Raw genomic sequence first — 288358 nt, 5'->3', positions numbered from 1 at the left:
AACTCAAACTTTCTTTTTTTAAATAAGAGCATAGTATTACATTTTGAGGAAATATAGTTTAACAAGTTCCTTACAGATTTTGGCTCCCTGCAATCTCCAGAACGGGCTTGAATAGATTTTATCCCACCATCTCAACCCCACTATATCCCCTCATTAATAATGGCAAGAGTAGGAAGAGCAAGTCAATAGCAAACTGCTCAGAACTGCTCAGATTATTCCAAACCCATGGTAGAAAATGAGTGTCTTTCCAAAAACTAGGTTCCAGGGTTTCTTCCCAAACAGCAGCATGAAAATAGATTATGAGAGACACTTATAACCACGTTTTATTAGTTTACACTGATTCTGACTCAAAACAGTTCAAACATCACAGGTGTGTAGAACTACAAAGCTCTGGAAGCACAAGATCAGGTTAATCCTCTGTTTATATATATAAACCATTTTCTGTCTCTCCATGACTTCATTGTTTGTACAACAGACCCCTCCCAAAATCATCCCTTGACTTTCACTCAAGGAAGTGCTTACTGGTTCAAGATCCTTATTTACTGATTTTTTTTTTTTTCACTTGCATTATTGTGTAATTACTTGAACATGATCCCATTTCCATGTCAACAAGGATTGGACAGTGGGCAATGAACTTTAATACTTCTATTTCCTCTTCTTTTACTTCTCATTCTAAAAGGCAGCTCTGTCACATGTTCACCTGACCTTCAGTTTCTCTTGAAATTACTGAAACCATGGGTTCCATTTCTGCCAGCTAAACTTGAGACCTTTTCCCTTCTCCTAGTCAGATCAATGCTAAGTCTTCTCACTCAACAAAGAGTAATTAAAGCATATAGGCCTTCCAGACAAGGAGAATACAAATGATGTATTTGAAGAATCACAAATTGAGTGAACCTCCTGGAGCACAGAGTAAACCACAAGGGATATCGGAGATGGGACAGATCACATAGATTGGGACTATATTGTGAAGAAAGTGGAACTGTATGATAACATTTGGCTTTATTGTCACCATAATGGAAAGTTACTAAATCGTTTTAAGAAAAGTAATGGATGGTCAAAGACAGGGTTGATTGAGGAGAAACTGAAAGGAGGACAACCATTTAGGCAGTTATTGAAATGGTTGATTTAATAATTGATCACAAGGGGTGGGAATGTAGCTTAGTGATAGAACATTGCCTATCATGTGTGGGGTTCTGGGTTTGATCCCCAGAACTTCCCCAAATATTTTTTTCTATGAGAGCCCTAACTAAGGGAGCAAGAGTGAGAATGGAAAAGCAGAAAAAGAGAAGGTAGAATGGACCTGTTAAATTAAAGGATCTATCAAAGATCAACATCGAGATAGCTGAATTAATTGTGGCTATATAGTAAAAAGGACTGGGAATATGACTCAGTGGTTAAGTACCCATGGGGATAAACCCCAGTACCAAAAAAAAAAAAAAAAAAATTATCTGATGGCAGAAATATTTGATCTTAAGATGCCAGTGAGAACTCCAAATGGAAATATCAAAGGAAAGTAAGCCTGGAACTCAGAAGGGAAGTGAGGGTTGGAAATTATGCAGTTAGGCATCACCATTATGTAGGTGGTAGTTATAACCTTGTGGTTCAGGGAAACCATGCAGGAAAAAAGAAAAGGCTGAGAAGAATGCCTGAATGGAACTCAGGGAACCAGATTGAAGGGGAAAGAGATCAGCCTTGAAAGCAGAAATCAATGGTAAGAGGAAAATGACATTTGAGAGGCTGGTGTTGGGAAGGATGGATCTTTTAAAAGAGGGTTTCAAGAGAAAAAGTTTTACAACAATATTGAATGCCTCATAGAGGTCACATAAAATTACATATATTTTATATGTATTGAAAATAAGTACTTCTTGTCTGACGTGTGTATAAATAATGAACCAAATGATTTTTAAGATCTGTAGAATAAACTGATGAACTTAAATGTTCTTCAAATTCCCTTTATAGCCTTGCCTATATCTGCAGTCTTTGTTAAATAATCAATATGTATTAGTTAATATCATTCCTGTGCCATCCTGGTTCAATTTATCATTGTTTCAGGCTATTTCACTGTCAAATTATTTATTAGACCATTACTATGTGACAGATCCTATCCTGGCCTCTTTAGACACAGGGATAAACAGTCTCTGTCTCCAGGCCCACATAGTTTGCATTCTTGTCATCTTAAATTAAACAACTAGAAGTCACGAGGAGACTAGAGAGAAATGTTGGACCAGAAAGTAGCACAGAAGAGCCACACAGGTAAAGAGCAGAGAAAACTCCTGGGACAGAATGGACCCAGCAATTGTTTCCCCAGCCCTCCCCCTTATTACACCTGGTCTCAACTACATATCCTAATGGGCTCTTCCCCTGAAAGCAGCTTCACCTGCCAGTCACAGAGAAAGGAAAAATTGTGATTTTCTGGTACCTGGTACTTTATACCCTAGGGGTCAGCATACTTTCCCAACACCTAATCAGCAATGGGCTTTGACTTTTTCCAGGACATGAAGCAAGCTCTACTTCCAGGAGAATACAATTTCACAGGTTGAAACAACCAGATGACTATTTATAAAGAAGTGATTACAGATTTTTTTAGGATGGACAAAGAATTTTAAATTAACCTAAAATATACACTAAACAATAAAAAGGGAAAATATTGACAGTATTTAAAGAAAACTATTTCAAAAAGAAAAACAAGTGGAAAAGTTGTTATGAAAAATACAACAGATGGACTAAATAACACATGATAGATGGGACAAATATTATGGGGATCCAGCTGAGGAAATGAGCATATTGGAAGACCAGATTGAGAAATTCTCAGCAAAGGAAGAAGGAGGAAAAAAAGCAAAAGAAGATATAAAAATAAATCTAAGTAGTACGAAAAGAATATAATTGTGAACATATGAGTAAAAAGATCCACCAAAATGGAGAAAAACAGGTATAGGGAGGATTAAATATTTGAAGGAATAATGGAGACAAAATCCTCCAATTAAAGAAATATGAAAGACCTGGCATGAAAAGATCTATAAGCCCCCAAAACAAACAATAAGAAAAAAAATTCTTTTCCTGGATCTATTCAGTGAAATTTAAAAATATCAGACTAAAAAACAAATATAAAAGCTTGTTAAAAAAAAAAAGTAGATATAGATGTTTTAAAGGAATAAAATCAGGACCTAGAATTTTTTATACAGCTAAAATATACAGCCATGGTAAATATATATATATATATTCCTATATATATTATCCTATATATATATTATCCTACATATATATATTATCCTATATATATATATATATAATCCAATAATAAGGCCTCAGAAAATTTACCACACATAGCCCCACACTGAGAATAGTATCAGGAAAAGTACTACAATAAAAGGGAATCAAGTCTAAAGAGTATGCAAGATATATATGAAAAGAAGATCTTCAAATACTAGGTAAATTTTTTTTCCTTAGTCTGTATTAGTTTTTTACAACTGTTGTAACAAATTAGCAAAAACTTAAAGGCTTAAAAAAACATGAATTGATAACCCTACAATTGTGAAAGTTTGAAGTTCAACATAGGTCTCAGTGGGCCCAAACCACATCTTCCTGGGGACTTTAGGGGGAAATCCATTTCTTTGCCTTTGCTGGCTTGTAAACACTGTCTCCATTTCTTATCTCATGGCCCTCTTGCTCCATTTAAAAAAAAAAAAATTTTTTAATTTTTTTGGTATGGGGATTGAACCCAGGGGTACTTAATCACTGAACCACATCCCCAGTCCTTTTTTATATTTTATTTAGAGACAGGGTATTGCTGATTGCTAAGTGCCTCATTAAATTGTTGGAGCTGACTTTGAACTCTCCATCATCCTGCCTCAGTCTCCTGAGTCACTGGGATTACATGCATGCTCCACTGCGCCCAGCTCTTGCTCCATTTTCAAAGCAGCAACATTGTTTCTGTCTAACCATCCTTCCAAATAATCACTTTTGATGCCTTCCAATCCCAGAACACTTGTGATGAGACAGGACCCACCTGGATATTGCAAGATAATCTCTTCAAGATCCTTAACCTTAATTCATTTTCAGAATTCCTTTTGCCCTATACAGTAACACATTCATAGGTTCCTAGGCTGTTAGGACATGGACATTTGGGGAAAAAAAATTTTTTTTTGGCCTGCTATAGTATCTGTGTTGTAGAGGGGGAAAGAGAAATATCCATAAATAGCCAAACAATATTCTAGTATTAAAAATCATGCAAAAATGAAAAGATATATAATAAGAGGATTAAAAGAGGCACTTAAATGGTATATATTTAAATAATAAACTATGATTACAGAACTAGTTTCATATATATTAATATTTGTAATAAATACGAATTGACAAAATTGACAATTAAAAGAAATTGTTACATAGCATAAAAGCAAAACTGAAATCAAGAAACCTTATTTAGCCAAATTAAACATGCCACTGAATGCAGTATGTCTATTCTATTATGCAAATCTAAGGATAAAAGAAGAAATGTTATCAATTAAATTATGACAAAGTTTTCTCATCATTTAGACTTCATTTTATGCTAGGTTAAAGAGCTCTTTGATTATTTTAGAATTGTACTGATCATGTATGACTAATGTGCACATAAAGATAGTAAAATAGAATCAAAATATATTGATTAAAGTGTTTTTAAAACTTCATCACAATCACCCAGTTCTCATGAATCACTGTTATTCCTCAACATCCACATATTATTGCTGGAGTTATCAAGAACATTGAACCCAGGGGTGATTCTGCATTTTATAAAATATTCATAAGAGAATTAAAAATTATTGGTTCTGGGCTCTGAAGACAACTTTGTAATTATGTAGAGCTAATCTATTTTGTTTATTCTTGATATATAAATGTTGCCAACATGTTTGATTCCCCACCTCTTTCCCATAATCATTTGATTCTTATGGACTAAAAGTACCCTACTATGCCCTTCTGGGATTGGATTCCAAGTCACTGACATTCATTCCTCAAGTTCTGATACTAGTTCTTTTGATGCTTGTCATGTGCAGGCAATAACCACTGTAATATGAATGCCACCTGACTGACAAAGATTATCATACTCCATTGACTATAAGATGCACTGTGATTTCAAAATTGTCCGAATGTCAAATTTTATGTATATCATAAACTCCATAAAACAACACATGCCTTTTGTAAGGACACGAAATTTAAGAATACAGATAGTTTCAAAAGAGAAAAATGGAAAAAGAAATAGTAGAGAAATACTAGCTAAGTGTAAGCTTGTATACCTATATATACACTTGCATTATCCAGTATGGTAGGCACTAGACACATATGGCTACTGAGCACTTGAAATGTGCCTAGTCTGAATTAAGATGAACTGTGAATATACCAGATTTCAAAGACCATACACCTTAAAGAACAGAGAAAATCTCATTAATAATTACTATTAGATTACACATATAAGTGATATATTTTGAATATATTGGTCTAAGTAAAATAAATTTTTGAAATTGACATAAATTGAAATAAATAATAAGTAATTTTTAATGTGGTTACTAGGAATTTCACATATTTCTATCAAATGATTCTGAGATAGACTTTTTAAAAATCAACATTAGGAATAAAAGTGACACTATATAATGATAAAAGTTCAATTCACCAAGAAGATACAGAAACTACTATACACAATAAAATAGCCTCAAAAATATGAAGCTAAATTTGATAGAATTACAGGTAGAAATTTATAAATCCAACTATTGTATGAGAGATTCCACCACCTTTGCCTCTAGTATCAACAGATGAAGCTCTCAAAAATTCAACAGTAACTAAGAGATACAATGATACAATCAAGTGACTGAGTTTAATGAAAGTACATAGAATACTGTATTTAAAATTAGATAATACAGAGTTTCCTCTAACAGAACATTTACAAAAATTGATTATGTACATGTCAATAGCATCATATGGAATATTTTCTGTTTTAAGTTAAATAATTTTAAAATGATAAGTGAAGAGTGCATATTTACACATTTTAATAGCATACTTCTAAATAACTATGGGTTAAGGAAAAAATCATACTAAAATTTTAAAAATAAAATCTAAACTGCTATAGGAGTTTCTTCTTGGAAGCTTAGAGAAACAGGTACTAAATTTATGCTCGCATCTCAAACAATCCTAATAAATAACAAAACATACAAAATATATGACCACCTTTCAAAACATTGGGCATCAGGCAACCTAGGTCAGTGATTCATGAGAGATGGGAATCAATGGAGTAAACCCAATGAGTGCCTCTTAAGAGACTCTCCAATCTGTGGTGCAAAGAGAGGGACCCACGCAGAACCTGGTAGACTCCCTGAGTTGAAAAGACAAAGTTGAGAATACATAGAGACAAAGCAAGGCTGATCTTCACAGAACAGAGTCCTGGAGAGGAGAGAGATGTATGTTGGACCCTGAAAACATGAAGATGGTTTCCCTTGAGGATTCAGGCAGGTAATCTAGGGAGGGTATAAAGAGAACCATTGGGATGGTTGATTTTACATGTCAACTTGTGTGATGAGTCCTGGCTTCCCAGACATTTGGTCAAACATTCTGGGTTTGACTGTGAGAGTGTTTTTAGTTGAGATTAACATTTACCATCAGTAGACTGAGTAAAGCAGATGGCCCTCCCAAATTCGAGTGAGTCTCATCAAGTCGGTTGAAGGCCTGACTAGAAAAAAAAAGGCGGGGGGGGGGGGGGCGCTGAATTAAAGAACTCCTACCTGGGCGTGGTAGAGCATGCCTGTAATCCCAGTGGCTCAGGAGGCTGAGGCAGGAGAATCTTGGGTCCAAGGTCAGCCTCAGCTACTTAGGGGGGCCTTAAGCATCTCGGTGAGATCTTGTCTCTAAATAAAATATTAAAAAGGACTGGGGATGTGGCTCAGTGGTTAAGTGCCCCTGTGTTCAATTTCCAATAATAAAATGAAAACGAAAACAAAAACAAACTCCTGTCTGATTACTTGAGCTGGGAGATCAGTCTTCTGCCCTTGAACTTAACTGAATCATAGACTCTTCTTGGATCTAGAATCTGTCTGCTGAATTTCAGATTAAAACTTAAGTTACATCACTGACTCTTGGTCTCTGCTTACAGACTACAGATCTTGGTACTGATAAGTCTCCATAATTATGAGAGTCAATTCTTTATAAAACACAGAGAGAGAGAGAAAAGGAGAATGTGTATGGTGGTTTCACTTCTCTGGAGAACCCTGACTAATATGACAACTCAAAAGAATTCAAGGGAACAAGACCCACTGCTCACCCAAAGCCAAGAATAGTGCCTGCTTCCCCCTTCCAAACCAAAACATCTAGTAATTTCTGGATAACAGGAAAAGTATTCAGAGATTCAGAGGATCTTGCCTCAGTAGTGGAGAATAATTTAGTTCTAGATTAATCATAGTTATGGTCCTTTCTAACAAATCATAAAAGCAGGATTGGAAGAGTCAAACTTTCCAATAAATTTGTCTGCATTTCAGAACAAAGTTCAGAAATATTTACAGGTATCCAAAAGTATCCAGCCTCCAACTAGGTAAATTCAATAATGTCTCACATAGTCAAAATTTTCAGACTTTCAAAGAAGCAGGAAAATACCATCAATAATGAAGAGAAAAATCACTGAAAGTGAAGTAGAACTGACACAGATGTTAGAATTAACAGATAATGACATTTAAACAGTTATTTTTACTGTATTCCATATGTTCAGAAAGTTAGCACCCTATATTTCAAAGTTCATAGAATAGAGCAAAAATGATAATATGAGGGAATATACTTACATTAAGACAAATGAGATGCTAAAATTTAATGGGTAGAAGAAGAGAGAATACAAATACAATCAGAAATCAATTAAATATGACACAAAGATATAAAGAAGAGTGTTAACCAAGCCAAATACTGGTTTTTATTTTTGTATATTTGCAGTACTGGGAATTGAACTTAGAGACACTCTACCATAAACACTCCACACTCCCAACCCTTTCTATTTTATTTTGAGACAGAATCTCACTAAGTTACCCAGGCTGGCCTTGAGTTTGCAATCCTCCTGCTTCAGTCTCCAAAGTAGCTGGAACCCAGAAGAGATATAAAGCAGAATAAGAGAGTACTGTTATTACCCACATGCTAATAATTTGAAAAATAAGAACTCAATTGACAAATTTCTCTAACACATGTAACCTGATAACCAAATGCAGGGGAAGAATCCATTTTCAAGTTCACTCACTGGCAGAATTAATTAGTTGCTGGTTCTTAGTGGGAGATGTTAGGTGGGACTCACCCAGTGGAACTCTCCATTCAATGCATGAGTATCTTCTGCATAGTTGGGGGAAGAGAATTAAGATTCATCTCATTTAAGCCCTGTAGTCTCAGAAGGCTGAGGTAGGAGGATCTTGAGCCCAGGAGTTTGAATCTAGCCTGGGCAAGATAGTGAGACCCCCATATTAAACACACACACACAAGATCCACTTATGAATGGAAGAATGTCAAAGAATCTATGGACATATCTTAAAAACTGAAAGATTTAATTGAAAATTACCAATTAAATAAAGTGGGTAACCTGAATCATGTCATGTCCCTCTTGACAGAATACAAGGTAAAATGTACAACCTCACTAATAAAATTACTGAAAATATTTAACCTAAATTGAACTCTATACCAGTATACAATACAGAAGATACTGTATGTAATACAGGGATATTGGAATAAGTCAGATGACAATATGAAACTGTCCTTGGACAATCAGTTTTAAAGTAATAATATCTTGAAAAATAAAAGGCATAGGACTGTTGAATGAAACCAAAGAGATAATAACTAACACCTCCCATTTATGTATCCCAGTAGTATCTCAGATTTTGGGTTATTTATTTATTTATTTATTGTGATACTACGACTGAACCCAGGGCCTTATACAGAATAGGCAAAAGCTATACCAATGAGCTACATCTGCAAACCGACAAATTTTATTTTATAAAAATATGTAGAAAAGACACTTTGGGGAAATCATGAATATTTGAACGTGGATAGTTTATTGGAGAGTCTTACAGAATTAGTGTTATATTCCTTATGTGTGATAATGGTGTTTTGGTTAAGAAAATCATCATTCTTCAGAAACACATGGTAAAGCATTTGAAGAAACATGATGTCTGCAGTTCACTTTAAAATAGTTGCAGGACAGCAGGAGGGAAGGAGAAAGAGGAAGGAGAAGGAGGAAGAGTAGAAGAAAAGAGAGGAATCAAATTTGTAAGATGATAACTGGTCAATCTAGATGAGGATATATGTATTTTCTTGTCACTGTTCTTTCAAGTTTTTGTAAGTTTAAAAATTTTAAAATAAGATTTGAGGAGACTTTTCAGGGCTGTGCATTTTTAAAAAGACTATGCAGATGAGACAAAATTTAATAAAAATGTAAGCAAAACAATGGTGATTCAGCAGTTGGGGGGCTGGTTAAAATGAGGTGGTACAAAGAGAAGCAGACATATTAGTGGTTGTTAAGGTTCCAATGTTAATATTGGGTTATGGTTGCATGGGTGCTTATTGCATTATTACTATAAGTTAATAATTATATAAATAAAGATGTCCATAAATGCACCAATGATGAGAATGTGTCATGAACTCAGGATTACATTATTCTACTTCTGTGTTCTTTAGACAACCACTGCATAGTCCCACCAAAACACAGAGAAAAAAATTAACAACCTGTATCTTGAGTGGAAAATTCTAGTGATAAGAGAAAAGCTGGACCTATAGCTATTTGAGAATGAGCTCTGAATTTTTTCTTCCATTTCATCTGAAGCTAATAATTATGGTGTTCTAAGAATAATGAACAACTATTTTAAATACTGTACTATTAACCAATGATTCAACTTCTTTAATCACATTCTTATTTAAAGAAAATGATACACTTCTACTGTTATTTAGGGAGACACTACTGAGAACAAATTGTCCTTAAGATATAGTATAAGAGAATTAAATATATAATTTTTATTTACAAAAATTAATGTTAATGATAATTCAAATAAATTTACCATTGTAACAGAGTACCATATATTTATTTTATTGCATGTAAGTGCAATATGGAATGATTGTAGAGAAATGAACTTTAGACTCAGAAGATCCTAAGTTCAAGGGTCTGTTTTGCCCTTTATTAGCTGTCTGAAGCTGGGTGCTTCTTTAATTTCTGTACATATCAGTTCCCTCAGATAAAGCTGGCTGTGTATCAACAGGACTGCTGTATCTTTAGACAATTTAAAGTACTTAGTACTAAATGTTATAAAATGTAGCTGTTTTTACCACATTGAAAGACTGAAGTTGATTTACTTTTTCCACACATAAATACATATATTAATAAATATTTTCCATTACTGACAAAGTTATATTGTATATCATTAGGATCTTGAATAATAAAACAAACAAAATAATTATGCATAGCTCTGAAAATAAGGAAAATGTAAACACTTAATCTCTAACTTTCTTCACTTTTCACAAGATGACCTCTAAGTCTCCATCAGCTCTAACATTTTATTATTCTATAATGCTATGATTACAGCTTTTGCAAGGGTTCGTATCCATTAAAAGGAAGATGAGTTTATTTTAGGGGATAGGATTATGTTTTTACAGGTGGAAGAGGATGTTCAATTTAAACAGAAAGCTTCTACTTTTTACAGTAGGACCTGCCATTTGATATTTAGTAGGATGGGTACTGCAGCAATATGGACTAAAATTCTATTCAGATTTCTGTTTGTTCTGATTGATCTCTTTGCACTCTTTCTCTTAAACTATTGAGGAAGATATTATAATCTTTTGAAATGTTATAGTTTACACCAAAGACAGTTTACTTTATTAAATATTTCATACATAGTGATCTTTGGACTGTGAAGGCTTTAAAGTGTTAAATGGCAACATCCTGAAAGTGTACGTAAAACATTCTTGGCAGTATAATTCCTTTTGTGTGTGTTCATTATAAATGCAACATGACTACTCAGGAGGCTGAAGCAGGAGGATGGCAAGTTCACTGTCAACCCTGGCAACTTAGTGAGACCCTGACTCAAAAATAGAAATAAAAAGGGCTATGGGGTGTGCCTACAGTGGTAGAGTGCCCCTGAGTTAAATCCCCAGTACCCAAGTGGGTGAGTGGGGATATATGAAACTAGTTGGAAGAAATATTTTTATGACCACATATACCATCACACTAAGAACAATTCTATTTACTTTCAGTATAAGTTCATGCTTTTTTTTCCTCAGTACTGAGGATTGAGCACAGGACATTTTGCATGCTAGGTAAGCTCTACCACTTAGCTACATCCTGGCCCTTTCTAAATTTTGAAACACATCTCACTAAATTGCTAAGGGTGACCTTGAACTTGTTATTTTCCTGCTTAAGCCTCCAGCTACCTGGGATGCAGGTGTGCACCACCATGTGCTGAGCTCAAATTCATTCTTTTATAAAATTCCAGTTATAGTGTGTGTGTCTGGGTATTTGGCTTTGATTAATGGAAATGCCATAATTTCCCTATTTAGTCATTTCCTTTTTAGAATTCTATGTTGGCTATAAGTTTTTATTATAGAAATTTTGTATTGAAAATTTTCAAGTATTTTACTTTGGGCTGGATGCTGCACATGCCTGTAATCCCAGCTACTTGAGAAGCTGAGGCAGAAGGATTCCAAGTTTGAGGCCAGCCTCAGGAATTTAGCGAGCCCCTGCCTAAAAAAAAAAGAGTCTGGGGAGAGATGTAGTTCAGTTCAGTGGTAGAGCACCCCTGGGTTCAATCTCCAGTATCACACGGGGAGAGAGGGGGGGGGGGGGAGAGAGAGAGAGGGAGAGAGAGAGAGGGGGAGAGAGAGAGGGGGGGAGAGAGAGAGAGGGGGGGGGAGAGAGAGAGAGAGAGGGAGAGAGAGAGAGGGGGGAGAGAGAGAGAGAGAGAGAGAGAGAGAGAGAGAGAGAGAGAGAGAGAGAGAGAGAGAGGAATAAGAAAACAATCAAGTGATTTTATTCCCGTAGAATTCTTTCCTTGTGATAAATTTATAAATTAACAGTAAAGGAAATAGTTTAAAATATAAATAAATAAGTCCAAAGAGTATGGGTATTGTGGCTCTTTATTGCTATATTACTTTCCAAAAGGATGTGCATGTATACATATATTTAAATTACCCAGCTCAACCCTTCATATCAGAATTAACTTTTACCATTTTTTTCCTTTTTCCTCTATAATCAATAAGAGATTTAGATATAATGGCATTCAATTTAAAAGAAGAGTTTGATTGAGATATTGGTTATTGTAAAAAAGTTAAATGCCTATCTCGTTTTCTGGTCTCATTAATTCAGCTTTATTGTCTTCTAATATAGATAGCTGTAACTTGCTAAATGAGAACTAAACCCACTAAATATACTTGTCACATTTTTCTTAGCTGTGGAATAATTGAATTAAGCTTGCAGTCATTACAAGAGATAGACAAGAAGAAAAATACTCGGTTTATTGGTGGGGAATACAGCAGCTGCTTCTAGTTTACTAATTTGTCTCTACTACCCTCTAGTGGTATCATAATGATATTATCCTTCCAGCATTGCCTCCAGATTAAATGTGCACGTGCACAAGTGCATGCACACATGCAGAGAATTAGCAATTTCAATTTTATAGAATTGGTCCCAGCCTTAGATATCATGAACTATATATTCGTAGAAGGAATTGTGTTTTTACTGGCATCCTTGCTCCCTTTCTCTTTCCACACCAGTCCTTTCTGAAACTGTTAGATGAACCTGTATAAGGGGAAAATTTCATTTACTGAATCCAACAAAAAAGAACCTTCAGTTGTTCCCACTGGATGACTGATTGAGGTGCTGCTGGTTAACTCCCTCCCTCTCCAGAGCTATTCACAAGATGAATCCACCTCTCCTTCCCACTCCTCTTATACCTTAACTCCCTATACTCGCTATCCTCTAGCTAAATCCCACTGCTGAGTGTCCTCAGAACCTGCTGTTTTCCTCTTTCTGCCTAGAATGCCACCTACCTGGTCATCGCCTAATCACAACTTTCTTCTTCCATTCCTACTTGCCAAAATTGTGGTCCTATTTTAAGAATGATTTCAAATGCACCTTTTGCTGAGCTTTAAGCTCCTTGCAAATCCTAAACAAGTCAAATATCATTTTTTTAAGAAAATGCTTTTGTGACCCCACCTGGTGGCACATGGCTGTAATCCCAGCGACTCAGGAGGCTGAGGCAGGAGGATTGCCAGTTCAAAACCAGCCTCAGCAAAAAGCGAGGTGCTAAGCAATTCAATGAGACCCTGCCTCTAAATAAAATACAAAACAGGGCTGGGAATGTGGCTCAGTGGTTGAGTGCCCCTGAGTTCAATCCCCAGTAACCCCCCCCCCCCAATGCTTTTCTTAGTACAATACAGTTATTTATAATAGTTGGGTTCATTTTGACATAATCATACATGTGTGGAATTTAATTTGCTCTATTTCAGTCCCCAGTGCTCCTCTTTTTCTCTCCTCCTCCTTCCCCTATTCCCTTCCCCTAATCACTGGTATTTCTACCTTCTCTTTATTTATTTATTTTTATTGGTGCTGTATAGATATATACATAAAGGTGAAATTCACTGTGATATATTTATACGTGTGCATAGCATAATTTTGTCAAATTCATTCCACATTTCCTCTCCTTTCCTGTCCTTCCACCCTCTCCCTCAATCTCCTTCCACTCCATAGATCTTCCCTCTGTCCTTGTGATATTCAACTATTCAACCCTCCCCCTTTACCCCCCTTACTTTGCTTTAGCTTCCAAATATAAGAGAAAACATTCTGCCCTTGATTTCTGAGTCAAGCCAGGTACCTTTGACACTGAGTTATTGTACATGCTGTTCCCTTTTCCTGGGTAGTTAACTCAGCACCCCTTGGATTCTCATTTAAATTGATATCATCTGTCCTCCCAAACCTACCACAAGGATCAGAACATTAACAAAGACTTATCTGCCTCCCCCAGAGTTCTTTCTTCTTCTTTCCTGTGATTACATAACAATTTGTGCAAGTGTATGTTCTAATACTCATCACGAGTTATTTTTGTGAGATTGATAACAATCACTATGATTAAGAAAAAGAAATGTGTGAAGTGCTTACTTTGGGTGAATCACAGATTTAAGAAAATGTTACATTGACTGCAGTTTTTTTATGATCAAAAAACACAACTAGGTACTATTATTATCATCATTTGAGTAAATAAGTATATAGCATGATTTGCCCAAAGTCACAGATGAGGTGAGGGCAGGGGTCAGGGTTTAAAAGGATTGGAGATTGTCAATTTCTAGACTTTTTCCTACTTAACATCAGGGTCATTCTGAAAAGGCTGTTTGTCAGGATAGTGCAGCTAACACTCATCTTGAGTCTGTGCCGTGGGTTTGACTATAGAACAAATAAATAGAACTGCTGGAGCAAGAAGTTTTTTGTTTTGCCTTCTCTAATAAACGCTGACTTTCCTCATTTTTTTCTTAAATATCTTTCCATCTAAACTCTGAAGAATGGAGGGCAGCTTTGCATCTTATTCTTGTTGGTACACCCATGGTTTAACTTGCAACTGAGATAAGATGTAGGAAAGTCACCAAATGTTAAAATGTTTCCCTTTGTCCTGCCTGGATGTGCCATCTCTTTACTTAGTATTTCCATAGCACTTGGTTAAAAAAAAAAAAAAAAAAAAAGAAGAAGAAGAAAAGAAAAGAAAAAAATAGCTAAAGGAAGATAATTAGCATGAAAAATTTGCTATATTTTTCTCTTATCTCCATTTCTGAGGTTCGAAAAGGACAGATAGTCATTCATCTTTGTATCTTTAGTGGTGCTCAAATAATGTCAGGCAAATGGAAGACACTCAATATTTGGTGAGCAAAATTGACACAAATTAATGTTCTGTCTTTTCAAGATTTTTCCATAGTGCTGTGTGCGGTACTTCAATAGCACACCACTGCTATAGAATGACGTGCAGCACACAAAGCCAGAGAACTGATGTTCACAAGGAAGCCCTCAGGTACTCCAAAACTCTGAAGTGCTGCTCTCATTTCTGAGGAAAAAGTAAATTATGTTCCCTATCATTTTAGCAGCAAGAGGATGTCATTGTGGTTTCATGCCTTGAAATTTGTCAATTATAGTAAACATTTAAAATGAACCATTATAGTTCATAATGTGAAATCCCAGGCTTATATCATTCCAAATGACAGTTTACTGAATTAAATTAGAACTTTGTTTATTTGACACCATTAGAAAATGAGCTTTAATATTAATGCCTTAACTTGCTGATTAGAGATCTAATCATAATCCATTGCCTTTGTTCATTCAGCTGACTTCACAGACATAAAGACTTGAAAGAATTACTTCTCACTATACATTTTAATACTAGCAGAAGAACCTATCTTAGGCACATAGATACAAAAAAATTTAAAAGGTATTAAGAATCCGTAAAAAATATTACGAATCTCAGGTTCAATACGTTTTTAAATTTTTTTTTATTTTTTTAAAGTTTGTTCTGATTAGTTACACATGGCAGTAGAATGCATTTAGATACATTGTACACAAATGGAGCAAAACTTCTTCCTCTGGCTGAATATGGTGCAGAGTCACACGGGTGGTGTAATCATACATGTATATAGGGTAATAATGTCCATCTCATTCTACCGTCCTTCTCATCCCCATACCCTCACCCTTCCCCTCACTCCCCTCTGCACAATACAAAGTCCCTTCATTCCCTGCTCTTATTATCGATCAGCATCCACTTATCAGAGAAAATATTCTTTTTTAAAATATGCATAAAATAGTCTATCAGTTAAAGAATTAGATGCTCCATGAACCTCATGAAATATAGGGCTCTGATTTTGCACAGGATCTTTCTGTGACTTTGAAAGGGTTCCTACTATGGTTTGCATCCTGCAAAGTTCCATGTGTTGGAAACTTAATCATCAAATTCTTATATTAATGATATTTGGAGGTGAGACTTTTGGGAGGTAATAAGGATTAGATGAGGTCTTGAGGGTAGATTCCCCATCACGGCACTAGAGGTTTTATAAAAAGAGGAAGAGAGATTTGATCTAAAATATTTGCTCTGTCTCATCAGGTGATGTCCTCCCCCATGTTATGATGCAGGAAGAAGTGCTTGACCAAATGCCAGCACCATGCTTTTGGGCTTCCCAATCTTCAGAACCATGAGCTAAGTAAACCTCTGCTTTTATAAATTATCTAGTCTCTGGTATTTTATTATAGCAACTTAAAACAGACCATGATAGAACCTTAGCAATATGCTTAGTTGGGCATATTATTTTGTAAAATGTATAAAGGTATTTTAAACACGACTGAGATTAAGGCTGTTATTTCTTTTCACTTTGATTCCCTATCAGTCAGTCTTCTCCACCAGTATAGCAGAATTGGGATGACCATGAACATTCTGGGATTCAGCACAGGGAAAGTTGAGTTGAAGATACATTGCTATGGTCTAAATGTTTATGTCCCCTACAAAACCATGTATCTTGAAATCCTCACCCTAGGGGTGCTGAAGGTGAGGTCTTTAGGAGATGCTTATATCATAGGGTGGGGGCTTACATGTACCCTTATAAAAATTAATAGTACCCTTATAAAAATTAATCCACAAATGGTGTGAATCTACATCACGTACAACTATAGAAACAAAAAGTTGTACCCTATTTGTATATAATGAATCAAAATGCAGTCTGTAAAAATAAAAATAAATAAAATTTAAAAATAAAAAGAAAAAAAGAAGGTGGCCATCTGCAACCCAAGGACCGAGAGTCCTCACCTGATACCAACTCTGCTGGCACTTTGATCTTGGCCTTTCTAACCTCCAGAGCTGTGAGAAACAATTTCTGTTGGTTTAGCCATCTAGTTTGTGGTATTTTGATATGCAACCTGAGCTGACTAAGAGATCTTGGGTGTCTCAGTGGGAAGGGACAGAACAAGAATGAGGTGCATGAGGTGGGAAAGGGCTGACGGTAAATCTGCTGAGTTATATTTTGTGTGTGTGCGTGGGTGGCAGTGCTGGGATGGAAGCTGGGGCCTTGTGCATACTAAGTACATGCTAACACTATATTCCCAGTTCTGTTGCCTAGTGTTTGTTCAGTGCTTATTCAGGCTTTGAAGCAAGAAATCTTAGATGGGCAACTGTGTGAGTTTATTTGATGGCACTCCTCCTTGAAGGAAAATCTTTACCAGGTATGGGGAACCATGCCCCTGCAGAGAGCCAGATAATAGCCATTAAACAAGGTGACTAACACATCACTTGTCCATAAGACCAAAACCAAAGTGAATATGAATTGGAAAATCTTTAACGGAAATGATCACATTCTCAAACCTAAATTCCAAAGTCGTGAATGCACCATAAAGTATTTGGAATTATTGCAATTATGCATATTTCCTTCTAAGGATGATTTCTCAATGACTTCTTGATGCTAGAGAGGGGTGTGGGGTAGGGAAAGGAAAGATCCTCCACTCCACATGTTTGTATGGAGAAAAGCAACTAAAAAATTCCCAACCTCAAAAAAATTAATCCAGAGAGTGCCCTTGTAACTTCTTCCATGTGAGGTTAGATATCAATGAGGAAGCAGTCCTTCATAATACACCAAATTTGCTGGTGCCTTGATCTTGGACTCCCAGCTTCCAGAACTATCAGAAATAAATTTCTGTTGTTTATCAGTTACCCAGTCCATAGTGTTTTGATATAGTAGCCTGAAAGGACCAAGACACACACATTTAGTTTTGGATTAATGGTATCTAGTTGTTTCTCACCAGCAATCCTAACACAGGCAAGGCCTCTGGGAAGGAATATTCCTTCTTCCTTCTGCTGACTTTCTTGATATCTGGAAATTAAGGTATATGGTCAAAGATCTTATTTGACTCAGCACTACATGGTTAGTAGAGGGGAAACTAGCTTGTGGAAAGTTCTTCCAGTAATCAGATATAGCTAGGCACAGGGGTGCATGCCTGTAATCCCAGCAACTCAGGAGGATGAGGAAGGAGGATCACAAGTTCCAGGTCAGCCTCAGCAACTTAGTGAGACCCTGTCTCAAAACAGAAAATGCTGGGGATGTAGCTCAGTGGTAAAGTATGCCTGGGTTCAGTTCTCAGTACAGAAAACAAACTAACAAAAATTATCAAATATATAAAATTATAAGCAGAAGGGACTTTGTTTTTCATCATTACCTGGTCTAAACTGAACTTCTCTTGCTAGGAATATACTTGTTAACATAGCGTAAGCAATTATATAAGTACAAGACAATTTCTTGAATCTGGAATATTTATAACCACGCAAATTAAAATTTACCATGATTCCTGTGCTTGTAGTTGCTATAGTTTGAATCTTGAATGTCCCCTAAAGGCCCATGTGTTAAAGAGTTGGTCCCTAGCCTATGACACCAATAAGAAATGGCAGAATTTGTAGGAGGTGGGGCCTAGCAGAAAAAAGGTAGGTCACTGTGGGTGTGTCCCTGAAAGGCACATAGGGACCCCGGTTCCTTCTGGTCACTATGAGGTGAGCAGCTTTGCTCCACCATGTGCTCTCTGACATAATGTTCTGCCTTACCAACAGGTCCAAACCAACGTCATCAGGTAACTATGGATTGAAACCTTTAAAACCATGAGCCAAAATAAATTTTTAGTTTTAGGTTGATTCTCCTAGGTATTTTGTCACCATGATGAAAAAGTGACTGATGAATTAGGGCATAAACTTAGAGCAGTAGGACTAATGGCTCATATGTGAAAGAAATATGATCAATGTTTTCCTAAACTGACAGAAATTCTAAAAATTTATGTGACATAACCAATAATGAGGCAGGAAGCCAAAACAACTATTTTGAAAAGGAACCAATTCCCATACATACTGAGGGATGACTATACTTTATGTATTTTCAAGCAATGTTTCTAAAAGTTTTTAACTTAAAAAATACATGTAGCCAGGAGCTGTGGTGCATGCCTGTAATCCCAGTGGCTTGGGAGGATGAAGCAGGAGGATTGTAAATTCAAAGCCAATTTCAGCAACTGGGAGGAGCTAAGCAACTCAGTGAGACCCTGTCTCTAAATAAAAAACAAAATAGGGCTGGGGATGTAGGTCAGTGGTTGAGTGCCCCTGAATTCAATTCCTGCCCCCACTACCACCACCCCCCAAAAAAACTTGTCTTCAGCTTGGACTACCAAGATGAAGCTACTACTGCAAAATGGGTTTAAACAACAGAAGTGTATTCTCCCTCCATTTTGAAGGCTGAAAAGTCCGTGAGCACAGTTGGGATTTAGAGTGGGTTTTTTTCTTCACAGATCACTGTCTTCTGACTTTAACCTCACACGGCAGAGTGAGAGCTACAAAGGTCTCTTTGTCTCTTCTTATAATATCACTAATCCCATGATAAGGGCTCCACCCTCATGACTTTAATCCTAATTACCTACAAAGACTCAATCTCAAATACCATCATAATGGGGATGAGGAATTCGACATAAAAATTTTGGGAGGGACAAAAACATTCCATTTGTACTTCTACCTAAAAAACAAAAACAAGGAAAACACCTCATGTGCAGTGCCAACTTTCCTTTTCCTTGCAAAATAGAGTTTACAAAAATATAAATATGGAATTTTTAGAAGCATAATCCTTTCCATCCTCTCCTGCTTTTTTTTTTTTTTTAAATTGCCATCTGTAACTGGGGATGCAACTCAGTGGTAGAGTACTTGCCTAGCACGCATGAGGCTTTGGGGGTCAATCCCCAGTGTCATTAAAAAAAAAAAAAATAGAAGGGAAAATCTCATGCCATCTCTAGGATTGATCTTCTAAAATATAGCTCCAAGGCTGTGTGTTACCTCTCCTGCTCAGATCCCTTGGAATAGTGTTCAGGGTTCTTTAAGATTCGGACTCCAAACTCCCCTTCCTGCCTACTAACACCAACAGTATTCCCTGTATCCTGTGATGGAAACAGCTGAATCACAAGGTAGACTTTCTGCCTTTGTGCTTTACTACTACAATTTCCTGTGCTTGGAAGGGCCACCCCACAATTCTTTTCTCTAGTGTTTGTTCAGATGTCACAAAATTAATAATTTCTTCCCTACGTCCCCTCCTATATCTTGCCTCCTTACATAAGTTACAATTGGAGTGCCAAAAGAGAAATGTAAATCATCCTTCTTCTCTACCCTCAACAGCTAAGGAGGAATTGTATCTTACACATTTTTGTGTCTATAAAGCCCAGCGTTGTACTATAGAGATAAATGAATAGAAATTGATCCAAAGCGTCATAAACAGTATCTGCTAATTTGATAGCATACATTTACAATAATCCCTGAAACTTTAAAAAGAAAAATAATTGAGTTAAATTGAAAAACCTAGCATCACAGTTGTGGAAGCATGTGGTCTACTTTATTTTGAATGTAAAATCGATATAATTAATTACTTGCTATTTTCAGATAATATAAAATAAATTCCTTGCTTAAGTCTCTCAGAAAGAAAGACATATAGTCATTCATTAAAATCAGTATCCTAAACTAGCAGAGAACAGCCTGCATCCTGATAGCATTTCTCTGGAACATTCAGCTTTCATTTAAAAAATGAATTTTGACTCTTAAAAATTATTAGGGGGATGAGGATATAGCTCAGTGGTAGAGTGCTTACCTGGCAAGCACAAGGCCCTGGATTTGATCCCCAGCACCACACACACATACACACACACACACACACACACACACACACACACACATTAGTAGGGTCAGGCAGGAGCTTTCGAACTCCTACCTCCACCATCAAGAACTCCAAGCACTCTTCTTATTTCCTAAGAGCAAAAACTTGTCAAGGTTGAGCATTCATATAGGCCACATGACAGACATGGCTTATCATGTAAAAATGTATAAACACTCAAATGCATGTGATATACTAGTTCCATTCTTTATCTTAATCTGGTCTTCCAACATGTTTTTGTAGAGAGCATGGTAATCAGTCTTTGTTCTATGTCCCAATAGGATCAGTGCAAAGAGAAATCCATACTAGTGAACTCTAATAATCCTTGTTCTATTTTACTGTTTTATTTTCTTAAAGACTTAAGAATGTTGAAGTGTAGAAATCTGTCTTGAGGGCCAGGTGTAGTGGTGAACATCTGTAATCCCAGCTTCTCTGTGAGGTTAAGGCAGACAGATCACAAGTTAGAGTCCAGCCTCAACAACTGAGCAAGACTTTATCTCGAAATAAAAAATAAAAAAAATTATCCTGAAGAAATTTCTCTTAAGGACATGGCAGAGGGGCAATGATGAGAGAAAACTTTTGATACTAGATTATTTATAGAGTAATTTAGATCTCCTTTTCATAAAATTATGAATTTTTGTATTTTAAGTAATATTTAAAGTTCTAATGTGAAAATATTTTAAAATTTAAAATATTCTAAATTTTATAATAAATAAAAATTTAAAATAAATAAGGAAAAAAGGACAGTTATATATACATAGAATTGTACATAATTGGAAATTTTTCTTTATATTTTTTAGTATGTTTTTCTGTTTTCCATTATCTCCTTTTTCATTATCTTATTAGGATACCTGAAATATGCTTCTTTGGCCTAGCTTACTAATCAATCATCTTTAAAAGTACAGTTATACACTAACCTTAAGTATTAAGAGTGAAAATCATGGGATCTTGATGTAAATGAAATAGCACTTTTGTCATGAGCAATAAATTTAAACTGTACCGGTACTGGGAGGATTGAAAAAAAAAAAAAAAAAAAAAATTAAAGAAAAACAGAGCGAGTCGCAGATTCCCTGTGACTAGAAACAATAGGACGATGCTCTCCTGGAATGAAAGATTCAGTTGGCGCCCGCCCTCCTGCTTTTTTCCAGCCGCCGTTTCCTCTTTCTTTCGCGCTCTAGCCTCCCGGGAAGTCCAGCCTAAGTGTAGCTAGGCTCTGATTGGTTCCTTTGAAAGTCTACGGGTAACCTGATTGGCGGATCCGAGCCCCTTTAGCGCGGTGAGTTTGAAACTGTTCGCACTTGGCTTCAAAGCTGGCACTTGGAGGTTGAGTGTGGAGTCGCAGACTGGGTAGCTGCCGCCGCGGCCGCCGCGGGACAATAATCCGGGTAGAATTGCCGGGGTCAGGGTCATGCCTTTGGGCGTCGCCTGGCAGGGGCGGGCCCGGGGACCTCAGCGGGCGAGTGGAGTAGCGGGGTGATCGCCCCGAGACTGGTCTAGGCAGCAAGGACTGCGTGAGGGCAAGGCCGGGCCTCTGAGGGTGGCGGGCCTTCACAGGGGCTCCGGCCTGGCTTTTGAGGGAGGTTTTTGGCCGCCCTGCCTGGCGGGCTTACCTAGGGGAGGCATGAGGCTGCCCTGGCCTGAGTTTCGGTTTGGGCCCCGGTCACTGTGCTCAGGAGGAGGCCGCTGACCTTCCGGAGGAGGCTTTCAGGTCGGGGTTGAAGCAAAATCCATGCATTGGTCTGACCACGCTGAGCGGCGGGTGCCAGGCTCGGCCCTAGGCCCGTGCATTGCCCCTTCCCGTTCCGGCGGTGGAAAGGAAGACTGCACCTGGGCCAGGTGCCCACGCGAGTCCCTTAAAACTAGGCTGCTGGGGAAATCGATCCGTGAACTTGTGGGCTTGTCGGACTTCCTGTGCCTGTCGCCCTTACCCACTCGGATCGTTTAAGAATACTTAGCCAGTCTCAGAGCCAGAAGGTTTTTCATGTATTATACTTGGACGTTGTATATGGAATTAGCAAAAAAGTAGAAAAGCTGAAAAGTACCAAGCGATAGAAACATATGTTTTTATATCCTTGACTTTTTAAAAAGAATCTAATACTAAAGTTACCTGTGTGCACTTCTTGCAACCCCCAAAGACCTGGAGGTCTCTGGGTAGGGAGATGCCAACATTGGTATTTCACCTCCTGCAGCTTGTGTTACAGAGCTCCTGGAGCATTAAATAGCATTCTTTATTTTAAATTGTTAGAACCAGAAAATGGTGGGAGAGAATTAGGCCCAGCTTTGAAATTGAGTTAATTTTTAGGTATTTGTTCAAAGTGAGCTCAACAATCTTACTGTAGTTAAGGTGTATCAAATCTGGTTGAAAGAAATGCTAATTGTCCGTTGCCATTTCATGAGATTACCATGTTTGACCGACCAGTGCCTGAGGTCAAGCCCCAGAGCAGTTGGTTCAAAGGCCTCTTACAGGGCTCATTTTAAGATTTATCTCTACTTTCTGGATTGAATTTCCTTTTTGAAGATGAATGTGAGAAATCCAAATTCTTAGGGGCCATTTAACAAGGTAACTGTATTTTGATCTTCTGAAGTTTTCGTTGGCAAACTTACCAGGTGAAGTAGTTTTGAATGTCAGGTTGTCAGCTCTATTTCATTATTCTTTCTGATTCAAGCATATAGGTTTTTTTTTTTCACTGTGTAGGATATGATGAGATTTTTATCAGTGGAATGGCACTTTTCATTTTCTTTTAGGGTGCTACTCTTCAGAGTCTTGAGTGTTTGTGTGGCTGTTAAAAACAAAGAAGATTAAAACTGTCACTGGAACAACTGTAAACATTTAAATTTTTTTGCTGCTTTAAACAAAATCGTGTCTGTAGCAGTTAAAAATCTGACCAGTTTAGCTTCCTTCTCTTGTCTTTAAAACATAGTTGTTGTTATTTTTTTTTAAATCATCTTCATAAAAACATAAAGTAGTATAAATTCAAATAACATTGTTGAAATATTTGGAATAAATAAGTTCATGCCTGAATTTGAGGGTTAATTTGTTTTGAACAAGCTATGTACTGTGTAGAATATACAAATGCAGTGTTTTAGGAGCTAAGAAGGGTTGGAAAGCCTTACTGCAAGTTTCTTTACTCTTGTAACCATTTTAATATTAATATAATTAATATGTATGGGATACTTTATATACTGGAGAAGGCAGTGGAAAATGCTTTCATATAGAATCTCATTAAAACTTAAAACCACTCTTTAAGTTAGTGGCATATAATCAAATCAGTTTTTCTCCTCATTTTAGGATCTAGCATACCTATTGTGTAACCATGGAAGACTATACCAAAATAGAGAAAATTGGAGAAGGTGAGTGATTTTAATGAAAGTTTTAAAAAGCATTTCAACAATGCTACTTCTGTAACATGGAAACATGTAAATATTTATTAAAGTGCAACCATTAAGATACCTTACAGCACAATTTGCGTTATTTTTTTTAACATAACAACTTAATGTTTACTTTTTCAAGAGAACTTATTCAGATATGACTTCCTGGTTATCCTCCCCCATAATCTTCTATGCTTCTGATACCAAATACTTGGAATGCTTGTGCTTTGAAAATATTTGATAACTTATTGCATGTGCTTTGGGGGTATGGTCTGCAGGCAGAGGTTAGTGTATTAGTAGTGTACTAATGTTTTAATATATTTTTAGGCTCTTGGCAGTTATTCTAAAACAATAATTTTGTGTATAATCATTCATTCCCTTTACATTCTTAATATCCTTTTTAATTGCTCTGGCTTGTATAGTCTTCTCTGTTCTGTTGCCTGGCTGGATTGTGTGTTAGATATTGTTTTTGAAAAATTTAACTTGTGGAGATAAATGAGGTCTAGATGGTGTCCACTATATAGAATTTTCTTTTGTTTCTGTCAGGAACCTTGTTAAAGTCTAGTATTTAAATACTGATTTTAAGCTGGAAATGGTGGCACATGCCTGTGATCCCAGGTACTTCAGAGCCTGAGGCAGGAGGATTACAAGTTTAAGGCCAGCATGGGCAATTTAGCAAGACCCTGTCTCAAAAATAAAAGGCTGGTGGTGTACTTGGTTTGTGGAGCAATTGCCTACTATATATGAGGTCAGATTCAGTCCCTATGATACACCCCCCTGACCCTGCCACAAAAAAAAAAAAAAAAAAAAAAAAAAAAAACCCGATTTTTAGAAAGCTTTAATTTTGAATATTTCCAAACTTAAAAGTTAAAAGGTTTATATGACAGATCTGTAACATCTTTACCAAGATGTTAGTGTTATGTCACACTTTATTATCTGTGCATGTTGTTTTTCTTTTTGATGCATTTGTAGTAAGCTGTAGAAATATGCTTACCACTAAACACTTCATGTATTTTCCAAAGATCCACAGGTTACATATTTTCATTTGGCAGTGAATATACCTCAATCTCTGTACGCTGAACAGACCTGCCTGCTTTTTATCACTCTTGACATTGAGGGTTTTTTTTTTTTAATTTTCGACAACCTAATTCTTTTTTTTTTGGGTACCAGGCATTGAATTCAAGGCATTGAACCTCTGAGCCACATCCCCAGCTCTATTTTGTATTTTATTTAGAGACAGGGTCTCACTGAGTTGCCTAGCACCTTGCTTTAACAAAAGCAAGGCTGGCTTTGAACTCATGATTCTCCTGCCTCAGCCTCCCAAGTCGCTGGGATGATAGGTGTGTGCCACCACACCCAGGTAACCTAATTCATTTAAAAAATATATCCAAATTCCTCATCAAATACCACAAAGTCCTTATTCATTTTCTTCTGAATTAAAAAAAAAAAATCTGAATTTTGTCATTTTACTCTTTGAACTCTTTCCTGTCTTAAGATAACATCTTTTTGGATTATAGTCAACAACTATATTTATGATGGTAGGCACTTAGCTAGAATTTAATATGACTTCTAAATATTTGTCAAATGGAGGTTTACTGTTTACAATTCACGACTTCCACAACTTGACCATGTTCTACTTTATTTTTCCTTGATTTTCTGGGATAAAATTGTTGTCTTAAATCGATCTCGTAGGCTTTTTGAAATATTGCTACCTTTAGAGAAATGGCCTTAGGAAAATGAGCTCTAATCACTTAAAAAACCATATTTTTTCTCTAAGTCTGGTGGCTCACACCCATAATCCTACCAACTTGGGAGGCTGAGGCAGGAGGATTACAAGTTCTTTGTTTCAAAACAAAAAAATAAAAACTGTGGATGTAGCTTAGTGGTAAAGTGCTGCTAGGTTCATTCTCTACTACCAAAAAATGAGAACATTGAGTGATTAACCCCAGGACCTCATGCATGCTAGGAAAGCTCACTACCACTGAGGTATATCCCAACCCTTTTTAAATATTATTTTAAGGCAGGGTTTCCCAAGTTGCCCTGTTTGGCTTGGAATTTGTGATCTGCTTGCCTCGGCGTACTGAGTAGCTAGGATTACAGGTCTGTGCCACCATATCCAACTCCTTTTTTTTTTTTTTAATACCAGGGATTGAACTCAGGGGCACTCCATCACTGAGCCACATCCCCTACCCTATTTTGTATTTTATTTAGAGACAGGGTCTCATCGCATTGCTTAGCACCTCACTTTTGCTAAGACTGGCTTTGAACTCAAGATCCTCCTGCCTCAGCCTCCTGAGCTGCTAGAATTATAAGCATGCGCCTGGCTTCTAATCATTTTTAAGTTTCACTGAAAATGTCATGGGAAGCAAAAACTACTCAACAAAATTTATGTATATCAAGGGGTTCAACACTGCCCTGAAACTCCAACCTGTGTTTAAAAAGCACTTATCTAGGGAATTAAGTGCAGCATGTATATGAACTTTAGCTAGTTAGGCTTCGTTGCCATTTCTATTCCCTGTGTCCACCTTCCTCCCACCTCTGCCATTCCTTATGTTGACATTATTGTTCATTATCCAAAGCCCACATAATGAGAATCAGTGTTTTGTTAACTTCTAAAAGGGTATGAGGTTTTCCTAGTGTGTAGTAGGTAATGTAAGCTTTATTAGGTCTAATAAATACTTAGTAAAAACAAGTGTTTTGTCTCTTTCTGGGTGAGGATTGTTGTCTTTTTTCCCCTTTTTTTATTGGTGCATTATATTGTCACAGTGTGTATGTATGATATGGAACAACAAATCCCATCAATATGTAAAACCTGTCAGTATTATTTACTGAGGCCAAACTTTTTACACTGTGTTTTGTGCCTTTTTTTGTATCATGTGGGATATGTGGCAGGAGGTAAATTTCAGTTTATGAAAAGTCCATTTTATTCTATTCCATGTGCTGGAACATTAATGGTAGTTTAAATTTATGGAAAACTTTTGATGGCTACTTGGATTGTTATTTCTAAACCATATATGTGATAGGTTGTAATTAACCTCACTTTCCTTTAGGAAGCAATGAGGCTATAATTATGAGTAAAATAACTTCCCATTTGGCCACAGGATATTTCTATCTTGTGACACTTTAGGGAATTCTGTTATTTAAAAAATGTTTTAGGCTGTGGATATATCTCACTGTAGAGCACTTGCCTAGCATTGTGCAAGGATGGGTTCAATCCCCAGCACTGTTAAAAAAGATAAAAAAGAAGAAAGAAAGAAAGAAAAAGAAAAAAATTTTAGTTTGTGGGGTGTTGCATGGCAGATATTTACTTTGTCTATTTCAGGTACTTATGGAGTTGTATATAAGGGTAGACACAAAACTACAGGTCAAGTGGTAGCCATGAAGAAAATCAGACTAGAAAGTGAAGAGGAAGGGGTTCCTAGTACTGCAATTCGGGAAATTTCTCTATTAAAAGAACTTCGTCATCCAAATATAGTCAGGTATGGTATAATGTCTGAATTTAAACTGTTTTCCCTATACTGTTTCAAATGTGAATTTCAGTGTGGAAATTTTCATATTTGCTTAGTCTCTGGTCTGACTTTGCTGATGGTGAATAGTCCTACTCTTTGTTTATTGTGAATGCTAGGCATGGGTAAAAAAGAATGAATGACCCGTTAAAGCAGGAACAGGCGTAGAGGAACTTGGTGGTGAGAGTTAGTCCTTGGGGCTGGAAACGCGTGGTAAAGTGGCCATAGGAGAAGAGGAACCCCTTTCTTAGAGCTTTGCCAGTGCGCCCACTCTGGGAGCTCTGGTTTCTAATTATCCTCATCCTAAAACCAGGTAGCTAGATCAAATTAAAAAGGAAAAAAAGAAGAAATTAGGTAGGTATTTGGATAGGGTATTTTCAGGAGTGCTCAGCTTAGAATCTAATTGTATTTTGCTTGGGTTGGAGATAGGGAGCAGCTATTAAGGTTAGGTTCTACTTTAAAGTTTATTTCTACTTACTTGGAGGGAAAGACAAACTCTGAGCAATGAATAGCCAACCTAGATATATGTTCTTTTGGAATATAGGTTATTTATAAATTTAGTATCTCCTGTGTAAATTGGCTTAATTTTTAAATTGCTGTCTTATCGCAAATTCTAGCTTTGCATTAAGGTCCTTTACAGAAAAAAGAGGAGTTACCCTCTTCTCTATCCCCATTTTTTATAGTAATCAGTATTAAATTTGACTTTTTTTGTGAAAAAAGAGAGGTTTACACTTTTTTTTTTTTTTATGTTTTTATTCTTAGCCTTCAAGATGTGCTCATGCAGGATTCCAGGTTATACCTCATCTTTGAATTCCTTTCCATGGATCTCAAGAAGTACTTGGATTCTATCCCTCCAGGTCAGTTCATGGATTCTTCACTTGTTAAGGTAAGAAGCTTACCTAATTTTATTAATATTTATGTACTGTGAAGGTAAAGAGTCTATATAGATATCAGGGTTTTGTGGGGAATATACTTGGAAAAGGTGTTAGAAAATAGAATGAGAAATATATTTTATTTATTCCTATATAGATTAGATTAGATTAACACTTGCCTATTTTGTTGCCAGGATAATACTTCTAGTAAGTGAAAAGTGGTGTCTGAGGTGACAAAGCTGATAAAGATGTTGGGCAGTATATTGTTGGAAACTAAGGCATTATGGTCTTTCTTTAGCTGACAGATGTGTTAAAAAGCAAAAAGCCTGAAGCAGTGTGGTAATGGCAGATGATTCTATTTTATCCTGGTTTAAAATGTTTGATTAATGTAATGTAGACATTTATTATACTTCAGTTAAATTATAATTATATATATATTTTTTAAAGTACTGAAATACATAAAGTAAAAGTGCCTTATACCAACTTTAGCAAACCACTCGTCAGAGAGTAATTGGTATAATCGTAATCTTATACATTTATGTCCATTCTATGTGTATAAACATGCACTCTTATACAAATGGAATCATTTATATGTACATATTAATGTTTCCCTTTTGAGTGTAAAATGTTATCAGATGTGTATATCTACTTGTGTCCGTTTACAATTTTTATGTGATTATTTAAACCAGTTTCATATTGATGGCCAGTTATTTTCCAGTTTGGTAATTATTACTGTTATGAGCAATGCTGCAGTGAATATTCTTGTATGTGTTTATCTTTGTGTTCAACCTTATAAGATAAATTCTTAGAACTGGAACTAAATTAAAGATGGTTTGTTTACATTTAAGATCTTGGTAGATATTGCCAGTTGCCCTCTAAAACATTGTGCAATTTACTCTGAGGCATGTTTAGAGTCAATTATATAGCTTAGAGTCATTTATAAATGGCTTATCCATATTCAGAATAGTAAATATCTGTCTTTCTAATAGTTTCAGTAAGCCCTTTGCCTATGCCCCTCCCACTTCTTTGCCTTAAATTCTTCATGGATCAAGGATTTATTTTGGTTTTACAGCTAGGATATATACATCCAGCTTCCCAAACAGCTAGGCAGTCATTGTTACTGGTTTTATGTATTTTCCAATTTCAAACCTTAAGTCATTATTTTATATGTATACTATAAATTTCTGTAATACCCATGTTGCTTCAAATGTTAATAACATTGTTTTTTGGTAAATGACATATAAAACAATTCTGAAGTACTAAATAGTGGTTTGTTTTTGTGTCCATTTAAATATATAATCATAATATCCTCTTTGCCATTTTTTTGAATCTGTGACCATTGTTTCCAAAGAGGTAATATATGTGTAAAGATGAAAGATAGATATGAAAAAGAACAACCTTATTCAAGAGAGAAAGAGTTGATATAAGTATATTGAAGGATGATCAAGAAACTCACAAAGAACAATAACTTGTGACTTAAAGGATAAGAGGTCCCAAAATAAGTAAAAGAGGACTAAATGAATTTGTATGGATATCATATGGCTGTAAATGTGTCCATAGGGGAATGTCTGTCTTGAATATATAAACATATTGGACTTCCTCCACACAAATGTTTGTTAGTCTCAAAAGACCTGTATGCTTTTTTAGTAAATCATTTCCCTGCATCATAATTTCTTAAATCTTTGAAATAAATTGATTATGAATATTTAGAAAGTTGTATGTGGTAAGATTAAGTTTCTAACTTACATTTCCTTTTCTAGAGTTATTTGTACCAAATCCTTCAGGGGATTGTGTTTTGTCACTCTAGAAGAGTTCTTCACAGAGACTTAAAACCTCAAAATCTCTTGATCGATGACAAAGGAACAATTAAACTGGCTGATTTTGGCCTTGCCAGAGCTTTTGGAATACCTATTAGGGTATATACACATGAGGTAAGTGAGTTCTCATTATTTTTTATTAATCTCATTCTGATCTGGTTATAGTTTGATTCTTTATATATATAGATTTTTTTCCAAGTCACTGGTTTCTGTCTCCTGACTGGATGCTCCCTGATACACAAGAAGATCCATTACGAGATTTTGTTGTTTGAGGGTTGCTATTTTTGATATATGGTTTGTTCAGAACCATATATACACATATATACAGCACACACATAAAATCATGGTTTTTTTGTGTGTGTGAGGCACTGGAGGTCAAACTAGGGCCTTGCTCTTGCTAGGCAAGTGCTCTACTATTAAGCTACACCCCCTACCTCATTGTCATGTTACCAGTGTTGTGTTGAAGGCTTGGAATATCATTTGGTGTTTCTAGTGGGAAAGCAAACATTGGATTATATAATAAAGAACTGTTGAGAATCTGTGTCTTTTGTGGGGTTGTATACTGTTTCACCCAAAGACTGAAGATAAAAATTGATGATAATATTCTTTCTGGTAGATGTCTTGGCTCCTTGTTATTCCTTTTTATTTTTCCCATGACTGTATAAATAAATTATTTGGTACTTTTGACTTAAATGCTGTTGTGCTCATTAGCTTTGTTCTAAGTTAGAGTTGACATTTTTATCATTCTGATATACTAAAATGGTGAAGTAATTCTAGATCATGAGTAAACTAACTTGGTTTATTCATGTTTCTTATTTGTGCACCATTTTAGCATGTAAGCAGAACCTTCACTTTATAGAATATCACCTCTAAATCCATATCAATAGGGTTTTTTGTTTTGTTTTTTGATAGGCTATATTGCTGGGGTTTTTTTTTTTTGTTTTGTTTTTTGGTACCTATAGAATGAACTCCAGGCTCCACCACTGAGCCACATACCCAGCCTTTAAAAAATATATATATTTTATTTAGAGACAGGGGCTTGCTAAGTTGCTGAGGCATTTTTTTTATTCACTTTTTTAATGTGGTGCTGAGGAGTGAACCCAGTGCTTCACTCATGCATAGCAAATGTTCTACCACTAAGCCAGAACCCCAGCCCCTATATAACTGTTTTGATCCTTCCATAAATGACTTTAAAAGCAAGAAAAGATGTATGTTTTTATCTGTTTTTTCTCCTAAAGAATAGAACTCAAATGAAATATTTAGCTTCAGTTTTATATTTTGTGTAGAGTTAATTGACAAACAGTATTATTGGTTGCAGTTTTACAGCTTTATAAAGGTAATTTAGGTAGTTTAATGCACCACATTTATTCTGTGTATAATTTGCTTCATAATAGGTAGTGACACTTTGGTATAGATCTCCTGAAGTATTGCTGGGGTCAGCTCGTTACTCCACTCCAGTTGACATTTGGAGTATAGGCACCATATTTGCAGAATTGGCAACCAAGAAACCACTTTTTCATGGAGATTCAGAAATTGATCAACTCTTCAGGATTTTCAGGTATTTTTATTTTGTAACAAGCTATTAAAATTTTTAAAGTAATAAACATGTATATAATAAGAAAATATTTTGGCCTTAAATAACAGTTTTCTGTTTTGTTATGATTTTTAGAGCTTTGGGCACTCCCAACAATGAAGTGTGGCCTGAAGTGGAATCTTTACAGGATTATAAGAATACATTTCCCAAGTGGAAACCAGGAAGCCTGGCATCCCATGTCAAAAACTTAGATGAAAATGGCTTGGATTTGCTCTCGGTGAGAAAGACATTCTGTATGCTCTCAGTGAGATATATATTAGTGCTATTAGTGCGCTATATAATTATACTGACTTTAACACTGATGACTGGGTGTATTCAGTGTCATTTCTTTTATCTGGGAAATAGGAAGAAAACCAACATCCACTGAGTTAGTTATCTGTTATAGTACTAGAATCATCTTAGCTATCAAGAAACAATAGTTGGCACGAAAGCTCTTTTGTTTTTAAACTGATGGGTTATTATAGATGCGCTAAAGGAGACACTAGGGTTAACATACCTTTTCTTTTTTTATTTTGCATTGCTCACACATGCTTGGCAAGCACTTAACCACTGAACACACCCCCAGCTCTTGTTTACACTTTTTTAAGTTGATGAGTTGTAGTGTTTCTTTTTAGCTTTTTTTTGTCTCAGTATTTACTACTAGGTTCCATTTTTTTTTTTTTTTTTTTTTCATCCTAGACATTGGTGTTTTCCTTACTGCTTGATATTTTTAGTTATTAAAATCATTTATAACCTGAACTACATTTCTTACTTTGTGCCTAGTTTCCTCCATCAGAAAGGTTAGAAGGATTAATGCAGTTCTTAATCTTTTCCCTCTATTATATTGCTATTCCCAGTTAACAATTACTTTCTTTAAAAGCAAGACAAAGAATAAAATGACTTAGGATTTAAAAGGCCTGCTTCCAGAGGCTTGTCTTAGAATAATATTTAAGTTTTGAATTTTTAGAATGAACCAATTTTTACAAATCCCAAATAATGTTGATGCCAGAAAAAAATAAAGCCTGACAAGTTTAAACAAAGAAAAAGATTGCCTTATCATCAAGTAGATCTTTTAATTGGTCTTTCATCATACATAAATCATGCCACAAAATTAAGCTCAGATTTCCCAGTCATGTAGAGAGAAGCCCTAAGTCCTTATCTGCCATTCAGATATTTTGTGTAGTGGTGGTGTTCATTGACTTAAAGGTCCTTCCATATCCTAGGCCCAATCTGCCCAGAATATGTGTTCTTGAACACAGTTCACTTGATTAACAAAAACAAAACTCAAGTACTATAAATGAGATTGCACAATCTAGCCATAATTGATAACTTGAATAGATAATTCTTCATTACTGGAACTGTTCTGTCCATTGTAGTAGGTTTAGCAACATCACAGCCCTCTACTTTCTAGTATGACAACCAAAAATGTCTGATGTTGCTGAAGTTCCCAAGGTTAAAATCTCCTCAGTTGATTAGACCAGGATTCAAATTTCAGCTTTATCCCTTCTTACCTGTATGAACTTGGGCAAGTTGCTTAGCCTCAAAGTCTCAGTGTCCTCATTTGTAAAATGGAACAGATAATTACTTTTGTTGTAAAGATTAATGGACATGCTATATCCAAAGCCCTTCATATAGTATAGTGTTGGATACATAAGAGTTTGAATGGTAACTAGTTAGTAAAAAAAAAAAATCTGTAGTCTGCTTATTCATTTCGCTTTCTTCTTTGTGGTTAATGTTTCTTTAAGAGAATTTTAGATCAATACTAAACTTTCTTTAGTTTTTCTGGGTGATGTGTAGAATAATTTGTATGTAGGTTGCCTGATCATAATATATTTAATGATTCATTTTTAACTATTTATAATACATTGTGCTATAGTGTTTTCTGTTTGTTTTGTTTTTAAATTTGGAATTTATTGGAGGCTGCATCAAAAACCACTATAGTTAATTGCCACCATATTAAGAATGTTATAAATTAGTCAGATGGCTATTTAATTCTCTAAATATAATTAACTAGATATCTTTCCTGAATCTGTCTTTCTTTTAATGCTATCTCTGTCATAACTGCATAACTTCAAAAGGTTGAGATATCCATAATTTAAGGAGTAGGTTATTCTAGAGCTACAGGGTAAAATATGGAAGAATGAGACATTTTATGTAGCTTGGTGTTAAAAGTAATGAAAATGTTATTTTGGTAGATTTTTCACTAAACTTATTTGCATATGGTTTATTGGTTAAAAAATTTAAGGATTTATGGAGATTTTTAAAAAATGAATTCTAAACATTTTTTCCTTTTTCTTTTTTTCTTACCCTCCACAGAAAATGTTAGTCTATGATCCCGCCAAACGAATTTCTGGCAAAATGGCACTGAATCATCCATATTTTGATGATTTGGACAATCAGATTAAGAAGATGTAGCTTTCTGACAAAAAGTATCCACATTATATGGAGGATGGATAGTTGTACTGTTGACTCTGTTTTTGTCCTGTATATTTTTCTTCTTATTGTTGTAAAACTTCATCTGTACTTCATCTTCTACTTTCAAAAGTATAACTTAAAAATGTAAATATTGTTCTATATGAATTTAAATGTAATAATTCTGTATATGTGTGTAGATCTCACTGTGACAACTATTTGTTACTTTAATAAAACTATAAAATCTATGGATTTTAGAAATTGGGGAATATTTGAGTTAGCTTAAATCATCTCAATCCTTATATAGCAGCTATATTTTCCTGTAGTTGAAACTACTAAAATTTATGAAAGTGTGCTAAGTTCAAATTTCATAATGCTTTGAAGTATTTTTATGCTCTGAATGTTTAAATTATCTTGTCAGTTTCTTGATATGTGGTAACTATACAACATGTCTAAAGATGAATATTTTTCTATTGGTATTTCAATTTGTAACCTAAATGTTTAAGCATTCAGAATGAGAACACTACAGATATAAAAAATGATGCTCAATTTATAGGGGTTTTTAGTAACTTATAAAACTCACATTAGAGCATGCCAAAGTTTGCTAAATTTTACAGTCAAAGATCAAGGGCTGTCCACAGCAGGGAAGAACATTCTTGAAAATTTATCAACTATCATATTTTTAGGTGTGTTATGAAAGCCATTTTTCTAAGTGAATTCTTCTGCCTTGGTCAGAGGTATAATTGTATGAAGGGTAATCACTTATTTTTCTTTTCAAGTCTGACTTAAAAAGTTTTGACAGTGTTCTTTATTAGCACCTTCTAAAAAGGTTCTGATATGAAAGTAGTTAAAATCACTGGTTCTGGTAATTAAATTGTTTCATAATGCTGCTTATCGTCATTATTGTAAGCAGCCTAATTTTAATTATTTGCTACAGTCAAGAGAAATACCTATAAAAAGCTTTCTTACTCTTAGTGTACATCTATTTTCTTGACCACATCTCCTACCTTTTTTCCTTGTTACCTATGGCTAGAATCTGCATTCCTGTGTTTTTGGTCCTTGCACCCAACACAGTTCATTGGATATGTAATGAGTGTCTATGTTGATTTAAAATTTTGTATTCTAGAAGGAAGTATGGGTTACTTTCTTTGGCAGTGGGACCTTTAAGATTTGCACTTTGGTTGCCTTGTTCTAGGAATTCAGTGGAAGCCAGTGTGCTGTAAAAGAACATAAAGCCTGCAGATGGAAGTCATTTGGGGTCTAATTACAGAGGGTTGTTACAATTTTGTGGTAGGAATTTGGTAAATGAAAGGTCTAAAAGATAAGATGGTACAATGGCATCTCTATAGTCTTGTGCTTCTTTACCTAAGAAGACAATGAACTAGATCAGTTTTTCCAGTGTGATCGCATCCCTTTGGTGATTCAGAATCAGCATTAACTACAAACTTCCCTCCTCAATGTAAAATAAATAGAAACTGTCAGTGTTCTTTTCTATGCACTTTTGTTCCAGTATATACAGATAAAATAAACATGTTTGGGGCCTTATGGATGTGGTAAAAGGAGCTTAGAATTGTACTTCACTCCATGGAGTCTTAATTGTTTGAAAAGTCAACAGTTTATCAATTTAGAACTGCCTTGTGGATCAGGAAAATGAAATAGATGGTAAAACACTCATTGCCATAATGATTGACCTACTTTTGATCCTGCTCCAAATTCTCATAAAGTTCTATGTAAACTATGTCAACTTCAATGATTTGGTGAAAGGCTACTAAATTGGATCTACATCTCATCTAAGTTCTTAAGTTACACGTGCTATGGGGTTTATCTTGAAAACTGGGAAATGGGTCCCAAGAATTAGTTTTTTTAAAAAGTTCCCCAAGCTGATTTTGATGAAGTTATCAGTTGGTGGCAAGTTTGGCAACTTTGGGCCTATATCTAGTTATATATGTTTTAAAAATTCATGGCATTGTGCAATCTTGAACTTCAGTGTACATTTTGGTCTACTCTTTAGATGAAGGAGACAGCTATATATTTCATGTATAGTCACCAATGTGTAAGACCTTTAGATTCCTGAGCATAGTACAATGATAACTGCTCTCAAGTAAAATCTTAGTGTGCTATCCCTAGTCACTGGAGGAGGTTTTTTGGGTTTTTTTCCTAATTTAAATACACAATGGTCATGCGTAGAAGTTAATTCATAATGTGCTATAAAACTAATTTATGTGGGCATCACATTTTGAGAAAATAAAATTGAGTTAATAAAATGGCCAAATAAAAAGTCTTAGATTAATTTGTTAAGTAGTATTTTAAAGTGCTTGAGACCTTGAAAACTGTTGGATGGAACAAAGTTGCTTTAGCAAGCTCTAGTTTATAATAGGTCATTTTCAGTCCCATTCATATTTGACTAGTTGACACATTAAAAACAAGTCAGTGAAAGTTTCATAGGGCCATAGAATCCTGTTTTGAACAGAATTAGCCTCAAGGATGAAAGGGAAAAGGCCACTAAAGTAAGGTCGTTTTCAACCCAACCAGTTTTCTTATCCCAGTTAGGTAGCAATTTCCCTATTTGGGAAGCTCCACTATTACAAGTAATTCTAAGAGGTTCTTATAATTGCTCTCCATTCCTTGTTCATAAGGATGACATAGATTGGATCAGTCACACAATACATGATAATCAAAGGACAAATGACTTCACAAGATCCATCAGGATCCCGTTTGCTACAGAAACCTTCAGGGAATAAAATTCTTTGCTGAGATTGCCAAACTGATAACAAGACTAGAGAGCCTGAGACACCATCACTACTGTGCCAACTGAATCGAAAGATTCTTGGGGTATGATGTTCTAAGGCCCTGGTTCCAGCCCAGCTGTCTTAAAATTGGATTTCTGTCATTTAAACCCTCAAGAATTCCAAGTAATAGTCAATACCAGTGTGCCACCTGAATAAATAACTTTTGTAAAACTTTAAAAAAAAATGTTCGTAATACTGGAGATTGAACCCAGGACCTCACGTTAGGCAAGCATTCTGCCACTGATCTACATCCCCTTCTCTCTCTTTTTACCCCCTTGAGACAGGGTTTCAGTAAGTTCCTCAGGCTGGTCTTAAACTTGGGATCCTCCTGACTCAGCCTCCCAAGTAAAATCCCTCAATTTAAAAAATCTTGTAGTTATAAATCCTTTCATAATTGCATATTCTCATTTTCTTTCTTTGAAATCTTTTGGTTTGTAGCTTATTGTTTTCACTGCTGCTTTTAATTTTCTTTGTGTATAATTATAGTGGTATAAATGTATTCATGTCTGTTGACCAAAGGACCTACAAACTTTAGAGGAATGTTTATATGTTGTACCTATTTTTTTTTTTTGGCCAGTCAGAAATTTGTGAAATACATTTTTCTACAGGTTGTTATTCTTACCTTTGAGAAATTATTTCAAAATCATGGCTATACCTCTCTGTTAGGGAAATAATGCAATAACAAGCAAAATATATGTGAATTTATTTGCTAATGAGTATGAATAGTTCTTTATATTTGTAAAGAGCTTTATAGAAATTAAGTAGCACATGCTATCTCAATATATTTCCTATACTATAAAAATACTGTAAACTATAAAACCAAAGAATTATAGTGTAACATTCTTTATAATACAGAGAGGAAAGGTACATTTCCCAACTGAACGTAGCCATTTGTCTCAATGGTTCTGGTATCATGAAAAATGTATTTATGTGCAAGAAAATATGAATGTATTCTTCATGTGTGTTCACTGCTTCTAGGGAAGCTGAGCATTTGCTTCATCTTAAATCTTGCTAGAATCTGAACAGTTTTAGAAATGTTTTTTGGCTTCTTGTTTAAAATACTTTACATGCACAGACACTAATGGAAAATGGCTCAGAACATAAAAAAATTGCAGTTTCCCAGATGAGCAAAAAAGGCTACATTTTTAGCCAGTCAATATCAATCGGAAGTCCCATTAACTGGGTGACAAATGCAATGTTTGGGAGTTCTTAATTACCCATGCTAATAAAGGGTCATAGTGTGCAGAGGAGACCTGCCTGTGGAGCTGAAGCAACCTGGACAGTCCCTGTATGGGCTGGTTCCCAGGAGGCGCCCTTTAGAGAGTCTGGGCTTTTCTTTTCCCCACCAAAGGGTCATGTTAAGCAGCAAAATGGCTGCCAGCTTTCCATCACATTTATTTTTATTTATTTAGTTATTCATTCATTCATTCATTCATTCATCTTTTTATTTATTTATTTATTTTAGTTGTAGATGGACAGAATGCCTTTATTTTGTGTTTATTTTATGTGGTGCCGAGGATCAAACCAGTGCCTCGCATGTGCTAGGTAAGTGCTGTGCCACTGAGCTACAGCCCCAGCCCTCCATCACTTTTTGTTAAACTTTATTTTTTATGTGGTGCTGAGGATGGAAACCAGTTCCTCACACGTGGTAGGCAAGTGTGTTAGAGCCACAACCCCCAAGTCGAGTTTTTAAGGATGCTGGGTCCCTTTATTCTTGTTTGATTCTCTCATTCCCCCTTCAGCGGTTTATTGCCTACTTGCTTAGCTCTCAGCAAGTTTTCTTTTTAGGGTCATGATGACCTAGTCACAAGGGGTGGGTATGACATAACTCTAGTATGACCTGGTCACAAGGTGCAAGTGTGACATCACAAAACAATAGTTTCCTTAAGGGGTTATAATTAACTGACTGAGGGAGGTTTGGCATACCATCTCCAATTTCCAGATGTTTATCTGTTTTGATAAGATTCCCTGTGATTCCCAGTCCTGTAACTCTGGACTTCTCATTGCCCTTCATTGGCCTTCCCCTTCTACTAGTTTATTGCTGACCTACTACCTAACAATAGTGGCTTGGATAATCACAAAGAGCAAATACTCTTCTCCAAGGTCCCTGCTCACCATGCCACTTACCTGAATTTTGGCATTCACTATGCAACCACCCACTTTGGGGCAATAAATATCATTTCCTACTTAGTGAAGTCATAAAATTTTAGAATTAAATAATATGTTGGATATCACTGAATTCCATCTTTATTTTCCAAATGAGGCTGCAGATTAAGCAATACTAAGAAATAGAACATGGGTTTTTTGGTTTCTGGTTTAAAATGATTTCTACTTTGTTTCCAATCTGCTCTGATTATGAAATTAAAGTCAATAATGAAGTTAAGAAAGACATAATACATTTTAAAGGTAAAGTACTTAGGCAGGAAAGAACCAACAAAGAGAACCAGTAAAGAGAAAATAGAAATCAGATCTGAGAAAGTTGCCTTAAAGGAGTTTTCAGTTCCTAGAAGGAAGTGCAAAGGACATCAGTGCAAGTAGCTGTAGACCAGGCACACTGACAACAGGTACTGGGTATGTTTCCCTACAAGAGCAAGTTTTTATTCTGTGCCATTCTTCAGAAGGTGGTTGAGGATTTACTCAGATGCTATGTGTACATTTAAATAGCCATATTCTAAACAACAAAAAACAAACTATATAACAGTTTAAATATAAGAATGTATCACTAATATACTGCAGTTAATATTACATATTCATAAGGTCTCTGGTTCAGAAGTATCTAATATATGTATGTGTATATATATTATATATAGATATATAGTATCTCATATATACACACAAAGGTATATATTTACACACATATACACACACATATATATATACACGTATATATATACACATGTAAGTATACAAAAGGGAGAGGGTTGGTGTTGGCAAAGAGCTTAACATTTTTCAAGAGCAATATCTCTTGTTACCATGTTTGGAATACTTCCTAGCACAGCCCTAAAGCAAAGAATAAACAACAATAATTCAGTATGCCTAATGGCATAAAATAAAAGGATTATTCACAAACAGAAAACTGGACTTAAGCAGATGTTTATTTAAATATAAACAGCAACTCCTACTTTTCCTGTTATCTTCAATTATATGATGCAACATTTTTACCAGAAGTGCTTTTTAAAAACAGCCTTCTAGGGAGTGAATAAACAATACTATATTTGGCTAACAGCTGCTTTTGGAAAATGAGATGTCAGCAAAGCTGAATGTTGTTTAAAGAAAACTAATTATCCAGCTACCTTTGACTTGGATCAGAGTAAATAAGGCACTTCTGGATTTGCACTGAAATGTTTTGTCTAGGATTTAAATATTAGGTATTAATCAGATATTTCACTTCTATCATCTGCATGTTGAGCGAATGGATTTAAAGGATTCCTTGTGTTTGACTGTGCTGCCAATTCATACCCCTTTGTTTTCTTAAGCTGCACAAAGCTATTGCTTATCCACCACCCTATATTTGTGTTCAGTGTAAAGCAATGTGTTTAAGGATACATCAACATCTAGATAACTTAATAACAATACAGTATGGTTGCATTTGTAATCATTTAATTATAAATACAAGCATCAAATAACAGTTTATGTGTAATGCCTTATTTTATGCATATAATGTGAAATAACAAATACTTGAATTTTTGAAAATTCATTTCAAGGTTGGCAAACCAACTGGTTTATGCTATTGCCACATGGCACTTAGGCCAGTAAAAAGAAATATCTACAGTCCTTTTTCCAAGTTGTTTATGCATATGGATGTGGTTTCCCTGAATCAATTCCTGCAGTTTCTGTGGGGATGATTCTTATTATTTTAACATGTGCTGTTATTATGAATTGAAATATTTTTATACTCTGAAGCAATCTCATCTGAATACTCATTAAATGGGGATGACAATGCTAGTGCTGAACAGTGAGCCTAAAAATTAGGAATTTTTTGAATGAATTTGAGATGTGCTTTTAGTTTCACAGAGTAGGCCCAAATGACTCTCATGGTACATTTTAGAGCAAGTATGCTATAAAATGTCAGTGATAATCCTGAGGAAATAAAAAGCAACATTAAAGCACAAATGTGATACAAGAGCTGTAGTCTTTGAAGAAGCATCTCCCTACTTTATACTTTTTTCTTTGGAAGAATTCATATTAAGTTGTGCAAGTTCTTCAAGAACTTACAGTCTGCATAAAATCTGGTACATGATTTTCATGTAATCAATGTTATTGGAAAAAAATTCTGGGACAGATTTATTAGTTCTATAGATGCTTGTTTATCCAATGAGTATTTCTTGAGCACCTGTTATGAGCCAGATACTGTGCCAATGTGAGAGGATACAGTACAACAGAACTACATAAAATAATAGTTCTTACTTTGGTGGACTTTACATCCTCTCATGGGGAAGACAGATTATAAGCAACGAATAAATGTATTAGGATTTTAGAAGATGACTCTTTCTGCCTCTGTTTTGACTAAGACAAGATTCCATATCTAATATGTATAAGTAAATGACCCCAAGGATTTGTCCCATGACTCTTAGGCCTAGAATAAGGTACAGAATTTGTGGTGCCCAACACAAAAAGGAAAAAATAGGGCCTTTTGTTCAAAAAAGAAATTTGTGACAGCAACAGTCAAGCATTAAAACGAAGCATGGTATCCTTCTAAATGCAGAGTCCCTGTGTGATCACACAGGTCACACACACATGAAGCTGGCCCTTCTTAGATCCTACAGCTGAAGAAAATGAAAAAGGATTAGTGTGAAGAAGGGAGATTTTCAGGATGATGATTTTTGGAGGGCTGTTGCTATGTTCTGAGAATGACAATCTAACGGGTCAAATGAATTGGGAGGGGTTCAAAGTGACCCCTTGAGGAGCTTGGAAGCATGTTTCCATCTTGATACAGACCAAGGCCTACTGGGGACCTGAGAAAACTAAAGCAGAAAAGAATGGAGCATAACTTCTACCCACAATCTACAAGACAGTCAGGAAAATACTGGTGCTGGGGTACCCAAATGTGTGTCTAGACTAGAGGTGGTGGGGCAAGGGCTGATTGTGTGCCTGACTGGATAGGGGCCATGGGGACTATGGCAGGAGTGGGTGAGTCTTGGGCCAGGGAGCATTTGGCAAATGCATCCAACCCTCTCTCCAAAATCATGATGGTGCAATCTCTTCCTATCATTTAAAGTAGCTAGTCCCATAGCATCATCCAAGCTCCTCTGTAAAATTAAAATATTTTATCCTTTAGATATATTATAAATAAGTGTGTAGCCTCATCCTGCTTCATTATTATTACATTTGAAATCCACAATGTATCTCTCCTTGATGCCATCCCTTTCATTGAATATTTACGTCTTTATAATTTTTCAATTTATTTGTACTTTTTTAGTCTATCACATATTGTATTTGCTTTAAAAGCATCATAATACTTTAAAAGCTTTATATAAGTGATATTATAATCTGTATTTTGAAACTAATTTTTTTGGCTCGGCTTTGTGAGATTCTTCCATTTGATAAATGTAGCTGTAGTTCATTTGCTTTCATTGCTGTAGGGTATTTTATTAATTGATCTCTTCTGTTGATGGACATTTGTTTCTCATGTTTTGCCTTTATGAACAGTCGGGTTCTAAGTTTTAATATATATGTTTCCATTTGTACATATGCAAGGCTTTTTTGCTTATCTGGCAGATCCATTCCTTGCCCTTCCCTGTTCTGCTTTGTTCTCAGGGACCTGACACAGACCGTTTCCCAGGCTTGTGACCTGTTTTTATTCTGGGTTAAGCCACTGGGGGGCACTAGGTAGGGGGAGAGTGGGAAAGAGAAGGAAGAGAAGCCAGAAGGTTTTTCTTCCTCTCCTCAAAAACTGATAGTGTCTCTTCTGCACCTCCAGCACCCTCTGAGTAGGCCATCCTGGTTCTAGCTCCCTCCCAGAGATTCCAATGAGCTCCTGACCTTCTGTAGCACCATCGCCTCTAGATGGGGGAGGCAGTGGTTTCCTGAAGTTGCTAATCCCTGTTTGCATGGCTATCTACTGTTCAATCTTTCAGCTCTTAATCCTCAGATAACCAATTCCTTGGGCTGTAATCTTTCCGTTTCAATACTGGGAATGGTATTTGTTTTCCTGGTTGCATATCGATTGCAGGCTGTACATAACTTCAACTCAAAATTGTTCTCTCAAGTCACATATCAATTTGGACTTCTAGCAGCCTATGAATTCTTATTGTTATAATCTCCACCAATATTAGAAACTGTTAAACTTTTTAGGTTTTGGTAATCTCATTGGTCTGAAACAATGGCCCACTGAAGTTTTGGTTTCTTTTTCTTGAGACTGAAGGTCTTGTTTATACATTGTTAACCATTTAGGTTTTCCCTTTGGTGAATTGCTTGCTTGTTATTTTTCCATTGACTGATTCTTTGTTGGTTATAAGTGTGAAAAATTTCTTCTCCCCTGTTTTGTCTTATTCTGTTCATTTTTCAATGGTAGTGTTTCATAGATGTTTCTAGTTTTAGTATACTTCTCAAGTAGTTTTTACTGTTTCCATAAGCTGCACAGACTGTCACTAATGAGACAGGATCCACCAATCATGAGCTAAGTTGTAAGACCAGACTACCTGTATTGACAATTTTCTACAACCTATAACCCCTGGACAGAGTGTGTGAAGAGAAGTGGTTTTCAGAAGGCTAGCTAAGGGACCATACGTTGCCTGACAATGTAGATGGCTGGACTCAAAAAGAAGTCTCAGGCTCTATATATTGCAGTTCCTAGCTAGGAGAATGGATTGTTCATGGCTTCACTGTGGGTATCTCCCAGGCCTTTTCAGCCCAACTGTTTTCAGAATCAGCTGAACTCAAGCCTATGAGAACATGTTTCTTTCAGTTTATACTGAGCTGGCTTGGAAAGTTTATTGAACAGGGCAAGTTCCTGAAACATAATCAGCTCTGTTCAATGTGGTCAACTGGCTGCCAAGAACTGTGCTGGGTCAGAGAAGAGAACACACAGACACTGTATGACGAGAGCCTAGCAGGACCACAGGAAGCAGGTAAATCCAAGCATGACTACCCACCAGGCTGAGGAAAATGAGCTCAGGACCATCCTGATGCTTCCCTGTCCCACAGACCTGCCTATTCATTTGGCAATGGCAGCCTCCAGCATAACCCTCGCCTTCCCTCCCCAGGCCTGGTTCCCCAGAACAAAGGTCAGAGTGTAGATAACACTTGCATTTTTGAGCAGTTATTACTTCCAGATGCTTTAAAGATCCAAACAATTAACAAAAAGCTCACAGTTTTGCCCCTTTCATGTCCTCATCAGCTGAGTTCTCATCTCTCATTCTCCCTCTTCCCTCTACAACATTTACTTTATACAAATTCAAGAAAATTTGAATATGTTATTATAGGTCCCTGTTTTTACACAGAAATAGCATGTTATACAGGTGGTTTTTGTTTTGTTTTTGGTGGATTTAACCCAGGAACACTTAACCACTGAGCTTCATCCCCAGCCTTTTTTTATTTTTTATTTTGAGACAGGGTCTCAATAAGTTGCTTTGGGCCTTGCTAAATTGCCAAGGTTGGCCTTGAATTTGAATCCTCCTGCCTCAGCCTCCTGACTTACTGGGATTACAGTTGTGAGCCACTGCACCCGGAGATGGGTGTTCTGTTTTTTTTTTTTTTTTTAACTACAGATTTTAAGACATGTTTGACTAATAATTTTTTTAGAGTTAATAAAATATTTATTTATTTATTTATTTTATTTTTTGATTCATTGAATACAAATGGGGTACAAATATTCATTTCTCTGTACACAATGTAGTGTCACACCATTCATGTAATCATACATGTACATAGGCTAATGATGTTTATCTCATCCCACCATATTTCCTTCCCCTGCCCCTCATTTCCCTCTATACAATCCAACACTCCTCCATCATTCCTTTACCTCCCGCTGCCCCATGTATTATCATCTGCTTATCAGAGAAAACATTCGGCCTTTGGTTTTTTGGGATTGGCTTATTTCACTTAGCATGTTGATCAATAACTTTTTTTTTTTTATTGTAAACAAATGGGATACATGTTGCTTCTCTGTTTGTACATGGCGTAAAGGCATACCATTTGTGTAATCATAAATTTACATAGAGTAATGTTGTTTGATTCATTCTGTTATTTTTTCCCTTCCCCCCACCCCTCCCACCCCTCTTTACCCTCTATACAGTACTTCCTTCCTCCATACTTGCCCCCCTCCCTAACCCTAACTCTAACCCTAACACTAACCCTTCCCTCCCCCCCATTATGTGTCATCCTCCACTTATTAGCGATATCATTCGTCCTTTGACTTTTTGAGATTGGCTTATCTCACTTAGCATGATATTCTCCAATTTCATCCATTTGCCTGCAAATGACATAATTTTATCATTCTTCATGGCTGAGTAATATTCCATTGTATATATATACCACAGTTTCTTTATCCACTCATCAATTGAAGGGCATCTAGGTTGGTTCCACAGTCTGGCTATTGTGAATTGAACAGCTATGAACATTGATGTGGCTGTATCTCTGCAGTATGCTGATTTTAAGTCCTTTGGGTATAGGCCAAGGAGTGGGATAGCTGGGTCACATGGAGGGTCCATTCCAAGTTTTCTAAGGAATCTCCACACTGCTTTCCAGAGTGGCTGCACTAATTTGCAGCCCCACCAGCAATGTATGAGTGTACCTTTCTCCCCACATCCTCGCCAACACCTGTTGTTGCTCTATTCTTGATAATCGCCATTCTAATTGGGGTGAGATGGAATCTTAGGGTGGTTTTGATTTGCATTTCTCTTATTACTAGAGATGTTGAACATTTTTCCATATGTTTGTTGATTGCTTGTAGATCTTCTTCTGTGAAGTGTCTATTCATTTCCTTAGCCCATTTGTCGACTGGATTATTTGAATTCTTGGAGTAGAGTTTTTTGAGTTCTTTATAGATTCTGGAGATTAGTGCTCTATCTGAAGTATGATTGGCAAAGATATTCTCCCACTCTGTAGGCTCTTTCTTCGCATTGCTGATAGTTTCCTTTGCTGAGAGAAAGCTTTTTAGTTTGAATCTATCCCAGTGGTTGATTCTAGCTTTTATTTCTTGTGCTATGGAGGCCTGTTAAGGAAGTCTGATCCTAGACCAACAAGGTGAAGATTTGGACCTACTTTTTCTTCTATAATCTGCAGGGTCTCTGGTCTGATTCCGAGGTCCTTAATCCATTTTGAGTTTAGTTTCGTGCATGGTGAGAGATATGGGTTTAGTTTCATTCTGTTGCATATGGATTTCCAATTCTCCCAGCACCATTTGTTGAAGAGGCTATCTTTTCTCCATTGCATATTTTTGGCCCCTTTGTCTAGTATGAGAAAATTGTATTTATTTGGGTTTGTGTCCATGTCCTCTATTCTGTACCATTGATCTACCTTTCTATTTTGGTACCAATACCATGCCGTTTTTGTTACTATTGCTTTGTAGTAGGGTTGAAGATCTGGTATTGCAATACCCCCTGTTTCACTCTTCCTGCTAAGGATTGCTTTAGCTATTCTGGGTTTCTTATTCTTCCAGATGAATTTCATAATTGCTTGCTCTATTTCTGTAAGGTACGTCATTGGGATTTTAATTGGAATTGCATTGAATTTGTATAGCACTTTAGGTAGTATGGCCATTTTGACAATATTAATTCTTCCTATCCAAGAACATGGAAGATCTTTCCATCTTCTAAGGTGTTCTTTAATTTCTTTCTTTAGTGTTGTATAGTTCTCATTGTAGAGGTCTTTCACCTCTTTTGTGAGATTGATTCCCAAGTATTTTATTTTTTTCGAGGCTATTGTGAATGGGGTAGTTTTCCTAATTTCTCTTTCTGAAGATTCATCACTTATGTATAAAAATGCGTTGGATTTATGGGCATTGATCTTGTAACCTGCTACTTTACTGAATTCACTTATGAGTTCTAAGAGTTTTCTGGTGGAATTTCCAGGTTCCTCTAAATATATAATCATGTCATCAGCGAGCAGGGTTAGTTTGAGTTCTTCTTTTCCAATTCGTATCCCTTTAATTTCTTTGGTTTGTCTAATTGCTCTGGCCAGAGTCTCAAGAACGATGTTGAATAGAAGTGGTGAAAGAGGGCATCCCTGCCTTGTTCCAGTTTTTAGGGGGAATGCTTTCAGTTTTTCACCATTTAGAATGATATTAGCCATGGGCTTAGCATAAATGACCTTTACAATGTTAAGGAATGTTCCCACTATCCCTATTTTTTCTAGTGTTTTGAGCATGAAGGGGTGCTGTATTTTATCGAATGCTTCTTCTGCATCTATTGAAATAATCATGTGATTCTTGACTTTAAGTCTATTAATATGGTGAATTACGTTTATTGATTTCCTGATGTTGAACCAACCTTGCATCCCTGTGATCAATAACTTTTAACTCAGATTTTAATTTACCTATTTCTTATGAGTTTACTATGTCATTTTGAAGCAGAAAGACACTCCCCCTCCCCCGCCATAGTTAAGCTTTTCCTCTTGTCAGAAAGATTTTTACGAAAAGTGTCAACAGGATTTCACAGGAGTTCTACACAAGGCTCAACGTGGTTCGAAGCTTCCTCTTTCTTATAAATGCCAGGTTTGCAGACAAAACGTGTGAAACCTCTGTCTAGCCTAAGAATATGGGACAAAGAGTAACCACTGTGCTGTTGTGTAACCACCCAACTGAGTATAAATCCGAAAGAATTTCCAGACTCAGGGTCCAGAGATTTTTAAGCTTTAGGCCCCTCTGAACCACTGCAGCTTAAATAAACCTGCTTCCTGAAAATTCTTTGCGTGTCCAGTTTCATCTGTCCTACATCAATTTGGATAATTTTTCTTTACCGTTTTCCTACCACAATTTTTATTATTTTATTTGTTTACAAGGGATTGAACCTGGAGGCGCTTAACCATAAGCCATGTCCCCCAGCCCTTTTTATTTTTTATTTGGAGGCAGGGTCTTGCTAAATTGCTGAATCTGGCTTTGAACTTGCAATCCTCCTGCCTCAGCCTCCTGAGCCACTGGGAGTATAGATTCCGACCAAAATTTCTAAGTTTTATGAAAACCTGCAGTCTAAGACAGAGGTAAGGCTTGGCTTATAGACAAGGTGATCTGTGTATTTTTTAATATTTCAAAATTGGGAGAAGGTTTCTGTTTATTAAAGAAAATCTGAGAACAGAGCAAAACGCAAAGAAAAAAATAAAAATTAAGAGTAATTCTATTATGAGACCTATTCACTGATAACCATTATAGTGCTTATGACTCCAAAATATAATATTTTATTAATAGATACGTTGAGTGTCCTGGTAAAACAGAACATTTTAAACTGTAAAATGTAAAAACATTAATTTACTATAAAATTGCAAATATTTGAAATTTCCAAGTTCATCGTTGACAAAATTATGATATTGTGATGTGTGTTAACTTCTCGTGCTTTTTATGTTTCTTTTAAAATTAAAATTATTAATATATATTAATTGTACGAATTAATGGGAACATTTTATTTTTCTGTATGTAGTCTCTGTTTTATAAAGGGATTTAAATAGAGACATATACTGATTGTGTGCTTAGTGTAAGGAATTACATTACTTTTATTCCATTCAATATACTTTAATGAACATTTATTCACTACTTTCTAATAATACTTCCTTATATTTGTGTATAGTACCACAATTTACAGCAGTCTTATTTGCTCTTCTGAATGTCCCTTTGCAGGAGGCAGTACTATCCTTATTGGCTGGATAAAGAGACTGAGGATCTGAGAGGTTAGGTGCCTTGTCTAAGGTTACCTAGCCAGTTTGGTGTAAGAGTTGGAAGTTTGTACACCAAGTCTAGTTTTCATTTTACTACTGTGATAGGGAAAAGAGAAATACCCTGCATTCCTCGGCCTCTTTAGAGTTACAATATAGTTAATGAAACAAGTCCCAAACCACTAGACATCCAGTTAAAAAAACATTTAAACTAACTGAGGTAAAAATGGCCATGCTCGTTAGACCTCATGCCTGCTCCATTAAGCTAGTCTCTACCACTTCTCCCTGTAACCTTATTTGATCTTCTTCAGGCATGTGTGGCCCTGCCTAGACCTCAAAGGCTGTGGAAGGAAAGAGAGCTCTTGATGCGAAGTTAGAAGGGATTTGGGCTGAGTTCTGGTGCAGGAAGTTCTAGACTACAGGCAAGCAGAAGATATGCATTCCACCTGTGGTGGAGACTTTTCACTGACAGTAAGAATTACATCTTTTTTTTTTTTTTTTTTTGGATTCACTGCTGTTTTATTTTTCAAGAGAAATGTGAAATCTTTCTCTCAATAAAAAACAAAATACATAATCTTCCAGTTTCAAATCAAATTAGAAAGTGCCAATAGACATTGTATTGCTAACGCCATGAGTCAAACAGTATGGTTTTGAGGGCTACTGTTAGTGTGGACCCGTGAGTCTCAGCTTTCCATTGTTGTCAGGGGAAAGAGGATGCACAATTTATGTAAAAGGGATATGAAATAGAACTAGGTACTACATACAACCTCTCCTTATTCATATAAGAATATTCATTCAGAACCTTCTTTTTTTTTTTTCTTTTTTTTTTTATTGTAAACAAATGGGATACATGTTGTTTCTCTGTTTGTACATGGCGTAAAGGCATACCATTTGTGTAATCATCAATTTACAAAGAGTAATGTTGTTTGATTCATTCTGTTATTTCTTCCCTTCCCCCCACCCCTCCCACCCCTCTTTACCCTCTATACAGTACTTCCTTCCTCCATACTTGCCCCCCCTCCCTAACCCTAACTCTAACCCTAACACTAACCCTTCCCTCCCCCCCATTATGTGTCATCCTCCACTTATTAGTGATATCATTTGTCCTTTGGCTTTTTGAGATTGGCTTATCTCACTTAGCATGATATTCTCCAATTTCATCCATTTGCCTGCAAATGACATAATTTTATCATTCTTTATGGCTGAGTAATATTCCATAGTATATATATACCACAGTTTCTTTATCCACTCATCAATTGAAGGGCATCTAGGTTGGTTCCACAGTCTGGCTATTGTGAATTGAGCAGCTATGAACATTGATGTGGCTGTATTTCTGTAGTATGCAGATTTTAAGTCCTTTGGGTATAGGCCAAGGAGTGGGATAGCTGGGTCAAATGGTGGTTCCATTCCAAGTTTTCTAAGGAATCTCCACACTGCTTTCCATAGCGGCTGCACTAATTTGCAGCCCCACCAGCAGTGTATGAGTGTACCTTTCTCCCCACATCCTCGCCAACACCTGTTGTTGCTCGTATTCTTGATAATTGCCATTCTAATTGGGGTGAGATGGAACCTTAGGGTGGTTTTGATTTGCATTTCTCTTATTACTAGAGATGTTGAACATTTTTCCATATGTTTGTTGATTGCTTGTAGATCTTCTTCTGTGAAGTGTCTATTCATTTCCTTAGCCCATTTGTCGACTGGATTATTTGTATTCTTGGAGTAGAGTTTTTTGAGTTCTTTATAGATTCTGGAGATTAGTGCTGTATCTGAAGTATGATTGGCAAAGATATTCTCCCACTCTGTAGGCTCTTTCTTCGCATTGCTGATAGTTTCCTTTGCTGAGAGAAAGCTTTTTAGTTTGAATCTATCCCAGTGGTTGATTCTAGCTTTTATTTCTTGTGCTATGGGAGTCCTGTTAAGGAAGTCTGGTCCTAGACCAACAAGGTGAAGATTTGGACCTACTTTTTCTTCTATAATCTGCAGGGTGTCTGGTCTGATTCCTAGGTCCTTAATCCATTTTGAGTTTAGTTTCGTGCATGGTGAGAGATATGGGTTTACTTTCATTCTGTTGCATATGAATTTCCAATTCTCCCAGCACCATTTGTTGAAGAGGCTATCTTTTCTCCATTGCATATTTTTGGCCCCTTTGTCTAGTATGAGAAAATTGTATTTATTTGGGTTTGTGTCCGTGTCCTCTATTCTGTACCATTGATCTACCTTTCTATTTTGGTACCAATACCATGCCGTTTTTGTTACTATTGCTTTGTAGTAGAGTTGAAGATCTGGTATTGCAATACCCCCTGTTTCACTCTTCCTGCTAAGGATTGCTTTAGCTATTCTGGGTTTCTTATTCTTCCAGATGAATTTCATAATTGCTTGCTCTATTTCTGTAAGGTACGTCATTGGGATTTTAATTGGAATTGCATTGAATTTGTATAGCACTTTAGGTAGTATGGCCATTTTGACAATATTAATTCTTCCTATCCAAGAACATGGAAGATCTTTCCATCTTCTAAGGTGTTCTTTAATTTCTTTCTTTAGTGTTGTATAGTTCTCATTGTAGAGGTCTTTCACCTCTTTTGTGAGATTGATTCCCAAGTATTTTATTTTTTTCGAGGCTATTGTGAATGGGGTAGTTTTCCTAATTTCTCTTTCTGAAGATTCATCACTTATGTATAAAAATGCGTTGGATTTATGGGCATTGATCTTGTAACCTGCTACTTTACTGAATTCGCTTATGAGTTCTAAGAGTTTTCTGGTGGAATTTCCAGGTTCCTCCTAAATATATAATCATGTCATCAGCGAACAGGGATAGTTTGAGTTCTTCTTTTCCAATTCGTATCCCTTTAATTTCTTTGGTTTGTCTAATTGCTCTGGCCAGAGTCTCAAGAACAATGTTGAATAGAAGTGGAGAAAGAGGGCATCCCTGCCTTGTTCCAGTTTTTAGGGGGAATGCTTTCAGTTTTTCACCATTTAGAATGATATTAGCCATGGGCTTAGCATAAATGGCCTTTACAATGTTAAGGAATGTTCCCACTATCCCTATTTTTTCTAGTGTTTTGAGCATGAAGGGGTGCTGTATTTTATCAAATGCTTTTTCTGCATCTATTGAAATAATCATGTGATTCTTGACTTTAAGTCTATTAATATGGTGAATTACGTTTATTGATTTCCTGATGTTGAACCAACCTTGCATCCCTGGGATGAAACCCACTTGATCATGGTGCACTATCTTTTTAATATGTTTTTGTATGCGATTTGCTAAAATTTTGTTGAGAATTTTTGCGTCGATGTTCATTAAGGATATTGGTCTGAAATTTTCTTTCCTTGATGAGTCTCTGTCTGGTTTAAGTATCAGTGTGATATTGGCTTCATAGAATGAGTTTGGGAGGATTCCCTCATCTTCTATTTCATGGAATACTTTGAGAAGTATTGGAATGAGCTCTTCTTTAAAGGTTTTGTAGAACTCGGCTGAGAACCCATCTGGTCCCGGACTTTTCTTTGTTGGTAGGCTTTTGATGACTTCTTCTATTTCAGTACTTGAAATTGGTCTATTTAAATTGTTTATGTCCTCCTCGTTCAGTTTAGGCAATTCATATGTCTCTAGAAACCTGTTGATGTCTTCGAAATTTTCTATTTTGTTGGAGTATAGATTTTCAAAATAGCTTCTAATTATGTTTTGTATTTCAATCCTGTCTGTTGTGATATTTCCTTGTTCATTCCGAATTTTAGTGATTTGGGTTTTCTCTCGTCTTCTCTTTGTTAGTGTGGCTAAAGGTTTATCAATTTTGTTTATTTTTTCGAAGAGCCAACTATTTATTTTGTCAATTTTTTGTATTGTTTCTTTTGTTTCAATTTCATTGATTTCAGCTCTGAGTTTAACTATTTCCTGTCTTCTACTACTTTTGGTGCTGTTCTGTTCTTCTTTTTCTAGGGCTTTGAGCTATAGTGTTAGGTTGTTTATTTGTTGAGTTTTACTTCTTTTATTAAATGCGCTCCATGAAATAAATTTCCCTCTAAGTACTGCTTTCATAGTGTCCCAGAGATTTTGATATGATGTTTCTTTGTTCTCATTTACCTCTAAGAATTTTTTAATTTCCTTCCTAATATCTTCTGTTATCCATTCATCATATAATAGCATATTGTTTAATCTCCAGATGTTGGAATAGTTTCTGTGTTTTACTCTTTCATTTATTTCTAACTTCAATCCATTATGATCTGATAGAATACATGGTAGTGTCTCTATCTTCCTGTATTTGCTAACATTAGCTTTGTGGCATAATATATGGTCTATTTTAGAGAAGGATCCATGTGCTGCTGAGAAGAAAGTGTATTCACTCTTGGTTGGATGGTATATTCTATAAATGTCCGTTAAGTCTAAATTATTGATTGTGTTATTGAGATTTATGGTTTCTTTGTTCAATTTTTGTCTGGAAGATCTGTCCAGTGGTGAGAGAGGCGTGTTAAAATCACCTAGTATTATTGTGTTGTGGTCTATTTGGTTTATGAAATTGAGAAGAATTTGTTTGACATACATAGATGAGCCACTGTTTGGGGCATAGATGTTTATGATTGTTATATTTTGCTGATTTATGCTTCCCTTAAGCAGTATGAAATGACCTTCTTTATCCCTTCTGACTAACTTTGGCTTGAAGTCCACATTATCGGAAATGAGGATGGATACTCCAGCTTTTTTGCTGAGTCCATGTGCATGGTATGTTTTTCCCCATCCTTTCACCTTTAATCTATGGGTATCTTTTTCTATGAGGTGAGTCTCTTGCAGGCAACATATTGTTGGATCTTTCTTTTTAATCCAGTCTGCCAGTCTATGTCTTTTGATTGATGAATTCAGGCCATTAACATTCAGGGTTATTATAGAGATATGATTTGGTTTCCTGGTCATTTGGTTCATTTTTTAAATTTTGTTCATTTATTTGTTTGACACAACTTGTTTCCTCCTGTATTTGACAATTCCTTTAGGATAATTCCTCCCTTTGCTGATTTGCTTCTTTGTTTTTCATCTCTTCCTCATGGAATATTTTGTTGAGAATGTTCTGTAATGCTGGCTTTCTTTTTGTAAATTCTTTTAGCTTTTGTTTATCATGGAAGGATTTTATTTCATCGTCAAATTTGAAGGTAAGTTTTGCTGGGTATAAGATTCTTGGTTGGCATCCATTTTCTTTCAGGGCTTGAAAAATGTTGTTCCAGGCCCTTCTAGCTTTTAGGGTCTGGATTGAAAAATCTGCTGATATGCGTATTGGTTTCCCCCTGAATGTAATTTGGTTCTTTTCTCTCACAGCCTTTAAAATTCTGTCTTTATTTTGTATGTTAGGTATTTTCATTATAATGTGCCTTGGTGTGGGTCTGTTGTAATTTTGTGTATTTGGAGTCCTATAAGCCTCTTGAACTTGATTTTCCATTTCATTCTTCAGATTTGGGAAATTTTCTGATATTATTTCATTGAATAAATTGTTCATTCCTTTGGCTTGTTTCTCTAAGCCTTCCTCAATCCCAATAATTCTTAAATTTGGCCTTTTCATGATATCCCATAGTTCATGTAGATTCTGTTCATGATTTCTTACCATCTTCTCTGTTTGTTCAACTTTGTTTTCAAGGTTAAATATTTTGTCTTCAATCTCTGAGGTTCTGTCTTCCAGGTGTTCTATCCTATTGGATATGCTTTCTATGGAGTTCTTAATTTGGTTTATTGTTTCCTTCATGTCAAGGATTTCTCTTTGGTTTTTTTTTCAATATCTCTAACTCTTTATTGAAATGATCTTTTGCTTCCTGTATTTGCTCTTTTAACTGTCGATTGGTGCGATCATTCAATGCTTGCATTTGCTCTTTCATCTCATCGTTTGCTTCTCTGATCATTTTAATTATGTACATTCTGAACTCCTTTTCTGTCATTTCTTCTGCCATGCTGTCACTGGGTTTTATTGATGTAACATCTAGATTTGTTTGCAGCATTTTCTTTCCTTGTTTTCTCATATTGTTCAGGTATCAGAGGACCGCTGAGATATTGCAGATTTCCTCTATTGACTTACAATGTCCCTGAAGATTTCTATATATATCCCCCCTTAGTCTTCAGTAGGCTGAAGTCTTGGAGGAAGTTGATAATGCGGTGCTCCACAAGGAAGCTGCCTCTCTAGGAGTGGTGGCCTTCAGGTGGGGTATAATCCCTGCTAGTGGGCAGAGGTGCCTCCACTTGTTGACCAATGGTCATCCAAAGGGGACCTAGGCTGTGGGCTGAGGCAAGGCCTGTTTGGGCCTGAGTCTCAGGTTTTACCGTCCTTGTGGGGAAACCTCACCCAGCAGGGAAGACTCACCCGGTGGGGAGGTCTCGCTGGTCAGTTCCCTCCTAGAGGTTCCCCTCAATTTACAGCTACCGCCTGGGCTGGGCTGCCTTCCTCTGCAAAGTTCCCAGGGGCCCGGCCCTACCTCCTGGGCCTGGGAGCCTCACCCTTCGCAGATGAATCTCCTTAGGCTGCCCCTCCTCAGAGAATCTGCCCACAGGCCTGGAACCTTCGCTCCGCCCTAAGCCTGTCTCTGTGTGGCTCTTCCACCCAGAAGCCTCCTAGATCCTGGGACCCTGCTCTGCACCTAATCGCCTGGCTGTGTGGCCCCTCCTCTGAGCAGCCACCTGTGGCCCCGAACAATCGCTCTGAGTCCCAGAGACCCACCACAGGCCTCTTCCTCCAGACAGCCGCCCAGTATTCCGATGCGGTCACTAGGAGTCCAAGAAACTCACTTTGTGCCTCCTCCTCCCACCAACCACCCGTAGCCCGGGGCAATCAATCACTCCGAGTCGAAGTGACCCTCCCCGTTCCTCCTCCTTCTCCAGATAACCCCCCGGGTGTTCAGGAGCAGTCCCTCTGAGTGGCTCTGAATCCACGTGACCCGCTGCACGGGTCCTCTGGGCAACCACCCGGAGCTCTGGTGCGGCCACTCAAGACCAAGCGTCCCACCACGCTTCTCCTCCAGGCAGCCCCCCTGTGTTCAGGAGCTGTCACTTTAAGACCAAACAACTCACCACTCGCCTTCTCCTCTGAGCAGCCGCCTGGAGCGCTAATGCAGTCACTGCGAGTCCAAACGGCCCGCCGCGCTTCTCCTCCTCCTCCTCCTACTCCTCTGGGCAGGCCCCGGGGTTCAGAAGTGGTCAGAGTCCAAACAGCTCGCCACGCAGCCCCTTCTCTGGCAACCGCCTGTAGCTCTGGTGTAGTCACCCGAATCCAAGCGGCCGCGCTCCTCTTCCTCCTCCTCGTCCTCAGGGCAGGCCCCGGGGTTCAGAAGCGTCGTTCTGAGTCCAAACAGCTCGCCGCGCAGCTTCTCCTCTGGCAACCGCCTGTAGCTCTGGTGCAATCACTCCGAATCCAAGTGGCCACGTTCCTACTCCTCCTCCTCAGGGCAGGCCCTGGTGTCCTGAGTGCACACAGCTCTCCTCGCCACTCCTTCCCTGGGCAGCCGCCAGAGCCCCAGTGGTTGCTCCGAGTCCCAGCGCTTTGCCGAGCGGCCTCCTTTACGGCGCTCCCAGCTGTCCGAGTTTACTGCTCCAGCGGGGGGAGGGGCGTCTCGCCGGCAGTTCTACTTCACAAAGTTTCCTGCGTTCCGGGACCACCGTCCCATCCGGGATGCCTCCCCAGGGGGTGAGAGTCACCCGGCTGCTTTGAATTGGTCCCAAGCGTCTCAATATCTCCTCTTTTGAATCCTGAGTCCTGGAGCAACATGAAATGCAGCCACCCTCTAGGCCGCCATCTTGAAACCCTTTCATTCAGAACCTTCTGTCCCTCTGCCCTAAGTGAATTACTAAGTTTACAGAGATAAACATTTTCTATTCAAGTAACCCGGATTTTTTTTTTTCTATTTTTTTTTATTGTAAACAAATGGGATACATGTTGTTTCTCTGTTTGTACATGGTGTAAAGGCATACCATTTGTGTAATCATAAATTTACATAGAGTAATGTTGTTTGATTCATTCTGTTATTTTTTTCCCTTCCCCCCACCCCTCCCACCCCTCTTTACCCTCGATACAGTACTTCCTTCCTCCATACTTGCCCCCCTCCCTAATCCTAACCCTAACCCTAACACTAACCCTTCCCTCCCCCCCATTATGTGTCATCCTCCACTTATTAGCGATATCATTCGTCCTTTGGAGAATTACATCTTAATTGTGTCTTCTCTCTGGTTTAAAAATGTGTTTTACATATTTTATCATTCATTCATGTTTAAATTAAACAGGTATCACTGAGGACCCAGCATGTACCCTAGGGTACCCTGCTAGCCCTGAAGTGAGACAAGATAAATAAAACATGGTTTATCCCCTTAAGATGTTATATTTCCACATTCTTCTTCAGGTTACTTGGGCAACAGACTTCAAATGTAGCATTAGATAACACACAATCCACATTTTCAATCTAGAGACAACTCAGACAGTTCTGGAAAGGTATCACTTAGCTATAGCACAGCCAAGAGTTTTTATTAAATCTTTTTTTGAAACCAGTCACTCTTCTGAAGACAAGATCTCTGTCCTAGGACAAGGACTCAAAGGCTGCAATGTCCAACATGGAATGTATAAGATAATCCACATGGGACACAGGAAGAAAATATTGTTTTCTTTTACTGTTTCTTTTAAGATTTCTCTTATTGGGAGTATGTCGTATGTAAAGTTAGTATAATAGTGTACAAATACACATTTTATGAATAAATATACATATTATGCTGTGTGCTCCATAATATTTTATTGATGGGGTGGGCATCAATAACTTAATGTTTATTGTTCTAAAACTATAGCTACACTCTTTTCTGAACAGTGTGCTGAAAGATTCATTGGGGTAGCTTTACAAAGTCATTAAGATTGGATTTGACCCATCGGCTGGAAGAGAATTTTGCAAGGATTCTAGAATGTTAGTGTTCTAAGAAGGCCCACAGAATCTCTCTAACATAGAAGAAGAATAGAATCATTCTTATCTTAGTATGTTCCTTCTTTCCTATCAGAATCTAGAGTTTTAGGAGTTTACTTTGGGGGAGGGGGAAAACGCTTGGAGAAACATTCTTATGTTTATTTTGTTGCTGGAACTCTTCTCCCAACCTCTTGGTTATTTTCCCAAGTGAGTGTCATACTCCATAATTGCCTCCTTTATCCCTTGCTCCTCTTCTAGCTGGAGTTGGAGGAACATCACTTGGAGTCCCGAGTTCCATCTCTTCTGCCAGATATTAACATTTGGCTGTAGATGCTCAGAAGATTCCCCCACAGGCCAGTTCTTCAGAACTTTCTGCCAACTTTACTGACAAGTGTTAATTTCTCCTCCACCTGTGCATTGGACGCTCTGCCTACTTCTTGCCCAGGAATCTTTCTTCCTTACCACAGGTTATTTCTGAATTGAACATTATTTTTAGCTTTCATCTAAAACGTTAAATTTTCTTTTTCTCCATTCTGTCTCTGCCTGCACCTCAATGGAATCATCATTGACAGCTTCTGCAAAATACAGGTAGTGCTTCACTAAAAGAAATACTACCACAGTTTCTTTATCCATTCATCTGTTGAAGGGCATCTAGGTTGGTTCCACAATCTAGCTATTGTGAATTGAGCTGCTATAAACATTGATGTGGCTGCATTACTGTAGTATGCTGATTTTAAGTCCTTTGGATATAAACCAAGAAGTGGGATAGCTGGGCCAAAAGGTGGGTCCATTCCAAGTTTTCTGAGGATTCTCCACACTGCTTTCCAGAGTGGCTGCACCAATCCACAACTCCACCAGCAATATAAAAGTGTGCCTTTTCCCCACATCCATGCCAACATCTATTGTTTGTGTTCTTGATAATAGACATTTTAATTGGAGTAAGATGAAATCTTAGAGTTGTTTTAATTTGCATTTCTCTAATTACTAGAGATGTTGAACGCTTTTTCATGTATTTATCAATCACCTATATATCTTCTTCTGTAAAGTGTCCAGTTCCTTGGCCCATTTATTGATTGTGTTCTTTATATACACCATGGAATATTATTCAGTCATAAAGAAGAATAGTATTATGGCATTTGCAGAGAAATGGATGGAATTGGAGAATACCATACTAAGTGAAATAAGCCAATCCCAAAAAACCAAAGGCTGAATGTTTTCCCTGATTAGTAGATTATGACATATAATGGGGGTGCGAGGGTGGGCAAAGAGAGAATGGAGGAACTTTAGATTACACAGAGAGAAATGAGGGGGGGTATGAAAAATTGTGGAATGAGACAGACATAATTACACTATGTACATGTATGATTACCCAAATGGTGTGAATCTACATAGTACACAACCATAGAAACAAAAAGATATACCCTATTTGTGTACAATGAATCAAAATGCAGTCTGTAAAAATAAAAAAAAATAATAAAAAAATACTAACCTATGATAATTCAAAAGATACTTAGGTACAGAAAGTAGGTTGTGATTATTTGAACTGCAAAAAGATTTTTAAAAGACATCTTCTTGATGTATGCACATCCAGGGACCCAGAGTGGTGAAGCTCTTGCATCTTTTTAAAATGTGCCTAAAAAGGTTCACAAAAATCTCAATTTTGTTTGATTGTTCTAGAAAAACATCTGTTGTGTAATGTTTTTCCTAAGTATCCCTGTCCTCCAGTTCAGGTCTTCACTGAAGTCCGTGTTTGCCTATATTTTGAGATTGAATTTGAGAAAACTACCTTACCTACATAAGAGATAAACCAGGTGAACCTTGCAAGCAAACACTCCTGGCTTTAGGGTTTTAAAAATGCTGAGCTCATAAAAAACCAGGACCTCCTGGGGACAAAGCCAGACTGGCAGAGTAGTTTTGGGGTAGGTTATTCTGGGAGATATTTTCTTCTAAAGCCAAAGTGTAATGGCATATTAATAACACATATAATTAGCTAGGGAAGGTTAACTGCTGTAAGAATTAGACCCTCGGACTAATTGGTGTGAATACACATTTCTGGCTCTAATGACAGCGCTGGGTTAGTATGAGGAACCACGGGATGGCTTTCTACTAGGCAATTATCCAGAGACCCAGAATGGTGATCCTCCAACTCTTCAACCCATTGCTTTCACAATTTGCCCAAGAGGCAGCTCCATTCCAGCCATCTAGAAGGAAGCTAAAACACAGGGATATGTGCATGGCCAGGTAGGTGGGGCAATCCTCATTTTGCTAGAACACAGTTACACAGTCATGCTGAATTGGAACTGAGACTGGAAAAGAGGGATAGTTGCACCCTGAAGACTAAGAGTATGGGTACGGTCTGTGCCTTAGCATACTTCTTCTTTATTTTTTTAAAATATTTTCCTTTAGTTGTCAATGGATCTTTTATTTTATTTCTATGCGGTGCTGAGAATCGAAGGGAGGGCCTCACATGCCAGGCAAGTACTTCACCACTGAGCCACAACTCCAGTCCCAGCATTCTTATCCTGTTGTTCTTGGAAAAATTAATTTCAAAGTCTCCATTTACCAACCAGTGAGAACTGACTGCATATTCAGAGTTAGCTTGGGATCTCCTTCTCAGCAAGGAGGTACCCTATTATTTTATAAAGGACTACAAACCTCTTCTAATATAGTTAAATGGCACGAAGTGTATCTGGGTGTTTCACCAAAGGGTTAAAGATGATTAGTCAATTTCTGCTGGAGAGCAAGAAGAGGTGACCCCTTTGGAACTGGACACACTAGTAGTGCAGCCTATCTCCTCACCAGAGCCTATGCCTTAGGTCTCCCAGGTGTCTGCAAAACCAGTGTTCTTGATCAAGGACATTCTGGTCTTATCTTTACAAATAAAAATAATTCTTCAGCTGAAATTGCCTTCTTGTTATCTGGAAAGACAGGAGTCCTTTAGTACGAGGGGTCCTGGCAACTGTGCCTCAAATAGGGGCCAAAAGATGGTCTGGACAAATGCGGGGAGACTTTCACCTTTTGGAGAAACTAATACATGGGGCATCAGCTGAGTTTCCATTTCAGTGCAACTTAAGCCTGAGTGATAAAGGCAGCCGTGTTCTGAGAACCTTATATTACATAACCCTCATGTGATTCAGGGCTGCTATTTATAGCTTTCCATTGTATGGGGCTTTGCACTGGGTTACAGGTCTCCTCCTCCAGTATCCCAGGAGGAGGTCAAAATGACTGCATTTATACCATGCTTCTACCTAGCTCAGGTCTATCAAAATTGCTTTGGCTTTTACTTTACCCTAAAGTCCATTTGTTCATTCAGTTATTCATCCATCCATCCATTTAACAAACATTTGGTAAGTGCCTACTAGGCATGGAGGATACAAAATAAGACACTTCTGGAGTGTAGGTGGAGAGATTGAAAAATATTTATTCCTAGACTCCATCTTGGACAAATTAAGACACTGGGTGGTGAGTTTAGGGCACAGGTATAGTTTTAAATCTCCAAGAGACTGTAATGCACAGACAAGACTGAAAATCAGAAGAATTTTAGGCCCTGAATCCAAAGGAATGTATAAAAATTAATATTCCAAAGAGGAGGACTAGGAAGAGAATCAAATAAAGAGAATCCTAAGCAGGTGTTGAAGGATAGTAGAGAATTTGGAAGTTGCTTAATGCAGAGGAAGGAAAATAACTTTGGGGTCAGATCAATCTGTGATGGGATTTGAGCCTTTTTACTTTTTAGCTTTGGGTAATTCTGGAAAAGTAATTTACCCTCTTTGAGACTTTACTTCCTCATTTTGTAAATGAGGATGGTAAGAATCTTCACACCCAGGGATTGCTCTGTACCAAATCTCAGAAGGGGTTTTTTTTTTTTTTTCTTTCTTTCTTTTTTAAAAATATTTTTTAGTTATAGATGGGCACAATACCTTTATTTTATTTATTTATTTTTATGTGGTGCTGAGGATTGAACCCAGTGCCTCACATGTGCCAGGCAAGCACTCTACTGAGCTACAACCCCAGCCCCACAGTGGTTTTGTTATTATCTGGAGCTCAGGAGGAGAGATCAAGGACAAGTAGATAGATGATTTAATGGTGTGGATCCAAAAAGCTTCTCCCTTGCTTTTAAAATTGGGGTGAAGAGCATTATCATTATTTTCATCTTCAAACTAACACAAATATGTTGTTAACTAGAATACAAATTTGTACCAATTAAGATAAAAATGAAACCACATGTTTTCAAAAGGCCCATTTTGGGGGATGACATAGTAGATGGAGAGTGCTTGGGTCTTTCTGGGATATCTTTCACTCTCCTTTGGCAGCCAGGTAGGGAGCCCAACTTTCAGCAGGGAATGTTCCAGCACTCAAAGTGAGTGAAAGCAACAGATAATGTGTGGTTGGGATGTCCAGATATCATTCTTTCTGGGTTTTTAACTAACCACTGTTAACAAAATTGACTATACCCATAAGTAGATACATATATTTACTGTATTCCTTTTTTTCATTTGTAGCATGAGTTTAAGCACTGCTTTTTACTTTGACAAATATATCTTGGAGATTATTCATATCAACCCATAAAGAGTCTTCATTTTTTTATAGCTTCACAGTATTCTTTTATGTGGATACACTATAATTTATTTAACCAATACTCTGTTAGTGGATATTTGGAATGTTTTCAGTCTTTTGCTATTTCAAACATTACTGCAATGAATGAATGACTGTGCACCATGTGGCATTTTGCACAAACCAGCATCTTTTATACCGTAAATTCCTGGAAGTGGAACAGCTGGGTCAAAGGGCATTTGTAGAATGCCCTTCACAGAGATTTCCATCGTGTGGGACTTTAGACATGAGTCCCATTTCTACCAGCAATGTAGTTTGCCTGCTTCACCAAAACCTCACCAACACAGTCTGCTACCAAAGTTTGATTACTGGCAATTTGCCAGGTACAAAATGAAACTTCCAGAGAGTTGTAATGTGTGAGAGGCTTTGAACCCTTTTCAGGGTTAGGACTTTTGTGGGTTCTCTTTGCTGGGAAAAGTTGGTTCATATCTTTTGTCTATTTTCCAATTGAAACATTGTTCATTGTTGATTTTTAAAATTCTTTATATATTTAGGAAAATTAACACTGTGTCTACTGCAAATATAGTTTTCCTTTCAGTTCTTTCTTTTTTCTTTGATTTTTCTGCAGAATTTTGTGGCTTCTGTGTTTTGTGTCTGTCATATGTAGAAAGATATTCTCCACTCAGATTTTCTCACAATTTTCTGCATCACTTGTAATATGCTATTCTTTTTTAACATTAACATTGTCTCCTTTCTGGAATTTGTCGCAGTGTAAGATATGAAGTATTATTAGATGGCTATCCAATCACCCAAAGCCTTTAATTGAATAATTTATCTTTATTGATTTTAGATGCTATTCTTTAACATACATTAACTCGCTAACATATACTAAATTTCCATGTGCCCTTGGGCCTATTTTTTGCTTCTCTATTCTTTTCCATTGACCTCTGTTTATTCAACTATTAGCACTTACACATTTTAAATTGCTATCACTGTATAATAAGCTTTAATTTCTGGTTTATAAAAGATCTGAAAAGTATTCTTTTTCAGAAGTTTCTTGGCTACTCTTATTAATTTTCCATATAAACTTTATTATGGGCTAATTTATTTTTTAAATGTTAGTATTTTATGGGAATCATATTACACTTATTGATTAACAAAGGGGCCTGACAGCTTTATGTGTATTGTAACCTTTATAGAAAGTGTGCCTGCCCTGTGGTTAGTTTGTTTACATCAGATACAATGCTATTCTGTCTCAGAGGCCAAGGGAGTAATGAAGAGGAGAGGTAACTAGAAGAGTTTAACCCAACAGCACATCTTCCTGAGGTACAGAGAAGCAAATCTTTCCCTTCTGTGGAAACATCAGGAGAAAATGGGTAAAAGGCCTCACCACTACTGAGAAATGCAGAGGGTACCTGGCAGGGATTCCTCCCTAGGATATATTTACTGATTTTTAAAGAATCTTAAAGGTCTTATAACTCTGCAGATTTGGGTCACAAAAAGTGTACAGAGTATTTCACCTGCTGAAAGTACAGGGAGAGGCAGGTGTAATAAAAAAGAAGCATGAAATTTAGAGTCCCCATGGTACTAAGGTCAAATTCAGCTCTATAAGCTATGATGTGGAGGCACTTAATTTTTTCAATTTCTACCTTTCTTACCTTTGTAAAATTGTCAGGATCAGAATTAAGATGTCAAGATTATTGCATAGTACCTAACGTATATAAGCTACTGAATACATAGTTAAATGTAAATTTTGTAACAAAGACAAAACAGTAATTTCATAGTGTCTCCTGAGGCTTTGGCAAATCTCTGCTGCAGTGCCCCCCATCTTAGCTCCACAGAAGAGACTCCAAGAGGCAGGACAGGCCTTTCTGTTTCTGGAATTCCAAGCATTCCAACTCACCCAGCATGACTTGGTTCCTGTTCTGGGATTCACTCAGGTTCTCCCATCTCCATACCTTCCTATGTATCTCACTTGCAGGTTTTTTTTTTTCCCCCCATGTTTTTGTCTCATCCTGAAATGGAAATATTTTATATAAAAACAAACAAAATCTTGATCCTTTAAAAAGTGCTGAGAATTTTTCCTGACGATGGTTTTAATATATCCTCAGTTCAGAAAAAAAATGAAAAATAGAGAAAAGCATCAGAAAATAAATACTACTTACAATGCCATGAAACAGAAAATATTTATTAGCATGTATATTTCTTTCTGGGCATATTTCTGGGTCTACATTCTCCTCCACATGAACCTTGACATTGATATTTACAATCCACACTTGTGTGGATAGCTATATTCACACAGATATTCATAGTTAGATATAGAGAAGTAAGTTTTATGTATGTATGTATGGTACTGGGCCTTGCACATGCTAGGAAACATTGTTATGCATAATCATTCTGTATAAATAATTTGGTGTCTTGCTCTTTTTTTGAGATTAGGAAAAACATTTATATTAAATATGACAAATGACAACTAGTATTAAGTAAATTTGTTACTCAAGTAAAAACTGTAGCCCCAATTCAAAAAAAGGGAAGTGATACAAATAGGCAAATCACACAAGATATACAACAGGTAGGAAAAATTCATCTTCACTAATGATCAAAGAAAGCAAAATTATAGACCTATTAACAAAAAAACTACCTGAAATCCCACCCTCAATATTAATAAAATTGCAGTACAATGGATCCATTCATTCATTGCTAAAGACAATCTAAATGGGCACAAATGTGTGCAAAACATCCCAGCAATATGCACCAAGATTCGTAAGATGGTCATATTAAAACCTGAAGTCTCATTCCTGATTAAGTCCCATGTCAAGAATAAAACTCAGTCAAAGAGTAGTTTCACACTTAAAACTGCTTACTGAAGAGTTAAGAGTTAAGAGTTTTGGCAAGCAATCAAATATCCAGCATGTAAAATGCCCAAGTTATGTGAATAATTCATGACATAGATGAACCCAATCAAAAATGCAGTCATGAAATGTATAATACTAAAGTAAAACACATGAAATGGCGTGTATACTTGCTATCTTAAAATACATAAGCACGGGAAAGGGAATATGCAATAAAGAAAAAAAGTAGTGTTATAATACTCAAATGAAGACATTTATTTGATCCCATTCAAATATTTTTAAATAAAAAATTAGACAAATAATTCTTTGTCTTTTGAGGTTTCCTTTTAAGCTGCATGCCTATATCATCTAAAGAATAACTTTAAACAAAAATGTATAAATAAGGACAAGTCATCAAGCTGCCCCAACTGGATCCTAGATCCTCTTTCCCCAAGGGCAGCTCATTTTTGGTTCTTGTGCCTGGCTCTCTTAACATCACATTGTATCTTTCTTCTATGTTATACAGAATTTCTGGTAAGCATAATTTTTGCTGCATAATATTTTATATATATTTCTTTTCAAACTCAACCATGATGCAAACAGATTTTATCTCCACTGACACTCCTTAGGGAGAGGAGGTAAAGATTGGAGGGTTATTATTTATACATCTCTACTTAAATATTAAATAAGTGAAGTAAACAAACCACAAATAATTTTTGAAAGTTTAGATCAGGAAAAAAAGCTAATTTCCTGTCATTTTTTTTTTTTGGAAAAGACTTGAATATTTTTTTAGAGTTATTACTGAGTAACTTGAATAACACTGATTTTACGAGGGGTCCAACAAAAGCCAAGAGCAAGAGTTATGGCTCTCTTTTTGTTTCCAGAACACAGTGTGTTTATCCTTTTTCCATGAGGGACAAAGTTGAATATTTTACAAAAGCAAAACAACCTGGAAATCAAGAGAGATTTGGCACAAATGGCAAATAAGAAGCAAATAAAGTAAATCAAGAAATGTTGTGGGAGAATGAACTGGGTCACTTATCCCACTGATGACTTTTTGCTGTGTCTCTGGTCGTTGACCACAAGATGTCACTATGGCATCTATAATCCTAATATTCATGTAGCTTGGCTGGGGGTGGGGAAAGAACAGGGAAAGAAATCTTACAGTTCTATGCAAAGTGGAATAGTATTTTTTTTTTCTTCTGGCAGACAGCCAGGCTAATAAAAAAATTTTTTTTTATAAAAACCAACACTATGAATTGAAAAGGCTTTCAAGAAACATCTGCACAGTGAAACTGTTAACTCCAAAGAAGTCCAACATCGTATTTATACTGTATAAATTAAGATGGAAAATAAAAACCCATTTGGGCCAATGTGCAAAATCTCCAAAGCAAGAGAAAAATACTTCTGAAGTCAATCCATTTTCCAAAAGATGGCATTAAATATGGAGGATGGAAGAACAGAAAACAACTGAAATTCAGCACAGTGAAACTTCAAATAGTAGTTTCCGAAAATGTTAACCAAATTTCTCTTCACAGACTCAATTTAGGAGAAAGAAATAAATCATTTTTTTTAAAACAGTCTCCTTTTGTTGCTTGGGTAAAATGATTTTCATAGATGCTCAGCAAAAGCAGTAGTGGTGCATATCTACAGGTCAGTAGAGGAAAGCTGGTGTTCTGGATCATAATCATGATGAACTGAAAACTCTTATGTCATCAAAAAATATATACCTTTATTTATATGGAAGGCAAGGAAGTGCTTTAAAAAATGGCCACGCATACAATGAATCCCGGGACTTGAATAGCCATCTATTGGATGGTTAGCCTGGTTTGCCACCGTTATGGGAATATTCACAATGCATCCTTCTCTCCACATGGGCTTGGTGTAACTAGTCTTCGATTAATCAAACAATTAATAAAAAGGCTGGATAATGGTTTAGACATCTAGTTCTATGGGAAAGACTACCTTGTGACCCTGTTTGTAGCCCCTCTATTTCTCAGAGTCCTGACTTTATGCCTTCGTTCTATGCCTTTTTCAAAATATGATAAACCAAAAGAAACGGGCATAAATCGCAGGTGTGCAGAGATAAAGTTTGACAAACTGTTTCACACACTACTGCAACCTGAACCAGATCAAGGAATACTATCAGCTCTCAGAAGCCCCTTCATGCTCTTTTTCAATGATTCCCCCACCCTAATTCCCAAAAGATATCAATTGCCTTTTCTTCCAACCACACGGATCCATCCTGGAGGACAGAGATCAAGTCTTGACTTCTTTATATTCCTGCAGGATCTAGAATGGGATTTAGTGAGTAAAGGACAGTTAATTGTGCTCATCTTTAAGAATGAACTCTGAAACCACAGCTGCCTATCAGACTCCTAAATAGGATTGTAGAAGGACCCTGGAGTCAGGCTGCCTGCCTCAAATCTCCTGCCTCTATGAATCCTGACTACTGACCATGGGCAATTGCTTAAACTTTGTGAACTTCCACATCCTGACTCATAGAAAGAGAAAAATCTACTTTATGGGGATGTTGTGGGTATCATGTGAAATACTGACAGCTCACTTTCATATAGTAAGTGCTCAACGTATGTCTCACATTTTACACCCATAAATGCTCTTCAGCATCCCACATTCCCCTTTGTTAGACATGGATGTCAGCAGTGAAAATGTCAGTCTCACCCTCAAGCGCTGTAGAGGTGTGTGGGCAAGTGTCCACTGGTAGGACCGGTGCCAGTTACTCCTTCAGTGCTGATCTTCCTGTTCATTGCTCAGGTAATGCAGGGCAAAGGGCCTTCTTGGGTAATTGCTGGAAATTGGGGAGGGCAGTGGAAGATGCTTCCTGTTCTCATGGAAATGACTGTTCAAAGGAGAACCCTGGAAAATGGGGTGCGCGCACAAACACACACCCCGACTTCCACCAGTTGTACTGAAAGATACTGCGATTGAATTGGTTGTAGTTTTCAGTATTCCTCAACCCTATTTTGTCTCAACAAAGAAAGCAAAAGCTTTTGGGGAGAACCTACTCTAGGAAACTGAGGACTTAACAAATATTTTGCTCTTACATTTCTCTGTGCTATCATTACCATAATTCAGAAAAAGCTTTCAAATAATTTGGAATCAACTGGGTGTAGGGAACAATTCGGGAATTCTCGGTTTGGGCGGGAGGACAGCGGGTGCGTCCTCAGGACACGTGGGGGTGGGGAGCGCTCGGGTCGGGCCCTCAAGTTGCTCTGGGACCGCGTGCGATTTCTTCAGCCTCTCTAGCTTTTCGAGTCCTTAACTCAGGTTAGAGTAACCATAATGCATAAGGTTCCTACTCAGAACAAGCAACCAAGGCTCACAGCCCCTTCCGGGAGAGGAAGGAAGCAGCCCTCAGGCGCACCGCGGCTCCTCGGGCCAGGCGATCTTCCTCAGGCCCACTAGAGGAGGCCGGCGAGGCTGCCTTTTCGGAATTGAAATGTTGAGACTGAAGGCGTGTTGTTTTAAAAAAGCCCTCCCTCACCGCCTGATCTGCTTCTAATTATACCAGGGCCAGACTGCTAACCACACGCGCTTCCGGCCAATCCTAGAAGGCCCAGGCTCCTTCTCAGCCTCCACGCACCGAGCCGCGGGCCGCGAGCCGGCCGCGCCCAGACCAGAGCAGCGGAGCCAAGAGTCGCGGATAAGGACCCCGCCCCCACCTTGCCGAGGCCCCCACGATGGGGGTCGCCGGTCGACGTTCCCTGCGATCTGCCCCAGCTCCTGCTAACCAAGGCACTGAGGCAGGATTCCGGCTCCAGCGCGGCTCCCGGTTCTTCCAAGAGTCATTTTATCATCACAGTTTCCTCCTCAGCTTCCGTGATGGGAGCTGGCAACAGATTCTCTCCCTGCCTCGTCGAAACAAAATAATTTTCAGTTCATATAATGAAGGCCCTTATAAGAAAAATCACGAGGGGAGGTAAAGTGTGAAGGCAATTTTACCCCGAGTTATCAATGCAAGGATATAATAGTAATCATGAGAGTTTTCTTTTTCCTCTACTTAATTGTCTTAACACCTTCTCGTGGCTAAATCCAGACGCTGAAGAAGTTGGGGTATCTAGAAAAAGATTCACTCAGTTGTTCATTCATTAACATTTAACTGTTTAACATTTGTTTATTTTGACATAATTTCTAACAGAAAAAAGTTGCACAAATAATACAAAGAATTTCTGAATAGCCTTCTCCCAGATTTCAAATATTAGCTTTTGATTATTTTTTGGTTGTTTTTCATTCATTCATTTTTATTAATTGGCATATAATTTTACAAATTTATGGTATACCATGTAATGATCAACTCAGTGTAATAAACATCCCCATCTCCTTAACATTCATCATTTCTTTGGGGAAGCTTTGAATTGCTCTTTTCTAGTTCTTTATAAAACTCAAACATTGACATTTTAGCACTTTGACTCTCCTTGCTTGGTGCTTGGGTGCTCTCTCACACATTGTTTACTGAATCCTTTGAGAGTGAATTGCAAAAATGATAACCTTTTCACCCATTCAGTGTGTATTTCTCCAAAACAAGATCATTCTCTTACATAACTGCTGTACAATGACCAAAATCAAGGAATTAATGTTAAGAAAATGTTATTGTCTAGAATACAGTCCTTACTCAGATTTTTCCAGTTGCCACGAATTTTTTTATACTAAAAGAATCTCCTGGATGATATATATTTCATGTCCTTTTTAGTCTTCTTTAAACTGAAGTCATTTCTTGGTTTTGCTTTGTCTTTCTTGACGTTTGAAAAGTGCAAGCAAAATATCTGGTAGAATGTACCTCCATTTGGGGTTTGTCTGATGTTTTTTCATGATTAGAATCAGTATGTGCACATATTTTTGTAGGAATACCATGACAATGCGGTGTCTATCTCAGTCCCTCCCATCAGGAGGCACATGATATTTATTTGTCCCATCACTGGTGATAGTGACTTGTAGTATTTGTTGAGATGTTAACATATTATGAAAGCTCACTATATCTTAGGAAATGTGCTAGGCTAGTGGTTCATAAACTTTTGATCTTAGGAATATTCTATACTTGTAAGGATGATTGAGGCTTTTATGTTATATCCATTATCTATCAATATTTAATGTATTAGAAATTAAAACAGACATCTTAAAATACTATTTATTAATTTGTTTAAAAGTAATAATGAACCCATGACATTGTTATGTGAATAACACATGTTTTATGAAAAGTATATTTTCTAAAACAAAAAGAAAATAGTGAGTGGAATGTCATTATTTTATATTTTTGCAAATCTTTTAAATGTCTGGCCTAATAGAAAGCAGCTGGATTATCATACCTGCTTCTGGAGTCAATCTGTTGCATTGCATTTTCTGGTGAAGTATATGAAGAAAAAATATACGTTTGTAATTGGAAAAGGAAGAGGTATTTTAGTAGCTTTTTCAAGAAATTGTGGATAATCTTTTTAATCCTGTACCAAAACTCAATAAGTAGTAATTTGTTAAAGGTTAGTTGCACTATAAAATCTGGAACCATATCAGTGAACATTTTGTTCTGTTACATTAAAATCCATTGGTATACTGTGCCTTTTGAATGGATTTCTGTTTCATCTTCCATTGGTCATTTGGAAAATCTTGACTCTCTGTTATCTGTGTCTTCTAAATGTTGTCATTTCTTTATACAATAAGAAAAAAAACCTCACATTTGTCAATATCACAACTGATATCTTCAGAAAGTGCTTCCTACTGGTAAACTGAAATTTATAGTGGATACAAACTTTTCCAAAATTTGAGTTTTCACTAGAATATCAAATTTTTATTATTGTCTACAATTATTGTGAGTTGTTTTCTTTGAAATGACAGGTTTTTTTTTTTTTGAGAAAATGTATACTAAATTCCAAAGTCTGAACAGTCATAGTTTGCTGATGCTTATTTCAAGTCAAAATGATGGTACACAAAAAAGCAACTAGTTCAACTCACAATGCAAACAGTGCAACGAGTACTTTTCCTTAGACCACCATTGTACTTTGGTATTCAGCCCAAGTTCTTTATGCATGTTCCCATTTATCACTCAGGCTACAAAAAAGTTGAGCATTCAAGGATCAATATTTAAGAAAATTAAGTTCTGCTTCATCAAGGATGTTTAAAACTAAAACAATTTTTTAAAAGTCCAATGTGCGTGGCAGTAAAGATTACGATGATGCCTACTAACTAATATGGCCTGGAACTACTGCCTTAATTTGCACTAAAACGCAGCTTTTGTACACCTATTGTGATTTGTGAAAATGTAAGCAAGAGGGAAGTCTTAGTAGTGTGATAAAAGTAGCCCTAAAAGTGTCTCAGGGACCCCAGGGTCTGCAGATCACACTTTGAGTAGACAGTGAGAGACTGACATTTATTTAATATACATGTTCTGTCCTCTAGGAATCCAAAATCTAGTTGAAGAGGCAGACTAGCTGACAAGAAGCAATTGAGTGAAGAGTCCATAAGCAGGTGTAAATCACTGGTAATATTTTGTTCTTCTTTATGAAATTTGAGTTCACAGGGATTAACATATCTAATTTAATCTAATGGCTATATATGACTATTGATCATTTGAAATATACCTATACCTAATTGAGATATGCTCTAAATATAAAATATCAGATTTTAAGCTTTCATTTGGAAAAAGAATAATATCAGTAATTTTTGTATTGATTACATGTAGAAGTGATAACTTTTTGGATATATTTGTTAAATTATAACATTAAAATTAATTGTATCTGTTACTTTTTACATCTTAAAATGGAGTGACTATAAAATTTAAAGCCACATATATGGCTTGTATTATATATTTCTATTAGGCAGTACTGTTACACATAAATACTCAGATAAAATACTTTTATAATAAAGGCCAACCATAGCAATGACAATAGTGCATTACAATGGAAGGATTATTTTTCTACCGATTTGGAGCATTTGAGGCCAAGTGCAAAACAAGAACTTTATTTACATAGTGCAGTAAGGACTATTTAAATCACTCATAAAGACTCAGGTTGCTGATGGAGCACAGAGAAAGGTAACTAACCCAGTCTTTGGGAGATTGAGAAAGTTTCCCAGAGAAAGGGATGTGTCAGTTGCAACTGAAAGAAAGTTAAGAATTCTTCAGGTGAATTAGATGCAAGTGAGGAAAAAAGGAGAGAGTACTCTGGGGAGAAGGAACAGAATTTGTGAAGGCTTAGCCTTTGCTCTTTGCCCACTTGGAGAACTCAGGAATTTATAGGGGCTTGTTGTAATACTGTTACATCACCACCTGCAGCAATTTACATAAAGCTGTTTTCCCTGAGGCACTCATATATAAAGGAGAAGATTTATTTTACTTTCCTGCATTTCTCAAAAGAATCATGAATTTAAAACTAGATATTTTAAAATCTGGAAAACATCTCGGGTTTATAATAAGAGATACTTTGCAATTACTATTTAGTTTTATAGACATGCATGGGATTTTGCTTATCCACATTTTGCCAAAAATTTGACCTTTCCCTTCTAGGATAGTAAAAACTTGACTCCATAATGCATAGAACTGCATGTGGCTTTCATATCTTTTTTTTTTTTTTTTTTTTTTTTTTTTTGTGGTACTGGGGATTGAACCCAGGGCCTTGTGCTTACAAGGCAAACACTCTACCAACTGAGCTATATCCCCAGCTCACATGTGGCTTTCAACAAGAAGGAAAGAAAAAGAAAAATGTCTACAAAGACTTAAAAGTGATATTATGGTTAATTCTGCAATGACATCACGTTGATATTAGGATTAATGCTGAATTGGGTGGGGTGAGGGGTGGGGATCCAAAATGGCTTGATGATTAGAGATATTCCAGCCCAATCTTAGCACCACCACTCACTACAGAGTATTTTATTGATGGAGCTAAGATTTAAACTGATGGTCATATCTCTAACTTGAACTCTCCCTTCCTCCTCTTTACATGAAAAAAGCATGGCTCAAGTCCTCTTTCTTTCAAAAACTAGAGATGAAAAGAATCTTCAGTGTAAAAATAGTGGGTCTAAATTCCAAACTACCTTAGCTCCCCAACTTAACATTATGACCATCTCATTTAGATAGCATTCTGCCACATGGTTCTAATTCTCTGAGCTTATGAGTGGCAGGCAGCCTTTATCTTCACTTGGATGTAGGTTATGGGACTATGGGCTCCATCTGCTGTGCTGGTGGCTATGTCCTTAATGTCAGGGTCATATGTGGTGCACAGTGGGTGCTCAAAAGTGTTATACTTGTTTAGTTCACCCCACAGTGCATTTCTTGACTGATGACCTGCCCAGAAAATGTTCCACTTGGCATCATTGAGAATGACATGTATCCATTCAACCCAGATACTCTCTGTTTCCCAGGAGAATAAAAGAGGGTAAAATTCACTAACAGTGAATTTATCCTCAACACAAGAGGAAGATCTGGGAATCAAAGCGTATTTCCCAGATGCCCTCCTTTCCTTCTCCTCCTGACAATGTCCATGGACTCACTGCCTCTTCCATGATGAATGTATCACAAACATTATTTCTAGTCCTACCACAGCCCTACGAGAGGATGGTTATTAATTTGTTATAGTTAGCATATAAGTAATATACTTTAAAATATAATTAATGCTTTTACCCCGAAGTCTGACCTTACTCTGACATCCAGAGTAATCTTGTCTCAGGTTTTAGAATGCAGGCATCTTAGTGTCTTTGGGGAACCCAAGAAAAAGTGAAAGTGAAGAGCAAATATACCAGTGGGCCTAATATTTCCTGAAGAGCACAGACCATGTCCAGTGCCATTTTAAACATGTTACCTATGTGTCCCGATTACTCAGGGATAGGATTTTATAAAGACAGAAATCAGTCTTGCAGAAGTTCCACATGATTATACTCCTTCACACTTTGCTTTTTTTGCTTAATGGTATATAAAGTAAAATTTACATGGTGCTTCTCCACTATGTGCCACACCTACTTCTAAATGCTCGATGTACATCAATTCTTTCAATGTGCTCATCAATCCTGCCAAGTAAGTACTTGTCATTATCTCATTTACAGATGATTATGTTGAGACACAGAGAAGGTAAGTAACTTGTCCAAGATTACCCAGATAGTAAGAGGTAGAGTCTGGCTTCAGATTTGGACACTCTGGCTCCAGAGCCTTTGTTCTTAAAATTCTACCCTAAGCTGTCTTTCTTATATTGTATACTTGAATGAAGAAGATATGTCATGAATATACAATATGGACCATATATAAAACATCTCTTATCTTTTACATAATGTGAATTATATATCTTCTGTATGTAATGTTAAATATCTACCATCTTGGTACATAGAGATCTTTTTCACCTTTACATCTGTATAGTATTCCTTTGTGCCAATGTTGTATGATTTATTTAACCAATCTCCAATTGAGGACATTTTGATTGTTTTTCCATTTTTTGCCTTAACAACAATAACAAAATTAATATATATGTATATGTCATATATAATTATAATAATATAAATGCTGCAATAAATATTCAGTACATGATCATTTCTTATGTGTGCAGTTTTGTCTGTGGGATAGATTCCCAGAAATGGAGTTATTGGATCAAAGGTCATATGCAATTACAGTTCTGATGACAGTGTCAAGTTGCCTTTCAAATGAGCCCAACCCTTACCTAACCCCACCAGCTATGGACCATGGCTGCACCCATATAGCTTTCAATCATAAGACTCACACCCTTACCCACTGCACTATGCTGTCTCCCAAGGACAAATTAGTAGGGGAGCTGTGTGAGTCCAAGAAAACTAAGTTACATAGGAAATGATCAGAAACTTGAACCTAGTCAAATGTCCAACCAGAAGTTCCACACATAAGAAGCACAACAGAAGGTACTTGATAATTATACTCAAGGGAAACAGTATCAGGACCCATGTATCAATAACTAAGTTCTCATTCTGGAGAGTCTGGACTTCCAAATTGCCCCTTTCTTTGTAGAGAGGAAGGTGGTTGAATTCCAGGAAATGCTTCTGGATTCCAAATACAGACAGGAAGCATGTTATCTTCTAGCTGAGGATGGGGAAGAATTGCTCATCTGGGCCGCCGAGAGCTCTCTGAGTTCACCGGGGTGGGGATGGGGATAAAATGACTTTTTCTGGTTCTAATTCTGGTAGCCTAGCTGATTACATATTTCTGGGAACTGCTTACAAAGAAATAAACAGGACCCATCCTGTCTCATGGAACACAGCCTTTGTAGGGCTTGGTGTGGTTACAGGGTGTTCAGTCTTTTTAGGAGATTCACCTAACTGGGCAGTGCAATCCTATGTGACTTTGGTTCTTTATTTTTTTGGACATAATGTTTTCAAGATTTATAACAATAAATACAAATCACATTTATAATCAATATAAATAAATAAAAGCCATTATAACTAAAATTATTCTTTCCAAATGGGCCAGCAGCCTTCTGCTTTGAGATGCACAGGCCTTGGGAAGTACCTGACTACATTAAAGCTTTCCTTTGGCCTGATGTTTCCTGGGAATGATGAAGATGCAAATCCTTTCAAGGATGAGCACTCATAGGCTTTTTGATATTCTTTCTGAGTATGGCTCCAGCAATTAGCTCCTTCCTGGAATGTGTAGTCCAGTGGGATTCCAGGTAGAAGAGGGACACTATATGCCTAAAGGGGAAGGGGGAACAAGAAGCCAGGGTAGAGGTGCCTGCATGAGCTATCATGAAAAGTAAGTGACATGTCCCCAAGGACCTGTCGCTGACTTCTCCAGATTGTCTGCAGTCACCCCTCTACATCACGATTGAAAAGACTCCATAAGAGAAAATTCTGATTAAGAAAGAATTGATGAAACCCCCTCCCCCTCATTGCTGGTAGGAGTTAAAATCAATCAAACCTGCATGCAGTTTGGTAATACAGAAGGAAAAGTCCAATAATGTCATTCTATTCTTGGAGATTTATTCTGAATCTGTAAGGAAAAGTTGTTTACTGAGATAATTGTGGCTTATTATAAATCTGAAAAATAAGACAACTTAAAAATCCAATAATAGGGAAATAGTTATGAAAACTATATACATACAATGTAATATTATGCAAACATTAAAAATTGTTATAACTTTAAATGGAAAGCAGTGCACAAATTATTAATTTTATGAGCAAAACTATGCAAATATATGAATAGAAGGAAAGAAGGAAAGATAACCAAAATGTTAAACATTAGTCTTTGAGTAATTGGGATCAAGAGAAATTTCTTCTCCTAATTTTCTATAGTAAGTATGAATTTTTAAAAATTAAAGACATAGGTACTAAACTAAACCTTATTAAGCAGACAGAGCATGGTGGCGCATACCTGTAATCTCAGTCAGTGACTTGGGAGGCTGAGGCAGGAGGTTCACAAGTTTGAGGCAAAGCCAATCTCAAAAGTAAATAATAAAATAAGAAAACATTATTAGTAGATTAAGGACATACATACATGACATGTACATGATTAATGTAATTCTGTATGAAAAATATGTTAATTTTCTGAACCATTTGTTAATTAGTGAAAAGTTGGATTAAATTGCAGTATACCATCACTGAAGTCAGTACTGGGGGTAAATAAAATGCTTTGAGGGCCTTTTAGAAGTATTTTAAAGATTCATTTTAATTTGTATAATTTTATAAGCAGTAATATATTCAATAAAGCCCTAATTTTTTTTTTTTCTGCTAAATAAGTTAAGTAAATCTCTGTGAAGTCCATTTATGCTGCTACTTTGTATGGCAAAATATATCAAGAACACTTTCAGGTAGTTTTCAGACTGAATCAGACCAGTGCACATTGGATAATTAAAAATTAGTAGGCTTTATTGTTCATATACATGTTTTTTGTATGAAGTTTACTGGATGTGAATCATTTCCCAGGGCGGTGACAGGGGATCCAGCTGTATAATCTGCATGCCTAATTTATATTTTGTTAATTATATTTGCTACCATTTGCTAATGGGGTTTTTTAAGTAAGTGATATCTTACCTTCTTTTGTTTCTGTGGAAGGCCAGGGGTTGATAGACACATGTTGAACTGATTTCAACCAAGGACCTTGCTGTGGTTTGGATTTAAAATGTCCTCCAAATGCCCATGTGTTAAGGACTTGGTGTCCAGGTCTTATTACCCAGGGAAAGGAGGAGGGGAGGAGGGTGGGGGGAGGGGTGGTGATGGAAGGTTTAAGAGGTGGAAACTTCCTTCCCAGTAGGAAATTTTCAGATAATTGGGATCATGTCCTTAGTGGGGATTGTGGGTCCTCTCTTCACTCTCTTTTGCTTCCTTGCCATGAAGGGAGTGATTTTGCTCTGCTTGTGTACTCCTTTCATGAAGTACTGCATTGTCACAGGCCCCAAAGCAACAGAGTCAAAGAATCTTGACTTAGAATCTCCAAAACTGTGATCTAAAGTAAACTTTTTATCTTTTTTGTTATAGTGACATAAAATTGAGTAACATGGGTCCAATGCAAGGCTATCCTCTGGGAATATATTAACTGATAAAGTGGAGACGGGTGGGTGCGAATGATTGAGTGGAACATGCCCCTAAACACAGTTCACTTATAATATTGGAGAGGTAAAAGGTCAGGGTTAATTACTATGTCCATGCTATTTTTTTTAAATTGTAGATGGACACAATACCTTTATTGTATTTATTTATTTTTTATGTGGTGCTGAGGATCAAACCCAGTGCCTCACACATGCTAGGCAAGTGTTCCACCACTGAGCTACAACTGCAGCCCCCTCTGTGTCTATGCTATTTATCAGGTGTTGTCCGTATGCAAGGGATGCAAAGATAAATAGGACATGGTCCTTGCCCAGGGGCAGTAGTTGATTACAAACTTCTGTGTTGCCTTATGCATGTAGAATAAATTAGAAAATTGAACTGAGTATGAGATAATAGTAGTAATAGCTATGGAAAATTGGAGAGGGCTTTCAAGATTTAAAGTTTGGTTAAATCTTATCTGGGGAGCTAGATGAGGTGGTGATGATTTAATCCCAACCAACAGGGAGGTGGAGGCAGGATTATTGCCATTTGAAGATTAACCTCAGCAATTTAGCAAAACAGTGTCTCAAAATAAAAGATGAGCTGGGAAATAAAGCTCAGTGGTAAAGCACTGTTGGGTTCAATCCCCAGTATAGGAAAAAAATTTGAGGTTCTCTATAAGACATGCTAATGAAAAGAATTTTATATAGAATTTGATTTTCAAGCATAGTTAAACTAATATAAAGTTTTTAAAATGTTGTGACTTTGGCATAAACAATATTTTCATGTTTCCCATTAGATCTGAGGGCCACAAGTGTACAACTTCTGTCTTTGGGACATAATCTTGTTGAATGGAAAGCACTGAAATATATGTCTCTTTGCAAATCAGTATACTACTTAGCTCAGAGATTTGTTGAAAATATTAAATTAGATATTGGTTATAAAACATTTGACAAAATGACTGCTGTTAATTTTTGTATATTGATGATGAAATTTATGTGCCAAAGATATAAGTAATCATAGGATGATGCTGGGTGTGGTAGTGCATACCTGTAATCCTGACTCAGGTGACTGAGGCAGAAGTATTGCAAGTTCAAGGCCAGTCTCAGCAACTTAGTAAGGCCCTAAGCAACTTAGTGAAACCATGTTTCAAAATAAAAATTAGGGTTGGGGTGTAGTTAAGTGGTAAAGCATACCTGGGTTCAATGCCCAAGTTAACCTCCCCCCCCCCCAAAAAAAAATCATAGGATAATGTTACAGATACACAGGGAGGAGTTAGAGAAAGTTCCCCAGAAATAGTGACAACTGAGCCCTGTTTTTTAAATTATTAGTTTTTCCTTTGTGGTACTGGGGATTGAGTTCAGGAGTGCCCTACCCCTGGGCTAAATCCCCAGCTCTTTTTATTTTTTTGTTTTGAGACAGTGTTTCACCAAGTTCCCCAGTGGGCTTATTTTGTGATTCTCCTGCCTCATTCTCTTGAGTAAGTAGGTTTACAGGCATGTGACACTGAGCCTGGCTTGAGCATTTATATTTTTCAGTTTTATTAAGAAATAATTTATACAATGTATAAATCATTCACTAAAGTGTATCTTTTACTGACTTTTAGTCTATTCATAGGATTGAGCAACCATTGCCACAGCCAATTTTAGAACATTTTCATCTACATGAAAAGTAACTCCATGCCCATTACCAGTCACCTTCCATTCTTTCAACACTTATAAACCCTGGATAACCACTTCCCATCTCTGTTAATTTGCCCATTCTGATAGTTTAATGTAAATGTAATCACACAACACGTGGTCCTTTGTGAATGATTTCTTTCACTTAGCATAATGTTTTCAAGTTTCATCCATGTTGTAGCATATATCAGTACTTCATTCTTTTTATTGCTAAATAATATTCCATTGTAAGTATGCACAACATTTTCTTTGTCTGTTTGTCAGTTAATGGACATTTGAGTTGTTTCCACTTTGGGGCTATGATAAATAATGCTGCTGTGAACATTTGTGTACAAGTTTTTGTGTAGACATGATTTCATTTCCCAGGGTATTTACCTATGAGGAGATTTGCTGAGTTAAACATTGTTTCAAATAATAGATAGGAGTTTTTTAACTGAAGAGCCAGGAGAGTCAGAGGTGAGAGAAAGGATGGATGAGAATTGAGAGAACACTTTGCACTTTGAGCAAATCAATGGAGGTATAAAATACAAAAGGCATATTCAAGAAAATCAAAGGGGTCCTATAGAGAGAGAGTGCTAAGAAAGAAGGCTAAAGTAGGAAGCAGAGTTCAGGTCATGGGAGAGATTGTTGATCCATGTTTTCTTTACTATCTACCAGAAGACCATGGATGGCTTAAAGAACAGGAGGAGCAAAGTCACTTGTAGGTCATGCAGAGGATAGATTTGGTTTCACAGCTGGGATCCTACTGAGCAGCAACTCTGTCAACACCTTGATACCTGCAGAGATTTTTGCTCTTCAGAGCTATCCACATTAAATATTTGGAATGGCTTTCTGCAACCAAAACACTGTAATATGAATTCGTGATATGTGATATATTTATAACATAGTTAAGGGAATTTTAAGACAAATCGTTTTGTTTTCTGAAAAGACACTGCAAAAGTGGGTAAGGCTTATTTGTGTTGGTACCAAAATATATTTAGATTAGATGTTTGAAAGTATGTGTGCCAATTTGCTTAGATTCTTTCTCTACCTTTCTTACTTTATTTTCTTCTTTTTTGTATAAGAAATATTAATTTTAACTAATTAGTATATCAGATTTTTGGTTTAAATGGAGAAGACAACTCATGACTTGAACGTGAGTCTTCTGAAATTAAAATTCCTTTGGCACCAGTATCTCTTACAACAGAGCATTCTGAGTCTATTTTTTGTTTATTCCAGGTTGAAGGATGAGAACCTGAACTGAGATGCTGTCATCCAGAATGAATAGTTTTTGTGTCTTTATGCTATGTGAATTATTAGACATTATTAAGAATGTTGTTGTGTAAAATATCAGGCAACAATTCTCTTCTGAGTTTTATTAACTGTGTTTTCCAGTCCTTTTTAGCATGGACTTTCAAAAATAATTTTTCTCTGTGTTTATTCCAAAATGAATTAAACTCCAGCTATTAAAACAGCTTACAGTTGCTTCTAAGTTTTCTTACCTATTTGGTAAACACCAGAAATGGAGTAGTTTGAAAGCATTTGGAAAAGTGGTTTAAAACCTTCCAGTTTCCCTTTTCTAGCATTTAATTTATTAGATTTGTTTCCTTCCTTTTGAAATAAAATATAAGTTGGGAAAGTTTAAAGAACTTTCAATATGCTCAACATGCATTTGTTCTACAAATATGTATTAAATACCCACTGCATATCAGATACTGTGGGAGGCTTGGGCAGATAGATGAGCAAGATCAAGTTTCCTTTAAAGGAGTTTGAAATCATCCTAGATGTCCCTGAATGGATGAATGTATAAAGAAAATGCCATGTACAAATACACAATGGAGTTTCATTCAGCCATCAGGAAGAATGAAATTCCATCATTTACAGGAAAATGAATGGAACTTGAGGTTCCATTATTTTAGGTGAAATAAGCCAAACTTAGGAAGTCAAGGGTCAACCAGGCTCAGTGGCCCGTGCCTATAATCCCAGGCATGGATTCCTTAGCTTGGGGCGCTAATGCAGGAGGTCTCCAAGTTCAAAGCCAGCTTCAGCAATTGAGCAAGGCCCTGAGCAACTTAATGAGACCCTGAACCAAAAATATAAAAATAAATAAAATAAAATAAAATAAAAGGGATGTGACTCAGTGGTTCAGTGTCCATGGGTTCGATCCCTGGTATCAGAGAAAAGCAAGTAAGTCAAGGTTGTATGTCTTCTCTCTCATATATGGGAGCTAGAGAGGAAAAAGGAAAAGAAAGGTATGTGGTGGAAGGGAGCTCAAAAGAGTAGAGAAAAATGACTAGAGGTAGGAAGAAGGGGAGAGAAAAGGAAAATACTGGGGAATGATATTGATCAAATTATATTGTTATATCGTGTGCATGTACAAATATGTCACAATGAATCCCACCATTATGTAAAATTGTAATGCACCAATAAAATGTGGAGAAAATAGTTTGCAACCTACTGGAGGAGATGGGAAATATACACAAATGACAGATGTGAGACAGTGGGACAGGACCTAGGAGTGGCACAGTTGCCATATAGTATAGCAGTAACCACTTTTGTACCATTTTTATGGGTGACCTCAAGTGTGAATATGCATTTTGAAATGAAAGAGAGAGAGAAAGAGTGAGAGAGACATCATGAAACTTCTTCCAATCCCTTTGGACCACAGATCACTTTTTTAAATAGGATATCTCAAAGCTAGTTTTCTAAGAAGCAATATTTGAAAACCCTAGGATAGGGAGATCAAAGATAGAAGAAACTGCAATTGGACTGGGCCTTGTAAGATGGGAGTGACTTAATCAAATAAAAATGGGGTACAAATCTAAACACAAGAAATGCATATTCAATGTGTGTATGTGTGGTTTTTTAGTATAAGGAATTGAGCCCAGGGGTGCTTTACCACTGAGCTGTATCCATAGTTCTCTTCATTTTTTATTTTGAGATAGGGTCTTGCTAAGTTGCTGAGGCTGGCCTAGAACTTGTGCTCTTCCTACCTCAGCCTCCCGGTGGCTGGAATTATAGGTGTGTGCTACCACAGCTGGCCCAATGTGTTTTTATAATTAGAGCAACAAAAATATTTTGTTGAAGTTTTATTTGTTCCTGGGGGGAAACTTGACTTATGAAGAATAGCCAAAATGATTATAGTGGACAGCTACCGTTTTTGCCTGCCAGAATCCATTTTTCCTTATTCAGGAAAGACTATCAAAATTTTCCTTGGGAAACCTCAAAGAGATGGAAATACTGAAGCTTAAGACTTCAAGTCTCTTCTTTGCACAGGCCCTTTGTCAGGAGCCTTAGCAATGCAGCAAAGTCCTGCATGTTGAAAAAGTGCAAAAGTGAGATACCTTAACTTCAGTTGGTTTTGATCACTATCTCTTTCCATTCCGACATTTCTTCATTCATACTTTTCATTATGTTTGAGATATTTGGAAGGGTTGTAGGTGTATTTTTGTATCCAATTAAGATGAAGTTGAGTTAAAAATATATTGACTTTCAATGAATATATTTATGTGGTTCATACTTGCTTCTGAGATGGCTGTTTTTGCTAGCATCCTAATGTAATTCTTGACTTCCAGAAGAACTCCCACCATCCTGATGACAAGAGAAAATGGGCAGCATACTGTTTAATGATATCATCAATTCAAAGAGTATTTAACACGAGACCTGGACAAGAACACTTGAAATGTTTTGAAATTTTCTAGCTTATAAATAGAAGAAATGTGAGAGAGCCCAAATTTGGCAATAATCATAAAAATATGCAGAAAATTTTCAGTGACAACTTTTGAAGCTTAAAAAACATTTTTTTAAACACTATCTGTAGCTCAGGGACAGGGAGAGACAAATTCTGATCAACCGTGGTAGAGGAAGAACTGTATTGACTCTCTATTCTCCTTTAAAAATGGTATTTTGAATTCATTGTTGTATGAAGAGGTTATTAAAGAATATTCAGCCAAAAAAGGTGGGGGTCATAAAAACATTTTGCAGGTATGCCAGAGAGGCTTTTGTGTGATGATTGTAGCTTTTAAAATAAATTTACAATTTTTAAAAAATTTGTGATTTATTTTCTCATTTGAAATATTTTCTTTCAATGCCTAATTTTGTACTTATAATTTCCTAGTCTTTTCTTAAGAAGGGGACTCCTCACTCAAACCAAGGGGTTTCCCAAACTGAAGAAGTGCTAGAACTCACAAAAGTCGGTCTGCTTCTGGGAATGACGCTGCTCCTCTCGCTTTATGAGCTGCAGGTGGAGCTGGTTCATCCCAAGGTCTGAAGGGCAGGTCTTTCTAGGATGGCCAATAGATGCCATCAGCAGCACAAGAGGTGACTCAGGGGTGGGCAGAGACCCATGACTGAGGTTCTGTCCCACTGGTGGACCAGTGCCAGAAGCGGGTTGGCAGGCAGACTGCGCCCAACCTGCAGTGCTTGATCAAGAGCACCATGGAGGCTTCCTAACACACGTCTGAAAATCCTAAGGGTGTAAATTGAGGTACCAAATTGATAGGTGAAATATAATGTTTTTCTAATGTGACAGGTATATCTTCCTAATGGGAAAATCAAAACATATTCAGTTTTTTTTATGATTGAAAATTGTTAAATACAATAGTAAGAAACAAATGAATTAAATTTTTATGAGCATGGTTGGTCCTTCTGTTAGTAAACAGGTGATGATTATATAAATAATAAACACACATACACATACATATATCTTATAAATTACTATGCAATTATTCCACAAAATGTATTTTCTTTTTTTGTGGTGCTGAGGATTGAACACAGGGCCTTGTGCATGAGAGGCAAGCTTTCTACCAACTGAGCTATATCCCCAGCCCTTCATTCATTTTTGTCAGCAAAAAAATCACTATTTTTATAATCAAGGATTTCCCATAACTTAGATTCTATTGACCATAATGATTCAATGAATTAAAAAATAAAATTTGAATATATTTTCAATTTTCAATGTCCAAAGACATTGAACTAAGATGAATGTAAGTTTTTTGTGGGTGGGATTTGGTTCTGGGATTGAACATAGGGATACTCTATCACCGAGCTACATCCTCAGCCTTTTTTATTTATTTTGGGATAGCATACAAATATTCCAAATACTTCAGTAATTGCTGACTTGCTCTATAGCTATAAATTGGGACATGAAGAAATGCGAAAAAATTAAAAGGATGCTTGGAACTATTGGGAATTAATGTTTTATTTGCAAAATTCCATGTGTACATACTAATGTAGAGAAAGGTTAGACATATGAATTAATTTATCTTTTCTCCTACCTAGATTTTTCCTCTCTCAAATCCTCCCCAACTTACAAGCAGTATTCATCTCTGACATTGTCAGTGAGACAACTCACAAAATTTCTTGGGGTTCAGGTGCTATTAAGTTTAGGACCATAGAATAAGAAATGGGTACAAGTGTTGTTTTCACAAGAGTGGATGATTAGGATGCTTTTTTTTTTCCATTTTTTTAAATTAAAAATCATAAATTTACATAGGGCAATGTTGTTTGATTCATTCTGTTATTTTTTGGCCTTCCCCCACCACTCCCACTCCTCTTTTCCCTCTATACAGTCCTTCCTTCCTCCATTCTTACCACCCTCCTTATCTCTAACCCTAACCCTAACACTAACCCCTCCTACCCCCCCATTATATGTCCTCATCCGCTTATCAGCGAGATCATTCGTCCTTTAGTTTTTCGAGATTGGCTTATCTCACTTAGCATGATATTCTCCAATTTCATCCATTTGCCTGCAATGCCATAATTTTATCATTCTTCATGGCGGAGTCATATTCCATTGTATATATATGCCACAGTTTCTTTATCCATTCATCAACTGAAGGGCATCTAGGTTGGTTCCACAATCTGGCTATGGTGAATTGAGCAGCAATGAACATTGATGTGGCTGTATCTCTGTAGTATGCTGATTTTAAGTCCTTTGGGTATAGGCCAAGGAGTGGGATAGCTGGGTCAAATGGTGGTTCCATTCCAAGCTTTCTGAGGAATCTCCATACTGCTTTCCAGAGTGGCTGCACTAATTTGCAACCCCACCAGCAATGTATGAGTGTACCTTTTTCCTCACATCCTCACCAACACCTATTGTTGCTTGTGTTCTTGATAATCGCCATTCTAATTGGGGTGAGATGAAATCTTAGGGTAGTTTTGATTTGCATTTCTCTTATTACTAGAGATGTTGAACATTTTTTCATATATCTGTTGATTGCTTGTTCATCTTCTTCTGTGAAGTGTCTGCTCATTTCCTTAGCCCATTTGTTGATTGGATTATTTGTATTCTTGGTGTAGAGTTTTTTGAGTTCTTTATAGATTCTCAAAATTAGTGCTCTATCTGAAGTATGATTGGCAAAGATATTCTCCCACTCTGTAGGCTCTCTCTTCACATTACTGATAGTTTCCTTTTCTGAGAGAAAGCTTTTTAGTTTGAATCTATCCCAGTTGTTGATTCTTGCTTTTATTTCTTGTGCTATGGGAGTCCTGTTAAGGAAGTCTGATCCTAAGCCAACAAGTTGAAGGTTTGGACCTACTTTTTCTTCTATAAGATGCAGGGTCTCTGGTCTGATTGTGAGGTCCTTGATCCATTTTGAGTTGAGTTTTGTGCAGGGTGAGAGATAGGGGTTTAATTTCATTCTGTTGCATATGGTTTTCCAGTTTTCCCAGCACCATTTGTTGAAGAGGCTATCTTTTCTCCATTGCATATTTTTGGCCCTTTTGTCTAGTATGAGAAAATAGTATTTATTTGGGTTTGTGTCCATGTCCTCTATTCTGTACTATTGATCTACCTGTCTATACTGGTACAAATACCATGCTGTTTTTGTTACTATTGCTTTGTAATAGAGTTGAAGATCTGGTATTGCGATACCCCCTGCTTCGCTCTTTCTACTGAGGATTGCTTTAGCTATTCTGGGTTTCTTATTCTTCAAGATGAATTTCATAATTGCTTGCTCTATTTCTGTAAGGTACATCATTGGGATTATAATTGGAATTGCATTGAATCTGTATAGCACTTTTTGATAGTATGGCCATTTTGACAATATTAATTCTTCCTATCCAAGAATATGAGAGATCTTTCCATCTTCTAAGGTTTTCTTTAATTTCTTTAGTGTTCTGTAGTTCTCATTGTAGAGCTCTTTCACCTCTTTTGTGAGATTGATTCCCAAGTATTTTATTTTTTTCGAGGCTATTGTGAATGGGGTAGTTTTCCTAATTTCTCTTTCTGAAGATTCATCACTTATGTATAAAAATGCATTGGATTTATGAGCATTGATCTTGTAACCTGCTACTTTACTGAATTCACTTATGAGTTCTAAGAGTTTTCTGGTGGAATTTCCAGGTTCCTCTAAATATATAATCGTGTCATCAGCGAGCAGGGATAGTTTGAGTTCTTCTTTTCCAATTCGTATCCCTTTAATTTCTTTGGTTTGTCTAATTGCTCTGGCTAGAGTCTCAAGAACGATGTTGAATAGAAGTGGTGAAAGAGGGCATCCCTGCCTTGTTCCAGTTTTTAGGGGGAATGCTTTCAGTTTTTCACCATTTAGAATGATATTGGCCATGGGCTTAGTGTAGATGGCCTTCACAATGTTAAGGAATGTTCCCACTACCCCAATTTTTTCTAGTGTTTTGAGCATGAAGGGATGCTGTATTTTATCGAATGCTTTTTCTGCATCTATTGAAATAATCATGTGATTCTTAACTTTTAGTCTGTTGATATGGTGAATGACATTTATTGATTTCCAGATGTTGAACCAACCTGGCATCCCTGGGATAAAACCCACCTGATTGTGTGCACTATCTTTTTAATATATTTTTGCATGCGATTTGCTAAAATTTTGTTGAGAATTTTTGCGTCAATGTTCATTAAGGATATTGGTCTGAAATTTTCTTTCCTCGATGTGTCTCTGTCTGGTTTAGGTATCAGTGTGATATTGGCTTCATAGAATGAGTTTGGGAGGGTTCCCTCCTCTTCTATTTTATGGAATACTTTGAGAAGTATTGGAATGAGCTCTTCTTTAAAGGTTTTGTAGAACTCGGCTGAGAACCCATCTGGTCCGGACTTTTCTTTGTTGGTAGGCTTTTGATGACCTCTTCTATTTCATTGCTTGAAATTGATTTATTTAAGTTGTGTATGTCCTCCTCATTCAGTTTAGGTAATTCATATGTCTCTAGAAACCTGTTGATGTCTTCGAGGTTTTCTGTTTTGTTGGAGTATAGATTTTCAAAATAGCTTCTGATTATGTTTTGTATTTCACTCGTGTCTGTTGTGATATTTCCTTGTTCATTCCGAATTTTAGTAATTTGAGTTTTCTCCCTCTTTCTCTTTGTTAGCGTGGCTAAGGGTTTATCAATTTTGTTTATTTTTTCAAAGAACCAACTCTTTATTTTGTTAATTTTTCCAATTGTTTCTTTTGTTTCAATTTCGTTGATTTCGGCTCTGATTTTAACTATTTCCTGTCTTCTACTACTTTTGGTGTTGGTCTGCTCTTCTTTTTCTAGGGCTTTGAGCTGTAATGTTCAGTCGTTTATTTGTTGATTTCTACTTCTTTTGTTGAATGCGCCCTATGAAATAAATCTTCCTCTAAGTACTGCTTTCATAGTGTCCCAGAGATTTTAATATGATGTGTCTTTGTTCTCGTTTACTTCTAAGAATTTTTTTATTTCCCTCCTGATGTCTTCTGTTATCCATTCATCATATAATAGTGTATTATTTAATCTCCAGGTATTGGAGAAGTTTCTGTTTTTTATTCTGTCATTTATTTCTAATTTCAATCCACTATGATCTGATAGAGTATAAGGTAGTATCCCTATCTTCTTGTATTTGCTAACAGTAGCTTTGTGGCATAAAACATGATCTATTTTAGAGAAGGATTCATGTGCTGCTGAGAAGAAAGTGTATTCATTCTTTGTTGGATGGTATATTCTATATAAGTTGGTTAAGTCTAAATTGCTGATTGTGTTATTGAGATCTATGGTTTCTTTATTCAATTTTTGTTTGGACGACCTATCCAGCGGTGAGAGAGGTGTGTTAAAATCACCTAGTATTATTGTGTTGTGGTCTATTTGATTTCTGGAATTGAGAAGGATTTGTTTGACGTACATGGATGAGCCAATGTTCGGGGCATAGATATTTATGATTGTTATGTCTTGCTGATTTATGTTTCCCTTAAGCAGTATGTAATGTCCTTCTTTATCCCTTCTGACTAGTTTTGGCTTGAAGTCCACATTATCTGAAATGAGGATGGATACTCCAGCTTTTTTGCTGTGTCCGTGTGCATGGTATGGTTTTTCCCATTCTTTCACCTTTAATCTATGGGTATCTCTGTCTATGAGATGAGTCTCTTGCAGGCAGCATATTGTTGGAATTTTCTTTTTAATCCAATCTGCCAGTCTATGTCTTTTGATTGATGAGGTCAGGCCATTAGCATTCAGGGTGATTATTGTGATGTGATTTGTATTCCCAGTCATTTGATTCATTTTTGTTTTTTGACATGATTTGGTTTCCCCTTTATTTGGCTATTCCTTTAGGCTAGTTCCTCCCATTGCTGATTTGCATCGTTGTTTTTCATCTCTACCTCATGGAATATTTTGCTGAGAATGTTCTGTAATGCCGGCTTTCTTTTTGTAAATTTCTTTAGCTTTTGTTTATCATGGAAGGATCTTATTTCATCGTCAAATCTGAAAGTAAGTTTTCCTGGGTATAAGATTCTTGGTTGGCGTCCGTTTTCTTTCAGGACTTGGTAAATGTTGTTCCAGGCCCTTCTAGCTTTTAGGGTCTGGATTGAAAAATCTGCTGATGTTCTTATTGGTTTCCCCCTGAATGTAATCTGATTCTTTTCTCTCGCGGCCTTTAAAATTCTGTCTTTATTTTGTATGTTAAGTATTTTCATAATAATGTACCTTGGTGTGGTTCTGTTGTAATTTTGTATATTTGGAGTCCTATAAGCCTCTTGTACTTGGTTTTCCATTTCATTCTTCAGATTTGGGAAATTTTCTGATATTATTTCATTGAATAGATTGTTCATTCCTTTGGTTTGTTTCTCTAAGCCTTCCTCAATCCCAATAATTCTTAAATTTGGGCTTTTCATGATATCCTATAATTCTTGTAGATCGTGTTCATGATTTCTTACCATCTTTTCTGTTTGGTCAACTTTTTTTCAAGATTAAATATTTTGTCTTCAATATCTGAGGTTCTGTCTTCCAGGTGTTCTATCCTATTGGTTATGCTTTCTATGGAGTTTTTAACTTGGTTTATTGTTTCCTTCATTTCAAGGATTTCTGTTTGGTTTTTTTCAGTATCTCTAACTCTTTATTGAAATGATCTTTTGCTTCCCGTATTTGCTCTTTTAACTGTTGATTGGTGTGATCATTTAATGCCTGCCTTTGCTCTTTCATCTCCTGGTTTGCTTCCCTGATTGTTTTAATTATGTACATTCTGAACTCCCTTTCTGACATTTCTTCTGCTGTGCTGTCATTGAGTTTTATTGATATAGTATCTAGGTTTGTTTGGGACATTTTCTTCCTTTGTTTTCTCATATTGGTCAGATGTCAGTGGGACTCTGTGATATTGCAGATTTCCTCTATTTGCTTATAGTGTCCCTGTAGATTTCCAGTGTATCACCTCCCAGCCTTCAGTAGCCTGAAGTCTTGGAGTAACTTGATAATGCAGTGTTTCAGAAGAACGCTGCCCCTAGCCCGCTACCAGTTCCAGAGAGAGAGACCTGGTCTCTGGCTGCCCTACCCTGGTCCCAGAGGCTGCTTGCAGGTCAGAGGTCTCTGCTGGCTTGGGGACTTATGGCTGGCTCTGTGTAGAAAGGCTCTCACTGGGCGGTCTGCTCCGAACAACTAGCCAAAATGGCGCTTCCCGCCGGAGGGAGCCGGGCTGCTTGGGGAAGTCCCTGGCTGCCCTGTCCTGGTCTCTGAAGCAACCTGCAGGTGGGCCGGAGCTGGCTGCGCGCTGGTTCTGTGCAGAAAAGCTCTCACTGGTGGGCCTGCTCCATGAAGCTGGAGAATCTGGCCCTGTGGGAGAGCCCATCGCCGGAGTGCTCAGGGCTTCCTGGGGGAGACTATCTGCCCTGCCCTACTCTAATAAGGCCTGAATCTGGGCCTGCCGCCTGGCCGAGCTTCACCAGGTGGGGGAGACTCACCCCGTGGTTCTATTTTAGTCCGAGACTCTCAATGCCTCCCCTTCTTGAATCCTGAGTTCTGGAGGACTGGAGGTGCAGTCACCCTCTAGTCCGCCATCTTGGATAGCCTAGGATGCTTTTTAATGTGTTTGTGATATGCGGGGTCTTCTAACCACAGGGCCCATAAGAGAAATAACTCCCTTCAGGAGTACCATTTTTTTGCTACCCAGAATTTCTGGGGCTTGGTCTCCTAGGTGAATTCTCTTCCCCAGGACTGGGGAAAGGGCAGTGATAGGAAGTGGAGAGGGTTTCCCCTCACTCTCATTGATTTCAAGTCTTTTCACCTGTCAGTCAATTTGCCTTTCATAACTTAAGTATTTAAAGTGTTTGGCTTCTACAAGTTCTAGATTTCTGCCCCAGGCAAGAAGTTGGAATCCCTAATTCAAGGACTTGGAAAGGTTTTGCTATCTGCTTAAAATAGAAAGAGGAAAGTATTCAGGAAAAACAAATAAATTAATTTCTCAATAAATGATCCTGCCCCAATGGTATGGTTACTTGCTTTGTAAGTAATGGAAAGATAAATTTTAATTGTCACCCTCAGGCCCCTAAATCACGATGGGGACCATTCTGGAAATTGGGTTAGAGAAATGGAAATGAATGTTAGAGATAAGTAAGACTGCCAAGTCATATCTGAGAGAGATATAGTTTGCATAAAGGGGAAGCTAAGGGACAGGGGCTGGGTTCTGAGAGTTTTCACAGTTAGTTATTCCCACTGAACAGGTATGGTTAAATAGGGCAGGGACTTAACTAACCAGGTTGTATTTTAGTGAGATTAGCATAAAAAGGGGGGATGTTTTGCATAAGACTGAGGAGACATAATTACAATATAGGTTAGAAGAGTGGTTAAAAAAATATTAGGCCCAGAGGAAAAAATATCAAAAGTAAATTGTAATTTTATGTTGTGAACTAATTGGAAGCTTAAAATGGCAATTGAAATTCTTTATGGGCCTCAGGGAGATGAGGCAGCTTTCTTCAGGATGTTTGAACTTAATTACTAGGTGTAGCAAGAGCAGAATGGATTTTGTAAAATTACTTAAAATAATCATGTTGGGCACAGAAATGGTTATATTTATCTAAAGACCTTAGCACACCTTTCAAGTTGAAAGATAATTTGTATCACTGAAAATTTAGTAGAATTTTAATGCATCTACAGGTGAGTGGGAGTAATGTTTGAAAAATGTGCTCTGTACTCTGTCAGGAATTCATTTAAGCTTAAAAGTGCATGTATATGTATTTCTTTAGTGGCATACTGATATATTGGCAGTAAACTGTTTTTACATTTTAAAACTATTTTAAAAGCTAAAAGTAATATAATAACATTATAAAATTTTAGAAAAATACAAAATAGTCATCTATAAGCTTACCAGCCTACTATAGAACTCTTCTTTTTATAATTCTTTGTGGGCATCTGGTTTTCATATTGCTATGCAATTTTGTATCACTTTTTTTCCTAAAATACATATTTTCCTATGTTGTTATATATTCTCCCATTTTAATTTAAATCTTTAGCAGTTGCATGGTATTTTTTTTTAGGAAATGTGCCAAAATTCACTTAATGGTTGTCTTTAGGATAAAACATTTAGATTATTTCCAATTTTTGCTATTAAAAATAAACATGCGATGAATGCATTCATGTGGAAAGCATACCTTCTTCATCTCCTGGCTCCAGGTTTTGAATTATTTTTAAAAAGTGTGATTAGAAGATAAAACAGGATGAGACATTTTCTTGGCTCTGGATATATATTATTAAATTTCTTTATGAAAGTGTTGGTTCAATGAAATAAAGTGCTACTGTGATCAGCACCTTTATTTTTCCTTGCCCTTTCTCCCTCTTTTCCCTTTCCCTCCTTCTCCCTCTCTTTGGCTCTTTCCAATCTATTTAGATAAAGTGTGGGTGTTGATGCGATTTCAGTTGGGACTGTGTGATAGTTTGGAATCCTGTTTGGTGGTATCTGTAGTAAGGCCAATGGATGAAGAGTGCCTGAAGTCACTGCTCTTACACAATACCTACCATTCCTGGAGAGTGGAGTCTGATCTTTTGAAGCAGCACATTCCTGATCTGATGCTGTCTGTCAGACTACTCCAGCCCTCTCTTGGGCCAGGCAGTTAGTTCTTAATAGCCCTAAGTCTTATTCCTTCAGATTTCCCTACCTCTTGGGGAGTTCACATTAATTACTTCTGCTTCCTCTATTTTGGCATCCAGATCATCCTCAGATTTTCTGAGATGTTATAACATGCTTGAAAACAGAGGAGCAACAGATACACAGAATAGCATGCTATCTGATAATATTTTTTCTAAATGCTGCTTTAGGGTTGAGTGCAACAGAATCACTGAGGGGAATAAAAATGTTGACCCTAGGCCCCAACCATGCAGATTTGAATTCTGAGTGCTTGGGACTGGGCACAGAAATATTGCTTTAGGAACCAGAAATTTAGAAACTACAACTTGCTTGTCTTCTACTTCCTGTTTAGCACCTTCTAGTGACAGAAACCATCTGTCACACTCCATCTGGGGGTTTTCTCATGCATGTCTGGACTCCCAGAAGTCTAGATTCCAGAGTCCAAGTCACAGAAAAAGCTGAGAATCCCCAGGTGGCAGTGTAGCCTGAGCAATGGATTCTGACACTGAGTCACTGGTTGATCTTGGGTTTAACATTTATGGGTTTGTTTCTTCTTCTATAAATATAACAAGACATTTCCTAAGTTTGTGAGTGCTAAATGAATACCTACCTGTAAAGTATTATGATAGTACTTGGCATATACCAATTTCTTAATCAATTTTGCTCTCACTACTACCATGATTGTTATTTGTTTAATGTCTAAATTTCAGTGTTCTATTTGAGGAGCTACTTCTTCCTGGGTAACTGACAGTATTAGTAATATGTGAGTTCACATACTGGCCCTTGCAACTGGACAAGTTGAACCATCTCCTTTCCCTATTCAGAAGTGTGTGGATTTATCCTAAAGCAGCAATTAGAACCCTCTATTAGAATTGATCAGGCCATGTGTCTATAATCAGCATAAGTGGTACAGTAGGAGAAGGTTACTTTCTCAGAGCTGCTGTGGTACAGTCGCTTGGTGGTGTACAAATGGGCAGTAAGGCCTGGGTGACCCAGAGTACCTGATGGTCTGTCACCTTTTCTGCTTACATCCCATTAACTCGGTTAATAGCCTTGGGTTGCTGGCTTTTGACTTGCATGCTGATCCATCCCGTGCTGAATCTGGGTTCCTACCTAGAGCCTACCTATGTGACTGGTACTCATACTACCCATTAGGCTTCTCCAACCTTGCTCTCCAGTAATGATCCATCATGTCCTTGCTGTCCCAGAATGGTTCCCAATCCTACTGGGAATGTGGTTAGGCAGGAACTGCAGAGAGGGGTTGGTGCCTCAGGAGATTTGAGGAACCAGGTATTGATATTGAAAATGTGATAGATATGGAAAATGTACTTTCATGAAAATACATTGCCATCATAAACACAGAGGTGGCATAAGAGAAGGTATATATGTAAGTGACAATTATTTTTGTGTTAGAGAAGATGCATTGCTCAGTACTCTGAAATTTTCATCCATGTGAAGGACTCTCTAGGATTCCTGCTATTTATGTATATTAAGCATACATTGTGTGCTTTTGTTTACTTACTGACCCATCAGAAGACTGTGAGACCCTCAAGATTCATCTTTATGTCCTCACCTCCCAACAGTGCCTAGAATTTAGTAGTTGCTCAAAAAATGCTTGCTAAGCAAATGATGTCTTAAGTAATTAATTTTTGTTTCCCACATAATGAAGGTATTACAAATGACAAAAAAAAATCAAAACAAAAGAAATTGTCATTATTGGTGTATGTGGGCTGTGGCTACATAAATTATGATTAGAACCATATATAAGGCCAGGTGCGGTGGTACACATCTGTAATCGGGAGGTTAAGCCAGAGCCCTGTCTCTAAGTAAAATACAAAATAGGACTGGGAATGTGGCTCAGTGGTCGAGTGCCCCTGAGTTCAATTCCTGGTACCCCCCAAATAAAAAAAGGACCATATATGAATTTCACTATGCAAATAGCAATGTTTTAAAAGAAAGTTTACACCAAATAGAAATCATCTGTTAAGTTAGAAAGCATGATATGGACCAAATTATATTGTCATATTGTGTGTATGTATGAGTATGTAACAACAAATCTCACCATTATTTACAACTACCACGCACCAACAAAAATATTGGGAGAAAAAGTTAGAAAGCAGTATTTAAAACTAGAGTATAGGACTCACAGTGACTGCATTAGCGCTCCAGGCGGCTGCTCAGAGGAGAAGGCGAGTGGTGAGTTGTTTGGACTTAAAGTGACAGCGCCTGACCACAGGGGGGCTGCCTGGAGGAGAAGCGTGGTGGGTCGCTTGGTCTTGAGTGGCTGCACCAGAGCCCTGGGCGGTTGCCCAGAGGACCCGTGCTGTGGGTCACGTGGATTCAGAGCCACTCAGAGCGACCGCTCCTGAACACCCGGGGGGTTATCTGGAGAAGGAGGAGGAACGGGGAGGGTCACTTCGACTCGGAGTGATTGATTGCCCAGGGCTATGGGTGGTTGGTGGGAGGTGGAGGCACGCAGTGAGTTTCTTGGACTCCTAGTGACCTCACCGGAATACTGGGCGGCTGTCTGGAGGAAGAGGCATGTGGCGGGTCTCTGGGTCTCAGAGCGATTGTACGGGGCCCCAGGTGGCTGCTCAGAGGAGGGGCCGCATAGCCAGGCGATTAGGTGCAGAGCAGGGTCCCAGGATCTAGGAGGCTTCTGGGTGGAAGAGCCACACAGAGACAGGCTTAGGGCGGAGCGAAGGTTCCAGGCCTGCAGGCAGATTCTCTGAGGAGGGGCAGCCTAAGGAGATTCATCTGCGAAGGGTGAGGCTCCTGGGCCCAGGAGGTAGGGCCGGGCCCCTGGGAACTTTGCAGAGGAAGGCAGCCCAGCCCAGGCGGTAGCTGTAAATTGAGGGGAACCTCTAGGAGGGAACTGACCAGCGAGACCTCCCCACCGGGTGAGTCTTCCCTGCCGGGTGAGGTTTCCCCACAAGGACGGTAAAACTAGAGACTCAGGCCCAAACAGGCCTTGCCTCAGCCCGCAGCCTAGGTCCCCTTTGGATGACCATTGGTCAACAAGTGGAGGCACCTCTGCCCACTAGCAGGGATTATACCCCACCTGAAGGCCACCACTCCTAGAGAGGCAGCTTCCTTGTGCAGCACCGCATTATCAACTTCCTCCAAGACTTCAGCCTACTGAAGGCTAAGGGGGGATATATATAGAAATCTTCAGGGACATTGTAAGTCAATAGAGGAAATCTGCAATATCTCAGCGGTCCACTGATACCTGAACAATATGAGAAAACAAGGAAAGAAAATGCTGCAAACAAATCTAGATGTTACATCAATAAAACCCAAGGACAGCATGGCAGAAGAAATGACAGAAAAGGAGTTCAGAATGTACATAATTAAAATGATCAGAGAAGCAAACGATGAGATGAAAGAGCAAATGCAAGCATTGAATGATCGCACCAATCGACAGTTAAAAGAGCAAATACAGGAAGCAAAAGATCATTTCAATAAAGAGTTAGAGATATTGAAAAAAAACCAAACAGAAATCCTTGACATGAAGGAAACAATAAACCAAATTAAGAACTCCATAGAAAACATATCCAATAGGATAGAACACCTGGAAGACAGAACCTCAGACATTGAAGACAAAATATTTAACCTTGAAAACAAAGTTGAACAAACAGAGAAGATGGTAAGAAATCATGAACAGAATCTACATGAACTATGGGATATCATGAAAAGGCCAAATTTAAGAATTATTGGGATTGAGGAAGGCCTAGAGAAATAAGCCAAAGGAATGAACAATTTATTCAATGAAATAATATCAGAAAATTTCCCAAATCTGAAGAATGAAATGGAAAATCAAGTTCAAGAGGCTTATAGGACTCCAAATATACAAAATTACAACAGACCCACACCAAGGCACATTATAATGAAAATACCTAACATACAAAATAAAGACAGAATTTTAAAGGCTGTGAGAGAAAAGAACCAAATTACATTCAGGGGGAAACCAATACAGATATCAGCAGACTTTTCAATCCAGACCCTAAAAGCTAGAAGGGCCTGGAACAACATTTTTCAAGCCCTGAAAGAAAATGGATGCCAACCAAGAATCTTATACCCAGCAAAACTTACCTTCAAATTTGACGATGAAATAAAATCCTTCCATGATAAACAAAAGCTAAAAGAATTTACAAAAAGAAAGCCAGCATTACAGAACATTCTCAACAAAATATTCCATGAGGAAGAGATGAAAAACAAAGAAGCAAATCAGCAAAGGGAGGAATTATCCTAAAGGAATTGTCAAATAAAGGAGGAACCAAGTTGTGTCAAACAAATAAATGAATAAAATTTAAAAAATGAACCAAATGACCGGAAAACCAAATCATATCTCTATAATAACCCTGAATGTTAATGGCCTGAATTCATCAATCAAAAGACATAGACTGGCAGATTGGATTAAAAAGAAAGATCCAACAATATGTTGCCTGCAAGAGACTCACCTCATAGAAAAAGATACCCATAGACTAAAGGTGAAAGATTGGGGAAAAACATACCATGCGCATGGACTCAGCAAAAAAGCTGGAGTATCCATCCTCATTTCTGATAATGTGGACTTCAAGCCAAAGTTAGTCAGAAGGGATAAAGAAGGTCATTTCATACTGCTTAAGGGAAGCATAAATCAGCAAGATATAACAATCATAAACATCTATGCCCCAAACAGTGGCTCATCCATGTATGTCAAACAAATCCTTCTCAATTTCAGAAACCAAATAGACCATAACACAATAATACTAGGTGATTTTAACACGCCTCTCTCACCACTGGACAGATCTTCCAGACAAAAATTGAACAAAGAAACCATAGATCTCAATAACACAATCAATAATTTAGACTTAACGGACATTTATAGAATATACCATCCACCAAGAGCGAATACACTTTCTTCTCAGCAGCACATGGATCCTTCTCTAATATAGACCATATATTATGCCACAAAGCTAATGTTAGCAAATACAAGCAGATAGAGACACTACCATGTATTCTATCAGATCATAATGGATTGAAGTTAGAAATAAATGAAAGAGTAAAACACAGAAACTATTCCAACATCTGGAGATAAAACAATATGCTATTATATGATGAATGGATAACAGAAGATATTAGGAAGGAAATTAAAAAATTCTTAGAGTTAAATGAGAACAAAGAAACATCATATCAAAATCTCTGGGACACTATGAAAGCAGTACTTAGAGGGAAATTTATTTCATGGAGCGCATTTAATAAAAGAAGTAAAACTCAACAAATAAACGACCTAACACTACAGCTCAAAGCCCTAGAAAAAGAAGAACAGAACAGCACCAAAAGTAGTAGAAGACAGGAAATAGTTAAACTCAGAGCTGAAATCAATGAAATTGAACAAAAGAAACAATACAAAAAATTGACAAAATAAATAGTTGGTTCTTCAAAAAAATAAACAAAATTGATAAACCTTTAGCCACACTAACAAAGAGAAGACGAGAGAAAACCCAAATCACTAAAATTCGGAATGAACAAGGAAATATCACAACAGACAGGATTGAAATACAAAACATAATTAGAAGCTATTTTGAAAATCTATACTCCAACAAAATAGAAAATTTCGAAGACATCAACAGGTTTCTAGAGACATATGAATTGCCTAAACTGAACAAGAAGGACATAAACAATTTAAATAGACCAATTTCAAGTACTGAAATAGAAGAAGTCATCAAAAGCCTACCAACAAAGAAAAGTCCGGGACCAGATGGGTTCTCAGCCGAGTTCTACAAAACCTTTAAAGAAGAGCTCATTCCAATACTTCTCAAAGTATTCCATAAAATAGAAGAGGAGGGAACCCTCCCAAACTCATTCTATGAAGCCAATATCACACTGATACCTAAACCAGACAGAGACTCATCAAGGAAAGAAAATTTCAGATCAATATCCTTAATGAACATCGACGCAAAAATTCTCAACAAAATTTTAGCAAATCGCATACAAAAACATATTAAAAAGATAGTGCACCATGATCAAGTGGGCTTCATCCCAGGTATGCAAGGTTGGTTCAACATCAGGAAATCAATAAACGTAATTCACCATATTAATAGACTTAAAGTCAAGAATCACATGATTATTTCAATAGATGCAGAAAAAGCATTTGATAAAATACAGCACCCCTTCATGCTCAAAACACTAGAAAAAATAGGGATAGTGGGAACATTCCTTAACATTGTAAAGGCCATTTATGCTAAGCCCATGGCTAATATCATTCTAAATGGTGAAAAACTGAAAGCATTCCCCCTAAAAACTGGAACAAGGCAGGGATGCCCTCTTTCACCGCTTCTATTCAACATCGTTCTTGAGACTCTGGCCAGAGCAATTAGACAAACCAAAGAAATTAAAGGGATACAAATTGGGAAAGAAGAACTCAAACTATCCATGTTCGCTGATGACATGATTATATATTTAGAGGAACCTGGAAATTCCACCAGAAAACTCTTAGAACTCATAAGTGAATTCAGTAAAGTAGCAGGTTACAAGATCAATGCTCATAAATCCAATGCATTTTTATACATAAGTGATGAATCTTCAGAAAGAGAAATTAGGAAAACTACCCCATTCACAATAGCCTCGAAAAAAATAAAATACTTGGGAATCAATCTCACAAAAGAGGTGAAAGAGCTCTACAATGAGAACTACAGAACACTAAAGAAATTAAAGAAAACCTTAGACGATGGAAAGATCTTCCATGTTCTTGGATAGGAAGAATTAATATTGTCAAAATGGCCATACTACCTAAAGTGCTATACAAATTCAATGCAATTCCAATTAAAATCCCCCAATGACGTACCTTACAGAAATAGAGCAAGCAATTATGAAATTCATCTGGAAGAATAAGAAACCCAGAATAGCTAAAGCAATCCTTAGCAGGAAGAGTGAAACAGGGGGTATTGCAATACCAGATCTTCAACTCTACTACAAAGCAATAGTAACAAAAATGGCATGGTATTGGTACCAAAATAGAAAGGTAGATCAATGGTACAGAATAGAGGACACGGACACAAACCCAAATAAATACAATTTTCTCATACTAGACAAAGGGGCCAAAAATATGCAATGGAGAAAAGATAGCCTCTTCAACAAATGGTGCTGGGAGAATTGGAAATCCATATGCAACAGAATGAAACTAAACCCATATCTCTCACCATGCACGAAACTAAACTCAAAATGGATTAAGGACCTCGGAATCAGACCAGAGACCCTGCATCTTATAGAAGAAAAAGTAGGTTCAAATCTTCACCTTGTTGGTCTAGGATCAGACTTCCTTAACAGGACTCCCATAGCACAAGAAATAAAAGCTAGAATCAACCACTGGGATAGATTCAAACTAAAAAGCTTTCTCTCAGCAAAGGAAACTATCAGCAATGCGAAGAAAGAGCCTACAGAGTGGGAGAATATCTTTGCCAATCATACTTCAGATAGAGCACTAATCTCCAGAATCTATAAAGAACTCAAAAAACTCTACTCCAAGAATTCAAATAATCCAGTCGACAAATGGGCTAAGGAAATGAATAGACACTTCACAGAAGAAGATCTACAAGCAATCAACAAACATATGGAAAAATGTTCAACATCTCTAGTAATAAGAGAAATGCAAATCAAAACCACCCTAAGATTCCATCTCACCCCAATTAGAATGGCGATTATCAAGAATAGAGCAACAACAGGTGTTGGCGAGGATGTGGGGAGAAAGGTACACTCATACATTGCTGGTGGGGCTGCAAATTAGTGCAGCCACTCTGGAAAGCAGTGTGGAGATTCCTTAGAAAACTCGGAATGGACCCTTCATTTGACCCAGCTATCCCACTCCTTGGCCTATACCCAAAGGACTTAAAATCAGCATACTACAGAGATACAGCCACATCAATGTTCATAGCTGTTCAATTCACAATAGCCAGACTGTGGAACCAACCTAGATGCCCTTCAGTTGATGAATGGATAAAGATACTGTGGCATATATATACAATGGAATATTACTCAGCCATAAAGAATGATAAAATTATGTCATTTGCAGGCAAATGGATGAAATTGGAGAATATCATGCTAAGTGAGGTAAGCCAATCTCAAAAAGCCAAAGGATGAATGATATCGCTAATAAGTGGAGGATGACACATAATGGGGGGGAGGGAAGGGTTAGTGTTAGGGTTAGAGTTAGGGTTAGGGAGGGGGGAAGTATGGAGGAAGGAAGCACTGTATAGAGGGTAAAGAGGGGTGGGAGTGGTGGGGGGAAGGGAAAAAATAACAGAATGAATCAAACAACATTACTGTATGTAAATTTATGATTACACAAATGGTATGCCTTTGCGCCATGTACAAACAGAGAAACAACATGTATCCCATTTGTTTACAATAAAAAAAAAAAGAATATCATTGATGAAGTGAAAATTATCAATTTTATTACTATCAGTCCTTGAGTACATATTTTTAATATTCTGTTTGATAAAACAGAGGTATATACAAAGAAATGTGATGGATGTCTTGAGATAAAACACTTGCACAGAAGATTTTTGATTTAAGCTGAACTAGTCTCATTTTTCTCACAAAACATCATTTTTTACTTGAACCAAAAAATGACAAAGTATCATTCAGGCTTTTGTATTTGGCAAACATTTTCTCAACAATGCAGAAAGTTGAGTCCAGCATTTATAATTATTTGTTGCTAATGATAAAATCTGAGCTTTCAAGAAAAAAAAAAAAAAAAAAAACTAGAGTATAATCCCCATTTTATCTAAGTTGTTATAAATCTTGATGTGTGCTTCATCAGTGTGTAAAACATGTCTGTGTATATATTAGATGTACAGGATTATAGGCTAGGCTGGGCATGCACACCTATAATCCCACTGGTTTGAGAGGCTGAGGAAGGAGGATCACCAAGTTCCAAGCCAGTCTCAGCAACTTAGCGAGGCCCTAAGCAACTTAGTGAGACCCTACCTCAAAGAAAAAGATTAAAAAAGGGCTGGTGATGTGACTGGGTGGTTAAGTACCCCTGGGTTCAATGCCTGGTACCCCCCTTCCCTGATTATAGGATAGGAAGGAAACAAGTTCAGATGTTTTTAGTCATCATGTTTACTTGGTGAATTACTTTTTGTTTTCCTTGAAGGAAGTGTCTATTTTACAAATTTTCTGCCTCTATCTTCATGTTCCAAAAGATATCAATAGATGAGATTAAAAACAAAAATGTAAGCCTAGAAACCCTAGTGAAGCATTTTGAAGACTGTTCTTTTAGAGGGTAAAAAGGAGAGTCTGGATCATTCATTATTCCAAGGTTAAGTTAGCAATTTGTCATCTGGCCCTTAGGACCTTTTTAAAGGCACCTTCTGCTGGCTCATCTCTAAAAGCAGCTTCTCAGAAAGTAACCTCATCAGTCCCAGGATGACCTGGGCCAGTCTGGCTCTTGCCTCATGAGGAATGGCAGCTGCTTGAAATTTTTATGGGTTTTCCCTGTTACAAGGTGCTGTAAAGACAAAGGCCGTATGCAGAGGTGTCCCCAAGTAGTAGCGTCCCCTCTGTCCCACCAAGGCAGAATCCTTCTGTGATCACAGGGGCAGAACAGAAAACATCACACAACCATGTTCTTGTGCAGAACAGCCTGTCTGATTACAAGCCTTTCAACCAAATGATTTCTCATTTAGAAAGAAAACAAATTATTGTTAAGATTTTTACATGAAGGTCATTGATACATTCTGGTTAAGAAGAGGGTAGGGTTGCAGAACTGGCCTTGACAGAAGAAGACAAATGGACTGAAAGCCTCTGGAAGCAGAGGTAACCAAGAAGAGAGGGAGAGGAGGCTAAATTTATACTTGTCATCTAGGTCATACTGACCTGCTTGGGAAAGGGAAGTTGAGATGGGGGCTGAGCATGAACTGAGACAATTGCATAAATAAAATTGGCTTCAGCCAGTACTTCTCTGGCTTTAACATGCACATAAATAACCAGGATCTTGTTAAAAGTAGCTTCTGACTCAGCAGGTCTGGTTGGGGCCTGAGAGTCTGCATTTGCCGCCAACTCCTAAGTAATGCCAAGGTTGCTGGTCCACAGACCATACTTTGAGAAGTGAGGGCTTACGAGATGAAGGGTGAGCTCTGAGGGACTGAGATGAGTGTGGTTTACCCTGTTAGAGGACACAAGGCTGGCTAGGGAAGTACTTCCTAGTGATAGGGGAAATCATTTGATCAAATCATGAACCATTTGTTTATAGTCAGTAGTATTTGGGAGGCCATGTAGTACAGTGGAAAAGAGATCAGGATTTTGACTCTAATCTACATGGTGTGAATCCCAAGAAGCTTGGTGTTTATTTTGTAGAGGATGGGAGGCTTTGGAGTGCTTATGTTTCTCCTGGTCGGCTCCTTTACCCTTCTGGCAAGGTGCCTCTTTCATGCTTGAGATGTGGCCAGGGCTTTAGTGGAAATGGTCCATTGCCACCCTGCTGGCCAGGCTGAGGAATGCCTCCTGCCCAGAAAAGGAGAAAGGTCTGCAGGGCCAGATCTCTAGCTGCAGTCAGAGTACATTCTGGACCTTCGGGTTATACCCTGCCCCTGGTCCATAATTAGATTATATAAATCTCTGGTTTATATAATCAGTGCCTCACACCTCCGTACTCAAAGTCTGGTCAATAGACTCCAGTGGACTCTGTTGGAAACACAATCTTTGACAACATCTCATGTCTTGAAAATCAAATCTGCATTTTAACAAGAGTCTAAGGCGATATGAAAGTTTGAGAATCACTGCCTTACATAACTTTCCCATGGTCATACTTCAGGCTGAGGAAAGAAACTCATTTAATAACATCAAACAAATGCTTACAGGCAATGTTCTGAGAGCCTTTCAAATATTAACTCTTCGAATAAGCCATCAGATACATTTTTGCACACTTTTCTCCCCCAATCTCTGAATCAGAGACACCCTGCAGTGTCTAGGAGGAAGGTAGGTGCCCTGCATATGAATTCTCCACACCTGCCTGGGCAGCTGTGAGGTGACTGGAGACTCTCTCTGGGGCTTAGCATAAAGTAAAGCCTGGGCAGATGGGAGATTTGCACATCAGGTAGCACTTATTCTATAATAGTCCTTTTTATGCACCTTGGCAGGTTTCTGGGTTCTAACAGTGATTGCATTTCAGAAATGGTGCTAGTAGATTGGCTTTTACCTTTTCTCCAAATGCTCTTTGGACTCCAGGGGGAGGGAAAAGATAACTACTTTAAATTTCGACTTAATCCTAGGGGGTGAGTCCTGTTGGGGAAAACCCAAGAAGGCCCCTTCAGCTCCTCACCCTCAGGGTATGGAACTTTCTGCCACCTAGGGTAGTGGTTTAGAGCTTGGATCTGGACAAAGACTTCCCGGGTTCAAATTCAAGTCTGCCTCTTGACAGTTGTAAGGACCTTCAGTAAATTATGTAGCATATCCATACTTCAGTTTTCCCATTTGCAAAACAGTGTTATAAAGTACCTATCTTATACACGTGTGCTGATGGTTTAGTGAATTGAGAGGTGTGAGGTGATTAGAAGCATTTGGTGTTGTCTATTGTGGTTCTGCCCCAAGTCAGACTTAATTTCTCCTTCATCCAGACAGGCCTGATGACTCTGCAGAGGGCCAGAACCAAGCTGGGGGGTTCCAGGGGTGATTCAAAAATTGAGGAAGGAATTGGCTGGTCTTCTAAGATAGAAGTTAAAGGCCGCATCAGCTTCCTATTGCTGCTGTAATAAATTACCGCAATTGAGTGGTTTAAAACAATACAAATGTGATGTTATAATTCTGGAGGTCGGAAGTCTGAAATGGGTTTCACAAAGTGTTGGCAGACTGAGCTCCTTCTGGAGGCTCTAGGGGAGAATCCATTTCTTTGCATTTTCCAGCTTTGATAGACTGCCCACATCCCTTGGCTCCTGGCCTCTACCCCAAGCTTCACAGACAGCAGCCTAACATCTGCGAATCTGCATTACATTCCGATCTCCACTTTGGTTTTAAACCTTTCCTTCCCTGGCTCATGTTCCTTTGCCTTCCTCTCTCACCTGTAAGGAGGCTGGTGATTACAGGTGGCCCACTGGAATAACCCAGGATCACCTCTCCTTCTCATGATCCTTAACTTAATTACATCTGCATAGTCTCTTTTACCATGTGAGGTAAACTTCATAGGTTCTGAGGGTTAGGATGTGGATATCTTTGGGAGAGGGACATTACTTTGAGAACTACAAGGGTCAGAGGGATTCATTAGCAGTTTGCTTTGCCAAGTAAATGAAGAAAGACCTTTTGCATGCTCAAAAGCCTTTGGTAAGAAGCTCTTGTTAGAGGGCACTACTGTTATTATTTATTTGAATGAAGTCCTGCTCACACTTTTTTTGTAGTTTCATTTGCGCACTAGCTCAGTTTACAAATAAGGAAAGAGGCTGGGAGAGTTGGGGTTATTGCTTAAGTGGCAGGGCTGGTGTTTGAACTCTGACATGCCTGTTTGCAAGACCCATCCATTTGAAACCACACTCTGCATTGTATTCAGAATTAACAGAGCCCAGGGGACATCCCCACTCTGAAGTCTTAAATGTTCTCATTGGAATCCATTTTTGCCAAATATTGCTTAAGTATTTATTTCTTCAGCTGGAGACAGCCTTTGAAGTCTGTCTACCTGATGTGCAGAGGGCCATGGGAGCGGCTGGGCAAGGGGGTCTCAGGTTGCTGTGGGCTCCTCTGAGTTTCATAGTTTCCAGTGGCAATGTGGCCCAGAAACCCAGTGCCCTGCACTGCCTGGCTCACTTTGATATCCAGCCCAGTTTAGAGTCCTCTCAGATAAGTAAATGAGAGCATCTCAAAGTGTGCAAACCATTCCACAAAATCAATTCTACACCTCTGGCAGCAAAGCTTTTGGCATTAAGAAAATTGGAGGAGTTCATGAATAATGGCGATCACACTAAATGGCAGGGGAGAGAGAAACAAGGTCTGGTGAAAGTGCTGTTTTGTTATCACAGCCCTTGGAAGTAGAACATTCAAGAATACAAGCAAGCCTAGGAAAGATACTCCCTAAGGGGATAATGGACAGGGCAGAAACCCCAGAGGTGACTGTGATGGAGGTGCTCTCCTACCAGCTGGGACAATGCTCATTCCATAGGGACCATGGAGCAGCAGGGTCTGACTGCTTCCTTGGATGATTCCGAACTTGAAACATTTCTAGTTTCAACATTAGAATCACCTTGCTGCTTTGGAATGGAAGTTAGTTAGAGAGCATAACCTTTGATAGCCTTTCTAGAAGTGTCTGAGCCATCCAATTTTAGCATTATCTGCTTCCCAGTGGGTCCCAAAGAGAGAAGCAGTGAATCAGAGGCCTATGACTGTAACTACTTTTTGCCTGCAACAGGGCAGGCTTAGAAAGCCATGATCAATATAGCAGAGTCCCGAAAGTTACTAAGCCAGAGGGTGACATCTGTCTAAATTAAATAAGTTTGAGCCATGTGGCCTTGATGATCATCACCTATGCCAGTGGGCTATGACTGGACTATTCCTTGGGCTCTGCTAAAATCTGCCTTCTTCTCTGACCTTTCTTCCCAAGTCTTCCTCCATCTTGGAACTGTGTTGTAAAACTTACTGCTTAGAGGCAGGCCATGGATACTGGGCTTCTCCAAAGGGCAGAGGAATTTTCTTAGGAGCCCAGTCCAAGAAAGAATGACCTCAGAGTTAGGCAAGAGAACCAAGGTGGCTGTGGTGGGATGAGAGAAGGAGTTGGGATGTGAAGGATGCTGACATAGACAGTCAACTTTGATAAGTGGACCCACCTATGTTTTTTTGCTTTGCTTCACTTTCCTCCTTGGTACACATAGTACTCATAGTGCCTTGTTATGAATATGAAATCAGTTGCTCTCTTGGCAGTTGTGACTGAACTGTATCAGTTATATGATCCAAAAATCAAATGTCCTTGTGGTGAAGCAGGTTGGTGCTCCATACCTAATGGGACCAAACTAGCATGCTATATTTTATCTGGGAAGGATAAATGTGGAGTGAATGATGAAAGGTGGGTCTCACAGCTGGATGGTCACTCTCAGGTTTTGCTGTGTCTCTTACACACAGCAAAACTGGCCGTGATCTACATTGCACTAATGACAGAGAGGAGTAAGACTTGGGATGTTTACGTCAGTTTCCTTCCTCTGATGTGTGCCTAAGAATTCTTGTAATGAGACTCGCAGATCTGGGATCTCTAGGTTCTGGATCACCAGGCTACAAGGCCAATTAAGCTGACTAAATGATTGAACCCTTACCTCCAGTTTTAACTTGTCATCCAAAAATGGTGACATTGAATACAATTCTCCCATGTCACAACTGCCCCAAGTGTCACCCCAGGCTCCAGTGCTTGCTGTGAGCAGAGGTTTAGAGCAGCAATATTGCACAGAGGAAGCTGGCTCAGTGCTGGGTGTCATTGGTGGTGGTAAATAGTGAATGAAGCCTGGATAATACTCTTTTTCCAGCCATCTGTCTCTGTGATGTGGAGTCTTGATCTCATTATCCCTGATCCCACCCTTAGAGGGATCACAGCATGTTCTGTGCCCTTTGTGCTCACAGTGATCACCTGGGATCTTCTACTATGTTCACTCTGATGCTTCCTGAAAGACTAACAGCAGTTTTCCAAGACCTCTCTGGCTGCTCCCATCCTCTAATTTCCACATTTACTGCCAAGACACTTGAGGCAGGGAAGAGGTTCCCATGTAGTTCTCTTTTGCAAAGAGGTATCTTCTCATCGGGGATTAGAAAAGAAATACCTGCATACAGCTGGCCTCTCCAAAGAACAAAGCTGTAGTCACAGAGCCCACATAGGCCAGACTCAGGGCTCATTGCTACCTGTGACTGCAGATTACAACACTGGTGAACTTTGGACAACTCCGGAATCCCATCATAGGTTAAACTTTAGCCAACCAGCAAAGTGGATATGTGATGCACCTTTCATTGAAAGGACCCTGAAACCCAATGTGGAGGCTCTGTGTATACAGTGGTAAGAGGTCTTTGCAGATAGAGAGACAGTTTGCAGATATGGACTGAAGCAGAGAACAGGAGGGTTTGTCAGCAGTGAGAAAGAAACAGGGTGGATAGCATAGAGAAATCCCTGCCAGTAAGTGAAGTAAGCCAGAGAAACTGGCCTTGGACTCAGTAGCCCTAAACTACCTGTGTGGCCTGGCGAAAGTCACTCGCATTCACTGACCCTCAGGATCCATACAAGAAAGTGTAGGGTGCAAGTGAAATATGTATGAGAACTGAAGTGAATCTGAGCCTGTGGTACTAGTTTTGTAAGCCTGTATGTTATTTCAGCCTCTCTAGGACTGTTTTCTCAAATGAGAAGCTGTACAGCAGAGGAGAAGCTACTTGGCTGAGACTAAGCCATGCAGCTTAGCTGAAACAAACAAGAAGTTGTGTAGAAGACACTTGAGAGGAGATTTAGGATCCAGACCGACTGGGTTTCTACTCTGCCTCAGCCACTGATTGCCTTTGTAACCTTGGGCAAATGACTTGGCTTCCCTCCCTGAGCTTCCATCTCCTCACCTCTGAGTAGCGCCAGCATAAGGCGTTCCTGACAGGGTTGTTGTGAGGACAATGTCAAACTCATAGTGAGTGAGAAATAAAAGCTGTTTTGTGCTTGGGGAGTCAGCAAGTTCTCTTTTCCTGCTTCCAGGTTCTCACTGCTGGAAAAAAGATATGAGCAGCCAAAATGTGATCAAAGTTTCAGCTATATGTGCTGTCAAGTGCTGCTTAGTTCTGATGGCCAGCATTGGCTGGTAAAGTGGATTGGAGACCTTGGTTGGGGCCTTGGGTCAAATAAGAGTCCCTTGCTGCTTCTCAAACCTGGGTCTGATCCTGTGCCTGTGGCAAGCGTAGTGTCACGGTGGGCTCCCAGTGTACAGCTACCTTCAGGAAGGGCTGGAGATGCCTCATACCTCCCTGACTGGCAGAGAGGAAAACCCAGAAGAGAATGGTAACCTGAAGGTTACTTCTTGAATTCCTAATTCTGATTCCTTCTTTTACTTCCTCAAGGCAGGGGAGAGAGAACTGAGGAGCCCAGTCAGGGAGTATTGTGGTCACAGGTAGGCTGATGCTCTGTAGGGGAGGGGAAGGGCTCTGGAATGTCACTCTCATGTTCTAACATGCAGAGAGATGTGATGAACTGTATGCTGTCTCTTCTTACGTCCAATTCATCTCTATTGTGAATGGTATTGCAAAATGGGGCCTGAGGGAGGTAATTAGGTCATGAGGGTGGAGTCCTGATGATGGGATTCATACCTTGAAAGAAGAGACAGGAGAGCTTGCTTCCTCTCTCATAAAAGCCAAGGGTAGATCATCTGAAACTTTACAGTGCCAGATGCCCAAGAATATATATGAGTTACCAGTTTCAATAAAAAGAAACAGGATGTCTGTTTTTGGAAAGGTTATCCTGGGAAAAGGGAAATTTTCTTCCTCCTCAATGTTCCCCTCCTAATCGGTATCCATTCCCTCTGCCCCACATCCTCTGCCTACTCATACAGCCACTTAGGACCATGGAGAAGAAGATGCCAGCGAGGAGCTGGGGTCACAGTCAGACCTGAGAGCTGGTTCAAAGGTAGAGTGATGAGTTCACCTGGAAACCATCAAGACCTTTCAGAGGAGACGTGTGGGCGGCCAAGTCGGGCTGCTTCTTGTTCTGACAGTAAAGTAGACAAGCCAGTAGTGATGTGTGTAATAATAGAACTTCAAGGCTCAATTCTCTTCTATACCTAAACTGAGATGGCGGCTTCTAGTAATTGCATGAGTGCTTTGGGTCTCCTTGGGGATGATGGTTATACAAGTGAACAGAAAGTCAAGGAGGTCGAAGTGGTGGGACAGCAGAGGAAGAAGAGGGCTACCACTTGAAGCCTCATGCTCATGGTGCAAGGAGTTGGATTAAACCAGGAAAACTTCACCATCCTTAATAGGTACAGGAAGGGGGGAGGAGGAGGGGAAATTGAGGGCTTATTTTATATATTCATTCATCCTTATCCTCTCACTTCAGCCTGCATTTTACAGATGAAGAAACAGGCTCAAGAGATTATCACCTGCCCCAGTCACACTGCTAGTAAGTGCCCTGAGCCGGGATTTGGACCTGAGCCTGACTCCAAAGCTTCCTGCCAACCATACTGCCTCCAATCAATATTTGCTGGGGAAGGGAAAGCACTTTAAACCTCCCTAGTTGTTAGTAAATATTTTTGTTTCTATTGCCAGATAACAAGCCACCCCAAAATTTAGTGGCATAAAACACCAATTTTAGTATGATTGTGGATTCTGTGAGTCAGAAATTTGGAAAGGACACAGCAGGGCCAGCTTGTCTCTATTCCACAACATTTGGGGCCTTAGGTGGGAAGACTTAAGATGCCAGGGGTGGACTGGAGTCATCTGTGAGTGTCTGCATTCACATGGTTGTTGGTTAATGCTGACTCTTGGCTGAGACCTTAGTGAAGCTGTTGGCTAGAACAACTATATCAGGTCTCAGGTCTCTCCATGTGGTTTCTCTGCCTGGGCTCACTTGGGCTTTCTGAGACAATGGCAGCTGAGTTCCAAGAGTGAGTGTCCCTAGAGAAGAAGGTGGAAGTGGCATAGTTGTGATCTAATATCAGGAGTAATGTGGCTTCACTTCCACTGTACTCTGTTTGAGGCAGTCAAAAAGGTCCATCCAGGTTGAAGGGAAAGGGACATAGACTGCATAACTCAGTTGGAGGAGTGTTAAGGTTGCCTGGTAAACAAAACATGTCAAAAGGGATATATTGTTGCTGCCATTTGCCACAATACCCTGGAGTGAAAGAATCTGATGGTTTTCCAGAGCTGGCTTTTGATTGGGAAAGGGAGGAAAAGAAGAGAGACAGAGTCCATGAAGGATAAATACCCTATGCCCAAAGTTGCCAAAGGAGTCCCTTGAGGAGGAATCATGGTTCAGAACAAGGAAGAGAAGTTCTACCACTTCGCATCATTATTTGACATCTTCTTACCACCAGAACTGCTGTCTGACCTTCTTCTCTGTATTAGGCCACACCACAAAAGCTACAAAACTCCTTTAGGATTTTAGACATTAGGACGGTTCCACTCCAAGTGGGGCAGCCGCCATGTTTTTAGAGCTTCAACAATCTGAAGATTATTGGCCCTGATGAGGCCCAGGGGTTTTCCTGGTGACTCTCCAAGGTGGAAAACAAACTCTTGAAAGGCTGTCTTCTCTCATCCCTCACACACACTCCCCAAAGAGGGACTTAACTTGTCAAGTTAATGGCCCTAGGTTTAGTAACTTGTCAAAAATGAATATTTCTTCATAAACAACCATGATGGCAGCATTCATAATAATATATTTTCAGTAGAGGTACCAGAGACCCTTAAAGTCAAAATAAAACCTGTAGGAACTGGTGTCTATATTTTAAAAGCATGCCGAATGGTTCTAATGTAACTATTGTCCTGTGTGATTTATGTTGTTTGTATGTCTGTGTGCTCTTCCCTGTCCATTTTTCTCCAGCCCCACAGGTCACCCTGACCAGCTCTGACAGTATTAGGTGTGCTCTTCCCTGTGGTCTCTGCACAGACTTGTCTCTCAGACTCTGGGATGCTCTTTCCCTAACTGTTTGCTTGACTCCCTCTCTCCCTCACCTACCTCATGTGGAGAGACCCACAGTCAACAACCCTGCTGAGATGTCAGTCAAGATCTAGCACTAACAACCAAATACGTGAGTGTAGACACTTCCATGTGATTCCAGCCCCTAGCTATTGAGTCACCTCTGGCCTTCAGGTCTTTGTTTAGGTGGAGGAGAGCTCAATGATCTCTGTTCTCTCCTCTTGAAGTTTTGACTCAATTCAGGTCTCCATTCAGTCAGTACTCCCTAGAGAGGACATTCTTGACTACCTTTGTCTAAGATGCTATGAATCATCTTCTATCCTCTTCTTTTTTTCCTTCATAGTGCTTATCTGATAAAAAAATATGTATTTGTTAGTTTTCATTTCCATGTCTCCCACTACGGAATGTACATTCCATAAGGACATGGACACTTAGTGAATTACGCAGCACATATTAGGTGGGTATCAGTGCAATAAATATTTGTGGAATGAATAAACTTTTGACAATTACACTGCTAGCCTTATTTCCCAGAGCCTTGTCAGATACTGTTAAGCAATCTTAGCCCTCTTTGCCCTTGAACCTGGACTGTGCCTCAGAATCCCTCACAACATAATCATGCATTGCTGATTTGAATTAGCAGATGAGATGAAACCTATTTTCACATCTGTTCTGTAGCATTAATTTTGGTACAGTCATTTATTGCCTGACTGGCATTATGTATACAACCAGATACTTGATGCTCTCTGAGGCCAAAATCTGGTCTCATTATTTTTGGCACATAGAAGTTCAAAAAGTCCTTGATGAATTGAAATGATTTGTGATAATTTTCAGATCAAGTTTTTGGCAAGGAAGGCCAAGTCAACATATGGTCACCAGACTTCCCAAGGTAAGAGGTAGATAATTGGCACCATGCTGGTGGAGGGATTTCTAGGACTGAAGGAAATGAAGCTACCTCCTGCAAAATACAGTGGATGAGAAAGTCAGTTCTGGTGCCAGAGATATTGGGTTATAGGGCATTCAATATGAACCTTTGAGGGATTTAAAAGCAATGTTTCCTGCCTTACTATAAAACATCTAGACCTTCACTTGCGTCATCTTTTGCATGTGATGTGATGTTGGTCAAATGGAATTTCCACAGGGCCAGATCCTAAATGAGGGGTCAAGCTTGAGGTAGGGAGATGTTGGGTTAGGGAAAGTGACAGATGTTATGTATTCTTCAAGATCAAAGGAACCCCATTATCAGGTGGTCTGTTATAGTAGAAATGAGATCTGGAATTATCTTCAGATTTAGAGGGCTCTCACTTTTGGGGTAGAAGTTTGGGTCAAGGTACTGTTAAAGGAAGCATGTTTTCCATCTGTAGGCCTTCAGTGTTTTTAAGTCCGGAGGGCTCTATATTGGTTTTGAATGCAATCATTCCTGCTTGAGGACTTGCATAGTCAAGAAGAAGTGAGATGCCAATTTTGGAAAGAGATAATTTCAACACAGATCACCACCACACATAACGTCATTCACCCCTGTTACCAAGGTACCTATCATTCAGAAACAACCCAAACTATGAAAATACAAAAGATATCCACTAGATGAGTTCTGATAGTTATTCTCTCTCCCTTGTAAAAACAAGATCCGTGTTTCAAGAGAGTCACTCTATTTCCCACACAATTATGAGTAAAACCAGAAAAAGTGATCTCAGGAAGATTCTATCCCAAGCTTCAGCTGGCCAGGTTGCTTAGGATTTGGGCAGTTGGAGGAATGAATGCTCTGTTAATTTATTGAAAATGGAGTCAGTTTAGATTCCAGTACCTACGCTCTGAGCAATGACTTTTTTTCCCCTCTCTCTTCGGCAATATGATAGGTAAAATAAAAATCAGACATGAAAATTAGGCAGATGATATAAATAAATTTTGATGATATAAATAAAGGCTACCATAAATCTTTTTGATTACTTTTTTCTGGACTGATTCTGTATGTGTGTAGAGGAATGATGGGAATGACAAGGAATTGCCATCTGGGGCCTTTCTTAGAAATTGCAGTAGGTTTACAAAATGCTGTGTGGCAGAAATTTGCTTAGGTTCAAGTAAATCATTTATAAAATTTATTTTGCACAGTTTAGGGAAAATTAAATGATGCCCTTTCAAACAATTGTGTACATTTTTTTTTTTTGGGAGGAGAAGTGTCAGAGGTTCTGTAACTTTGAAAAAATAATTACTTGGAGCTTATCTTTTGATGTTATTCAAATTGATTTTTTTGACAGTGGAAAAGAGGATGAAATTTTTTTTCATTCATATTTACTCATCAGAACACAATAATTTCATCAATATGCTTCACATATTTTAGTCTCGTTTCTGTTGCTATAACAAAGTGCCTGAGACCAGGTAACTTGTACAGAATAAAAGTTTATTGAGTTCATAGTTCTAGGGGGTGGGAATTTCAAGATTGGGTGGCCATATCTAGCAAGGACCTCGTGTTCTATCATGACTGTCCACCTAATGATGTGAGAACCAAATGAGACAAATGCTCACAAAGCATTCATCATAGTGTTGGCCATAATATATACTCAAAACTGTTAATTTCTATTATTGTGGTTCTCAAATCCATGTTTTTGATTCTGGTAAAGTAGTGCCAAGACTTGGAGCATTGGTTCACTAAGTTGGGTATGATAAAGAAATATTTGAGTGAATCTGGAAGACCATGGAAAAGCACATTGGAGCATATCTGAGGTTTAACCACCCTGGCTATATGCAAATATAAGCAAAAGGAGAGCCAGGGTAACTAGCAGTACATCATGTGCTAGGGAGACAGTGTACATTCATTTTGATTTATTTCTTCCTTTTTCTTTCTTTCTTTCTTTCTTTCTTTCTTTCTTTCTTTCTTTCTTTCTTTCTTTCTTTCTTTCTTTCTTTCTTCTTTCTCTCTTTCTTTCTCTTTCTTTCTTTCTTTCTTTCTTTCTTTCTTTCTTTCTTTCTTTCTTTCTCTTTCTTTCTTTCTTTTCTCTTTCTTTCTTTGTAAGCCCATTTCTCTGGGTCAAAAAATTCATGTTTGGCCACTTACAATGACTATTTACTTTTTATTTTTTCATGGCACTGGAGATTTGAACCCAGGGATGCTATAACACTGAGTTATATCCCCAGACCTTTTGTTAATTTTTTATTTTGAGACACAGTCTTACTAAGCTACTCAGGCTGGCCTGGAACTTGTGATCTTCCTGCCTCAGCCTCCAGAGTAACTAGAATTACAGGCATACATCACCGCACCCAACATAACTACTTATTTTTAAATTACTGGGGTTTATTAAGTGAAGAGCTATCTTGGTAGTTGCAGTGGGATCCAAGCATTGGGGATGGGGCCAAGAGAGAAATCTGAGTCCTTCCATCTAATTAGGTGGATGGGGCTTCGTGATCTACACTTGGAGCAGGAAACTAGGAGATAGGGAAGTTTTATGTCAAAGAGAGAATTTATCCAGAACTTTAATGATAATTTGAAGAAATCTATAGACTTCGTACCGGCAGGTGTCTTTTCTTTAGATTTCATATATAAAGCAACAAAATTAGAAGGCAATTTCTAGGGCATGTGTACAAGCTCACTAGGAAATCCCCCGCCCCTCCTCCCAGAGTTCAGGATATAAAGGACAAATAAAAATTGTATATATTTATGGGGCACAAGATGATATTTTGATATCTGTATCATTTGTGAAATGATTACATCAAGCCAGGAAATCTTTGTAAAGTAGAAAATTAGGAGTCTTAATATTCAAGGACCTCTTGAAGCAATATCTGGATCTTTTGCCTTTCATGACGGTCAGATCACACACACACACACACACATACACACATACACCTAGATGGGACTAAGTAACTCATTCCAATGGTTCACAGTTTTCACCATCAAGAAAGTCTTTTTAGGCCTCTCAAACTAAACCTAATTTCTCCTCTTGCTGGTCAGAGTGCAGCTGGTCTCTGGGTTGGGTCATTGTCTTAATGTGGTGGGTCATGGGTGCTGGGAAGGATTTTCATCATTGAGTTATGTGTTCCCATACACGTTCATTACTTCAGGAGGCTTTGATTCAGTATGTCTGGAGCAGGACCTAGAATTCACCTTTAGATCTCAACCACAGAGTCTGTACAAGGAGTTTCACTGTACTGCCAGGAAGAGTTAGTACCTAGTGGCTCCATCACCACTGGAACAGGAGAGTAAGATGTGATGGACGCAGTCTGTGGACCTCTAGGCAGCCAAGGAGGCAAAGAACAGGATGCACATATTGTAACATGGCTAGATTGCCAACCAGTGCAGACTCAGAAAGGCAGACAACAGAATGAAAGTTGTTATGTAACATCATTTGTCTAACAATTATGTATGTGAAACAAGACTGTGTATAAGGATACATGTTTCAATACATATATTGGACATGATATGGGAGTGGATATTATGGAGAAAATAAAGAAAGACCTTTGCATTGACTAAGAATGGCAATGTGTTAAGCACTGAGGAGCATGGCTGCTAGGGCTTGAATTTCATTTGTTGGAAATTTAATCCCCAAATTCATATGACACTTGAGGTGGGGCCTTTGGAAAGTAATTAGAATTAGATAAAGTAAGGCAGCACCCCCATAGGACTGGTGGGTTTATAAGACAAGCTGGGCATTATGGCACCAGACTGTAATCCCAGTAACTCAGAAGGCTGAGGTAGGAGGATTGCAAGTTCAAGGCCAGCCTTAGCAACTTAGGAGACCTTCAGCAATTTAGCAAGACCCTGTTTCAAAATAAAAAATAAAAAGGGCTGGGGATGTAGCTCAGTGGTAAAGTGCCTGTAGGTTTAATTCCGAGTACCAAAAAAGGGAAGATAAAAAGACACCCTGAGCTGACACATGCTTGTTCTGTCTCGCCAGGTGATGCCCTCTGCCATGTTTTGAAGCAACCAGAAAATCCACACTAGACACTGAACAGATGCCAGCATGACACCATGCTCCTAGAATCCCCAGGTTCCAGGACCATGAGCCAAATAAACTGACATTCTTTATGAGTTGCCCAGTCTGTGGTATTCAGTTACAGCAACAAGTCAAACAAGATGATGGCTCACCAGACTTTGCATTTAACCTTCAAGAAAAGTAAGCAAAAATGATTGGGAGCAATAAAAAAGTACATCAAGGGAATCAGAGGCTTAACCCAGCTTGGCCTGCTGAGGGTCCAACCTCATCCAACATGATGGAGATACAGTGAGGGGAAGTGTCCGCTTAGAAAGTGTCATCCTCCCCTTCCCCCACCGGTCTTTCCCTTCAGCCCTCTGCCCCTTTAGCCTCCCCACAGCTCTTACTTTCTAATTCTTTTATCACTTTCAAGAAGCAGGAAGCAGCAAGGGTGGCACTCGGTTGGAGACTGGCAGCAAGAGACTGCATCGTTCTATTCTGAAACACTCATGGTTGTCTTCTTTTGGGATTTCTTGCTTTTGTTTTCCATTTGCTAAGTACACTGGTTCACCTTATTTCGGTTTAGCTTTCATTTACTGAGTACTTGCTATGAACAGAGTTTTGTGTCAAGTGCTTCACCTGAAACCTTTAATCAGTACTAGAGACTGAGTGAAATCTGATCCCATTTTCTGGATGACTCAACCAAAGAGCAGTTATGCATCTTTTCACTTAACGGTTAACTATAACATTCTGTGAGTCTATCACTCCAATTGGGACTACCAGGAACCATAAAATCAACAGTTTATATTTATATATGTATACATATGTGTGTATATATATGTTTATATATATATTGAGAGAGAGATGTGTATATATACATACACATGTATATGTATGTATAGATGGATATATATGTAATAAAAATACCCAAAATATGGTTGGCTCCCAAGCCAAGAATCATTCTTTTCTGCACTGACTATTTTTGTCTTTGGAATTGTGAACACATATACATACAAAGGGCTTAATAAATACTTCTATGGAGACACATTTAGGCAGCTCTCATCTCACCTACAGTTACTAAGATATTCTATTTTATGGAACTAGTGAGCAAAAGGAATGAGTTGCTGGCAAGTCACTTTGTGTCTGCTACTATAGTTTATAGCACTTTCATGTCTATGGATGTACAACCGCGTAATTGATTTCCACATGCAGAATTAACTGTTCATATATTTTTGTATATTTTTATCTGCAAATACCTAACTGATGAGCACCTGCACATTAACCAACTACAAAAATCATGCATCTAAATGACTTAAGTAAAAGCATCCAATTCAGAGGTGCTGCCAGCCGAGCATGGAATTTTCAAATCTAGTCAAATGAACCAGTGTTGCTTGTCTAGAGCTGCCACATAAGCTCCTTCACTTCCAAGTCTAAACCTTTCACACTGTACATATCACCTGCCTTTTAGGTGGAAACTCAAGAGAGCAAAGTCTTCACAGAAATTAAGTTAAGTCATGATATAGGTGGTAACTTCATAAATTAGCACTTTGGAAGAAAGAGAGTACATCTGTGGCTCAGAGTGTTTAAATCAACTTCCAATCCCATGGCTTTGGTCAAAGGCTCTTTCCTTCATTTCTTTATATTCTTTCTTCCTCCCTCCGTCCCTCCCTCCCTCCTTCCTTTATTCTTTTATAAATTATCCTTAGTCTTTTTCCCTTTATTATATATCTATATATGGGGATAATTTAAAAAATTCCCAAATTTTGGTTGGCCCTCAAGCAGAAGGAAGGTAATCATATTCTTCATTGCCTGTAACACCTAACAATTTTTGTCTTTGGAATTGTGAACAAATACAGCTATAAAGGGATTAATGAATACTTTTTCATGGGGCCACATGATTACTAATTCACATATACACACAATGCAAACACTTTCTCCCTGGCTCTACCTCTACAACATTTATGCAACAGTCACGTTCTTCTAGAAAAGGGAAATTATTGCTGCTTGCCCACCACCATCCAATTAGGACACACACACACACACACACACACACAGACACACACATCTCTATCTCCATTCAAGAAATACTCTATTCAAGAAAAATAGTGACCTCTAATCCCAATAACTCAGGAGGAGGCTGAGGTAGGAGGATTGCAAGTTCAAAGCCAGCCTCAGCAGATTTGCAAGGCACCTAGCAACTCAGTGAGAACCTGTTTCTAAATAAAATATAAAAAAGGGCTGGGGATGTGGCTCCGTGGTTAAGCACCTCTGGGTTCTATCCCTGGTACTCCCCTACCAAAAAAAGGAAAAAGAGTGACTTTGACAACTGATACACCATATAATAGATGCAATGTGAAAATAAATCTCAGGAACACTAAACCTTTGCATTGAGTGTGCATAATGAAAATACATTAGTTTCCTATAGACCAACAGGATTTGTGGGGCCCAAAATGCCAATATGGGGGTGCCTAAATCGCTGATGATTTGCAAGGTCCCTAGGAGAAACTAAGACCAGTTTTCTACAGGTGAGACTTCCCTGGTATGCCTATATAAAAGGTGCTGTGATTGAGATCACCCATCTTAAAAAGGTGTGAGGATGTGTTAGAAATTCTATTTTCCTCATTCTACAGTTATTTCTTACAGTGGTCAACTCATTCCCATGGAGTTAGAATTTGCCACACAGAAAAGTCCCACTGTGAGATCTCATTAGAGACCTTCTTTCCCTTGGAGCTTGGGCAAACATTACACCACCAGAAATTGTTTACTGATTTTCCTGAAGTCTTTCTCAGAACTGCTTCTGGAGGAAAGACTTCTTTAAGAGCCCATCAGTGCAGATGTTTTACTTAATTGCTGGCAAAAATGTCCAACTCCAGATTATAATCATTCCACCAGGATAGAGATGCCCCCCGAGGCTGCACTATATCTAGGGCTATAACTGTTTAAGCCAAGAGCCAAGAGCTTGATGCCTCATTTACACCATGGCTTTGGAATCTGTGCTGATAACCCTGAAAACAAAGATGACGATCATTCAAGTGGCCTTGTTACTGGAGCACACAGATTCTCCCATGAACCATACCTTTAAAGTGTTGATAGCTTTAAAAAAGCTATTACATTTCACACACAATATGATGGTAATCCTTAAAAAAAAAAATCGAAGGCATTTTATAGCTAAACAATTTTATTGGCTTTTTTTTGTGAAATAAAAAACATGAAACAAACCACCGTGGTTAAAGGCCATAATCAGCATCAACCAAATGAACCAGCCACTTGGTTACAGTAGCTGATAACAACACTAGTGGATATTATTGCTTATACCCCATGTTCATTTATATGTCCATTATATTTTGGCAAGATTACAATCAAATGGGAGCTTTGGTTGTACAAATTCAACTATGACTACTCATTGAAAACTCAACCTCTATCATTTAATGATGGGATACATGCCAATTCTCCCAGAGTCTTGACATTTATCCTCTCATTCTGTCTCTTTTCTTCTTCCATTAATGACTTAAAACAACTCCATTAAAAAAAAAAAAAATCAAGGGGGACACATTTATCACCATCCCTACTCCACTGTCCCCCCTGTTGTCAGGGAGGGTGATGCACTTTTGGGCGAGCTCTTGCATCTAGGGTTTTCACCGCCAGGAATAAATGCCCGCCTGTAACCTAGACAGGTTTCTAAATGCATATGGTTATCAACATTGGAGTTTGGACTCAGCTATTTCGTTTTATGAAAAGCTAGAAAAAAAAAAAATAAAAACAAAATCAACAGCCCTTAGCATCAGTAAGTTGACCTCCTAACAGGATAAGCCTCAGTTCCTGCCATACAACATCCTCTAGTAGGCACGGAGATGTGGTCTTACAGTGCTGTGTGTTCATGTGTGTGTGTGTCTGTAATATTTTAATCGACAGAGAAGCAATGACTAGATGCCTCTCGGAAGCTCCCCTGCTCTACCACTTTCTATTTTAACACTGAAAACTCAGAAGGACCAAGGGTCAGAACTAACTCACGATAGCACCATTTCCTAGACTCTTGGGATTAGATTCCGTTCTGGTTGGAGAAGGCAGGCACCGAGCCTCCAGCTCTGTGCTTTCACAGGCCCTGCTGAATTTCAGCAGGAGTGGGTGGTTTGCCTTAGCCTACTTCTGCAGCAACATGAATTTTCCCTGGGAAGAGTTAAAAATACATGCCTTATAAAATGAAGTTGGTTGGCCACAGGTGAGAGACCTGAGGAAGCCTGTTTCCGGTGGTGAGATGTGACAAACCTGTAAATGGTAGGACGAGTCTGGGGACATTTTCCCCTGCCCATCTCAATTCAAGTCAGAGGAGAGTCTGATGTAGAAGCATGGCAAGATCAAGGAATACTGGGAGATACAACCTAGTACAGCAATCCAAACACCAGCACTCTAATGGTAGCTTATGTGTTCAGGTCCACCAGTGAGTTTGCCCTGGATAATGCTGGGATTTAATGAGCCCTTCTAATGATTATAAAGATTATCCTCTTGAATCTAACAGAATATTTGCTATCACTATATTTTACATGGCACATATAACCATATAATTACTAGCACTTACACAGCAAATATTGTAAATACACATTCTTGGAGTCAAGTTGGTAATTATACCGATGTTATTCAGCAGAACAAAAATTAAGCACTTTCAACTTGCACTTTGGGGGACTTCAGTCCAACCCTTTACTTCACAGCAAAAGGATAACCCTTTAATTATGTAATAATGCTCGGTAGTCATATGGGCCAAGAGAATCACAGGGCGATGTCATGGTCAATTTGTGGCCTGTAAAATAAAGTAATACATAGTATTCTCGTTTCAACAAAATACAAGAGACCATATAAAAATATTTTCCAATTTGGAATCTGAAACATGAAAGCTGGATTTTTTTTTCTTTGTATAAAAAAGAAACAAAGTAACGGACTGAAGTTTATTAAGCCTCCCAACAACAACAAAAAAATATACGTATCAGTTTAAGGAATGCAGTGAGAGAGTCAGCTTCCCTTTTTGTCCAGGCTCATTGATGGTGAGCTTGTGCTTTGATCCTAACAAAGATAAATGCACAAAAGTGGAGGAAGGTCAGCGCCTGAAACCTGAACTATATCGCATCTCTAATAAGACGACTAACTTTACAGTAGTGCTTTTAAAAGTGTTGTATCAGATTACTGATTGTTTTTTCTCTTCCTCTTCAGGCAACTGCTGGAGATGAATTCCAGAAGCACCACTTTCGTCTTGAGTGATGTTTATTTAGTGCAATATCTTCCTTCTCTCGTTCCCTTTTCACACGCTGGTAGTGGTCTTCCTCCTTCAGGTACCACACAGGGGGCCAGCGGTGCCGTTCGAAGTACTCCTGATTGTCTGGTGAAGGAAAGATGCTGATGTTACTCCTGCTACTCATTATGCCTGATTCCTCTCAGATATCCTCTCCATAGCCTGATGTGGCAGAGACAATAAGTAGCACCATCTGTAGATGGTGACACTAAAATTTAGAGAGATAGACTCTCTTGCCTACAAGTCATGGAGCTGGGCACAGAGAACCAAGCCATTTGACTTTGGAGTCTAAGCTAGCTCCCAGGCTGGCCTCCCTAGACAAGGGGGAGCCAATAACATCGGTGCAGCAGGGCACCCTGACCTCCAGTCCACCTGAGTCATTCTCCAAAGAGAATCCCCAGCCTATGGTTCTTGTGACTGATGGGCATGGTCTTACCCACAGCTGAGCTCCCTCACTCCCACGGCATGGAAGGTAGATGCTTGAGTCAGGTGGGGAGAACTGGATGAAGGGCGACCTCTCACTGTCTTACCTGCAGATTTCGATTTGATTTCTTTGCGGAACTTGGAACAGACACTGTTGTAGTTGGTGCAAATGTGGTGCAAACACCAGGCGGCCAACTGGTTGGCGTTGTGAAACTGCAGAAAAGTGACCAAAATGGGATCAGATTCTTATTTTCTAAAGTGTGGCTACAGAGAAATTGGAAGCCATTGTAGGGGAGGAAAGAAATACAGGGTCCATAGGACTGACTCAGGAAAGCTCCTGTTTTGATCCCAGTGTTTTGACTTTAGCCACGGCTCTGATGCCTGCCAGGTGTAGTGTTTGGCACAGCCTCCCTCATCCCCACTGTGACAGAGACGCCCAAAATAATCACTGTATCACATCGTTTTAAAACAGGCCTCAGGCCTCGCCTTCTTGTTCTCCCCCACCATGTGGCCTCTAATGCTGAGTGGCTGTGCCCTCTGGAAGGCACCAGCCAGCAGCAGAGAGCAGCGATGTCACCTCTGTTTAAGGAAGACTCCACAACGGAACACTCCGTGTCACATGTCAGAGCTCAGCTTGCTGGGGCCAAAGATCAGAAAGACGAGACTGTGGAATGCGTGACTGTCCTATACCTGTCCTCTGGTTACATAAGAGGAGCAAGCGGTCTGGGCAGGGTGGGAGGGAGACAAGTACTCCACCCTTTTACTCTGAGCAGATGCTCAGGGAGGTGGCAGCAGAAGTAGCAATGACTGCAAAATATCTGGTGCTCAAAAAACCAACAGCCAACTCCCCATTATCCTATTATATTCAGCAGGACCCCATCTCCCCACCTCTCATGCCCTTCCCAGACAGAAGTTTTATTGGCCATAGAGACCTGGACTCCTGTGGCTTGTTTCTCCACTGAGGACAACAGAAAAGCCCATGTTCTTAGAAGTCATCTCAAGAGACTAAAAATCACAACTCCAAACATTTGAGACAGTACAAGGTTGGTACCTCCAGTATCTCTTGATGCTTTATTTCTCTCTGAAAATAAGATTGGGATAGTGGTATGCCCTGTTGGCTAGCACCAGCTCGAGAGAGCCAGCTGATGATCTAACTTTCTTCTCAGCTCTGAGTCCAGTGACTTCATGTTACTACAACCAGTTGTGGTTGGAAGCATTTAGAGCACAGAAGTTGGAAAGGCAACAGACCAGGGACCCACTTGCCCCCAAAGTAACTGTTAAGCAGTTTCCAGCACTTCACTGGGTTAAGGTCTAACAAATCAACTAAGGAGACTCCATCCTAAACCCTTCCTGCCAAGGCTAGGGCTTAGCATAATCACATTTCTTTGCAGGGTGTGTGTGTGGGGGGGCAGGGTGCAGGGGAGGGGACTGGCCAGGGACACTGAGCAAACAGAAGAAAGTGCAAATTATTACCTCAAGTGAATTGGTCCTATATGAAATTTTGAGTCATTTCATCTTTCCCTAGGATGGACACTTACTGAATAGAGCACAAGTCTTAAACTGTTACCCAAATGGGGAATGTTTCAAAAGACCCCAAATTTCAAACCCTGGCAGGGGGCTTACTGATTCTACTGCAAGAGATGTTTGTCCTCAGTTTGGACTGTTGTTTACATTTCATTTTAATAATCCGGATTAGTGTCTGTTTCTCTCACTTGCCTATGATTGCCCCAAAGGCAGGGAATCTAGTGTTTGTAAAGTACATGCCTTCAGCTCAGGGTGGTGACTGGTACTTGGGAAGAAAATAACAAATATTTGCTGAATGCTAACTCAGAGTGAGTAGGCTGCCCTAAGTCCTGTTCCACCGTCTAACATTTTGAACCTGAGCCATCTCCCATGGCCACAGTTGGATGGGCCAAGCACCACCTGCCATATTGTACCTTCTGCTCCCTAAAACCACTTCCTCTTCCTTGATTGAGTAATACTAATTTAAATTGCCTGACTTCAGACTTAGTAAGCCACTGCCCTAACAGAGAGAGTGAGAGAATGAGCATGTGCACAAAGAAAGACAAATGCAAGCAGAAAGACAGCAGAACTTATTCTTCATTCCCTCAGTGGAAACTTCATTATTAATCAGTCCAGGTCAGGCACTAGCCTTCTGCCTGTGTGCCTTTCCTTATGAAAGGGCTTCCATCCTCCAGGGCTCTTTCCACATTCTCTTCTACTTAATTCTCAAAATAATCTGTAAGGGTGTGAGGTTGTAAATTACCATCTCTTTCATAGGGAAGAGGACACTGAGGCAGCTTTGTGCCTTGGGGAAGTTTTTGGTGATAAAGCTGAAGCTGGCTCTTGGGCCTTCTTTGGAAGAAGAGTGGAAGTATGTATTGGGATTACGGATACTGATATTAACAAGTACTGATTTTAGAAAACTCTAGGAGAGCTTCAGGGAATTGTTCATTAATTCGGGGTGGGGGGAGGCTTTATAGGGCTTCACGGAACTTTAGAAGCTGTTCAAGAATTCAAAGAAGGGAGACAAAATCTCCCTCTATCTTGCTCCAGAGGTTCTCCCACATGTGAAGACAGTGCCTTAGGGAACAATGGGACTGGTGTGGGGGTGGGGTCCTTGTTGTTTTATCAAACGAAGCCCAGCAGGCTGAATGGTGCCTGAAATGTAAAACTCTCAGATCTTCTCCATGTACACAGGGGGCCTCTGTGACTCAGTGGTGACATCTTTATTTAGACAGATGCAACAGTGGAATGTTTTATCAGCATTAAATGAACTGATTGAACGCACTTAAGAGGTGAAAAGCAAACTGTTACAAACCTGGGCCAATTCCAAGTAAGAGAGCACTTCCCCATCAATGCCCACACCACTCATGGCGGCCTTGGTCAGCTCCTGAACCGCGTGCTGCTCTGGGGAAGAGAGAGAGAGAGAGAGAGAGGGCCAGAGAACGTCAAAACTGCATTCTGTAAGCCAGACACCTTGCCTGAAGAGGCTGGGCTTGGATTACTTAAGAAGGGAGGAAATATGGGACACAGCTCTGGGCAGCCATCCAAACTGACCAGGATCCATTCTCAGGTGTGGCCTTTTAACATGCAGTACTCTGGCATCCAACCATTGCACCAACATCCCTGGGAACTCAAGTTTGTGCTTCTGAATTAGCCGAATCCTCCAGACCTGCATGGTCTTATCCAGGATGGTAACCACTGGCCATATTGGACTATTTAAACTGGAATTAATTACAATTAATAAAATGTTCAGCTCCTCAGTCACACTAGGCGCATTAAAAACACTCAATGGTTACACATGCCCACAGCATTGGACAATGTAAGGATAGAATGTTTCCATCACTTGTGAGACAGTTCTCCTGGACACAGTGGTTCTAAATAGTCTATCGCCTTTTTAGAATCCTCTAGGATGTTCCTGGAAATCATGTTCCTGTTTGACAGTTTCTGTGCTCACATGGGCTCTCATTTTCAATAACCTCTGACAACGAAGAGACTGAGGGACAGAAGAAGAAGTCTACGAGGGGAATTAAAAATGTGGATGCATATGTCTGTCTCAACACTACAAATGGATAATGTATTGTTCAACCCCTTGGATTATAAAGATGGGAGAACCACAGTCGGAAGTAACAAAATCCAGTTGGGAGGGTCATTTCTGCTTGGGAGCTTATGTCCAAATCTTGTAAGCTGAATTTAAATAGGGTTCTGGGTTCAGCTGTTTCTTGCCTCTGTTTGGGCTGTCTCTGGCCTTGGGGGATGAAGTGTGTGTTCAGTCTTGGCCCAGCATTTCTAACTCTTTTGTTGATGTCTTCTCTGGCATTGCACTTGCTCTTCTAGCCAAATATATAGGCATATCTCATTTTACTGCACTTCACAGAAGTTGGGTTTTTTTTTACAAATTGAAGGTTTGGAGCAACCCTGTGTTGAGGGAGTCAATCAGTCATTATTCTGACAGCCTGTGCTCACTTTGTGTCTCTGGGTCACATTTTGGTAATTCTCAGAATATTTCAAACCTTTTCATCATTATTATGTAAATATATGTACATATATATGAATGTATATATACATATATATAAAAGATTTTATATACACACACACACACATATATGTAAGAAAAAAATTTTTTTTGTACCAGGGATTGAACCCAGGGATACTTAATGACTAAGCGACAGTCCCAGCCCTTTTAAAAAATATTTTATTTAGAAACAGGGTCTCAGTAAGTTGCTTATTAGGGCCTCGCTAAGTTGCTGAGGCTAGCTTTGAATTTGCAATTTGCAATCCTCCTGCCTCAGACTTCTGAGCCTCTGGGATTACAGGCATGCACCACCATGCATGGCTATTACTATATATGTTTATGGTGATCCTGGATCAATGATATTTGATGTCACTCCTGTAATTGTTCTGGGGTGCCACAAACTCTGTCCATAGAAGATGGTGAACTTTATAGATCAATGTTTGTGTTCTAACTGTTCCATTGACCGGTTATTCCTGTTTTCCTCCTTGGGCCTCCCTGTTCCTTGAGACACAACAGTATTGAAATTAGGCCAATTAATAGGCCTATAATGATTTCCAAGTGTTCAAGTGAAAGGAAGAGTCACACTCCTATTTGTTTATTTATTGTTGGTACTGGGGATTGAACCTAGGGGTGCTTCGTACTATAAATCTCCAGCACTTTTTATTTTTTTATTTTGAGATGGGGTCTACATTGCTGAGTTTGGCCTCCAATTTGTGATCCTCCTGCCTCTGCCTCCTGAGCTACTAGGATTACACTCCAGAGTCAGCAGGATTACGCTCCCAACTCCTCTCACTTTAAATCAAAAGCTAGGAATAGTTAAGTTTAGAAAGGAAGGCATGTCCAAAACCAAGATAGGCTGAAAGCTAGCCCTCTTATACCAAACAGTCAAGTAGTGAATGCAGAAGAAGAGTTCTTGAAGGACATTACAAGTGCTAGTGCTACTCCACTGAACACATGAATGATAAGTAATATAGCCTTATTGTGGATCTGGAGATGTTTCAGGGGTCTAGAGAGAAGAGCAAACCAACCACAACATTCCCGAGCCAAAATAAAGTCTTAACTCTCTTCAATTCTACCTATAAAGGCTGAGAGAGGTCAGGCAGTTGCAGAAAAGTGTGAAACTAGTGGAGGTTGGTTTATGGGCTTTTAAAGGAAAGAAGTCAGTTCCATAACATAAGAGGGCAAGGTGAAGTAGCAAGTGGAGAACCTGTAGCTAATCACCCAGAAGATCTGGCTAAGAAAATTGATGAAGTTGGCTACATTAAACAACAAGTTTCCAATGCAGACAGAATAGTCTTTCGTTGGAGGAAGATACCATTTAGGGCTTCCATAGAGAGAAGTCAATGTTGGGCTACAAAGCTTTCAAGGACAGGGTGATTCTCTTATTAGAGGATAAAGCAGCTGGAGACTTTAAGATGAAGCCACTGCTCATTGGTCACTCTGAAAATCATTAGGCCCTTAGGAGCTATACTAAATGTGCTGTGCCTGTCCTCCAGAAATGGGACAACATCATCTGGATGACAGCACATCTGTTTTCAATACAATTTATTGAGTGTTTTTTAAGCCCACTGTTGAGACCTACTGTTAAGATTCCTTTCAAAATATTAGTGTTCACTGGCAATATACCTTGTCACCCAAGAACTCGAATAGATTTGCTGTTTTAGTCAGCTCTTTCACTGCTTTGACCTAAAGACCTGACAAGAACAATAGGAGGAGGAGAAGTTTATTACGGGGCTCATGGTTTAAGAGGTTTCAGTCCACAGATGGCTGACTCCATTCCTCAGGGCTTGAGTGAGAATGGACATCATGGCAAAAGGGTGTGGCAGAGGAAAGCAGTGGGGAACACTGTGCCAGGAGGTAGAGAGAGCTTTGCTCAACAAAGACAAAATATAAACCCCAAAGGCACATCCCCAGGGACCCACCTCCTCTAGCCATACCTTACCTGCCTACAGTTACCGCTCATTCTCTTTCAGGACATTAATTCACTGATTGGGCTAAGGCTCTTTAACCTAAACATTTCACCTCTAAATTTCCCTGCACTGTCTCATGCAGAAGCTTTTGGGGGACACCTTACATCTAAACCATAACATATATATAATGAGATTAATTTTCATCCCCAATACAACATTAAACTGGAAAACATTCTGGAAAGGATTTGCCATTCTAGTTGCCATTAAGAACATTCATGTTTCATGGTAAGAGGTCAAAAGAGCAACATTAACAGGAATTTGCAAGAAGTTGATGACTTTGAGGAGTTCAAGACCTCAGTACACAAAGAAATTGCAGATGTGGTAGAAATAACAAGAAGACTAGAATGGGAAGTGCGAGAACTTCTAAGAGAACTACAGCCTGAAGATGTCACTAAATTACCGCAATCTCATGACAGAACTTTAATGAATAAGGAGTTTCTTCTTAAAGCAGAGCAAGTGGCTTCTTGATAGAAACCTACACCTGGTGAAAACGCTGTGTGCAGTGCTCAAACGAGAACAGATTCAGAACACCACATCAACTTAGTGATGGAAGGGCAGCAGGACTGGGAGGACTGACTGACTTTACTTTCACAAGAGATTCTACTGTGGGTAAATGCTATCGAATAGCATCACATGCTGCAGCAGACTCCTTTGTGAAAGGGTCAATCGATGCAGCGAACTTCATAGCCGTCTTGTTTTAAAACGTCACCACAGCCACTTCAACCTTTGCAACGCCACCTTGATCACCTGTAGCCACCAAAACTGAGGCAAGACTCTCCACCAGAAAAAAAGATTACATCTGGCTGAAGGCTCAGAAGATTGTTAGCACTTTTTTTTTTTTTTTTTTTTTTTTTTTTAGCAACAAAGCGTTTTTTCATCAGGTACATATTTATTTTTATAAGACACAATGTTCTTACTTCATAGACTATAGTAGGGTGCAAACATAACTTTAATATTCTCTGGGAAACCAAAACTTCTTGTGGCTCACTTTATTGTGATATTTGCTCTACTGTGGTGGTCTGGAACTGAACCTGTGACATTTCTGAGATACACCTGTATTGTCCAACTCATGCTTACTTTCTGCTCTGGTTCCATATACTTAGTGTGGCTCCGTCTGGTCAGTTTTGTACCTGGAACTGAATGGTTTCTTTGGCAAACCCCTCGTCAGTTGGATAAACAGAACTACTTGGGACAAAATCTCCCAGAGAAGTCACCTGGGCTCTTTCATTTTAAGGAACTGCAACATTTCTTGATATTTATTTAACATTGGTTTGCAAAGCATTTTACCCTGGAAACTGAGTTTTAAGTACTCTGCAAAGATGCTCTAAACATTCTAATCTAGATAGTACATGCCAAATACTATCAATTATTAAGGGAATCATCTTGGGGAAGCCAAATAATAAATAACCATAACAGTAATAATAACATTTAGTAACACTACTAAATGTACACAGAAATCTGGAGTTCACATGCAAAGTTTTCTCTCCATCAGTTTAAAAAATGTCCTTCCTGGAGAAATCAATCCCATGTTATCATTGCCAGTCCTAATATTTTAGCAAAAATGGGAATACTCCAAGGCTCATCACAAATCTTCTTTGATAAATTTGACTCCAAATTACTTTTGGCCATCAAAAAAAATCAAATTTATCCTCAAAGGACAAATACTTAGGAAACCTGTGGATAGTTACACGAAACTCCTATATCTGAAAAAAGGAGCTGCCCCCTGCAGCCTCCTAGAGTTAGTGTTTAAAAAGTAGTAAACTCGGTTGGATCTAAGACTTCAGGTATATTCATCAAAAACAGTTTTTAAACAAACCTAATAGCGATGCTTCAGTTCTCTATTTAATTGGGGGAAGAAGTAGGAAAAAGAGAGGGCTTTGATCTCCAGATGGTTTTTGTATAACAGAAGCCTGGAGGACAGAAAAATTAATCTTTCATTTAGGGCCCTGACAGAAAGTGAAGTGTAGATAGGATGGGTTGGTTTGTTCATATGCTCATTTTTATTCACTCAATTATTCAAGAAATGTTTATTGAGAGCCTGAGAGGCTCAGGCACTTTTCCATGTACAGGGGAAAGGCCAGTGAGCAAGACAGGCACAGTCTGTCTCTGCTTTCCTTCTTCAGAGGAATCAGCTAAACACAGGGATAAATACCCAGGTTGCTAAATGACACCTCTGGGGAGCAAAGCAGAAGATTTAAATTTAAAAAAGAAAACCAAGATATCTAAATGCATATATCCCGTAGAGTCCTGCTTCAGTTTATCAACTGAACAAAACTAGAAATTGTAGATAAGATTCTTGAAGCTATACCAGATCTCCCTTTTTCTTTTTTCCTGAAATGAACTTGACAATGTCAGAACATTTTCTGAAATAGCTTTAAGAAAACCACTTACATAATGCTTACTATGAGCCAGACACTGTTCTAAAGACTCTCTATATTTTAACTCATTTGATCTTCACAATAACTCTAAGGTAGATAATATTATTCCTGTTTTAAAAGAGAGAAAGCTGAGATACAGAACTAAGGCTCTGTGAAGGACAAAGTCATTGGCCAGTAGATGGTGGAGCCCAAATCAGAAATGAGGCAATTTGGCTCTGTAGTCTATACGTAGCCACCACACCGCATCTACTGCTCTTCCTGAAACACTGTGTCTGTGCACACATTTTGGGGATGTTGGTGACAGAATCTTTTTATTTCAAGTTCTGTGCCCACAAGTAACTCGGCATGCATAGAACATGTACTTCCAGGGCAGGGGTATGAATTACTTACCATCCTATCTACATCACCTAACAGGGACTAGCACAAAATAGATGCTAAAGAAATATTTGTTAAATTGAATTAGTCTGATACATTTGATCAATTCATATCACCAACATAAGACAGTCCTATTTGGGGGGATAAAAATACATTTTTAATCCCTGGAAATCTTATTTTAAATGTGATTTGATAAATATGACAGTCAGACCCAGTGCAACCCCAAGTCATCAGCCTTACCTGCAAGTGCAACCAAATGTGGCAGGCAGAATCTGTTTGCCAAGGCAATTAGTTCCAGCGGGTCCAGGTCCAAGTTCGGTGACAACTGCTTGGTATAGAGATAATCCAACACCGCCTGCATTGACATCTTGTTTATGTTTGGGAGATACACCTGAAATGTTACAGGAAACATTCAATTCTGCTGGAGAAATCATGGAGAAGGCACAATTTCAGGCTATGCACTTATAAACATTCCAACTGTGGGACTCAATACTGGCAAGTCTCAGAAACCTGCTTTAAGGCTGGGCATAGAAGTCATTTAGTATTTATGGATTTGAACATAACAGTTTGATTTGTAGATGACAAAAGAGTGGAGCTGCTTGACAAAGCCTGATTTGAAATTTTTAAATGGCTATTTGGACTTATAAATCAGACAAATGGGCTGTAAACGTGTGGTGACATTATGGGCCTTTCTTGCCAGGTACTGATAATACTCTATCGTGGAGAAAGAAATCTAGCAACATGACAGGTGTTGGGGGGACATGCAAGCCACACTGTTGCTGACACACAAGAGCAACCGCTCTCTAGGATGTCAAGAGAGAGACGACAACCATCCTGGTTGCCACAGTGACTAGCTTGATTCTGATGTTCTATCAGTATATGTTAGCACCACATACACACTTTATTACTTTTTCCTACATTTGGATTCAGAACTACTGGAACATTTATTAGGTCTCAGTAGATTTGGAAAATCCAAAGGAATCCCTGTGTTGGGGATATCTGTGGGAGCTGATGGGGTCTGGTGTACTGTCCCCTTGAGGACCTGGAATTGTCCATATAAATGCACGCTGGAGTTTGCTCCAGAGCCAGGGACTGCCTTGGAGGTTCAATTTGAGATGGGTGGGCAAGGATCAAGAGGGACATACACTCTTAAAGGGCTACTTTTTGCTCCAGGTCTCTAACCAACTTCATGAGACACCCTGGCATGGTTCATAATAGTGCCACTAGCTATTCCTACTGGAACGTTTGATCATTACAAAAATTAACCTTCCTAGAAGGATTCCTATACACCAGTCACTCTGCTAAGCATTCTACACACATAAACCAATTTGATTTTTATCTCCACTTTAGAAGGAAGAGACATTATTTTTTACCAGTTTAGAGAAAAGGAACCTAAGGTTCAGGGAGTTAAGTCTTAGGTTCAAGGTCATAGAGCTAGTAGGTAGGGACTGGGATTCATACTCAAGAGAGTACAATTCTTCTAAAGCCTGTTATTCTAATTGCTTTGCAGTACTAGAAGCCCTTAATGGCAAGGAAGTAAAGGTTTGGGTTATAGAACAATAATGTGTGACATTTCACTAATAGTCTTTAAGAATTACATTCCTAATTTAAAAAGATAACAGTCATAAATTTCCTAATTCTGGTACTTAAACCTGCATACAATATTACAAAGATATAAAGATCTACATCTAAATATGATTACATCCATATAAAACATGGTTATATCTATATAGTACATATAATTACACCTCTCCCCCCTCTCTCTCTCTATATATATTTATCTATTTATCTAACTATGTATACACACACACACACATACACACACAGATATATATTGTTTGTATTCTATAAGGACTTGTGGCCTATGGTTCCAGAATTAATCTATAAAAACTTTCCATGTTATTTTCCTTTGCATTCACCAGTTACTTCAGAGGGAGAATATATTTTCAATAGGTAGGGCCATTCTTTATTGTATCATAGGGAAGGCCTAGAAAAATTCTTGGAAATATTAATAAATCTGTACTTCCCTTTCAGACATAGCCAGTGAAAATAATAATTATGATTCTATAAATAAGCTGCATGGGTTGTTACAATTAATGATCAAGTTTCTTTCTTTGTTTTGGTAACTAGGGATTGAACCCAAGGGCACTTAACCACTGAGCCATAGCCTCAGTCCATTTAAAAAAAATTTACTTAGAGACAGGGTCTTACTAAGTTGCTTAGGGCCTTACTAAGGTGCTGAGGCTGGCTTTGATCTCGTGATCCTCCTCAGCCTCCCCAGTCTCTGGGATTACAGGTATGTGCTACCATGCCCAGCTCATTTCAAGTTTTTAGCACATCATATACAACAGATAGAATCTGATGAGTAAAAACTATTACTGACATTGTTATCTTAAAGCCATGTGCACACTGGGTCATCTGGAATATTCAGATGTTGGAATGTTAGTTATTTCTCCTTTCAACCAGCTGAGCCTACATATAAATATTAATCGCCATTCCAGTGAATCTAATAACTGGCTATACTTCTGTGTATGCTTACGTGCACATGTATTAATATGCACATGCATTTGTCTTATACAGTAATGAAGTTACTTATACATGCCCACACAAACTTGTTTCTATGTATATATAAACAGGGCAAAATTCCATTACTCTAGAATGATGTTTGGGATTAGTGGTTTTCTAGATATGAAGGTTAAGTTGTGAAGCTTTAAGATTTGAATCTTTTTGTAACCAAAGTACCCATATTTTACGAAGTGCTAAGTGCTATGTCAGTAATTGTTACTACCAGTTGCAGAGCTTTTGCTCTCTCACATATTGGGGACATCTGTTGCTTCTGAAAAAAATGCCTGGAGGAACAGGTTAAGAGTCTGGGGCAGGCCCAGGAATATGCTTCTGAAATGCTGCGTAATCTATGATAAATCACTCACCCTCTCTGACCTTCAGTTTCTTCCTCTGATATGGGATGAATCTGGAATAGATGTTTTTTTAAAGTCTCTTTCTTTACTGACACTCTGAGTCTTGAAAATATTTAAATTCCTTTAACATTGTTTGCTAAGACTGTGTTCTAAATCATTCCTCAAAGGAAAAAAAATGCCCATTGGAAATACAAATATGAAAATGGACATCTTAAGCAAAAAGAAGTTATTTTGGGCAACAGGAGATGACAGATTCCAGTGAGCAGCACTGCCCCACTCCTCCCGTGTCCTCAGAGTGTTCTGATGTTTATAATCACTACTGTTTCCTTTTTGCTTAATATGACGTTAACATGTTTTGAAGTGATGATTCTTTTTGGCAAACAATGCTAGGGACCCTTAGAAATAACCATCAAATGAAAATAAAAACACTTTCAGGACGTACATTTTTTTTTTTTTTTCTTTTCTGGATGATTTTTTAAAAACAGAGCCTGTTTCTGTGAATTCCACATTCATCGTTAATGGTGTAACAATGGAGAGACCTTTGATAACACCTTAAAAATGATATACATAAAGCTGCAGAAGAAACTGAATAAAATCTTTTACATCCTACCTGCTGAATGTGGCTTAAAAAAAGAGTAAAGAAAGAGAATATAATGCCATCCTAAACAATGTCCCATATTCTAGTTCAGTTGGTTTAAAATTTTAATTGTGAAGATTAGCTCAGACCATTAGGCTTATAATTAGAGATAGTCTCATAGAGAATGAGAAAGTATTCTAGATCTAGAGCACTGCTTACTACAAGCCCAGCATGCATGTTTAATGAACCACTTGCTGAGTACCTCGGGGGATAAAATTATGCTTACTGCTACATTAAAAGTAATGAGAAAAGATATATGTAAGATACAGTGTTCTTGAATATTAAAGGACGAAAACGTTAAAGCAACAATGGGTATAATTCCCTCTTTTCTGGATTTGCAAGTGAATTCTATTAATTCTCCCCGCTCCCACCAAGTGGGCTGAATTTCATGGGGGGAAGTCCGATTACCTCAAGGCAATGAAGAGTTAAATGATAGCCTAGGAAGGCCAAGTCCCAAGTGTGAAAACCAAGCCCCAGTGTGCAGAAGGGAGAAGTGAATCCTGGAGTGTTTATATGAGTGTTGGATCAAGCGCCTCTTTTCTTGGCCTAGGGCCACCATCATCTTGCTTTCTTAAGAGTTTAGAAAGGGAACTGGGGACATTTTAACTTATACGTTTTAACAGGGTACAAGATCTTCACCCCCTCATGGAAAGAATTTAACAAGAATACTCTGGGATAACAGTCTCTAACATTTGTTGAGCATTTACATGTTCTAGGTATCACAGTTGAGGCTTACACGGGCATTCTCCTACTTTATTTACCCTTCGAAGAAGGTTCCCTTGTCATCCCCATTTTACAGATGAGGAAACAGGTTCAGAGAAGGTTGGTCACTTGCCCAAGGTCAAGCTGAGACTAGAGTTCACAACTACCAAATTATAGTGTATGCTGGAAATAAAAGAGAGGGGGCAGGAAAGGGTGGAAATGGGTTTTTAGTATACTGGCTAATGGAATTTTGGCACAGACTTTGGTGACTTGGTTCTGTGGCCTTTTTTCTTTTTCTCTTCTTTTTCTTCTTTTTTTATTTTTTTGAATAGGTTTGACTGTACACATTCAAATTAACCTCAGCTGCCATTTTGAGAAGTGAGTGACCTGGTCCTTCAGAGGGTGTGCTAAGCAGGTGGCCACCTCCAGCGATGCTATTAACCATTCATGAGCATTCACGCTTGCTGCCAAGTTTTTGTTTTGGTCACCTCTCCCGCACATTCTAATCTGGAGAAGATTATACTCCCTTCTGTGAAGGGATAAAGGGGATTAGCATTTGTGAGGTCAGCTGGGACAGCGGCCTTTTGTGCCTGGGTTCCTGACCTTGATCAACTTTTCTCTGCTCACTTAACAGCAGGCTCTCTGCTGCACAATCAGCACACATTTGAGTGAGCCAGGAAAATAAGAGGAGCAAGCCTCTGAGCTCTTTATCTCTGGAGATTACTGAAGTCAGTAAAATGCCAGTTGGATGAGGTTTCACTAATTGGTGGCCACCCTGAATTTTTTTTTTTTTTTTTTTTGAAGTAAGAGGGAAAAAATACCATCACCATCACCACCAAAATAAGACTGGTAGAGGCTGCCATTTACTTAGGCTGTTTATGAAGTGCTTTGAAGGGTTGATTCTCACACCTCACAACTACACTATGGGTTGTTATTGTCTTCCAGTTGGGAAGACTGGAGCTCAGAAAGGTTAAGTCATTTGACCAAGGCCACCCAGCTTGTAAGTGAAGGAGTTATGATTTGAGCCCCATAGTCCCTTAACTATGCAGGCTCCATCACATTGCAGCAATCTTAGTAATAAAGGCCCAAACATGTTTGATCCCTCAGAAGAGAGTTGGATTAGTTACAGGTGAGCACCTTCTGATTTATAAAGGTTGGTAGGTAACCAGAGGAGGGCAGTGGGATAAATTTTATGTCTTTTCCCCAAACAGCAGATGGTGGTTTAGGAGCAGCTGCAGTTTGTTCTGGAAGCGGGAGTGTGGCCTAGCGACCTTCTCAATCCCAGCCATCCCAGGCTTGTGATTCTAGGATTCCATTCCCTACTTGGGGATGCAAATGCAGGTTCCTGGGTCACAATGGGAGTGCTCAGATTTCTCTTTGAGCACCCTTTTTAAAAATTTAGCTGTTGTTTTCTGTATTTCTTCTGAAAGTTCGGGAGAGATGCTGAGATAAGCAAAACAAGCCTCTTAGGACAATAAACTTGATGGGGTGTCCCCATGTTTAAAAAGAAAAGATTCTAAAGAATTATTGCAAAACTCAACAAAAATGCTTGTTCATTCTGGACTAAAGTAAAAAGTGCTTGCATGGATTTTTTTTTTTTTTTTCAACAGTCTGTAAAAAGACAAAGACAGCATCTCTAGGGTACTGCTTGCTTTGTTCTAAGAATGTCTTTCTTTTGATGGGATATGACCCAGCTGTTTCCAACTAGATCTAGGCAATTTGAAGTGTGTTCAGGGGAGTGACCATTTGCTTGAATGCTGTTTCCTTACAGTTGACAAACCCTCCTACCCCCTCTGCAAGGGCAGAGAAGTCAGGGCAGAGCTGTGGAGTGCTGTAGCTTACTGCCACGTGAGAAGGACTAAGTGCATCCCTCCCCTGCAGAAGAGGAGCCTGAGAACCAGGGTGAGGTTTCTAAGGTCCCCCCTTCTGGTTAAGGGCAGTACTGGACCCACGACTTAAGTGACTGAAGAACTCCTCACTTTCCTGAAGGAAGGGCTCTGCCCTTCTTATACTTGGTTTTGATAGTACTTTGGTGACATTTGTTTAAAAAGGAACAGCTGATCATGACTTCACGGTCAGGGATGCACTGCCCATGTCAGCCCTCCCACACGAGGCCATGGGGCCTCCCGACTGCGGAATTAGAAAAGGGTGGCCTCCACTGCCTGTTTCATGGAAGCAGTTAAAGACTAAAGTCGTCCGGCTACTTAAACATTTTAGATAAGCAAACATGCACACCCATACCCACGAGACACCATTTGGCCTGGGGGAAGGCACATACCTCACTGTTGGCGCTTTCCACAAACGAGCCCCCGAACATGGCAGCCATCCACTCGCAGCTACAGATCAGCAATGGCTTGTGGGCACTGATCGCTCCATCATCCAAGATAAAGGTCACATCTGCCAAGGATGGTGGGAACACAGCCATGAGCCAGCTCTGCCCAAGGCTCAGAGGCTTCTATTCCAAGCAGACCCATCAACCTGTATCCTTCCTACTCTCTCGTCCATAGGTACTCGCTGATTTCATGTCAATCTCCACTTTTGGCACAGCCATTTTTCACAATAAGGAGCAAGCATTTAACGTAACACATAAGGTCACCACACAGATTTTCTGTGCCGCGAAGTAACAAAAAAGGAGAAGGATATTTTTCCTCCTCCTCCTTATGGAAAGTTTCAAACGTATACACAGGGCAAAGAATAATACAACTATTCCTTAAACTAAAATGTTTGAGTGTGTTAAGTGTTTTGGACTTCGAATTTGTTCAGGTTTTGAAATATCTGCATAAACATAATGAATATCCTGGTGATGGAACCCAAGTTTGAACACAAAATTCATATATGTTTCATATATGCCTATGCCCATAACCCGAAAATAATCTTATACAATATTTTTAGTACCCTTGTACTTTGTGACCTGTCACGTGGGGGACAGATATGGAACTGTCCACTTGTCAGCAATCAAGCAGTTTCCAATCTTGATGCATTTCAGATTTTGGATATTCAGGTTAGGGTTGCTCAACCTGTACAACAATCACTCATTTACCTATTGTTAACATCTTGCAGTGTTTACTTTTGCTGTATGTATAGTTTTTATACATACACTTTTTTTAAACAAATAATGATACTTCATTCCTAACCACTTTATCATGAATTTTCTAAAAATAAGAACATTCTCCTAAAAAAATTAAAAATAATTTCTTAATGTCATCCACTGTCTAGTTCATGTTCAAATTTCTGTAATTATTCCTAAATTGTATTTCATAACTCTTTAAAAATGGCAGCCTCCTATTGAGTCTCCCACCCTTTATTTGGTTTGACTGTGCAATAAGGGGAGAGTGATTTAATCAACTTTAGTTTAATTTACTGTAGATCTCCGACATTTTCTTTCATTAACTTTCAAGGCTGCTTATACACCACAATGACCAGTGTTTGGAGTAAATATTATTCATAAGCTTTAAAATTAATGAAGACACTTAGTAACCATTTGCTAAATGGGTAGTACCATGGCAGGGGCTAGGAAGGACAGACAAAAATAGAGGTATCTATATAAATAGAAGTCCGGAAGTCAACTTTTTCCAATGAAATGCATACCCACCCACACCCACACATACCCAGAGGTCAATTTTAGAACAATCGGCATAAATATCAAAGACAAAGGAAGGTCAGGAAAACTACAGAACAGCATGGGAGCAGAGGAGGAGGGGAGTAGAAGAGATGAGGCACCCTCATAGGAAGGTAAGGGCCACCAAATTCATGTCCAGGAATTCAGTGGCCTTAGGACCAAAGATCCCTGCTGAGAGTCAATGAAGAACAGACTTGGTCAAGAATAGATGCTGATAGGGAACTGTGAGCATCGAGCTGGCTAGAGACAGGCACAGGGACACCTGACTGACCCCGAGGAACAGCACGGTGCCACAGCAGCGTAGGGAACAGATTTCTGTAACCACAAGTTTCCTCAACTGCAAAATGGGGAATAACCAATAACCAGTAAGTCTGATGAGAATTAAATAAGTTAATAGCTACAGCTTAGAAATGTATATGGAAAAAAATAAGCACTTTCAAATGTTATTATGGTTAACCTTTCCTTCTGCTAGTTTTGCTATGTTTGATAAAACACCACCAAAGGTCTGCATGGCTCCACCAGGGGAGCTGCTCACCTGAGAATGTCCCCTTGCTGAGACACTCTTTTATCCGGTTGGCTTTCCTGACGTGAAAGGCTTTCGTAATCTCCTGGTTCATAAAGGCTTCCTTGTTCATGATGTTTTCCACCATCATCCTCAAATCAAACATCTCTAGGACCTCTGCAATCTGAGCCAGGCCCACCAAATCCTTTTCCTTCTCATCCAGTTGTCCAGTATAAAGAAACTGGAGCAGGGTCCGGAAAGGGCCTGGCTGTACCGATGAGTCCATCCTGACCACAGTCACGGGGCCCACCCGCTTTGAAATGGGATTGACCTGCATTTCCTTGTGCATGCCAATGAACCCTTTGCTCCAGCCGGACAAAGCCTGCATCTCAGGAATGGAACCCTCGGCTTCAGGCCCCGGAGTCTCCAACAAGTTCTTGCTTGGAGACATCCCCTGATCAGCCTGAGGACTTCTCGGGGCACCTTCTTCCCCTTCCTCATCTGCACCAAGACTCAGCCTCCGGCCCTGAATATTCCTGCTCTGCATCTCTTTCTCACAAACTCCTTCACCCCAACTTGGGGATTCTTCACATTCCATTAAAAAAAGATCATAAAATTTGGAAGAAGAGGTAGCAAGGTAAATTCGATGTGCAAAGATGTGCTCCTGGTCCTGAAGGATGAATAGGACGTCAGCACACAGTGGACTATCCAGTAAACAGGCAGCTTCATTAGTCCCCATGGAAGGACACTCGGGGATTTTGATGACTGGGGGAGGGGCTTTTGGAGGTAGGAAGGGTGCCTGAAGTAAAGGTTTCTGGACTTTTTTTAAGTGGGATTTCCAGAACTGCAGGTGCCGGCGGGAAATCAGCGCTGCACGAATTGCATTGTCAAATACATCCTTGATTCCGAACCGGTCAAATACACTTGTTTCATAGTATGGTATGCCAAGTTCCTTTGCAACCTCTCGGCCTTTTTCTGGGGGCAAAATATCCCCTCTCTTTATGGGCCTGAAATAGAACATTTTAAAAAATTACAATCAGCCTTATTTTTGGGAAAAATAGTCACCAGGGGTTTTCTAAGCACCTAATTTAATTATATCCTTAAAAACCTACTCAAGCTTTTAATAAAACTCTCAAAAAATCAACTACTAAACACAAGACTTTGAAATATAAAAGGTTTATAACCGCAGATAAAAATGCTTTCAGTTGTAAAGGCAGTAACTAAAGTATTGCATTTTAGTCACTATTTGCTCTTGGGCATATTACTTATAACCTCTTTAAGCCATAAATCAGGTATGATATAATGATTATCCAATCTTAAAAAAACGATTGAAAGATTTAAATAATATGTAAAGTATAGTACTTGGTCCATGGTTAGAGCTTCATAAATCTTATTATCATTTTATCACTATCATCATCATCTTTATCATCTTCTTCATCTTCATCATATGCTTAAAATTTGCTTTATAACTTTAAAATGCATGTACTTAAATTTTTTAATTTGAGCCATACAATAACTCTATGGGGTATTATTTTTGCTCTACAGTCTGAGAAAACTGAGGCAGGAAGTTTAAAAGTTTGCCTTAAGTCATATTTGCAAATTGTTGACAGATCTCTACTAAGCTATGAGAGTCTGCACTCTTCTACTCCAGGTAAATGATCCACACCTAACACCTATTAAGTCTCTCCTACTGGATTCATCAATCCTCTTTCATAACTTTCCCCTTCTCTTTTCATCCATTCCCTTCATCAGGCCCTCATCATCTTTTGCTTGGACTGGTCCATCAGCCTCTTAATTGGTCTTCAGAATTTTCAATTTTAGCTCATAGTCCTTCTTTCTGCAAGAGTAGTCCTTAAATAACAAAGTGTGACTCGGAAGCTCTTCTGTGTTCCCTTCCTATAATTCCACAAAGCTCATGGAATAAAGCCCACACCATTTAGTCTGGCACACAAGGCCCATGTCCAATCTAATTAAACCCAGAAGGCCAATATAGAAGTTGTGCAGCCACATAGTTACAGCATAATTATGTAAAGGAACCAAGAGATTCCAGAACATAGACAAGAGGTGAGCTGGTGTTACGACTCTCCAAGAACACATTCTTGATTCTGGGACATATTCTTAGGAACCCATCTTCTAAATAAATATTTGGCCTTCAACACCAAAGGTAATATATATGATAGGTATTGGTATCAGGAGAGAAAACTGATAATAGGTGGCATTTGGATTTGGAGACCTGGGTGGAAAAAGATGGAAAATTGCACGGTGTTGTCAAAGGCAGAAGGGAAGTGCGGGAAAGGCTTAATTTCAAGGCTTGTTCCTGTTGGCATTGTGTGTTCCTTGTTCCCAGGGCTGACTTGAAATTTGCCAACATCAAATTCTCCAGGCTTAGTTCAAATACCACCTCCTTCATGGAATCTTCTCAAAATTGTTCTACAGAGGGACTGTCCCCTCTGCTGTTCTCTACAGCTCTGCAACACTCTTCCAGTCTTCCATATGCCCATGGGGTTCAAATACTCACTTCCTAGTCCATGCATTTATGAATAGAGGGATTGTGAAGACTGAACATGAAATGTTTTCAGAACTTTTATCCAAACGTACTTAGGGTATCAAAAATTATCTAAAGGAAGTCATCTGCTTTCACTGTAAGAGCACATAAAGTTGTGTCCACATAAAATTTTGTGAGAAGCCTATTAAGGCAAACATCAAAGCAAGGTATTAATATCAAAATGTTTTGAAAAGCTCTGCTGTCCAGCAAAAAAATATAAACATGAAAAAGAAGACACAAAAGTACAAAGGAAATCTGAGGGGGGACATGTTTTAAAAAAACTTTTATTTCTCCCCAAAATTAGAATCCACATTTCCTATATAGTGAAACAAATCCTCCTTCAAGTGTTTGTTTTTTTTTTAAATTTATGACACTTTGAAAATATAAGTAAGGACTAGAGACATTAAAAAGTACTGTTTTCTTTTCTTTTTTTCTTTTTTTGCAACTATAGGTTCAAATGATTTTTAGAAACTGGACACAGTTCTTTTGGGATATGTTCTCTCAGGTTGGACTGAGGAATATCAGGGCATATATTGCAAGGGCATATCTGTATGAACCTGATACTCCCAGGAGCCAAAAATTATGGCTGATTATTCTGAGCATTAATTAATTTTATGTCATTCTTAACATTATTATGGGCAGATAACATTTTGGATAAAACGTCACACATTTGAAAGCACTTCTACATGGACAATTTCATACTGAGAGAAGTCACTTCAAGCTCTGGTCAACCATTTTACAAAACATGGTTCCAATGTTAGACAGGATGCTCTGAGCACAAGAAGGGATGTCAGCACACAGCCCTTCATGAACGACGGGCTGATGTACAGCCTATGGCTGATCGATGGGATCCCAGGATCACTGAAGAACAGAATGATAGGCTCAGAGACACCTCTAATTCTTAATTTGTGCCCTGAAACCCCAAGTCCTCGGCTTACCTGGCTAACGGGCGTCTAGCTCGATTAACAGCCTCCAGATCAGCATAGCGGAGATCGAGCTGGCAGCCAACTAGGACAACAGGTGTGCGAGGGCAAAAGTGCTTGATTTCTTGATACCACATGGTTTTCACATGATTTAGGGAATTGGGATTAGCGATCGAAAAACAGAGGACCACAACATCAGACCTAAAAGGGAACCACAGAAAGAAGTTCATATTGCCTGCAATTTTTTTCTTTTACCACTCATCTAATGCCATGTCATGTCACAGTCAAATAAAAAAAAGGCCAGATATTAAAATATATTAAAACACATCTCTGAGTCATGCAAACAGCCCAATAAGCCCCCACATTCCAGCACCAACACAGCCCAGTAGTCCATTTTCATATCGCACTGCTGAATGCTTATGCACTGAGAAGTTTCCAATGACGTTATTTTCCGGTAGAGATGGTTACCCCAACTTAACTCAGTCCTGGAGCCATAACATGCTGAACTATTTCTGTTCACAAGAAATAGTTTCAAGGTAAAAAAAAAACCAAAAAACAAAAAACAAAAAAACTACCTTTTACCAGTTTGAAACATAAAGGTGACGATGACTTGACCCAATGAGATAAAGCAAACATTTTAAACAATGCTGAAAATGTCACAAGTATTTGCTGCTCAGGGTCAGCAAATACACAGAAGGATTTCTGCCCTTCTTCTCACTTAGGCACACATGTAGAGAGCACAACCACTTATCTGTTTCCGAAAAGAAAAATCCTGAACTTGAAGGAATCTTGATTTTTTTTTTTTAACTAGGTATAAGGCATGATATTTTACATACAGTTAGGCAACAATTAGGTGGAGGGCTAATAAAGTGAGAAAATACTAGAATCAGGTTTTTCAAACGTTATACATGATACATAGCAGGTATATAGGGAAAAGAAAAAACTGGTTTATAGTGAATTTTGACATGGATCTTCTATTTTTACATAATAACTTACCATTCTAGAAGTCAAAGAAATGTTTTATAAAACAGCTGTTCAAATATTGTTTGATGGATAACTGCTAAATAGGAACTATAAACCATCATTCCAGGTTAAAATATGCTCAATGATGACTTTCAAAACAGTGAGGCAGAAGAATATAGAGAATAGAAACAGCTACACACATGGATTCAAGATTATCTTGCAGCTAAGTTCAGAAATAAACTCTTCTAATTTTATTAGATGTTAATTTATTGCCTTTATTGTTTATGTAATGAGAAGAATCAAGTCAATGAATCAAAACACCTTCTTTTTAAATCATTAATGAGCTTTCCCCCCTACATATCAATGAGGACAAACAAATATATGCAGACAACCATAAAATTTCTAAAAATAATCATTTGCAATGCAGAAAACTGCAGGGTGCTTACATTAAATGTAATTCACAAGTTGAGTCTTTAAATTATATCCAAGAAAAATTGCACCAGACCATAGCAAATAGAGGGGAAAGTCCTAAATTTAAAATATTTCAAATTATAAAAGAAAACCTAGGACTCCAAGTAGATGAATGTGTTAGTCTGCAGGGTTAGAATCTTTTTGAAATAAAGATATTATCTAAGATTCTTGGGTGCTGGAATAATATGTGTAAAAATATGCACAAATATATAAATGAAAGGGAAGCATGTCTTGTCTTTGGGATTCTGATTTAGTTTGTGGAATATTCTGTGCTCAGTCTTACTTCCAATCAGCATAAATAACAGTACCCAGTAAAGCCAAGAATGCTTTGAATTTTACATTTTTTACAGGCTGAGTTTTCTATTATTCATAATCCTATTTATATCGGGTATCTGATGAAATTCTGCTATAAGCTTTGTCCTGATCATAAAATAAAGCCATGAATTTTGACACAGTGAGAATAATATGACAATATGTGAGGTTTGATATCATAGGGAAAGAATTGAGGAAATATATCCTGTACCTAAATGTGGAATAGTATGCATATGTATAAAATTATTCTAATTGGTGCCTTCTATTTCCATATTAAGGCACATGACTGTAAAGAACATCATTCTCAGAGCTTAATTTGTATGACAGACATGTAGCTAAATGTCAATTCTGTTATCTAATTTTATGATACAGCATGTGAGGTTCTGAAGTCAGAGCTAGCTTGGTTGCCAAGGTTACCGTGATAACACTCACACTATTGAGCACACAGGAGTCACCGTCCAGATGACCTGTTAGCAAGTACGGACAGGACCTTGGGGGCTGGAAAAAATGGAATCCTGTGATGATCGCAGCACAATACCATCACACAATGCAGGTCTGGAGGGCTCAGCTTCTAACTATGTCACGTCAATATCTAAATGCATGAAATGCTGGGGGAAAGCTGGAAAAACAATTGAATGTTCTGTAAACATTTTGCCCCAAAATGATGGCAGTTAAAGAAAAGAGGCTGCACTGAGAACAATGCTACCTCTGAAGTAGTAAAGTAACTTATGGAGTCAAAATTCTATTTGCATTTTGGAACAAAGTTTTCCTTTTGTATTGTCATTTAGTTGCTACGAGAATCCCTCTCCATTATTTCACACTGAAAGAAGTTAAAAATAAGATCGTATTTTGACTCTCGACTTGCTTAAATGTCTTTTGTTTAACCTGTGTTGCTCTAAACATAAATGCAAGTGAGGAAAATTGGATGTTTGGGCCACACAGAATTGTTTTTAAGGTCTGCCATGTGAACGCTCTGTCTTAACCCTGATTTCCGCCTACAGGCTGAGTATCAGTGAGCACCCAGATGGGAGATGCCCTGTTGGCACATTCCTCCTTCTTCCTTCCCAGCATCTCTTCCCAACATCGCTTCCTAAAGTGTAACACATCAGTATCCTCCGAAACAGAAATACCTATACAAGCAAGTGACTCTTCTGAGAATGCCATTTATTCTCTCTAGACTTTGAGGCCATTTTCTATTGTGTCAAAGAAGGCACAGGACCTGTGGCTAAGAATATCTCCAGCTTTAGGCAGAAGTCCAAGGAACTGGAGATATTAAATAACTTTTAATCAAAACATTCATTCCTGAGTGGAGACTGTTCAATGTCTGACATAAGCCTGTGTTTAAAAATGCCATTCCAATGAAGATAAAAAGAAAAGAGCAAGTTCTAGCATTTCTATTTTCATGGCTCTGTTACTTTATTTTACTTTGAAGAGTGAATTTAAAAATAATGGGGGGGGGGTATGATGAAGACATTTTCACATACATATCAATCAGGCAGTGGAAGTAGTGCAGAAATGACCTCAGAGGGGGTCCTATTTTGGCTGTGAAAAGAATCTGATAGGATTTAAATGGAATCCTCCAGCTATTTGGAGTAGAAAGCACAAGAATGTGAGAATGCGAAGGGGAAACGCACAGGGTGAATGAGACTCTAAACCCCAGGACCTCCATATTGAGAGAGGGTAGAAAGAGGTTGAGAATGTTTATTTCATTTATTTTCATTTAGAACAATATGTGACTGGCCAAATGGCTTAATTAGAGAAAGCCAGAGCCACAAAGGACTTAAGGGTATATGGTCCTAGTTGTTTGACCATGGAATGTTTATTTTTTGGGGAAAAAAACATGATTTTTTTGGTCCCTAAGGGGAAAATACCAATAGAAAAGTTTTGCTCCATTACTAACACATAAAATAATGCCTGTGAAATAATATTTTGATTAGTTAACTAAAAAATGGGTCCAAAATAAATCGATGTGTTGCAACAATTGGGAATCTCCAGTTTCACAGGGGAAATGGGAAGGAATCACAGAGATCAAGTCATTCAAAAATGTTTGAGCTGATAAAGCCAACCTTAGTTGTTTCATTTTTTCTTCAGATATTAAACACACCAGAAAGCATATTTTTTCCACTTATCTTTTAGGGGGGAACACTGGCCAAAGACAGCATGTGAAAGCTTGGCAAAGACATTTGGATAACATAAGGAGTGCATGTAAACTTGGGACCAGCCTTTTTGGGAGGATTAAGGAAAAAAATCTGAGAAAAGTGCATCTTACCCACATATCCTGGCCCTAGCCAGTCTTTGAACAGCAAATACGTTCTCAAAGCCTGTCTTTACAAAGTCTACATTCAAATAGAGCAAAGTTGGTAGGAAAAATTGGAGAAGCAACCAGAAGCTGAACTATTTCTCCAGTTTGAAACACCAAATTCATCCATTGGAAAAAAAAATGGTTGGAAAAGGGGTAGATAAAGCTGTACTACACTTGATCGTTAGGAATGAATTTTCTAAGTTCTCTCCCAGCACATATGTGCTGTGTTCTTTTTTGGGGATCCTATCCTCCCTTTTAGTTCATCTTTCCTTTTCAGGTCCCATCAACTTTGCCACTATTTCCAGTTGAGGAACTGTGGGCCTTGGGTTTTCTAATCTAAATGAAAGAATAATTCTGACATTATCTTTTGTCTAAGAGCAGTAAATCAGGCCCATCTGATGGGTGATGCAAAGGACAGTAGATTCCATCCCGTCCTCCAGGATGCAGCGTGGGGGACAGTCATGCGCCCTTCTCCAATGTGCCCCATTCTAGTTGGGTCTCTTGCCACACTAACACTGTGGTGACGAAGACAAAGCTGACAACGATGTTCACCTGAGTTCTGCATGGATGTATGTCCTTTGGTGATGACAGAAGCACAATGCCACACAATACAGTATATATTGTACTTTTAAACCTTTTACTCCAGGGCGGGATCCTGACTTTTTATGTCACCACGGCCTACCATTATTTAATTTTTTAGGAGAGATTCCTACTATCCTTTATATTGGTAGAGACTGCATGACATTTTAATGGGCTTCTTTTCTTTGTGGACATATACCTAAGTCCCCCTCTGGCAAAGAGTCCAGCAGGAGTTTCCTGACCTCCACCTTTGGGGTGTCAAGCTTCCTTCTCCCTGCTGACAAGTGAGGCGGGTTCTTTACAGAAACATTTTCAAAACCATTCATGTCGACAACACACCTTTCATGCATACAGTCCGACAGTGCTATGCAAACAGACACATCAAAACAGCACAAAACAGCTGGGAGCATGGCAGAGAAAAGAAATGTGGAACACGTGGCTTGGAAAAGTTTAGTAGGGGAGCAGCCCAGTGTGTATGAGATGCGGAGGGAGTTGTCAGTGATGGTGCACAAAACCGCCTGGAGATGGATGGCTGTGTGAGCTCACACTCATGGAAGATGGAAAGGCCTGTAGGGGAGCGCCTGGCGGGAGCTCTGGGGAGAGCAGGGCAGAACCATGCAGCGCCCTGGATGTGAGCAGAGAAATCAAGTCCATACTTTACCAATAGCAGTGAGGCTTCTTAAGTACAGATGTTATGTGGGGAAAACTGTCAAGACACCCTGAAATATATCCAGATTGGGGAGTGATTAGCATGCGCAACTATCTGTTCCAAGCCTGTAACCGCATTTTTAGTAGGAAGCGACATTTTAAACCAGTCTTCCCCCACCCTCCGAGAAAGGGCCAAAGCAATGCACGCTCTCAAGTGCAGGTGAGCCACACCGACATCCCACCAATGCCACCAAATCCTGAGAGAGATATGTGAGTCTTATAAAGGATTGATCCTGTCATCACAGTAGAAATACCACAGTGGGTAATGGCTCTACCAAAGGAAGTAGTGGGTTATGGTACAATGGAAACAGATTCTTTGTCACTTGACATCCCGTTTTCAATGTGTGGCAAACCATGATACTATTAGTGTATTCTTGGACCTCACACAATCACCAGAAGTGGAAGAAAGCATGTGACACTGGGTGAGGCGTAATCAATTTATTAAAAGAAATAGTCTGAACAACTTCATTTAACTCCTGGCAAATGAACATGGAATGCGCTGGCATGAGGCTCAGTTGGCAGCGGAAGGTGAAATTGTAATGAATTCTCTTACAACTCCACTTCTAGTTCTCAGGCTCTCTTACCTTTCCCAAAGCTAAACGACTGGGAAGCTTCGTTTCTATAGGTTCAGTGTTTTCTCTAGAGGGCAAGACTAGTTGTAGATAGGAGAAGACCTCTGGGTCGGTGAGAAGATCACGTGGGAGTTTTCTGGGATGAACCTCCCTGAATCTTCTGGGACCAAAAGTCAACCAGCAAGATCATCTTACCACAATGAGAGAGGGACTTTGCCCAGGTCTCTCTGCAATCCTCTTTGACTCAGTCAAGGTACCAGGACTTGTCAAGTCGCTAATCCAGAATTAATAAGCAGTCTTCGGATCACTTCTACCAGAGATAGTTGGGGATACCCTACTATGCACCAGACCCTTTTCTGGACATTAGGGACAAAGCAATTAGAAAAAGAACCCCAACAAAGAAAAAATAAAACATAAAATAGGTAGTATGCTAGGTAGTGGAAAGTGCCGATCAGAAAATAAAACAGGGAAAGAGGACAGAAATATTGGGGAAAGCAGAAGCTGATGCTGAAAATGAGGTGATTAGGGAGGGCCTCACTGAGAAGGCAACATTTCAGTAAAGGATTGAAGGGAGGTAATGTGCCATTTTCTGGGGCAAGAATAGTACAGAGGAGGAAACAGCTGGTACAAAGGCCCTGAGGCCACAGCATGTTTGGGATTTTTCCCTGGTGGGGAAGAGACTGTGATGTTGGAACAGTGTGGTGAGAAGGAAAACAGGAGAAGCAGAACTCAGAGAAAGGCAGTGCTGGGCCAGGATAGGGAGGGTCTCACAGGTGTGTGGCTTTGACTTTGAGTGAGCTAGCCACTACTGACAAGGGGGCATGGTTAGGGATCAAGGAGGGAAAGGAGAAAGAAGTAGATAAGACCAAAGAGAAGTGATGGTGATTCTGTTTGGCCGAGAGGGGGTACAGAACAGGTGTTAAGTGACCATATTCTGTGTACTGAAGGCAGAGCCACAGGACATGGATGGGACACAAGACATGACTCATGGAGTCAAGGATGATCTAAGGCTTTTGGTCGGAGCATTTCTCTCTTGCCTGTTCCTGAAAGTGACATCTTCAGTTTAACATTTTTAAGAATGAACTGTAATGATTTATGTTACTGTCTTCCCCATTTAACTATGAGTTCATTTTAAAGGATTCTGTCCTTTTTGTATCCATCTCTCCCACTGTGCACAAGATAGTGTTTGTACCAAAGGGGTTCTTGATTAATGCTTATAAAAAGGCCTTGTAGATATTGGAGGGTAAAAGCTGCAGAAACAAGGACGTCCACAGGTTGAAGGTCTAATAGAAATGAATCTGGGCTTAAAGTAAGTCAGGTGGGGCAGCAGTTGGGGGTTTTAATAAAGAATGAAATAGAGGGGCAGAGGTTGTGGCTCAGCAGTAGAGTGTTTGCCTGTCACGTGTGGTGCTGGGTTCCATCCTCAGCACCAAATAAAAATAAATAAAAAACAAATGTATTATGTCTATTTACAACTAAAAAATATTTTAAAAAGAATGAAATAAAATGTGAGCCATTATATCTCTTCAGACTATTATTGCTAAAAGATCATCATATACTATCTCTGGTACATAGCAGGCGTTAGCCAGTTAATATGTTTTTAAAAATTACTTAAATTTATCTAAAAAATCCATTTAACCGATCTAATTGGATAGTTTCATAAGACCAGAATAACAATGGATTGATGATTTCTTGCAGGAATTAAATTATCTTTAGCAGCAAAGGAAAGCTAAACAAATGGGCAGGTCACTTTTGGGTTTAGTTCTAGTTACAAAAGAATTATGGCTAAGGAAGCCTTCTATTCCACAGACCATCTTGCTTTTGAAAAAAATACACAATAGAACAAAAGTCACTAAAAGAAAGTCAAGATAATATATTTAAGAGTGAATTCACTAATTGGCTTTATCTTTCTGCAATTCAGAATTTTGTCCTTCTGACTATGCCCTCTAGGTTGAGGGCAGAGGCATGCCTAGGGGAGAATAAAGTGGTGGGATAATTTTGGAAATCTAAGAGTATCTAACATTAGCGGTTACTAGAAAGCACCGTGTTTAGGATTCACTAAGAAAAATATCTGTGAGAATGTTCTATAAAACAACGAAGTATTAGTTATTGCTGTGGAATTGCTGAAAGGCAATAGAATTACCCCCTGAAGACTGCAGAATTACTTAACAATCTCTCCCCACCCCCAATCTGAAAGGGAAACCTGTGTGTGGGTGCCATTTATTTCTTCATCAGAGAGTTCCAGTATAGAACATCACAAACTGAGGCTCTCTCTGCTTTCACAAAGAAAAGTCAACACACCTTGCTAAATTTGACCCACCTTGTCAAACCTGCTGTTATTAAGTTAAAATAGGAAGAGTGACAGGGATGCACACACAAGACATCAACATATTCAACAATGAACTTGGTCCTTATTCTCTTTGCTCATCTCGGTGACCTCATTACTCATACTCTTGTGACCCCTTCTTTTGGGTCAATCAATTCCTTTCTGGCTGAGCCACAAAGGGTCATCTTTCCCAGCCATGTGACCAATGTCTGGACAGCAGCCAGAATCCTTCATCTTGGAACACAAGTGAGTCCAGTCAGCCACTGGGACTTGTTGCTATCTCAACTTGTTTTCCAAGGACAGTTTCATCCTGAGGACAGGTCTGAGTCAGGGACAGGGATTCCAGCTCTTTTGATGTTTCTTCTAGCTACAATACAAAATGTTCCACTTCAAAGCAGGAAGGACAGTGTGGGACAGCAGGCAGAGAGTGGCACAGGGCATGGTATACACAGGTTTTCTGTCAGATGATTTGGTTTCATTGGAATCTTATGCTTGAGTGATTCAGCACAGAATCCATACATTTCCACCACAAATTTGATATTTTGAATTATTTGTATGCATTTAGTTTAATGTATTTTTTGCTTGCTTGGGGTAAGTACATAATGGTAATAATCCACCTTCTGTTACTGAACTTAATGCTCCTCTTTGGGCAAGTGAAATACTACATACATATAATTATTCAAAAAATTATCCTTAAAAAGGTCTTGGAAATGATACCCAGAGAAGAAACAACCTATAATTGGAAATGCATTATTATTATTATTTTTAATTATTATTATTATTTTATATATATGTATATATATTTTCAGTTGTAGGTGGACACAACACCTTTATTTTATTTTTATGTGGTGCTGAGGATCGAATCCAGGGCCTCACAAATGCTAGGTGAGCGCTCTACCACTGAGCCACAGCCCCAGTCTAGAAATGCATTATTATTAACACAAGTAATTTTGGTTAAGAATAGTAATTAAAATAAGGCATTACACACAGAGAATTCACAAATCCAAAATCTGTGGGGGGGGATGTTCTCAGAATATGCTTGAGTTTATCTGTTTCCTTTTTCCAGTGGTCTGATAGCTCATCTCCCATATGTGAATTCTTAATGGTGAAGCCAAGCACCAGCACTTTCCCTCTTCATCACCTTTGGGTAGGTACATTACTTGTTATTCTTACTATACATTTATACATATAAAATTCAACCTCGTAAAAAGTAATTTGGAGTATTGGGTAAGAATATTTTCTTAGAAGATCTTGGCATGTATGAGAGAATGATCAACAGACACAGTCACTCATTCTATTAACAATTATTGAGCTCTCCTATACCAAACCTGGGCACTGGAGACACAGAGTAAGAAGATAGAAATCTCTGTCCTGAACATACTAGGAATAAGAGAATAAGGGGAAGGGGAGAAAATGAAGGAGTCAATTTTGATACGATGCAGGATTTGCCAAGGTATTCTATGGGAACATGAAGGAGAGACACTTCGCCAGAATCCTGAAGGTGAGAGGGAGAATAAGGAGAGTTCAGAGAGAACTTCTGGGACAATGTGACACTTGCTCTAATTCTTAGAATATCAGTAGTAATTAGTTGGTTTAAAAATGGTTGGGGTGGGGTATAATTTCTAGGTGGATATAGTGCATACTGTGGGTTTAAAGGCTTCAGAGGACTTGGACCTATAAATGTTTTGTTGTGTCTAGAGCAAGAGAAGAGGCTGGAATGGGAGAATGGAACCCAATCCACAGAGACAAGCAAAGGTGGAGCCCCACACCACGGTGTACCTACTTCTCCAAGTGAGAGGACATACCTGATCACCTAGCTCTGCATTCAGTTCCCAGCTGGGGTGGCTGGGTAGGAAATGCACACCCTATTTGCACACTTCAGGGGTTGCCATTACATTCCCTGGTTCTAGAATGACTCGGCTATGAAACAATATTGCTACTATTTACGAGAGAAACAAAACTTTCACAACTTTCACAGAATTGGGTGTTCTCTATTTGGCTACCACAGGATATTGGTAAAAAGAATCTTCTTTGAAAAAGAAACAAACACAATCAAAGGCAAAGAAACAATTCATGTGGTCAGATAGTAGCCCAGGAGCTGAGGGCCCTACCTCTGGGAGAAGGGAACCAGTGTAATTTTGTGTAACAATATGATAGTGTCTTATCATTTGCTTTGACATTTTATAAATATCCCATTTCCTATATTCAACAATTAAAGATCTGTTTCCATTTTTTTCCCATAAGTTCAAAGGAATGATTTATATTTTCAATGAGGATTGACTTAAAGTTCAATAAAGAATTAAAACATATAGTCTACCAAGCAAGCATTTTCAAATATCATAGATTATATTGTTATAGAGATGTTTCTCATCTTAAAATCTTTATTGAGATATGACATTCAACTATGCATGTTTAGTGTTTTTAATTTGATTAATTTTGACATATGTATTCATCTGAAATCATTATCACAATCAAGATAACAAACATTTCCATCATCCTCCAAAGTTTCCTCATGTTCCTTGGTAATCCATCCCTCCACTCCATCATCTTCTATGGGCAACCAGTGATCTTTTGTTACTACAAATTAGTCTGTATTTTCTAGACTTCTATAGAAATGGAATTACAACGTATGTATTCTTTTTTGCTTGCTTCCCTCATTCAAAAGTTCTCACTCTACAAGGATGCCTCCTTTTTGGTTGAGGTTGGCTAAAAAGTATCATAACTCCATGAGAGTGTTCACCCAAAATGTGGCTGAAGGACCACTGGCTTCATAATCATCCAGGTACTGGTTAAAATTGGCTGCTTTACCTCTTCCCAGAATTCTTATCTCAGAATAACTGCTATGCTTAAGTTCACTCAAGAATGAAAACTAACAATTTTAGAATAACCTTTCAGGGAACAGTATTCCTATCTCTTGATCCAAATAACTGCTCTTACGTCTTTTCGCTTTCTTCTATAACCGGAGTAACTTTAGTTCTTCTTGTTACAGTAGCACACAGGACTCAGTGTCTTCGGGACATAAGCTGTAATAATTGTCCTAGACCCTTCAGTACTAACACACTGAAAAGTGTGGGCTATATTACTTTTTTCATAAAGTACATGCATTGCTAGATTTCTTCTCATTGCTATCTTGCTGTACATTTATAAAGCCCACCATCAGGACGAGGACTAGGGGCAATGGTAAAACACTTGCCTCAGGTACAAATGTAAGGAGGTACAAGAAAAGCTCAGTAATCCAGATGAATACTATTTTTAAAACAAAAATTATGACAAAAAAGCCACGATGAACAACATATCAACCTTATAAATAAAGTCAGGATCAGTAACATTACCATATTGGAGCCTGAGGCAGAAGGGAAAAAGCAAATACTAATAATGATCCTGTCTTTTAAAATTGTTAATATTATTATTTACATTTTTAAGCCCATGGTGAGAGACTCATTGGCCTTGCCTAGTCCTGGCCCTGGTCCACCTCCACTTAATATATTTCCTGAAATAATCATTAGAATAATCTAGAAGTCATCATTAGAACATTAGATCTGACCCAGCATTTAGAATGTGCTATGTACAAGAGGTAACTTATAACACTCTATCTAGAGGCATTAAAGACCCAGTCACCTCAACATTTTTAAAGGTCCTCAACTGAGCATTCAAAATGGGGTGTGTTCGTACCATATCTGATTACATGGGCCTTTGACATGAAACCAAACCCATCTTATCTAAACAGACACCCAGAAACCACAGCGCTGATTAATGTTATCATTTAAAACACGTACTGCACTTCTCACAGGAGCATACAACATTTAAGAAAAATCAGTGTAAGAATAAACTATATAATAAATGGGTTCCAACCAGACTGAAAATATGCTGGGAAACTACGAGATAAAGCAAGTATAGTGGTCCTGAATCTTTCAGTTGTAGGGGGGAAACATGCCAAATAAATGACCCAAGATTCCAATTCACTCTCGAAAAGCTTGCTTGGATATATCATCTTTACTGAAAGCGAAAGGACTAATGTTTAGCCACTTCTGAATGCATGTAAAGAATTAGGTTATTTGCTGTGGATAAAAACAGTTAAGAGAAGTACAGGAATATCATCTAGAGAGAGATGGTGAATGCAGGTCTTTCAGGGTCCACAGAGGACAGAAATCTTATGCCGTACCAGGAGGAAATTTAAAGTAGACTTGTCATCTGTCAATCTCATCAGCCACACAACATGGTAGTAGAGGAGGATACAGACTTTGGAATCAGAACCAAGTGGAAAGTTCAGTTCCACTCTGTCCTTGTGGTCCTTTCTTGTACCTGTTTCCTAACTGTGAAATAAGCTCACTTCGCAGGGTGACCATGAGAATGAAGTGGGACAGGATATCTGATTCATGGGGTTCCTTGATTAAATTGTAGATGTGTCATTACCTTCAGCACCATCAGATTTACTAAGTGTCTGAAGGTTATCTGGCCCTAGGACAGATCAGTGAAGGAGGTTTTCAAAGAGAGGAGACCAAAAAATACCATAATTATTTATATTTGGTACGACTGAAGGAGAGCATCTGAGGAGCCCAAGATGTTCTGTTGGAGGCAAAGCCACCCTATTTGTCTATCTTTTTTTTGGGGGGGGGGGTACCAAAGTGTGAACATTTCATTCTTCTAAGCACTCCAGGGAAAACTCTTGAGTGACATTCCTTTAACAAGAGGCTCCTTCTTTGCCAACAAAGAACAGCTGATCACAGTCATGGTTACTATGTTCAGTTTTGTTCTTGACATTTCAAAAGATCCAGAAAAGAACTTCAAAAGTTCATCCAAAAGTGGATAGAAAGTAGGTGGTGGGCAGAAAGGTTATGAGATAGTTGGGGCCATTCATTCCTGAGAAGAGAGGGTCTGCAAGATTTCAGATGTGAGAAGAGTCAGGGTGCTGATGCTACCTGCAGCCTTCCTTCTCCCTCCAAAGGAAGGACTTCCATCGGTGCTGATTCTCAGCTGGATGGGCAGCAGCTTCTTTTCCTAAAGCAAAGGGGTCAACTAGATGAGCTCTTGGGATCTCCAGTTCTAAGCTTCTGCCCAAATATGGAAGAGCCAACAGAAACCCAGATCACCAATGTGGTATAGTTTCTAGCTGCATCCTTTTACACTAAGGTGCAGGTAGCTTGGCACAGTGGCAAGAGTGGGAGTTGGGAGTCAGCAAGAGCTAGGTGTAAATCTGTCTCCGAGACTCACCACTGGTTAGATTATGGCAGTCAAAGTTCTCAACCCTTTATTCATTTGTAGCATGGAAATAATCTCTGCCTGCTAGGTCTCCTGAAAGGAATAACTAATGTTGGCAAAGCTCCTAATATGTTGGCTGGCACATTGTAGTCTTTCAATAAATTGGAGCTATTATTTTAATTGGCTTAAAAATGAGTTGAATAGTTGCCCTTAAATCAAGAAGATAGCAATGATATTCTGGTTATAGTTATACAGTTTTCATACTTGGAAAACTGCAAATTCAGGTTGGCAGACTGCCTACTACTGATACCCCTTGACTACTCAGAAAACTAGAGCTCATCCATGCCAAAAAATGTATGAGGGGTGACATGTTAACTTCCTTTGTACTAGGAAGCAAAGGAAACTGAGGGCAAGGCCTGAGGCTTCACGGGATGAGTCTGGTTTCCCTCATGGTCACCACAAGAATCTAATTAATTGTTTTAAAAAGGTTCTAAATACCTTGGAATATATTCCACATGCCTCCAAGTTTATGTCTGCTGCTCATCCCATTGACTTGTAGTTCAAACCAAGTAGAGTAAAAACAGTAGTTAAAATACAGTTTTGCAAATCAAACATCAGTTTTCTCACAGCAATGAAAAGAATTGGTCAAAGCTCTATACTGAATAAAAGAAACTTATGCTACCAGATTTTTCAATAAAATGTAACTTTTGGAAGCTACAGCAATGTGATATTACATATTTAGTATGTACAGAAAGATGATGGAAGGGGGCTGGGGATATAGATTAGTTGGTAGAGTGTTTGCCTTGAAGATACAAGGCCCTGGGTTCAATCCCCAGCACTGCCAAAAAAAAAAAAAAAAAAAAAAAAGAAAGAAAGAAAGATAGATGATGGAGTCTGACAGTGGAGCTCTGGCTTTCGTTCTTAGCTAGCTCTGGGGTCTATGGCAGCACACGTAGAGACAGTGGCGAATCAGCAAGGACAGAGGAAATACAAGGTACAAACGAGCACACAAAATGAGACCCCAAGGAGAATGTGGCCAGAAACACACTTGGGCAAGTTTCCTAAAGCCCCTCTGTGTCACTCAGAGAAGCAAACTTGGCTCGGGGAGTACTTCCTGTTTCTATCAAAGGGGGAATGGGTTAATGGAACCAAACATTACAGACAAGGGAGCAGAACAATGTACTTTGAACTGATGGAGCCACAGGAAAGAGCAGCTTGTTTTCATTGGGAGTGGACAAACACAGGCATGACGTGCTGTAAAATGACTCTGGCTATCAGGGAGCTGGACGGGGCCCAGTATGGAGCTGTGAGGGCCAGTGGGCCATTAAGCAAATCCTAAGCAGGAGTCTTATGAGAAGTGGAGCAACCCTTCCATCACAAAACAAGTTTTACATGACAGGGCCACATTGAAATTCATTGTTTCAAGTGCATACATTTCAAGTGGTCATAAACTCTGCTGAAACGATCACTAAGAGTCTAAACCTAAATATCCCAGTAGGCTCAGCTTTAGGCCAATCTTTGCATGACACCTTTATAGAAGTGAAGTTACAAAAATTCCTCAGATTTCTATCTTACCCTTTTTTACTGAAAGATATCATTTTAAAATCATGCTTCCTTAAAGCCACAGATGTGACAAACCTGACCACACAGTTGTTATAAACAGCTTTATTTTTTTTTAATATGCAGAATAACTAGGAAGAAAACCTGAACTGGCAACTAAGATAACCATCAAGAACATTATGAGAAGAAGGGAAGAAAGGAAAAAGAGAAGAGAAAGGACCTATGATGCTGGATATTAAAAGTCCTTGTTATAAAGGGGACATTAAAATCATGTTTTACTTCCATATGTCCCATTCTGAGTCCCCTTGAACAAACTGTTCTAAATCACAGGTTTTTTCAGCGTGTGAACTACTTTTCTGGAGTAGGGCAAACCTTTGCAGCAATTTACTCTGTATTTTAGGCCACTTTGATAAACACCCATAAAAATTTGTTCAGAGAGCTATCAGATTGAAGAAATAGAGAAATTTTCAAAAGGCTTATCTCATTACCAAGGCATAATACACATGCTTGGAGTATCTAATCCAATCCTGTGAAGTAACATGGTGTTTGATATTGAGAAGGGACACCTAAGACATGACATCTAAATTCTAAGTTTAAAATGCAATGTGTTAATTTACAATTAAGAAGGGCTGGGAATGTAGTTCAGCGGTACAGGGCTGGGGATATAGCTCAGTTGGTAGAGTGCTTGCCTCACAAGCACAAGGCCCTGGGTTCAATCCCCAGCACCACAAAAAAAAAAAAAAAAAAAGTAGTGGTAGAGTACCGGTCTAGCATGTGCAAGGCCCTGGGTTCCATCTCCAGTACTCCTGCACTGCAATTTTCTTTTACAATTAAGAAGTAAGAAAAATCTCTACCTTATCTGCATTTTAATAGCTATGACCCATTCATTGAGAGATATTTCAAGTTATTGTGACAGGCAGAAGTTGCTAAATATTTTAAGACACTTTGACTACATTCCTACCCATGTCAGTGTCCTAGATTAATCTTTCCTTTACTGGATTTTTTCTTCTCCTTTTTTTTTTTTTTTAAAGAAAAATAGACGTTAGTATTTCAGTTCATTTTGGAAACACGCCTTGTGAAGGACTTCAGAGATATTTTCCTTTCTTTTAAAAAATGACCTTCAAATAAAAATAAGAGACTTTTCAGATAACACAAAGCCCAAAGCAAATAACATCAGACTCTGCTAATATGGTCATGAAAAGACCAAAGAGACCTTCTGAAGCAGAGTAGCCAAGTGCTAAAATAGCTTAAAACACCTTAACAGAAGTCAAATGAAGTGTCACTCAGGAAAACAGCCATCAAAGTAGCCCAAAGACGGGATGACAAGACTACATCCTCATCTAGTAAACTTCCCAAACTGACTAGCACTGGTTGTTTTAAACTGGAATTTCCTGAGTGGCAAAGCAAACTCTGTTTTTCTTGATATCAGGAAAAAACACCATTTTTTTTTTTTTTTCCTTCTTAGACATAAGTGAAGAACCCAAGACATTTCAAAAGGCCATTATGATGTGGTTTTTGTGGATGGGTGAACCAGCTGCTGGGTTTCAAAAGGTAATTTTACTCAAGTTCAGTCACACTGAACTAGTCTTGTTTTACCTGCCATATGCAAATCGCCTGTCCTTGTGATGATCGCCAAAAGTATCCCAAAGCCTGAGAGAAACACTCACTTCATCAACCACATCTCGGGAACGCTCCAAGACCTGCAGAAAAGAGAGACAGAGCCCATGTGCTCAGTGTTAATCACAGACTTCCTAGGAAATGGGGTGCAAGTCGACACCCCTCAGGGTCCCTCAACCCACTGGCATTTAGTTTCCTCACTTCATCTACTGGGACTTAAGCCAGCTCCTAACTCATGCTCTGGAATCACTTAACTCAGCCCCATTCAGGCTGCTGTGGCACATACTTCCAAGTTTGCCCTTTGCTTCTGTTTCCTCTTGTGGCACTAAAAAGATTAGTTTTGTTTTGAGTGTGTAATTTACCCACCCTCCTCCACTTTTAATCAGACTGGCAAGTAGCAACGATGGCCTAAGGATTCTAAAGACACCATGCACCTTACCTCCTGGCAGACACGGTACTGGTCAATGGCCCACACGGTGGGCACGTGGGTGGCCAGCAGCTGATACTGTGTGAGCGTGGTGTTACACGCTCTGGCACAGATCAGGCGCGTCTTCCCCACAGCATTGTCGCCCACCACCACACACTTGATGGTTTCCACGTTGGGTCTTTCGTAGTCCATGTCAGTGTCCATTTATGAAACTCTACAAGAAGAGAGCAACACTACATTAAAGACTCCAAGGCCTTCCAGAGCAATGCCAGACGAGGGGGTTCAGAACAGCTTTGCCTGTGTCCAGCCATGTCCTTGCAGGTACACAAGCACAGGCAAGATGTTTGGAAGTTCATAGTAAGCCTGACTGAAGCTCAAGTTTTCTTTTTATATCTCACACAAGAACAAAAACACCAGACTGTTATTTTGACCCCAAACAGTTTATTCTGGTTAACATGTTATTTTCTCCTTGGTTTTCTCTAAACATAACCTGCCTACTGCAGATCTGTCCAGGCACTGTCAGGACAGCTGGCACACATTTATAGCTCACGAGCTGCTCATGGTGACTGGCCAGTGAGACTGGTCACCTGCAGGCTAGCCTTTGATGCTGGGGCATAAGCTGTCTTGGTGACACTGGTGTTTGCTCTACAACAATCTTCTAGTGATCCGATATTGTTGAGAAGCAGGTTTCTTTAAGCTCAATGTTATTATAATGACTTAGAAGAAAATTAAAAGTGCAGGTTGAAAAAACTTCCTGACTTTAAAGAAGAGTCTGAATTCTGAGGTATCAACCAAATTAACTTATATTTATATATTTACTTATATTAATCAAATGAATAAAAATGATATTCTCAAGAAGGCCCACCAAAAAGCAACAGCAGCAGCAACAACAAAATTATCCTCCCCTGTGTATTTTCATTAGGAAATTTAGAGCACATGGTAAAAGATGATTTTACCAGGAAGAGGAGTCACTTTGGAATCTTCCAGAAACTACCATGGGAGGTCTAAAGAGAGTTTCTGGGTGAGGGGTCAAGAGGAAGAGGAAAAGCTGCTGCAGCTTGGCTTCCTCAGGGACAGGGCCTTCCGTAAACCCAGAACAACCTCCCTCCCGGTAGCGGCTGGGTGGGAGATAAACCTCAAAAGATTTTAAGATTTTAATGAGCTGTAATTGTCCTTCTGAGGAAGTCTATTATTAAACTGAGAAAACTGATTAGGTGGTCATTTTTAAAGAGCTGGTGATTATTTTACCAGCCATGGTAAAGAAACTCTTCAGAGGAGAGCCTAATACATAACTGAGACTCAGTAAAACTTTAATTGATTGATTTGAGAAAATGATTAATTTGGATGATTTGGGCATAGCTGGAGAGATGTAAGGAAAATATTGAAAAGAAAACTTTTTCACAGTAGGGCTTTATGAAGATGAAATAGTTTCAGGAAGTGAAGGTACGGACTTGCCCACAGTAACACCATCGCAGGAGGTGTTAAGCCCAAGGCTGGAGAGCTTGGCAGGAGTGGATTCAGGAGTGGTTAGGCTAGGATTTGCTCTGTGGTTCCTATACAGTGAAGAGGCTTTTATAATAGACACCTGTGCCTTACCTAGCCATGTGTATTGTGAACATCTTGGGTGAGGAGAATCTTTAAAAAAAAAAAATCCCCAATTCTGATGGATTAGCCAGATATAATGACTCCTAAAATTGATCTCTTTAACAATTTGCCTTAAAACAAAGAGGTTTTTATCATTCCTTGCCTAATGGTATAAAGAGTCCAAAGCATGAATTTGGCATCAGATCAATGTTTGTCAGCCACTCCCCGGGGGAGACAATGTCTGGGGACATTTTTGGTTATCACAATCAGAAGGGTGAGGTTAAAAGCTACAGGCTTCTAGAAGGTACAGGCCAAAGATGCTGCTGCTCAACATACTTTGTGGCACAGGACAGACTCTACAACCAAGAACTACCCAAACCTAAGTGTCCCAGTGCTGAGGTTGAGCACCCCTGCCTCAGATGGATGTCAGTTTGAGTCCTTGTGGTATCTGACAAAATAAAAAAATCGTGATTGTGCTGTTGAAGCTAAATGCCTTTAGAAGACAACAAATTTGAGCCAGGTGGGAAGCCAGAATGGGATGCAAACTCATAAGCTTCATAATGACAAAGATCAGTGAAAAGGGTAAATTTTAGAAGTGCTAACTCAAGAAGAAATCAAAGAGCAAAAACACAATATGCAGCATAGCTGACCTCAGGCAAGGCAGACACAAAAGTTTTGGGTGGGGAGAGAGAGGCAGGGAGGAGGTCATAATAAACCAAAAGATAAAAGAGGTGGAAGAATAGGTTAAAATATTCTTATGGGGCATTTTTAGATTGCAGAATTAAAATGCTAACACTTGTTAATGCTTTTTGACACGTTTCTACTGATTCTACCGTGGGGTAGTCAGAATCAGTAAGACAGGTTTCATCTGGAGCCTCACAATTTTGGAGCAAAGATACATTATTTTCAATGTGCCCTAAGTGCCACTACAATTTAGTCTTTTGAGCATGAATCTGACTTTTTTTTTTTTAAGATGGATAAACATCAAATATGGCCAATCCCTAAAATTTGGAGGAATGTCTGGATTTAATAAAAACTGACATAGGACACTGAAAATATCGAATTGGTTTTCTCATGAACTTGCAAACAAGCTCTGACAGCAGCCCCTAAAGAGAAAACCCCCAAGTAATATGAATTACCAAAGTACTGGTGTGGAGCTTTTATGGAAGGCTACTTTGAGAGGGACACAGGTCCTTCAAGTTTATATTAAGGTTCTACTTACACAAATTTGCATTACTTCACTTATTGTTAGACAGATTTCATTAGTACTATTAAAAAATTTCTGTGTCAAAGGTGAGAATAACATCCAAGGGTCTTCTCACTCTGAGCAATCTTCTCAGGACCAAAATGAGTGCCAAAGGTACTGAACTCTCTGCAGGGAGGTGATGTGGAGGGGAGAATGAAAGGCCAACAGAAGTGAATATTCTTAGATATGGAATGCAGATATGGAATTTCTAAGAAGCATTACTGAATTTCCAAATACTGAAAATATTTTACTTGGGGTAGAAATCTAAAAAGCATTTTTATGGGTGTGAAGTCACAGCCAAGGATGCAAACTCATTCTACACTTTGTATTGTTATAAATCTTCATTTATTTGTTTCATGTAAATAAATAAACATTAAATTATGTTAGTAATTATAAAAATATGCGACTTTATCCTCCACTTGTTATGGGCTCTAATTTATTCATATCTAGCACTCTTATGGTTGAATGAGCTCTTAGGACCATCTGGATAATGACTATCTGCTTTCTGAGTTTTATTTACCTAGAATGAGAGCAATAAATATTGTGCATTTAACACAGTTAATAAATTTCACCACCATAAATCCTACTGATCTGCGTGGATAACCTTTTACCTTTAGACACCTACCTGAGGAGACAAGAGAGGTAGAAAATAAAAAGTTCAAAAGAACCAACACTGGTAGCCTATCATTATGGTGACTTTGTTATCTTACACGAAACCAACCTGAACTTCACTTTGTACTTAACAAATGCTCAGAACATGGGTGCTAAGAGTTAAAATGTACCCTGAGGAAACTATCTGCACACTCTCTGAAAGTCCGGAGTGGTCAGTTTATGTGAAAATTGGCACATGCACAAGTCAAAGGAGACTGGGGATTGAAAGGCCTGGTAAGGTGGTTCTGGGAGGCCGCCACCCACCAGGTAGTGGTGACCTTCCTGTCAACAGAATCACATCATCAGTTTGATTACCCCATATCTTCCCTGCTCTTGTTACTGATGTCTCCTGGACTATGGGCCGCTCCTCCCCCTCCACCACCAACCACATTCTTACTGTCAACTCAGGATGATGCACCCCACACACTAGCCTTGGAATTTCTCCACTTCTTCAGTACCAAGGATCTTTACCATTCTCTACCTCAACCATTCATTCTTCAGACCATGTATTGGAAATTGTTGTCATTCTGAGACATTTTGCCTGTGGAACAATAAATGACAGAATCCCATTCTCTGAGCAAAACTCCTATCTTCATCACTTAATGAGGTCACTGCAGTGACTCCCTCAGGAGACAGAATCTCTTTCCCTACTCATAAATTTGCATTGACCTGTTGACTGCTTGGTCCAGAAGAACGTGGTGGAGGTGATGCTGTGTGAGTTCCAGAGTGCAGGTCCCAGAGGCCCTGCAGGCCCACCTTTATACTCTTGGAACACTGCCCTGAGGTCACCAGGCAAGGAAGTTGGCCTAGCCTCACAGAGGATGGGAACGCCCACGGAAACAACCACAGCAGCTCTGCTGATGGCTGTCACCCAGTATCAGCTGATGCAAGGTCATTCTGGATTTTCTATCCTTGCTGACCCTCCAGCTGAATGTAGCTAGTTAATGAGCCCAGAAGTAACCAGCAGGGGAATTGCCCAGATTCCCATGAATCACACCATCTTGAGAAATAAATCACTGTTATTCTAAGATTCCAAGTTTTGGGAGTGGCTTGTTATGCAGCAATAGTTAACAGAGATACAGCCATTATACCTTAGGAAAATCTTCAGAACCTTGACTTCTCCATTTTAAAAAACACTATTGGATGACAGGCCCTTGTTAGATGGATGGTCTTTTCCACCCAGGGTTGATAGGTCACTGTCAACGTCTTGCACAGCACATGTAACAAGCAGAATCACAGACTCTGGTGCCCAAGTTCTAACCCCTGGCCCCTGTGCGTGTGTCCTTTTCCATGGCATGGAGGAATCAGAAAGGGTTTCAGAGGGAATTATGACTACTCATCAGTCGATTTTAACATAAGGAGAGTATTCTGGATTTATTTATTTTGGCCGAATGTATTTACAAGGTTCCTTTAAATGTGGACGAGGCAGGCAGAAGATTAGTTAGAATTACAAAGATGCTTTACTGCCGACTTTGAAGAGGGAGGAACAGGCCACAAACCAAGGAATGCAGGTGACCTGTAGAAGCTAGAGCTGGCAAGGAAAGAGAGCCTCCAGAAGGAACACAGCCTGCCAAGGATTTGATCTAAGTCCAGTGAGACCCATTTTAGATCTACTGACTCCAGAACTGTAAGTTAATAAATTTGTGTTGTTTTATGTCACTGTGTTTTTGAAAATTTATGGTAGCAATAGGAAATTAATATAGAATGCTAGAGCCACATAACATGGGTTCTTTGAATGCCGACGTTTGTTACCTTAATACCTTCATGCACAGCTTTCCTCTTACTAACTCTCCTCTATTGCATATTTGCCAGCAAATTCTATTCATTCCTTAAAACCTCACTCAGATATCACTGCTAAAAAGCTTTCCTAACTACCCTTCTTCCCAATGGACTAAACATTTTATCTTCCAATGGACTTTTCTTTTGCAAGAAAGAGCTTGCAAATTCTTTTTTTTTTTTTTTTTTCTTCCCTCCTTTTCTTTTCTTTTTCTTTTTGTGGTTATACCTTTCAAGTGCCATCTCATGTATTTAATGCCATAAAATTTCTGGGGAATGGGTCTGGGCTAAAGTGCTTGGAACATGTGTGCATAGAACATCCCTTTTCTACAGTGCCTTCTCTGACTATCCCTTTAGGATCCAAGGTCACCCACTTTAACTGTGACTCTCTCCCTTAGGGCCAATGGTGGGCAAAACAGTGACCCAGACAAACGTTTCCTTAGCTGATCTGTCTCCTTCAAGTCATTTCCCTTCCTGCGGTGGTACTCTATTCCCACTTCAATCCTTGAGCTGATGCCCTTCATGGTGTGTGGTCCTTCTCTTATGACACAGGCTCCCAGGAAGTGCTGGGCACATCTACACTCTCCCTCTCACTACAGCTGCACGGCCTTTACAGTACTGGCTTCATAATCCAATATGCAGGGGCACTATGGCTGATGAAGCTCAAGACATGCCTGTTTGCTCCCAACAGACACACTGAAGTGTAAGGCCACTAACTGAACTCAGGTGAGGATGCAAGTCTCCTCAAATATCAGAAACTCAGAAATAAATGAGGGCAGGCACGGGAAGATTAATTATTTGTCTAAGACACCTCACTGGGGGTCTCCTAATTGTTCTATATCACACATCACTGGAGTATGCCACTTTTTACTATCACTTCTGCTGTGTCTCAGATTATCTGCTATTTTCATCAAAGGATAGTGAGAACTCCGCTTAAAGCAGAAATCTAAGGCCCATGAAGGTGCCTTTGTACTCTCAGCTCCACTGAGCTCTTCACAGACAGTCTGAATGATGCTGTTGCAACAAAAATTTTTTTGTTGTTCCTTCAAAAAGCATATAATCTGAGTTTTTAGAAATAACTTAGCTTGTCATTAAAAAACAAACCTATGGGACAAATTGTAGAGTATGTGAAGAGTTAATCCTGAAAGAAAAACCGAGAATATTTTATATTATTGACAGAAACAAAAGGGAAAGGTTGAGTTGCATAATAACTGCAGCCAACAGCCAAGTTTCGACTGTGCAGATTTCATTATCCTGAGCTCTTAATCACCAGTCATAGGCAAGCGGGAGCTGTTTTATACATAAAATAAACATCTCAGCTGGAATGGAGAATGGGTCCAGAGCTGGGAAAGAGACAGCAAGGGCTTGGCCAGACTTCCCCAAATCAAAACTTCATGGAAATATGTCTCTAGGATAGAATTGCCTTCCATCCCTTAAGTCAACAGAATCCATCATTTCAATCAGCAATATTTTTTCAACTGCATGTTTTGATTCAAAAAAGGAAAAGAGATTAAGTAACAGAAAGGACATGGCATAGAAATTCAATGATATAAATAATACAGAGCTGCTTTTTGATAACACGGAAGCACTTTTTTATACATTCACTCATGACCCTCTCCAGAGTCCTGTGATAATGGGACCCATACAAGGTCATGCACTATGCTTTTTTTAAGATGCAAGGTCAGTGGGGGAGGTGAGCCAGAAACAGAAATAACTTTTGTTTCTATCTCTACTGTCCTTAATAAACACTATCCTAATTGAAATAAAATAAAGAACAGACCCAGAACTGAAGAGATACATAAGGATTCCAGGGTGGATTTCGAAATCACCTTAAGTCAACTGTGTGCTACATTCTAGACACGCTGCTCTACTTTCACCTACAGATATGCCATGTGACCTCTTTCCTTTGACAACTTTGCTTCTGCCATGACTCCTGCTCATATGCCTTTCTCTTGCCCTCATGCACTTGCTGAAATTGTGTTCCACCTTTGGGACTCAGGCAGACTTAATTAAAGAACATACATGCTGGTCACCTACTGAGCGTCAGGACTACCAGTGTATAGTACAGACAAGCCAACTGAAGGTCTTGCCCTTGTGGACCTTAGAGTCAAATGGAGAGCAACAACTAAACAAGCAGGCAAGGATGTAATCACAAATTTGATAAGTTTCTTGAAGAAAAACAGGAGGGAGGAGATGACTGAAAAGCATGGGGGGGGAGTCCTACAGGGCAGATACTAGAGGTGTCCATCAGGTAGCCCTATGCTCCTATTCTCTAAAGACTGGGAAGGGCCCAGTCACCAGGAGGGAAGAACAACAGGCTAGGAGACCTCTAGGAAGGGTTGCTGGTGAGAGGCAAAGTCAGAAAGGCAGGCATGGGTTAGATCACACATAACCTCTTAGGCCCCAGTCAAGAGTTTGGATTTTATTCCAAATGCAGAGAAGATGCTGAGGTATTTAAGCAGAGGAATGACAGGTTCTGAACTTGTTTTATAAAAGCACCACTGATACCACTGAGACTTCTGTGTAAAGAACAGGTTGTGGGAGAGAATGAGCAAGGGCAGAAGGACCAGTTAGGAAGATGCAAATTATCCAGAAAAGAGAGGATTGTGGCTTTGACCATGGAAAAGCAGCAGAGATGGATTGAAGTAGACAGATTCAAATTGCATTTTGAAAGAAGATGCACTTAAAATACTCTCCCTTTATATTGTCTTCTAGGATATAAATCAAATTCTGGTTTATAAGACAAATCATTGTGTTTGTATGTATTCTGCTTCTACCTGACCATGATGATGTAACTTTGACAACAGAAACAAATTTGTATTTAAATCCTAAAATATTTTCACAGTGCCTTGTCCATACAAAGCTTTCAATAAATGCTTGTTGAATGGATTACAAAGGACAGTCATTTCACCTTCCTAAAGACACCTTGTAACAGGGGCTGGCAGAGAACTCGCATGTGGGCTATCTCTGGTGACTGATCATTAAACCCATGGCCTTGAGAGTAGCAGCATGTGGTTAAGCCTGCAGTTGGTGAGAAGAACACCTTGAGGGACATCTGTGTGGCCCGTCATGAGTGCAGCGTTTGACAGATGGCATCACATCAACCATTTCTCCCCAGCAGGAAGAGTATCCGTAACCATGGGAACCAGTGGAGACCAAGGACCAGGCCCATCACCAAATGGGAAGGTAGGGGGCAAGGGAGACTCCAATAAATGCAAGCAGGAGGGGCTGAGCGCCTGATTTGGCTTAGAAACATCAAAGAATTGATTGTTTATTGTGCTCTACTGCCTAGAACCAATTTATGAACCTTAATAATATTTACATATAAGGGTATCATAAAGTTCTCATTTACTTTTAGACTTTAATATCCTAATTCAATGGATTCCCAACCCTTTTCTGGTGAGTCACTACTTGACTGGAGAAGAGAAAAGGGAGGTGCGTGAACAAACTCCATATGGAGAGTGATTTACAACTGATAGGAAAGTGAGTCTGGAAAGGTGTTCATTATATGCCTTAAAGGACCAGGCCATAAAATAGAATCAGCTGGACTTCAAGGCAAAATAAAGAAAGCCAGATGGCTTGGAACCGTCTCCACCAACATCTCACTGAAATTAGCCTTAGTCTATAGTTAGCAGACTCCACAAGAGCAACAGAAACCAAGGATAAGAAGTAACCATTCACAGAAATTGGAAAAAAGTTGACTACTATAGAACTAAGTGAGTAAGTCACTGGGGCCCAGCAGATTGCCCATTTTCATAGGGAAAAGAACCGTTCTGGGCAGTAAGCAACATGTTCTTCACCACAGGTGCCTGCAGATGCACATGTGAGCTGGACTTACTTGGGATGGGTGGAAAAGGGAAGCTGTGGGGTTAGTGGAAGCCACTGAGAAAATGGTCTGTTGCCATTTGCATGGAGTAATCCCAACAATTCTTCCTTGCTGAGGATGGACAGGTACAGAGAACTGAGCATGGAAAAGACTCTTTTTGTTCTGTTTTTATTTCCCCCAGCTTGCTTAACCAGGCCCTTTCAGTTTTGAGCCCGACAGAAGTGACCCATTCTGTAGTTATAATGTTAGAGGGGGTGGGGCAAGAGAGTGCTACTCTTAAGAGTGAGCAAACATTGGTATATCACAGGTGCTGGTGATGTCCCTCAGTACTGTCCTTACCTCACCCTCAGAGGTTCTCTCCACCCACACCACATTGACTAGCTTTACTTGTCTGCTCTGGAACTGGGTGGTTTCCTTGGACTCTATCAAAGCGTCCTACATTGGTCTCTGATAGAGCCTAGCATTAACCAAACATTTACAGTATACTTCAGTCCATGGTCAGTATGACTCCTGTTTTATACAGATAGAGCAAATAAAGACCATTCAATATTAAAAACACTGAAGCAGAGAGAACAAGCAATCACATAAAAACATGGGAAAAAGCTCTTCTACCCCAGGAGATATGCTATAAAAAGTACAGGACGAAAAAATTAAAAAAAAATTTGGACCATATTAAATAAGATAATACATCTATATAAACTAATAGTAGATAAGGTTATGTAGGTATGAGAAGGTAAGGCCATATATAAATGAAATACAAGGCTGCTGAAATACAGGCAACAGTAAATATCAGACTTGAGAATGTAGTAAAATTACTTACTGAGATACAGGTAAAACATGAGAAATTCTCTGTAAATACAGAAGTAAAGGTCATCTAAAAATTATGTGATGGAAAATAATAAATGGGCTAATTGCCAAAGGGCAGTCTCCCATATAAGGAGTATTCTTGAAAAACAAAGGGAGCAAAAAGTGATTTAATAGAACAAAATTGTTCCACTACAGAAAGGAGGAAGGACAAGGAGGAGGATAAGAAAGAGCGAAAATGGAAAGGAAGACTTCAAATCTATAATTTTTCAGTAAAATATTTAAATATCAAAGGCAAAAACAATTTAAGTATCCTGTCAGCACCCTAACAAAACATCTTCTAAGACCAAGAAGAAGAACATATCCTAGGGGGTTTAAAGATGGAGGAATAGAGAAGGTCACTTTCCTGGCTGCTATGTGGTATAAAACCAAGAAAGCAGATAGGCAGCTAATCGACAAAGTGGGTGAAAAAAAGATGTGTGTGGGGGCTTTACTGGAATTTAATACTGGACATTCAAAGTAGATTGGAGACTCAGGAGGTTGGACATAATAAAATAAGGAAGAAATCCCTAGTGCCATGGCTGCTGCCATGGCCAGGGGCACCAGTCACAGCAGTCCCTCCACAAGCAAAGTGGAGGGAAAAGGGAATTAAAGGAACCCACATTTTTAGGAGGCCTGAGATGTGTCTGGGTCTGGAAAGTTTAGAGATCAAAGACACTGCCCAACTAAACTGCACAATATCCTTGTGCAGGAAAGATGCCTCATCTCTTCAGGCTGCATGTGGAGGACAGAGGAAGAAACCATCTTGCAGCCCCAGCACAGGAGCCAGCAGCTGGGAAGCTGATTCCTAGCTAACCTGAGTTTGGCCCAAAAAACAGGCCTGGCAAATTCACACTGAAGAACATAAAGTGTACCTAGGTAACCAAGAGAAAGTCACATATGGAGAGGGGTTTATACAGGGGAATACTATTCATGGAAACACACCCAGGTCTCCCCTGCAATCTGGCTGCCTGCAGTACAGTCTGGGAGAGATGCACCTGACCAGGAATTCGAAAATGCTGGGGTGGGGGAGATCGAGTTTGTAGACTGAATCTGAGACCAGGAAATGTGGGGTACCCAAGGTAACAGAATGGACTAAGAATTGGCTCCTCCTCCATGAGTAGAACCCGGGGGAGATCCCTGAGGTGCAGTCTTCCAGTGTGGACCAACAGTTGCTGGGCCCTGGAGGTGCTCAGATGTAAAATTTGCAGATCTTGACATTCATCAAAGAACCTGGAGCATACCTAAGCCTAAACCTGGCCTCCAGGAGTTCCACCTCCAGGATTACCTCCTTCACTTCAGCAACCTCACCCTGAGGGTGGAGCAAGGATCATATTTCAAAGAACCCCACCTAACATTGCTGAAAAGGGAAGATGAGAATCACCTGAACTCCAATACAAAGACTTCTTTAACTTTCTATTGAGATCATTTTTATTTCATTTTTCTTTTCCCTGTGACCTTAACATTTCATGGACATTTATACATATTCATATTTTTTCTAATTTCTACCATTTTAGAGGTTAGTTATTTCTCATGGATCAGTATTTTGAGGACTAGGATGTCTGAGAGGTATATTTTGGTTTTGTTTTGTCTTCTTTTATTTTCATTTTTATTGTGATTTTTTTTGAATTTTTACTATATAAACATTTCTTCTCTCATGTATCTGTTTTCCTTGAATCTCTCTCTTTTTTTCTGCTAACAGCAAATCTCTATTGTTCTTTTACACTTCCTTTAATTTTTTTACTTCTATCTTTTCTTCTGTTCCCTCATAAGCATCACATTCCAAATGACATCTGTTCTCTCCCTGTCCACCATTCAAAATTATAAACCCTTTTGAAAATTTATTGTTTTTACTGTTAGCAATGACTGATCAGACATTTCTATTTATTCTGATAATTAACATTGTAAGTGACATTGTAGGAAATATTTGGGTTAATGCTGTATATTGTTTACACTAGTTATTGTTATTATTTGTTTCCCCCTAAATGGTGAGGTACTGGAAACCTTCAGGAACATTGTAAGTCCACAGGATAGAAACTCTGCCACCTCAGATCCATACTGCTATATGGGTAGACTGGGTAGACACACAAACAACATGAAAAAGTAAGGTAACAAATTGCTCCAAACAAAGATATTTCAATATCAGAATCCCAAGACACCATAGTGGAAGAAATGTCAGAGAAGGAGTTCAGAATGTACATAAACTGATCTGCGAGGTAAAGGATGAGGTAAGGAGTGAAATAAGAGAGATAATACAGGAAGTGAAAGATCACTTCAATAAAGAGATAGAGATTCTGAAGAAGAATCAATTGAGAATTCTCAAAATGAAGGTATCAATAAACCAAATTAAAAATTCAGTGGAAAGCATCATAGAATAGGCCACTTGAAAGACAGAGTTAAGGTAATGAAGACAAAATATATAATCTTGAAAATAAACTTAACCATGAAGAAAAGATGTTAAGAGACCACAGACAGAACTTCCAAGAAATAGGGGATAACAGGAAAAGACCAAATTTAACATTTATCGGGATAGATGAAGACTTGGAGATACAAGGGAATGTACAATCTTTTCAATCAAAGACTATCAGAAAATTTCCCAAACCTAAAGAATGAAATGGAAAATCAAATACAGGAGGCTTACAGGACCCCAAATACATAAAGTTACACAGACTCACCCAAGACACCTTATTATGAAAATGCCTAACATAGAGAATAATACTTTAAAGGCTGCCAGATAAAAGGATAGGTCACATTTAGATGGAAATCAATCCAGTTCACAGGTGATTTCTAAACTGACACCCTCAAAGCTAGGAGGTCTTGGAATAATATATACCAAGCTCTGAAAGAAAATAGATGCCAGCCAAGAATACTGTACCAGTAAAATTAAGCTAAAAAACTGACAATGAAATAAAAACTTTCCATGATAAATAAAAGGTAAAAGAATTCAAAACTAGAAGGCCTATAATATAAAACAAAAGATTTCACAAAGAAGAAATGAAAAATAAAAGTGAAAACCAGCAAAGGGAGGAACTACACTAGAAAAATAGTCAATCAAAGAGAAACTAATTCAAATTAAAACTAGAAATAAATCAAAATAACAGGGAATAAAAAACATTTCTCAACAAAAACAATGAATGTAAATGGCCTAAATCATCAATCAAAATAAACACAGACTGGCAGACTGGATTAAAAAACAAGACCCAACAATATGCTGTCTCCAAAAGACTCACCTCATAGGCAGACATCCACTGGCTGAAAGTAAAGGGATGAGGAAAAGATATCTCATTCATGTGGAACTCATAAACAAGCATGGGTTTCTATCCTCATATTAGATAAACTGGACTTCAAGTCAAAGTTAATCAGAAGGGAATAATCATACTGCCTAAGGGGATTATATATCAACAAGACATAACAATTGTAAATATTTATGCCCCAAACAATGGAGCATCTAAGCATATCATAAAAACCCCTTCACAACTTCAAGAATCAAGTTTAAACCACAAGACAATAATACTGGGTGATTTCAACATATCTCTCTCACCATTGGATACACAGTCCAAACGAAAACTAAAGAAGCTATAGAACTAAAAAACACAATTAATAATTTAGATCTAACAGACATATCTACAGAGTATTTCATTCATCAAGGACTGAATACACTTTCTTCTCAGCAGCACACATATCCTTCTCTAACACAGACCCTATCTTAGGCCACAAAGCAACTCTTAGCAAATATGAACTATGGAGATAATACCTTGCATTCTATTAGATCATGATGGCATGAAATTAGAAATCAATGATACAATAAAAAAACAGAAGCTACTCTAATAACACTTTGGAGACTAAATAATATGCTATGGAATATGGCTAGCACAAGAAATCAGGGATGAAATAAAAAATACTTAGAAAATACTTACAACGTTTAAAAATCTCTGGGACACTATGAAGGTAGATTTAAGAGGAATGCTCACTGCGTTGAGCTCATTCCTTAAAAGAATACAAACTCACCAAATAAATAACCTAAGATTACATCTGAAAATCCTAGAAAAAGAACAAATCAACACCAATCACAGTAGAAAACAAGAAATAGTTAAAATCAGAGATGAAATCAATGAACATACAAACAAAACAATTTATATACACAGTGGAATGTTATTCAGTCATAAAGAAGAATAAAATTATGGCATTTATAGGTAAATGGATGGAGTTGAAGAATATCATGCTAACTGAAATAAACCAATCACAAAAAAACAAAGGCCGAATGATTTCTCTGATAAATGGATGATGTTACATAATGGGGGGTGGGAAGGAGGAAAGAATGGAGGAATGATGGATTGGGTAGAGGAAAATGAGGGGTGGGGAAGGTTTGGGGAGAAGGAAAATTAATAAAATGAGACAAACATCATTATCCCATGGACACGTATGATTACACAAATGGTTTGACCCTACTACGTGGACAACCAGAGAAATGAAAGTTGTACCCCATTTGTGTATAATGAATACAAATAAAAAAATTAATGAAACAAAAGTTGGTTCTGTAAAAAAATAAAATTGATAAACAGAGAGAAACAGAAAACTAAAATTACTAAAATGTGTGATGTAGAAGGAAATATCACACAAGCACTTCTAAAATACAGAAGCTAATCAGAAACTATTTTGAAAAGTTATACTGTAATTAGATGGAAAATGTTGAAGACAACAACACATTTCTAGAGACATAACTTACCCAAATTGAATCAGGAGGACAAAGAAATTTAAACAGATCAATTTCAAGCAATGAAACTGAAGATGCCATCAAAGGCCTACCAAGAAAGAAATGCCAAGGACTAGACAAATTCTCAGCCAGTTCTATTAGACCTTCAAGAAGAACTAATACTCAAATTATTTCATGAAATAGATAAAAAGGAAACCCTTAAAAACACATTTTAGGAAGCTAGTATCACCCTAATACAAAAACCAGACAAAGGAAAGAAAACTTCATAGCAATATCTCTGATGAACACAGAAGCAAAAATTCTTAATAAAATACTGGCAAATTGCATACAAAAACACATTAAAAAGATAGTGCACCATGATTAAGTGGGTCTCATCCCAGGGATGCAAGGTTGGTTCAACATATGGAAATCAATAAATGTAATTCATCACATCAATAGACTTAGAGAAAAAAACACATTATTACCTTAATAGATGCAGAAAAGCATTTGACAAAGTAAAGTATCTCCATTCATGCCCAAAATACTAGAAAAACTGGGAATAGTAAGAACATACCTCAACATTGTAAAGCTATATATTTTAAATCAAGACCGAAATCATTCTAAATGGAGAAAAATGAAGGCATTTCTTCTAAAAACTGGAACAAGAAAAGGATGCCTTCTTTTAGCACTTCTATTCAATATAGTCCTTGAAACCTTAGTCAAAGCAATTAGGCATTAGAAAAAAATTAAAGGAATTTGAACAGGAGAAGATTCTAACTACACCTACTTGCTCATGACATGATTCTACATTTAGAAGACCCAAAAAACTCCACCAGAGAACTTCTATAACTCATAAATGAATTCAGCAAAGTAGAAGGATATAAAATTAACTACATAAATCAATTGCATTCCTATACCTCAGTGATGAATCAACTGAAAGGGAAATTAGGAAAACTATTCCATCCACAATAGCCTCAAAAAAATACTTGGGAATCAATATTACAAAAGAGGTGAAAGACCTCTACAATGAAAACTATAGAATCTAAAGAAAGAAATTAAAAAGACCTTAGAAGATGGAAAGATCTCCTATGTTCTTGGATAGGCAGAATTAATATTGTCAAAAAGGCCCGATTACCAAAAGTGCTGTACTGATTTAATGTAATTCCCATTAAAATTCCAATGATGTTCTTCAGAGAAATAGAAAAAGCAGTCATGAAATTCATTTGGAAAAATAAGAGGTCCAGAACAGCCAAAGCAATCCTTAGTGAGAAAAGTGAAGCAGGAAGCATCAAAATATCAGGCCTTAAGTTATACTATATATTGGGCTATAATAACAAAAACACCACGTTATTGGCACCAAAACAGACATAAAGATCAATGGTACAGCATAGTGGACACAGAGAAAAGCCCACATAAATACTGTTTTCTCATACTAGACAAAGGTGCTATAAACATACATTGGAGAAAAGATAGCTTCTTCAACAAACAGTGCTGGGAAAACTGGAAATCCATATGTAGCAAAATGAAACTGAAACTCTGTCTCTATCTCTCAAGGATCAAGGACCTAGGCATCAGACCAGAGACCCTGAGCCTATTAGAAGAAAAGAAGGCAAAAATCTCCATCATGTCGGCTTAGGAACTGAATTCCTCAACAAGACTCCTAAAGTTCAAGAAGTAAAATCAGGAATCAATAAATGAGATGGTATCAAACTTAAAAGCTTCTTCACAGCAAAGGAGACAATCAAGAATGTGAAGAGAGAGCATACAGAATGGGAGAGAATCTTTGCCACCTGTACCTCAGATAGAGCATCAATCTCCAGGATATATAAAGAACTCAAAAAACTTCACACCCCAAAAAACCCCAAATAACCAATCAATAAATGGGCAAAAGAACTAAACAGTCACTTCCCGGAAGAGGACGTATGATCAATCAACAAATGTATGAATAAAATGTTCAACATCTCTTGCAATTAGAGACATTCAAATGAACCCTATACTGAGATTCCATCTCATTCCAGTCAGAATTGCAATTACAAGACTACAAGTAGCAATAAATGTTGGTGTGGATACCGAGGAAAAGGTACACTCAAACATTGGTGGTGGGAAAGGAAATTGGTGCAACCACTCTGGAAAGCAGTATGGTGATTCCTCAGAAAATCTGGAATGAAACCACGATTTGATCCAGTTATCCCACTCTTCAGCATATACCCAAAGGACTTACAATCAGCATACTGTAGTGATGCAGCCACATCAATGTTTACAGCAGTTCAATTCATAATAGCTAAGCTATGGAACCCACGTAGGCGCCCTTTAATAGATGAACTGATAAAGAAAATGTGATATATGTACACAATGGAATGTTATTCAGTCATAAAGAATGAAATGATGGTATTTCCTGGTAAATGGATGGAACTGGCGAGTATCATGGTAAGTGAAATAGCGAATCCCAAAAATACAAATGTGGTGTGTTCTCTCCTTTACACAGATACTAACACATAATAAGAGAGAGGGGGAGGGAAGAATAGAAGTTCATTGGATTAGACAAAGGGGAATGAAGGGAAAGGAGGGGAGATGAGAATAGTAAAGAGAGTAGAATGAATCAGAGATAATCTTCCTATGTTCATATATGAATATATGATCAGTGTAACTCCACATCATGTACAACCCCCAAAATGTATGTATAATATATGAGAATATACTCTACTCTCATGTATATTAAAAAAAATAAAATATAATAAAAAAGAGAACACATTCTATAAGGAAACAATATGGACAAATTTAAACTTTACTAATACAGTATTTGAAGATGATTTTTATAAACACATACAGAAAGAGAAATGAAAGAGAAAGGAAAAATAACAAATTTTTATATTGGGTCTATTTGATATCAATGTGAAGGCAGCATAAAGCAAAAGGTTATTTTTAGGTAGTAAAGACTCAGGGAGTAAAAACACAGGTTCCCTTGGGAAATTAATTTGCGAAAGGACAGTAGTTAAAACACCCAGAGGGAAAAAAAAAAAAAAAAAAAAAAAAAAAAAAAAAAAAAAAAGGCAGTTTAGCTTCAAAGTACCATGGAAATAAAATCAACTGAAAATATAAGATCAGCCTACAGAGTTTTTTTGAATTTGGTTGCAAAATGGAATAGAAAAATCATCTATGAAATACAATCTGGAAGGGTAAACAATAAGGGCAATTTATAATAACAGAAAGAAGGTAATAATGAACCTTAACAGAAGAAAAGGTATTGAAAAAACATGAAGGAAACTTTATAAGGAGAATTTCATTAAATAAGTGAAACATTTGGAATAAAAAATCAGGTTAAATCAATGTCAGATTAAGAAAGTGAAAAAGAGCAACACCACATGGAGGATCTGAATAATAAACAATACAGTTAAATTAATAGATAACTCACATGTTTTTAGACCCATATATGCTTCCTGGAAAGTGACCACATAATGAGTCCTACGGACAAACATCTTCCAAAGCATAAATTGTATTGACCAAATTCTCTGGCCACAAGAAACACATGGAAAAAAACCCATAAAAGTTTATAACAGCTACAAAAAATCTCAACCCTCAGATGTATGCTTTCTGATACATACATCTATAGAAATAATTTAACAAATGGAAAATATTTTAAAACCAAGTATATTGATCCCACTTCTATTAAGAATAAGAAAAAAAGAAAACAATCTAAATCTATGACAAGCAGAGGAAAAATTAATTAAGGTACTGGCTATGTGATTTTGGGCAAATTACTTAATGCAAGTCTCTATTTCCTTGTCTGTAAACTGGGGATAACTGTCTCCTTCAAGGGGCTGTTGTGAAGATTAAATGAAATAATGCTTGTAAGATACTTTGATCATTGTACCTGGGTATCCAGAGAACAATCAGTGAAGTCCACTTAGTTAAAAGTTGTCATTGAAGTCATGTTTTCAATGAACTGGTAGTAATACAGATATACACTAATGCTATCCTTGGGGAAAGTGCAGAACTAAAATACCGTGGACAGAAACTACAGAATAAAAACACATGTAACCTAGATGAAGCGGGGCCTCCTCATCCCCTCACCTGCACCACCATCTTAGCACAGTAACACAGCTAAAAAGAAAAACACAAAACATGACTCTTGGAAGGTCGTGAGACCAGTGTGGGGGCTTAAGAAGAGGGAGGTGTGGTTTACATACTGTATCACACACTGGCAGCAAAACTTCTAAAAAGTCTCTTGGCAATGTTTCCTTCCAGGGTTCCACTTCTCAAGACCACCACTCATGTCTGTCTTTCTGCCTCTCAGGCCCCAGTCTTTCCCCATGCTTCTTCCTTACCCCCTTGTACAGGGCTAGATGTCGCTCTGCTTGCATTCCCATCCATTGGTCCTTGTGGCCAACTAAATGGATCTTCCTTGAAATCCACCCTTTTTTGGGGGGTGGGGTGGGGTGGGGAGGAGTGGTGGGTATTAATTTGTGATAATTTAAAATATAATAATGCAACAAAAGTGTCTGTAATCTTATCGTAAACAACTCCAACTTCTTTCCCTGCAACAACAATACATGGAAAATAAACTGGAAGGAAATATAGTTAACAGATAATAGCTACAGTTGGTGAATAATGGGGTAATAACTTCTTCTTGCCATTTTTTCTGCTTTTCTTTAGTTTCCAAATTTTCTGCCATGCACATGTATGATCTTTTTAAAAAACTGAGACAAAATCCACATTATAAAACTCACTCAATTACAGTGAACAATTTTATTTAAAAGTATTCACAAACTTGAGTAACTGTTCTTACTATGTAGTTCTAGAACATTTCATCATCCCAGAAAGACATATCTCAATAGATTAACATTTCACCATCCCAGAAAGACATCTTAAACCCAAAATCAATCACTCCCCCAATCCTCATTTTCCCAGCTCTGGCAACCACTAATCTACTTTTCCATCTCAATAGATTAGGTCATCTCAATAGATTAAGGTTCTGGATATTTCATATAAATGAAGCCATACAATCTGCAGCCTTTGTACCTGTCTCCTTCCACCTTGCATAATATTTTCTGGTTGATCTGTGTTGTAGCATGTAACAGTACTTCATTACTTTCTACAGCTGAACACTATTCTCAGATGTATTACTTCTATAATTGAAAAAATGTTTTAGCTTTTTAAAAGAGTATTAGCTATATAAGCATAACCATTGACTGCTAATTCTACTAAGAGTGTGCTCATTCAATCCAATAATAAATGATTTTTAATGGGTAAATTGTTTTTCAGAACCATATATTTATAAAGCATAATGATCCTGCTAAACCTGATTTTTTTCCCTGACTCATGCTCTCAAAAGGAAAAAAAAAAAAAAACAACCAACAGGAATTTAAATGATATTTTTGTTGAACATCAGACACAGAAATTGAACTAAATAAAAAGACAGTTGAAGATACTCAAGACAAAGGCATACAATTCTATTTCAAGCAGAAGATGAAAAATTCTTGGCTGTAAATTTTGAGCATTCAAAGAAAATATTTACGGTAACTGAAAAGAGGAATTTTAAGAAACTGGAAACAGCACATTAAATATTATGTGGAAATCAATTGTAGTTAGAATATTTTAAACTTGGATCAATAATACAGTATAATTTGGGTTTACATTAATTGAGAAGAAAAGTAGTTCTAAATTTGTTGATATGCATGCCATGCATGGATTTGTGTACTGAACATCACAAATACAGAAATACTGATGCACACTCGTGCACAAATTTAACATTATACTCCTCACTTGGAAGGGCAGACTGCCACACATCTTCAGTTACAAGGATGATTTGTGATCAATGATGACAGTATTTAGCTCATATAAAGTAATGGTTCCCTGAAAAATCAAATTATGTAAATAAAGGATGTACCACACACATAGAATTTAGTGTTTCAAACTGAGCATGCAGTGGAATGGTGACCAGAAGCAGGGTGCTGGTGATATTCTGGTTCTTGATCTAGCTGCTAGTTACACAAGTTTGCAAAAATCTGTCAAACTGTATATTTGTGATCTGTAGACATTATCTATGTGCGTTATATTTTGATACTGATTTTTAGGTAGGGGGTATTGGGAATTGAACTCAGGGGTATTTGACCACTAAGTCATATCCCAGCCCTATTATTTTGCATTTTATTTAGAGACAGGGTCTCACTGAATTTCTTTAGTGCCTCTCTTTTGCTGAGCTGGCTTTGAACTCCTGATCCTCCTCCTCAGCTTCCTGAACCACTGTGATCATAGGCATGTGCCTCATGCCTGCCTTTAATATATTTTTTAAAGTACAATTTTTTTTAAAAAGCAGCAAAAGACCTTACATATTTATTTTATTTTGGAGGTCTGATAGTACTCATGTGGGTGAACGTTAGTTAAAGACTGAATCAGAAATTTCATTCAAGAATTAATAATTATGTTTTTTCAAAAAGGCGGAATAGAGGAAGTCACTGTCCTGGCTTCTCTGCTGTGTAAAACCAAGAAAGTAGACAGGGAGCTTCTCAGCAAAGTAGGTGAATAATTAAAAAGGTGGTGGGGGTACTTTACTGGAATTTAATACTGGACATTCAAAGTGGACTGGAGACTCAGGAGGTTGGACAGAATTAAATAAGGAAGAAATCCCCAGTGACACCGCTGCGGCCATGGCTGGAGGTACTAGTTAAGAGCAGTCCCCTCACAAGCAAAGTGGAAGGAAAAGGGAATTAAAGGAACCCACATTTTTAGAAGGTCTGAAGCATGCATGTCTGGGTACACAGAGTTTAGAGATCAAAGACACTGCCCGACTGAACTGAAGGGCACGCTGTATAATATCCCTGTGTGGGAAAGAAGCCTCATCTCTCCTGGCTGTGTGTGGAGGACAGAGGAAGCAACCATTTTACAGCCTCAGCATGGGGGCCAGCAGCTGGGGGAGCTCACTCCTAGCAAATAAGAGTTTGTTCAGGAACACAGACCTGGCAAACCCAGACTGTACAACAAAAAATATGCCTAAGTGACCAAGAGAAAGTCAAACATGCAGATGGTTTAAGCAGGGGACTACTGCTTGTAGAAGTTCACCTGGCTCTCCCCTTCCACCTCATATCTGGCTGCTTGCAGGACAGACTGGGAGAGATGCACCTGGCTGGGAATTTGAAAGGGAAGGAGTGGGAGAGATTGTTGAGACTGAACTAGAGACCAGAAAACATGGGGTCCATAGGTGATGGTATGGACCAAGAATTGGCTCTTCTACCACACAAGTGGAACCCAGGGAAGATCCCTGGGGTGCCGTCTTTCAGTGTGAACCAGCGTGCTGGGACTGGAAGTGCACTGATTTAAAGTTCCAAGACCAACTGGCATTCAGGAAAGAACGTGGAGCATAACTAAGCCTAAAGCTGGCCTCTAGAGTTCCACATCCAGGGCTTCCTCCCTCTCTCCAGCAACCCCAACCCTGAGGATGGAGCAGGCATCCACTCCAGACAACCAACCCCACCTACCATTGCTGAGAACAGAGGCTGAGAATTGTTTGAAATTCTATTAAAACAATTCTTTAACTTTTCATCAAGATCTTTTTCTTTTCTCTGTTTAATTGTGACCTTAATGGTTTATGAATATTTATACATATTCATATTTGTGTTTCTTCTCATTTCTTGCATTTTTCAAGCCAGTTATTATTCATGGATCAGTATTTTGAGGACCAGGATGTTTGATGAGTATATTTCAGTTTTCTTTTGTCTTCTTTAATTTCTATTTTTAATTTGTTAAATTTTTACCTTATATACATTTTTTCTCCCACTTATCTGTTTTCCTTGATTCTCTTTCTATTTTCTGCTAAGTCAATTCTTTATTATTCTCTCTTTTACTCTTCCTTTAACTTTTTACTTCTAACTTCTGTCCTCCTCCATCATAAGCATCACATTGTATATCACTTCTGTTCTCTCCCTACCATTTGAAATTTGAAATTATTTTGCAAACTTACTGGTTTTACTGTAGGCAATAAATGATTATATCATGTCTCTTTATTGTGAAAATGAACATTGTAGATGTTATAGCAGGAAATATTTGGGTTAATGGTATATATTATTTGCATTGGTTGTTTTATTATTTGTCTCCCCCTAAACAGTGATGTACTGGAAACCTTCAGGGACACTACATGTCCACAGGGTAGAAACTCTACTGCCTTGAATCCATACTGTTATGGGTAGACACAAAAACAACATGAAAAAGCAAGGAAACAAACTGCTCCAACAAACAATGATTTTCAGTAACAGAATACCTTGACACCATAGTGGAAAAATGTCAGAGAAGGAGTTTAGAATGTACATAAACTGATCTGCAGGTAAAGTATGAGGTAAGGAGTGAAATAAGAGAGAAAATACAGGAAGTGAAAGATCACTTCAATAAAGAGATAGAGATTCTGAAGAAGAATCAATTGAGAATTCTCAAAATGAAGGTATCAGTAAACCAAATTAAAAATTCAATGGAAAGCATCACAGAGTAGACCACTTGAAAGACAGAGTTAAGGTAATGAAGACAAAATATATAATCTTGAAAATAAACTTGACCATGGAGAAAAGATGTTAAGAGACCACAGACAGAACTTCCAAGAAATAGGGGATAACAGGAAAAGACCAAATTTAACATTCATTGGGATAGATGAAGACTCGGAGACACAAACCAAGGTAATGCATAATCTTTTCAATCAAAGACTATCAGAAAATTTCCCAAACCTAAAGAATGAAATGGAAAATCAAATACAGGAGGCTTACAGGACCCCAAATACATAAAGTTACACAGACTCACCCAAGACACCTTATTATGAAAATGCCTAACATAGAGAATAAGAATAACACTTTAAAGGCTGCCAGATAAAAGGACAGGTTACATTTAGATGGAAATCAATCCAGATCACAGGTGATTTCTAAACTGACACCCTCAAAGCTAGGAGGTCTTGGAATAATATATACAAGCTCTGAAAGAAAATAGATGCCGGCCAAGAATACTGTACCAGTAAAATTAAGCTACAAAACTGACAATGAGGGCTGGGGAGATAGCTCAGGTGGTAGAGTGCCTGCCTTGCAAGCACAAGGCCCTGGGTTCAATCCCCAGCACGGCAAAAAAAAAAAAAAAAACGGACAATGAAATAAAAACTTTCCATGATAAATAAAAGGTAAAAGAATTCAAAACTAGAAGGCCTATAATATAAAACAAAAGATTTCACAAAGAAGAAATGAAAAATAAAAGTGAAAACCAGCAAAGGGAGGAACTACACTAGAAAAATAGTCAATCAAAGAGAAACTAATTCAAATTAAAACTAGAAATAAATCAAAATAACAGGGAATAAAAAACATTTCTCAACAAAAACAATGAATGTAAATGGCCTAAATCATCAATCAAAATAAACACAGACTGGCAGACTGGATTAAAAAACAAGACCCAACAATATGCTGTCTCCAAAAGACTCACCTCATAGGCAGACATCCACTGACTGAAAGTAAAGGGATGAGGTAAAGCATCTCATTCATGTGTAACTCATAAACAAGCATGGGGTTTCTATCCTCATATCAGATAAACTGGACTTCAAGTCAAAGTTAAACAGAAGGGAATAATCATACTGCCTAAGGGAATTATACATCAACAAGACATAACAACTGTAAATATTTATGCCCCAAACAATGGAGCATCTAAGCACATCAAAAAAACCCCTTCACAACTTCAAGAATCAAATTATCCACAAGTCCATAATACTGGGTGATTTCAACATATCTCTCTCACCATTGGATACATACTCCAAACAAAAACTAAATAAAAAAGCTATAGAACTAAAAAATACAATTGATAATTTAGATCTGACAGACATATCTATAAAGTATTTCATCCATCAAGGACCGAATACACTTTCTTCTCAGAAGCACACAAATCTTTCTCTAACACAGACCCTATCTTAGCCCACAAAGCAACTCTTAGCAAATATGAACTATGGAGATATTACCTTGCATTCTATCAGATCATGATGACATGAAATTAGAAGCCAATGATACAATAAAAAGTAGAAGCTACTATAACACTTGGAGACTAAATAAGATGCTACGGAATGACCAATGGATAGCACAAGAAATCAGGGATGAAATAAAAAACACTTAGAGGTAAATTAGAATAGTGATACAATATATAAAAATCTCTGGGACACTATGAAGGTAGTTCTAAGAGGAATGTTTCCTCCATTGAGTTCATTCATTAAAAGAATAGAAAGTCACAAAACAAATAATATTGCATCTGAAAGCCCTAGAAAAAGAAGAACAAATCAACACCAATCACAGTAGAAGATAGAAAATAATTAAAATCGGTGATGAAATCAATGAAATTGAAACAACAAATAAACAAAAAATTCAAAAAATTGATGCTGGGCGTGGTGGAGCATACCTGTAATCCCAGCAGTTTTGTAGGCTGAGGCAGGAGAATTGATTATTCAAAGTTAGCCTTAGCAATTAAGTGAGACTCTATCTCTAAATGAAATATTAAAAAGGGCTGGGTATGTGGCTCAGTATTTAAGAGTCTCTGGGATTAATCCCTGGTATCGAAACACAAAACAAACAAACAAACAAACAAACAAAAACCAAAAAGAAAAATAAAAACGAAATCAATAAAAGAAAATACTGTTTTTTTGAAAAAATAAATAAATCTATCAAATCTTAACCAAGCTAGTGAAGAAAAGAAGGAAAACTCAAATTAGTAAAATTTGTGATGAAAAATAAAATATCACAATGGACATTGCTAAAATATAGATAATAATCTGAAACTATTTAAAAAATTCATACTCTAATGAAACAGAGAATCTTGAAGACATTGACAAATTTCTAGGGACACATGACTTACCCAAATTGAATCAGGAAAACATAGAAATTTTAAACAAATCAATTACAAAGCAATGAAAGCGAAGACACCATCAAAAGCCTACAAACAAAGAAAAGCCTAGGACCAAATGGATTCTCAGCCAAGCTCTACCAGACCTTCAAAGAAGAACTAACACCAATCCTCCTCAAATTATTCCATGAAATAGAAAAGAAGAAAATCCTTTCAAACTCATTCTATGAAGTTAGTATCACCCTGATACCAAAACCAGATAAAGACATATAAAGCAAAGAAAACTTCAGACCAATATGCCTGATGAACATAGATGCAAAAATTCTTAATATTGACATATTGTATATAAAAACACATTAAAAAATTAGTGTACCTTGATTAAGTGGGGTTCATCCCAGGGATGCAAGGTTGGTTCAACATCCAGAAATCAATAAACTTAACTCATCACATCAATAGAATTAAAGACAAAAATCACATGATTATCTCAATAGATGCAGAAAAAGCATTTGACAAAATATAGCAGCTCTTCATGCTCAAAATACCAGAAAAACTAGGACTAGTAGGAAAATACCTCAACATTTTAAAAGCTCTCTATGGTTAAACCCAAGGCCAACATCATTCTAAATAGAGAAAAATTAAAAGCATTCCTTCTAACAAGTGGAACAAGGATGCCCTCTTTCAGCACTTCTATTTACCATAGTCCTTGAAACTCTAGCCAGTGCAATTAGGCAGAAGAAAGAATTAAAGGGATAAGAATAGTAAAAGAATTACTCAAACTATCCCTATTTGCTGACCACGTGATTGAAGACTCAAAAAACACGAGAAAACTTCTATAACTCATAAATGAATTCAGCAAAGTAGAAGGATATAAAATTAACTACATAAATCAATTGCATTCCTATACATCAGTGATGAATCAACTGAAAGAGAAATTAGGAAAACTATTCCATCCACAATAGCCTCAAAAAAATATTTGGGAATCAATATTACAAAAGAGGTGAAAGACCTCTACAATGAAAACTATAGAATCTAAAGAAAGAAATTAAAAAGACCTTAGAAGATGGAAAGATCTCCTATGTTCTTGGATAGGCAGAATTAATATTGTCAAAAAGGCCCGACTACCAAAAGTGCTGTACTGATTTAATGCAATTCCCATTAAAATTCCAATGATGCTCTTCAGAGAAATAGAAAAAGCAGTCATGAAATTCATTTGGAAAAATAAGAGGTCCAGAATAGACAAAGCAATCCTTAGTGAGAAAAGTGAAGCAGGAAGCATCAAAATATCAGGCCTTAAGTTATACTATATATTGGGCTATAATAACAAAAACACCACGTTATTGGCACCAAAACAGACATAAAGATCAATGGTACAGCATAGTGGACACAAAGAAAAGCCCACATAAATACCATTTTCTCATAGTAGACAAAGGTGCTATAGACATACATTGGAGAAAAGATAGCTTCTTCAACAAACAGTGCTGGGAAAACTGGAAATCCATATGTAGCAAAATGAAACTGAAACTCTGTCTCTATCTCTCAAGGATCAAGGACCTAGGCATCAGACCAGAGACCCTGAGCCTATTAGAAGAAAAGAAGGCAAAAATCTCCATCATGTTGGCTAAGGAACTGAATTCCTCAACAAGACTCCTAAAGTTCAAGAAGTAAAATCAGGAATCAATAAATGAGATGATATCAAACTAAAAAGCTTCTTCACAGCAAAGGAGACAATCAAGAATATGAAGAGAGAGCATACAGAATGGGAGAGAATCTTTGCCACCTGTACCTCAGATAGAGCATCAATCTCCAGGATATATAAAGAACTCAAAAAACTTCACACACCAAAAAACCCCAAATAACCAATCAATAAATGGGCAAAAGAACTAAACAGTCACTTCCCGGAAGAGGACGTATGATCAGTCAACAAATGTATGAATAAATGTTCAACATCTCTTGCAATTAGAGACATTCAAATGAACCCTATACTGAGATTCCATCTCATTCCAGTCAGAATTGCAATTACAAGACTACAAGTAGCAATAAATGTTGGCGTGGATACCGAGGAAAAGGTACACTCAAACATTGGTGGTGGGAAAGGAAATTGGTGCAACCACTCTGGAAAGCAGTATGGAGATTTCTCAGAAAATTCAGAATGGAACTACCATTTGACTCAGATATCCCAATCCTTGGTACATGCTCAAAGGACTTAAAATAAGCATACTATAGTGAAACAGTCACATCAATGTTTATAGAGCGCAATTAACAATGGCTAAGCTATGGAACCCAACTAGGTGCCCTTCGACAGATGAACTGATAAAAAACGTGTGGTATATATACACAATGGAATGTTATTCAGTCATAAAGAAGAATGAAATTATGGCATATCTTGGTAAATGGATGGCATTGGAGAGTATCATGATAAGTGAAATCCCAAAACACCAAATGTGGAGTGTTCTCTCCGATATGTAGATGCTAACACACAGTGAGAGACAGGGGGATGGAATAATAGAAGTTCAATGGATTGGACAAAAGGGAAAGAAGGGAAAAAGGGAAGAGGAGAATAGGAAAGACTGTAGAATGAATTGAACATAATTTTCCTATGTTCATATATGAATACATGACCAGTGCAACTCCACATCATTTACAACCCCAAGAGTAGGAAGTTATACTCCATGTATGTATAATATGTGAAATTATATTCCACTTTTATGTATATCAAAAAAGAACAAATTAAAAAAATCTAAAGAAAGAAGTAGTAATTAACCTATTGGTCAAGTTTTAAAGACATGTCAAATTTTAAGTGCTTTTTTGAGAAAGCTAGTATCAAGTCTGAAGACTCCTGGTTCTTAAAAACCCATCCTCATGAAGAAAAGTATCTACAGTGCTTTGTAGTAAGCTGCTCATTGGTAGCATTCTCTAAAGATGTCAGTAGGTTAGCTTCTGTAACACCAGAGACCACTTCTGTAAAGTCTTCAGACACTGTGACACTTAAGAAATTGTATTTAAACATTTATGAGATTATAATACATCAGTTGGGATTAGGTTATGCTCTGAATCAAGCAAATGAAGAAAAATTTTTCAAGATTTTTCAGGTAAGTTAGAATATAAATACAGGCTATTCCTGCTGAATACATTAATAGGAAAACACTGTCTGATCTGTCCAGACCAAATAAAGATTTTGAAAGAATTCAGTTGTCATATCTAAACAAGAGTCCCTGGTTTACCTCAACTAAATAAAAATATTAGAATCTGAAATATTCTAGGAGTTTTTTTGCTGATCTCTGATACATATAACAGAAAACCATTTCCCTTACTTGAAGTCTTTTTCCAGGAGCCTTAATGATTAGTTGCCAAATTGAGCCTTTGGTTCCATGTCCACAATATCTATTACTCCCCCTTGCTTATTGACGTGAGGCCAATTTTCATCCCTCTTTAGAATGCACAAATGCAGATGTCTGGATGAAAGGTGGAGGTTGGGAACTTATACTGAAAAAAAGCCCGGAAAACAAACTGTTATGAATGGAAGCACATGGCTTCATGACTCAGAGAACTAAAAGTACATTAACACAAAAGAATCAATGGCCTTGGTCATGTTATATGAGAAGGAAAAGAGAGAAGGAGGGTTGTAGAGAAAGCAGTTAAGAGGTGGCCTATTCATTATAATCATTGTGGGATTTGTTTTGAATGTTTTGGAGAAAGTTCTTGGCAGCTCTATTCAAAGTAACCAGCCACTGGAAACAGCCCATCAACAGCAGAATGGATAAATAAATAATAATTTGGTGTCTATTCATACAGTGGAATACTATACACCACAAAAATGGATGAACTCCTGCTACATACATTATGGATGAATCTCACAAACATAATATTGGAGAAATGAAGCCAAATGCAAAAGAAGACATAGTGTATAATTTCATTTATATCAAGATCAAAACTTGCAAAACTCATGTATGGTCAAGGTTGTGGTTATTTCAGCTGGGTAGTGACTGGATGGAGCATGAGAAGGGCTTCTAGGATCTGGTAAAGTTCTGTGCTACGATGTGGGTGTTTTTGATCTGTGATCCTGTAATAGACCTAAGATTTATAATTTTTTGTTTATGTAAGATATACTTCAAAAAACAATTTTAAGTTCAGATTCCAGAGCCCTAATGCAGATCTACTAAAACTACAGACTATAGAATTCTCAGGGTATCCTCATCAATGTACAGTCAAAGTTGAAGATCACTGGACCACGTGAATTACATCCAGTGGTGTGATGGATGCCCTACCAGCTTATGAAAGCAAGTTGCTTAAGTTTGGGAATTTGGCAAGCCCATGAAAATAGTGCCAGTATTAAATATTAATCATATAAATTTACCATTAAATAAATTATACTAAAATCAATAGTGATAAATAATCAAAGAGCTTCACTTTCTACATTTTATCTTTCAATACAGCCTAGAATTTTGAGGTATTCATGCAATTGTATCTGTGTGGTGAAAATACCATCTAATGGTGTCTTACTATGCCACCTTGACCCAACTTGGTGCTCAGTCACATTGGTAGTTTAAAATTGGTCAGAGTGGGAATATTTATACCACATAAATTGTTGATCACTATAAATCAGGGCTTGCCTTATTGTTCTGTCGATTTTTTACACTTAAGAAAATAATTGAAAATTTTTAATAATGCAGAATAAATTTAGAGGCATGTTGTATGTGTAGATGTTAACATTGTGAATGGATTTGAAGAAATATCCTCTCACTATTTAAAAACTGTTATCCATTTCAACCAAGAATTCATTCACATCTTTGATGAATAGGTACAATTTTGACACATTTCTTTGTTTTTTCACTTTTATTTTACTCATCAACATAAAAGAAAACATCAGCCAACATTTACAAGGGAACTATTCTCCGTTGCCAAATGTACCGTATGTTGGCTTTGGATTAAAGAGTTCAGCAGCACCAACAAAAGCATTCTGTGAGGCCCAATTGGCAATATGAAATTTATACAATCTTTATGTCAGTAGCATTTATTTTTTTAGGTGCCAGCAACTGGACCTAGGGTCTTGCACATGCTAAGCACACACTGTACCACTGAGCTATACATCCAGACCTTAGGAGCATTTGTAAGCGATTTGCCAGCTCTGTCTTCCATGTTTAAGATTCCATGACTCACTATTATTACTTAGAAATAAGCAAACAATGTAAGAGTCTAATTAAGACCTACACAGCATAACTTTTAGCTTAAGGTACAGTAATGTATTTACAACCTTACAACTAAAGTCTGGTTCTCAGATCAGCAGCTTTGGGATCAATGGGGAGCTTGTTAGAAACCCATAATCTCCCCACCTCAGAACTCCTGAATCAGAAAGTGCCTTTGAACAAGATGCCCATTCTTGTTGTACACACATAAATGAGTTTGAGCACTGCTTTAAGAATAATTAACCCCTTGCTGAAAACTGAAACTTATGCAGAACCAATTTGAGTATAATAATAAAAGTCAGGGACAATCTAGTAACTGGTCATTCCTAAGCATCAAGCCCAAGTTTAGTCACTGCAGAGCACTGAGAACACATGACTGCTATTGCCAAACTTGAAGAAAAGGATGTATGTCTTGACATATGCATTTGCCAAATACTAAAAAGGGAACCTGTGGCACCAGGAAAATATATCTATTTGAGGTACTTGGTTATAAATAAAGAAGGAAAGACAGGTACAAATAAGAAAAAAAAATCATCACAGTAGCTTTGGTGTGATGAATAGAATGTGTTGCCAAAGACTTGACTCCAAAAGTCCAAAGCAGGACAGCAAGTACCACAAGACCAAGTGCAGCAGCTGGGGCCAGGAATGTGATGAAACACCTTCCAGAGGTGTCATTGAGGCCAGGGTAGTTATCAAGTGCTGGGGGTGAAGGAGGAAACTATAGTGTTTATACCTTTTCCTACCAATACACCAGTCAGCAACACACCACACAAAGAAAAGAAAGCATACCTCACCCCACCCCATATCCTTTTTTGCAGTCACACCAAATGAAGACAGGAAAGTCGCAGGCACATAAAAACTGAAAGCAAAAGTTTTATATGAGCCATCATTCTCCGGCAATCTTTCTTAGTTATTTGGCTGAAAATATAACGTTGCTTTGAGATGCAAAGGTCTATGTAAAAAACATGTAACATACTTAAAATAGTGTCTGGAAGAAAATGAGAGGTACAAATCTCCAAGAGGAATTTTCCATTAGTTTTGGGGTAGAAACTAAAGCCATAAAATAATTCAAGTAAACCTCTGCAACCTGAGGGGTATGAGGAAAATAAGTGCAACAGTACCTGGGCTGCTATACCCAGAGATAATCAAGGAAAAAAGTTATCATAACCAACCAGGAGATATCAGAACTTGATGGCTCCAGTAAATTTAGTGTTAGAATGATTTGACTATCCTACTATGTAACATTTTCCTTTGAGATTCTCTGGAAAGGCAAAGAAGAAAACTAAGCCTTACTGATCACCTACTATGTGTTTCACATGTGTGATTTCATAACATCCTCGTAATCCTCTAAGGGAAGTAACATTCCTCCCATTTACAGATGGGGAAAGTGGGGAAATATTTCATCCAAGATACACAGCTAATTAAAAAAAAAAAAAAAGCAGGGGCTGGGGATGTGGCTCAGTGGCAGAGCACCTGCCTAGCATGTGTGAGGCCCTGGGTTCAATTTTCAGCACCACATATAAATAAATAAAATAAAGATCCATCAACAACTAAATACATTTTTAAAAAAAGGAGAGCTCAGACAATATTAAAAAGTTCCAAGAAGATTGCTCATCTGGGAGCATGGAAGAGATTAGAGTTTGGGGTGCTATGTTTTTAAGAGGGAAAGGACTGTTCTAACTTGACAGCAGTGAAGATAACTGAGGTTTCTCCTAGTACGTTTCTTTATACTGCTGGCATCCACTTATCACCCATTCTGGATGTGCCTTGGGTTTCAGATGTATTTTGGACTTGCTAGTTGTAATTTTGGCTAAGTTGGAGGGTTTAGAAGACTTGGCACTTTTCAGACAGTGTTATGTAACGGAACTGAGCCCTGGCTGGGATTTGGTAACCTGGGTTCAGTTCAGGCGATGTCACTTATTAACTGAGAGTGGTCAAGTTGCATTGCTTCCTTGTGTGCCAATATTTTATCAACTACATGAGGTTGAACCAAGTACCTTAGGGACGTTCCTGGCTCCACAATTCAACTCTCTTTGACTCAACTGTTTAAAACTGTGACTGCATCAAAATATATTAGAAATGACTTGAAGAGTTAGCAGATTCATCCAGACAAGTCTGCTGGGCAATTCAAGGTATAAAAACCTAAAGAATAATTATCTAACTTCTATTACTCTTGCCATCTGAAAAAGTATCTTGGAATGAAATGGTTTAAAAAGTTTTTTTTTTTTTTTTTTTTTTTTTTTTTTTTTTTTTTTTTTTTTTTTTTTTAAGCTCCGCTTTCTATTAGCTCTTTAACTTAACATCTCTGAGTTCCACTTTGTGCTTCTGTACAACTGGAATTGATAATGAATATTAGCTGTCATGTAGTGAAGTGTCTGGCCTCCAGCAGGAGCATAAGAAGTGCTGGCTGTATTTATTGCAGGGGTCATTACAGGTTTGGCCTATGGTTGGATAACAGTTCAAAGGAGACTTCTCCATAGAGGGATGAAGCCTGGGATCATAACCTCATTAACACTGGGAACTTGCCATTAACCTGTGTCTGTGCAATAAATAAACTCAGGTGCAGCATGGAGAAATGTAATTGCTCTCTTCTAGACCTACTGGCAACACTTTCTTTCTTTGTAAAATGTGCTAATTCACCCTTTAGTGAGTAAAACTGGAGGAGAGACATACTGACATATTTGATTGCACAGCTAGATGGAGTATTTGCAGACAGGAAAGTCCTCAACATCTGGAAAGAGGCTGTTAAGATCTTGCCCATTTCCTAATTTTTGCCCTCTGCGCAAGGGAACAAAAGGTGCCAGGAAGAGGAGAGGGTCATTTCACTTTGTCTATGAATAAATAAATAAACACAAATAAATAACCTATCTGTAAACATCCCATCCGAGTGACTGCCTCTTGCCTCGATACCCCAAAGCTTTTCCCTTCCCTCTCCCCTGCCCCACCAGTGACATACTCTCCCACCTCCTGCCCTTGTCCCCTATACTTTTTGGTGACTTCTTATTCCTTCCCTCTCCAAGATCTGTTTTGGTGTTGTGAGACTGGTGGAAAGCCTGGGTGGAAAAGAAAATGAATTCAAGGACTCAATTATGTGAAGCCAAGGGGAGGGCTTCCTATCATGAGACCATGCTGCTTGTTTTCTTAAAGAAAGAACAATAGATTTAAGAATTTTCTCTATTTTCTACAAATAAATTTAACAAGTAAAGCCAGCAATACTTCAAATGTTTCTAGACATTTTTAAAGAGGCAAGGCATGCATATTAACCAAAGCCTTCTGAAGTTTGAAAAAGAAAACAAGTGTTTGATTACTAATTAAGCGATAATTATTAGAGATACCATGCTTATCTCCAAATTTCTTTTGGCTTTAACATTATGTAATTTGCAGTATAATTTTATTGCTTTAAATAAATCATAGGTTTATAGTTGCTATATTGATGTTTTTATGGCATTCCACTTTCAAAACTAACCATACATTGGCTGACAGGTGTTGGCTTATAAAGGGATCTTCCTGATGATAATAGTGCTGTTATGGAATATGATCTATTTTCTAACAGTCCATAGTGAGCAACTTTTATAGGATAAAGTTCTTATAGGAAGGTGTTCAAAAACCCCTTAAACACTTAAAAATGCCCCTTAACTAATTATGCTTTTAGAGCTTTTAGATTGAGTTGGGGCTATCTGGACATCAAAAAGATTCTTTAAATAGTTGTTTCCTATTTCATTTCTTTATTACCCCTTTATATAAAATTCCATAAGAAGGATTAACAACTTTTACAAATTATTCTACCCCCCCCAAAAAATGAGGGGGAGGGACGAGGGAAGAGCGGGTAAGAGAGGATTGTTAATTTAGGCACAAACTAAAAATGTCCTGCTTAAACTTCTGATGTTGGCCATTTCCCGGACTTTGGTATTATGTGTCCAAATCTATTTCTGTAGCACCTTTCAGGCAAACTAAGGTTCCACAAAGGATATAGCACTTGTAATCATCATGCCAAAATATAGTGTTTTCTCAATGATGCTGTGCAGAGTCAAATAACCCACATGAGTTTGTTATGAAGCTTTTGAAGCAATGTCATTTGAGTTTGAGATATTATAATTTAATGGCTGCATAATCTCTCCCCATCAGGTTGAAATTTCTACATTTTCTTTTCCCAAACTTTCACTCATTTACCATCTATCCAGACAACTGTGCTTGTAAATTGTTTTTGCATGCATACATCAAATTGCAAAGTAATACCAACAGAGTGGAAAATGAACTTTTTGTAAATATACTACTGACCCCCAATTTGGCCTTTTGACTCACCCTATCTGGATTTATTCTCTAATTTTTATATATGAATGTTTTAGTATTTTGCTTTTTAAATCTGTTTGAAAAATTCTTGATGCCAGAGATCTCATGATAAAAATATTTGACAGAGCCATGCCAAAAAGTATACATGAATACTTATTATTTCACTGTTTTACCTAAAAGAGTGGAATTTATTCTTTTGCAATGGCTGGGCTACTGAGTGCTATTATATGAACTGCAATTATCAAGTTATCTTAGGTAAGTCACTTAACCTTTGTTTACCTTTATTTCCCTGGTAAAGAAGAATTTTTGAAGTAGTTTATGTCTTAGAGAAAGACAGAACTTTAAAAAAAATCCTATTTGTGTCATTTACTAGCAGGGATTAACCATATCTAATCTCTCTGAACTTCCAACTCCCTACTTGTAGCCTGGGGGTCAAAAAGTGATTTTACTTCACAGGGATTTTTTTTTTTTTTGAGGAAGAATGAATACATATATGTACAGAATGCAGCACATTGTCTGAGCCTAGGTTTATGCTCAATAAATATCAATTATTATTGTATCAAGTTTTTTTTTTTTTTTTCAGTTCCAGAATGCTAAGATCAGGACAGAAATATACCTCAATTATTGAGTCCCCAGATTCCCAGTAGTCTCAACTATCTGGCACCATGAATCCCCAAAGTAAAAAAAAAAAAAAAAGTCTTATAAATGACAAACTGATTCAAGGCTTGTTTTAATACCAGTTTACTCACAGAGTAAAAAGAATAATCACTGAACTGTGATGTTCATAACTGAGCACACAAAATGACAAAAACACATTCTTTTAAGACAAATGACTAAGAAACCTGTTCTAAAATGCTTGCTCAGAATTAAGACACAGAATGTCATCTGTCTGTCTGTGGTCAAGAGTTTGCACAAAGACACTGACCTGGCTTGCTGGAAGTGAAGAAGAGAACACCCTGCTCACAGCGGGACTTACCTGCACAAAAGAAAGAAATACTTTATAAATCTTACTGTCAGGAGCACAGTTGCTTGCCTTTCTCCCCACAAAAGGGTAGAATCCACTTTACTTCTGCTAAGTGCCAGTGCAGAAGTGGCATTTCTGTGGGTCATATTCATCTTGAAATAGCTAGGTTAACATTTTGTAGCATTTGTGAAAATACATGTCTGAGCATTTTGGAATGATAAAAAAAAAAAAAAAAAAAAAAAAAAAAGCATTTGGCCACAAACTCATGGATGGGAAAAATGACAATTTTATAGGCAGTTTACAATACAGAAGTTACAGAAGTGGGCATGCCATTCCTTCAAAATAGAATTTTTAGACAACATAATCGCAACTGAAGTCTAAACAGCTTCTGGTTTTTCTTATTATATTTGTATGTTTAACAAATTATATTATTATTTCAATAACATCAATCTGTTATGTGTGTTTCTATTCCTAGGTCTGTGATCACACACTGCCCTGTGTACTTAATATTTATACTACCTTCAAAATCTGAGAAAATAACAGTAATAAGCAAGTTTAGAAGAACATTGACTGTGATTTTATTGCTTCCCAATCATTTTTCAAAGCCTTTCATACTGGGATCAACTGGTTGAACATGTTTCCCACTAATATGTCCAAGACATGATCCAGGAAACCTTGTTTAATGTAACAATTTAATTCTCACTCCACCTGTGGAGCAGAATGCAGATGTTATTTATAATGAAAAGAGCTTGTGTTTATTTTCTAGTATCCACTCACTCTCTTGGCATCTAAAAGCTTATTGGAAATGAAACCCAAATTTCTAAATAGTGTTTGTAAACAAATTTATTAGCCTATTGACCTTTCTACTATCTGTTGATAATGAGAGGCCTCATACAAAGATGAAAACTGATAAACTCAGTATTGTTTTTGCAGTTTAGAATGTTTCCTGTAGAATATGCAGCACAGCCCTGGCTGGGGGCGGGGAAGGGGGGCCCAAACCAATAAAACCTCAAGGGAAACATTTGGCTAACGATCAGCAGGGCTCCCAGAACAGCACAGGTTGGGAGAGTTCAAAGTTAGGGCAACTTTTCTAGTCTTAACTTCCTACAGTTTTCTAGATCTTGATGCTTCTGAGCATATATCAACCTTCATGCATTTTTCCCCCAGCAAATGTGTACAGTCAGCTCCAGAGGCACAGCTTGTGTGCTGACGTGCAAAGCCAAGTCAAAACCCTGCGCTTGGCGCTCTCTTCTAACTTTCTGGCTTGTCCAAGTCTAAATATTGACATTGCTCCTCAGTTGAGATGTTTGATACTGCTGGGGATGGAAACGAAGCAGCTAACAGTAGGATCTAACGATATATTTTTACACATTTGTGCCTTCCTTCCATTTCTTTTTGGGGGAGGAGGTTGGATTCTCTTGTCCCCACCCCCCCCCCACCACCACCCCGAGAGTTTTCCCCGAAAGCTGAGCACACAGATCCAAGGTAAGGCGTGTGCAAGCCCCTCATGGCAGCTCCTACTGTTGTCACAGCAACTCACAACAGATTCCATAGACACGGGGTGTGGGGTAGAAGGGAGGGAACGCAAACTGTGGGCTCCAGTCAACTCTCAAAGGGTGCAAGCGCCAAAAGGGCCAGCGAATCCCCCTTTCCAGGTCCTCCGGATCCCCACCACTGTCCTTCGAAGAAAAAGAGCTTTCTTGTCGGCGCGGCACCACCCCCTCCCGGCGCAGCCTGCTAAGGGTGCCGTTGTACATTTTCTGAGCTCCAAGTTAGGGGCGCGGCTGGGCGGGCACTCCTAGAAATCTCTTCTGCTTGCCTCTGATGGGAAGGTACCCGGCCTCACAGAAAGGCGAGGGCGGCCCCTACAGCAGCTTTGTCCCACAACTCACTCTCGGGGTGCTGCTGGCCGCTTGGCACGGCCCCAGGCGCCCCCACCTGCCACCCGCGGAGGCCAGGGCGGTGGGGGCTCCGAGGCTGCTGTTCAGAGAAGTTTCATACCGTAGCGCACTCACGACACAGAACCTACCCTGAAGCCGAGCGAGACGCGAGCTCTCTCCGCCTTCAAGGGCCAGGCGGGAAGCTGGGGGCCCTGCCACTCAGCAGCAGCCACGGCTGCGCGCGGTCGCGGGTGTGCGCGGCCCCTGCGCGCGGCGCGCCGCCCGCCGCCCAACTTTGCACAAAGGCAGCATGGCACTGTCTTGTCTCGCCTGCCTCGCCTCGCCGGCTCGCCCAGCCGCTGCCGCTCTTCCCCGACCCGGGCGAGAGGGGCTCGCCCCTTTCCACCGCTAGCCCTTCCCTTCTCTTGTCCCCACCCCGCTCCCAGGCGGTGCAGCCGGGCGGAACCGAGCGCCCGGCACCTAGCTCCGACGCGGTGGCGGCCGCAGCTAGCACTGTGACGTTAGCAGCCTTCGCGGCTATTTATATCCACACGATTGGATTTCATTCATGAAACCAGGGCCTGGTGTGTCTGTGCTCTGGGGCGCGAGTGGCAAAGGTGCCTCAGTTTTACGCAGACCCGAGCAGCCTCGGCTCGGAAGCGGACTACCCAGGACAAACAAGCGCAAAGCACAGGAGACCCCGGCCCTTCTGGAGAGAGGCCGCGAGGGGAGGGTCTGAACGACCTATGCCCACGTCCCCCGTTCCCAACACCCCACCCATTCCTGCACATCTGTTGGCCCTTTGTCCCAGGCTCTGGAAAAGTAAGTTGGGCCACTAACCGGCTGGGCAGCATGGCTTTCTTCCCCCTAGGAGCTGACCGGCCGCGGACTCCGAGGGAGGACATTGGCTTTTGTTTCAAAACCGAGCCCAGCTGCTGACTAAGGGCTGCGTTAGCCCAGCCTCCTCCTCCCCTGGGCGGCTGCACGTGCTGGCTGGCTCTCGCCCCTTTGCTACCTTCCCCTGCAACTTGCTCGAGGGGTCCCCACAGCTGGGCGTAGGGACACACCTCTGTCCCAGACCCAAATAAAGAGGCGATTTACAACCGCTTTCAAATGGCTGAGTGAAGGAGTGAAATTGCATTCTGCTCTCTCAGGTATTGTCAGAATTCTTGGAAGTCCAAAACCAGCCCTTCCCTCCAAGATGAAACTCTTCACACTCTTCCAGTTTTTTTTTTTTTTTCTTCTTCTTCATGCTTTCACATAGTAAATGCTTATAGAGTGCTTACAGGATGTTACTGTCAAGCTCTAAGGATGTGACAGTATATACAACCAACCCGTTCCCTGACCTCAGGGAGCTTTTAGTCATCCTGCTAAAATTAATATGCCTTAAACCCCCTCACTCACAACCCCTAAACAGACAACTGAGCAATAAAGGTGCAACTGTGTCCAGCTATCTTAAAGGATATATTCATTTAATAAACTTAATTGAGGCTGAGTATCAAGGACTTGGGACACAAAGACAGCACCAATGTATCCTTGGTCTTAGCAAGTTCTCAAGTAGGTAATGTGATACCATATGGACAGGGAAGGGAAAAATGAGCCATATTTTACATAAGGGTCATATCTTTGTTCTGTACCCCCAAAACACCCCAAATAACAACAACAAAAATATGTGAAAACATTTCAAAGGAAACAAACCTTTCTGTCCCTTGGTCTTTTCCAGGAAACCATTTTCAGTGTCCCAGGTAGATTACTCTCTCCACCCAGAATTTAAGATGAATTTCAGGTCCTTGAGTATTTCTACTCTCCCTCCATTAGTTTACACACATATTCTCTTCTTAGGGGTTAAGGCTTGTCTGATACTCCAAAAACCATGGACATGGAGAAAATGTTTCACAAGGAACCTGCTGTTTAAACCATCCTCACTGCAACATTGTTGGAAACAGTTATCAAGACCCTAATCTTTGACACCATGAAGACAGGGTAGGGAAAAGTCAAGTAGGAGTGTCTAAAGAACTTCAACACAGGTATACAAAGGTCTGATCACTCACTTTGCACAAAATGACTTCCCTTAGTCTATTTTTTTAAAAATGACTCCATTTTGAAAGGCCTAATCAATATATATTCCTTTCAGTAACACATTTCCTGGGAAAAGTTAATTAACCCTTGTTCACTCCTAGCAATCACTCCTCTTCATTGCAAGCTATTTCTTTTCAAAATGCCCTGGGGGCTAAGAAATAGGATAGTAACTCAAATGTGTTACTGCCCTCATATGTGGCTGGTGCAGGGCTATGAGGTTTAAAACCTATTTTTCTCATCTAATCTGCACAACTGAGGAAGCAGATGCTATTATTATCATAAGCATTTTAAAGATAAGTTAACTTAGGTACAGAGAAGTTAATTTCCTGAAGTTTTGACAGTTGTATTTGCATCTGGGTCATTTTGTGCCAAAGTCTTATTTTATCTCACCTGCTTTTTTTTTTTTTTGGGGGGGGGGTGCTGGGGATTGAACTCAGGGCCTTAGTGTTTGCGAGGCAAGCACTCTACCAACTGAGCTATCTCCCCAGCCCTCTCACCTGCTTTTTAATATCCTGCCTTTCCTCAGTGTCTTCCATTTCCTCAGTTACAAATTAAAAAGAGTTAAGTGGCGTGCCTCTCTTAAGTAACAGGCAGGTGCTGAGAGCAGAAATACACCTACATAAGGACTCTAGTTGACAGGTCATTGCCTTTTCCTCCCAGGGGTCACTAAAGCTCTCGGGCTTCCTAATGACACTCCTTCTGAAGGCACAAATGTATAAATGTATAAAGATCAACTAGTCATTTTGGAATTGCACCTAAATCTAAGGGAAACCAATTGGAATAGTCTTCAGGAAAATAAAGTGGTATCAACAGCAATTCAGATATGGCAGAAGAAAAGTCCTTGTTCTGGGAATTTCTTCCAAGTAAGGGCTGAGAGATAAGGAAGACAGACATTGCCTCATGGTTATGTAACCCCTAAACATTACTTATAAAACCCCCAATTCTGGAAACATTGGAGAAAATAGAGCAAATTGTTAAGAATATTTTGCAACAGGAAAGAAAAGGAACAATAGCAAATAATTCCTAGAATCATAGCCATGAACATTCTCTCTGTTTTTTATTAGCACAAAAAATACACCTTTGTATGTTAAAATTGTTGCTTGCTAAAAAAATCATAACGTTTGCTTTAAACATAAACATTGGTACATAGGTGGAATTAAACTAAAATTTTGTCTAAAGATTTTCATGTTTGTGTTGCACAAAAGTGATCTGAAAAATTTTTTAAAAAATTTTTAGTTGTCAGTGGACCTTTATTTATTTGATTTTAAAATTTGAGTGACTTTTATCAGTCATTAGATGAAAAAATATCTACACTCTACATATAGAACTGTTCTGTAATCACAAAAGAATTCTCTTATGCTACCCCCTTGTATTTGCCTCTCCCAATCATTAATCTGTTCTTCATTTCTAGAGTCTTATCATTGAGACTTCTATTAATGGGAACATTTGGTGAGTAATGTTTTGATTTTTTTTCTGACTAAGCATACTACCCTTGTGGTTCATCCAACGTGTTCTATCAATGGTTCATTCCTTTTTATTGCTGAATAAATTTCTATTGTATGGAAATACCAGTTTATTGACCCAAAGAAGGACATTTGAGTAGTTTTCAATATTTTGCTATTGTGAAAAACACTTAAGCAAACATTTGTATATAGGTTTTTGTGTGAACATAAATTTTTTCTTTGGGGTGAATGCCCAAGGATTCAATTGCTGAGTCACATACTATATAAACTGTTGGAGCAGCAACTCTTACATTCCCACCAGCAATGTGTGAGACATCTACAAATCCTCATCAGTATTTGGAATAACACTTTTTAAAACAAAGTTTCGGTTCTAATAGTTGTGTGGACAAGCTATTGTCATTTTAATTTGCATTGCCCTAACAGCTAACATGTTGAACATCTTTTTATGAGTTTATTTGCCATCATTTTGTCTTCTTTGCTGAAATATATGTTCACGTCTTTTGCCCATTTTTCAGTTGGATTTTTTGTGTTTTTACTGTTGAATTTTTAGAATTTTTTGGTACATATTCTGGGGTTACGATTTTCTAATTCTAAGGTAAATACTGCATTAGAAGATAACTCTCTTTTCTATTCAATTGCTGTTGTTCAGCATTTCTACTGCCATAAGTTTTATCAAGAATATTATTAAGTATGGTTAAATACTTACATAAAATTATAGACGAAAATCTTTTCTTCAGGTTTATTGTGTCCCTGCATTTCAGCCTTCTATAACGGACTCTGACACTGAGACCCCAGCCACGTGGAGCAAAGACTGATCTCGGCGCATGCGCAAACGCTACCTCCTGCAAAACATGCACCCTCCTAATCTAAAAGGGCCGCAACTCCCTTCTGGCTGACTCTCTGCCTAGGATGCTGAAATTAATGCTGTTGTTGACTTTTTGGAGGAAATTATCCTAGGTGACAATTTCCAGATGTTACAAGAAACTTCACGAACAAGTATACACAGGGGTTTGAAGACATGGAAGGGAATAAACTCACCAATAGGACTATACTAAAACATGGATAAATGTTTGGTTAAAAAAAAGGTCTGTTGAAAAACAGCTGTTGGAGTGATTTCTAGAGTTAACAGCCAACAACTTTGTGGCTAAAAATGAAGTGGCTGGTTACATGTTCAACATGCTGCTGCTCACATTTACGGACATTATAGCTTTTGAAGAAATGTCTTGGACTCCAGAGAACAATTCATAGGTTGGGCAATGGACTTACACTGTAGTTTAGTGGCAAATCCTTTGTAATAGGGTTCATGGAGAACATCGAGATCCCAATAGACTGGGCTGGGCGCTGGCTAATGATGAGGGACAGGAAAGTGACTCTGTTCTGGGTTCTTAAGTATTGATGCTTTAAGTATTGATGAATCAAAAAGAAAATGATCTCCTGAGTTCCCTGGTTCCCTGAAACATTGTACACAGTTACTTTAGTTCTACTATCAAAGTAAATGCTTCTCCAAGATTCTTCTTGCTGGGGCAAGATGGTGTCCAACAGCCCATTTGGGGCCATTTCCCCAGCATTCATATTGTTGACATGTCAACTATACAGAATAACTGACCCTTACCACCCTTTCTGTCCCAAATATCACAGTCTTTGCCTGCAGTTGTTTCTTCACAGATCTTTCACCTGAATAAAAGTGAAAACACCTCAATCTGAGTGGCCCATGTGTGTGGGGGTTTGGACTACTAAGATGTCACACAAACCAGCTCTGGAGATCTCTGAAGCTCCTATTTTCTACCTGCCGTTCTGGAAGAAGTTAGAGCTCATTTTGGCTGTGACAATCAACTGAAAGCCATGTCCTTTACCTAAAATCTGCAAGTGGAAATTGATTTCAAGTCTTAGATTTGTAGTCCAGTGTGAACTGCTATTGGTCTTGATATAATTTCTAAGATAAGCTGCTTTATAATTTTTTTTTATTTTAAAGCATTGTTTGGGAAAAAAACTTTTTACAGATGAATTCTCAGGCTAACAGCATTAGAGGCTATGTGCTTTTAGTCTCTGAAGGCAAAATATATTTTACATTGTAGTTCCTATTTTACTGAGCATCAATGAATGAAGGCTATGTTGAAAAAGGGATTTTTGTATAGCATGTTAAATTATTTGTGTAGATTGGCATAAAGTCCTTCCTGTATAGATCCAGTCCTTAGGTTTTCTGTTGGGATAGGATGAGTTTCATAAAACTGTGATTTTGCAAGCTCTGCAAGTCTAGCTACATTCTTCTTCCTGTCAAAACCTCTTCTATCAAGATGGTGTTCCAATGGTCTAGCTCAGCATGCATAAGAGGAGGTAGCAGACAGCAATTATGGTCAACTCTCTGACTTTGTTTAGGTATGGCATTACAGATTGAAAACATGTACATCTCTTGAAAAGAGAAAAACACAATAACACCCAATACATAGCTTTGGCTTTTTAAAATAAAAATATGATTCTTTACTAGGAAAAAAAAAAAAAAAAAAAACTTCACTTGAAAGGGACATTTATTTCAGGAACAAACTAATATTATAGTCAAAAGGTTTAATGCTATACTTCAACTTTACCTAATTAAAAATAAATTATATGCGTCATAGCATATTTAAGCCTACCTTGTTTGACCAGCCATTTTATATAATACCTGTTTCCTTTATTAAACAGCTAAAAATACAAAACAAATCCTATGCTGCCAAACCAAAAAAACCAAAAACCTTAAACATAACATATTAGAGGAAGCACAGAGTAGAAGAAAGCAGAATTGTATTTTGGTCATCAACCAATTAACTATGTTATTCTGCTCTAGTTTCTTAACTTTCCACACCACAACGTTCCATATATGAACAGGAATAATAGCGTTCTAAAAATTGTTGAGAACTAAGTGAGATAAAAAAAATGTCTTATAAAATGTGAAGTTCTGTAAATACTGGTAAGTGTGTAAATGGGCCCATTAAGAGGGAATTTAAAAGTTTTGTTCAGCACAGGGAATCATTTGATTTGGGAGTACCAAATATTTATTGTAGAAGAAATATATCAACTACATCATTCCCACAATTCACCCCACCCAATACTGACTGAAACCACTATGAATATATGTGTGTTCATGTGGTATATATGTGTGTGTGTGTGTGTGTGTGTCTCCAACAAATTCTGTGAGGTATAAAGTTTTGAGTATTTTATTCTGTTATTGACTTGGAACTGCTGTGTTTTCCCAAACTATAGAAGTGAGCTACACTACATGCAGAAACTAGAAGAGTATGTATGTGGACTACAAATATACACACATACCTCATTTCAGAAAAATAATTCCACCTATATTCTTATATTTTTCTGCTTACCAAGCATCTTTAATACATGTCAATTAATCTTTATGACAACTTTGAGAAATATCTCCAAAGTGAAAAATGGAGAAAGGATATTTCTCCAGAGGGTAAAGCATTTTGCTCTTAGCAGAGGGGGAACCAGAAATACTGACTAACCCAGAATTCTAAGCCTGAGCTTCTGACCTTGTGGAAGTAAATATCCTTAAGTAATTTAGTATATAGTACACTAACCTGTATATAGAGTCCTTTAAAAGGAATTCAAGTTTTTATAAACATTCCCGCTCTGGAAGGAGACCTAACAGTCTCTAGAAAAAAAGCTAAATGATGAAGTTTTTCTTTACTTCTTTCATAATCATTCCTAATCAAAATGCACACAGAACCTGACTCCTTGTCCAGGTCTTAAGAACATCCATCTCCAGGCACACAGCTCTTCAGAGTAAATATTTATGTTTAATATTTCATATGACCTAAATTTACCACTTGGTTAAACTACCCTATATGGACAAGCAGTTAACTGTATTACATAAGCAGGTAAGCACTTCAGGATCAGCCATGAAGGTAAACAATCCATTAGCTTGTAAACATGAACCAGTGACTCCTGGGATCAGGGACAAAGTCTCACTTCCCATCACAACATCAATCTTAGAGAAGTCTGAAGTTTTAGTGAGAGGCACTGAAGCTTCACTGGATCTCCACCAACAGTGTGTTGGATATCATTAAAGGACAGTAAAGCCCATAGTAAAAAGCTTTTAATACAGTTTGAGCATCCCTAATGTGAAAATCTGAATTACTTTGAATTCTGAAAAATTGTGAGCATCCCACATGATGAGTCAAGTAGAAAATTCCATACTATGAAACATTGTTCCATGCATAAGATTATTAAAAATATAAAATGACCTTCAGGGTATATGTATAAGGTATATGAAACATAAATGAATTTATGTGTTTAGACTTAGATTCATCCCCAAGATAGTACATTAAATGTTTACAGATACTCCCCAAATTTAAAATCTGAAACAATTCTGATTCCAAGAATTTTGGATAAATGATACTCAATGTGTAATGGCAAATGATAAAACATTTACAGGACTCCTTAGTTATAATTTCCTCTAATCACTTATATACATAGGCCATATGCATAACTTTGGACAAAGCTGTGATTTTAAAGGAAGACTGGCCTTCATTTGTTCTACTGTAATCACTGCCAAAATTGATCATTCATAAAAACAGTATTTTGAGATCAAGAGAATGTTTCACAAAGATTAAACACTAAGATCACCACCAGATTTCTTAATCAGTAGCAATACAAGCTAACATTTAAGAAGCACTGCCTGTGGGTTGGGCATGGTGTTGAATACTTGTACATTCATTAATTCCTCACAGTGACTTTGCAGAAGAGGTACTATCATCCCCATCTTGTAGATGAGGAAGGCAAGGGTCAGAAAGGCCAAGTCACTTGCTAGTCATTTGCTACAGGTCAAATACCTCTTAATATTTTTTATTTTAAAAACCTTAGGGTAGGTTAGAGGTTGAGTAGAGTTGAAGGGAACTGATTCTCATGAAGGGAGAACTTCAGGATCTCATGGTCTTTGACAAGTGGCCAACACCTATGGATGTCTACTACCAATTCAAAGAAAACACATAATTTCCGGGAAAATCCACATCTTTAGGGATTCCATTTCCTAATGAAACAATCAGGATACTTCAATGATTTCTCCTTGTGCCGGCTATGTTATGTTGATAAGAGGGGAAAAACAGGCAGAAGAAACAGCCTGTTGTACCAGATTGGATCTCTATAAAATCTGATTTTAAAATGCAGGCAATATGGGTAAGGTAGGGACATAGGCTTCCAGTGAGGATACCATTTATTCAAGTAAAGAATATTTCTTGCTGTTTTTATATTCATATCTGTTGATTGGAGGAATAAACTAGACACATATGACCCCACTAGCTTGAAAATGATGCTTCTTTCTTCTTAATTCTTGACCATGTTAAACACCTCAATTCTCTCTCATTTCTCTAAGTCACATGTCACCCGAGGGGATAGTAGTGTTTGTGTGAGATGGATACCAAATGAGACACTCGTCGGAAACAAGAAGCATCTAATTGACTCTTTTCTTAGCGGTTTTCAATACTTTAACCCAAATAACATCACTCTTTAATAGAAAGGTGATGTATCATGTACTGTGACTATAGAGCTCTGCTTTCTGTAGAAAGGAATCTATCACAATTATTACTCCTTGAAGTATTATTCTTTGTACTGTGTACAATTCTGGGCTTTATATTTCTTCATGTGAAACATTTTAGATGACCATTATCCTGGATAATCATTTATAAATAGAAACACACAGGTTTATGAAAAACATGCTGGAATGTGTACTCTTATATACCATTCATCAGTGAGGGACTGAGATCCTGATGGACTGTGAAGTGACTTGTTAAAAGAAACATTAGGTTGTAGCCAGTTTAATTTTAGCCTTAAATTTATTTTATTATATTCCACTAAATTTATTTTAATGTATTCCACTTCATTTTGATTTAACCAAAGTGGTAAACTATGCTAACTATATCCATTGCATTTTTTGACTAGGTATTCTTTTGGCCCTACCCAGTACAGTGAACAATAGAGACAGCATGGTGGTGAGTCTTTGCCATTGGCCTGAGAGTCAGATAATGAGACGCTGGCCTGGCTGTTACCAGCTCCTTGTGGGAGAAGTTTCTTGGGCGAGTCACACCACTTTTCTTAAGATCCAGTTTCCTCATCTGTTAAGTAAAAGTGCTCAGTCTGGAGTATAGTTTATGGCATATTAGAGTTCCAGGATGAATACACCTTTTTTTTTTTTTTTTTTTTGAGGTTCTGGGGATTGAATTCAGGGGTGCTCTACACTGAGCTACATCTCCAGCCCTTTTTATTTTTTATTTTGAGACAGCCTCACTAAGTTGCCCAGATTGACCTCCAATTTGTGATCTTCTTGCCTCAGTCTCCCAAAGAGCTGGAATTATGGTCATGCACCACCACACCTGGCTACATTATTCATTTTAAAATCATTTAAAAAATACAGAAGATAGAGTGGCTTCAGAATGTGTTTCACACTTTTATTATTGAAACATTTTAAACTTATTCAATAAGCATTGAATTACTTCTTCCCTTGTACTTATTACTAAATTAAGCTGACAGTTTCATTAATTACTTATAGATGGTCAATTGATTTGGTACAGTGCCAGATAAAATAGAAGGCATGCAATTATATTAAAATATTCTATGTAATATTTGGTATTTATATGAAAAAAATTTTCACTGTCTAAAATTAAATGTCAATTGTGTCTTCTATTTTCATTTGTTCAATCTGACAATCTACTTAGATTGGAAAGGGTGCATGAAGAGGGAAGAAAATTGGATGGAAGAAAGGAAGAAAATAATTTTTTTAATTATACAAATATTTAAATAATAAATAGAAGGAGGTAAGATAAATTAGTCAAGCAGCAATTCCCAAAGTATGTTCTATGGAATAACCCTGAGTAAAAGTCTAATGAAAATAGCCATTTACTTTTTGAACAAATGGTCAAGTTACCCTTTCTTAAAGAAAGTTTTAGTTTATTACAAGACTTCTTCGGGAATTTATATGTAAAATTAAATAGGCATTTATAAGAAGGAAATCATCTAGATGAGCTGCCTGTACTTATTTGACAAGAGGGATCTCTGTTGTCTTAAAATACTTATCATCAATTCATAGTGTTCTATGGAACACACTTGGTGTGCATCAGAATAAATAATATAAATAGCATACGGCATGGATCATTCATGGCAAATGTGTAATGGCAAGGATTTCTTTTTCTGATTGGGAGGACATATGGGTCACTGTGGTCAATTATTCAAAGATTATCTGTCCTGGTTACCCCAAACCGCAGATAATTGCCAGCTATCATTACATGGCACAAATACTTCCATTTGAATTAGTTCAGTGTGTGCCAGCAATGCTGCTTATAAAACACTGTTATTAGGGTAGCACAGGAACAGCTGACTCAGTATTAGAAAGCATTTCCTTAGCTTAAATTTATGGTCTACAATGAGTGACAGATACTCAGAAGGGTTCAGAGTTTGATTGCAAATGAAATAGAAACACTAAGCTTGTTTACAGCTTGGAAAAGTACATGTCATGATCATGAAAAGTAAGTGTGTGCTATCATGGTATTTCTTATTTAAACATTTTGTTTAACTTATACTAATTTTTGTCACTGATTTTCTCAACTGATATACTGAATTACTACTACTGCATTGTATTCTTCAGAAGTTTTACAGTGGCCTCATTTATTACTGAACTGGCAGTATTACTCCTTTGAGTGACTGCAATTGTTCCCAATTTGGTTGCAGTGGTGTTAACCACCACTAAGCCCTAGGAGTCAACCCAAATCTCTCCCTCTCCAATCCTCAAAATCAACAACTTTAATCAAATACTAAAATGATATTTAAAATGCTAAGAGGCAGACCCAAGTGAATAAAAGGGAAAAACCAAAATTTTGAGATGATGTATCATTTAGTAACCCATTTCTGAATAAATGAAAGAGTATGCATAACATTTTTTTCAACAGTAGTAATAACAATTCTTTTGGAATGCTCACTCTGTAGCTGTCACTGTTGAGTGCTTTGTCTCAGTTAATCCTCACGGCAATCCTGCGAGGTAGTTATCATTCCCTTGTACAGTGTTATGGTTTGGAATATGAAGTTTTCCCCAAGACTCAAGTTTTGAAGGTTTGTTCCCCAATGCAGCAATGTTCAGAGGTAGAAATTCAGAAGTAGAAAAGTGATAGGATCATGAAGGCTCTGACCTCATCAATGGATTAATCCATTGAGGGATTCATATTTGATGGCATTTATGGGAGGTGGTGGAAACTGTAGGCAGTGAGGCCTAGTGGAAGAAGTAGGTCACAGAGTAGCTGGTGGCATGCCCTAGAAGGGTATACATCTTATCTCAGGTCCCTTCCTTGTTCTTGCTCTCTCTTTCTGCTTCCCAGTCACCATGAGGTGAGCATCTTTGCTCTGCCATAACCTTCCACCATAATACTCTTTCTTACAACAGGCCCTAGGCAATGGAGCCACCTGACTTGACTGAAACCTTTTAAACCATAAGCCAAAACGAATCTTTTGTTTTAAGTCCCCCCTGCTCAGTTATTTTGTCACAGCAATAGAGCTGACTAACCTATATAGATAGGCAGACTGAGAGGTAAGGAAAGGTTAAGTCACTTGTGCTAGATCACATCCCTAGAAAAGGGTGCTCAAGGATTAAAATTCCAATTCTAAAATCAAACTCAAATTTCTAATCACTATACAATACTGCTCAGAGTGGAAGGCTTTATTGAATGTCTATTCTGTGCTTTGCCAGAACAGATAAAAAAGCCTTCTGTTAATCTGATTAAAAAGTCAGTAATCAGGTCTTCAAGACATGGGGTTAAAAGACAGTACAGGGAAGAAAAAGACTAATGCTGAAGTACAGGAGGTAGATAAGTCAAACATCTACAAAGGAAAGAAATTACAGGAACTTGTTTCCATTTCTACACACGTAAGTTTAAAGCCTGAATTTTTTTCATTTTGAGTACATTATTATAAGGAATGCTAGTGGATTCTAAGTTTTCTAAAAATTTATCCAGTATAAAAATGTCAACCACTCATTTCTTCTAGAAACCCAAAGTTTCTGAGCCAACCCTCTTACAAACCCTCTTAATTTTAAAAGGTTTTGGGACCATGATATCACAGAAGTCAGAGGAACTAATTTGTAAATTTTATTTTAGGAGTAAGCATAATTGGATCTATAAGGTAAAACCTGGAATTAAATCTCTGGATGGATCCAGATTTCTAAAACATTGTTTCAAAAAAATCTCACAAAATATCCTCCATCAACCACATCTTCAACAGATTACAGATTAGGAGTTTTAAATATGAATGATTTAATTTTAAAAATTAACATGAAAGCATTAATACAGAAGCATTCTTAGTTATCTTGGTGGCCTCCAATGAACCCACCTTCAGTATTTATGTACTTATGTGGCCTCTCCTCTGAAAGCCTGGCCCAGTGTGACCTGATTAGCCAAGAGAACAGAATGTGGTTGAGGAGAACTCCTATCAGTTCTGGGCCCAATCCTCAAGAGGATCTGGAAATATGCAAACAGCTCAAGTGTCCATCAATGAATGAATGGGTAAAGAAAATGTGGTATTTATATACAATGGAGTTTTATTCAGCCATAAAGAAGAATGAAATTATGTCTTTGCAGGAAGATTGGTGAAACTTGAGAACATTATGTTAAGCAAAATAAGCCAAACTCAGAAAGTCAAGGGTCATATGTTTTCTCTCACGTTTGGAAAATAGAGAAAATAAAGTAAAAGAAAGATTGGGTGGGAGCATCATATGAAAATCAAGGGAGTTCAGCTGAGTAGAGGAAAGGGACTTGGGGAGGCGAAAGGGAATAGTATTGGCCAAATTCTCGTTATATTGTGTGCATGTACGAATATGTAACAATAAATCCCACCATTATGTACAACTATAATGCACGAATAAAAATTTGGAAAACAATAACAAAACAATCCATCCAAATAAAAACAGATATCATGATGCTTACGACAAAAAGAAGAAGAAGACCTGGCTGCTTCTGCTTTTAAATCCTGAAGGAATTCACTCACATCTCAAGAAGTTGAGCAACACTGGGACTACCTTTCTTGAGACACCTAACCTAGCTAAATGGAACAGTCCTGTGGATGACAAATCAGGCCTCAAATAGCCTAAGGTGAGATCCCAGCTGAGAGCCAGCACCAAGGTACCAGCCAGCTGAGTGAAGCCATCTTGGAGGTGGATCTACCAGCCCCAGCTGACTACCTCAAGCTGATACCATGCAGTGCCACTGAGCTGTGCCCCAAAAGCCATGCCTAAGTTATAGAATTGTGATCAAATAAATGAAATAGTTACTATTTTAAGTTACCAAACTTTGGGTTAATTTGTTATGCAAAAATATATACCCATAATTAGACTAAAATTAGACCAATCCTTTCTTTTGTAGAAGATATTTATTCATTCATTTATTTATTTTATAAAATGGTAACAACTTAACCATGTTATAATCTTCCCTTTTCTCCCACTGTATTGGAAGAAGTATTCATTATTCAATAAACATTTGTCAAATATCCCTGTTGGGGATTGTTGGGCCTCAGATACCCTAATATGAGGAAGAAACTCAGAAGAACTCTTAGCATAACAGAAGAGGTAGAAAACTTGATATGGGCAGTATGTCCATCTGTTTATTTGTGTGGCACAGCATTATGTATGTTCAGTGGCAGCACCAGGAAGGGTGCATTCTGCCAGTGGTTGGGAAGGCCTTCAGAATCTTCCAGGAAATGTCTTATAAGGAATATCGCTTATTTTAAGTTTTGAAGGATGAAGGGAATGTTCCCAAGTGGAGAAAGATAGATAAGGAGAAGAGCCATTCCATCCTGAAGGAACAGTACTGGCAAAGTTCTGACAGCATGAAAGAATATGGTAGTTTTGAGGAATTAAAAGTAGTCATATTTGGCCAGGTGCAAAGTGAAGTAATAAAGGTTATCAAGCTACCTAAGAAGATAGAGGCCTTGATTGTCATGCTAGGGAGTTGGACTTCAGGACAAAGTGAAACCATCTGAATGATTTTTTAAAAAAACATTGTACTTATATGGGGTATAATTTACACACAGTAAAATATACACATCTTAAGTTTAATGACTTTTTATATGTGTAAATACTGGAGTGTCCACACCCCAGATCATGATAAAGCCCAGGTTGCTCATGACACAACCTAACAAGGTTAGGTTGTATAAATACAGACCTACAAAACCTAAGAAAATATTAGAAAATAGAATGCATAATTTGTACAATTGCATATAGCTAAGTGTAAGATCAAGTGGTCAGAATGCAAGGTTGATTTAACATTCAAAAATCAATAATGCAAATCACCACATTAATACAACAGAAAACCAGATAATCATCCCAATAGATTTGATAAGAAACTGATGAAATTCAATACCCTTTTATGATAAAAAATGTTTACAAGAGCATTTAAAACCTGAGAAAGGCATGTCTGCTCTATGCTGTTTAGAGTGGAAGGCTCATGGTTCTTGTTCTAGGAATAGGAATTTAGAGTACGGTATACTCTGGGAAAAGTTTCCAGAGATGTGGGAGAAAGCAAAATCCACAGATATATAACTCTGCTAATTGAGGAACAACGCCAAATACTGATTGCCAACAAAGCAATAGATTTACTCCAGATCACTTTAAAAGCTATGCAGACAAGCAAGGACTCTGACACAGAGTCCATTAAAAACGTGATTGCTCTACACATTGCAGGCAATAGTGCTAATGGATATTGCTTACATGTCTCTCAGCCTGGCTGCTGTATGCTGAAACAAAATTGAAAAAAAAAAAATAGTTGAATAGCTCAGACCTATAGTGATGGCTCATGGCAATTAAGATAACAGGTGGATATCAGGAAGCCTGAGTGCTAGTGCTGTCTCTGCCACTTTCCATTTACCTGCACTTTAGAAAGACAGTTTCCTTCTCTGGGTCTGTTTCAGCAACTATAGATTAAGCAAATTAAGCTAGATGAGACTGGAAATGAGCTGGGATTTGTTTAATCCTGGTCTGTCCTCTACCACATATGTAGCCTGTGCCTCAGTTTCCATATCTTTACAATGGCAAGAAACTTGAATGCGTTTTTGAAGATTACATAAGAATAAATGAGTGGAAGATTAACATATTCACTACACATATTAAGCACTCATTATAGAGATGTATTAATATACATTATAGAGATGTATTAGTGTTTTTAAGAACCAACTATTAGGCTCTAAAATACCATGATGATAAACACTAGACTAGAAATTCCAATCTGTTCTGACATGGAGATTGGTAGGTGTGGAAAGCTTTGAAATTCTGCCTCTCTTGCATATCATCACAGGTGGTACTGTAAGAAGCTTGATAATTTTAGCAGGAAGGAAAGCAGAAGGGTAGACATTCTTGTGTGATTTAATCTTGGTAATGTACCAATGATTTCATTACCATATGCAAAAAGATATGATGGCATTTCTTATACTCTGATAAGTACTAAGTGAAAAATCTAATTAAATGATGCTTCCATAGAATTTTCATAGAATGCAATTAATGTGACAACCAGAACCCCCTATTGATTGTGCTGTTGAATTTAATCAAATAGTATGCTTACGTAAGTACTATAACAGAGTCTGACGTCTGTAGTCAGACATGGTTTTTGCCAGTTGTAAATAAGGTACTCACACGAATTGGAAATTTAATAATATCCATGAATATCATAACATATTGAATCAAATAAATGACTGGGTTTTTTTTTTTTTTTTCCCAGAAAGTCATATTCATAGTACCTGAGAATTTGAACTATTTGATTGGACTGGATGTTTACACTGAAAATATTCATCAAAAGGGTTTAAATAATATTTCTTTTGGATCATGTTCCTATCTATCTGGTGTTTTCTTATTTATGGACAATCATAGTTCAAATGATAAAGAAGTTGTAATGATTACAATTGAATTGCATTTTCTGTGGTTTTCTGGACAGTACTGGCAGCTTGGTTACTGGTTTGGTGCCAGCAGATGTTATCTCTTAGTTGCTCCTCCATGCCTATCCCCTCCCATTCCCTTGAATATTCTTGAGCTAGTCATCATCACTCCAGAAAGATGCTCTATCACCACCCTGACCAGCAGAATTATAGTATTTTTCAAACTCTTATCTTCTTTACCTCTTCCTTAAGTTTTTATTGACTTGGGTTTGGGAGGTGGGTAGAGGAGTCACCAACACTGCTCTGTACTCAGAGAATCATCCAGCTCCTCTTTCCTACCCAACCTATCAACCAACTCAAGTAAGGTGGAGTGGGGCTGGCATTCTCAAAGGACCCCGGGGTTTCATGGGTGACTTCAGTTGATACTCTGTTGATGTTCAAGAGGCACTGTGGCATGCCATGCAAATTATACTTACAACAGGAAGCCCATCAGTGGGAACATGTAGAAAACCTTGCATTTAATGAATCCATACCACAGCAAGACAACATAAGCATAGAAATGCCAATAGGGTCTTTAAATAGAATAATTAGAGGAGGAAAACCTAATCAAGAATAATTGTGGCATTGGAGAGAAAAGTGCCTTTCTGGGCAAGGAATGTGCTTCTGGAGCTGGACATAGTTGGATCAGAAACCTGCCTCCACTGCTTACTGGCTGTACTCTGGATACATCATGTAGACTTGCTGAGGCTCCATTTTCTCCTTTCTTTAAAAATGGGGTGAATGATACTTGTGCATTGCATGTATTGTCTGATACATAATAATAGCACCATTGTCAATATTTCACATTATCACGTAAATAGGCTGCCACGTATAATAAAATAACTACACCAGTGTCATTATGCTACAGCCTTACCAGATTGTTACATAGATCTAGACTCATAATGAGAAAGCTTGCCTGGCAACAACTGTAGCAATTTTCAGATTATGTGACTTTGGGAAACTCCTCCCAAGCTCTTGGATTCTGGGAGATGGACTTAACCATACCCACCGAGTATCATCATGAGGTTCAAATGCACCATTATAAATGTGAAAGTGCTTTTACAAGCTATAAATTCTAAGCAAGAAAGATTATTATTCTATTAATATGTTCTTGCAATGCTATTAAATATAGTGAGCATTATGTTTTAAAGAAATTGGTCATTTTTGTACCTGAGATTCAAAGGTAGGACTGCTGCGAGTGTAAATTATCAAAATGAGTCACAAGTTAGAAAATATTTGCTGATTATAAAGCTTACATGCAGTCAGCAATCCTCAGTTCCTTTTTGGAACCAAAATTAAAATCTGGTTATCTGTGACTTTAAATAAAACCCTTCCCAATGGAAGAGACACTTTTCTAGCATAGATAATATATTAAAACATGCATAATTACTATATTTTTCTATTTAATATAAGTACATAGAAATGACAGAGGAAAGAAGATTGATGAATTAACAATAGCCATTAGTAGGTTCATCTCATCTCAAACTGAAAATGCAAAATAAAGTCAGAGGTATTTATAAAGTCCAAATTGGCTGTGTGTAGTTTATAAACAATATATTTCTTATTCAAAACATTATTTTTAGGGGAAATTTCCACATCTGAGGAAGAAGCAAATTGCATAGTAATTTTTCCTACATAAAGTAAATATATATGCAAGCCAGGTGTGGTGGTACACACTTTTAATCCCAGCGACTCTGGAGGCTGAGGCAGGAGGATTATACATTCAAGGTCAGCCTGGGCAATTTAGTGAGACGCTGTCTTAAAAATAAGAAATAAAAAAAGGGCTGGGGTAATAGCTCAGTGGTAAAACACTTTTTTTTTTTTTGGTAGAGCACTCTGGAGTTTAATTACTAGTACCAAAAAAAAAAAAAAAAAAAAATTTCAGTCATATTTTTCTATTTTCCTCTAAAACTGTTCTCCATTCGAGAAGTACTGAAAAGCTTCTGCATTTTGGTAGTCTCAAAATGATGTACAACTCTGAAAATAACAGCTGGACAGGCCAATTCTGAGCAAGTAGAAATAGTTTTAAAAATGCTATGTTCCTGGTCCAGTTGTAACAATTTTGTCTCCTTCCTGAGTCAGTCCTGCTTACATAAGCATAACTTCTATAGTGACAATACTATAATTCTACTCCTTTTATTCTTCAGAGGAATGCCACTTACAATATCCACTAGTTTTGATGCATTTCAGCAAAAATATCACTCCCAATAATCAGACCATCATAAATACTTAGCAGTCATGATGTTTGAACTGAATGTCCATTTTCAAACATCTAAATAAAGTTTTGATTGTAATGTAGACCTTGACTACAGAAGCTATGGCAGAATTCTCCCAGGAAGTATTGCAAATATATAATTTCCAGCTAAAACAAGCTGAATAAACAACTGATCACATAGACAAACCACACCATTTGGTTTGACCAAAAGTTATGGCAAGGATGTTCTCAAAACCACTCACTGCTGATGAGTAGATAGTTTTCATTGCTCTTGGCTCCATACATAAACCCAAATGGCTCAGCAAATATTGACTGAATTATAATTCTGACATCATTAATCTTTTACTTTGCATATTTGATGTTTGGATCTTGCTCCGAATTTCACAAGATGAGAAATGAATAAAGAAGTTTAATCAGCAAATAGTTCAAATACAATATGAGACATCCTGGAAGAAGAATTCACAGGTATTATAGGAGGCTTTTAGGGCAACCTTGCAAAAAGTCTTTTTTGAAAGTTGCATGCTTTGCATAAAAATGTCTGAGCAGAATAAAATATTTAAAGAGCAACATTAACTAAAAGAAAAAAATCTCAGCACTAGAAAAGTGTGTACTCGGGCTCTTTGTCTGTCTAGGAAGGTTCCTGTGGTTCATCATCACCTCTTAAATATGAAGTCATGTGTTCCACTGGAACAGGAAAAAGATTTCAAACCAGAGATTCTCCAAAGGAAATTTGCTTTAAAACGAGCAAAAAATATTTTTGTTACATTGTTATCCAAATTCCCAAGCTGAGTACCTTCCTGTCACCCTTCCCTATATCAAGTAATTTAGTACCATTTCTAAACTGTAAGCTCCCTGAAGTAGTTTCTTTGTTCCACACATTAACAAATGTAGTATTTAATACAATGGTTCTTACACTTTAAATAACTCCCAAGTGTGTGAATGAATGAACAGGCCCTTGGTAATATTTGTGGATTGCTTCAATTTCCAACTAAAGTAAAAGTAACCTTGATTTCTTTGTCTTGACACATCTTGCCACCTTTTCCAACCATCTCATGCTATTCTCAACCCTCAAAATGTATGAAAAATATATAAAAGGACCATCGAGGCTATCTGTGTAATATAAAAGAAACAATGATTTTTTTCAATCTTTGTAAAAATTAAACTCTACTGTTTTCTACTCTTTAAGCTTTTCTAGTTCCATACCTTAGAAATGAACATGTTATTGTCAACTTCTTTACAGAAAACCAGATTTGTGAGTAAAAGGTGTGGAGACAAAGTTGGCACCACAGAGGATGGGAGACCTATCATAAACCCTTGCCTGTGTTTTGGGTCACTACTGCCCTCTAGGGGACATATGGAAAAATAAGCAAAGTCTCAAGCTTCTAGAAATTTGAGAGCTTGGAAAATCATCTCATCCATTCAATTTTTATTAAGAAACATAATTAAAAAGTAATTAAATAAATTTCATGGATAGCTGTATAACACTAAAACAATCTCCCAGTTGCATGCTTTTCTAGGGTCATCTAACTAAGAATCACTCTCCTAGCTAAAATGTTCTTTATTTTGTCTATCCTAATTTTCCTGCTGCATTTTAAACATGTTATTTCTTGTCCTATTAGGAAACAGCTGCTTACTATGACTAATGTGTTAGTCACTGTTTATACTTCAGCTTTTAGCTTCCAATGCCCCAGAAAACAGAAACCCCAGCTCCTTCCATCTTTCTTTTTGAAGTCAGTTTGTACAGAGGAAAATATGCAAACATTTCCAGAGTTGCCAAACTGTTACTTATTTCGTGGCAAAGAAGCTTCACTAACTTCAAGTGTGAAGAAAAGATCAACTTGTGATTTTTACATGGTGGATCCAATTTCAAACTTCTTTATAAAAAAATTTGAAAAATTAGGGATACTATTTATTGCAATTCTACTTTATATACAGATAATAGTCTATTCACCCATTTCTAGAGTCTTAAAGAATTTAAATGACTAATAACTAAAATTGAGATAGATTAAGAAAGGCCCAATTTCCCAACCATGTTTTCTGACTTTAACAAGAAGCAGTATACAGATATATAGCTTGTAGAGGGAATTTTTTTTTGCAGCCTCTGCATGCACTGAATCCCCATGTCTGACCATTTAGGGTGGTGATAGTGAGTACCTCCACAAGCAAACAGATCCAGCATGCATGAATATCTCACCATACCAAAGATGCAGAGATCCTGAGCCATGTCCCATAGCTTCCAGTACACTTGTGTGAACTCTGTCAGACTATATTAAAGTTTTACTCCTTGCTTCAGTGAGGAGCTGGTCTGGGAACTCATTTACACACTGTCTCCCTTGTGCTGAAGCATAATTCCTAATAAAGTCTCCTTTGGATGGTACTGCAAATTGGGCAAAAGAACCCAAGCTTGAGCTAATAAAACTCTAAGAGCTGGACTGACTGGTAACAAAATGAAGTTTCTAGAAGTACATATTCTGCCTCTGGGAGAAAAATGTTATGACTTTGAGGTGATATTGTGGAACAGTGAAGAACTATCAGTTCAACCATTTAATAATTATTGAGTATGTCATTACTTAACAGATACTATTAGGGGTTGTAGGTGTGCAAAGAAAACATCATTCAGCAGAATAGTTTGAGAACATCTCATACATATAGTATGGATAGTCCCCAATTTACAAAGGATTAACTTAGGATGCTTTGATTTTCTGACTTTATAACGGTGTGGAAGGGATATGCTTTTAACAGAAACTGTACTTTGAATTGTGAATTTTTGCGAGAGCTGGTGATATGTGGCACAGTAGTCTCTCTGTTGCTAGATAATGGCAACAAACCTTTCCAATCAGCCACATGACGATGACAGTAAACAACCATACTCTATAATACACTGTGTCAAGGCTGTGATGCTTGACAAGTTAGGGTTTTTTTTTCAATAATTCGATAATTTTATTAAAGAAATGAAAAAAATTCATTCACTGACTAACATTAGATGGCATGAAAACAATATGCTAACTTAGACTTACAGAGAATTTTACAGAAAAAAATAGCACATATACATATATATGTGTATAGACATTATACACATACTCCATATTATATATGTAATATTTAGTGATATCAATTTATTTTCCCAGTTATAGATATAATCACATTATGAAGACATTGTGAATCTAAAATTAGTGATAACAAAATTTTCATTTTTTTTTTTATTGTAAACAAATGGGGCACAACTTGTTTCTCTGGTTGTACATGAAGATGTTTGTTAAATGATATTTTCAACTTATGATGGCTTTATAGGGACATAAATGGTAAGGTGAGTGGCAACTGAATCAGAGTATCCCATTTTGCCATACACTATATTTACTTGTATTCACTAAGTGTTATGGAAACAATTAACTATTATGTTTATAATCTTCTAGATGTCAATTATCTCTCAAGAATATTTATTTTGCTCATCTGTGTATTACCAGTATTTTGAATGATTTAATATTCTCCATCTAACAGTCCTTTAGGTAAGTGTTATTATCTTTAGTTTATAGATAAAATGACTAAGCATTTTGAGTTAACAGGTAGTAGATTTAAATTTAAACCCAAGGGCACCTGTATTATTGACATGATGATATTTTTCTGCTTGGGTGCCTAGCACAGTGCCTGGCATGTAAAAAAATTAACAGGGGTGATTTTCCTGAGTAGTGTGCTCTCTGCTTCCAGTTTGGTATCTCAAGTGCCTCAGTGTGTGGAACAAAATAGGTCTTTAATAATTAATTATTGAGTGAATGGGAAGTCTTGAGGACTTTCTCATTACCTTACATCTCACAGTATATGCATAGTGGTGGAAAAATGTCAGAAGACTAAATGAGACATGTATTCTGTGATGGAGGTTTCTAGCCATCTCTCCTGGAATTCGTTTTCAGCTTAACTCAGGACATCTGATAGGTCACTGACTTGTCTTGTTGGCAATTTCATCATCCAAAGTCTGAGGAAATGAAAGGGGGAACTGATACTCCAAAAAAATTGAATTCTGACTCCTAAGGGGGAACTGGTTGGCCATGCAGAAGCAATAGTATTCTTCCAGAAACAATAAATACATAGTTTTTAGAACTCTGACTTAAAATCAGACGAATATGGCAAATTTATGGAAACAGATTTTTAAAAGTTCAGGGAACAGATTAGAAGAATTCTACAGCATAAGAATTTGAAAGAGAAAATGCCTTGAAAAGATCGTTTGCAAAAATTCTAGACATACCAAAAAAAAAAAAAAAAAAAAACACTTAATACTTAGTTTTCTCTGGAAGTAGGATTATGAACAATTTCTTTTCAACTTTATCTTTTTAAGTTGTCTATATAGTGATAATCTAACTGTTACTTTAAACCAAATGAGTTCTAGTTTGTTATGGCTTAGATTTGGAATGTTCCCCCCCAAAGCTCATGTGTTAAAACCTTGGGCCCCAGTGCAGCAATGTTCAGAAATGAGTCTTTGGGAAAGTGATTGGATCATGAGAGCTCTAACCTTATCAATGGATTAATCCATTTGATCATTTAATAATTCTAATGGACTACTGGGAGGAGGTGGAAACTGTGGGCAGGTGGGGCATGGTTGGAGGAAGTTTGTCACTGGGAGCATGCCCTTGTACACTATATCTTGCCCGTGACCCTTCTCTCCCCTGTCTTGTCTCTGTCTGTGCTTTCAAGGTGCCATGAGCTGAGAAGCTTCCCTGTGCTACACCCTCCCACCACAATGTTCTACCTCACTTCAGGCCCAAAGCAATGGAGATGGTCTACCATAAACTAAATCCTCTGAAACCATGAGCCTTTCCTATTTTAACTTGTTCTTGTTGGGTATTTTGGCCATGGCAGGAAAGAGCTGACCAATACATACTTGCACATAATTCTGAGGTGAAAGAAAGTTGGAAACTATAATGAAGAAACCACTGTTGCAATTATGTGACCTTTCCAGTCCTGGTACATCTCTGCTCTAAACCATCTATTTTTACTTCATTCACTGAGTTATGTTTCTTAAGAAACATCTATATAGCAGCACTGTTTCAGGCACTGGAAGTATGAATAAAATGAAGTCCTTGTTCCTGAAGGGTTTATATTCTAGTGAAAAGAAATACAGTACATACGGCATGGCTTTAATTGCAGATAATAAAAGTTATTTTTAGAAAAATAAAGCAGGGTAGCAGGCAAGAGAGTGATGCAGGATGGTTGTTTCTGACAAGATGGTCAAGGAAGTGCTCTTGAGGAGGCTCTGAGTCTTGACCAGAGGTCCGGGTGGAATGCACTGACCTTGTGAAAATGCGGGTGAAGATCAGTGGTCCAGGTAAAGGAAGAGGAATAATAATTTTAAATATCTTCATATAATCTGAGACCAATTTACAAAATCACTTAGGATACATATAAATTTTTGTTTGTGTTCCCTCCAAAAGATACAGCTGAGACACAGAGATGACAGTAACGCTGATGGCTGAGAAAAGAGAAAGAACTGTGCAATTTAGAGTTTCTTTGTCTGTGCAAAGGAGAGAATGTTTCGGATGGAAATGACAGATCACTGTGGGAAGAGAAGATGAATAAAGAGAGTGTAAGTAGATGTCTCGTGCTCTAAATGCCTTTGAGGACTGTAGATGGTGGGAGCTGTCTGTGGGTACCCATTTTTCACTCCTTAGATATGACTGTCAGGCCTGAGGCAAAGAGACAATGTTGGTATTTCTATGATCGTTTTGATTGATCTCAATTAATTAATTAAATGTGATCTCAATCAATTATTAAATGTGAGATTAGCTCATCAGCACTTCCTGTGTTTTCAGAAGTTGTTCCTGCAACATTCTTCTGTCCTTCTGGCCTAGACTCCCTTAAGGAGGTTGATGAAGGAAGAAGTGCTGGTTAAGCTGTGCTCATGGAAAAGGGATCAGGTTAAGAGAATTTGGCTTTGTAGGAAAATAGGGGAGCAGAAGGCCTCCAGTCTTTGGAGAAGAGAGGGGTGGAGGCTTTAAGGGACCAAAGCCTCTACTCCTCTGAACCCCTGCTCTGCCTTCTTATTTTGTTTAAAGCCCACGCTTTCCTCTCCTTTCTCTCCTTCCTCTCCACCAAGCAATTCAAATATAGCTCTCTCTGAGCCTCCACAGGAAACCTGGTGCTCAAAGTTTCTCTGAAGAGTTGCAAATAATCTATCTGGAAACACAGAGAACATCCCTTAAAACCACAGGAAGATCATTTGGCAGGGTGCTAAGTGGGCGTGGCATGCGGTCAGATGAAAGGGTGTTCCTTTGTTCAGTTCAAAATCCCAATGTAGTATACAAAGAAATTTTGTCTCCAGACATGTATGAGTCCTATTTAAAAGTTTTAAACTAGAAATACAGCCTCAAAAAAAAAAAAAATCAAGTTTTGAATGTTTTGATTCTTAAAAATAGCAGGATGTCTCTTTAGTTCCGGACGTAGTGCTGGGGCAATGAATAAACTGTGGTCCCTGCTGAAAAGGAAACCTACTGGGCCACTGCTGATTGCCTTTGAGTAACTGCAGAAAGCAGGAGAGGTACACACCAGCCCAGGATTGGCAAGCGTGGACCTGATTTTCAAAAAGGGCAGTGGGATGCAGTTTCTCAATGAACAAAAATTTAGTAAGATAATAATGATGGAAATCAATGTGAAGTATACTATGGAGGATAAAACAAAAATCCAATTACCCAACCATGCATGAATAGAATAGGGCAACTAGCTCACCCTGCACAAAACTCAACTCAAAATGGATTAAGGACCTCAGAATCAGACGAGAGACCCTGCATCTTATAGAAGAAAAAGTAGGTCCAAATCTTCAACAAGTGGACTAAGGATCAGACTTCCTTAACAGGACTCCCATAGCACAAGAAATAAAAGCAAGAATCAACAACCGGGTTAGATTCAAACTAAATAGCTTTCTCTCAGCAATGGAAACTATCAGTAATGTGAAGAGAGAGCCTACAGAGTGGGAGAATATCTTTGCCACTCATACTTCAGATAGAGCACTAATTTCCAGAATATATAAAGAACTCAAAAAACTCTACACCAAGAATACAAATAATCCAATCAACAAATGGGTTAAGGAAATGAGCAGACACTTCACAGAAGAAGATGTACAAGCAATCAACAGATATATGAAAAAATGTTCAACAGCTCTAGTAATAAGAGCAATGCAAATCAAAACTACCCTAAGATTCCACCTCACCCCAATTAGAATGGCGATTATCAAGAACACAAGCAACAATAGGTGTTGGCGAGGATGTGGGAAAAAGGTACACTCATACATTGCTGGTGGGAGTGCAAATTAGTGCAGCCACTCTGGAACACAGTATGGAGATTCCTCAGAAAGCTTGGAATGGAACCACCATTTGACCCAGCTATCCCACTCCTTGGCCTATACCCAAAGGACTTAAAATCAGCATACTACAGAGATACAGCCACATCAATGTTCATTGCTGCTCAATTCACCATAGCCAGATTGTGGAACCAACCTAGATGTCCTTCAATTGATGAATGGATAAAGAAATTGTGGCATATATATACAATGGAATATTACTCCGCCATGAAGAATGATAAAATTATGGCATGTGCAGGCAAATGGATGAAATTGGAGAATATCATGCTAAGTGAGATAAGCCAATCTCAAAAAACCAAAGGATGAATGATCTCGCTGATAAGCGGATGATGACATATAATGGGGGGTAGGAGGGGTTAGTGTTAGGGTTAGGGTTAGGGTTAGGTTTAGGGTTAGAGATAAGGAGGGGGGCAAGAATGGAGGAAGGAAGGACTGTATAGAGGGAAAAGAGGGGTGGGAGGGGTGGGGGGAATAACAGAATGAATCAAACAACATTACCCTATGTAAATTTATGATTACACAAATGGTATGCCTTGACTCCATGTACAAACAGAGAAACAACATGTATCCCATTTGTTTACAATTAAAAAAAAGAATAGGGCAACTAGGATTTGGATTAGAAAATTTGAGGAGCACTTAGTAATTTCAGGTGCCACTCTAATATAGTTGCTACAAAAAAAACCTTTGGAGTTGAGATAAAGATGTTGAAATGAGGCTATTGCTAACTGTGTTTTTTCCTGCGCTTGTCAGACTATTCCCTAGGTTTTCCAATCATCAAAAAAAATCAGTATTTGGAGGAATGTAACTAGCATGTTGAAGGAAGGAAGACAGAGGCAGTGAGGAAGCACTAGAAAGGAGCTTTATCATGCACTATAGAAGAAGCCAACATTTAATTAGCCCCAAACCTTATATCTAGGACCAGTCAGTGGAATTTACAGAGACACATTATGCCTCAATTTGAGAATTTTCTATCTTGGGAGACCAAGAGATTTCTATCATTTCCAATGTGTCAGCATCACTACCCATGTCAGGAAAAGTGTGTAAGATTGTTATTCATGACCTCTGAGGTCCCATTTAACCTGGAGAGTCTTTAGTTCTAGAGTTACTACTAACCATTTATTGCCCAATGGCATTGACTTAGCCTTTTTTGGGCTTACTTTTATGCTATGCTTTTAGGAGTTGGGGAAATACAATAATAGGGACTTTACAATCCATCCCAAGGTGAATACCTGGAGGGTTAAAGGACTTTCAAAGAGTACCAACCCATCTTAGTTTTGATGTCAGCTAGGAAAGAACTAGCAAAGTGGAACAACTGCTTGATTGATATATACCAGATCAACTGGGTAAAACCATCACATGGAAATTGAGTTTCCAGTGTAGTCTCCAACTGCACCTGGTTGAGGGATCATCCAGAGCTATGGATCATCCAATGTTTTCTCTCACTTAGCAGAATATAATAATGATCAGTGATGGCTTGCCTGTAGTAGTCAATATCTACCTTTTTCTCAGTGCTATTTCTCTCTCTGTCTCTCACACACACACACACCACATACACACACCACAAACGGAGAGGTTGTTCCATTTTGATTATGCTTATTATATAAAAAATACTTCCTAAGTTACACTGGGGCTCAGGTAGTGGTAGGCACATGTGAATGGTAGGCACAGCTTATATTCAACATAAACAAATCCTATCTTCTTTGAGTATGTAGACTAACTATTTCACCTATACATCATGCATTTATTTAAGAGACAGGTATATTAATGTTATCACGCATTTTTCCTTTTTAGTACCTTATATCAAATATTTGCTGATTGATACAATTTGGGTCTATATTGAATATTAATTCTTGATTTCATGGTTCTTGGTAATTACATTAAGTTCAATGCTACTCATTTACTTATTGAACTAATACATTTTTAAGTAAAACTAACTTACTATGAAACTTCAGAATAATTTTTGACCCTAGAATAATTCTTTTTGCACTTATACTACACACAACAGGAAAGTTACTAAACAACATGAGTTAAATATTTTCTAACAATACCAAGTTTAGAAAAGAGCTTACATAGCACTTTTTCTGCTTGCTTTACATTTATATTTGTGTCACAATACAAATAGGGCTTTTACAGTCCAAGATTAATGCTATGGTTTTCTGTGTTTATTCTATATCATCCAAAGTGCAGTTGGACTAAACAACAACAAAAAAATAATCAACTGAACACTGAATGACTCATTGTGAAAATATTCATGGACAGTCAAAGTCATTATCAGAAAAAAGCATCCCAGAATATATGCATAACTCATCAGTTTTATTTTGGTTAAACTTCAGAGAACTGTTATGATAATTCAATAAAAATAATACATGTAAAGCTTTTCCAGAAATTGGCTCAGGCTAGCTAGTTTTTATGGAATGCTGTTAACCCATTCTCATTAGTACCAAAGATATACCTATTAATAATAAAAATAATAATATTAGCACTTGAGTTTAGTCAAGCAGATCATCAATCTGACTCATAAGACTTTTATTATTCATTTTATATTTTTAGAAATTATGAAGTTTTTCATTGATTGAAAAATAGCTGGTCAAAAGTATTGAAAACTAATAACCTAAGTGTTGTGCTCCTAAGTATCATCATCAGCTTAGTGCGCAAAACCAGTACTGGTGGATTAAACAGTAAGCTCAAGGACTGCTTAATCTAACTACTGCTAATCTTGCCAGCCAGCCTTGTCAGATGCAATTTGGTCTATGGCAACTCTTCTCAAAGGTAACCTCATTAGGATGTAAAATGTCCACAGATGGTTAACGAAGTTTTCCCACTTAGATAGAAACAATCCCAGTGTAGAAAGCAAGAACAATTTTGGGTCTAAAAATCAGAGCTCATAAATCCTTTAAGCATGCCTGTTTCTAGTACAGAGCAATGAATGCAAAAGTTCAGGAATTCAAGGAAAGATGGCGTATCTTTGTGTAATACATTGGCTAATTTTTCTTTTATGAATTTCTTTGCATTTAATGTTTCAAATGGGCTTCCTCAAAATAAATGTAAGCAGTTGTTCAGAGAATTACTTCTGAGAAAACAAGTAGAATCTGCCTCTATTAAAAGGTTTTCATGTGTTAAACATTCTCATATTTTAGAGCAGATTAGATTTTAGTGTTTGGTGAAAATGAGTTGCCAGAAACTGAGATTATCACAAAATTGCAGAGCTGGGGGATCATCAAGAGGTCATTTAGTTCACCTTCCTGTCTCCCTTCAAAACAGCATCCAAGAGAGGAAACTGCTCACCCTCTTTAAAATTTCAGCATAAACTTATCTGAGCCTTCCCTGCGACAGTCCTCTTTTTTTCCCTTTTGTTTTTAATGAATACTTTGTTTCTAAAGGAAGTTTTAAGAAGCTCGTTAGGGATTCTATCATAAAAACATCAGTGTCCTCATGAGGAGGGTAATGTGCTTTGGTTGTACCTCTGTGTGTGTGTGTGTGTGTGTGTGTGTGTGTGTGTGTGTGTGTGTGTGTGTTGCTAGATATGGAACCTAGGGCCTTCCACTGGCCAGGCAAGCACTCTACAACTCAGCATACCCCAGGTCCTCATCCTTTGGTTTTTATATTCTAAAGAAACAAACTGACAATGACACTGTCAGCAACACAGAGTACACTGAGAACTGCAAGACCGGAGGAAACCTGGAGGCCTAGGAGAGTGTGAACAGAACATAAATTCACACCAAACATTCAAAGGATGAGAAATTAAGAATAATCAAAATGATCTAGTATTACATGACTTGCAGAAGATGTGAAGATGTGGGAGATGTGGGGATGGACTTGAGTTATATATTAGGAAGAATTTCTGCATAGTAAAGAGGGATACTAAACACTGAAACAAGTTTCTGATATAGGTTATACAATTTTAATCTGTGCTAATGATCTTTCCTTAAAGAAAAGGTTCTAATGTGTGGATTAGTTTAGGTAAAAATTTTCCTGAAGATGTTTGGGATGACTTATTAAATCAAAACGACCTAATAATTGTTGTTTGATACTTGTTTTTCTTTTAAATGGAAAAGTAATCTCTAGGACTTTCTATCTCCATAACATGAAATATAATATTTCTAATACTGAATGGTCATGGTCCAAATCCAAACTACTTCACCTATGTATCACTAAACTTACAACCAGGAGTGTTCTCACCCCTCTCCCACCAGCTGTAATTAAATAGGTTTAAGACCTTTCTCTAATTAGTTATAGGAAAAAATATAAACATATTATTTGTATTCCAATTTCTTAATTTGAAGCAATTAAGACTGTAGTCTAATTAACAAAATGTAATAAGTAAACTGGGCTCAGTTATATTATAAAATTAGCTATATTCCAAGGTCAAATAAAGAGATGTGAGTAGATACAAAAGAAAACTATGAAACTGTTTGATAAATATTTTTTATTTTGTCTTTTTAAATTCTAAGATAAGGAATACACAGTTAATTATTAATATTCACTATGATAAAAGAAAAGTCTTGGTGTTACCATTAATTCTAAAAACCAGACTCCAAAAAACTTTACATATAGCATAGCTACATCATCAGACAAGGTTTTTATTTCTATCAGAATATCATAACAGCTTGTGGACACCCTTCCTGGGGATGAGATTTGGGTTTAGATTTGTTTATAAGTAGCCAATAGAATCAGCATTTATTCTGTAGCAGCAAAGGAACCTGATTCTTTCAGTCGGAGTCTGTGTTCCTAGTAGTGGGTTCCAAGTAAAGACATAAGTGTGGTTGAAAGGTCATCTGTTAGACCTGAGATTCAACCTCACTTCTAGTTATTTACTGACTTGGTGTACCTGCAGAAGAAACTATTTCTCTAAGGACAGTGTTAGACCAACTGTAATCTCTTACAAACATTACTTCTCTTTCCTGTTGGAAGGCATTAAAATAGCATGTATGGGGATGACTATATTTTATAAGCAAAACAAATGAGAAATGACTCTCTGTTTTCAAGTTGCAGAAGTGGAACTTCCTCTTCTGTATGTATGGTTGAGAGCTGTATGATCTTAAGATGATCTCATTGATATGATAACATCCACATTAATTTAAATGCTTCTTTATAGCAGAATGCCATTATATTATTTTACAATAAAAATATGTCCATCAAGCTAATGAGATATATTAGCTTGTCTGATTGCTGTATTTTCCTCTATAGGTACAGGCATAGAAACAAATATAAGTATAAGGGAAGGTAAATTATAATCAATGAACTGGTGACCAAGTAAATCTAGGTTCAGAACTGGGAGAATGAGTTGGAAGGTGTAAATGGTTGATGCTTTAAGGCTTTGACAGCCTAATGCATTCTCCTCCCTCCAGGGACACATTTGCTACGAAGTCCAGAGACTTGTGGGCTTGGACAGGATCTTTTTATCTACAAAATGCTAGAAAGACACTGCCCCTGTTTCCCTTTTGAGTTTCCCTTTTCTCTACTTCCACTACTGAATAAGCTGATGTTTGATGGATAAGAATACTTATTCACCAGAATTTTAAAAAAATTACATACAGACTAAATGCTGAAATACTAAGCTGAAATGTTACTTATCATCTTGCAAGGAAAAGCCTGCTAATAATTGTGTAAATGCTGTGCTATCTGGAAGCAGGTTGAGTTCCAGTAACATTCTCCATGGACTGTTCTGAAAAATCATGAATGCCTGATTAAACATAAATTCTCTCTTTGAAAGAGAACAGTGTTTTTACTTAGCGTCATTTTTTCAGTTTTTCCATATAAGAATCTCTCTTTGAAATTTTTTTTGGCAGAAGCTAATAGAATAATATACAAAGATGATAATCAATGAAAACAAAATTGCCATAATAATGGGTTCTGGGATTACAAAACTGAGAACCTGGGAACCAAGCCCAGTTCAACATTTCCAATAATGAGATGCTTACTTCTATCTCATGTTCTGTGAGGATGAACAAGAGAGTGGAAGGGAATCTTGTCTGGTTCTCTGCCCATTCAGTTTATTGTTGCACTAAAAAGTGATGCAAATTCAGTTTTCCTGTAAGGCCAGGTAAGGACACAGAATTCTTCAGGGAAAAGGATATATACAATATGGGTCATATAAATGTAAGTGGGAACAGTAAACTCTGTTGGAATAGTCTTGTGTTAGGGAAAGTCTAGGGGTATGAGATATTGAGACTGTGGTAAACTAGGAAAAGCTATAAGAGCTTTTCATTTGTCTATTTTACTAATTTGAAGGATTTTTCAAAGGAAGGAATTTCTATACTTCATATATTAATTTATATTTGAAATATTTCTTTTAATTATATGTATATTTTTATTTTTATAACAGAAGTAAAATGAAATTTCCATGTTATATATTTATTGACTTATTTGCATATATATTATCTATATATATTAGACTATATATATATACATATGTATATATAAAATAAAAATCTTCATTATATAAAAATAATCCAGAAAGCCCATCCAAGGTTCAAGTATATCTAATGCTGAATTAGGAAACTGCACACTAGAGTACTGTCTGCTCTTGTTCCTGTTATAACTGATCTCTAAGCAAGAAGCCTGAGGAGAATATTTCAGTGACATTCCTCTGGAGTTATGCTTTTTTTAAAATCATTTAAAAAACTTCTATGCTCTGATTAAATACATTCCATCCAAAAGATCTGACAGCAAATCACATAAATTTAAAAATATTACCTCAAAAATTGTCATCTTATTGGCAAATGTAAAGTAATGGATTTGGCTGGTGTGGCGGTACACACCTATAATCCTAGCAACTCAGGAGACTAAGACAGAAAGATTGCAATTTTGAGACCAGTCTCAGCAACTAAGTGAGACCCTGTCTCAAAACAACAACAACAACAAAAAATAAAAAGAGCTGGGGACGAAGTTTAGTAGCAAAGCACATCTGGGTTCAATGCCTAGTATCAAATAAATAAGTAAGTAAGTAAGTAAGTAAATTAATAATAATAAAGTAATAGATTTGATATTTCAGAATGTACAAAAATTTTAATAATAAAACTACTTCTATTAAATTTATATCAGAGCAACTTCTGGACTTGTAAGTACCTCCTGGTTTCAAAAATACATTTTTAAACATGAAAGACTATTTCTGAACTTTGGACGTGTTTAAGTATCCAACACACACAATGTGTTTTAAATCATCTGCCTCTGACAGTAAACATCAATATTTAGACTTTATGAGAGACTTTTGCATGTGAAATTAGGACAGCGATCCCTCCGATGACCTTTTAGAAATCTTAGATTTATTGGGTAAATTCAAGAGTCTTGAGATCTGTAAATGAAGGAGAACTATAAATCACAAATTATCAAGAAAAAAGAATATTTTTAATTAAACTGAAAATTTTGACAGAATAAAGTAATGGAACTTTGGTGCTTTCCCCCTCTAAATTGTAGGATTAAAGTAGAACGAGAGGGATATGAGCTGAGTCAATGCTTAGGGAGCATTTTAAGATCTTGGATTCTAAGGACAACACACATTGGGAGAAGCAATTTTTCTTACAGCTCAGTATAATGCAATATGGAGCAGTAATGGAAACGGCTGTTGAAGGGGATGCTGCTCTTTTTATTAAACCCGAAGATATCACTTACATGTGGCTATGCATACTTCTCCATTCAAGCAGCCAAACAACCATTTTGTGATGCAAACATTGATAAAGACAACGGAAGGAAGAAGTGAAGGCAGAAAAAGAAAGAGAAGAAAGCCCCACAAGCACAAGCCATTCGCCAGGTGAAGTGAGCAGTCTTGCTTACTCTTTCACTTGCACCAAATGAAATTATAAACCTTTTGGTTCTTTATTTTATGGTTAATATTTTAAACTCTGAAAATCTCAATACATCTTTTCTGTGTCACTGCTCAGGTGCCACGTGGTCATTTTACAGAAAAGCCATTTCTCATCTACATGAACTGGAGGGGGAGAACTGGGGAAGGTTGATTTAAATACCGTAACTCAGAATTTACTATGGATTTAAAATCTCTGACTTAATGTTGCATTAACTACTGGTGGCTGCTTTACTGCCTTTAAAACATGCATATATAATTGGATACTGTAATGCTTTGCGGGTAAAATAAATACCGACTCACACTAAAATAAATACTCTGCATGATGAAGTTCATGTAGACATAAATTAATCATTTACCAGTTAACCAATATGCACAGGAAAGAAATAGATCACTTATTAAAGGTTGCCTCATCTATAAAGTGGAAAAAATAAAATGCTGATGTATTTTACAGTGGTGCTATGAGGAAAAATGTATAAAATTATGGCTAAGCAGTTTATAAACCATAAAATGCAGTATGAACATTAAATTAATAATATTTGTACTAATTCAGATTCAACACCCTCTGCATTAAATATATCTTTTTGCCTATTGAAGCGTACACAAAACCAAGCTGAGGCTTTTTATTTAACTTTTAATGGTGCTTTCAGAATTCTTCAAAGCATCACAAAAGTTATTGGTTATGTTAAAGACTTTTCACTGGCTCATTCCCATTACTTCTAAGACAAAGTTCTTGGCTGTTCATATCCCCAATCCTATTTTTAAAATCTTCTTCCAAAGGGCTTTATGTCTTTTTTGCATAGACACAGTAGTTACCAAGGGAACATGGGTTTGAATTTTTTAATCAGGTGGAATTACTCTGGACTTTGCTTTAGTGTAAGTTATGGATTAAGATGGGGAAGTAATGTTAAATTTCAGGAGATGGGGGTGGGAGGTAGTGGGGAGTGAGGGATGGGTATGCTGGGTCTCCGTGTATTGCATCAAACTGATCTGCAGTGCAAACCTTCCGTGCTGGGACAGCAGCGTGTTGAGAATCAGCAGGGTCTGAAGGCCACCATGCTGCACAAAATGTTACCACTTTAGATATAAATCAAACTTCTTTCTCTCAGCTTGCATTTAGGAACGCCATTCAAGGGCACAAGGAAGAACTAAGGAATATAGACATAGTTTCCTTTCTTCTCCTCCTTTTAATGGAGGCTTACTATTTAAAAGACCTACTTGTACAAAACCTGTAACCAACTCAGCACAGTTTTAACATTGTTAATGTCCCTTTGACTCCCAATGATAAAACATATCAGACATTTCTCCACTCACTTCCTTTTATAGAGGCCATTAATAGAGAAATACCTCCTCTTCTTCTACAATGAAATGACAAATGGCCAGCTGGAGAGGTCTGAAATATTGCCAAATCTCCCCTATGCATCATGTGTCACCAGTGACAATAAACAGTGACTAATCTTTGGTCATGAACTATATTTATGACTTTGTTGTCATGAGGAGGTAGGTATTTTCCTGAATCAGGTTTAAGGGTTTGATATTTATGCTAGGAACATGTGTGCTAGGAAAAATGTTCAAAGGAAACTAATGCTCATGTTTTCTTTAATTTAAATATTTATGGAGTCTGGCATATCTTCTCTTCCTTTTTTTTTTTTTTTTGGCATCAGGATTTACCCAGGAGTGTTCTGATCAGCAATCTAACTTATGCCAATTAGTTCACTATTTTGACACCAGTAGTGTCCTTGTCTAACAGTATAAATTGTAGGGAGAGGAAAATGGCTACAATGCAAACTTATCCCAGGTATAATTTATCAGTGGTCCAAGGAAGCACAGCAAAACTGCTCCATCTCCTAAATCCAGCTGGGGGTACAATGGATAAATTTGCCTAACAGAACTGTAATAAAAGCAGAACACCAGAATATACAACCAATAGAAGGGAAATGAAGTTTTTGAGGGGGGAAAAAAAAAAAACTAAGGTCAATATGAGTGCAATTCTTCTTCAATTTAGTTTAACTATTATCTATTAAAGAAGTTTCAGGCACTGGAGTAGCTGCTTGGTATATACCAGTCAAAACCAACAAAAATTGCTGCCCTTATGCCCTCCAAGGGAAGGGGACAGACTGAGCATGACTAAGTTATATAATTTATCAGAAGGTCAAAGTTTTGTATAGAGAAATAAATCAGAAAGGGAAGGAAGTGTGGGAAAGGGGTGCCTTTTTGGGAAAATGGTCAGCAAAGGTTTTATTGAGAAGGTGACATTTGAACAAAGAGTAGAAGGTAAGAGAGCTGATTCCTAGGGAAGAGTATCCCAGACAGGAAATAGTCATGCAAAGGCTCTGAGGCAGGTGGGAGTCTAAGGAATCCAGAATGGCTGGAGTGGAACAGAATGGGGGAGGGAGGTTAGCCAGAGAAAATGATGTCAGGGTCATGGCTGGTTGACTGCTAGAAACAGGGAGCTCCAGGAGGGTTATGAGTCAAAGAGCAAAATATCTGAATTATACTATTGAAAATACTGTCGAGGTAAATGTGTGTGGAAATAATTCAATTCAATTAATTAAAATTAACAGTTCAACTCTCCTCTGTAAAAGTTTAATAAATATGATTCAGAAATTATTGATGGAACAAGAGATCAAAATTACATGCAAACACACCTATAACTATATGTATGCTATAACCATACAAAGGAAAAAATCAATTCATTTTCACAGCACCAAATGGTAAGTTTGAATACATTTTTAACAAAGGTATATGAGCCTATGATTTTAAAAAAAAAGAGTAAGGTTGGGGAACATCAAAAATTAAAAATTTCCTTCATTCCCTCTGTCCAGGTTGTGGAATTAAACAAGTGCCTTTTCTAGTGCTGGGATGGTCTTCTTAGGTACTTGTCTGTCTTTGGCTCCTCAGGAGCTAGGAGTTGGGAAAACTTGAGCAGTTAGGAAGCGGACCATCAAGAACAATAAAGCGCCAGTTATTGTGGTGCCTGTAATACCAGCAGTTTGGAAGTTGAAGAAGGGGGTGGGGTCATAAGTTCAAAGCCAGCCTCAGCAACATAGTGAGGCCTTAAGCACCTTAGTGAGACCCTGTTTCAAAAGAAAAACTAAAAAGGGCTTGGGAATGTGGCTCAGTGGATGAGCTCCCCTGGGTTCGATCTCTGGTACCAAAACAACAATAACCAAAAACAATGAAGGATGTTATAACTTGGATTAATTATATTTTTATTTTCAAATTGAAAACACACAAATGCTGGGAGCACACAATAACATTGAGTCTTTTCTAGGGAATAAAGAAAATGTAAAAATAAAAACACAAATGAAAGGTGAGTTCAGCCTTATACGCAAACTTTCCTGGCAGTTGTAATGATGAGGTTATAAATCAGAGCCTTCTCCCATCTCCCCCTGTTTTGATTTAGAACAAATTGAAGCTAAAAAAGTGTCAAAATGCACAGTAGGAGTGCCCACTTGGTGCCACTTCCCTCTCTGAAATAGGTTACTACAATTACCCAGGGAAATTTCTATTGAGTTATAATTAGGTGGCTAATTAAAAAGGGAATTATCACCTATATTAAAATATGCCAGAAAGATGTGTACATCATTTATTCTTTAATTTTGGAAATCCACCTTTTCCATAGAAAAATTCTCAGTAGGAAATTCCATGTTTAATATCTAAGTTTTCTTTTTTTTCTCATAAATTGGTTTTATTGAAGTGAGTCTGATTCTTTTTTCTCAAGGTAATGGATATAATTTGAGCTTCTTTTGTTAATAAGAAGTACCTAAGCATCACAGTTGTTCTTTACAATGAGAATAGAAAGTCATGATAACAACCTCAAAGTCCTGAGAAGAATTGCTTTTGAGTCAAAGAAATAATAATGATGAAAATAATAACTGCTACCATTTATTCACTGATAACATATGCCAAATGTTTTATGTCTCATTAATTCTCTCAACAACCCAATGAGGTAATTCAATGCCCATTAAACAGATGAGGAAACTGAGCTCAGAGAAGTTAGGTAACAAGGTCCCATAGTTTGAAGTTTATAAAGTTGAAAATGCAAACTCAGTTCTTTTGATTTCAAAACTCTTGAGTTAAGCAAGAATTTTCTCCCCTTAAAATAGTCTAACATTGTCAAAACTCTTGTTGTATTCAACTTGTTTTGAAATTGACAGTATTCATGTACCATATAACCAGTTAATCAGGATCTCATATTAATCAGACCATATTTCCTAGCCATTTGTCCAAACATCAGTTTATTTTATAAAACACAAGCATGATCATCATCATCAGAAGACTCCTGATGCATTATTAACAGCAGAAGTTAAAAAGTAACAGTCATTTGGTAATATAAGTTACTTTTTGTTTGACTTTTCCTATTTTCTTCTAATTTCTGCAAAGATACAAATTAAATGATGACTCATGAACTTTGGTACATCTTGTCTTTGGGCTGCTGTTTTAGTTAAGCATTAAATGGGTCAGTCTACTCCTAAAGGCACCTAAAAATTGGCCACCTGAGCAGATGACTTGGCAGACAGGCATGACTAACTACTGGGAGAATTTACTGACTTGTTTATAGTGCTCAGTACTAGTACCACGTGGATGGTTTGGTGTTCCTTTTCAAATGCATAACAACAATAACAAAGCCATTGTAAATATTAATTTGTTGAGAGTTTATTGTGTGTCAGGCCTTGTGTTCCATTACATATACTTCACTTTATTCCAGGGTTTCCTAACACGTATACGTTTGGACTTTTGGATTTGATGACTCTTTGTGGAGAGGGGCTGTCCTGTGCATCTAAGGATGCTTAGGAACCAGTAGCACATCCACCTTCTTTAATAGTGACAGCCAAAACTATCTCTGGTCATTACTGTGAATCTCTGGGGACAAAATTATCTGAAACTCTTCCATGAAGAACTTCTGTTTTATTTCCTCAACAACTTTAGGTGGTCAGTGTTATTAGATTAATACTGCTGATGAGGAAACTGACTCCAAGAAGTTTAAGTAAAGTGCCTTAAATCTCAGTGATGCTAGGTTTCAGGCTTCAGTGAATGTAACTCCCGAACACTGTTACACTACATTTGAAATTCATATGTGAATTTCATGTGTGCCCTCTCCCTCTCACTATCTTCTTTCATTTCTGTTTCTCATCAAGAGGATGGAGCAGGGGGAGGGAAGGAGGTGCATATGACATACTACACAGAATTTTATTGTACCAAGGTCTTTTATTCAACATATTAATTCCATTTTAATTGGAATTCTGGAAACTAATGAAAAAAAATTACAAGTGTTAGATGGTCTATTCTCAGGGTTCTTGAATCTGCCTGATTTAATTCTAACCAATTAGCATGCCATTATGGAGGAATATTATGCTAAGAATCAATATTAAGCTAAACACTAATATTTTATTCAGTATTAAAAATTTATACAAATGGTAATACAAATGCTTCATCCCTACTTTCTCTAAATGAGAAGAAAGGCTTCCTTAGGGCAATTCCAGCAACAAAGAAAATTCTATCTTCTTAGGAGACTACTGGTATTACCCTTTACATAGATCATTGCTTAAGTGAATCAATACAATTGAATTGAATGAGATTTGTTTATTTTCTTTTAAGACGTGAGTTTTTCAGGGTATCAAAAATTATTTTTCCTTTCAGGCCTCTAGTATAATCTTATGTTAACATGATAAAAGTAGATTTCTGTCCCATACTGCTAAGAAGAACACAGTAACTCCTACTGTTCTGATTTTAGGATATCACTTCTTTCTTCTTTTTTCTTTATCCATTTGGATACTTTATTGATTCAGATGTAATGTTAGGCTGAAATTTGAGCCTAAATGTATCCAGATTCTGTTTTATTTGTCTTCCTTGCAAGGAAGAATACACTAGATAAACTCTAATACACTAGATAAATTCTGAACTAGACTGACATGTAGTAACTACTTAGATATACTTTAGGCATGGCATCAAAACTGGATTTTAAATCTACTTTCCAAATTGTGCCCTGTGCCTTTCCCAGTGCTTGGACTTTCCATTCACTTCAAGTTCATGTTCGTGTGTCCACTGCACAGACCATGTAGTTTACTGGCTGCTCCCGGCTTGTTGCTTGTCCTTCTGTTCTTCTATCCTCCTACCTTCAGATGTTTTTCAAGCTTACAAGTTAGGTTAGACTGAAATATTTTCATAGTTTGTATCTAACGAAGACATTTTCAATTTTTATCACATATACACTTTCATCTCCAAATTCTCAACCAGGTATTTAGAAACTATACCCTTTACGATATCTCTAACTTTGTGGATTATTATACTCTGTTCCTTAGTATTAGAATTAAAAGAATTGCTCCATATTTTTGTGATCTCTCAATTGGGTAGGCAAAATCTATCAGTTAAAGTGCACATACCTTGAAAAAATCATAAGTTCTTGTAATTCTAAAGACATTATTAGCAGTTAAAAACTGACATGCAGAATCAAAGCAAAAAAATTCATTGAATAAATTAAATTAACTGAAACATTAGAAATTGAAGGTATGCTCAGCATAGTAATCACCTCCCCAAATAGAAAATTTAAACTAAAAAAATACTTTAATGGGGTTGACTTTTCTAAAATACTGATAGGATTTCATTAAGTGTTTAATGCATAAAGCTATTATGAATTTCCTTTAAAAATGAAAGACTAGTACCTTAATGAGAGGTATTATTACATGAACATATTTGATTCTGGCTTATGAAAACTAGGACTTGAGAATTTGAAATGTGTACATAAAATGCAAATGGATTTAATTAACTGAAAACCCATAAGACAGAACTTCTTCAAATAAGCAATTACTTTGGGGACTAATAGTGTAAATAGGCTCCTGATTCATTAGCACAAATACCCATATGAGAGAAGGATCAGCAATTTTTATTCTTCAAGTTGTTTATGCACACATGGTAATATCTCATTAATTTGGGGCTTTGACAAATTTAAAATCTTCTGATAATTTGTTCATGAACTGGGCTGATGTTTACCTTTACTTTGAAAATACTTCATTTGTAAATGGATAATATATGGTATTTTAAACATTTATTCTCATTCTTATGTACACTTTTTAGACAGAATAAACAATTTTCAAGGAACCTCAGGCACTTTATAAGCTTCTACATACATCCAATCTATATGCTAATAACAAAATGTTCATATGATTTATTACGACAGGTCTCCTTAAGGACTTCTACTTTGTAATGTTTTGTTGAAGTTACTCTATATAGTTAAAGGTAATAAAAGCCACATTTGTTTAAAAGTTATATATAATTCAGCCTTCCAACAAATTCAGAAATGCTCTCCTCCCCTATTCATTGGAATGAATGAAATTTTACAATATTCATGGTTACATATAAAGAGTTGTTCTTTTAAAAATGCACTGGAACATGTACACAAATAAAAAATGAAATACAACAAAGAGTAAAAATAACAAAAGATTTTAAGGGTAGACAAAAGAAAGTAAACTATCCATTTCAAATTATTTTAAGTCCTCTCAGTATAATACCCTGGGGAAAAACCTCAGTAATGGGGCCTTTTCTTCAAAAGCAGATTTCACTCACTTGGGATGATTCTAGTTCTAATCACTTACAGAGTGATAATAAGTTTTTCCAATTAAAGACAGTCAGTTCTGAGGCCAAGAGGGGCGGATGCTCCAAGCTAGGGCATCTGGGAAGAAGAAAAATGCCATTGCACAGCAATCTGGCCATTTCTAAATCTTCCTTGTATGTGGCCATGACTTTTCAGAGCCCACATGTCACTGTTCTGCACAAAATGCTACTCACTAAGGAATTTTAAGTGTGGATAAAATGTTTAGAAGAGTTAGGTTATTTTAATGATCAAAACTTACATGCACGTCATAATAATTCAAATTCTAAACCAGATAAAACATATTCAACTAGGATTTATAAAGCCCACAATTGAATTAAAAAATAGACTATTCCTATTTTTTAACATAACATTCTGAAGACAAATCTGGGTATTAATCATATCATGCCATCTTTACCAAGAAGTATTTCTATGTCTTTGTTAAATATTGTAAGAAAATCATGAAGAGGAAAAAGCTAACTCTATTACTCAAAATAGTAGTTACTTACCATACAAATGGGGAAAATAAGTTTCGATTCCATTTTCATAACTTAATCAAGAATGCCTGATGAAGAGCCCTCTTTCATGTGTTTTCTGATCGTTGTAAAACCTAGGAAGAAGATGAAAGCATGGAATGTTTCACATCAAGAAGAAAACCACTCAAACAATATGGTTCTTACATTAATGATTATTTCTCATCAGAAAAAGAACTATCCAAGGAAGTCACATGCCATTTACAACTCTCCTAGCTGTGATAAAAGTTAAAGCAAGAAAGGCTGTAATCACTACCACCTTCAGAGACAGAACACCTGGAACTGAACCCAACTCTGAGACTGTTCTGACCATCCAGTGAGATAATGAGTGGAAAGGTATTCAGGTAACAGGAAAAGTACTGTTGAACCAAAACAAGTTTGGCCTAAACCAGCCTCTATACTACTTCAACCTAAGTATAGCCCAAAGCAGCCTCTGTACATAGTGGAATTGTACCACAACATGTGATGTAAACAGACTCCAACCCAAACTAAGCCTCTATCCTTGTAACAAAGCAACTGAGTCTTGCCCAATTATAGCAGTTGAACCTTCAGTCAGTCAGTGGCTGAAAGGTGCCAACTGCAGCCAATCAGATTGTTTCTGTATATCACTTCTGCCTTTCTGGGTATGAATATAACCTGTCTCTGTAGTGGGCTGGAGCATTCTGAAGCATCATTGGTCTTGAATCCTACCTGATTATCAAACTTTCTCTTTTTTGATTAAGTAAACTACTTTAAATTCAGTTGGTCTGTTTTTCTTTTAACAGTATTTAATTTGTTTATGATCTACTTAAGTATCTGAGGTGACTTCCAAAGCAAAATTAAGGAAATATGAATAAAAATGAGAAAATAGTGTTGAGAATAAAAAAGGAGAAAACATACATATGCTACCTGTATTGGTCAACACAATTATGACTGAAGTATAATTTGTATTTGAATTTCTTAGTACTTTAGATAAAAGGAAAACTGTTTTAAAACTCCTACTCTTAAGCTGAAAACACACTGCTTCCTCCAAAGAAACCAAGTACTTTATCCTTCTGATAAAAAATTTGTAGAGAAAATTTTCATATAAAAATAATAAGGGACATTGAGATAAAATGGATTATTTTATTACTAGGTTGAGCTGCTTAGCATGAAAATTGAAAAGCAAAACAGCACTTTCATTTGGAGATGATTATCACTTCTGTAGAAATTGTATTATTCCTAGAAATGAACCAGAAGCTTAAATCAGGGTAATTCCAAATATAAACCTAGCCTTGAGTGGTGGTATACTCCTGTAATGCCAGTGGCTTGTGAGGCGGGGGCAGGAGCATTGCAAGTTCAAAGCAGCCTCAGCAACTTAGTAAGGCCCTAAGCACCCTGTCTCTAAATAAAATGTAAAAGGACTGGGGATGTGGTTCAGTGGTTAAGCTCCCCTAAATTCAATCCCCGGTATCATCCGGGTATTATATACATGCATAATATATATGTTCCCAATAACACCCAATTAACAAACCATCTAGCTCTCCTTTCTCTCTGTGCTTCTCTAACAAACACACATGGAGCTTCTTAAGTCATTTTCTCAATACTGAGGAAGGGTCTCTGAAAGAAATCATTGATTGCCAAAGACTCTAGGTCAGTTGCTGCTCTTTAGTAAATAAAGGGTAGAGCTATGAAGGTAAAGTGTGGACCAGATGTAAGACAGTACTGACAGTTGCATAGTCCATTTGATGGGGTCATTCCAAAGGGGAAAGGAAGAGAAAGGAAAGAGATAAGACCAAATGCTTTTATCAATGAAACAAATTACAGCACAGAGCCTCTTCCTTGAAATTTGGGTTTCTCTTGGCTTCCATGAAACCTCACTTCCCATCTCCCAGGAAATTCCCCTGGATTTTCCTCTTCTGGCGTCTTTTCTTTTTCCTTCCTCTAAATGTGAGTCTTAAATAAGGTTCTCTGCTTGGCAGTAATTTCACTTATATCAAAGCATCCTTCATATATTTTGATGTTTCTCTGGACTAGCTCCTCATCTCCACCCTCTTCTGGAATTTGCTTTTCTTACCTAAAATCAATAGTATCATCTCTGTTCCTAGCAAAGGTCTTATATAATCTTCACTCTCCCTTTCCATTATTGTACCTCCCCACAATACAATATCCAACTGATTATGGCCGTCTTCTCACAGAAAGCTCTATTTTCCATTTACATATCCATGGAGGCCATTGTCAGAAACCCAAGCGCCATCCGTCATCTCCCATAGGATAAATCCTCCTGCTATCACGCTCCCTGTTTCCAATCTTCATAACTTCTCAGCTTTTTGGGTGTTCCTAGTTTTCTTCTTAATCTCCACACTTTTTCTTTTGCTTGAGAATTCTAATAACTCTTCAATAGCTTTTCAACAGTTTGCCAAGATCTGAGATCAATACATTTACCACTTTACCTATGTAACCTCTCCAGCCATACTAAACTACCTCCTTGCATTTTTGTGCACCCCCCAAATTGTTTCTTGCCTTCCAGACATTGGTTAGCAGCTTTCAGTTGTTTGAAATGCTTATCTTTTAATCCCCAGTTCAGATATACCTCCCTCCTGGGATCTTCCTTAATTCTTGATTTATTGCATCATCCCGTACAAACCAAGGGTCCTTAACTGTATCCTTACTATGAAAACCACCTTTAGTACACTGTGGTTTTATTTTAGATAGCTGTACATTCAGTAGTGCACTTGCTCTCAGGAAGTTTATTATCGAACTAGGGAACTTTGGTTGATTCACATTCCTAACTTTTATGAAGTAATATTCAATGCATAAGTATCGTGGATGTTCTATAAATAATAGTTGACCAAGTGATTTTTAAAACTCAAATACTAACATGAGAAGCTGGGCAGAGATGGAAAAAAAAAAACAAACCCAGTAACATGAACAGAGCTCTGACCATTGGGTTAAGGACGAAATTTTAGATTGTCTGAACCATAAGTGAGAATAGTAAGGCTGTCCAAATTTAGAAGACCATAAATAAATAAATAAATAAATAAATAAATAAATAAATAAATAAATAAATAAATAAATGGAAATTTTTTAATGGAAGGACAGAAAGGATGAGGAATAAAGTGCAGTTCAACATTTTACTTACTTTTTCTCTTTTAAACACAAGTTTTGATCATTTTATAAATATCAAGTGAATGTTTACAGCTGAGAGAAAATGTTGCATTTATTTTGATGAACCAGATCACAAAACATATTTGAGATTACCCCATAAATAGATCTCATGGCATAAATACATCTCATGGTGGATTTTCCATGAGGAATAGATAGTGTCTTCCTGGGACTTAATCCCACACCTGGCACATGTAAGATAGCATAATATTTGCTGATTGAATAAATACTTACTCATTCGCTTATCTTTTTGGCTACCCCCAATCTCTCACTTCCGTTGCATGACCAAGCTATTGCTTGGCTTTCTTTTCCTATCTCCCTTTTGTCACTCACACCACTTCAGTCTAACATTCGTGTTATTATCTCCCTCATTATACTGGGATAGTGGCTTCCACTCTGCTTCTTCTCTGGGTGAGTTTAAACTTACGTGTTGCATCAGGAACTGGAAGGGAGATCTAGGCTGTATCGCACCTTACAGAAATCACTGAGCATGTGCTCTGTAACATCTCAGTTCACAAACTACTTCCTCCAATGTCAGCCAGTAGCGGAAGTGAGTCAACAATGTCTGGTAAAACTGGTTTATTTGTCCTGTCCACAAAAGTGCCACCGATGGAGAAGCAGGTGGGAATGTACTCATAGAATTCCTTGGCATACAAGTTTGAATGTTCTCTTCAATTCAGACCCCTAGAACCTTAGGCTGTCCTATGCTCAAACTCTGCCCAGTTTCACTCCCTTTTCAGTGGTAACCAACATGTTAACCTGAGTTTCTTCTCTAGCATGCCTGTTCCCCAAGTAGTTTTTTCAGATATATGCAAAATATGAACTTATAATCTATTCTTGAAGTATTCTGACCACAGACAGAATCAATAACAACTACATTTCTAGTGCATATCATTAGCAATTTATCTTTATTTTATTTGAAAAACAATTCTCTCCTGATTAGTATTTTTCATCTTCCCTCAAAAACAAATAAAAAATAAATCAAAAACAAAACAAAACCCAAAACACCCAAACTTTCTGTCTTCTTCCTTAAACTCAGCAGACTACTCTGACCCTTCTGAAACCCTTACACCCTTACCCCACCACACCCCAGCAATCTCCTGAGTTTCCTTCTATTTCTTCTGCGGCTACTCCTCTCATCCTTACTGGGGTAACCCTTTACTGTTGAACCATTATGGGTTTGATTCCTTCAAGACTTTGATCCTAGCATTCTTTTCTATCACTCACTTAAAAATCTTTCTTTAAGAAATCACATCCATCTCTAGACCCATGAATGTGAATATGAGTCATAACTTTATATCCAAATCCCAATCCTTGCTGACAAGCTCTGCCCCCATAATCCAGTGGGTGCTTGCTCTTTGCTGTGATATCTCAAGACATCTCAAGATCAACATGTCCAACTCTGAACTTAGAATCTGTTTTTGCAAACATGTTCTTCTTCTAGTGTTGACACCTCCTGATGGTCTTCAAATATATATCACAGAAGATAGTGTGCCAATTTTACCTCCTTTATATCTCTTGAATCCGCTCACTTCTAAGAAACCACCCACCCCTCATGCTTCCTCTCTTAGGCCCAGTTATCATATCTCTGTACTGAAAATGTTCAACTGGTCTACATAACTTTTGCCCCTGGCTAACCTATACTTCACATCATACCCAGAAATATTTTTTTCCAAAATATAACACAAATGAAACTAACAACAATTCCCCCACCAGACAAAAACGAAAAACCGAATCTTTTTAATCATCATAGAATATAAAGACATATTCCATGATATGGCTAAAAAAGCTTTCATGGTGATGGTCCCTGATTATACTTCCAGGTTCAAGCAGTTCTCCCTGTCTCTTTTCTCCCCACCCCATGGCTTTCCTTCAGTCTCTCCTGTTGCCCATGTTCAACCCTGCCAGAGGGCCTTCCCAGATACCATGACCTCTATCCTCGTCTAACTGAATCCTAAGCATCATTTAGATTTCGTTTCCCAGAACCTTGTATCTCTCTTTTGTAGCACTTAGAAAAGTTTCAGTTTTGTACTTACTTGTGTCTTTTTTTTTTTTTTTTTTTACTTCCCCACTAGACTGTACTAGACTGTAGGCCAAATGAAAGCAGGCAAGAGCTAACATAATTCACTGCATCCCAACAGTGTCTGGCAAATGGTAGGTAATGGATAAAGATAACTTTATTGAAAACATGAGCATATGGAATGAGTTCAAATAGAAATGCAGTTATAAAAGTTCAGTGAGAAAAATGTACTCAGAGCACAGAGCTGAAAAATTCTGAAGATAAGCACAGTGTTGAGATCACAAGATCATAAAGAGCCTTGACTGGATTTAAGAAATTAAGTAGGAGGTCTTCCTTCTCATTCAGATCCAGTAGTGACTGCATAAGAATTGATAGGGATTTTTTAAAATAAGAAATTTCTCTTGGGCAGAAGCAACTGGTTTTATCACATAAGAGATATACTTAAGATATAAAGGTAGTATTTTCTTTTTTAAAAATATTTTGTTTTAGTTGTAGGAGGACACAATACCTTTATTTTATTTTTATGTGGTGCTGAGGATGGAACCCAGGGCCTCATACATGCTAGGTGAGCGCTCTACCAATGAGCCACAACCCCAGCCCCAGTAATATTTTCCAGCCCTATTCTCACAGCTTTCGCCACTGCATATATTTGGCAAGTCATTGCAAGGGGAAGAAGGAGGCCTGGGAGCAAAGACATTTGAGGGAGGCAAAGGAGAGGAGAAATTTCAAAAACGTTTAAGTCTCTGGGTTTTGAATATTCTTCTGGGTACACCTTTTTATATCCTAGCTTCTACAGTCTATGCCATCAAATGCAATATAATTGTCTCTGCTTCCATATGGTGACAGAATTCTAGCAACTGTATCAGGATCTCAATAAATAGGCAAAACTAAAAATGTTGCATAAGTTGTTTTCCCTCAGTTACATTCCAAACACAGAACCCCCAGCACCCCAAATCATGAAATACAAATTTTAAAAATCAGAATAGTATTAGTTATGAATGCACTTTTGCAATTATGGGAGTAAAAACATTCCACATAGAAATAAGAAATGCCATCTGATTTTGATTTAACACAAAGGGGGAGAAACACATTCCATTTAAGAATGACAAATAAAGCTGTCAATGTGATCCATTTATAGCCCCTCAGAGAATGCTACAAATCCAAATAATATTCTGAGAAGCTAGTTATTGTAGTTGCTCTCTCAGAGAAAGAAGGTGAAGAGGTCCCCAGTGGACTCCTATCTGAGGAAACGAAGGTTAGGTGGAATAAGTCGTGATAGTCAGTGGCAGAGGAACATGTCTCTTAAAGAGGAGATTGAGAGCCATGAGCGTTTTACTAAATAATGTGTAACAATGGAAGCTCTAAGAAAATGAAGAGGTCCTGTTGTCTTTGTAGCTGCCCCGCCCCTGGCCTCACTGGCTTAATGAGGCCCCTTTTCAAAGATCTACTGCTGACAAAAATTACAGTGAACTATAAAATCTTAATCATAAACATCCAAAGTCCTACTCATTTTTGAGCATTTTTTACGAGCTATTTTAGGCTCAGGTACAAAGGCACATGACAAAAACAAAATGTTACAAATATAATCCCCTATTCCTTATTACTACACTCAGGCTTCCTTCTTTTCAGAAGCAGTTTTCTATTAAAGTGCACATACATATATTCATGTACAAGTATATATAAAATATGACCCTCCGCAAGGCATCACTGATTTTTTCTTTCTTCTTTGCATAGGCTGCTAAAAAACTGAGAACAAAATTTGTTACTATATTCTAGCAAGAGTGTTGAATTTCAAGGCATAAATTTTGAGTATGAATCTCTCTCCTGGCCCTATCTTATGTTCTTAGCCTTATTTTTTCCTCAGACTCATTTTTTTTAAACCTATTTAGAATATATTTTATATTGCTGTACAGTATGTATTTTTATTAGCCTTTCTCTGGAAGCTTTAAATCCTTTCCAGCATATAAACAAAATATATGAAGTTCATAGCTAGTCTTCTTTTTCTCCTGTGGAGGGTTGCAAAATTTTTTAAAAGACAACATATAATTGGTTACCATAAATGTCTAAACATTAAGATACTAGTATTGATAATAATTTTTGTGATATTTCAATGGTCCAATTAGACTTCCTTAATTCTACACATATAGTTCAAAAACTGGGATTCATAGCCTGAACTCTTTCAAACTCTATGACAAAAATTATGTATGTAAATTCTTATTAAGGAAGTGTTTCAAAATTGTAATCCAATTTGTAAGTTGAATGTGGCCCAAAAGATTAATAATTACTGCTTTGCTGTAGAACAAGTCTCAGAGACCCTAAATATCTTGGTCTTTATTCAACTAATTGACAAAATATTTGTTGAATACCTACTAAATGCCTATCACAGTAATAATAGATGCTGGGAAATCAGCAGGAAACATGGAAGCTTGATCTGTCTGTCTGGTCTCAGGGTCCTTTTAGTCCAGTGGGGATGAGGGTAGACAGTAAAAAACAAATGTGAAATAATCCGATGATAATACACTATAATAAAAAAAGTGACATAACAGAAAGTGAGTGAGTGAGAAGATCACTCTGACAGGGTAACATCTTAACTAGGCCAAGCAAGATCTGGGGAAAGAACATTCTGGAGAGGGAATAGCTCTCTCTAGAATTTAAAGACTCTGAGAGAGATAACTTGCTATAATCCATAGCTCTTCTAGAAGACATGAATGGTAATTTTTAAATCCACATTTTCAATACTTCAGTCTTGAAATATCTGCATGATTTTGTCCTTATTTTCATTTTATTTAAAGTTACATTTCTTTTTTGGTACTGGGGATTGCACTCAGGGGCACTTGACCACTGATCCACATCCCCAGCCAGCCCTATTTTGTATTTTATTTAGAGACAGGGTCTCACTGAGTTGCTTAGTGCCTCACCTTTGAACTTTGAACTCTTGATCCTCCTGCCTCAGCCTCCAAACTGCTGGGATTACAGGCATGAGTCACCATGCCCAGCTTAAGTTACATTTCTTAATGTGAGGTAAAAATAATCCTTAGCAAACAATATGTAATGTATTGTTATACACTGAATTCATTCAATAAATATTTGAGTCTACCTTCTTTAAGGCACCTTGGGAGATGCCCTCATGGTGCTTAGCACAGACTAAAAAAAAAAAAAAAAATAACTGCCATACATGTAAACCATAATGTACTTTAAACCAGTCCTGTATTGTTCTGCATCATAGGTTTATGAGCTAAGTAAATTCTAGTGCCCAGATCCGTTAATGCAGTTCAAAATCCAAAGCTCTTTAGAAAGGCACCAAACACCCTGTTAAAGTTGATGGATGAGTAGGAGAAAGAAACACATAATGAAAATTGGAGCTAAAAATTCTTTGCAATAGGAACATTGTACTCTCTGGATTGAAAAATACTCTAGACAGGCTTGGCTATGTAAATCAATAAATTAAGATGTGTGGAAAGATCATAAATTGCTCCCACATTATTAGATGTTCACTTTCCTGAACTAAATTCCTTAGGAATATGTTAAGGAAATAATGTATCAAAATAATAATTATGATGTAAAGGTCACAGAATTCTATGTGGTGTTTACTAGGCAACTCATCAAGGACAGAGCTTTTATTAGTTTTATTTTACAGACAGGGAGAAACTGAGGTTTACAGAAGCCAAATCACTGGCCTGAGTCACAAAGGTTGTTAGAAGAACCACCAGCACTGTGATTCCAAGACACCACCTCTAGCATTATTGGCCAGCCCTCTCACCTGCACTGCAGGGGCCTGGTGTGTTGTGAATTATCTCTGATAAATTCATCCCCCCTTACAGGTTAAAAGGCTCTGGAGAAACAACAATCATGTGTCAGTTCGTTTAAATATTAGCCTAAACAGAACTAATAAGATGGCAAATAACTAAGCATAACATAAATCTACTTTTTAAGCTTATTTGACTTTGGATCAGAATCAATTATATGGACCATCAATACTATTCCCTTTTAGGAGAAAGAACAAAGGGTTGAATGTACTTATTTTAAACTTCTTGGTAAAAGCACAAACTTAATTTTAATTTGTTTCTGTCCTCGTTTTTCTTTTAATTTTTTTTTTTTTAGTTGCCAATGGATCTTTTATTTTTACTTATTTATATGTGGTACTAAGTATAGAACCCAGGGTCTCACACATGTCAGGCAAGTGCTCTACCACTGAGCTACAGCCCCAGCCCCTCCCTCATTGTTTTTTGATAATGAAATTTGAAAAAGGGAGATTTTAAAGGTATATCCAAATTTAGATCTCAAACAATCATTCTCCCCCCTTTTCTTTCACTCCTCTAAAACTGTTCATGCAAGTTATTGGGAGATGAATTTCCCTTGAATGATAATAGGGGCAATAATATATTATGCACTTAGGTACCATTAATTGAATATTCGTGTAGTGTCACACACTGCCAAGCACTGTACAACTTGATTTTATCCTCACAATGACCTTTTTAGTACCTTCTATTATTATTCTAGTTCACAGCTCAGGAGATGGGGACCCACAGAAGCTGCTCACATGTCTAAGTTCTCCCAGCTCATAAATAGTGGGGCTGGTACCAGGCCTAGTGACTTTGGAGCTCAGGCTCACTACAATTTCCCCATATTATTTCCCTTTGATCATGTTTTCTCCCTTGATACATCAAAGAGGACACCCTATTTCCCAACCTGGATAGTCTAAACCCTTTAGAATTTAAGTCTGTCAACCATCTGGATTTTTTTTTTTTTTTTAACTTGCCCACGCCAATTTCTCAGTATTCTCACTAAATACTACCCTCAAGGCCTAAGAGAACCTGCCTCCTCTCAAAGCTTCAGATGTCCTTCCACCCACAATCCAGCTAAAGTCTACAGTTATTAAAGGACCAGTTCAAATTCCACTTTCCAAGTCACTTTCCTGACCTCCCCATCCCAGAGTAAGTAAAGAGAAAAGCTGCATCTGCTCCTACAACTGCACACATTGCTGGTGTCCCCCAGTACTTCAGCAGACTGGAACCCTGGGAAGATTAGGAGAGTAAGGTTGGAATGTGCTATTGAACATTTTTCTCAGGAGCAGGTCCAAAGCTTTTATCAGTTTCTCAAAGCCACTCAGCACCCACAGTTCTGAAAACTAATGATATTAAATGCTAATATTCTCTGAGTAGAGTTATAAGATTTAGCAAATAAGATTATTATATGGGATATATAATAATGCACGACTAGTGCATTTAAATTAAAATTTAATTGGACATTCTTTACTTGATCTGCAAACTTGTACCTGAATGTTTCCTGAATATTAGTCTTATCTCTCAACTATACTAAATGTAACATCTGGAGGGTAAGGGAATTTATTCTTTTCTTAGAGAACTTAACACTCAACTCTTATTGCTAATATTTGATTTGTTTTTGTGATCCAACAGAAACATTTTGGAGCATTCTTCTTTGGGGTTAATTATTGAACACAATAGCTATATTTATAACTTTATATAGCTTTTGCTACAAGGAAACAAATGCCCATTATATCTACTAAACTAAATTTGATAATCTCTGCTATTTGCTGGTTTTAAACATATTCAACTCCTCTCCATATATCTTTGTTTTTTGAAAAAAGAATCCTCGTAGGTCATGCCAAATTTTTATTCAATTTCAAAGTGAGCTCTTCATATCATATCCTTTGAGTAGTGATCACCAAAAGAGTCTGTTAAAAATACAACTGTCTAGGTCAATTCCAGACCTATTACTTCAGAACTGTGCAGAACTGCTCCAAGCAATCTAGGTTTTTAATACTCCTTCCAGATGACTGTTATACTCTCTAAACTTTAAGGACTACTTGTTTATGAATGTAATACTCTAGAAAGGATTTTCCTCTAAGTTAGAGAGGGAAAGTTATCATTTTAGTCCTTAAAGATAAACCACCAACATTTTGGAGTTCAAAATGTCAATCATCTTTTAAATGTTTCTTCAGTCTATCACTCTAGTGTTAAAACTGAACACTATAAATTTTCCATTTGGGGCTTCAAAGCATTTAAAGGAATTGGTAAACTAATCTAGATATTTAAATGCTCCTTGATGGATCATTAAAATAGGAACTGAGTCACTGAAGTTTGTAAATGACAGAAGAAATTATGAAACAGACTATCCATTAAATGATCTAAAGTTGCTATCCAGTATGGTCTGGGTATCATAAAGCACTTTGGAATTTTCAGAGTCATGTTCAAAGTTTCCTACCCCTGTTAACTGGGTGATCTCCAAGTTTTTACCTCTAGGTAGAAGGAACACTGGTCTGGAAGTCTGAATGTTTGGGTTCCATACTTTATAGTCTATTTGGGAGCTTTGGTTTCCTCATCAATAAAACAGTGGCTTATACCATTAACTGATTTTTAAAAAATGTATCCTCTAGACCCAAGTTTCTATTACCATTCTGAGGTTCAGTTTCCTCTGTTGTAAAATATGGGGGTTGGCTCACATGCAATCTGTCCATTTGTCCTATGTGTCTGCGGGTAGCTCTGAGTCTCCATCACTACTTGGACCTCCATTCATAATTTAGGCTCACTCTCTCTAACAGCATAAGATCAATGATGTTTCATTTAGATTATTCCAAGGAAGGGATAATATATTGACCATTCATACATGTCCTTTCTAAGAGATAATTATTCATTCAAATATGTTTATTGATCAATAACTTTGTGTGATTCGTCACCATGCTCAGCCCTAGGAATACAATAATAACAAAAGTCAGGAAAAAAAGAGAGGTGACCTTGTGCAGCCTACATTCTGATGGGGGAGAGTGATGAAAAGAAGATAATACAACCAACCATGTAAAACTGAGTAAATAAATAACTCAATAATGAGATAATAAAATAAGTAAATAAATAGAATAATGAGATAAATAAAATAACTTCTGTTTGTAATTGGTGCTGTGAGGGATCACTGAGGCCTGAAATACATAGTAACCAAAGGAAAAATAGATCAACAGTTATGGGGTAGAGGGGTAGAGAAAGGGGAAGAAAAAGAACATATTCTAGAATCCTGTGGGAGGAATAGCTTATGCACTTGGCCACCAAAATTCTAGAATAGTTCCTTCGGTCTCTGAGAGATAATTTAATCCAAAACTAAAGAAAGGGAACCAGAGGCCCAGAGGGTTTAAGGGACTCCTTGGAGGTCAGTCAGTAAGTAGTTAGTTAATGGAGAACTTGCCTACACTGTGAAGGTCAGGATGTGAACTTAGAGATCCCAATCCAGTAGGAAGTATGAGGCTACCTTGGAACCTTGAGTTTTTTACTCATACAGTGTTCATCCTTGGTGGTAAGGTCTTCTTTAAGCCTCGGTTTTCTTTTGTGAAACAGAGACAATGACTACTGAATCAGATTGTTACAGGATTTTAGTGAGATAATGTGGTACCATACCTGGTATCTCATAGCTGCCCAATAAATGCAAGCTCTTTCATTTTTCACCTAGTGTACTTTCACCCATGCCAAGCTGCTGGAAAGTCCAAAGGACAGCAGAGGTTAAGTTACCTGAGCAAAGGAGGAGTGGTAGCAGAGAGAAAGTTCTGGAACACTGGGCTGGGGCTCAGCACCTATTCATTTGAGAAATCTGAGTGGAGGAAATGAGAAGAAAAAGCCACTGAAGTGGGGCGATGTCAAGGAAAACATCCTCAACTTGATAGTTTTTTACAGCTTAATATGTGAATCCAGAGTTGTCTTCATAAAAGAGAAAAGATGACTAGTATCAATACTTTATTCAACATCACCATATAATAAACAGGTTTTACTCTCAGATGCCAGTAAACAGAACAATAACATACTTTATTATTAAAAATGTGCCAAGAGAAAAATGTTATGTTAACATGTCACTAATTCAACTATGAACAAGTCAATTATCTCAGGATATTAAAATAATAGCTGGTATTAAGGATGCTTAAATCAAGGCCATGCTATTGCAAGAATGAATAATTTATTCAACTGACTGTGAAGAATTTTTTTCGCTGTCTATGAACAAAACCACAAAGTGAACTTCAGCCTTGAAATACCAAGAGGCATATTTCATGGATTAAAGCGGACAACTATTAGGTTGTCCCACAAACCTGCCTGCCTTCCCTGTAGGATTACTTACCCCAAATGTTAGGGATGTTTATGGTTCAGGCACACATGAATCAGGAATAAATATTTCTTGGTTTCAGAAGTTCACTGGTCCCTTTTCCCCCAACCATAAGGTAAATGCCATTCCTTATATAGCTTTTTGAAATGCTGCTTACTTTATGATTCTCTGCCGATGCTGCCTTCTGGGAGAAATTTTACTTCAAAGTTTCAGAGGCTGTGAATTGAACTCATTATTTTACTCCAAACTCATTGTTTAATTGACAGGAAGCATGCATCTAAATCATCTTGTATGCATGGCAGAAGCAGCTACATAAATTTAACAATGGGTGGATTATTACTATTTAGCATATTCATGAAATTTTAGATTCAGGAAGCATTTTACAAATCTTTTATTAGTTAATGCCTACACTTCTGAATGAGTCTGACAGGTGGCAAACAATGCTTGAGGTTTGAAATTAACAACATATAAAAACTTTAATGGGAGGAAGAACTACACCGTTTCTCCTTGCTCCTAAACGCACCTACCATTCTCTTCTCACCAGAGACTAATGCTAGAGGCCCCGGAAGAGGGGCTGCGCAACTGAATCACAAGTAATAAAAAAAGGTCAGGTAGCCAATATCAGGGGAAACTTCTCACCAACCCACAAAAACACCTCCAATAACACGACCTGATAAGCACATGAAAACACTCAAACACCAAAGCGGTCCATAGTCCTGAAACTGTACAGTAAACTTAGTTTTACATTTGAACAACATCACATCTGCTGGACAAATTATTGAATGACATTAGTTGCTATTAATTTTCTTAAAATGCATACATGTATACTGAAAAATAAACCCAAATTCAAACTAAGAGAGTTTATATATATATATATATATATATTATTTTTTTTTTTTTTAAAACTCACAGTTAAAATATCTAAGCTCCCTTAAACACCAACTTCAAACTTTTTATGAGTCCTGCAATCTACCTCTTCTCCCGACACCAGAAGGTATTGGAGAGCAGCGCTAAGAAAGCCTTAAAGAATCAAAATCTAATTCCTGATCCAAACCTTTTCACAGCCCGGGGCGTTCAGAGCTAACCAACCCAGGCAAATCAACCCGCATCACCTGAGGGCCGACGTGAGGAGCTGCAGATGCTGCGCCTACTTTCAGAGACCCCAGTGTGGACACGTCCTGCCCAGATTCTTATCTCTTCCGACTGACAGTGACTTTATCCCTCTAATCCCTCCGGCCACCCGCCTCCGCCTGTGGGTCGTGTGCGTGCGTGCGTGCGTCTGTGTGTGTGTGTTGGGGGACGAGTGGGTAGGAGGGTCCAGGAAACACCCAAAGAATTCTGGAAGCAAGTCCCTCTGAGGCCCTGTGCTTTGTCAGGCCAGCTGGGCGGCTCTCGAGAGGTCAGGAAACCAGGTTTCAGAGGTGCAAAGGGACACGTCTGCAGATGTGCGGAGGGTGGGCAGAGACCCCCAAGCCACGCCCACCCGCCGGGGCGCAGTCCCGCCCCGCCCCGCCCCGCCCCACGCGGCACCGGCGCTACCTGGGGACGCTGGAGGCACCGGGCGGCGGCTCTCCTGCGGCCGAGCCACAGAGGCTGGAGAGCGGGCTTTGTAAAGCCGCGGCCGAGCGTCCGCCCCCTCCCACCTCGCTACCGGTCTCCGCCCCGCAGCGCCGGGGTTGCGCCTGCCCACGCCCGCAGGCCGCCGCCGCTGCCCTGCGGGCACCCGGGCTGCGGGTCCCTCCCCGTTCGCGCGGCCTGCGGGCAGTCATCTGGGAGCGGCCCCGGAGTTCCAGCCGGTCCCGGGAAACCAGGGCCGCCTCCCTGTCCCCTGGGAGCTGTCGCCACAAGTCCCAAGTTTCCTCCCAGACCCCTCACCCAGCCCTGGGACTGAACCCCTGTGGGCGCAAGGTGCTGTGACCCCGCCCTTCTCGGCACAGGGCCCCGACCCCCCGCCCCCCACCAGGTGAACGCATCTCCACCACCCACCTCTGGGACTAGCTGGGGGCGCCAAGCGAGGGAAGTTCCTTCTGCAAGTCGGAGACCAAGTCTGGGGAAAGTTTCAGGCGGTGTCAAGGGTCAGTCATCTCTAGGGGCGTTCTCTTGTCAAGAGATGGGAACTAAAGCGGTTCCATCTGCAGGCTCTGCTGACATCACAAACCACACATCACTTGATGTCATCTTGTGTAGTTACACAAGGACTCACCATCGTTACTGCAGCCTTCTGCGTGTTCGCCTTTCAGAGCCTTAGCCTAGTGACATTTCAGTGAAAGGGTTTAAGGAATATAATTTTACATAAAAAAATAGTATTTGAAATCAGTACATTTATATTAGCTCTGCACCAACCTCTAAGTTTGGTCATCTTTGAATAATTCAGAGCTTCCAATGACCAAGATTAACTAGGAAGGCTCTAGGGAGCACCTCCTTATTTCCAGAACTTTCTGTCTTTTTCACGACTTCCATTTCCCCTGTGATGTGAAGGAGGGTGAAAATAAGATGCAGCAAAATCAATTTGAAGAGCCTTTAACAGCTGGTGTAAAAGTTTATGGGAGAAGAAGTATGCAATCATTGAAAATAGAATTGGAAAATTGTAGACCTCACTCTCCAGTTTTACCATTTTTGCTTGAACTTGAATAATGAAGGGCCAGTTGTATTTCTTATTTTTAGCAGAAATAACATCAGGAACTAGTAAGTAGATTAAATGTGTAAGACAATTATGATGTCAGATCAGTATAAAACTATTGCGGGAAGAAGGTGTTAACTGGAAGATCTTATAGTGCAGGAGACCCAACAACCCTTTGAAGCTGTACAATTGTTTTTTTTTTTTTTTCTTAGAGTTTAAATAATACAAAAGGATATGTTAGAGAAAATAGAATCTTTGTAGTCCTAACTGCTACCTAATGAAATTATTTCCTTTTCAAGATCCTTATTTCCTTCAATTGTTTCTAGCAAGATGTAATTTCAAGAAGATTCAAAGCTTTGGTCACCCATTCGTTCTTTACAGTATTTAATGAGGGTTCAGTATGTTCCTGGCATGGAATTGGTGCAGGTCATGACCTGCAGAGAAGCAGAGAGAGAGAGATTGAGAGAGAGAGAGAGATTCAAGACCTACCATCTGGGAGCTCACATTCTAATGCACAAGACAGCTGCTAAATAGACAAGTGCAAATATAATTCATGGCACCTGTGAAAAGATGTATGTTGGGAGTACAGAACGCTAGAAGAAAACACCCTCCAATTGGATTATTTGACTTCCAGATTCTTCTTTTGATTTGAACCATAGAATTTTTTCGGGCTGTAAAGATATTTTTATTATTGTCGTCTGTTCTTTCATATCCCATACACAATCCTTTAGGAAATCCTGATGGTTCTGAGACAGAAAAGGGTAGGCAGTGAAGAGCAGGGAGGGACAGTAAAGGTCAACCAGAGGGTAAGCAAGAGAGCAGCTATTTTAACATGTACCAACACCTTATAAGACAGTTTCTCAGAAAGAGTGTACATCTTCATTTTGCAGAAAGTGACTGCATAATCCATAGTCTGGCCTTCACCCACTTCGAGACAATTAGAATATCAAAAGCCAATCAAGACAAAAGGGAATGAACAGAAGGGAGGGGGTGAGAATAGGAAAGACAGTAGAATGAATTGGACATAACTTTCCTATGCTCATATATGAATACACTACCAGTATAACTCCATATCATGTACAACCACAGAATGGGAAGTTATTCTCTATGTATGCATAATATGTCAAAATACATTCTACTGTCAGGTATAAGTAAAAAGAACAAATAAAAATTTAAAAAAATCAATCAAGAGGTGCTTATTAATGTCTCCTTAAGACAAATAGCACTTCTGCCCCTCCCAGGCATCTGTGCACAGTTCTGAATCTTTCTCTCACATTCCTTTTTAATAAAATTCCTACTCAATTGCTTACCTTGGTGGTGTTCCCAGTGTTTGTTCTTTGACTCTGTGGAACGTGAACCTGATCCCAACTCCTGCAGGTAACAGTTCCCTCTTTAGACATGTTCCAAATCCAGTATCCACCACTACCACTCTTTTTCCAAAAAGATTGAATTTTTGAAAAAGCCCCTAAGCCTGTCTTCCTGCTCTCAGTCTTTCCTCTATAGTTATTATTCATACAGCATTTAAGGTGACCTTCTGAAAGTATATGCAATTAGTTTATGTCAATCCTCTGCTCAAAAAACCAATTCCATTGTTCTTAGAAACAATATAAACTTGGCCTTGACCTCTAAGGCCTTACCTGCTTACCACCTCATTTTCCTTACTTCCCTTTCCATCCCTGTCTCCTCCCGTGTGGCGCCACAACCTTTCTGGCCCTTCTTTATCTTTTCAACCCTCCTGCTTCTGCTTCTTGGCCTTTGAGCCAGGACTCTTTTAAAAACTTGAGAGGCTTCCTGCTTATTATATCTGTATCTGCTCCCATGTTCTATCAGAGGCAGTATCAGTCCATCCATGCTAAAATACCTCCTTTATATTTCCCTAATACACTTTACTTTCCATTTTGATACCCCTATGCATGCTTGTGCATGGGCATATGCATGTGCATGTGTGCACATGCAGACACACACTTATTACCTGCTGTTTCCTTTAGAATGAGAACAGCATCTTGGTTATGAAGCCTTCAAATATTTGTTGAAAGCACATAAGCTGTTATGGACTGAATGTGCACCCTGAAGACTCCTATGTTGAAACCCTAACCCCAAACATGATTGTTTTTAAAGCTAGGGCCTTTACAAAAATAATTAAGATTAAATGAGGTCAAAAGGGTAGGGCTCTGAGCCAATAGCATTAATGTCCTTATAATAAAAGGAACAAGAGAGCTTGCTCACTTTTTCCACTGCATGTGCTGAGGAAGGACCATGTGAGCATACAGTGAGAATGTGGCCATCTGTAAGAAAGGAAAAGAGGACTCATCAGGAACTGAATCAGCTAGCACCTTGATCTTGAACTTCCCCTCCTCCAAAAGTGTAATAAATTTCTGTTGTATAAGTCACCTAGTCTATGGTATTTTGTTATGGCAGCCCAGGAAGTCTAAGACAAAACAAAGATATTAAAAAAAAAAAAAAAAAACCAAGCAGCTCAGACACAATCTACCCTCACACAGTATCACTAATCCTTCAAGATCAGGAATGCTACTGAGCCATGTAATGGTGTGACCTTTAACCAATAAACAACACTTCGTAGCACCTCCCAGAATAACAGGTTTTAAGATTAATTTTACCTTGACCTGAGAATAGAATAAGTATTCAAGATGAGCAAATACCTCTTACAGCTTTTTTTTTGTTCTCGTTATTGTTTTCTAAAGTCAGTGTGCTAGTCAACTTTCGCATCACTATGCCCAAATCACCCAACAAGAACAACTTAGAGAAGGAAAAGTTCATTTTGGCTCACAGTATCAGAGGTCTCAGTCCATAGTTGGCAGACTCCATTGCACTGGGCCCAAGCACATCATGGGGAGAAGCTACTCCTCTCAACCCAGCAAGGAAGCCAAGAGAGGAGGGGAGGGGACATAGAGAAGAGGCACCTTTCCAGGGCAATCACTGCCCTCCTCCCCAGTTACCTACCTCCTCCAGCCACTCCCCACCTGCCTACAGTCACCACCCACTCTGTTCATTCAAACTAGGATGAACTGATTAGATTATAGTTCTCACAATCCAATCATTTGACCTCCAAAAAATTGCATTAATTCAGGAGCTTTTGCCAGGTCCCCTCATATCCAAACCATCAGTTATGAATGACTTATGCTCAGAAGAATGATCTAGTCACCATGGAATATGCTGTTTTCAGAGCGAACTCATTCTCTAAAATCTGTAAAAATCCCCTACTGGTATCAACAAAGAATGCAAAAGCAGCTGTGTGCCTAGCACATAACCATGACCCACTGATTCACAAGCAAAATATCAAATGCTTCAGATAACAGCTCTGGTTACCTACCACAGGGATTTATATGCTTTGACTTCCATTTATACTTTTATTGTAAATTGATACAAAGCTTTTGCAAATATGTAGCATACAGGATGATACTGGCACCCACACTTGTCCAAGGGCCAGCTGGTCTTTTTTCTTGCCTTTTGGAGGTGTCCTGAGGAAATACATAGAGATCCACATCATGAGGAGGGCAAGCAGCACCTATACTTCTTTCGTTTACACTGTGTTGCTTCTTATTGATGTTTATGTGTGTTTGCTTGAGAAATCAAAGATTCTATTGCCAAGTTTAACCAAATCAGAAATCAAAAAAGTGAAAAAAAGTGAAAAAGTGACTTAGAAGGCTTTCTGTGAAGAAGATAACACCAATAATATGTGCATAAGCAACAACAGGAAATTGGTGGAGCTGATGCTTTTCCTACCATATTCTTAGTCATAATGGGGAGTTAACAATGCTGATGATCTGTTGGGTTTTACAAGAAGAGAGCTCCTCCTCTCATTGAAATAATCAAAGAACACATTTGGAATATGAATATACATCACTTTTGTTAACAACAAACTGGAAGTGTACATCATACTTTCAGATGTAAAAACTAATGATAGTATGAAGCATGACAAAAAGCAAGATATTAATGAGCATGATTTATTTCATCACTAAATGACTTTTGGAATAATTTTATTTGTGTGTATGTTTTTAAACTTAAGAATCTTTTATTTAAATTTATTTTGTGTCACATAAAACATAATTTGTGCATATTAATGAAGTACCACATACATTTCAATGCATGTATGCATTATATAATGTTTAAATCAGGTGAAACCTATCTCATTTATGCATATGTTTTATAATGAACAATGGTATATGAAATAAACAATCTGACTAATAAATTAATAAATAAATCATATATAGATTATATACCGAACTTTTTTTTTTTTTTTTTTTTTTTTTGTGGTGCTAGGAATTGAACCTGAGCCCTTACGGTAGACAACTGTTGTACCCAGATCTAGACTGAACATTTTTTATCCCTCTTCTTTTCTTTTATATTGCAAGTTTTGAATTGATAGAGTATCTTTCAGAAAAGTTGGGAAGCTACTGATTTTATCCATGGATAAAATTAATTTATTAGAATACAACATTCTTTTGAAAGAGAATAAAAATGAATAAATCCAACTTACTAGTCACAGAATATCTATTTGGGATATGGATTGTCCAGCGTGCTTTCTTCTCTCTTCTGCCTTTTAATCATTCCATAATTTCAAGGGAAACGAGGAGAAGATACTGTTAATTTACCATGTTTGGAAGAGGAGATTGAATTTCAAATAATTGTTTGGGGCCCTATGTAGGGATTTTAGTTTCTCTGTTATTCTAGTTTTAAATTACTACAGGTCATAATAAAATAACTTCATATTCACACATCTTCTTTAAATTAGTTCATTTTTCCTTTATAGTGGAATGTACCGTAGAACCTGGGGTTTGAAGTTATATTAAACCACAGTCAAACTCCTCATTGCTCTTTCTCACACATAAGAAAAGTCTGTCCCAGTTTTTTCAAGCTTTCAAAAAACAAAACAAAACAAAAACAACAACAACAAAAAACCCAACTCCTTCCCTGCTCTACAATTTTAACAGGTTAAGCCACATACATTGTACCACTTTTGGTATTCACGTATCCTTAGAAGGGCTGTCAAGTTCTAGTTTCTTAGGTGAGCATCATCACATCATAAAATTTTGAGATTGAAGGGAAACTTGGCCTCAGTTCACTGTGTAAATGAAGAAGCAGTGGTTCAGAGATGCCAAGGACTTGTCCTTGGTCAAATCCCTGGAACCTGGCAGAACTAAGACAGAATATCAAGCCTTCTGACTTCTCATTCCAAGTACTTTCCACTGTGACATGCTGTCTGAGAGCAACTTTGGTAAGAGAGTTATTTTTCTTGTCCAATATGAGTTAGAGAAAGTAGGACACCTTTCACTGTGCCTCATTGTGCCTTCATGCATGTGCCAGGCTGCCCAGGGTGTGCAAATCCCAATTGCCCCTACCCCTAATGGTGCCCATGAAAGGAAAGGGTCTCTCCTAGATATTTGTTTACTTTGATACTAATAATAGGTAAAAGGAGTTCTTGTAGATTATTATATTTCTATTTTTCCTTGGGGTTTCAGAAATCAGCCCATCACTCTGCAACTGCCAACCGTTTTCCCAATAACAACTTGAGCCTTCAAAAAATATTATTTTGGTGAGATGGTCCCAGTAAAAAAAAGTCATAACAAAAATGCCAGTAAGGCATGGGGTAGGCAGAGTAGCTTAAACTAGTTGGTGGGGATTATTGTCACTATTTAGCAATAATACCTAATGGTTTGGTAGAAAAATTTCAAGGAGAGTTATGGAAACCTAATTTCCTGAGGTACGTAAAATAGGACCAAATAAAATAGTGAAGAGTGTATTGTGGAGATAATCTCGTTGTCCAGATGGTCTTCCCATAGTTACAGTTTTTATGGTTCTCGAAATGTGTGTGTTCTTTATTCTTTTATGAGAAAATAAAGATTTTCTTTTTCCCAGGGGCATGAAGTTACCCTGCAGTTTAGTTGTTAAAATACACTGAATATTTTTTCTTTCTTGCTTCTAGGATACTCATATTTATTCTGGAAATCATCTTAGTTGCTGCATTTCCCCTTTGCATTTGAATTTCTGGCTCTAGACTCCAAATTTTAAGCTTGTTAGTTACATTTTTCATGATATTCCTGATAAACTAGTATCAGATTTTGTGCCATGAAGTAGAGGAAAATGTTGTTGAGATTTGGTTCTGATCTTATCTCTCCCACTTTGATACTTTTTCCCCCTTGCAACCTTGGCAGCTTCAATAGTGGACCGTTGCTGAAAGGAATTTGGAAATTTATTTGTAGTTCCTACTAATGTGTCTTGTAAATTCTACAACCAAATTCCCATGTATTTTGCAAAAGATTCATTTCATTTTCTTATTAACAAAGTCTGAGTTTGAAAAATTAGTATTTTCACAGTACCATGCCTTCTGGGTTTTATTACAAAAGAAAACATTGGGTGGTAAAATACCATCTCCATAAAGTCTGTCCAGATGGATTGGATACATGTGGGCACCATCTCTTTTCCTTCCATAAAAGAAGACAAGTCTTTGATTATAAAGATTCTGTCTGTTTTGCTTTCTCAATACACAGTATCTAATAAATTATTTTATGGTGTAATGTATTCATTTTCCACCTATTATATGCTTTGTGTGTAGAAACGGTGGAGCATGGAATTCATTGCAAGGATCACCTGAAATTCTGGCCTTAATATTAGACTCAGTATGAGAGGAACTTTTGACCTTGCAAGTGTATCTTAAGCCTGAAGAGATGACACCTATAAATATCATTCAATATTAGTAAGTTAAAATCCTATCCTTCATCTCCCATATATACCATTATTTCCTGAGATAGAATAATGAGTGAGGGGCACAAAAATTTGGATACTTTTAGGCTTTCTGTGCTTTGGCTTCTTTACTTTATGCATTCATATATTTCCAGCCTCTTTCTCCACATTCATTTTCAAAAGGGATGCATTATTTGTGCTTTAAAAGTTGTTGTAATTATGCCATTGTCCTCCTTAAAATGTGGCGACCATTACACCTAGAGTTAAACTTAGACAACAGGTCGGTGTAGGAATGACTATGCCTACTTCTCTCATCTCTCCTTCGCCTGAGTCTCTAAGCTCAGTGACACTAGACTACTTTCTATTTCTTGAAGGCAGATACTCATTCCTGACCCTGCACCTGTGACCTTGTGATTCCCTCAGCCTGGAATGTTTAGAGTTGTGATTTTTATTTTATTTAATTATTTATTTTTATTTTTTTTTTAAATTGTTCCTTTAAGATATACATGGACAGTAGAAGGTATTTTGACATATTATACATACATGGAGATAACTCATTCTAATTAGGATCCCATTCTAGTGGTTGTACATGATGTGGAGTTACCCTGGTTGTGTATTCATGTATGAACACAGGAAAGTTATGTCCAATTCATATTACTCTTTCCCAATCCCATTCCTCCTCCCTTCCCTTCATTCCCCTTGGTCTAATCCAATGAACTTCTATTCTTCCCTCTCCTGCCCCTTATTGTATGTTAGCATCCACATAGCAGAGAGAACATTCAGTCTTTGGTTTTTTTGGAATTGGTTTATTTCACTTAGCATGATGTTCTCCAGTTCCATCTGTTTACCAGTAAATACCATAATTTCATTCTTCTTGACCAGAGCTGTGGTATTTAAATGCCTGCCTCCTTCCCACCATTCCTTTCCTCATCAACAATCCCATATTGTTTTCCACCCATAGAGTCTTTCTCCATCACTGTAGTCTATTTTCTTCTTATCCCTTACCACTTTTGAAAGTGATATTATTTGTTCACAGGTTTATGACATGATCTCCATTAGAATATGATCAACATGAAATCAGTGAACCTGTTTGTACCTGTATAATCATTACTTAGCATAGAATCTAGAATATAGTAGGGGCTTAGTAAGCATGTATTTTTAGTGAAATATGGATGCAGTATGGCATAAATAGTAGTTAATAGAATTAGATTTGTGATCAAATGCTGGCCTCCTGTTATTTAACTTTCCTCAAGATCCTTGACTGCCTCAGCACTTTAAGATGATAAAAATACTTGTGTATATTAGTTAAGATAATGTATATTAAGTGTGACGCACATACCTAACCTAGAGCAATTTCTCTTTAAGTAATAGCTATAGTTTATCCTCAAACCAGGAAAGGAACAGGATGGGCAACAAGCTGTATCCATTTGGAATTCCAGAGAATGCCAGGGATCAAAATTCAGGTAGAAAATTATTTGATGAAGTTCAAAAGCGCAAACGTCTGAAGTTCAGAATTTGGGTAGAGCAGATGAGGGCAAGAAGTAAGGAAGATGCAAAGAGAGAAGACTTAAGACAATTGCTGCCAGTGGAATTGGAGTTACATGAACCCATTTTTATTGGTAGGGTTACCCATGGTTTACCCTGATTGATGCCTTAAAATCCAGGAGCAAGGCTAGAAACTGATTGTCTGTCTGTCTCTCTCTCTCTCTTTTTTTTAATCCTGAAACTTGAGAACTAGATATACCTTATCTGATCATCTGATAGTAGTTGGTTCTAAGTTAATGTAGGCACCATGCTTAGGTCACTAGCAAATAGTGGACAAAAAAGCTCTTTTGAAAGTAATTTAATCTGTGATAGTTAAAAAAAAAAGAAAGAAAAAGAAAGAACATTGTAGTTATTGAGAAAAAAATGAAAACTTTGTTAGAATTTTTTACACATATTAATAACTTTGCTTTAAAATATTGAATTGCATATTGGTAGGGGTTCAGGGCCAAATAAAATATCTCCAACCCTTGGGCCTCTAAGGGTTTTAATTCATTCTTTTCTAGAAATGCTTTAGAAAACCAAATCAAGGATTTTAGATTTCAAATTTCAGGTTTCAGTTGCAAATTTTCATCCTTTTTTGTGTGTGTGAGGGTAGTATTAGGGATTGAACCCAGGGATTCTAAACCGCTGAGCCACATCCGCAGCCCTTTAAAAAAATATATTTTTTTTTGTTAGAGGAAGGGTCTTGTTGACTTGCTAAGTGCCTTGCTAAGTTGCTGAGATTGGCTTTGAACTTGAGATCCTCCTGCCTCAACCTCCTGAGTTGCTGGATTACAGGTGTGCCCCACCGCCATGCCAACTAAATTTTCATTCTTAAACACAAAGTAAATGTCTCCTAAAACTAAAACAAACAAGCAAATAAAAACAAAAAACCTACACAACAGAATATTTTCTGGAAAGTGTATGTGTGGGGAATGCACAGGATGCATACATTTTGTTTTTAATTTTTGAAAAATCTCCAGAGTGGAGAAAATTTGGAGAATTGCAAAAATAAGCATATTCTAATTCCTGATGTCCGTTTTAGACTATTTTCACTCAATATTTTTTTCTGTGCATTTAAAAAATAGCCCAGAATGAATCTGCTAAACAGAATAGCTAAAGAATAATCAGTTGTTTTGGCTTTATGTTTTTAAAGATTAGTAGTAGTTAGGGTAGATAAGTTTATAAGGTAACAACTCCAAACACTCAATATCTTCACACAATAAAATTCATTTCTTTGTCATACAAAGACCTCATGGATTTGTGCGACTCTTCACAACAGTGGTCCTCCATGAGGTGATGTGGCAATCTGGGTTCTTTTGATCCTGTAGCTCTGCAATCTCAATTCAAGATCTTCTTGGTTATTGCAGTGGGGAAAGGGAATAGTATGGGTCTCTTTAGTTCTTCAGCCCTGAGAATAACTTCTATTATTCCTTTTCATGTTTCATTGGCCAGAATTAGTCACATGGTCTCACATAATTTTAAGTGCATTGGGAAATTTTCTATGTTGCATAAGGAGTTAAAAACCCTGATATTAGTGTAGACTGGCTATGTCTATCATTCACTGAAATTGATTATTTTTGAGCAAAGGATATATCACAGAGCTCAAAATTATTCAAAAGTGGGGCTTGACACTTACGTACATTTATAACAGTAAAATTGGATTATTGGCCACTTAAAGATAATTGGAAGTTCAAGGATTACTTGAGAATTGCTCTAAAGAAAGTACATTCTATGCCAGATGTGACATAGCCAAGTATATTTTCATAATGTCATCTTACTTATGCTCTTCAGCTTTCTTCAGAAAATTAGTTCTTTGCTGTTTTGTCTAAGTTCTCCACTTTGGCAGTGACTGCTAAAAAGAGTAGGAGATTTTTGTTATTCTACAATCTGCTATGGTAGACTTGTAATGCTACCCTGAATTCAGACTGCATCATGAAAAATCTTAACCAAGTCATTCAGTTTAATTTTATGAAAGTGTTGATATTTAACCTCTATTGTTTTTAAACTTACGAATGAGTAATTACTTATGGTTCATCTTTAGAGTTAGTAGTAGGAATAAAAATAAATAGAATATTGACTTTTCCCTTATTTTACCCATTTGCCTAAGGGATAAACCCTATTTTAGATATAACCTAAAATATATTATTAGGTTAACCCTAATATTGATGTCCTAATGGAAACTGAGTTTCAAATAAGGAATTTTGTACATAGAATTTTGTGTGGTGTTAATTGTTTTACACAGTCTCTTCAACCATGACCTAATGGTTCACAACATGAACAATGGTTGATTTTAATAAATTATTTAACAAGTTAATTATCTACTGCTTCCTCAGAGCATATGGTTTTTCTTTAGGTCATTTACTCATTACACATTTTTAACTGCATTGCACATGATAATGAAAAATACATGTGCTTTATTCTGTGTGTGTATTCTTAGGGATTAAACCCAGGACCTGTACCCCTAGCTCTAGTGTCCTTTCCTCCCCAACTTTATTGACGTATAGTTGACAAACATACCTGTATATATAAACATACCTGTATATATTTAAGACGTACAATGTGATGATGTGATATACATCATAAATGATTATCACATCAAGCTAATTAACACATCCATCACCTCATGGTTACTTTGAAAATGAGAACAGGAAGATCTACTCTTTTAGCAAATTTCAAGTACATAGTACAGTATTATTTATAGTAAACATACTCTATATTAAATCCCCCAAATTTATCCATCTTATATCTGGAGGCTTGTACCTTTAAACTAACATTTCCCCAATTCCCTCACTCCCCATTTATTTGGCAACTGCTATTCTACTCTTTTCTTCTGTAAGTATAACTAATTTTAGATTCTGCATATAAGTGAGATTATACAATACATTTCTTTCTATGTCTGGCTGACATGACTCAAAACAATATCTTCTAGGTTTTCCCATGTTGTAGCAAATGGCAAGATTTCCTTCTTTTTTATGGCTATAAATGTGATATGTACATATCACATTTTCTTTTTCCATTTATCTGTTTGTGGACAATTAGGTAGTTGCCATATCTTGGATATTGTGTATACTGCTGCAGTGAACATGGAAATGTGGATATCTCTTTGAGATACTGATCTAGTTTCCTTTGGAAATAACCAGAATTGAGATTGTTGAACCATATGGTCGTTCTATTTTTAAGGTTTTGAAGAATCTCCATTCTGTTTTCCATAATGGCTGTACCAATTTACATTCTTGTCTCAAATTGCAAGTTCTGTTTTACACACCCTCACCAAACTTTTATTATTGCTTATATTTTTGATAAATAGCTATCCTAACACATGTGAGTTAATTTCTCATTGTGGTTTTGATTTACATTTCTCTGCTCATTTTATAAGGTCATTGTTACCTTCATACCAAAACAATACAAGGACACTACAAGAAGATAAAATTATAGGCAAATTTCCCTGATGAACACGGATACAAAAATTCTCAACAAAGTACTATAAACTGAATTCAATAACACATTAACCAGATTATACATCATGATCAAGTAGAATTTAACTCTGAGATGCTAGGACGGTTCAACATACGCAAATCAATAAATGTGATACATTATGTTAACAAGATGTAAAACAGAAAAGCATTTGATAAAATTCAACATGCTTTAATGATATAAACTCCCCACAAGTTGGGTATAGAAGTAATATACCTGAAGATAACAAAGACCATATATGATAAACTCTCAGCTAATATCATATTCAACCATGAAAAGCTGAAAGCTTTTCCTCTAAGATCAAGAACAAGGAAGTGCCATTATTGCCAATTCTACTCAATACAGTACTGGATGTCCTGACCTGAGCTATTAGGCAAGAAGTAAAAAGCAACAGAATCTGGGACAAAAAGGAAATAAAATTGTCTCTGTTTATGGATAACTGATTTTATATATAAATCAGATCTTATATAAGAAAATTCTAAAAATTTCATCAAAAAACTGTTAGAACTAATACATGAATTCTTTGAATTGCAGGATATAAAATCAATAAAAAATCAGTCACATATACCGATAATGAACTGAAAAAGAAATGGATATTCAAACAACATCAACAACAAACAAAAAGCAATTCCACTTAATAGCATCAGACAACATAAAATACTCGGAGTAAGGGAATAAGTTTAATCAAGAAGGTAAAAGACCTATATACCAAAAACCATTACATTGGTAAAAGAAATGGAAGAGGACACAAATAGTTCCCCTGTTCATGGATTGGAAGAATTAATATTATTAAAATGCCCATATCGTCTCACATGATCTATAGATTCAATGCAATCCTTATCAAAATTCCAATAGCATTTTCCACAGAAATAGAAAAAAAACACTCCTACAATTTACATGGACTCATAAGAGATTCTGAATTAATGAAAGCAGTTTGAGAAAGAAGAACGAAGTTAGGGACATCATACTTCTTCTTTTCAAACTATAGTAAAAAGCTGTAGTAATCAAAACATGTTACTGACATCAAAATAGACATACCAATCAATGGAACAAAATAGAAAGCCCAGAAATAAATCCATGAATATGTGGTCAACTAGTCTTCAACAAAGTTGCCAAGAAAACAAAATGAGGAAAGGATAGTCCCTTCCATGAATTGTGTTGGGAAAACTGGATATCTATATGCAGGAAAAAATGAAATTAGAACTTTATCTTAAACCATGTGCAAAATTGAACTTGAAATGGATTAAAGATTTACATATAAGCTCTGAAGCCATAAAACTCTTGGAAGAAGATGTAAGCTTTTGCTTCTTGACTTTGCTCTTGGGAATGATTTTTCTTTCACTTTTTCTTTTTCTTTTTTTCTTTTCCAAATGACAGGTAACAAAAGCAAAATAAACAAGTGGGACCATAGTAAACTAAAAATCTTCTGCACAGCAAAGGAAACAATTAACAGAATGAAAAAACAGTCCGCAAAATGGGAGAAAGTATTTGTAAATCATATAGCTGACAAGAGGTTACTATAAACTCAATAGCAAAAACCACAAATGAACAAACAAAAATCCAATTTTAAAAATAGGCAAAAGAACTGAAAGACATTTTTCTAAGCAAGACATACAAAATGGCCATAAGATAAATAAAAAGGTGTTCCAAATCACTAATCCTCAGAGAATTTCATGTAGTACTACATGCCTCAGAAGGCCTGGCTATCCAGAACTCTGTGAAAAAATGAGGTGTTATGTCTACCTAGATTTTTATGTAATAAAAATAAGCTAAGAAACATTTAACATTTCTTAAATCTAGGCATTGTGAAATAGTTATGCTTTAATATTTTTATAATTAAAAATAATCAAAATAAAACAATCTAAAAGATAAGCCTCTTGAAGCCATTTTCATAGACTATATTACAGTGTCTTGACTATTATGAGCCATTAAGAAATTCTGATGTGTAAATAGAAAGTGAGATTCTAAAAAATGTTCTTGTTGGTGCATTATAATTACACATAATAGTGGAATTTATTGTGACATATTTGTACATACACACAACAATTTGATAAGTTTCATCTCCCCTTTCTCTCTCCTCCTCCCTTCCCCTTATCCCCTGTGAAATGGTTTTTGAAATGGAACACAACACATTGTTTTGCTTTAAAGACTAGTTGGATGAAATCCTCATATTTTCAAGGTAGTTAATTTGTTTCCCAGTGTAAATATTTGAACTTTTATAGTTTCATAAAACAAACTTAAAAGCAATAAGCATTTGGGTTTTTAAGTTTCATATAGTTCAGCCTCAGATAATAAAAACCAGAAAAATATTTCCCATTTGTAAGCTATCCTTATTAAGTTAGGCATATTTTCTAAAAGACTCAGATTCTTTAAACTTCCTGAGAGAATATGACTTCATATTCATTTTATGCACATAATCCCTATGAATATATACTAATTGGACTACAGCAAATGGAAAATAATAAAGGAAACAATGAATATCAGATTTCATATGTTTGCTTTTTTACAAAAATCAATTAATAAATGGATGAGATGTAATGTAGTACTATCAAAGCCTTGTGGTTAAATTTACTTTTAATCATTTTTGCTTTATTATCTTTTGGCAGCTGGAAAATCTTTGATTAATCTTTGTGAAAAGAAATTAAACTTTAAACCTTATACACTAAAAAGAAAAAGCTGCTAAGGTACACAGTGAATAAGATTATTAAATCCAAAATTAATCAGTCAACACTAGCAAATTCAGTTAGAAAACTATGCTGATAATTATATAATACTTACATTATGCTCCCACTTTGATTTACTCCATTTGCTAATTTTGCAGTAATAATGCTTCATTACATTTTTGATAGCCTGTAATTCCTTTTGCAAATATTTCAATTTGCACTTGTTGTATGTTTTTGGTTTTAAGACAGAATTTTAAAATGATATGCAAACTGGAGTTTGGAGAAATAATCATCTGAATATAAAAAACTGGGAGATTTTCAAAATAAGTAGATCCATCCTCATTCTTAAAACACAGTTACATGGGATGAAATTGTCGGGGTTCTATTTATGGCTCTATCACCTATTAACTGTAAATATTTTTGTTGTTATTTTACCTTTCTAAACCTCAGTTTTCTTATCTTTAAAATGGGGTTAATTAAAGCTCCTATCTCAAAGTACCCTCATGGACATTAATGAGGTGTTCTGCCTTAATGCATTTAGTGGAAACCCAGCAGTGGGCACATGGTACAATAAATTCCAGCTATTATTTTTGTTGACATGAGAGTAATTTTTTAGGAACAGGGGATTTTTTGGTTCCTTTGAAGATTATGTAGACATAAATATGTCCATGTTGATTATGTGGGACATGAAATAAATAGTAAATACATTAAGAATGTTTCTAACAATTATGGTTTATTGGTAGCATTTATAACACTAATATAAAATACTGCTTATAATAATGAAGATCCCCATGAACAAATCATATTTGTAATAATGAGTATAATTACAATGGATTAATAGCATAATTAGAATTGTGATGACTATTTAAAAAGTGAGTTAGAAAATATTAACATTATGTATGTGTTAATATAGATTGTTTATGCCAATATGGAATTGTGAGTATGTGAAAGTTATGAGATAGCAATCAAGAAACTTTTATTGCCTGAAAAGAATATTGCATGTAGGGAAAACATCCCTCAACCAGAGAAATGATCATGCCTGGGAACAAAAAAGCATCTTCCTAAACAAAATCCCCAGCATCACAGGAGGAAAGTCAAAAGGGCCGGACATCCCCCTGCGAGTCAACATTCTGATATTCTTCTGTATCATGCAGAGTAGTAGGCCATTAACATTTGACAAAGAATCTGTTGAAGTAACAGCAGAGATAATTTACATGCAAGGCAGCGGGACTGCTTATGCCACACAATTATATTATAAATAAACTGAAACCATGAAAACACAACTCTGCTAGGCTATTTTTTGAAACCACATTGAACTATGGAGGACACTTCATGCTTCCTCTCCTCTGTGTGATCTCTCTAGATACATTAATTATGAACTGACTATATACAAAAAATAAATGTATAGGAATGAGCAATTTCTCTTAGGGATGAAATGTTGAGATTAATAAAGAGCAAAAGGGTAAAAAGTCAGAAATGTTTTATCACACATAAATTGTTCTAAACCCTTTTCCCTGAAAAAAATTTTGCTTCTTTAAAATATGTATCATTTTTTATTTGACCAACATTTTTAAATTCATTTAATCAGTTAAAATGGAGAGAAAACTGTGTAAGTGACTAGATATGGAATGGTGGGTGGGGTGAATTAGTCACACGGATCTTGCTTTCAGAAAGCTTATAATCCAGAAGGAAGGTTTGGAGTGTAAAATTAAGCAGGAAGAATCAGGCTAGAGATATGTGCTGTGAAGTCCATTATGTTGTACACAAGCAAAATTATCAATAAATGCTGGCTCTTCTGATAAGGCTCAAGATAATGATCTGTGGGCTATTTACAGAGATAATGTAAACTCATGCATTTAAACTCTTCTTACTATTATGCAGTGGTAATCACCTATCCATCATCCATATATCAAACAATTATATATTGTCAACTCTGCCAAGCACCAGGCCTATAAAAATAAAAACTCTATAACCTTTTATGGAGTTCATAGTGTAGTAAGGGAGACATCACACTTAATTGTAGTTTATTTATTTGTCTTAGCTTCAGGGCTGAAATATGCACTGGGTCAATAGGGAAAAATGGAGTGGAAGTTTGGGGGAACTAGCATAATAATTGTTGTTAATGTTGGCTTAAAAAAGATCAACTTATAGAAATACAGAGTTTTAGATCTTAAGGGTCTGTCAAGTAATACTGAGGAAATGTTCAGAGTAGATAAATGATTTTCTCAGGGTTACATAGCTTATTGGTGATTGAGTTGAGAGTTGGATCCACCCCTGGGTATTTCAGCTCCTATTTAGTTCCTGTTCTGATCAAGTCCACTGCCTCATGAGGGTTAATAGTTAATATAAATGTTTCATGTAAGTCTAAGCCAAAGAAAATATGCCTAAATTGCTGTTTAAAAGGGAAATAAATTAGCGATATGAGCAGCTTAATGGCAGGTACCAGATTAGAAGTAGATTTACACTGCAAAGATCAACAAAGGAATTAATACAGCTTTAGGAAGGTATTTTCTTATAAATTAGGGAGTCAATATCCCACATGACTATGATGTGAACACAAAGTGACATTTTGTAGAACTTTACAAAATGCAGATGTTGGGGACAGATTTATAAAAGGCAATAGGAAAATATCCATGCTCAGTTAGGGATGAATATACATGAAATGTCATTCCTTTTCAAACTGTGGTTCCTTGTGATAAGGCTGAGATAAAGCTTTTCTTTGGCTGCTTTCTTTTCCCTTTTTCACCAGAAGAGAATGTGTAGGTTTGTGTCCAACAGCTATTACTAAAACAATATTAGGACTCTAGGAGTGTCTATCTAATAGAATAATCTGGAAGCATGACATCTACTCTGCTGTTGACTTAGGACAAGTTACTAAACATCACTAAGCCTCAGTTTCCTTATTTATCATGTGTTATGTAGTATCAAACTACTTATACTTTCAGTTTTAAAACTCTATATGTTTTTGCAATGGATAATATTTGCCTGTTCAAAAAGTACTATCACAAATGGTTAGCTGAGCTTTGTGTTCTGCTTAATAGGCACTGGTAAATAAAGTTGCTGATAACTAGGAATAGAAAGAAAAATGATAGCTCACTCATTTTAATGAGAATGCTGAAAGCTTATGCAACGGTTTATTATTAAACTATTTCACTAGCAGAGAAATTGGAAATATCACAATAAAAATTTTCAATTTTCCATTTCAGTAACTTTATTGAATTGCCAAGGCATATAACAACAGCCAAAGTTGATACATTAAATGTGGATGTTTAAGAACAAAGTTAATATGTGGTATTATTGTTTCTCATTTGAGTTCCTTTCTGCCAGCCCCCTCCAAAGTTAAATAAATCTTCCTTACTTATTGCCAAAAAATATCTTACTATTTCTGATAGTTTGAGCATTTTTTCAGCTAATTCTTTTATTCTTATGTAAAGGTAGTAAATCACTATGGATTTCTATTTCTTCACTGCCAAGTGTAATACAATGTCAATATTCCCTTGGTTTCCAGAGTCTGTCTTCTGGTTTCTATTTTCAGTTTATGATCCTTGTATCTATATTTGGTAAAAGTCTGCTTATGTTTTTCAAATCTGATGTAAGGCAATTTATAACAAAATGTTTCTGAGTAGAACCTAAAGCAAAGTAAATTATTATAATTTTAGATATATGCGTCCTAAGAAAGCAATATAATGTTTTTTAAAAGGAGAGTGTTGTTATTTGGCTTCAAGCATCATACATTTTATGTATTTACACTATATTTAATAGGATTCTCATCCTTTTCTTTGATGCTAATGTCACTATCAGTAGCTGCTGCCTCCTGACCCAGATTCCTCTCTGTTTCCATGCCCACAGATGAAATTTCTCTTGGACTCTAGGTGCTATTTTCTGAATCAGTGGTGGATCTTCCTTCTGACCACTAGGGGTCTTTGACTTTAATCAGATTCTGGTGATTATTAAGTAAATGGATTTTGTTAAGAAAGCTGCAGAAAGAACTCATAGTTTTTCCTATTATAACCCATGTTTTTTTTAAAAAAACTTAAAACATTCTTAGTAGATGAGTATGAACCATAAAGACTCATGATAACCAATCACAACGGATGATCATTAGGACCTGCAGGGCTAGAAGAGGGATTGGCAAGCTTCTGCTGTGGTTCTTTTAAGGCTTAGCCCTGTCCTGTCTTTCTGGAGTGTGTTTGGCATATTTTTTTTTCCTTAATTAAATCATCCTTTTATGTGTGTTTACACTCAAGAATGCTTGTTGTCTTAGTTAGCTTAGGCTGCTAAAACAAATTATCATGAATTTAATTACTTACTCAATGAACAATTATTATTTCTGGAAGCTGGAAATACAAGACCAGGGAGCCAGCAGATTGAGCTCTGGTGAGGACCACCTTCTTGGCCAAACAGTCCTATTGTGTCTTTTTGTAAGGATACTAATGACATAATGAGGGAACCTCCCTCAGGACATAATTCTCTTCCATAGGCCCCACAAATACCCTTTCAAATACCATAACAGTGGGGATTAGGATTCAACATATGAATTTTTGGGGGGACACAAAAATGTGGCTCATAAGAACTGCCTGTGATGAGTTTATATTTTGCTATATTTGCATAATATAGAAAAACATTATTATCTCATCAGGTAATACATAACAATTTTGTTGTTATTAACTGCAAATACTAAGAGGAATGCATTTGATTTCTTCTAACTCTATTTCTTTGGGTGATAACAGCAGGATGGATATTGCCCTGTTCCCTGGTCTAGAGGACAGCTGAATAGAGAAATGGTGTGAAGGACCTTCCAGAGCATCTTCTGTTTGCCTCTCTAACCAGAGGGTGCCTATTTAATTCAAGAGACCCAGTTCCCATATTTTGCCATGTTTGGGTTTCTTAACAATCCAGGACTCTGCTTTTTTGTGGGCCAGTCAAGGCTCTGCATAGTTACTGTGAAACTTTTTGTTCTCCTCTGAGTTTTTTGATAGCTTTCGTACATCTGTGTTTGTGGAGACTTCCACTGAAATGGTGATTGTATAGATTTTGATTTGACTTCTTTCCCAGGTGATGCCTCTTACACTGGTTTAGCTTTCTTGTACTAGTCTCTGGTCAAGTAACACTGTCTCTTTTGCCCAATCTAGAATCAGGATATCAAAGCCTAACCATGGTCCAATGCCTTGGATTGTCACTGTGAAGGCATTATAGTTCTTTTATTTAAACCCTTAAACTAGAAATCTTCTACATCCTTTACATCTGCCATGTCTTAAGTACTTTTTCACCAAAAGAATTTCTAATACCACCATAGGTTGTAATGATTTCACTATGTGATTTAAAATTTATAGTATGTAAAATTTTCAGTGGTTTAAAAAATAAATTCAAGGCCATTTCTTGGTATGAAATTGGATGTGAAACTCTATAGAAAAAAAAAAATAAAAGTTACCTTGATGGAGGTTGGAACCAGGATGTTGGGTAGGCTGAAGCCCCACTTATTTGATAATTCCATTAAGATGCAACTTTAAATGCTACCCTACCCTCAACTCCAACACCTGGGGATACCTGGAGCACAGTTCGCAAACCACTGACATGAATGTCATTCATTTAGCAGTTAATCAGTTATTGCCCTTTGACATTTCTTCAGCCACATTATTACACTTTGCATGGTTATTTGCATGGTTTCTCAGTATGTTTTGAGTTCCCCATTAGATTATAATCTTCTTGAGAGTAGGAAGACTATCTTGTATTTTTAAGAGAAGTCAAGTAAAAATCCACAAAGATAGATGAAGTTACTATTAGCTTGTGAATGTGGTGCTATCAAAAGTTCCATAATTATTGGTTGATTGCTAGTTCTGATCTTTCTGATCTTTAAACTCAGGAGAGGAAACCATTCAGAATCCTGGACATGAATAGGTAGAAAAATTTAAGTAGACAATGAGGAGGTAACTTGGACTCCTGCTCTGGAAAGTCAAGATATGGATCCCCTGCTTCTGATGTTCTTCTGAAAGAATGCTATTAGGCACAGTGATTCAGAAAACAGTGTGTGCTTTTCTTTGGTGGCAATGTTTACTTGATATACCTAGACCGATAGGCTTATAAAAGACTCACAATAAGGGTTCAAATATTCCAGGTATGACTTTCATGTGAACAAAGTTTCAAATCATAAGTGGGATTGAAGTCAGATCCTGTTCTGATTCCCTCATAAAACACTGTTCAGTACCCAAGCAATCAGTAAAGATACAGGAAACCAAGTATTCTTATCAAATCTAGCAATGTGCCTAATCATATGGAGAATGAATGGGCAATATGAGCAACAATTCATAGTCAGCTTGGGATGAAAATTTTCTTTCTGTACATTGGTTTTACCACTGATTAATAGCTAGCATGACTCAAAAATATGTTTGCATCCACAGAGGTTGGCTGACTCACAAGATTGAATGTTATTTATCCAACATATAATATCTGAAATGGTTGCATTTTTCAGTACGCTTTATAATTAGAAACCACTTGTTTTTCACAATGTGAACAGAATACTTTATAAAGGAAGAATAAGTTTATGTGACATATATTATAGAAGTGAATTTAATTAATATCTATTTTAATACTACAACTTGTTATTTAAGTACCTTGAAAACTAACTTCAGAAGACTTTTGAAAATATTTATCAGAGAGTGATTATATAGGGATCTCTTACGCTTAAAAAAATACTTTCAGTTTTCCAAAGTCTAGGTAGTACAAAGGACTGGTACAGAGGAATTAAATATTCCTACGCTTTTGACAAAAGTCTTCAGGCAGAATTTTTGAACTAGAATTTTATTATTAATAATATAAAGTATACACACATCTTCACCTTCTGAAGAGAAACCTCATGCAAATATCTTATTCCCCTTTATGCATCCGCTATGCAGAAGAAATGAACAGAAATGACTGTGATCCTTTTACAGCAGGGGCAGCTGAAGAACAAAGAATAGATGATTTGCCACAGGCACAAATGGATTCAGTTGAAAGGAAGATCTCCAGGACCCTATTTAGCCCAGTACTCTATTCACTAGCTGTGGATTCTCAGTCTTTCTTGCCCACAAGCATCACTTCTGATGGATGAGACCCACTTCCATGGATAACTATGGATTACAATGGGATATGTGTATGCATGTGTCAGGGGTGAAATTTCAAAAAGTTTGTCTCGAGGTTTTTCAAGATGGCGGCCTAGAGGGTGGCTGCATTACGTGTTGCTCCAGAACTCAGGATTCAAGAGAGGAGATATTGAGACGCTTGGGACCAACTCAAAGTAGCCGGGTGACTCTCACCCCCTGGGGGGGCATCCCGGATGGGACGGGGGTCCCGGAACGCAGGAAACTTTGTGAAGTAGAACTGCCGGCGAGACGCCCCTCCCCCCGCTGGAGCGCCATAGAGGAGGCCGGTCGGCACAGCGCTGGGACTCGGAGCAGCCACTGGGGCTCCGGCGGCTGCCCGGGGGAGGAGAGGCGGGGAGAACTGTGTGGACTCAGGACACCAGGGCCTGCCCTGAGGAGGAGGAGAGGAGCGTGGCCACTTGGATTCGGAGAGACTGCGCCAGAGCTGCAGGCGGTTGCCAGAGGAGAAGCCGCGCGGCGAGCTGTTTGGAATCAGAACGACGCTTCTGAACCCCGGGGCCTGCCCTGAGGACGAGGAGGAAGAGGAGCAGCCGCATGGATTCGGGCGACTATACGGGAACTACAGGCGGTTGCCAGAGAAGGGGCTGCGTGGCGAGCTGTTTGGACCCTGACCACTTCTGAACCCCGGGGCCTGCCCGGAGGAGTAGGAGAAGGAGGAGAAGGAGCGCGGCGGGTCCTTTGGACTCGCAGTGACTGCATTAGCGCTCCAGGCGGCTGCTCAGAGGAGAAGGCGAGTGGTGAGTTATTTGGTCTTAAAGTGACAGCTCCTGAACACAGGGGGGCTGCCTGGAGGAGAAGCGTGGTGGGACGCTTGGTCTTGAAGGACCACACCAGAGCTCCGGGCGGTGGCCCAGAGGACCCGTGCAGCGGGTCACGTGGATTCAGAGCCACTCAGAGGGACTGCTCCTGAACACCCGGGGGGTTATCTGGAGAAGGAGGAGGAACGGGCAGGGTCACTTCGACTCGGAGTGATTGATTGCCCCGGGCTACGGGTGGTTGGTGGGAGGAGGAGGCACGAAGTGAGTTTCTTGGACTCCTAGTGACCGCACCGGCATACTGGGCAGCTGTCTGGAGGAAGAGGCCTGTGGCGGGTCTCTGGGACTCAGAGCGATTGTTCGGGGCCACAGGTGGCTGCTCAGAGGAGGGGCCACGCAGCCAGGCGATTAGGTGCAGAACAGGGTCCCAGGATCTAGGAGGCTTCTGGGTGGAAGAGCCGCACAGAGACAGGCTTAGGGCGGAGCGAAGGTTCCAGGCCTATGGGCAAATTCTCTGAGGAGGGGCAGCCTAAGGAGATTCATCTGCGAAGGGTGAGGCTCCCAGGCCCAGGAGGTAGGGCCAGGCCCCTGGAAACTTTGCAGAGGAAGGCAGCCCAGCCCAGGCAGTAGATGTAAATTGAGGGGAACCTCTAGGAGGAAACTGACCAGCGAGACCTCCCCACCGGGTGAGTCTTCCCTGCTGGGTGAGGTTTCCCACAAGGACAGTAAAACCAGAGGCTCAGGCCCAAACAGGCCTTGCCTCAGCCCACAGCCTAGGTCCCCTTTGGATGACCATTGGTCAACAAGTGGAGGCACCTCTGCCCACTAGCAGGGAATATACCCCACCTGAAGGCCACCACTCCTAGAGAGGCAGCTTCCTTGTGGAGCACCGCATTATCAACCTCCTCCAAGACTTCAGCCTACTGAAGGCTAAGAGGGGATATATATAGAAATCTTCAGGGTCATTGTAAATCAACAGAGGAAATCTGCAATATCTCAGCGGTCCACTGATATCTGAACAGCATGAGAAAACAAGGAAAGAAAATGCTGCAAACAAATCTAGATGTTACATCAATAAAACCCAATGACAGCATGGCAGAAGAAATGACAGAAAAGGAGTTCAGAATGTACATAATTAAAATGATCAGAGAAGCAAACGAGGAGATGAAAGAGCAAATGCAAGCATTGAATGATGAGATGAAAGAGCAAATGCAAGCATTGATTGATCGCACCAATCGACAGTTAAAAGAGCAAATACAGGAAGCAAAAGATCATTTCAATAAAGAGTTAGAGATATTGAAAAAAAAACCAAACAGAAATCCTTGACATGAAGGAAACAATAAACCAAATTAAGAACTCCATAGAAAGCATATCCAATAGGATAGAACACCTGGAAGACAGAACCTCAGACATTGAAGACAAAATATTTCACCTTGAAAACAAAGCTGAACAAACAGAGAAGATGGTAAGAAATCATGAACAGAATCTACAAGAGCTATGGGATATCATGAAAAGGCCAAATTTAAGAATTATTGGGATTGAGGAAGGCCTAGAGAAACAAGCCAAAGGAATGAACAACCTATTCAATGAAATAATATCAGAAAATTTCCCAAATCTGAAGAATGAAATGGAAAATCAAGTTCAAGAGGCTTACAGGACTCCAAATACACAAAATTACAACAGACCCACACCAAGGCACATTATAATGAAAATACCTAACATACAAAATAAAGACAGAATTTTAAAGGCTGTGAGAGAAAAGAACCAAATTACATTCAGGGGGAAACCAATACGCATATCAGCAGATTTTTCAATCCAGACCCTAAAAGCTAGAAGGTCCTGGAACAACATTTTTCAAGCCCTGAAAGAAAATGGATGCCAACCAAGAATCTTATACCCAGCAAAACTTACCTTCAAATTTGACAATGAAATAAAATCCTTCCATGATAAACAAAAGCTAAAAGAATTTACAAAAAGAAAGCCAGCATTACAGAACATTCTCAACAAAATATTCCATGAGGAAGAGATGAAAAACAAAGAAGCAAATCAGCAAAGGGAGGAATTATCCTAAAGGAATTGTCAAATAAAGGAGGAAACAAGTTGTGTCAAACAAATAAATAAACAAAATTTTAAAAATGAACCAAATGACCGGCAAACCAAATCATTTCTCTATAATAACCCTGAACGTTAATGGCCTGAATTCATCAATCAAAAGACATAGACTGGCAGACTGGATTAAAAAGAAAGATCCAACAATATGTTGCCTGCAAGAGACTCACCTCATAGAAAAAGATACCCATAGATTAAAGGTGAAAGGATGGGGAAAAAACATACCATGCACATGGACTCAGCAAAAAAGCTGGAGTATCCATCCTCATTTCCGATAATGTGGACTTCAAGCCAAAGTTAGTCAGAAGGGATAAAGAAGGTTATTTCATACTGCTTAAGGGAAGCATAAATCAGCAAGATATAACAATCATAAACATCTATGCCCCAAACAGTGGCTCATCTATGTATGTCAAACAAATCCTTCTCAATTTCAGAAACCAAATTGACCACAACACAATAATACTAGGTGATTTTAACACGCCGCTCTCACCACTGGACAGATCTTCCAGACAAAAATTGAGCAAAGAAACCATAGATCTCAACAACACAATCAATAATTTAGACTTAACGGACATTTATAGAATATTCCATCCAACCAAGAGTGAATACACTTTCTTCTCAGCAGCACATGGATCCTTCTCTAAAATAGACCATATATTATGCCACAAAGCTAATGTTAGCAAATACAAGAAGATAGAGACACTAGCATGTATTCTATCAGATCATAATGGATTGAAGTTAGAAATAAATGAAAGAGTAAAACACAGAAACTATTCCAACATCTGGAGGTTAAACAATATGCTATTATATGATGAATGGATAACAGAAGATATTAAGAAGGAAATTAAAAAATTCTTAGAGGTAAATGAGAACAAAGAAACATCATATCAAAACCTCTGGGACACTATGAAAGCAGTACTTAGAGGGAAATTTATTTCATGGAGCGCATTTAATAAAAGAAGTAAAACTCAACAAATAAACAACCTAACACTACAGCTCAAAGCCTTAGAAAAAGAAGAACAGAACAGCACCAAAAGTAGTAGAAGACAGGAAATTGTTAAACTCAGAGCTGAAATCAATGAAATTGAAACAAAAGAAACAATACAAAAAATTGACAAAATAAATAGTTGGTTCTTCGAAAAAATAAACAAAATTGATAAACCTTTAGCCACACTAACAAAGAGAAGACGAGAGAAAACCCAAATCACTAAAATTCGGAATGAACAAGGAAATATCACTACAGACAGGATGGAAATACAAAACATAATTAGAAGCTATTTTGAAAATCTATACTCCAACAAAATAGAAAATTTCGAAGACATCAACAGGTTTCTAGAGACATATGAATTGCCTAAACTGAATGAGGAGGACATAAACAATTTAAATAGACCAATTTCAAGTACTGAAATAGAAGAAGTCATCAAAAGCCTACCAACAAAGAAAAGTCCGGGACCAGATGGGTTCTCAGCCGAGTTCTACAAAACCTTTAAGGAAGAGCTCATTCCAATACTTCTCAAAGTATTCCATAAAATAGAAGAGGAGGGAACCCTCCCAAACTCATTCTATGAAGCCAATATCACACTGATACCTAAACCAGACAGAGACTCATCAAGGAAAGAAAATTTCAGACCAATATCCTTAATGAACATCGACGCAAAATTCTCAACAAAATTTTAGCAAATCGCATACAAAAACATATTAAAAAGATAGTGCACCATGATCAAGTGGGTTTCATCCCAGGGATGCAAGGTTGGTTCAACATCAGGAAATCAATAAACGTAATTCACCATATTAATAGACTTAAAGTCAAGAATCACATGATTATTTCAATAGACGCAGAAAAAGCATTTGATAAAATACAGCACCCCTTCATGCTCAAAACACTAGAACAAATAGGGATAGTGGGAACATTCCTTAATATTGTAAAGGCCATTTATGCTAAGCCCATGGCTAATATCATTCTAAATGGTGAAAAGCTGAAAGCATTCCCCCTAAAAACTGGAACAAGGCAGGGATGCCCTCTTTCACCACTTCTATTCAACATCGTTCTTGAGACTCTGGCCAGAGCAATTAGACAAACCAAAGAAATTAAAGGGATACGAATTGGAAAAGAAGAACTCAAACTATCCCTGTTCGCTGATGACATGATTATATATTTAGAGGAACCTGGAAATTCCACCAGAAAACTCTTAGAACTCATAAGTGATTTCAGTAAAGTAGCAGGTTACAAGATCAATGCCCATAAATCCAACGCATTTTTATACATAAGTGATGAATCTTCAGAAAGAGAAATTAGGAAAACTACCCCATTCACAATAACCTCGAAAAAAATAAAATACTTGGGAATCAATCTCACAAAAGAGGTGAAAGACCTCTACAATGAGAACTATACAACACTAAAGAAAGAAATTAAAGAACACCTTAGAAGATGGAAAGATCTTCCATGTTCTTGGATAGGAAGAATTAATATTGTCAAAATGGCCATACTACCTAAAGTGCTATACAAATTCAATGCAATTCCAATTAAAATCCCAATGACGTACCTTACAGAAATAGAGCAGGCAATTATGAAATTCATCTGGAAGAATAAGAAACCCAGAATAGCTAAAGCAATCCTTAGCAGGAAGAGTGAAACAGGGGGTATTGCAATACCAGATCTTCAACTCTACTACAAAGCAATAGTAACAAAAACGGCATGGTATTGGTACCAAAATAGAAAGGTAGATCAATGGTACAGAATAGAGGACACGGACACAAACCCAAATAAATACAATTTTCTCATACTAGACAAAGGGGCCAAAAATATGCAATGGAGAAAAGATAGCCTCTTCAACAAATGGTGCTGGGAGAATTGGAAATCCATATGCAACAGAATGAAACTAAACCCATATCTCTCACCATGCACGAAACTAAACTCAAAATGGATTAAGGACCTCGGAATCAGACCAGAGACCCTGCAGATTATAGAAGAAAAAGTAGGTCCAAATCTTCATCTTGTTGGTCTAGGACCAGACTTCCTTAACAGGACTCCCATAGCACAAGAAATAAAAGCTAGAATCAACCACTGGGATAGATTCAAACTAAAAAGCTTTCTCTCAGCAAAGGAAACTATCAGCAATGCGAAGAAAGAGCCTACAGAGTGGGAGAATATCTTTGCCAATCATACTTCAGATAGAGCACTAATCTCCAGAATCTATAAAGAACTCAAAAAACTCTACTCCAAGAATTCAAACAGTCCAGTCAACAAATGGGCTAAGGAAATGAATAGACACTTCACAGAAGAAGATCTACAAGCAATCAACAAACATATGGAAAAATGTTCAACATCTCTAGTAATAAGAGAAATGCAAATCAAAACCACCCTAAGGTTCCATCTCACCCCAATTAGAATGGCGATTATCAAGAATACGAGCAACAACAGGTGTTGGCGAGGATGTGGGGAGAAAGGTACACTCATACACTGCTGGTGGGGCTGCAAATTAGTGCAGCCACTCTGGAAAGCAGTGTGGAGATTCCTTAGAAAACTTGGAATGGAACCACCATTTGACCCAGCTATCCCACTCCTTGGCCTATACCCAAAGGACTTAAAATCAGCATACTACAGAGATACAGCCACATCAATGTTCATAGCTGCTCAATTCACAATAGCCAGACTGTGGAACCAACCTAGATGCCCTTCAATTGATGAGTGGATAAAGAAACTGTGGTATATATATACTATGGAATATTACTCAGCCATAAAGAATGATAAAATTATGACATTTGCAGGCAAATGGATGAAATTGGAGAATATCATGCTAAGTGAGATAAGCCAATCTCAAAAAGCCAAAGGACGAATGATATCGCTAATAAGTGGAGGTTGACACATAATGGGGGGGAGGGAAGGGTTAGAGTTAGGGTTAGGGAGGGGGGCAAGTATAGAGGAAGGAACTACTGTATAGAGGGTAAAGAGGGGTGGGAGGGGTGGGGGGAAGGGAAAAAAATAACAGAATGAATCAAACAACATTGCTCTATGTAAATTTATGATTACACAAATGGTATGCCTTTACGCCATGTACAAACAGAGAAACAACATGTATCCCATTTGTTTACAATAAAAAAAAAAAAAAAAAAAAAAAAAAAAGTTTGTCTCAAAATTTTGGTGTAGCTACTGGATACAGTTTAAAAAGGTTCCAAGAAGTTCCCTCCTCTTTGAAAAATCATGGTAGTATTAGAGTATTTTCTGGAAATTTTCTAAGTCTTTTCTTTTACACCTTTTAAGTCTTTCCCTTGGAGTCCAGAAATCTTTTACTTTGGTATCTAAAATGCTTCCTCCTTGAATTTACTTTTTATATAATACATGTTTGCTGCTTCATTTATACAACGAGCCTTTGGAGTATTGATCCTTTTCGGGTTGATTCAAAGCCAACCTGCTTTCTGATGAAACCCAATCTTTCTCTTCTAACAGATTAGGTGTGACTTAGCTCCTTGCTGTACGTTTCCCTATACCCTTGAAAGAGAACAGTGCAGACCTCTCCTTTCAGCTTACTCCTTGGATCCTGGCTGAATCAGCCAATATTTCCCATGCTAAGAGTAGTAATGATTATGGGGTAATACAGTCTTCCTGAGAAGGTGGGACAGGGGTGAGAGGAATGGAAAGATTGTAACTCTGCTGCTGGGACAATGAAATGTTCTTCTGCCCAAGGCACACCTGAGCAGGCTATGAAGACTCCAAAAGCACATGACAAGATTCCATAAGAATACAGGAAGGCAAAAGCAGAGCTGTGATGGAGGGTATTCTGGGATTGGGACGGTGGGTATCTTAATCTGTTTGGGTTGCTACAATGAAATATCTTAGACCAGGTAGCTGTGTGTGTGTGTGTGTGTGTGTGTGTGTGTGTGTGTGTGTGTTTCACATTCATTACTACCCAGCCCATAATATCCAGAGGAAAAAAATATTCATGACTATCAAAAGCATGACAGAATTGTTAAAAAAATACATGAAATTATTTGTCCATTCAACAAATACTTATGGAAGGCCTACTAAGGTAGCAAAATTAATAACTGACTTACAAAGTATGCTGATGATGTGCAAGATGTTGTGTGAAAAGTTTTGCATCCATTGTTCTAGGTACTCTTTATAACAAACTATGAAGAATATCATTATTTAGTAGATAAGGAAACAGACATAGAGCGAAAGAGTAAAATTCCTAAGATCACACAGTTTATATGTGGAAGGCAGAATGGAACACAAGTCATCTGACCCAGAGCTCCCCTGTTTAACCACCACATTCCACTACTAAGGGCCCCACAAAGGGAATGCTCCAAAGTATAAGGCAGATGAGGCATTTGCCTTCATGAGACTTCTCTGCCTTTAGAATGGCCAGCTCTCCTGGTTAGCTTGGGACTGTTCCAGTGTTAACACTGAAAGTCTTCTACCCTAGGAGACTTCTAGGTCCCAGGCAAACTAAAATAATTGACCACTAATATATTAGTCAAATCTGTCTCCTTTGGGTCTATTACAACCATGTCCAAGGGATCAGATGCCTCCCTTGACAGATTCCTTTTGTGAAGTTCACACAGGAGGGAGTCAGTGGTATGGAGGAGCCCCAGACTCTTAATTTTCTCCTGGAATATTCTTTAGTGAAGAGAAGAATAAAATAAAATTCTTACCAGCTGCAATTCTGGTTGCCACCTATCATAAGCACAAGTTTAAACTGATGGAAGCTTTGGATTTTACATCTGTTTTATATCTGTTCTTTTCCTTCATATCATTCATCATATGCATTCTGATTGTGTTTTATTTACAGTTTGAGATCCTTCCTACTAGATTGTAAACTCCTTGAGGGTGGAGATCATGACAGTTTTATTTTCTACTCTTTTTATTACATACTTTGTACAAATATGACATATGGTAGGCATTCAATAAATATTTCTTGGATGAATGGAGAACTCCTACATCAGAGAAATAATAACACTTATTTTACATCTAACATTTTAGGCTTATCTTGTACAAAAAAATAAGTGAAGAACTTATAAAGGAAAGTGTGTAATCTGTAGATTTTTCTGGGGTGGACGAAAAAACTACCATTTATTCAGTGTATGTTATGTAACACCCATGTAAGCTTATAAAGCACATATATATACATGAACATAAACACATATAGTCTCTACCTAGTTTCATGAATAAAAAAATAGAGGCAGAAAGAGACTCAGTAACTTACCAAATACTAAATTAAAAGTTATTTGAAGTTATTACTGACCTGAACTTAAATTTGGGAAACTTAATTCCAGTTTTCTTCAGAAAACTGAACACTTCAGTTCTTTCCCTTCAGAAGAGTTGCCCTGTCTGTGTACTTGGTGGCTGATTTTGTGAATGCCACCCAGCAATCTGACTGTGGGCCATGTACCAGCTTCCTCATGAGGCTAATGCTTACAGTGGATGGCTCAGGAGGTACCCCTTCCTATTCCCAAGAGGGCTCTACAAATATGCTTACATAATCTAATTTGTTATTTTCTCTTTAAGAAGAAGTAAATTTTTGCCCAAATAAAATTGATCTTGGCACTTAGTCATTCCATATCAATCTTTTAGGAAATGAATGTTTATGCTCCTATTAAAGCATTCAAAAAATATGGACTTGCTAACAGTTGCAGAGAAAGTAGAGGTTGGAGCCATTCAAAGAGTGGAAAAGGAAATAAGACTGCAGTGATTGGATCATTATAAAGGACCATCTTTAAAATGACTTCAAATTTCAACTACATAAAACCTAAATTCAAAATTGAAATGGAGGAATCAAGTTATACATTAATTGAAAGCATTCTGAATAGTTGGTCTAGCTCAAGCCTTTCCTGAGTTTCTGTTAGCTGTATGAAACTGATTACACAAACTGGCCTTAGAATCATGTGTCCCTCCGTGATCATGTGAATGATGCTGCTTTTGGTACTCTTGCAGAAAATCTCAAATTTGTTCTTCTAGCAGTTATAGGAGCTCAAGTGACACAGCTATACACTGAGTAATGTGCAAAGTCATTTAAAAATATTAAAAACTGACTACTAATAGCTATAATAAAAACATAAATGGGTTACTCTATTTGATATTGGCAAAAGGGTCTAAAATATGGCAAAAGACTGGCAGGGCAAAAAAATGAGTAAAATATCTTTGACTCAGTATAATTTAAAACTCTATAGGAAACACTAAAATTTGGATTATTGGCACTGAAGCCTATTTTTCTGAATATTATGTATGTTTGTAATTAGATTAAAAGCACCACATGATACTTTTCACTGATTAAATATTCCCTAAAATGGCAGTGTGAAGCACAAAATGAAAATGAACAAAAATCTTCAAAAATATATTAAATCTCATCTTGTGCTAATTGCTCTAAACTTGCAAATAGTTAAGAGAAAACAATTTTAAGCAAATTGGTAAATTTGGTGAATCAACTCTTTGCTTAATTGATTTTCAGTAAAATGATTTTTTGAAGACTAGTCATGTTCCCCAAAGACCTCCTTTTCCCAGCCGCCATCTGAAACATGTCATGTATTATGTCAAATGGGCATTGAATGGGAACTGCTAAAACGGTCTGGTATTACTAACCCCAGGAGAGACTTAGATGTCATTCCTTTTAACCATGCTGACAATCATTCTTCCCCATATGTCCTATTAAGGAAGGACATGGGCTTTTAAATTATTTATTTATTTATTTATTTTATTAAGTCTTCCATGCACGATTTCAGTATTTTCTTGACTGAGAATTATTCTTTGGATGTCCTTTCTTCTTCCTAAACTGTGTTTCATTTGTTAAAGTCCTTCTTATCTAATTCTCAGTTTATTTCTTCATACCTCCTCCCTGCCTCAGCCATATAACCATGTTCGGTTTTCCCTCATCCTTACAAACTACTTTCTTGTCACTCCATACTCCATCAGCCATCCTTCAAGCAACTTACCATCTTATTTCTCTGTATCTTGAAAATACTATCAAATATTCACTACTTTGATTAATTACTTCTCATTAGATTCTCAATCAATTGTATTTGGCTTCCAAAATTTCATTCCACTCCTCTGGAACAGTGTCTAAGACTATCAATGGCTTCTTAATTTTTAACTCCTGTGACATTTTCCTCATACACATCCCTAAAACTGTCTGGGTAGCATTTGAATCTCCTTTCTTCTTTTGACTTTATTCTCCTAGAGTTCGCTTAACTTGTTTCTTTTCTGTTTCTTTTGTTAAATTTTGTTCTACAGTTCTCTTAAAAGAGCTGTAGTGCTCTACACAAATGCAAGTGGTATTTTTGTCATTGATTTATTGATGTTTCGATTCAAACAAAGGACTGGAGTATTGTTGTCTATATTAAGAACACACAAACACACACACACAGAGTCAAGTGCAATAAAGAAGCCACTTGGAATTTTATATGGAACACCCATCCCTGCCTGATTACTTTGGCAGCAGTAGAAAATAAGCAGAAGTAAGTATGTAATGACATGGGAGACCCCAGGGGCCATGGAATGGAGAAGGGGCCTAGGAATCTAAGCTTGTCTTAGGAGAACTGCTTCAGTCACAGGTGATCAGTGGTGACAAGATATGAGAAGGTAAATTGTCAAATTCTTGCATTTCAGACAATTACGGGGAACCATACTCACTTTTCCCCATTGAGATGTTGAAGTTCCAACCTCCAGCATCTCAGAGTACAACTATATTCTGGAGATAAGATCTTTAAAGAGGTGATTGAGTTAAAAATGAGATCTTCAGAGTAGGCTTCTATTCCAATCTGACTTGTGTCCTTTTGAGAAGATTGGGATAAACAGGTGGATACCAGGGAACTGTAAACAAAAGGACAATCACATGAAGGGGTAGTAAGGGGCAGCCATCTGTAAGCTAAGGAAAGAGGCCTTAGGAGAAATTAAACTCAGGACACCTTGATCTCGGAACTTTAGCTTCCAGAACTCTGAGAAAATAAATCTCTGTTGTTCAAGCCACTCTGTTCAAGAAATTTGGTATATAGGTGT

The 288358-nt window shown here is 37.8% G+C and overlaps 2 protein-coding genes across 16 annotated transcripts; one reads left to right on the top strand and one right to left on the bottom strand.

The window, feature by feature from the left end:
* Positions 1-21849: 21849 nt before the first annotated feature.
* Positions 21850-36900, top strand: CDK1 (cyclin dependent kinase 1). Of its 4 annotated transcripts, none has more exons than XM_079137337.1 (8): positions 21850-21979; positions 23993-24054; positions 27395-27551; positions 28341-28464; positions 30211-30381; positions 31662-31825; positions 31937-32078; positions 34157-36900. In XM_079137337.1, the coding sequence occupies exons 2-8, from the start codon at positions 24018-24020 to the stop codon at positions 34253-34255; spliced, it is 894 nt and encodes a 297-aa protein (XP_078993463.1). In that variant the 5' UTR covers positions 21850-21979; positions 23993-24017; the 3' UTR covers positions 34256-36900. The 4 variants fall into 4 exon arrangements, with proteins under 4 accessions (XP_078993463.1, XP_078993462.1, XP_078993464.1 ...); XM_079137336.1 differs by lacking the exon at positions 21850-21979 and adding an exon at positions 21980-22088 and having other exon boundaries at positions 34157-36898; XM_079137338.1 differs by lacking the exon at positions 21850-21979 and adding an exon at positions 22029-22102.
* An 84110-nt stretch (positions 36901-121010) lies between these two features.
* On the bottom strand, positions 121011-253967 carry RHOBTB1 (Rho related BTB domain containing 1). Of its 12 annotated transcripts, XM_079136446.1 has the most exons (13): positions 253493-253875; positions 251798-251876; positions 239117-239217; positions 195271-195321; positions 159424-159625; positions 158964-159067; positions 142391-142576; positions 138941-139914; positions 137065-137183; positions 130770-130920; positions 124610-124698; positions 121896-122001; positions 121011-121452 (listed from the first exon to the last, which is right to left on the bottom strand). In XM_079136446.1, exons 5-13 carry the CDS (start codon positions 159613-159615, stop codon positions 121283-121285), a joined length of 2091 nt encoding a protein of 696 aa, XP_078992572.1. In that variant the 5' UTR covers positions 159616-159625; positions 195271-195321; positions 239117-239217; positions 251798-251876; positions 253493-253875; the 3' UTR covers positions 121011-121282. The 12 variants fall into 12 exon arrangements, with proteins under 12 accessions (XP_078992572.1, XP_078992571.1, XP_078992570.1 ...); XM_079136445.1 differs by lacking the exons at positions 251798-251876; positions 253493-253875 and adding an exon at positions 253920-253967; XM_079136444.1 differs by lacking the exon at positions 251798-251876.
* Positions 253968-288358: the final 34391 nt, after the last annotated feature.

The sequence above is a fragment of the Sciurus vulgaris genome (genome assembly GCF_902686455.1).
Source record: "Sciurus vulgaris genome assembly, chromosome: 4".
Lineage (NCBI taxonomy): Eukaryota > Metazoa > Chordata > Mammalia > Rodentia > Sciuridae > Sciurus > Sciurus vulgaris.
Note: the sequence above shows the minus strand (reverse complement) of the source record. Positions and strands in the feature narration are given on the sequence as shown.

Excerpts from the sequence above, each read along its gene's own strand:
- CDK1 (XM_079137337.1), top strand. The coding sequence starts at position 24,018 with ATGGAAGACTATACCAAAATAGAGAAAATTGGAGAAG. Across the intron at positions 27,552-28,340 it reads CGTCATCCAAATATAGTCAG|CCTTCAAGATGTGCTCATGC; the intron begins GTATGGTATAAT and ends TTTTATTCTTAG. Across the intron at positions 32,079-34,156 it reads ATGGCTTGGATTTGCTCTCG|AAAATGTTAGTCTATGATCC; the intron begins GTGAGAAAGACA and ends TACCCTCCACAG.
- RHOBTB1 (XM_079136445.1), bottom strand. The coding sequence starts at position 159,615 with ATGGACACTGACATGGACTACGAAAGACCCAACGTGGAAACCATCAAG. Across the intron at positions 124,699-130,769 it reads ACATTTGGTTGCACTTGCAG|AGCAGCACGCGGTTCAGGAG; the intron begins GTAAGGCTGATG and ends TCTCTTCCCCAG. Across the intron at positions 122,002-124,609 it reads CTTACTTGGAATTGGCCCAG|TTTCACAACGCCAACCAGTT; the intron begins GTTTGTAACAGT and ends ACTTTTCTGCAG.